The sequence below is a fragment of the Brachypodium distachyon genome, chromosome 1 (assembly GCF_000005505.3).
Source record: "Brachypodium distachyon strain Bd21 chromosome 1, Brachypodium_distachyon_v3.0, whole genome shotgun sequence".
NCBI lineage: Eukaryota > Viridiplantae > Streptophyta > Magnoliopsida > Poales > Poaceae > Brachypodium > Brachypodium distachyon.
In genome coordinates, this window is record NC_016131.3 from 16558663 (window position 1) to 16829043 (window position 270381).

Genomic DNA, 270381 nt, shown 5'->3' on the forward strand with positions numbered 1-270381 from the left:
ACAACGTGACGGTGACCAAGGTACTGGTGGACAGCGGGGCAAGCCACAACCTGCTGTCCACCAAGCTGGTGAAAACGCTTCAGCTGCTCCTGGAGCAGATGAAGCCCACCGACCCGTTACGGGGGATCAACCCCGGAGTGGTGCAGCCCATGGGGCGGATCACGCTCCCGGTGACCTTCGGTTCTCGGAAAGCGTTCCGGACTGAGCACATCATTTTCAATGTGGCTCACACCCCGTTGCCCTACAACTGGATCATTGGTCGGCCATCGCTGATCAAGTTCATGGCGGCAACCCATTGCGCCTACGGCGTGATGAAGATGCCGTCAATGTACGACGTTCTCTCCATCAAGTGCGACCTGAAGGACGCTGCTTGGTGCGTGGGCAAGGTCGTAAAGACCTCCGCAGTGGCAGATCCTGGCGACTACGATGTTGCCGGGAATGAGGATCCACTTGCGGGTGAACAACCCGCACAGAAGAAGGCTCCAGGGCAGGATGCCGGGGACAGCTCCAGCTCCAGCCCACGCGTAAGCAAGGGTACGAAGCTGAAGGAGGAGGGCACCAAGGTCAAGAAGGTCTCCATCGGTGCGAGCCTCGGCGACAAATAGGAAAGCGCCCTCGTCGCCTTCCTCCGGGAGAACTCCGACATGTTCACTTGGGAGCCGTCAGATCTTCCCGGAGTCCCTAGGGAGGTGATCAAGCATCGGCTGGCGGTGCGGCTAGACGCGCGGCCCGTCAAGCATTAGGTTCGCCGGCAAGCATAAGAACGCAAGGACTTCATCCAGCAGGAAGTGGAGAAGCTCAAGAACGCCGGGGCGATCAGGGAAGTGTTGTACCCTACTTGGTTAGCAAACCTTGTTTTAGTTCCTAAAGCTGGAAATAAATTGCGCATGTGTGTAGATTTTACTGAATGTAACCGTGCATGTCCTAAGGACCCCTTCACTGTACCCCGTATCGATCAAATAGTAGATTCTACAGCGGGTTGTGTGTCTTTGTGCTTCCTAGACGCCTTCTCCGGCTACCATCAGATCAAGATGGCAGTAGAAGATGAGGAGAAAACAACGTTCATCACCCAGTTGGCTGCTACTGTTACACGTGCATGCCTTTCGGGTTGAAGAACACGGGCTCGACATTTCAACGCGCCTTGCGTGAGTGTCTGGGACCCCAGATAGGCCAGAATATCAAGGCCTACATGGACGATATCGTCGTTAAGTCGTGGCGTAGGGACTCGCTCGTCGACGACCTGCAGGAGACGTTCAACAACCTCTGCAGGATCAAGCTCAAGCTTAACCCTGAGAAGTGCACGTTCGTTGTGGACTCGGGACAGTTGCTGGGCTTTTTGGTCTCTCACAAGGGAATCGAAGCCAACCCACAGAAGATCGAGGCGATCGAGAAGTTGGAGGCACCCCGCAAGGTTAAAGACGTCCAGCGCCTTAACGGGTGCGTTGCGGCGCTTGGACGTTTCGTCTCAAGACTGGGCAAGCGAGTCCTGCCTTTCTTCAAGGTGATGAAGAAGAAGTGTCCAATCAGTTGGACCCCCGAGGCGGAAGCGGCGTTCCAGGACTTGAAGAGGTACCTAAAGTCGCCGCCGGTCCTCGTCGCCCCCAAGCAGCGACAGACCAGGTAATGAGCTCCGTGCTCGTTGCCGAGAGGGAAGAGCAAGTCCCGGGGGCTGAGACGGAAGGGCCGGGGGCTCCCGGCGATCCTAAGGAACCCCCGGCTACTTCTTCTGCCCCTGGATCTGAGGGACAGCCCACGCAGGCTGGCCCCTGCAAGTGGCTAGTGCAGCATCCCGTGTACTTCGTTAGCACGGTGCTGCGCGATGCCCGGGTACGATACCCGCAGGTCCAAAAGCTTCTGCTTGGGATCCTGCTCGCTTCAAGGAAGCTGCACCATTACTTTCAGGCGCACAACATCACGGTGGTGTCGGGGTTCTGCTTGGAGAGGGCCCTCACCAACCGTGTAGCCACCGGAAGGGTGGCCGAGTGGAGAATGGAGCTGGCAGAGTTCGGGCTGCATTTCGCAAGCACCAAGAGCATCAAGAGCACCGCTCTCGCTGACTTCGTCGCGGAGTGGACATCGACAAGCATAGAGGAAGAAGAGCTGGCAAGGCAGATTGGATGAAGGGTACTGGGTCATGTACTTCGACGGCGCCTTCTGCTTGCTGGGCGCCGGTGCCGGAGTGGTGATCGAGTCGCCCACTGGAGACCAGCTCAAGTTCGTGATACAGCTCGACTTCGCCAACTCCACCAACAACACGGCAGAGTACGAGGGACTGCTTGCCGGGCTGCGCGCGACAATCGCCCTCGACATCAAGCGCTTGGTTGTTTGCGGAGACTCCTAACTCGTGATCAACCAGGTAAAAAAGGACTACGACTGCCCTCAGATGGCAGCGTATGTGGAGGAAGTGCAAAAATTGGAGTTCAAGTTCAAAGGACTTCGATTTGAGCACATAAAGCGCAAGGACAACTTTGTTGTGGATGAACTGTCCAAATGGGCAGCGGAATGCAACAAGGGGCCTCCTGGGTGTTCGTGCAGAGTTATTCAAAGCCCTCTATTGACCCCAAGACAGTTGGCGGGGAAGCCCCTCCGGCAACTCAAGGTGACCCTGCAGCTGCAGGGGATTATGCCGCCAAGTTAGTGGCATATACTAGCCGGGAGCCACCACCCTGGGGGACGGATATTATTCGCTACCTTAGGGATGGGACCCTCCCGGAAGAAGACATTGCCTCGAAGCGAGTTGCCCGGCAAGCTAAGATGTACGCCCTGGTGGACGGTGAACTCTACCGGAGGCGTCCTAACGGAGTCATGCTCCTCTGCATGCCCCAGGAGGAAGGGCGCGCGTTGCTGGAAAATATACATCGAGGCACATGCTCACACAATGTGGCCTCCAGGGCACTAGCTGGGAAAGCGTTCCGGCACGGCTTCTACTGACCGACAGCACTAGCCGATGCCGAACAATTAGTCAAGACCTGTGAAGCATGCCAGTTTCACGCCAAGAAGAGCAACCAACCCGCGCAAGCCCTACAAGTAATCCCGTCCTCATGGCCGTTCACGGTCTGGGGGCTGGACATCGTCGGCAAGCTACGGAGAGCAGTTGGCGGCTACGAGTACCTACTCGTGGCCATCGACAAGTTCTCGAAGTGGATCGAGGTGGAGCCCTGTCTGAGCCGTCACGGCGCAAGCGGCCATCAAGTTCTTCAAGGGCATTGTGTGCCGATTTGGTGTGCCTAACGGCATTATCACCGACAACGGCACGCAATTCACTAGTGCGGTGTTCCAAGCTTACTGCGAGGACATGGGCACTAAGATTCACTTGGCCTCTGTTGCTCATCCGAGGAGCAATGAGCAAGTTGAGCGAGCCAACGCAGAAGTGCTGCGGGGGCTCAAGACGAGAACCTTTGACAAGCTCAAAGGCCACGGGAAACACTGGGTTGAAGAACTCCAGCCCGTGCTGTGGTCACTGCGGACCACACCGAGTCGGGCGACGGGTCAAACTCCGTTTGCCCTCGTCTATGGGGCAGAAGCTGTGCTGCCCCTCGAGCTCAAGTATGGGTCACCTCGGGTACGTGCGTACGGCGACAAGAGCCAACACACGTAGAGGATTGATGACCTTACCTTCATCGAGGAGATTCGATGTCGGGCTGCTGTACGAGCTGCAAGCTACCGGCAGGGACTCCGTCGTTATCACGATAGGAGAGTCCGTCCTCGGGGGCTCGAGGTTGGGGACCTCGTCCTGCGCCGGATAGAAGCAACGAAGGCCGGGAACAAGTTGACTCCAATCTGGGAAGGCCCTTTCCGGATAGTGCAGGTGACCAGACCGGGGGCTGTCCGGCTAGAAACCGAAGAAGGCTTATCGGTGCCCAATAGTTGGAACATCGAGCACCTATGCAAGTTCTACTCGTGAAACGGTGGCGTCTTACCCACGGGTGACGCTGCAGCAGCGTGCCTCTTTAAGCTAGTGTAGCCGGGCAAGGCCCAGTTGTAATCCGCTAGCACAAAGATAAATAAAGATAAGTGTTGCTTCGGTGAATATTGTGCTTTGCTATTTATGAATGCTTCTGTCTCCTGCTCTAGGTGCACAGAATTGTCTCCTCATCCTTGGCTGTGAGCAGGAGGCTGCCGGAACCCCGAAAACCAAGCTCGTTGCCGGGACGCCCCGGAACGAGGCCTAGAAGTTGTCGGACCCGTCCGCAACGTGCTACGTGCTAGCGAGGCACCATGGAAATGTAAAGATGCTCACAACCAGGTCTGAGGTCGACTCTTCCGTGCCCAGGGGCTGAGAGGCAAGAGGTTATCCAGTTTATACTGTTTTTCGTGCATTTCGAATTTTTTTGCTATGCACCTTGGGCACTGCAGGAATCTGACATGCAGGGTAAAGATGAGGCGAAGGCACACTGTGATGCTCGTAGGGTGGTCACGGGTGTCGTCGTCTTGCAAGTAAGTTGTACATATATGGCAATTACTTCGAGGCTTGATGCAGGGAACTGAGACAGGGCCAGTGCCTCCACGCGGCGACTGGTGGTCCTGGGCATGTGGAGACAAGAGTAGTGCTTTGGCTATTTAAGGACACCGGGGCAAGTGCAACACCAGCAACGGGCAAGAGGGGAAGGGATGTCGTAAAGAGGTGATGGTGGTGCATCCCTCTGCACGTGTCGCTGAGGGTGTTCCCACCATCGCGGCCCTGCCACATCTCTTACGAAACGACACCAGAAATGGTGATGCGGCAGGCGAGGGGCGTCACGAAGAGGCTGTGGGGGTGCATGCCTCCGCGCATGCCACTGGAGAGTGCACCGCCACAATGTCCTTGCCACGGCTCTCAACAAGGTGCTCCAAGAGCAAAAGGAACGGAAGCTAAGTATCTCATTTTGGGTCCTTGGTTTTTCCTTTAGCAATGCTGGCTTGCTGAGGTAAGTTTGGTCCCCGTGTTGCCGGAGCGTGGGAAGGACGCTTGCGGTGAGAGGACGCACCCCACACGTGGCTCGTGGGTCCGTACCGGAGGCGTGCGCGCTGGGGTAGTTAACCTGCGGGCGGAGTGACCAGCCGCTGTTGTTTGGTCCTAGGTCGGCACCGCGGGTCCGTCCTGGATCCCTAGTCTGGCCAACCATGTAGTTGGCGAGTCCCCAGATACGCAAGGGTAAAGCACGAGAAGGATAGAACCCCTCCCCGGCAAGCTAGTCTTAGGCAAAGAAGCAAGTAAAAATAGCATCAGATATATATCAAAGCTTGAGCCAAATGAGTTGCCGAGTAACACTGATAATGACAAGGGAAAGCTAACATAAAAAAGCTCCAAGGCGCCACGTGCCGCTTGCAGGAAAATAAAAAAAAGGAAGGAAACTATGTGGGAGGTGCTCCCGGGGCCGCTGCGTCGGTGTCAGGGGCATCCTAGGCATCTGGGGCTTCCCCGGCAACCTCCTCAGCAGTGGCTTCATCTTCGTCGACCTTGCCCTGCATCCCCGCCACCATCTCGTCCACGACGCCCTGCACCGCCTCCCGGTGGGTCTTGGCCTCTTCCTCGTCCGACCAGGCGTCGAAGACTGACTCGAACTGGAAGTCGGGGTGGGCGGAGTGGACCCGGGTGAGACTCTGCCCGATGACCTGCTCGGCCGCAAGGCCGACTTGCCGGTCCCGAAAGGCCATCACACAGATCTGTAGGCCGCTCAGCCGGCCGACGAAATCTGCGAAGAACAAAGTGAAGCTCCCCATGTCTGTCCCGTCGAAGGAAGCCACAGGGATGTCGAAACCCTCGAGCGCCTCCAACGCCGAGTCGGCCAGCTTCTTCAGCCTGGCCACCTCCCTTGTCCTGCGGGCCCGCAGCTCGGTGCACGCACCGTGCTGGGCCTGTAGCTTGTGCTCGCGGCACTCGGACTTCAGCCTACCGATCTCCGACGCCTTCTTGGTGTTGACATCATCGACCAACCGGAGTTCCTGCCGCACCATGTCTAGCTTGCCCTGAAGGGACGAGCTGGCATCTTTGGTAGCGTTGAGAGGCCCCGCAAGCTCGCATTCCCGGGAGCGGGCCTGGTCCTGCAGCTCCTTCTCCCGACGCTCCAATAGGCTCTCCGACCTCGCAGGCTTCGATTGCTGTTGCAGTCGCCGTCTCCAGCTCTCTGACCTCGCGGCGGAGACTCTGGATCTCCAGGGAATAGCCGAACAATAAGTCCGTCTTCTCCCGGAGACGCCCTTGGAAGGAGTCCAGGGCCGCCTGGTGCTCCTCCTCGCTCTTGGCGTTTGTGGCCTTTACCAGCTCGAGCTCCCGCTGGTGTTCTTGCTGGAGATCCCACAGCTGCTGGAGGACCTGTGCCTCTGGCACCCCTTACACTGTAGGCGCTGCCCCGGCTTGCCACGCCTGCTGGAGCTCTTCCCGGAGCCGCCGCAGCTCGGTGCGCTGCTCCTCCGCCTCCCATCGTGCTGCGCCCAATTCCGCCACTACGTGGGCGTGGTGCTGCTGCGCGTCATTGAAGAAATCGACGAACATCCGCTACTGCTGGATGTTGTCGGTCAATTGGTGTCCCTGCTGGAACACGCTGGGGTCGAAGGTGATCCGACCCCAAGTCCGTCCGGTGGGCTCCCCCGCTCCCGAGCTGAAGGCGGCACCGGCGGAGGAGGAGGACCCCGCCGCGACCATCTACGACCCTGAGGGCGTGTCGAGATTTGATGGCGCGGCCCCGGCCTGGCTGAGCCTTGCTGCTCCCTGCTCGTCCGAAGGGGCGAGCTGGGGCTCGTTCGGACGAGCAGGGGGCTCGAGGGCTTCTCCAGAGCACCACCGCCCGCCCCGGCTGGCGGGGGCTGCTCTGTGTCGCCCGCCTCAGACAGCGCCCCCTGCGTGGCGTCGCCTGTGGTAGCAGGCGCCGTGACCGATTGCTGAAGAGCTCCGACGGAGGTCGTCGACCTCGCCAGTGAGGTCGGTCGCCCGCACCTCTGTAGGCGCGGGCGCAACCGGAACCCCTTAGGCGGCTGCACGAATGGCACTTGCGTTAAGCATGGGGATTGGCGCGAATAGGTAAAGTAAGTGTTCGAATTTGCACGTACTTGCGAGCTCGAATTGGGGACCCTTGGGTCCCCAGCGGCCGTTGCTGCCGTCACAACCGTTGTGTCAGCAGCGTCTTGGTCGTCGCCGCCCGATGCTGGGCGAGGCTTCTTGGTTGGGGCTGCCGGCGACGCGCTGTTCTGCCCCCTCTTCCTCGACGAACTGGAAAACGCAAAAATAGATTATTCAGGCACAAAATAATTTCGTGAAATCAAAACTGTTCTGGACAACATTGGACTTACCCCGCCGGCTTGAGCTTGAGTACCCTGTCCGCCAGGATGCTCCTCGCCGGAGGGCCGCTTCGCGCGGGGGGAGCTGTCGGAGTCGCCGGGGTGGTCAGGGCGGCTGCTGCAGCTGCGCCACTACCACTAGAGGCCCCAGCCCCCGCATCGCCGTGAGGCTCCGGGAGCAGCGGGCTGGCCTCTCGCCTGCCCGCCCGCTCCGCCGCGGACCGCCTCACCAGGGGGACATCATCTTCCTTGTCGTCCTCCTCTGGCAAGACTTCGCCGGCTACCAGGGGAACGTCGTCGTCGCTGAGGTCTCATCCGACGCCCTGCGAGGAGTCGTCGGAGTCCGAGCCCTCAGCCCTGGCGGAGGCTTGGCCTTGGCCCTGTTTCCCTGAGTTCGCAGCCGGCTCCTTGCCCTTCCGGGGCCTAGGCTGCGGGGGGGAGGGTTGCGCCGAGGGTTCCTCCACATTCCACGACTCGTCGCAGAGTGGGAGATCCCGGGCTCCCGGATTCGGGATCCCAGCATGGAGCGGGTGCGCTCCAAAGGGGGTAGCCGGTAAGGTTCGTCCTCGCCGGTGATACCCTTCACCCAGAACTGCACTTCCTCCGGGAGGAGGTCCGTGCGCTGCAGCCGGGTCCGGTCGCCGGCCCCGGTGAACATCCATGCCGGATCCGTGTCCGTGAGCCCAGCCTCACGGAGCGCCTTGATCTTCGCACAGGTTGGGGCTAGCTCCTCGTCCATCTGGTCGCGGAGCATCCAGTCTTTAGAGCCCTTCGGAGGCCCGAGGGCTCCCCAGGTTCGGGCATGCAGGCAGGACCCGCAGAACAGTGAAGACAGGACAAGATGGCGGGCGCAGTGCATTTAGTGCACCGACAGGAGTCTTATCGGCAGGCCTAGGCTTGCTGAGCAAGGCTAGGGTGACTACCCTACGAACCATTTCTTTTCTACCGTGTACAGTGGACTGGGCGCTTGTGGCGACCCAGACCCGTAAGGATCCGGACCTTTGTGTAAACTGTGCTAGTCCCTGGATCAAATGCTAGCACACACAGTTCCATTGATGAAATACCATACACATGTCCATTACAACGGTTCGAATAACAAATCCAGAGTACTTAATACAAGCCAAGCGGAAGTTCAAATAAAACACACTGATAAAGAGGGAGTCCCATCAACGCCACAGGCAAGTTGAGTGTAGACTCGCGACCCTGCGTCTTCTTCTTATGCGTCACTCTCTGCATATGATAGGTGCAGGTCAGTACATTGAATGTACTTGCAAGTCACACCTGTGTGGTTAGGAGTACTGCATGGAAATGATGAAGGATTTCCTAGTTGGCTACAAGGGTTGTTTTTGCAAAATGCTGCTTTTGGGGTTTCGAAATACTCATAGTATTTTCCTTTGAAAATCTCTATCCTAGAGTTTTGATAAAACAGGGTTTGATCAATAGTATGGTCATTCTGTGGATGTTCACTCCACGACCTAGCTATGCACTCTGGGTCAACTGACACTCACATAGCATCCCTTTTCCCTGACTCATTCTGTGGAACCTTCCATCGAGTCAAACAGTTTTGGGGTTTTTGAAAAGAAAACTTGAAGATCTCCACTTCTCCTGACTTAATGACTCAAAGTCGCCCGTAACCAGGGGCATGGCTAATCGATTAGATTGACACTCTCGAGAGGTTTGTACACTTTACCCACTTGACACAATCAGTCCAAAGTGTTGCCTGACGACAAGCGTGCGCAACAGGTAAAGATTGTGACGAAGTCTTTCACTAGAAGCCCCCTGATACCTAATTCTGGCACAGCCCGCCCCATATGAGCACATTGGCTCCTCTCCGGATGGCGATACCCAGGTAAGGGTTTCCTGCTAGTTAGTCGCCCAAGCCAGAGCCCATAATAGCAAGTGGTTGCACATGAAGCCTTTGGGTACATGAGAAGGTTTGAACTCTTGGATTTCTGGATAGCGGACCCCACCTTCTCCTGAGCGTGTACCCGTTACAGGGCTACAACACTTGCCGACAGCCAACTGGCCTCCATCATACCACTCCATCCAAATAAAACATTTTGGTTTTATTTCGAAAACATTTTTCCAAAAACATACTCGCTCATAAAGAGCACTTAATACTTTGCAATATAGTTTGGGTCCCGTCCCGTTATAATAGTATAGCATGCTTTGGAAAAATGTATATACATAACCTATGGTATTTGGTGGTATGGCAATAAATCCTATAAGCAATCTACTAGGAATAACTATTTAAATCATTTAAAATAACAAATGGCATCAGAAAAATTCCAAAAATTTCTCTAAAATAATATATTTGATTTGGAGTCCAGGAAAATTATTCCTACTCAAAAATAATTTTTTTAAAATAGTTTTAGTGTTTCTAAGCTTTAAATAAACCCAAATAAAATCCTAAAATGCATTTTTAAACTCTAGAAAATTCTCAAATCAATTTCTATCAACCTAACACATTCCAAAACACCATTTCAAACACTTTCAATAATGCATCATGACGAACATCAATATTTTAAGATATGATCAAGGTGATATGCATAAGAAATGAAAAGGTGCGAAGATCCGAAATTGAAAATTTGGGATGTTACAGCGCTGCATGGCGTCCAGCATGGATGAGTAAAAATGTATTCCATGCGGCCGTGACACGCATCTAGGAAACGTGTCACCCTGCATGCATAGGCACCTGTGGTATCCCCTTGTCTATAAAAGGAGGACCAATGCCACCGGTCAAAGGGTTCAGCTCGGTTCCAACCCTAAGTGATTAGAGCACAGCATAGCGTTCACCTATGTAGCCAGCGCGGGAACTCACCGGTGATCTGTATGCACTAAAACTTGTGAATACAACTCAAAACAGGACGTACGGTATTACACCTAATGGTGGCCCGAACCTGGGTAAAACTCGTGTGTCTACACCTCGTGTCTATCTCCACTGAACCACAAAGGGGGTGCTCGACATCCCCGGTGCCAGAGACCATGCTCCGGCAACGGGGCACGTGTCACTTCGAAGAAAAGCACTGGTGGCAGCGGTTCCTTGGAACCGGCCGTTCAGGCTAGTCCATCGGCAAGGTGATTTTCCCCCGTCGGACGCGTCGTGCCTCCATACCAGCTGGCAGTCCCCTTGGATGAGCATGCGTCGAACGCCCATGGCCTTAGCCAATCGGAGTCCGAGATGGAGCGCCTCATACTCTGCCAAACTATTGGTGGCATTGAAGTCGAGATGGGAGGCATATTACAAGATCTTCCCTTCAAGGTTGATGAGCATAACTCGAGCCCCCGCGCTGTCGAGGCGCTTGGAACCGTCGAATCGCATGACCCGATGGGGTTTTGTGGCCTTGATCTTGGAAGAAGACCCTTCTCGGCTGATCGGACGACAGATCGTCCGATTGCCGCCATCCTTCCTGCAAGGCGTCGCGCATATTGGTCGGAACGAGGAGCTTTCCATCTTGAGAATGGCCCGGATTTTTCCCGGGTGGGCCTCGATCCCATGCTGGGAGACGAGGAAACCCAAAAGCTTTCTTCCTCGAGCTCCGGAAGCGCATTTTGAGCTTTACGCCATGTTTGCGGAGGTCATTCAATGTTTCTTGCAAGTCCTCAGGATGGGTCTTTGGAAGTTGGATTTTGATAATGGTGTCGTCCACGTAGATTTTGGCGTTTCTCCCCAATTTCTCCTTGAGGATAGGGCGATGAAACGTTCGAAGGTTGCGTCAGCATTCTCGAACCGCAAAGCATTCTGCGGTAGCAGAAAGTGCCGAAGGGAACGATGAAGCTGGCCTTCTTCTCATCTTGCTCGGCTATGTGTGGACTTGGTGATATCCCGAATATAGGCGTCCAAGATGCTCAACCTTCCGCATCCTGCAATGGAGTCAACCGGTTGGTTGATCCGGGGGAGAGGGTAGTCGTCCTTGGGACATGCCTTATTCAAGTTGGAGAAGTCAACACACTTTCGCCACTTGCCGTTGGGTTTCTTCACCAAGACCAGATTGGCCAACCACTTGGGATGCCAAACCTCTTGGATAAGTCCGGCCTTGGAGAGCTTCACAATTTCTTGCTTCACGACTTCGCTTCGCTCCATGGAGAGCTTTCGAAGTATTTGTTTCACAGGAGCTTTCCCAGGCCTTACGGGGGGGTTGTGCTTCGCGATGTCACGCGGGACTCCTCCCATGTCGGGAGGTGACGAAGTGAAGAGATCCAAGTTCATTCAGAGTAGGGTGGTGAGTTCTTCCTTGAGTTCACTCGGGAGGTCGGCTCCAATCTTCACGATGCGCGTGGCATCATCATCCGAAAGGCATACTTCCTTAAGTTCTCCCTTGGGGAGGGGCTTACGGACGTAGCGCTCCGGGTGATCGGTTTCGGATTCTCCCGTGCCCACAAGCATGTGGACAATATCGGAGGATTCTCCCTTCTTGGTGCACTTTGTCTCGTGGCGGTAGAGCGTTTTCCCATCGGAGGATTGCTCGCCACGGACCGTTATCCCGCCCTTTGGGCCTGGAAACTTCATGCACAAGAAGTTTTGGTGGACGGCAGTGCAGAGGCGATTTAAGGTTGTCCTCCTGAGGATGGCATCAAAGAACGCCTGCATGTCCACCACGTCGAAGCGTATGAGCTTGGCTCGGTGGTTTGTCGTATCTCCGATGGTCGTGAGGAGCTCGACTTGTCCGAGCACCTGGATGGACCTCCCTTCTTGAGCTCTCAATTGGTGACAATGGCCATTATGAAGAGGGCATCGTCGTGCAGGGAGCACATTCCCTTGGAGTCTTCTTTGGTGAAGGAAATCGGCACGCTCGCCTACTTAGGTGGTGGTGTCGGGGCAAAGGTTCTCGCGATGTTGTTGACTTCACGAGCGTACTCCTTGCATTGCCGCTTTGACCCTCGGCCTGTGGCCGAGCCCCCGAGTATTACTCCGACATGACGTGCAGGTTCTCGGGCGTCGGGTTGGTGCGACAAGGACGTTGGCGGGCGTGGAGCCTAGGCCGGCTTGTCGTCCTTGCGCCTGGCTTGCATTATTGCTTGGGATTCTTGGCGGGCCGAGATGAGAGTATTACACCCTTCCGGCGCCTCCCTCGGTGGGGCGTGGCAGCCTCTTGGGCTGCCAAGTCTTCTGGGACGAGGATTGTCCTTCGACGACGAAGGTCTTTCGAGCCTGATCGCCGGGCGCCTTCTTCCCCCGCCTCCTCTTCTTCTGGGAAAATGATGTGGATGCCTAGGACTTATCCGGCGAGGGAGTCCCTTTGGGAGCGTCGCGTGACGTGTCCTTCTTGGCAATGTCTCCATCTTCGCCTCGGGCGTATTCTTGCAAGATTCGGTAGAGCTCTTCGGTTGTCTTTGGAGGGTTGCGACTTAGAGCTAGATTTACTTCTCCTTGGAGGAGCCTTGCATGCAAGCGTCGATCACGGTCGTCAACGGTGGGTTGGCGATTTGGCTTTGGACCTTCGCAAAGCGATGGAAGAAGTTGCGGAGAGACTCTCCCGGCCTTTGTTTCACGGCATAAAACTCGTGAGCTTGCACGGGTTCTTTCAAATTTCCCTGGAAGTTGACGATGAAGACCCCTTGGAGGCGCTCCCACGAATGTATGGAATTTTTCCGCAGGTTATAAAACCAAGTTTGCGGCATCCCGGTGAGCTTGAGCGGGAAAAGGTTGCACATCTTGGTGGGACCTCCACCAGCTGCTCGTATGGCAGTGGAGTAAATGTCCAGGAATTGAAGAGGGTTGGACACTCCGTCGTACGGCCGTATCGTCGGCGGCTTGAACCTCGGCGGGAAAGCCGCATCTTGGATCTCTCACGTGAGCGGGTTACAAGATGGTCGGCCATTCCGGTTTCTTCGGCGGCGAGATCCTCCTTCGTCGGAGTCACTTTCGTCGCTAGAAGGATCACCTGGAGAATGATCTCGGCGTCTTCTTGGAGGGTCGAAGCGTCGGCGAGGGTTTCTTTCACCGCCTGCGAGGGCTCCGGACTCCGCCACTTGCTCCTTTCCGTGCACGCTGGGATCTCATTCTCCGCGGGGCGCATCTTGAGGTGGTGCTTGGTTGCCACCTTGCTCGGCCCCGGCGGGGGGAGCAAGGGTGTAACATCCCAATTTTTCTAATTTGGATGTTATCACCTTTTTCATGTCACATGCATATCATTTTGACCATATTTGAGTTTGGAGATGATCTTACAATTTAATTGGGAGTTTATTTGGACCTTAAGAGTGATTATATGCATTTGTTGGAATTTATTTGAGCTGCATATGCATTAAAATTTTTTTAGTAAATTTAATTACATGAGGAAACTATTTTTCCTAGCTTCCAAACAGGTATTTGGAATTTCAGGAATTTTCTAGAATTTTTCCGATGCCGTTTGGTATTTTATTTGCCTTATTTGATTTTCTGGTGATTTAGAGACCCAGAAAAAGCTATTTCTTTATTTGTTTTTCTTTTATTCCGCAGAGTATGTTTTCTCTATATGGAGGCGTATTTCCGTTAAACCCGTTTTCACTTAAATGTACCGCAGGGGTATTTTTTAATCTCATCCATCATTTTCCCATCCAACGGCCATCCTTCCTTTTTCCTTTTCCTTTTCTTTTTTTTTCTTTTCTTCTTTCTTCATTCTTCTTCCTCACACAAGCACAGGCACAGCCTGTTCTGGCTGCGTCCATGGCCAAGCCCTGGCCGGCCGCCGCTGCTGCTCATCGGCCCCGCCCCGCCGCCCTGGCTCCGCCGCTCGCTGCCGCCGCCCCGCAGCCCCGCCGCACGCCCGCGCTGCCCCTGCCACGGCCGAGCCCAAGCTCGAGCTCGAGTCGCCGGCGTCCATGGCCATCCACCTCGAACACCACCCTCCGAACCGTTTTTCTCCGCGATTGCTTCGCTAATTCGTGACCCACACGGCAAGGAATCTATCCCAACAAGATTGAAACCCTCCCGGACTCTATCTCGTCCGAATTTTAAGCGAAACCGAATCCCGTTCAAATATCACCCGCCGCCGGCCTTATCCCGAGCGCCCCGAGGTCTATAAATACCCCAACCTGACGCCCTCGAGAGCCCCGAACAATCCCTCAAAACCTAGCTCGAAGCCGCAGTCAATCTTGCCAGCAATTTCAAGTTTCGTCGCCGTTTCCACGCAAACTCCGGCGAGCAATTCCTACCACCTCGCCCCAAATTAGCCCGAGCCACCACCACCTTTAGATCCTTATCGACGCCTAGAACACCATACACCACAGCCTTGCCACCGGAAACCTCTGTTTCGCCGACTCCCAGCAACTCCGGTGAACGTCATCTTCTCCGGTGAGCTTTCTTGCTCTGTTTTCGAGCTGCAGTCTATTTTGATTAGCCTACTTCTATACTCCTTATCTTTTGTTCCGTAGATCTTATTTAAGAAATTCTTTTTGCATCTGGTAGCTTACATCTTTCTCTATAAATTAGACCTCATTAGAATCCCCGTCTCTATCATCTTCAGTAGTGCATCGTCGTTCCAAATCGGTATTCCCAGTAGTCTGTTTTAGATTAGATACCTTTCGACGTTCTTGTTGAGTAGATTGTAGACCCGTTTAGGTTGTAAGCTTCTGTAGTTTGACGAGTAGGTCTTGTGTTACACGCTGTTAATTTTGTGCACCTTTTGTAGTTTTAGATAATGAACTAAAAGTTTGTCAAAACTAGCTACCTATTAAAAAGTTAGTATGCCCTAGAGGCAATCATGTATGATGTAATTCCCAATGTATTCATAAATATTATTAAGTTGTCCTTGTTTGAACATCTGATATGTATCATTGAATATGTGATTTGATTGTGGAACTATGTATTCATGTTGTTCATACTAAATTGTCCTTAATCATTGAGGTTGTGCTGGACACATAACCTAAACTAATGTGAAAGTTGGCTGATGAGTCGGTTCCACTTGTCATGGGCATGGTGATGTCATTCCACCTTACACGGACTCGGCTAAAGAGTTTAGCGAGTCGGACTGACTCATATTGAGATGCAATGAGTAGGTCGTCATTTGCATGTCTCAATCAATGTAATCCTTAGACCTGAGGTTAACGCACAATCCGAGTTGTGGATCACCAACTTAGGTTCTGTCAAACGTTGTTCTGTAACAGGGCAGTTATAAAGGCAGAGTTCGGGTTGACTAAGAATCAAGCTTTGTGATGTGGATAACCAAGATGGGATTTTGCCCCTCCGACTGGAGAGATATTCTCTGGGCCCTCTCGAGTGATATGATTCGGGAAGCATGGCCATGCGCGACTTGGTTAACTGTTAACCGGGTCGATCGACTAAGAGTTAGTCGGATGAATCGTATATCACAGATCGAGAAGAGAGTTGAACTATTAAAGGGATGACGATTAATCGCCTATAGTTTGACAAGGTATATCGTGAGGCAAAAGGTACTAAGACGTATGTCACATTGGAAGGTACGTCGTCATGACTCGATGGCACTTGGGAGTCGGCACGTTCTGCTAGGAGCTGCTACCGATTGATCGATTGAGAGTCGGACTCCAATCGTGTCCAAGTCGCCATGAGCCTGCGGGGTCACACACTTAAGAGCGGGAGCAAGTATTTGGTCGGGTTGGACCCGAACTGGAATTGGGCTGACAATGCGAGTTGGACTCGCAGAGTGGATGGGCCACAAGTGCTGAAGCCCACTTCCACTCGGTATATAAGCAGGGGCGTGGGATGCCTAAGGGGCACGGTTTTTCCACTCTCATGCGTTGAGAACCCTAGCCCCATTCAGTCCAACCGTCGCACCGGACCTAGCAGTCCGCCGTCGGAGCTCCTCCTCACACGTGTGGATACCGGCAGAGGTGCTGTACGTTCAGCACTTCGACGATCGCGGGATTGGATCGGCTGGATCGGATCGAGGGACTGCACTGCATCAAGCCGCCGCATCGATAATCCGCAACTGCGTGTCTAGTGGTAATCCTCGTGGCCTTCTACCTCGGCTAGATCTTGGGAGTTCGCGTAGGAAAAGTTTTTGTTTATCTCTACGCGCCCCTTCACTTTTCAAAACTATTTTCTATGAAATTCTAGATTTAGAGTTTTGCAAAGAAAAGCTATTATGAGTATTTCAAAAGAAACTTGCTGTTTTCGCAAAAGAACCATAGAAGCCACTTAGGAACTATCCAATAAGCATGTACTTGCATTTCTCCTAACCTCACAGGTATTTACTTGCGAGTACATTCAATGTACTTATCTGCACCTATCATGTGCAGAGAGTGATAATTAAAGGAAGGAGGTACGCACGGTCGCGAGTCTACATTCAACTTGCCTGTGGCGTGGATGGAAGCTCATTTATCTTCCTTTGATGTTTTTTGGACTTTCGTTGTGTAATAATACTCTGGATTGTTATCTTTTATGCGTTGTAATAAAGACATGAATTGTGATATTTCATCGTGAACTGTGGGTACTAGCATTGATCCAGGGACTAGCACTATAAACACAGTGATTTCAGGTCCTTAATGGTCTTGGTCGCCACAAAGGGGCGCTTGCGGGGCGCTCGCAAGGCGAGGCTGGTTTGGAGCGTGTGTGACTTGGAGAGCGACATGCGGCGGAAGCAACCAATATGGGTGATACCAAGGAGATCCATGGGCGATCGCGGCGAGCGCTAATGGAGGTAGTCTCGGGTTGGAGGGGTTGCAAGCCGGGACTCCTTGGTTTTTTCCAGCGCGGATCCTCCTGACGCCACATTGTTTCCTCTTGTAGGCTCCGAAGTCAAAGTCACTACCGGTTGTGTAACATCCCAAAATTTTCAAATTCGGATGTTCGCACCTTTACATTTCTTATGCATATCACCTTGATCATATCTTAAAATATTGGTGTTCGTTATGATGCATTATTTAAAGTGTTTGAAATGGTGTTTTCGAATGTGTTAGGTTGATAAAAATTGATTTGAAAATTTTCTAGAGTTTAAGAACGCATTTTAGGATTTTATTTAGGTTTATTTAAAGCTTAGAAACATTAAAACTATTTTTAAAAATTTATTTTTGAGTGGGAAAATTTTTCCTGGACTCTAAATGAAATATATTATTTTACAGAATTTTTGGCAATTTTTCTGAAGCCATTTGATATTTTAAATGCTTTCAATAGAATTTCGGGTGAATTATAGATCCTCAAAAGTATTTTATAATCTTTTTCTTTTATCTTTTTCTTTTTCTCTGAAAATACGCTTTCTCCGCAGGAAAGCGTATTCTCGGGGGAATACGGTTTCAGTCTATTCTCGCTCTCTCTGACAGGTGGGGCCCACCTGTCATCCCTCACCTCGGCCGCCCGCCCACGGCCGCGCCGCCGCCGCCTGCCCGCTCGCCCGCGCAGCCGCCGCCCGCCCGCGCCGCGCACGGCCGCGCCGCACCCGCCGCCGCCCACGCCTGCCTGCCCGCCCGCCCGCGCCACCGCTTACCGTGCGCGCCCGTGCCTGCCCACGCCGGCCGCTCGCCCGCGCGCGCCCTCGCATGCCCCCGCGCGCCCACACCTGGCCACGCCCGCGCCCACGCACCCGCCGCACGCCTCGCGCCCACGACCCCACGCCCGCGCAAACGCCGGCCACCCAGCCCACGCGCCTCTGCCCTATAAAATCGCCCGCACGCCCTCTCTCGCGCGCCCCCGCTTACAACCGCTCGCCCGCCCGCCTTCGCCTGGCCGAGCGCCGCTCCCCGCGCCCAAAACCGCCGCCGCCGCCGCCCAACTCCGACGAGCAATCGCCGGAGATTCGCTGAACGATTCGTGCGGCGGCTTGCACCGTTGGACTCCCCGCGACGCCGTGAATCTCCCCCAACCCTTCTTCTTCCTTCCCGCGCTTTGATTCTTTGATTCCGTTCATCTCCGGGAAGATTTGGGTATGAACTTGTTCAAGTTCACTGAAGCTTTTGTTCTTCGGTTAGCTCTGTTTAGGCATCATTTTCTGTCAAACCAATGATCATTATGTGCTCTAAATTTCACCATTGTGTAGAGTGAATGTTTCTCTACAATTTCTCTATAGACAGTAGCCGTAGATGGTTCATCTCGTGCTTTGCATCGTCATCGCAAAATGGTATTCTAATCAGTTTCTCTGCCGTATCTCTGCCGCGGCAGAAAGTTGCAGCACCATTCTTAGTGGGTAGCCTTATTCGCAGTAGTTTCCGTTGTTGTCCGTAGCATCATTTTAGTTGTTTATTTTTGTAGATTGAACTTTAGGAACACCCCTTCACAGCCATTTCCTAGTTGGACCATTTCAACTTCACCTTCACTAGCAGCACGACAGTAGAAGTTCATATCCTATTATGTTCTGTTTTAGAGTAGCCACATTCACCTGCTCATAGCTACTGCCTCATATCTCCATAGTTAGTGAAACCAGTGCCATTTGAAAGAGTAGATCATATTATTGGATTCCCTTGTTTAGTTCTATGTCATTGGAATAGTTTAGCACCAGTATACTAACTTCAGTAGAAGTTAGTATTCGTTGTCTGTCAGAATCTGACTAGCCACCTTTGCAAGCCAGTAACTTTTGACCTGTTTACCCAATTGACCTGAAACCTGTTGCGTTAGATACTACAACCCTAGAAGTATACTGTAGCATATGTTTCATGCGATGCTCTGTACTTTAGCACCTATTACCTGTCAACCCTAATTGCTATCTGTTAAAAGTAGCAGATTTATGAATCTTCAGTCTTACCCACTCTAGCCTTAACCTTAGGCTTTAGAACTTGAATTGTTAATACTATGGTATTACTTAGATGACGTTTAGGTTCTGTTTTGTATGCTTGTGATACATCCTTTATCCGAAGTTCATTTGGAGTTATATTTGGATTTTGAGAGATGTTTGGAACTATGCATTTATTGTTGTTTCGTTCTACGCGTTAGATTATTCGGATTTCGATTGGGAAGAGTACCAGGGAGTGGACGACCGGAACAACTTCTCTGATCCAGGCAAGTTACACTTATTGACCATGTAGAACCTATACTTTTGCTTATGCTATTTTGTTTACAACATCAAAGGGATGCTATGTGAGTGTCAGTTGACCCAGAGTGCATAGCTAGGTCGTGGAGTGAACATCCACAGAATGACCATACTATTGATCAAACCCTGTTTTTTCAAAACTCTAGGATAGAGATTTTCAAAGGAAAATACTATGAGTATTTCGAAACCCCAAAAGCAGCATTTTGCAAAAACAACCCTAGTAGCCAACTAGGAAATCTTTCATCATTTCCATGCATTACTCCTAACCACACAGGTGTGACTTGCAAGTACATTCAATGTACTGACCTGCACCTATCATGTGCAGAGAGTGACGCATAAGAAGAAGACGCAGGGTCGCGAGTCTACACTCAACTTGCCTGTGGCGTTGATGGGACTCCCTCTTTATCAGTGTGTTTTATTTGAACTTCCGCTTGGCTTGTATTAAGTACTCTGGATTTGTTATTCGAACCGTTGTAATGGACATGTGTATGGTATTTCATCAATGGAACTGTGTGTGCTAGCATTTGATCCAGGGACTAGCACAGTTTACACAGAGGTCCGGATCCTTACGGTCTGGGTCGCCTCAGGTTGTAGGGAAGGTGGCGTGAAGCCCATCGAACGAGGCATGCCGAGTTCCACGTCCCTTGCGGGGGCAATAACCGTAGGTAGCTCGCCGATCCTTGCCACCACGTCGGTGAGGACCGAGGGACCGCCTACGATGGTTTCGAGTAGTTCGGCTCCTTCGGGGACGGCCGGGAGCGGAGGTGCGGCCACGACTTCCGTCTTAGCGCCCATGCTTGCGGCGACGTCCGGATTGGTGAGGATTTCTCCTTCCTCGGAATCCCCCGAGGCGTTTGCTTTCTTCGTTTGTAACCGTGTAGAGTTCGCGGCAAGTTGGGCACCCGATGAAGTAGGCTTTGTCGATGCCATTAGATCTTCAATTGAGGCGAGGGTTCCCCACGGTCGGCGCCACTGTTGTTGTTCTAGAAAAAAACAGGAGTAAGGGGTGCCAATGCTCGATGGCACAAGTGCGAGAATTGTATGTAGAGTGTGTACACCGGCCTTATAGCGAAGGTCGCTACCGCAGCACGGGGCTTTGACACCGGGGGTGCACGGCCACCCCCTTTTTAGGTTCGGGAGAGGGCGACGGGGATCGCTCACGGTGATCGCTGGCGGGGCCGATGCATGGCCTGCAAAAATGCTATGAACACATGCACGCACATTTTACCCAGGTTCGGGCCACCCGGAGGTGTAAAACCCTACGTCCTGCTTGTCTGAGCTCGTATTATCGAAAGATTGAGTGTTTAAAAGTTGCCGGGGGAGGGTCCCCGGGTGCTCCCTTTTTGGTTAAGTGCTCCTTGCTACTCTGGGCTAGCGCTAGTAGTGAACTGTGACTTAGTCCAACGAAAAAACCGAACCCCTTGCCCGTTGGCGAGGGTCCTCCTCTTATAGCCAAGGGAATACCACAGGTGCCACGGTGCATGGATTACAAGTGGCGAGCAAGGAGCTTGGGCAGCTCCTCCTCGGTGCGTTGGCAGACATACAAGAGCGCCAGCCCCGCGACTAGGGGTCTAATACCCTATAAACTAGCTCTGGGCAGCCACTGTTTGCCTGACTAGACGGATAACCCCCCTCTTGTCGGCTCATTAAATGTGTCTTGCGCTATACTCCTTGTCCTGGCGACCCTGCACACTGGGCGCCTGTCGCGCGCTCACGTGGCACTGCTGCTCTGTTTGCCCGGCCCCGCCTTCGCAGCAGGAACCTGCGCCTGGGAACGCCTCCTCTCGGCGAGTCACCTCCCGGGAAGCGCCCAGGCGAGATTATTCCCCGAAGCCCCGCTAGCCCTGTCGGGCTGGTAGCTTGCCGGGCAGCTTGCACGTTGCCCCCGGGGTGCGATCCTCCCAGGGACCAATCGATGCGACCCACGCGTCGTGCAGCGTTGGCACCCTTGGTGCCACTGGTCCGACAGTCGCCGTACACTTGGGCAAGTTGACACGTCGATATTTTTTTAATAGGTTCAGTCGATCCTGCGGGCACGACTTAGTCCTATGTTAGGAGAGGCTTCGAGGGGGTCGTTAGCCGGGTGTTTGCGCCGAACTCGTCTTCCCAAATTACCTATGGCGAGAGATCTCTAGGAGCCGCCTCGGACTTGGTCCGAACTTGTCTTCCCAAGTAGCGAGGTTGGGATACCCTCGAGACTCTAACCCGATCCCTCTACTTCGAGTCGAGGTCGTACTAGACGGCCGGGAACCTCGAAGCTAGGCTTCCTAAGTCGCGGCCCCGAGGTCGAGTCGAGACTAGGCTCGACCCAAGCACTCGAGAGCGGGCTCCTTAGGTTTCTCTAGCCCTCTCCCGTTTGATCTTATTCCAATGGAGAGAGTGAATGGTACATGCCCCCCATGGGGGTATTTATAGCCTAGGGGTCCATGACAAAAGACCATGGCTAACCTTGAGGGAGGGGGAAAGTGAGGGAAAAGTGGTAAACTCATCCCTACACTTTTCTTGGCCCCTACTCAAGCTCTTCTTCTCCTTTGAACATGGCATGGGAGGCTTGACCCGTTACCATCTTCTCCTTCCTCTGCGAGGGATTCGTCTGAGTGATGCCATCGGTGGCGTTGTTCCGGCACTACTTCTACCCCCGCATCGAGAACAAGAAAGCGATGTCGTCGGGGGTGGTGTTCCGTGCCCGCGACCAGATGAAGTCAGAGTTCATCGTTCGGTCGGACAAGAAGATCGAGAAGGAGTGGCGCACGGACTGGTGCTGGGTCCGTGTGGACGAGCCCGAGGAGTTAATCTTTCCGCCCACCGAGTTGCCGCTGAAGGCCCCCGACTGGCGGGACCGGTATCACCGCGACACTGACCTCCTCCCCACCATGGAGAAGATCAATGCCCTTCGGCTAGAGGGGTTCTCCGATCTCGACGTGGCGCGGGTCTTCATCACCCGGTGCATCGTGCCACTTCAGCGACGTCCCCTCCCCACGTGGGCGTACAAGGGGCCGGAGACAGGACGTGCCTCTGCCAGGAGGGCATGGACAAGGATTCGCTCCAGATGCGGGTGAGGGGGATCTCCGGCGAGGATGCTCCCTTCGCGTAGTTGCCGCCGGGGGTCTTCGTCGTCCACGCCGGCGTCCCCGACTTGAGCAGCATCATCGGCTCCTTCCCACCCTGCAACGTGTGGGGGCTGATGGACGATTCCCCCACTCAGTCCCTGCGCTCCCCTCCGCCCGCACCCCGCGGGAAACAAGCGCAGGAAGAGAGCGGGAGCGAGTCGGAGGCAGGCCAGCCCCACGACCTGTCACACCAGTGGCACCCGGGGTACCACCGCTACGCGACGCGCGGGCCCCATTCCCGGGTTCCCGAGAAGGTCTCATCCCGGGGAGCGTCTATGAGCTCCCCGGCCAGCTACCAGCCCGAAAAGGGCTTGCGGGGCTTCGGGGTATATTCCCGCCAGGGCACCTCCCGGGAAGCTACCTCCCGGGAGGGGGTTCCCGGGTGCGTTGGGCCCGGGTGCTTCCCGAGGTCGACTTGCTGGGACTGGGGGTTCCCGGGCGCGTGCCCCCTCCTCGGGCGTGGGGCACAGTGGACAGCGCCACGCGGGTGCGTGGCGGGCGCGGGACGTGCGGTCCCACCAAGGCAAGGAGTAAGGCGCACAGCTCAGTAAACGAGCCGACCGACGGGTAGTTACCCGTCCGATCCAAGAAATAGTGGTTGTCTAATCCTACCCTTGGGTCTTAGGCCCCTAGCAGCGGACGTGGCACCCATGCACGCCACCAGCTCACCGGGGGAGTTGCATGCCTCCCCGTTGGACACTTGTAGCTCATGCACCGTGGCACATGTGGCATCCCCTTATGTATAAAAGGAGGACCCATGCCGACGGTCAAAGGGGTTAGTCAGTTACTTGGTTCGAGCGAAGCTCGCTCGACAGACATTTAGTGGCTCCAGTAGGCAGGCAGCAGAGAGCGGTGAGGAGTACCTAGCCACTGAGAGAAAGTCCGGGAGCTTGCCCGGCAACTTGTAAACATTTGATCCGTAATCAATATCAGCTCAGAGAGGCAGGACGTAGGGTTTTACACCTCCGGGTGGCCCGAACCTGGGTAAAAAAAGTGCGTGCATCTGTTCTTGGACTAGCGCGTACCCCTATCACTTCGTCTCGCCGGCCCCGTCCGTCCTCGCGGGCTCGAGAACGGAGACCTTGTCCGGTGCCGGATACAAGGAATGAAGGCCGGGAACAAGTTGACTCCGAAATGGGAGGGGCCCTTCCAGGTAGTGCAGGTGACCAGGCCGGGGGCTGTCCGCCTAGAAACTGAAGACGGCTTGCCGGTGCCCAATAGCTGGAATATTGAGCACTTGCGCAAGTTCTACCCGTGAAGCGGCGGAGCCCGACCCTCAGGTGATGCCTTCGATGCATACCTCTCGAACTAGTGTAACCGGGCAGCCCCCGCGTGTAAACCGCTAGTTAATCGTGAAAAAAGATAAGTGTTTCGCCCCTAAGCTTTGGATTTGCCTTATTTATTCGCGTGTTTTTTTTCCCTCTTCTGTCTCCTGCTTTAAGTGCACAAAGGTGTCTTTCCATACTTGGTTGTGAGCAGGGGGCTGTTGTGGCCTCGAAACGTAAACCCGTTGCCGGATCGTTCCGGCACGGGACATGCCGTTGGCGGGCTTCCCGCAACGTGCATCACTGGACATGCCGTTGGCGGGCTTCCCGCAACGTGCATCACTGGGCGTGCAGTTGCCCGCCCCCCCGCAGCTTGCACCACGCAGTCGCTGCGCCTGGGAAAGGAAATGCTCACATCCAAGTTTGGCATCGACCTCTTTCTGCCCGGGGGCTGGGAGGCAGGAGGGATTTGTCTGTGTTGCTTATTTTCTCTTATTTTCATAAGTTTCGAAAAAATTTGCAGCACCTCGGGCCTGGTAAGAGTCTAACCTGCAGGAAAGGGTGGAATCTTATACAATCTGGTGCCCGTGAGCTGCCCACGGGTCGCACCATATACCGATGCCTTGTGGTGCGGGAGGACCGCAACACAAGGGGCTCACCGCACTCCGAGGCTTCTGAGTCGACAGGTTGCCGCCACGTGTGCCACGGTTGCCTGGTAAACATGGCGGCGGAAACTGCGCCGCGTTCGAAGGAAGGGTGCCACGGGTGCTGCGCGGGTCTGTCACGCGTGGTGGCAAATCCCCCTCCCGCGCCTATAAAAGGCGCGCCCCAACCATGGAACGGCTCAGAGCGAAGCCGGGTTCGGGGCCGTTAAGGCGGGTGGTGCCCCGGAGGCGCGGAGGGGGTGCTTCCCGCCGGCGCCTAGTGCGGGCGGGTGCGCTGCCATCGCGCCCCTGCTGCATCACCCTATCGAGCCTGCCCCGAGGGACGCCACAGAGGCACGATGGTAGTGCATGCCATCGGCGTCCTGCGCCGACGGGTGCACTGCCGTTGTGCCCCTGCCGCGCTTCCTCAAGTGGGAGGCTCCTGGGCGAGGGTCGCCGCAGAGGCACTGTGGTGGTGCATCCCATCAGCGTCCGCCGCTGACGGGGTGCATTGCCGCAGTGCCTTGTCACCCCCCTCCATAGGACGCCTCCACAAGGAGCAAGGGCTGCCGCGGAGACTCTATGGTAGTGCATGCCCTCCGTGCCTTGTGCCGACGGGTGCACTATCATAGAGACCTGGCCGCATTACCTTTGAGAGAGCCTTTTTTGGGCGCGGGTCGTTGCGAGGACGCTGTGATGGCGCCGGTGCCGGCGCTCATCGCCCGGTCCGGCCCATCACCGCGTCCCTGCCGCGGCCCTCGAGCAGTTTTGCTCCCGGGCAACAAGGGCTGTCACATCCCTTGGGACGAGTTCCCCAGAAAAAACCAGGTCTCCCTAGTTGCGGAGGCTGTCGCTGGAAGGCTATAACTTCCTCGCCACCCGTGCCCGCCGTTTGGGGTGGGGTGCAGCTGGCGGCGAGGACGTTATAGCCGTCTTGCGGCTGCTCCCGGGGCGGAGTCTTCCTAAGCCAGGGTTCCTCCCTGAAGGCTAGGGTTCCTCCCTGAAAGCTAGGGTCCGTCCCTGAAGGCGAGGGTTGCCGTGTGGGCGCGGTGGCAGCGTCGTCGGCGGCGGTTGCCCGCCCTGCCCCCGCACTCCTGCCGCATCCCTCAGAGATTGTTTCTCTTGGATAGGTACCCAAGGTGGGTTCCTACCAAGGCAGTGCCTCGTCTGCACTCTAGCGCCGAGCGTCACGAGGCATTGGACTGAACGGAAAAGCTAAGTGTCTGAACATGAACGCTGAATTCGCTGAGAGCTGAACGAAACTGAGCACTGTCTCGCTGGGTGCGGCCCCAGATCCCGCGCGTAGTCGGAGTGTTAAAAGGGACGCTTGCGGGGGCAGTGCGCTCCCCGTGTGGCTTCGCGGGTCCGTCCCGGAGGGGCACGGCTTGGAGTAGTTACCCCGCAAGTGGAGTGGCTCCCCGCTACCGCTTGGCCCCAGGTCGGCACCACGGGTCCGTCCCGGGTTCCCTGGTCTGGTTAAGGGTGAGGCGCGCGCGAGTCCCCCACAACACAAGGGAAAATACTCAAAGGCAAAAAGGGGCCACCCCGCTAGACAGCATCAGGAACAACGAACTTGTCGAAAAGTTTACTTAACTAAGAGTTAACGCTGCTTCGCCAAGTGTGGTCCCGGAACCTGCGCGTGGCCGGGCTGTGAGGAGGACGCTTGCGGGGGGAGTGCGCTCCCCGTGTGGCTCCCGGGTCCGTCCCGGGAGGGCATGGCTTGGAGTAGTTACCCCGCAAGTGGAGTGGCTCGCCGCCTACCGCTTGGCCCCAGGTCGGCACCACGGGTCCGTCCCGGGTCCCTGGTCTGGTCAAGGGTGGGGCGTGCGAGTCCCGGCAACACAAGGTGTAACACGCAAAGGCTAAGGGAACCACCCCGCGAGGCAGCCTCGGGAATCAGGGACAAAAAATTGAGCAAATTAATAAGCTTGATTGACTAAGTGCCGAATGATTACATGGACTAATTAAAAGGTGATTGTTCAAACGGCGCTAAGCGCCATACTTGCAAGGAAAGCAAACAAAAGAAGGTACAGTGGAAGCAACGAGCATGGCTGGGGGCTGCGGCAACTAGTTGTCGCCTTCTTCGACCGAGGGGTCGGCGGGGAGATCAGGCTCCGGCTTCCTCTGCATCCGCTCGACGACCTCGTTGACGAACTCGCGCACTACTTGGGTGTGCGTGGGCTCGTCCTTGCTGTCGGACCAAGCGTCCAGCAGGGACTCGAAGGGAAACTCCGGGTCCCGGAGATGAATCCGCGGGAGGATTGTCCCGGCAACCTCCCGAGCGCAGTTGGCGACTTCGTTGGCGCCATACCTGGCGATCCAGACATCGAGCGCCCCGAGCTTCCCCACCAAGTCGGAGAAGAAGGGGATTAGCGTCGTGACGTCCGTGCCGTCCACCTCCGCCGCCTGCAGCTCGAACTTGGGCAGCGGGTTGCGCAGCTACTGGGCGATCTTCGTCAGCTTCTCCGTCTCGAGCTGCCGCTGCCCGATCAGTGTGCCGTGATGGAATCGGGCATCTTGCGCGGCCTTCTTGGCCTTGCTGATGCGGCCCTCTAGCTTCGCAAGCTCTGCGGCCTTGGTCGCGTTGTCCTCGCCGGCCTTGGCGAGCTCCTCCCGGACTGCGGCCAACTCGGCCTCGAGCCTGGCCGCTCTGTCTTTGGTGGAGTTGAGCTCAGCCTCGTGCCGAGCCGCCGCTCTCGCTGCATCCTCGGCAGTCTTGACCTACACCTCCAGCATGACAGGAAGGCCTTGGATTTCGCCGCGGTAATTGGCAATCAGTTCACTCTTCTCGTCCAGCCGCGTCTGGGCCGTTGCAAGCACTTCGGCGTGCTCCTTCCGGGCCGCCTCGAGGGTGGCCGCCATCGAGTCCAGCTTCCCTTGAAGCTGCGCGCGCTGGGCCTCCAGCTCCCGGTAGAGCTCGGCCTCTGAGACCATCGGCTCCCGGGCGGCCTCCAGGGCTTGCCGAGCCAGCAGGTGCGCCTCCTCACGCAGCCGGGAGAGTTCACGCTGCTCTCTCTCCACGGCCTCCCGCACCTCGCCGAGTTGATTCTTGGCGGCGGTGTGGTGCTCCCTCACCTCGTGAAGGAGGTGACGAAGGCCAATTGCTGGTCCCGGACGGCGTCCCGGAACCAGTGCCCCCGCTCAAAGATGCTCGGATCCCAGGTAAGGGGGTTCCAAGCGACCTCGGCGAGGGTGCTGAGGTCGGTACCAGGGAAAGCCACCGAGGACGATGAAGCCCCTGCCGCCGCTGTGGGGCTGTGCGCAGGGTTGCCAACCTGCTCCAGGGGGCCTTCCTGTCCTTCCCTGGCAACTCCCCTTGTGCTTGCGCCCAGGGGCCCCGGAGCTGGGGAAGCCTCCCTGCTTCCGGCAGGGGTTGCCCCCTGCTGGGCGGCAAGTGAGCTTGCGCCGGCCGCGCCCGCGCCTATGGGCGCATCGTCGGGCACAGCCGTCACGGCGGCGGCGGTGCCCCCTACTGCCGCTGAGTCCGCCACAGCGGGACTGGATGTGCGAGCCAGTTCCGCTCCACCTCCGCCCCCATGGCCTCGACGACCGGGTCAAGATCGACCATGGCCGTGCCCGTTTCGGGCATGGGCGCACTTCTACCTACAACAATGAGAAGCGTGAGGATCGGCGAAGGATGGCGCCTTCAAAGGCGGACAAGAGCGACCAGGACGGTAACCTTGTGTGGCCATCGGGCTTGCCGGGGCAGCCTCCTCTGCTTCGCCTGCGCCGGCGGGAGCATCCACGAGGATTGCCACGGGCGAGCTGCCGCCCACTACAGAAAGGAGGTACGTTCATGAGCCTAGCTAATAGGAATTGCAGTTGCAGAGAATTAACGGAGACATACCCCGTGCCGGCCCTGCCTCCGTTGGGGCTGGGTCGCCAAGGGACATGCCCGCGCCGCTGCTAACCCCCGCAGTAGCGGGGTTGGTGGCGCCGCCGGCGTCGGTGCGCGTCCTCTTGCTTGGTGTGCCGGGCGGGGAATCGCTCCTCGCCCTCTTGCTGGCACCCGCCGGCAAGGAGGACTTCGGGGGGTTGCGCCGGAGCGCGAAACCTCGGAAGACCCCACGAGCGGGCAGCGCCGTGGGCGCCCGCGGCATCGTCGTGACCCGGAGAACTCCGGATGTCGACGGCAAGGCCGCCGCGGCGCCGGGAGCCAAACTCGCAGAGGCCCCCGCTACCGGGGCGAAGGCCGTTGCAAGGGCGCCGGTGACCCCCACAGGCGCTGGCTCTGCCGGGGTACCGGCGGGCACCCCAGGACCGGTTCCCGCCGCGGTGCTGGCGGCCGCCGCCAAGGCAGGGGCCATCGAGGTACCGACGGGCGCCCCAGAAGCGGCGGCCGCTGCCGGGGCGGATGGCGCCGTTGAGGAGATGGCTACGGCCGCTGCGCACTCGATCTACTCACGATCAAGGGCGCGTTGTCGCTGCTTTCCTCGTCATCGTCCTCCACGACGACGACTTCCGGGGACGCAGCCACCTGGCCCGCCTCGTCGTCCAGCGACCGGAGGGAGGGCCGGCTGGGCTCCGACCCGCCCTCGCTCCCCTCGAGCACCTGCTTCCCACGGGGTGCTTGCGGGGGAGCAAGCGGGACCCGGGTGGGGGTGTCGTCCATCAGCCCCCACTCGTTGCAGGGCGGGAAGGCGCCGACGATGTCGCTGAGCGCCTTGACGCTAGCGGGAACTCCGTTGATTGGAAGATCTTGCCGGAGATCCCCCTCACCCATGTCCTGAGGGCCTCCAAGTCCATGCCGTCCGCCTGGAGGCGTGTCCTGTCCCCGGAACCCGTGTACATCCACGCGGGCCGGGAGCGTAGCTGCAGCGGGGCTATGCGCCGATGGACGAAGGTGCGTGCCACATCAACATCGGTGAGCCCGCTAGACGCAGCGCCTTAATCTTCTCCACGATGGGGAGGAGGTCAGCGTCGCGGTGGTAGCTGTCCCGCCAGCCGATCTGGGGTACCGGCAACTCCGTCGGCGACTGGATGAACTCCTGGGGGTCCTCCACCACGACTCAGCACCAGTCGCCCCGCCACTCTTTTTCAATCTTCTTCCCCGACCGGACGAAGAACTCGGACTTCATCTGGTCGCGGGCGCGAAAGACCACCCCTGACGACATCGCCTTCGCGTTGTTGATGCGCGGGTAGAAGTAGTGGCGGAAGAGCCCCACCGACGGCATCACCCCCACAAACGCCTCACAGAGGAACTGGAAGGTGGCGAGGAGGAACAACGAGGTGGGGTGGAGCTGCGCCACCTGCAACTGATAAGACTCCATCAGTGCGTGGAGGAACAGAGAGAAGGGCGGCACCCTACCGCAGAGGAGGAAGCGCACAAACACCCGGAAATCGTTGTCCTGGTGCTCGGCGCCCGCCGGGAAGATCTGCGTCTCCCCGTGCTCATTAAAGTTGGAGGCGACGGCGTGCCGGAGCTTCCCCAGCGCCTCGCCGTTATAGCCGGGGCGGAAGAAGGCGACTGTGGCGCGCATCTCCGGCCTCTTCTGGTCCTTGGCGGCGGCCTCTTTGATTGCCACCTCGGTCTTGCTTATCGTGGGCTTCTTCGAGGTTTGGACCTCCTTCCCCTTCCTGGCGGTGGGGGCGCCATGGAAAGCGAGGCCGGAAGATGGCAGGAGCGCAGGGATACGAGATGCGAAAGAGGATGGAGGCGAAGGGGCAAAGTGTTGTTCCGCTTTTGGCAACAGTAGAGGCTTTATGACGCTCGGCCGTTTGGTAACGGCCGGTTCCGTACCCCACGGGTGCGCGGGGATAACTCCTAATCACTGGGAGTAATGCGCGGAGGGGCCTTAACAACCCTATTTAAGGGGGGGAGTTAGGGCGGAGATCGCGCGTCCACTGCTCCGCTTGTAACAGCGCCGTACGCGGGGCAGCGAAGGGACGCGGGCCCGCGACTGATCGGGGCCCACGCGTCGGTTAAGGGCGTAGCCTAGCAACCGACCAGGGGGAGACCCTTCCAGGAACAGGTGATGCCGGCCCACACCCGGGGGCTACTGTCGCACCAGTGGCACCCGAGGTACAACCGCTGCAAGACGCGCGGGCCCCGTTCTCGGGTTCCCGGGAAGGTCTCATTTCGGGGAGCGTCTATGAGCTCCCCGGCAAGCTACCAGCCCGAAAAGGGCTAGCGGGGCTTCGGAGAATATTCCCGCCTGGGCACCTCCCCGGAAGCTGCCTCCCGGGAGGGGGTTCCCGGGTGCGTTGGGCCTGGGTGCTTCCCGGGGTCGACTTGCTGGGACTGGGGGTTCCCAGGCACGTGCCCCCGCCTCGGGTGTGGGGCCCAGTGGACAGCGCCACGCGGGTGCGTGGCGGGCGCGGGACGCGCGGTCCCACCAAGGCAAGGAGTCAGGCGCACGGCTCAGTAAACGAGCCGACCGACGGGTAGTTACCCGTCCGATCCAAGGAACAGTGGTTGTCTAATCCTACCCTAGGGTCTTAGGCCCCTAGCAGCGGAGGTGGCACCCATGCACGCCACCAGCTCACCGGGGGGAGTTGCATGCACCGTGGCACATGTGGCATCCCCGTATGTATAAAAGGAGGACCCATGCCGACGGTCAAAGGGGTTAGTCAGTTAGTTGGTTCGAACGAAGCTCGCTCGACAGACATTTAGTGGCTCCAGTAGGCAGGCAGCAGAGAGCGGTGAGGAGTACCTAGCCGCTGTGGGAAAGCCCGGGAGCTTGCCCAGCAACCTGTAAACATTTGATCCGTAATCAATATCAGCTCAGAGAGGCAGGACGTAGGGTTTTACACCTCCGGGTGGCCCGAACCTGGGTAAAAAACGTGCGTGCGTCTGTTCTTGGACTAGCGCGTACCCCTAGCACTTCGTCTCGCCGGCCCCGTAGGGCCTCATCGGCCGTGCCAGCGATCACCGGGTCTCCACCCCAGACACCCCTACCGAACCTAAAAGGGGGACGTGGCCGCACGCCCCCGGTGTCGGAGCACTGAGCGACGACACGACTCGTCCTCAGGCGACGAGGCGGGCCGGGTTGCCGCCGCCCGGGAGGTCATCCGCGTGGATGACGTGGAGGAGGAGGAGGACGACGACGCGCCCCTGATCGTGTGCAGGTCAAGGGCGCGCGCAGCGGCCACGGCTACCTCCATGGCGGCTGTGGCGGCACCCGCCCCTGCGGGGGCTACCGGCTCCACGACGGCGACCGCCTCGGCGGCGTCCACCGGAGCCCTAGCGGACCACTCCCGCAGCGGTTGTTGGAGCCACGGCGGCGACCACCCCGGCAGCGACCGGCGGCGACCCGGCGGCGACTACCCCGGCAGCGACCCGGTGGCGACTACCGCAGCAGCAGTCGCCGGCGCCGCGGCGGCCACCACATCCGTAGTGGCCGCCGACGCCATGGCGGCTCCTTCGATGGTTCCCGAGGCGCCCCGGGCCGCGGCACCCCCACGGGCATCCATGCCCCACCCGCACGAGGGATCTTCCGGGGCTTCGCATTCCGGCGCAACCCCCCAAAGCCCGATTTGTCGGCAAACGCTTCTTTACCGGTCAGTGCAGCTCATTACGCGCGCACCCCTCACTCATGGATCACCTCACCTTCTGCTCGTTGCAGGCCCAAGCGCGCCTGCACCGGAAGCGGGTGCTACGGTGATTGACCTCAACTCCGAAATCGAGGTCGCGGGGACGGCGGAGGAGCCGGAGGCAGCCCCCGCGCCAAGCCCTGCTGCGCCAGCCGCCGCGGCCACAGCGACCACCGCCACCACCGGAACGGTGTCCGGCGACACGCCAGCGGCAGCAGACGCCGCCGTCGCGGATTCTTCTGCAACCCAGCAAGAGGCGGCCCCTGCCGGGGGTGCGGCAACCCCACGAGCCCCACAGTCCCAGGCGCAGGTGAGGGGGAGGTTGCGGAGGAGGAGGAGCAGGATGCTCCGCCGCAAGCGGACGACCCCCCGCCCAACCATACGATGGCGGCGGGGGCTTCGTCGTCGTCGGCCGCCACCTTCAGCACCGACCTCGGCACCCTTGCCGGGGTGGTTGGGAATCCCATCACTTGGGATCCGAGCGTCTTCGATCAGGGGCACTGGTTCCTTGACGCTGTCAAGGACCAGCAGCTGGCCTTCGTTACCTCCTTCAACCAGGTGAGGGAGCACCATGCGATCGCCAAGAGCCAGCTTGGCGAGGTGCGGCTGGCCGTGGAGAAGGAGCGACAGGAGCTCTCCTGGTTGCGGGAGGAGACTCGCCTCGCCCGGGAAGCCTAAGACGAGGCCACAGTACCGGTCGTCCCTGAGGAGGAGCTCTACCGACAGTTGGAGGCTCAGGGCGTCGAGCACCAGGAGGCCTTGGGCTCGCTGAAGGCTGCACAGGCGAAGGCCGAGGAGGAGCACAGAAAGGCGCTCACCACGGCCCAGGCCCGCGTCGACGAGAAGAGTGACCTGATCACCCGCTACGCCGACACGTCAAGCTGGAGGTGCAAACCAAGGCCACCGAAATTGCGGTGACCACGATAGCCCGGCACGAGATCCAGCTCAATGCCGCCAAGGACAAGGTGGCCCGGCTCGAGACCGAGCTGGCCACTGTCCGGGAGGAGCTCACAAGGCCGGTGAGGACAATGCGGCCAAGGCCGCGGAGCTTGCGTCGCAGGAGGGCCACCTCCGCAAGTCCAAGAAGGCCACGCTCGACGCCCGGCTCCACCACGGCACGCTGATCGGGCAGCGGCAGCTGGAGACTGAGAAGCTGCTCAAGATCGCCCAAGTGCTGCGCGACCTGCTGCCTCGGTTCGAGCTGCAGGCCGCAGAGGTGGACAGCACGGACATCTCCATGCTGATCCCGTTCTTCTCCGACTTGGTGGGGAAGTTCTTGGCGCTCGACGTCATGATCTCCAAGTTCGGCACCAACGAGGTCGCAAACTGCGCTCGGGAAGTTGCCGGGACGATCCTTCCGAGGGTGCACCTCCGACACCCGGAGTTCCCCTTCGAGACGCTATTGGATGCCTGGTGGGACAGCGAGGACGAACCCACCCACACTCAGGCGGTGAGTGGGTTTGTCGACGAGGTGGTTGAGCGGATGCAACGGAAGCCGGACCCCGAGCCGTCCCCGGAGCCCCTGGCGGAGGACGCCGGCAACTAGCCGCCGCGGCCCCCTGCCGGCCCTTGTTGTTTCCTTGTATTATCTTCTTTTGTTTTCGTTCCCTGCAAGTGTGGCGCTTGGCGCCGTTTGAACAATTACTGTCTTATTAGTCCATGAAATCGTTTGCTATTTTTGTTAGTCCAGTTCTTTAGTTCTGCTTGATCCTTGTTCCTTGTTTCCGGGGTTGCCTCGCGGGGTGGATCCCTTCGCTCTTGTGTGTTGTGCTTTGTGTTGCCGGGGACTCGCGCGCCACACACTTAACCGGACCAGGGACCCGGGACGGACCCATAGTGCCGACCTGGGGCCACTCCGCTTGCAGGATAACTACTCCCAGGCATGCCCTCCCGGGACGGACCCGGAAGCTGCACGGGGAGCGCACTCCCCCCGCAAGCGTCCTTCTAACACCCCGGCCAAACGCAGGTTTCGGGACTACACGTAGCGAGGCAGCGTTCAGTTACATTTAGTTTTCAGAGAGTCTATCGTTCAGGTTCAAGCACTTAACTTTTCGTTCGGTCCCGTGCTCGGTATGCTTGCCGGAGGGGTGCGCCTGAACGCCGCCCTTGAGAGAGCCTATTTGAGGGATGCGGCAGGAACGCTGCGGCAGGATCGCTTTCGGAAGAGCCCTTGCCTTTGGAGGAACCTGTTCCGAGGGGTGCAGTAGGGACGCCGTGACATCCTCGCCGCCACCGGCGTCCCCGCGGCAGCCCTCGCTGCTTGGGGAGATACCCTTTGGAGGGATGCGGCAGGGGCACTGTGGCAGTGCACCCGTCGGCGCTGAGCGCTGATGGCATGCACCACCACAGTGTCTCCACGGCAACCCTCGCCCCGGAGCCGCTCGCTAGAGGAGGTGTGGCAAGGACACGGCGGTAGTGCACCCGCCGGCGCTGAGTGCGGGTGGGATGCACCCCCACCGTGTCTCTGCGGCACCCCTCAGCGTGGGCTCGGTGGAGGGGTGCGACAAGGACGTGATGGTAGTGCACCCGCCGGCGGCGAGTGCTGCAGGAATGCACCACCATCGCGCCTCTGCGGCACCGCTCGCCTTCGCAGCCTCTTCCTTGGCTTCGCTCTGAGCTGTTCCATGGCCGGGACGCCCCCTTTATAGGCGCAGGGGACGGGCTTGCCACCGCGCACACCGAATCACTGCAGCTCACGCGGCTCCCCGCCCCTTGAAGTGCGGTACGGGCTTCGCCACTCTGCATGCCAAGTTGCTGTGGCGCACGTGGCGGCTTCCTCCTGAATCAGGGGCCTCGAAGTGCGGCGAGTTCCTCGTGATGCAGTCACTCCACAGCACAAGGCGCCACTACACACCACGGCCCGTGGACGGTCCACGAGCATTACAATGCGCAAGATTCCACCTTTACCCTGCACATTAGATTCTTACTAAGCCCGAGATGCTGCAAAAAAAATTCAAAATTCACGAAAACACAGAGCAGTATGGATAACTCTCCTGCCTCTCAGCCCCCGGGCACAGAAGGGTCGATGCCAAACTTGGATGTGAGCATTTTCATTTCCCAGACGCAGCAACTGCGTGATGCACGTTGCGGGAATCCCGACAACTGCATGCCCCGTGCCGGAGTGATCCGGCAACGGGTTATTGTTTTCGAGGCTCCGTCAGTCCCCTGCTCACAACTAAGTATGAAAAGAGACTTCTGTGCACCTACAGCAGGAGACAGAAGGGGGAAGAACATGCAAATAAATGAGGCAATCTTGAAATTCGAGAAAGAGCACTTATCTTTGTTCACAGTAACTAGTGGTTTACAAACGGGGGTTGCCCGGCTACACAAGTTCGAGAGGTATGCATCGGCGCCATCACCTGAGGGTCGGGCTCCGCTGCTTCACGGGTAGAACTTGCGCAAGTCCTCAATATTCCAGCTATTTTGCATCGGCAAGCCTTCTTCGGTTTCCAGCTGGACAGCCCCCGGCCTGGTCACCTGCACTACCCGGAAGGGGCCCTCCCATTTCGGAGTCAACTTGTTCCCGGCCATCGTTCCTTGTATCCGACGCAGGACAAGGTCTCCGTTCTCGAACCCCCGGGGACGGACTCACCTGTCGTGATAACGACGAAGTCCCTGCTGGTAGCGCGCGGCTCGCACAGTAGCCCGGCATCGAAGCTCTTCGATGAAGTTCAGATCGTCAACCCTTTGCTCGTGTTGGCTGGAGTTGCCGTACGCCCATACCCGGGAAGATCCATGCTTGAGCTCGAGGGCCAGCACCGCTTCTGCCCCGTAGACAAGGGCGAAAGGAGTCTCGCCCGTTGCCCGACTAGGTGTGGTCCTGATCGACGACAGCACGGGCTGGAGCTCCTCAACCCAGTGCTTCCCGTGGCCTTTGAGCTTGACAAAGGTTCTCGTCTTGAGCCCCCGCAGCACCTCTGCATTGGCCCTCTCCGCCTGCCCATTGCTCCTCGGGTGAGCAACAGACGCGAAGTGAATCTTAGTGCCCATGCCCTCACAGTAGGCCTGGAACACCGCGCTCGTGAATTGTGTGCCGTTGTCGATGATGATGCCGTTAGGCACACCAAACCGGCACACAATGCCCTTGAAAAACTTGATGGCCGCCTGGGCAGTCATCTTTCAAACTGGCTCCCCTTCCACCCACTTAGAGAACTTGTCGATGGCCACGAGCAAATACTCGTAGCCACCAACTCCTCTCGGTAGCTTGCCGATGATATCCAGCCCCCAGACCGTGAATGGCCACGAGGATGGGATGACCTGCAGGGCCTGCGCCGGCTGGTTGCTCTTCTTCGCGTGGAACTGGCACGCCTCACACATCTTCACCAGCTGCTCCGGGTCGGCCAGGGCCGTGGGCCAGTAGAAACCGTGCCGAAATGCCTTGCCGGCCAACGCCTGGGAGGCCACATGGTGGGAGCATGTGCCTCGATGTATCTCCTCCAACAGTGCGCGCCCTTCGTTTGGGGCACGCAGAGGAGCTTGACTCCATTCGCACGCCTGCGGTAGAGGTTCCCGTCTACCACGGTGTACATTTTGGCTTGCCGGGCCACTCATTCCGCGGTGACGTCGTTGTTGGAGATATGCCCTAGAGGCAATCATGTGATGATGTTATTTACTATGTATTCATGAGTTATTGTTATTGTTCTTGAACATCATCACTGATATGTATCAATAAATACGTGATTTGTTTGTGAGACTATGTATTCTATGATGTTGTTCTAATGGTTCCTAGTCATTGAGGTTATGCGGACACATAATCTAGACTAGCAATGTGAATCAGTATGATGACTATGTTTCACAAGTCATAGGGCAAGGTGTTGCCGACTGATAGCATGGACTCGACAATGAGATTGTTGAGTCGGACAGACCCGCACTGAGACACAACGAGATGATTGTCATTTGTTAGTCTCAAGTACGATGTATATGCCAGTCCTAGACCTGAGATCATCGCATGGGCTTGAGATGTGAATCGGCCTACTTAGGGGTTGCCAAACGCTACTCCGTAACTGGGTGGTTATAAAGGTAGCTTTCGGGTTTGCTGAGAAGCATGCTGCGAGTCATGGTTGATCAAGATGGGATTTGCCCCTCCTGTTCGGAGAGATATCTCTGGGCCCTCTCGAGTGATCAGATTCGGAAAGCATGGCCATTCGACTTGGGTTAAGTGTTAACCTGTTCGGGAATCTGTATCACAGGAACGAGAAGAGACTCGAGCTATCCACAAGGATGACAAGTACTCGCCTTGAGCTCGACACACATATCGTGAGGCAAAAGGAATGTTGCATATGACACATTGTATGGTTCGTCAATATACCTTGTGGTTACTCGGGAGTTGGCATGTGCTGCTAGGCGCCGCTACCAACTATCGACTTGAGTCGGTGCCAGTGGACGAGTAAGGTGTTACTCGGGCCCGCAGTCCGAGCTCGTAGTCGTGTCCGACTGACCGCGAACCTGAAGGGTCACACGCTTAAGGGGTGGGAACCGAGTTGGATCGGATCCAACTCGTATCGGGCTTAGACTCCTAACGGGCCTCAAGTGTTGAGCCCACTAGGGACGTCTATATAAGTGGAGGAGACCAACCCGTCTAGGGTTACACCAGTCCAGACACGAGTTAGACTCGGCCGTCACACCTCCACGCCCAAAGCCTTGCGATCGGATCTAGCAATCCGCCGCACAGAGTTCCTCCCTGTACGTGTGGATACCTCGGAGGCGCTGCACCTGCGGCGCTTGGACGAACTGTTCGTGGGATCGGCGAGGAGGAGCACGCTGTTCGACTACTCGGCATCGACGCGCTACATCGACTCTACTTCCGCTACGGGTCTGCGCGTCTAGTGGTAATCTCGTGATCCATTATCTACAGCATTGATCCGGGCGGAAGCGGTAGAAATTTTATTTTGTGCTAGCGTAGCGTACCGCGTTCCCCAACAGTCGTCTTCCGAGAGGGCCTCTCCCTTCAAGTAACGGGCGATTTCCACCGCCCAGGGAGGGGTCTCCCTGCCAACGCATGCCGCTACGTCAGCGGCATGGACCTCCGCTGTTGCGGGGTTTCCTTCGGTTGCCGGAGGGACTTCCCCGGCGACCGGCTTGGGGGCGACTGAAGGCGCCGCCTACTTGTGGCAGAACACCCCCGCCAGAGCCTTCCGGCGTTCTGCTGCCATCTTGGACAGCTCGTCAGCCGCGAAGTTGTCCTTCCGCTTGACGTGCTAAAATTGCAAACCCTTGAACTTGCGTTCTAGCTTGCGGACTTCCTCCACGTACTATTTTCAAAGTATTAAGTGCTCAGAATCGAGTCATATGTGTTTGGGAAAATGTTTTCGAAACAAAACCTCAAAATGTTTTCAACTGGGCGGAGTGGTATGTTTGAGACCATTATTGGTTGTCGACAAGGGCAGCATCCAATTCGGCTCTGCAAATGCTTAGGATTTTCGGTGGGGACCGCCGTCCAGAATCTAAAAGTTCAATTCTTTTCCAATGGAACCCAAAAGCTTACCTGTACAACCACCTGCTATTATGGCTCTGGCTTAGTCGAATAACTAGCGGAAAATCCTTACTTGGGTATCGTCATCCGGAGAGGGGCCAATGTGCTCATATGGGGCGGGCGGTGCCAGGATTAAGTATAGGAGGCTTCTAGTGAAAGACTTCGTCACATACCTGCGCATGCCTGCACCAGAGTTTCGTGCTTACCGTTGCACGGACCGTCCAGGACACGTCGACGTCGCTGCCAAGATCCGTGGACGCTAGGTTCACCTCGTCACCAGGGACGTCACCTTCACCGTGGGAGCGGACACTTGGGAGGCTGGCCTGATAAAGGCCATGCAGGAGACTCTTGCCGGCATCTGCGGCGACTACGCCTTTGAGCTTGTAACATCCAAAAATTTCAAACTTTTACATGTGCATTGCATCCATGAGCATCATGCCACAATTGCATGTTTGAATTCAAATTTTGAATCACAAAAGGCTTTAAGAGATTTTGTTTACACCCCTCTAACCTTTGGATTTTCAAACCAATAGGGTTGATGTATAAAAAGGGTTTAATGCATATATAAGCTATCTCATAATTTTTGGTTAATTATTTGGAGTTGAAAAAGTATTTTATTCAAACCGATATATAGCCCTAAAGGCATTTATAGGGCAAATGTATTTTTATATATTTTATTTTGAGGGGAATCTACTCCCAAAAGTTGTATCATGGTAGGACATGATTTTACAAATTTTCTGGAATTTATTTGGACCAATTTGGAGTTCAAACTCAAAAGATATCAAAGAAATGGGAAAAGCAGAAAAAGAAAAGGGCTAGAAGAAAAAAAATAGAAAACCGGACCGACCCGGCCAAAATGGGCCGAACCGGCCCAGTCCGACAGCGCCCGACCGGCCCTGCCAGCCCGGCCCCCGCGCGCGCGCGGAGACGCTGACAGGTGGGGCCCACCTGTCAGGCTCGTCGTCTCCGTTTGGAAGGCGCCCAAGCCGCCCGCGCCGGACTACCCGCGCCGCCGCAATCACCGGAATCCGGAGATTCCGGCCTTCCCGAAACCCACCGGCCGCGTCGCTTTAAAGCCCGAGCACCCCGCTTCTTTTCCCCCCCGTTTGCCCTCGCTATCGCGCCGCCAGGCTGCCGGAATTGCTCGCCGTTGAAGCTTCGAACGCCGCCGCATCTTCGCTCGCCGACGCCGTCTCGGTGAGCCATCCTCGTCGCCGCTCGCGCCTTCCTCTTCCTCTTCCTCTCTCTCTCGCGCACCCCATGACACGCGCTCTTTTCGCTTTCGTGCCCTGCAGCTCGCCGACGACCGAGCCCGAAGCTCCGCCGCCACGGCCACGTCGTCCTAGGCAAGCCCTCCGACCGCCCCGCGCTGCGCCGACCGCGCCATCGACCTCCCCGTGCCGCGCCGCGCCTTCCCGTGACTTCCTCGAGCCGCCCGCGACACCGGAGCACCCCGCGCCGCCTCGCCCGTGCCCACGCCGCCGTCTCCTCCAACTCCGGCAGCCCGCCGCCGCCCGGTAAGAAACCCTAGCCCCTCGTCCGTCCGATCTAGATCAATGGCTAGGATTAGATCACTTATAAAACGAACCGGTACGCACTGTGGAGCGTCCGATCTTTATAAGTTAGATCTAACGGCTCAGATTTATTTATAAACCGAACCGGTACCGTCCAATAATAATGCGCCACGTGGCACCCAGTTTTATAAAATAAAAATGTAATTTTAATCCCCCGGAATAAATAAAAGGCACTTTTGCAGATAGGCCCCTGTAACTTCAAATGATCATAACTTTAAATCTATTTGGCCAAATTTAGTGGTACACACCTTTTTGGAATCCTTAGGAAGTGTAGAATCTTTTGGCACTGTCCAATTTCAAATTTGAATAATGGAATCACATTCAAATTACAGATTAGGGTTTTATGCCTTTTAAATCATAACTAATTATCTAGAAGTCCTTTTTGAATGAAACAAGTGCCCAAAATTTTGTTTTATTGTCCTCTATCCAATGAGACAGAGAAACAAATATTTTGAACTAATTTATTTGGCTGATGCCAATAAAACCTCATTTTAGGGTTTAAACCCTAGCCATTGCAATTTATTTAAAAACCCTAATTGCATGTGCTTAATTATCAACGCCCTGGACCAGTAGATCACCCAAATAAAACCAACCCACTCATGTCACATGTTTTGCATCGCATCATGGCATACATATTCTTTTGTCATGTTTGTATTGTGTGTTTATGTGTGTGTATATGTTTGTTGATTGTATAGTATTCTCGGAGAGCGACCTTGCGATTGTGACGAGTGTTTGAACTCCAATTACTATCAAGGCAAGTTCACTTTGATCATTTACCCATTATTTTATTGTGCACTAGATTTTATTAGTTGCATTGTCAGGATTATTATTGTATCTATGCTAGCTATGATCTGTCCTAATAGTATAGGATACCTTTGCCATGACTTCACCACCAATTGCCATCGTAGTAGTAAAATGCTATGCTATGATAATATACGAGGGTGGTATTATTACAATGTGATACTATTGAATTACCAAATCATTTTCCTAGTGTATGGCAAAACAAATAATTCAATGAACCGTCCTGGGTGGGCTGCTTTGAGTTTTCGGATGTAGTGACGTTAGGTCCATTTCTATGGGGCCCGTTGAGTCGTCTCTCCGTGTGATTCGGGAGCGTCCATGGTCGTCTCCCCGTGCGATTCGGGGAGCGCCTGCGTCACAATGTGGGATGCCACCCGGGATAACCAGAGACTGGACTAGTTTCCTGTTTAGTAGCTTCCAATACAACCACATGATATTATGGGCTCTGCCAGGATGGATGTAAGAAATATGAACCCGGATCCGAGGTGACATCGGTATGTAGCAGTGTAGGTGGGGGCGCATCCCTCAGGTGGTTTGGGGGAATATGTTCTAAAAATTCCTGTAGTCGATGCCGTTGCTACTCCACCTGGAGGACAGCAAGGGATTAACACGTCGATTTCTTGTGGGTAAAGTGTACCATCTCTCGAGAGTGTCAAACTAAGTACTTAGCCGTGTCCCCGGTTACGGACAATTATGAGCAACTAGATATTGGAGCTGTAAGGAAGGTCTCACTCATTCAAATTTCCTAATAAAATGAATGGATTGAACTGGGTAGGAGCATTGATGTTTCTACTCAATGTGCCTAGGTTAATAGGAGCATAGGTATTTCTACCCCGTGTCCAATAGAATTCAAAACTATTTGTCTAAAAATGGTAGGATTTGAATAATGATACTTTTATGCAAAATGGCCAAACCCCACTTAGCCAAACTATGCATGTACTTGGTAGGTCCTTTATAACTCTGGTGAGCTTGCCAATACATTCAAATGTATTGACCACGTCGTGGCTGCAATTAATAATGCAGGTGAAACTGACGAAGAATGAGGTTCGTCGATATTTCTCTGGGTCATGTGCTTACATTCCAACATGCTCTCTCCTCTGGGAGTAGATGAGGCCCTTTTTCTCTACTTTTCCGCTGCAGCTTCGTGATACTTTGTTATCATGGTTTTGAACATTATTTGTTTATGCTGGCCTAGGAGGTCATGCAAGTTTGTAAGTACAATTTAAGTTCTGGATGATACGATGTAATAAAGTACTTTTGACCTTTGTATCTTGGTATTACATCTTGAACTGTGTGTGCTAGTGAGTCGATCTAGGGACTAGCACAAGTAAGCACAGAGATCGAACCTTTGGTGGAGGAGGATCGCTTCAGATGGTATCAGAGCAATGTGTTGCCTGTAGGAACGTGACCCTAGTTTGGATTAGGATAAGACAGACCAAAGACCAAACCTTAGGATTATTTCTTATCCCTATCTGATCTATATATATATATATATATATATATATGCGTGTATTTTATTCCTTATCCCTATTCATCTAAATCTTTGCATTTATATCTTGCATAGGCATGACATCTTATTGTTGTATCCCACATAAACACCAAATACTATGCTTATTACCACATATGCATGTTTATTATATTATACCACAGATGCATATTTAATTTTTACACCATACACCACTATAATCATGTTGCCATGTTAATCACATATTAAGATGCATCCGATTTTATATTTACATTTCCACCATTGATATTAATGCTTATCACTCGATTCCCACTCTACCACTTTTATTTTATTTTTACTTACATCCGACCATTTGATCATGTCACTGATACTCCCTTATCTCCTTCTTTATTTTTCTATAGATGGGAAGCCCAACACCGTTCGGCAATGTACCGCCGTTCACCCGCGTCTACTACCCCTCCACGGACGACGACCAGCTGCTCAGTGCCTCTTTGGCGGCACTATGTGCTTTCCTCGACCTGCCACCACCCAGGTTCAGAGGCCGAGTCGAGACCGCCGCACCCGAGGGATGGCAGCCACGGTGGGAGATCGAGGCGAAGATCCGGGGGCGTGAGATCGCGCCAGCTACACCGGATATCACCTTCATCAGCCGCTACCCCACATTCGAGCAGGGCCTTCAGTTTGCCATGCAGTGCGCCTTCACACAGGTGTGCCGGGACTATCGGCACGAGTTCCCCGAGGACTCCCCCTTCCTCCTCTTTGGAAGGCGGAACCATGCATGCTCAGCAGTGGCTACGACCAACGACGAGGATGCGACCCCAGTGACGACCCACTTCGAGAACATGGAGATAAACACCGTGGACTTGGAGTCTTGTCTCGAGCACGAGATGACCAGGGCCGACCTCGCCGAGGAGCAGGTTGGTAATCTGATAGGGGAGAAGACCCAGTGGCTGGAGGACAAGGCCGTGTTGGAGAACACTGTCCTCAACATGGGAGACGCCATCGAGCAGGTGCAGTATGAGAGGGACCAGGCTCGCTACTACTGCGAGCAGTTCCAGGCACTCATCGCAGCAGCAGCCGCCGCAGCACCAGCTGCCGCACCGGCGCCAGACCAGGTCCCACCTCGACCACAGGATCAGGACATGGAGCCTCAAGAGGAGGAGCCGACTGAGGAGGAGGAGCCCCAGGAGGTCCACGAGATGGACACCCCTGCTACCAACACCCGCTCCAAGATGAAGACGAACGGGACCACACCTACAGCCACACTCCCTTAGATCTATTGATGCCTACCAGCTTATAATAGTTTTTTATCGTTATCAGCATTGCGAGATACTCATTGACCATACAATCTATGTGTATGGCAATGTAGGTCGATTGCTTTTTCTTCGTACTCTTTTTCTTATGGGCAATGCCCCACCATAAACAAGTGTGTTTTGCTATGATTTCCAAAACCTTTTATGATTGATGAGTGTATGATTGATATATGCTTGAGTTACTACCTTGTTTTGAGGGTTTAGTTATCCTTAGCTCTATTCTATCTGTTTCCTCATCTATGCTACCCTAAACAGATGCCTCCGAGACGCTGGAACCCCGCCAACAACGCTGAGGCTAACAATGCCGAAGCTGACGGAAACGCTGCCACCATGCAACAGTTATTGGCCGCTCAGACCCAATTCTTCCAGATGATCACCCAATAGTTGGCCAACAACAACAACAACAACCAGCAGAACCACAACAACCAGCAGCACCACCCACCCCAAGTGGATGTGCTGACCAGATTTCTACGTTTGCGCCCGCCCACTTTTTCCAGCTCCACTGAGCCTATTATGGCTGACGATTGGCTCCGGTCAGTCAACAAGAACTTGGTCACCATCAACTGCACTGACGAAGAGAAGGTGCGGTTTGCAGCTCATCTGTTAGAAGGACCCGCAGCATCTTGGTGGGAGAATTTTCAGATTACCACCCCCATCGAGGATGTCACCTGGGACATGTTCCAGGAAGCCTTCCGCACCGCCCACATCTCTGCGGGAGTGCTCAGCCTGAAGAAGAAGGAGTTTCACAGGCTACGACAAGGAAGCCGCTCTGTGTCGGAGTACATAGAAGTATTCAACCAGCTGTCCCGCTATGCACCGGATGATGTGAACACCGATGCCAAGCGCAGGGAGAAGTTTTTGGACGGCCTGAACGACGAGCTGTCAGTTCAACTTGCTATTGCTTACACCCCCACTTACCAGTCTTTGATTGACAAGGCCATCATTCTGGAGAGTAAGCTCACTCAGATGGAGAGCCGCAAGAAGAGATTTCACCAAGCGGGCTCTCACACTGGGCCGCACCAGAAGCAGCGCACCTCCTATGACGGAAGTGGCAGTTCCTCCTTGAGCAGGAACGGGAACCAGAACAGCCATCGCAGTGGGGAAAATAGTCACCACCACCGCCAGGGAAGCCAAGGACACCACCATCAGGGTGGCAATGTGAACCGACACCATCAGCAGCACCAGCATCAACAACAGCACCAGTTCGCTCGCCCAAGGCCCATCAGTGGCAACGGGAACGGCAGGAACAGCGGCAATGGCCAGAACAACAATGGTCAGAACCACAATGCCAATAAGGACATGAGCAAGGTGGAGTGCTACAAGTGTCACAAGATGGGACACTATGCCACCAACTGCCCGGACAACCAGGATGGCACTAGGAACAAGCCCAATCCATTCCAGAAGGGTCATGTGAATCACGTGGATGTGGAAGAGATCACCATGGAACCAGGTATCATACTTGGCACCTTCCACATTAATGCTTATGAAGTACTAGTTCTATTTGACACTGGAACATCGCATTCATTCATTTCAAGAGTATTAGTAGAAAGAGGCAAATTACCCTCTAAGACCATGGCTAGACCCATGAAAGTGAACTCACCGGGTGGAACAATACTAGCAACCCGACACTGTCGCTAGCTACCCCTAAGTATTGGGAGACACATTTTTCCCTCTGATCTCATAGTTATAGATTCCCGAGGACTGGACCTAATCTTGGGAATGGACTGGTTGACCTTATATGAAGGATTAGTAGATTGTGCCCAGAGGACTGTCACACTCACTACCCCAGACAAGAGACGCATCCGGTACAAGTCAACCCATGAGCTTAAGAGACCCAAGGTTAATGCTCTTAAGGGGGTTAGCATGGACGATGTACCAATAGTGAAGGAATACCCAGACGTGTTTCCAGAGGAATTACCAGGCATGCCACCAGATCGCGATGTGGAGTTCCTTATTGAGCTAATGCCAGGAAGTGGACCCATAGCCAAGAGACCATATAAGATGGCCGTAAACGAGTTGAAAGAATTGAAGAAGCAGCTAGCTGAACAGTTAGCGAAAGGGTTCATCCGCCCCACTTCATCACCCTGAGGAGCACCTGTCCTGTTTGTAGAAAAGAAGGACAAGAGCCAACGGATGTGCATTGACTATCGTTCACTCAACGAGGTGACGATAAAGAATAAGTATCCTTTGCCCATAATCAATGATTTATTCGACCAGTTGAAGGGAGCTCAAGTGTTCTCAAAGATTGATCTGCGATCAGGATATTTTCAGTTGAAAATTCGGGAGATGGATATACCCAAGACGGCATTCACCACTAGGTATGGATTGTACGAGTACACCGTGATGCCTTTTGGATTGACTAATGCACCTGCATACTTCATGAACATGATGAACAAGGTGTTCATGGAATTCTTGGACAAGTTTGTCGTGGTTTTCATAGATGACATCTTGATTTATTCCAAGAGCAAAGAGGAACATGAGCAGCGTCTGCGCATGATTTTAGAGAAGTTGAGAACGCACCAGCTGTACGCCAAATTCAGCAAGTGTGAATTTTGGTTATCAGAAGTCAGCTTTCTTGGACACATAGTGTCAGGAGCCGGAGTGGCCGTTGACCCAGCTAAGGTTGCAACAGTTACGGAATGGGAGGCGCCGAAGAACGTCGGAGAAGTCCGCAGTTTCCTTGGACTTGCTGGTTATTACCGGAGTTTCATTGTGAATTTCTCCAAAATAGCGAAACCCATGACTGAGCTCTTAAAGAAGGAAAAGAAGTTTACCTAGAATAAGAACTGTGAAGAAAGTTTCCATGAATTGAAGAAAAGACTAGTGTCCGCACCCATTCTTGTTTTGCCTGACCTACAAGAGGATTTTCAAGTATACTGTGACGCCTCACGTCAAGGATTGGGAGGAGTGTTAATGCAAGGAGGAAGAGTTGTAGCGTACGCTTCGCGACAACTAAAGAGCCACGAAGGCAACTATCCCACTCATGACTTGGAGTTAGCATCAGTAGTGCATGCTTTGAAGACCTGGAGGCACTATCTGATGGGAAAGCACTGTGAGCTGTTTACTGACCACAAGAGTCTGAAGTACATTTTCACTCAGAAGGAGTTGAATTTGAGGCAGAGAAGATGGTTAGAACTGATAAAAGATTATGACCTGAATTTACAATACCATCCAGGCAAGGCTAATGTAGTAGCCGATGCATTGAGCCGCAAAAGCTATATAAATGGACTAACAGCTGGAGAATTACCACCAGAGTTGTGCGAACAGTTCAAAGACCTCAGATTGGAAATAGTACCGGAAGGTTATTTAGCCACTTTGGAAGTGCAACCCACACTGCTAGATAAGATTAGAGAAGCACAGAAAGATGACTCAGAAATAAAGGAAATAAAAGAGAATATGCTTAACGGAAAGGCCAAAGATTTTCGTGAGGACGATCAGGGTACCGTATGGTTCGGAAAACGCATTTGCGTACCGCAGGATCCAGGACTCAGAAAGTTGATTCTGCAAGAAGCCCACGACTCACCATACTCAATCCACCCTAGAAACACAAAGATGTACATGGACCTCAAGGAAACATTTTGGTGGTCCGGATTGAAGCGTGACATCGCAGAGTTCATTACCTTGTGCGATGTGTGCAGTAGAGTTAAGGCAGAACACCAGAAGCCAGCAGGGTTACTGAGACCATTGCCTATACCGGACTGGAAATGGGATAAAGTCGGCATGGACTTTATCACCGGGCTACCAAGGACTAGATCAGGATATGATTCCATTTGGGTAGTGGTTGACCGTTTGACCAAGGTTGCCCACTTCGTACCAGTGAAGACTACATACACCAGTGCACAGTTAGCGAAACGCTACATGTCCAGAATAGTGTGTTTACACGGAGTACCCAAGGAAATAGTTTCAGACAGAGGTACCCAGTTTACCTCAAGATTTTGGAACTACATGAGTCTCTAGGAACGAGACTAGAATTCAGTACAGCCTTTCATCCGCAGACGGATGGACAGACCGAGAGAGTAAATCAGATCCTTGAAGATATGTTGAGAGCTTGCGCTCTAGATTATGGGTCTAGTTGGGATGACAACCTGCCGTATGCAGAATTTTCATACAACAACAGTTTCCAAGCCAGCATAGGAATGTCACCGTTTGAAGCTTTGTATGGAAGGAAATGCAGAACACTGTTGTTATGGGATGGTGTAGGAGACCGTAGCCTATTCGGCCCAGACATGATAAAAGATGCCGAAGAAAAGGTTAGACTTATCCGAGACCGACTGAAGGTAGCTCAGTCAAGACAAAAGAGCTATGCGGATACAAAACGTAGGGAGGTTACCTATGAAGCTGAAGATAGAGCGTATCTCAGAGTTTCACCGATACGCGGTGTCAAGAGATTTGGTATAAAAGGGAAGTTAGCACCCCGATTCATTGGGCCTTTCAAGATCTTGTCCCGACAAGGAGAGGTAGCCTACAAGTTGGATTTGCCAGAAACACTGTCCAATGTCCACAACGTCTTCCACGTATCGCAACTGAAGAAGTGTCACCCCGAGATGGCCGACACACCCCTGAGGGATACGATACCTCTAGAAGAAGTCCAATTGCAGAGTGACCTCACATATGAGGAGAAACCGATCAGGATCTTGGACACAGCTGAGAGGCAGACCCGATCCAAGACCATCAAATTCTGCAAAGTCCAGTGGGACCATCACACAGAAGAAGAAGCCACTTGGGAACACGAAGATGATCTTCGAGAAGACCACCCACACCTCTTTGCTAGCCACACCGAATCTCGAGGACGAGATTCATCTTAAGGGGGTTAGGTCTGTAACATCCAAAAATTTCAAACTTTTACATGTGCATTGCATCCATGAGCATCATGCCACAATTGCATGTTTGAATTCAAATTTTGAATCACAAAAGGCTTTAAGAGATTTTGTTTACACCCCTCTAACCTTTGGATTTTCAAACCAATAGAGTTGATGTATAAAAAGGGTTTAATGCATACATAAGCTATCCCATAATTTTTGGTTAATTATTTGGAGTTGAAAAAGTATTTTATTCAAACAGATATATAGCCCTAAAGGCATTTATAGGGCAAATGTATTTTTATATATTTTATTTTGAGGGGAATCTACTCCCAAAAGTTGTATCATGGTAGGACATGATTTTACAAATTTTTTGGAATTTATTTGGACCAATTTGGAGTTCAAACAGATATATAGTCCTAAGTAGTATGCCTATAGGTTATAGTCATGCCACCAATTACCCTAAGTTATTACTTGTATGATTTTACAAAGTGCTTGCTACATTATTGTACCGGGAGGGACCCAAAACTATTTTCAAAGTATTAAGTGCTCAGAATCGAGTCGTATGTGTTTGGAAAAATGTTTTCGAAACAAAACCTCAAAATGTTTTCAACTGGGCGGAGTGGTATGTTTGAGACCATTATTGGTTGTCGACAAGGGCAGCATCCAATTCGGCTCTGCAGATGCTCAGGATTTTCGGTGGGGACTGCCGTCCAGAATCTAAAAGTTCAATTCTTTTCCAATGGAACCCAAAAGCTTACCTGTACAACCACCTGCCATTATGGCTCTGGCTTAGTCGAGTAACTAGCGGGAAACCCTTACTTGGGTATCGTCATCCGGAGAGGAGCCAATGTGCTCATATGGGGCGGGCGGTGCCAGGATTAAGTATAGGGGGCTTCTAGTGAAAGACTTCGTCACAATCTTTACCTGTTGCGCACGCTTGTCGTTAGGCAACACTTTGGACTGATTGTGTCTGGTGGGTAAAGTGTACAAACCTCTCGAGAGGGTCAATCTAATCGATTAGCCATGCCCTTGGTTACGGGCGACCTTTGAGCTACTAAGTCTGGTTAAGAGGAGATCTTCTAGTTTGTTTTCAAAAACTAAAAACTGTTTTGACTCGATGAAAGCATCCACAGGATGAGTATCTACTCGATGGATCCCACAGAATGGGTCAGGGAAATCAAGGGTTGCTATGTGAGTGTCAGTTTGACCCAGAATACATAGTTAGGTCGTGGAGATTCCATAGAAAGACCATATCTACTTTTCAAAACTATTTTCTATGAAATTCTAGATTTAGAGTTTTGCAAAGAAAAGCTATTATGAGTATTTAAAAATGAAACTTGCTGTTTTGGCAAAAGAACCATAGAAGCCAATTAGGAACTATCCAATAAGCATGTACTTGCATTTTTCCTAACCTCACGGGTATTTACTTGCGAGTACATTCAATGTACTTATCTGCACCTATCATGTGCAGAGAGTGATAATTAAAGGAAGGAGGTACGCACGGTCGCGAGTTTACATTCAACTTGCCTATGGCGTGGATGGAAGCTCATTTATCTTCATTTGATATTTTAGACTTTCGTTGTGTAATAATACTCTGGATTGTTATCTTTTATACGTTGTAATAAAGACATGAATTGTGATATTTCATCGTGAACTGTGTGTACTAGCATTGATCCAGGGACTAGTACTATAAACACAGTGATTCCAGGACCTTAATGGTCTGGGTCGCCACAGCAGAATCCCCAGCAGGAGCTTCTGCACCTGCGGATACCTCGTACGGGCGTCGCGCAGCACCGTGCTGACGAAGTACACCGGGTGCTGCACAAGCCGCTTGCACGGTGCCGACGCTGCCGGCTCGGGGGTGGTCCCTGGGTCTGAGACAGTTGCTGGGGGCCGTTCAGCCCGCTGCCCCGCAACCTCAGTCCCCGGAACGTCTTCCTCCCTCTCAGCAACCAGCACCGAGCTGACCACCTGGTCCGTCGCCGCTAGGTAGAGTAGCAACGGCTCGCCCGGCTTGGGTGCGATGGGGACGGGCGGCGACTTCAGGTATTGCTTGAGATCTTGGAACGCCGCCTCGGCCTCGGGGGTCCAATCAATCGGACCCTTGTTCTTCATCACCTTGAAGAAAGACAGGGCGCGTTCGCCCAACCTTGAGATGAAGGGGCCCAGCGCGGCAACGCAGCCGTTGAGGCGCTGGACATTCTTCACCTTGCGGGGAGCCTCCATTTTCTCGATAGCTTCTATCTTTTGTGGGCTGGCTTGTATCCCCCTGTGTGAAACCAAGAAACCCAGAAGCTGGCCTGAGTCTACACCGAAGGTGCCCTTCTCAGGGTTCAACTTGAGTTTGACCCTGTGAAGGTTATCAAACGTTTCCCGCAAGTCATCAATCAGTAGAAGGTGATCGGTACGTGCGACCACCTCAGTGGCTGCTGCAGCTCCGTGTCCGGCAACAGCACGCACACGTCGCGGGTGAGGCGCTTCACCGCGGCAGAGATGGGAGAGCGTAAGCTCCCCCATGGATGCAGGCGACGCTGCGGGGCTCCTGGAAGCCCGGCTCGTCACCGCCAGTGCAGTCGGACTCGCGCTGCTCCTCAGCACGAGCCCTGTCTCGTCCCCGGGGAGGGCACTCCCTGCCGGCGCGGGCCTGGCCGCGTCCCCCCTGAGCTTCCTCCCTGCCGGTGCCATCGCCGGCAGGCTTCGGCCCCACTCTGGGGTCATTCGGGCATTCTCGGGAGAGATGCCCGATGTCGCCGCAGTTGAAGTAGGCGCCGGCTGCTCGGTGCTCCTCGTGGCGCTGCTTGCGCCGCTGCTTGATACCCTGCAGGATGCGGCAGTCCTGTGCGTCGTGGGTAGAGTTGGCGTGGATGGGGCAGCGGGACGCGTCGCCTTGCTTGCCGCCAGACCCGCCACCAGATGAAGCCTTCTTCGCGGGCCTCGGGGTAGCCCCCGAGTCCGCGGCGAGGACTTGCTTCCCGCTGCGCTTGCGGGAGCTCTTCTTCTGCGAGCTCTCACCAGGGCTCGCGGCAGCCTTAGCTGCAAGCTCGGGCGCCAAGCACCCCTCCTCAGCCATGGCACACTTGTGCGCCAGGGCGTAGAGGTCCTGCATCGTCCGGACCCGATACGTGCTCAGCTTCTCGTGCATCTTGGGGTTGCGGACGTTGATGGCGAAGGTGTTGATGATGGCGGCAGCCTCCGCCTCCGGGATGGAGTAGGAGCGGTTTGAGAAGCGGTTGACGAAGCTCCGCAACGTCTCCCCCGGCTTCTGCACCACGGTGTGTAGCTCCGCCATGGTTCCCGGACGCTTGTAGCCGTCCTGGAACGCGCTCACAAACTGCTCGCACAGGTCTGCCCAAGTGGCGACGAACCCAGCAGGCAGGTTGAGCAGCCAAGTTCTCGCTGATCCCTTCAGGACCATCGGGAACCAGTTGGCTCTGACCTTGTCGTCGGCGCTGATGGCATGCATCCCCAACATGTAGGTCAGGAGGAAATCCTTGGGATTCACGGTCCCATCGTACGTACCGAGCGCGGGCGCTCGGAACTTGTGGGGCCATGTCACCCACCGCAGCTCGCGCGTGAACGCAGTGCAGCCGTCCTCGGGGCCCATAGGAGCATCCTCCTGCTCCTGCGGGTGTTGGCGCTCTCGCTCGCGCCGGCGCCAGCGCTCCAGGTGCTGACGCAGATCCTCCTGCTGGCGGACATTAAAGATGCCGCGCGCGTCACCTCGCGTGACAGTAGGTGACGAGTCTGAGGACCCCTCCGGGTCCTCGCCTCCCGGGCCTCCCTGCGGGGGAGGGTTTTCCCCTTGTCGCGAGGCGCGGGGTGCATCTCCGCGCTCCGAGTTCTGCCCGCGGCCTGAGCCTGCCGGGCCGCCCTTGCCCTGTGGCTGTTGGGCGGCGAGCACGAGGAGCGCATCCAGCTCCGCGCTCCATGTCTCATGTGCCGGCGTGCCCTGCTGCGGCTTGTACCGTACCATGACCCGCGCGGCGATGATGGCTTCCGCCGGGGTTTGGGCTAGGGGAAAACGATTCTCCGACCGGCTACCCTTCGCCCTATCCCCGGGCGCACCCGGATGAGTCGGGCGCGAGCCGGTCGCGTCGCCTGTGATGCTCCGTGCTCCTCGTGCCGCTGCTGCCGCTGCTTCGGTTCGTCGGCCCGCGGGTCGCCCCGCTGTAGGGCGCGAGCGGCGTTGTAGCCGCTCGCACGGCTGGCTCCGGCGCTGGGAGCCGCCGATCCTCTCGGCTAGTTGTCAGCCGACGGTCGAGGAGGCGGCAGTGGCAGCAGCTGCGACGGGGGCTGCTGTGCTCGGGCAGGCTCAGGATCACCCTACTCCTGCGACGCGCGTGGCACGTTGTGCGACCGCGTGTGCGCCGCTGGGGCCGCACGCAGGTCAATCCTCGAGTCACTAGCTCGCTTGGGGGCATGGTGGCCGGCTCTGTCGTCGAGGTAGACGAGGCCGATGTTGATGTAGACGTCACCGCCGGCGGTCACCGGCGAGCTCTCCTCACGCGCCCCCTACCTGGCGCGCCAGATGTCGCAGCACGGGGCTTTGACACCGGGGGTGCGCGGGCACCCTCTTTTTAGGTTCGGCAGAGGGCGACGGGGATCGCTCCGGCGATCGCCGGTAGGGCCGATGCGTGGCCTGCAAAAACGCTATGAACATGCACGCACGTTTTACCCAGGTTCGGGCCACCCGGAGGTGTAAAACCCTACGTCCTGCTTGTCTGAGCTCGTATTATTGAAAGATTGAGTGTTTACAAGTTGCCGGGGGAGGGTCCCCGGGTGCTCTCTTTTTGGCTAAGTGCTCCTTGCTATTCTGGGCTAGGGCTAGTAGTGAACTGTGACTTAGTCCAACAAAAAAACCGAACCCCTTGACCGTTGGCGGGGGTACTCCTTTTATAGCCAAGGGGATACCACAGGTGTCACGGTGCATGGATTACAAGTGGCGAGCAAGGAGGTTGGGCAGCTCCTCCTCGGTGCGCTGACAGACATGCAAGAGCGCCAGCCCCGCGACTAGGGGTCTAATACCCTATAAACTAGCTCTGGGCAGCCACTGTTTGCCTGACTAAACGGATAACCCCCCTCTTGTCGGCTCATTAAATGTGTCTTGCGCTATACTCCTTGTCCTGGCGACCCTGCACACTGGGCGCCTGCCACGCGCCCACGTGGTGCTGCTGCTCTGTTTGCCCGGCCCTGCCTTCACAGCAGGAACCTGTGCCTGGGAACGCCTCCTCTCGGCGAGTTACCTCCCGGGAAGCGCCCAGGCGAGATTATTCCCCGAAGCCTCGCTAGCCCTACCGGGCTGGTAGCTTGCCGGGCAGCTTGCACGTTGCCGCTCGGGGTGCGATCCTCCCAGGGACCAAGCGATGCGACTCACGCGTCGTGCAGTGGTGGCACCCCGGGTGCCGCTGGTGAGACAGTCGCCGTACACTTGGGCAAGTTGACAGGTCGATATTTTTTGAATAGGTTCAGTCGACCCTACGGGCACGACTTAGTCCTATGTTTGGAGAGGCTTCGAGGGGGTCGTTAGCCGGGTGTTTGCGCCGAACTCGTCTTCCCAAATCACCTATGGCGAGAGATCTTTAGGGGCCGCCTCGGACTTGGTCCGAACTTGTCTTCCCAAGTGGCGAGGTTGGGATACACTCGAGACTCTAACCCGATCCCTCTACTTCGAGTCGAGGTCGTACTAGTCGGCCCGGAACCTCGAAACTAGGCTTCCTAAGTCGCGTCCCCGAGGTCGAGTCGAGACTAGGCTCGACCCAAGCACTCGAGAGCGGGCTCCTTAGGTTGCTCTAGCCCTCTCCCGTTTGATCTTATTCCAATGGAGAGAGTGAATGATACATGCCCTCCATGGGAGGTATTTATAGCCTAGAGGTCCATGACAAAATACCATGGCTACCCTTGAGGGAGGGGGAAAGTGAGGGAAAGTGGTAAACTCATCCCTACACCTTTCTTGGCCCCTACTCAAGCTCTTCTTCTCTTTTGACCATCGCATGAGAGGCTTGACCCGTTGACTCCTTTGACCGGCGTCTAGTTGGCATGGCTATGCCTTGTTGACAATTTGATCGGTTTTTAAAATTTGTTGACTTGGTCATCGCCACGTAGAATTATGGCCCGGCCCATATAAGTATTTTATTATATTACAACAAGTTCAAACACTCTCTGTATATATATTACTTTCATGGTAGAGATACAAGCCAGGAGTTGCACAAGGTGGCAATGTAGGGAAATACGGCGAGATAAATGCTTGAAAAACAGAGATGACAATACTATTCATGGTAGAGATACAAGCCAGGGGTTGCACAAGACGGCAATGTAGGGAAGTCCGGCGAGATAAATGCTTGGAAAACAGAGATGACAATACTACTGCTTGGTGGACAATAATAAAGGTAAAGGCTGCACAACCGATAATACTTCTGCTTGGTCGAGATGACAATCGACAATGCATGTCAGGAAGGAACTTTAGTCAAGAGGAGGAGAAGCATGAACTAACATGAATAAACTTTTCTAGCGGAATAAATGCTTGAAAAACAGAGATGCAAAGAAGTTCCGACTTTTGAATACCTGTGACCACGACGGTGCTGCACAACGGCAATCATAAACTGCACTTGAGCATCTGTAGAGGGCAAAGCAAAACTGCAATCAAAGCCCTCATCTATATCTATATGCTGGAGGCAGCAGTTGGAGAGCTCGTTGGCGAGCAGAGTAATTCCCTTGCTTCTTCACTGGCCGTTGGTTCCGTGGAAAACCCTACGAGGCCATGAAAGGAAGCGCAGTGGCATCTGGAGGGCATGTGGCTAGATCGGAAGGCATCGGCCGTGCTCTATCCTAGAGCGCGACTGCTCACTGAGGAGCCAACAATTCGTATGCAACGGCAGCGATCGATGGGGTCAGGAGGTGCTCCTGAATCCGAGAGAGAGGGAGGGAGTGAGAGGGGTATAATGGGGAAAGGGAGCGAAAGAATCGTTAGACCACCATGGTTTGAGGAAGAGAGGTCCTGCCGTCCTGGATGGATACATAAAAGCTTCAGTTACCAAATTGAGGAGCGATGAGAGAGGTGAGCAGCTGAGCTGATCGTGATTGATTATGCCATTGAGCAACCAGAATGGACAGTCTGTTGAGCTCAGGAAAATTAGGCAGTGTGGATCAATTATATGGGCAATATAGGTATATAGGATTTGTGCTCAGGATTCAGATTGCACACACCGGAAAGAGTTTAAGTTTCACTGCAATGGCAAAACTACAAGCCAAGATGTACCCAGTACAGCAAAGAAAACTTTAGCTCACTACAAGCAGCTAATCAAATCAAAAGCCTCAACACTTCAGATCCTAATCAACACTCATACTACCAGGGAAGATCGATCAACTTGCAGGCATCGTCAGCAGGGCACTTTCAGAAACACCTGCATCTGTTCTTTTTTTTTTCCCTTCCTCTTTCACATGACAGAGCAGGAGTTGGCGTTCTCGTCGTTGAACATGTCGGCCAGCTGGTCGTCCTGCCTGCTGACCTGGCTGGACACGTAGCCGTAGCCGGGGTCCACGCTCCGGACGTAGCCCGGCGGGGCCCGCCTGTCATAGGTGCCGGCGACGTAGGGCTGGCTGACGAGGCTGTAGGGCACGTACGGCCATATCTCGGCCTTCTTCCCCGTGGACTGCGCCTTCTTCAGCACCTTGCTCGCCTCCGCGTAGCCTGTCACCGTCACCTTCTGCTGCTTCCTGTTTATGTCCACTGATTGGACACCTGAAATCAGAAATCCCATGGTTAATCCAAGTGCTAATCCACAAATGTTCGGTTGATGTCATTTACAACATCTTTCTTGTTCAGGATTCAGAGGCGAGTTCTGCTCCTATCCTACATGCTCTGGGTTGCATCGGTTCTCAAGTAAAACTACAGTTCAACTTTTCCAAACTTCAAACCATATTCTCAATCTTAGCAAAATGTTTCAAGGCAGGAGAAATTTCTCTTAACGTTCTTGAAGGAGCAATGTGAAACGTGCTACAACAAGATTCAGTTTGAAACATGCATATGCCTTAACTGTTCTTGTAACTACAGGTCAATAGTTTGTCTTTGCTGAGGATTTAGGGAAGAGAAACTCTGTTATTGTGATTCAAGGAGCATGTTGCTGAATGTAAAAAAACTAAAAACTATATACTCCGTACTACATTCAAATATGGTGGGACAACCGGACAAGATTGATCATGAAACATGCACACATGCCTTACCTGTTCTTCTAACTAATGAGGAGCATTTTGGGGGAGGTGGCAGCAAAAAAAAAATCAGGAAATTTATACTCATGTCATACTATATTGTTTATGGGTGGCATACTCACAAACCATAATATTTCTTTAGCATCCAAACATAGGTAAAACTACAGTTCAAACCATATTTAAAACATATAGTTGAACAGTTGATCTTTGCGAAGGATTTAGGGAGGAGAAACTCTGTTATTGTGATTCAAGGAGCATGTTGCTGAATGTAAAAAACTAAAAGCTGGACACTACACTCAAATGTGCTGGAACAAGATTGATCATGAAACATGCACACGCCTTAACTGTCCTTGTAACTAGACGAGCAGAGGAGCAGAGATAGAACCTTTCAAGGAGGAGAGTGCATTCTTGACCTTGAGCTCGCAGCCCTCGCAGTCCATCCTGACCTTGAGCTCCACCGTCTGCAGCTGCCTCCTCTTCTTCCTCTGGCTCCGGCCATGGCCTCCACTGCTGCCACCCAGCAGCCCAGACAGGTACTCCAAGGTGCCCCCCATTGCAAACTCTCAACAGCAAGATGATGAAGCTCTCAAGAACAAAGGAGACCCTGAGACGAAAGAAGCTTTTTTTTTTCTCCAATGTGACTGGCCAAAGATACGAGAGGAAGCAAGGCAGGGCTATCATTTATATGGTGCTGCAGCTGCGTGCCCTGCTCCTTGTGCAGTGACAGCATACAGAGACTTGGAAAAAGGACTGTGTGTGAGAGACCTTTTCCCTCTTTCTCTCTGCTTTTCTTTACAAGTTTAGTACAAGTTACAACAGTGGTTGCGTTGATGTGACCAGGACAAGAGAAATCAATGGTGCGAGGAAATCAATGTCTTGTGGAAGGAAGGAAGGGAGAGACGAGACCATTAGTGTGGCCTACTAGTAGGTTGCATGCACTCTGTGCCGTGTGTTGCCAACCATGTGTGCATGCAGTCTCTCCTCCTCTATCAGTCTGTAGGCCTTAGGAAAAGCACGTAGCCAGGACCAAAGCAGGGCTCTGCAGCACAAAAGTTGAAGAAAAAAAGCCTCTGGATGTCTCAGGGAAAGAAAGAAAGAGAGAGCAGGTGTGCAGAAAGGTTTTCAGGGTCGAGGGGAAGAAAGAAAACAAAACCGAAAAGGGAGACGCCACTGTACGGCTGGCTCAAGAAGATATTTCTTGCAAAGTGCAAGCGAGGGAGGAGGTAGCAGCAGCTTGTGATCACCAGCTGCTGCGTTTTGTTCAAGGCTTCATGCCTGTGCGCGAGTCTCGAAGACAGTAAAAACTTGTTGCATTTCGGTCGAATTCTGCGTTTGCGCAGCAGCATGTAGCTGAATGGTTGGTGAATCGTGGCCCAATGGATTTGGTGTTGCGCCCATGTCAATCGTCTACGGTTGCGTTTGCGTGCTCTCCGTTTCCTGCAGAGTCTGGACTCTGGATACGACGACGGACGGAATAGCACTGACATCGCTGTTCTGCTCCACTCCCTGGCTGACCCCCCAACTTTCTGAACGAATCTTTCTAGCCGGGGTTGAAAGTGTATGCGTAGAAAATCGGAGATCTCTACTACACTAATTTGTAGCTTTCGGTTCGCCACTGAATGCTGAGTTGCTTCCAGGGTGCTGAACGTCGCGATCGAATCAGCGGCTCAGCGCCAGGAATTCCTTGTCAAGCTAGCGGGTCAGTGAATGAACTGGACCACGGCAACATCAATTCATAGTGAGCTTAACGTGCATTCAAACCTAGCAAAGCTATGTAAATAAAAATACTAACATAGCTTTCGCCTTATCATGCTTGACAACAGTTGAGATTCTCCTAATCATATCAGGTGTAGTAACCTAGTAGCGCGTTGTAGTCCTCGCTGGAACAAGATTTATACTAGCAGTACTCCGTATATCTTTGTCTGCTGGCTGGTTGGCTGGGGCAGCTAGCTTTCTGGTTTTCAGCAAATAAAATGGCCTTGGAAAAATTAATGTAATGTAATGTGCCATCATTCATTTGTATGGATCATAAACATGGAATATAGTACTACTGTCGTGAGGTTTGATTGCTCGGTGGTTCAAAGAGGAAGAGTGCATGCATGCATGGTCGGGACTTGGGGACCAGGGACAGAGGTACACAGACACACAAAGCACAGGAGGCCAGGCTACGCTAAGCTACGCCTTGTCCACATCGAATTCCAAGGAAGAGAGCAGAGCAGAGCAGAAGCGTCAGATACTACAGGGGTAGACCGTAGACCGGTAGATAGCTTCTTGCAGCACCAGAATTGACTCCACACCAACCATGACGGCAACCAACGCAACGCCCAAACGCAACATCACATAGCTTTCGTGAAGAAAAGGGGGCATCAGGACGGTGCGCTTGCCCACGCAAGCGATGCAACTTGCGAGCTGCCCGCCCGAAATATCACTCACCATCGCCTGCATCTGCATGCATAGCAGCATATGGGAGCATTGCACTGAAGCAACTGCTGGTGGCTTTGAGGAAATTATGTTTCTGACAAGAATGATAAAAAGCCATGGGTTTACATTTTGTCTTTGACCATACAGTCCCCTTCCTACGTTGGAATATGATCTTTAAGACCCTACGTTGGAATAGGATCTTTTAAGACCCTGTTTAGGCCAAACACGTCGACTGATCTCTAACTAAAAAAACAGAAGCCTAAAAAAACTAAAGAAACAGACTTCTCAATAACAACCGTTTAATTATTATGATTTTCAAAACACAGAACAGAAAAATGCAATAGATGCAGTCTTTCTGTTATCACAGGGAGATCGAAAAACCGCAGGGTTCCTTGCAAGCATTCCTTGTTTCTATAGGAGCTCAAGGGCAATAAGGTAAATACTGCAACACGTGGATAGATTTCTGACCCAGAAACGAGTTTCTGGAGTTGGCAAAGGGATTTATCCGGGGCAAAGCAATATCTAAGGGTCACCATACTGTATCTAACAACACACCAAGCGTTTGTTTCCCAAAAGCTGAGGGGGGAAAGGCTTAGAAGGAGAGAAGAAAACAAACAGTGGTTGCAGAACTGACAGCCTATTTCAACACCAACACAGGCTAGCTTACCAAAATAATCATCAGTCTAGAAGGGGAAAGCGATGGCCCTTCTGTCGTCCTGGGGGAACCATCAGAGACTTGAGCTGTCTGTCATACAGCACTGATGTTTGACAGGAGAAACTGGTGCAATAATATTGGATCACTGATGCAACTGTACAGGCAAAATCCTGAGTTGAGCATAAGATAAACAGAAGCAAGCAATTGTACTGCAGCTCTTAAACTTTCATGCTTGGAGACTGAGAATATCGACACTCGGCCCCTCACAGCAAATAGAGTATACCTACCATCAGCAGCCAGCAAGATGGCACTCATCAACCCAAGAAATAGCTTTATTGCAACTTTATCGACAGAATACTTGCAAAATTGTGGTTGCTTTCCTTCACAAATTATTACTCAGATACGGCAATGTAAGACCTTTCGGTGCATTCCTTCTCCAATTTGGAACAAAAAAATAACCAGCAGTATGGTCATTTTCAGCCAACATGTTAAAAGAGAAGCTGATTTTGTGAATAACATACACATTAGATACACATCACTGAAAAGAATGGGACATGAGACAGGGAGATTGCTACCATCAGCATATAAATTAAAGAAACAGTATGTGGAAAATTGCTTGCTCTGAGAGGCACCACCGCGCATAGTTTGTCGAGTGGTGAAAGCCGGAATGGTTAGAATCTTCCGATCCGAATTGCAATGCAGCAGTGGTGCTGGTGGGTGAAGGAAGGGTGAAAAGAAAGAAGACCTATTCTATATGAGAGCTTTGATACCAATTTGATGCATCTCACGCAACCGCCAAACTGCATAATATGATTCTTCTTCTGGCACCTCATCACTATCCATAAGTTGCATGGCCCATTGATAAAAGACAGTTCGAATGGTATCCTAGCATAATTCAAGAAAAAACAGAAATGTCACTTCATTTAGATGAATCGTTCAAGGGGTGCAGGCAATCACGTGTGCTTTGTGCTAATCTACACCTTTGAGCATCCATAGTTGCAGATATTAGAAAATGGAAACTTAAGCCTACCACCTGAACATTCAACAAACTGCTTGTGTTTGCATAGTTCTACCATAAAGCTCGAGAATTGAAAGAACAATCTACGAAATACTAGTCAGGTCCAACTGTCCAAGCTCAAGTTTTGGAGCCAACATGAAAATATTCCACCTAGAGGTTGGCTTGCAGTGTAGATTACATAAGTTAATTACACATTCTCAGGCATCACGGGAGATACTGCTTCTGTTATATATTTCATTCATTCAAATTTAAGGTTACTAAGTGATAAGAAAATTATGCACAAATAAATACCATCAAGGCATGGGATTAGCATGACAGAATTCAAGGGTTCATCACTCATCCACTGAGTTAATGAAGCTACCAGCCAATTTCTGTGAGCCTACTACAGAAACAAGATATATAAACACAAACAGCATAGCTACATATGCCCCCCTACACGTAGCATACCTGTCCTCCTTCTGTTATTTGTCCTTCTCTATCACGAACACAATGAATCTCCTGTGTTTGGAACTGAAATGAAGTTTGGAAACAAGGATACATTCTGTAAGCAGAACAAATAAGAAAAACGACAAAAAAAAGTACTCAAGCCAACTAGGCAATTACCATTACTACGATAATGGGTGCAGATCCCAACATCTTTGTTTCCCTTACATCAGCATCTGAAATGTGCAGAATCTGCAGAGAAGCAATGGAAAATCAGAAAAGGGAACCTTTTTTGAACGAAGACGCATGTTATTACGCGGTTTTACATTCCAGCTTAGGAGCAGCAAACTATAGTTTGCAGGACTGAAACAAAATCTACAGAAAAAAGGCCTAATTTGACTGGGTTAATTAAGGACATTGAAGGAAAATACGGATAAACATACTTTGTGGTCAAAAAATATGCCTTGTGATGCATAAGCTTTCCTCTCTCCTTTGCAGCGTTCAAGCAATTCCTTGGTGCAATACTTTTTTAAAGTCCCCACATCACCCTGAAAAATAACATGTAATTTTGAGATTATAAAATTGCTAAAAATATCTATTGCCGTGCATGTAAGACAGCATGTAATCAATAGTATTCCATCCTTATAAGTGTACACATTACAACAAAAAGAACATCCCACATCATTAGCATGACCAGCTAACATGCTCCATTATCAACCATTGGTGGGACGAAAATCTAAAAGTGTTTGACAAGTAGCAAAGAGGCTTGAACCTGCGTTTGGCATTTAGGTTGATTATGATATGCAGTGCTTTCAACCAGATTTTGCCTACTTTACCGTTTGGCTAACCAACTTTTTCCTGCTTCCATGACTATTTTTCCACAGCAAATTATTAAATAGGTTAAGCACACAACACAGTTCAGCAGCCACAAACTAGGCCTCAGCATCATACTTGTCTAAATGATGTGGAGTGTATGGAAAAGAATAAACAAGAAATTTCGCAAAGAGAGATGAAGAGCGTCAAGGAGATTGCTATGCTCATCCAAGAGGAAATTAGATAGCGGCACAACGGTCCATCCTAGAGTGGGGGCGTGGATCATTCAGTTGTTCAATCTTTGTGAACTTATCGCCATGAGACGAAACTTGTTTGCATAAATGTTTGTATCCAAGCTATATGAATAGCAGAGCACCTGCTTGTTTCCGGAAAAATGATGACATTTCTTTGCTAGCCAGCTGAGGATTACCTTTGAATATGCAGTAAGAACAGGTTTGATCATTTCTTGAACATCACCAACAAAATCAGGTAATGAGAAGGATCTGTGGACAGAATGATGAATATAATTCAGCAACATTCTAAAACTTCTCAAAGTAAAGTTGCAAGTCTTACGGGTCTCGTCGCCGTATCTCCTTGAAAGACACTGCAGTTGAGGTCTCCTCAAAAATAGATTCATTAATACTGCACGGAAAGAGTCAAGAAAAACCAAGCAGAGAATCATCATTAGATACATTAAGTATGACCAAATGGAGAGAATAGATAGCAAGTGCTTTGCAACAACAAGAATACATTATCACATTTGGTTTTCATTCCATATTTGTGTGACCAACTACATGGATAGTGGCAACCATGAATGCACTTGGCAGTAACAATACAGTGTTTTCAAAACACATAAAGCAATGTCCTTAGCGCAGAAACAAATAACATACATAAGGTTGAAACCAAACAAAGTTCATAAAGAAGGAATAAAATCATACTCTTGAATTTTCTGAACGACTGGATGGTCACTTGTCTCCCAGCGTTCTCGGACATCCTCAGCTACCTACAATTTGCAAGTGCCAAACATATAAATCAATAAGCATGACCCACAGTTCCATAAAACAGGTCTGTACAGCATTTTGTACGCTTACCTCTTGTCCCTTGGTTACGACCGGTTTGGTGTATTCATTAACTCTCTTATAGACTGGATGAGCTCGCATCTTTAGACAAAGAAAACATTTTAGATGGTAGATTAATGTGGAAAAAAAAGGAGGTAAAATCAGGGGTCTCCACTAAAGATACCTTATTCTTGATTGCTTCCCATTTTTCACCCAATACTGACTTCTTTGTTGGTACAATAACTATATCAGTTCTTGTACTTTTCTCTACTGCAGCAGAAGCATGCCTAGCATGTTTTTTCTTCTTTCTGCTAGAGCTGGAGCTTAGCTCTTCTTTGACAATTTCATATCCCTGATTAGCTAACGTCGAGACTCTTGTGTCCCTCAGTTTTGCAAATGCGCCAGATAAAACTGGTGAAGCCGATAAAATTGTTGACCTCAATTTGTTAAAAAACGCATAGCTACTTGTGGCCTCTTGGGACTTGTCATCTGAGTGTGAGGACGTCTCAGTTCTCCCATCTTTCAAATTTTCATGCGAACCATCTCTGAAGCTTGAGGTTTCTTCTTTTCCTAGCCCAAAACTTTCCTTCACCTGTCAAGAATTCTACCAAGTCAAAGAAACCTTGTTTAAAAAACATGATCCACACTCGACTGGTGGTATTCATTTACCACATACCTCTTCTGTAGCAGCAGACATTTTGTCTTTCACATTTGCAGTAACCTACAAAGGAACAACCAAATCTCTGAAAATTTAACAACGAAGTAAACAGAACATGTTTTGCTGGATCAAATTTTTATCTTTGAAGACAATTATGGCTGACTTACCTTTTTAGATGTTGCTTCGGCTTCAGCCAAAACGTCATCAACGCTCTTGGAAATTGTCTCGGCCGTTTTCTTAGTTCTGCATAATGCATTTTTTATTATAATAACTTCAAGTAAAACTCTACAAAATCTGGGAATTAATATATACAAAGGCAGATCTCAGTGCACTGCCATATGTATACGACCCAAAATGGAAAAGTTGAAAGAAGTGCATTGCTTTTATCAACTTATACCTTACTTTGAGATCTTCCTTTACCACACCAAGTTTCTCACTAAACTCTTTCATGGATTTCTGGAATTCAGGATTACTGCAAATTGAAACATTGAAGTAATAAAACAAAAGGAAAAGAAAAGAAATATATGCTTACAAGCATAAGGGGTCATCATAGGTGGTAAATAATCAAAAGGAAAAGTATGTTGATTTTTCTACAGGCTAGAAAATTTGTTTAATGTCCTTTTGGATTTTGTTCCTAGAGAGTAAGACATACCTTTTAGCCTCACCCTTCAGGTGCTTTGAGAACTCATTGAAAACACTTAGATTCCGATTATTCAAATGCCTATATCCAGCGGCGGTTTGCACATTGACACTTGTTGCCTATACCATGTTAAGGGAATAGATGGGAGTCAGTAAATTGCACGCAGCAACTTAAAGCAAGGAATACAGTATGAAACTGAAGCGCATGGCAAATAAAATCCCAAAACATCCTATGTTGCGTACATTTCAGATTGAAGGAGAACAAAGACCAAGAGAACTCTTTTCTGGCAACTACATCAGTTTAATTTCAAGACATTACTTATTCCTTGTATACAGAACCATAGAACAGCAAGCAGCAGGCTCCTCCCTTTTTCTTTTGGTCAAAACCATGAGACATATTCTTGGAACTCATTTTTCTCCTTGACAACATTAACCAATGGTGGTGACTGTTATTTCAGAGCATACAGAAGAAGTTCACAAGCTGTGGCCTTTCCTATTACTGTCTTCTCTTAATGATCATTTTGGCACAAACAGTGGATGCTCAACTATTGCAGCCATTGGGCTCTTTTCCCTTGGTTCCAAAGTTAGATACTGCAACATGAATGGTAGGCAAGGAAATGCGCTTTTAGGGGTGTTCATAAACGGTTTTCTAAAACCATTATAAACCAGCTACTGTTCAGGTATTCGTTCTTAAAAAAAAAAAACCAACCAGCCACCACAATTGGTCATAACACTAGTGCCTCTACTATAAGTGAAAACTGCCAGTTTTAATGGGTTTATGCCAACCCGTTCCCTATGTTTCATCTAAAGTTATCATCCTTGTTGATCCTCCAACCATTCTCAGTACAATGATCACATAAATAACGCAGCTCAAATAAAGTACACCCAATGCCTGACACTCTGCTACCTTCTCATGCGTGGAACATTACCTTATCGTACTAATAAGGTAATTACCTTATCGTACTAATAAGACCACAACGAATCAAAACGAATACTGGACAACACATACGCTAAAGCTATAATCCTCATATGACCTGAATACTCCTCGATATTTCTCCAGTACACTAAAGCTACAACTTTAACTATACAAAAGGAACCAAAACGGGCAGTTTGTAGCAGAACCTTCGCTAGAACTCCAAATCTCCAATATACCAAACCTAAATACGACTCTACACGCATTCCCCCTGCTAACAACCAATCAAGCCCCCAAGATAATCACACACTCACCAATCGCAGCGCGGCCACCGACGAGGGCCGCCTCAGAGCTCGGAGCAGCGCCGAGGTTGCCATCCCTAGATGGAGAGCAGCAGGGAACCGCACGGAAGAGGTTAGACTCCCGGGTCCTTCTCGAGCGGCGGCGGCTCGCCGGAGGTAAAGGAGGGGCGCGAGGGGGAATAGAAGGAAGGAACCCTACGACTAATTTGACGCGTGCAAAGGTTTAACAGAAAGAAAAGAGAAGAAGGGGAAGGACCGGATTGTAATAACAAGAATTTTGTGCGGCGATTGTTGACACGATAAGGTAATTGTCCACGAAAGGGGAGGAGGGGCTAGTTGTGATAATCATGGTACTCGCACAAATGTTGCCAATGTTTACTTGAGGCGAAAGAAAGTCATAATTCAGGACGCAGAGCCGGAATCGAAATCAGGAATTTCGGGGAAAAAAAGATCCCGAGTAACTTATGTGCTTAAAATTTTTTGCAAAAATAAAAAGGATTTTGGATTTTGAATTGCACCTTAATTGTGTGAAAAATAGTACTCATTTCAATTCATAATAAGTGTCGCTAATTTAGTACGTTGGCACTTGTTATGGATTATGGATGGGAGGGAGTACAACTTTAGGTTTTGTTTTTTAGAATGTCGGATTTTTCTCTTGGTTGAAAGCAAAATGTTTTGTATTAAATTTTATAAGCACGTACTCTCTTCATTCCAGATAGCATGCATGATTGTAGTTCGTTTTTTCATCACTAATCTCCCGATTTCTTATATATACTCGTATGATTCATGCATGCAGAACTCTGATTCTTGGGATCTCTTTTAATGCGATTGGCCATATGCATGTTCCGTGCACAATGTTGGACATGGCTCCGATGCCGAGGAGGCAATTGACATGTGGGCCCATATGTATGACACCGGACCTCATTTCCACAAAGCTGGGTGGGCTCTTTGCTTCAAATGGTCACATGCATGCCACATGCGCCATGTTGTTAGGTGGCATGTGAGGAGCCACAAGTGTCTAGAAGTGATGGTGCGGTTAAGTAGCGACCATTTTGGCGTAGTGTGTGTTTGTCACACACGACAATATGGAAGGGAGGGAGTAGAAGACACGAATTTGTATGTAACACTGCACAGGAAGGAGGAGGCCATTTTACTTTGCTCTCCATAATTTTGTGTTGAAAAATAGAAAAGTTCACTAAAGATAATCAATGTAACATCAGTGCATATCCAAAATCTATAAACAAGTTTTGCATAAGTCATGCAACGCATAGCTCAAGCTTCAATCTGAATCGATGTGATTTAACATATTTTTATCTTAACAAACGAATAGAACAGGTCTCTTGATTCCTCAAAAAAAAAGAACCTGTCTCTTGAGATATGAACATGCACCTTTTATTGTAGTGGTGATGATGATGAGGTAATGACGATGGTGATATAGAGTTGTATTGAGAAGTTGTAGTTGGGAACGTTTCCAGGAGAACACTGGTTCTCCTTTTCTAAATGATGAGTGCGAGCAAAAATAAATGCGATCGATTATTATAAATTACCATCCAATACACCTCATGTTGTTTAAAATAATATTTGCCATCCAAGATCCTCCCTAGTGGAAGCAAGCGGAGACTTGCCCAAGTTGATAAGTTGATGATCCTAACATGCAATTCATTCAAATCGATATTCCAAAACACACATACATCTGGGCTCTGAAATCTTCAGGAGCTGGAGAGAAAGAAAACGAGAGAATGGGAGTAGCTAGGCCACTTATATTTGATCATATTCAGATCTCTATCCCCGGAGATTACATATCTCGGATTAAGAGTTTGGAACTGGAAAAGAGTTTTACCACATAACAGCAGCTGGAAGTCTGGAACTGCTGCAAGTTACACCATGAAAAATCAATTATAGCAGCAGTGCAGCACCAACAATGCAAGCAGCCACCTTGCGATTTTTCATACCATCAAACTGGCAAACAACCAAGCTCCAGCAAGAGTGGACGACTAAATAGGTCAGAATTAACTTAATGACATTTTGCCAGCCACACAATCAAAGCACACAATTATGAACAATCAAACCAATTTTAACAGATTCCTCAGCAAAAAGGATTCTTGAGAATAGCAGATCAGCTTGCAAAAAGAGTTCAGTGCCATATATCTCTCATTATTCGGAGCTAACCTTTGCTCAACACTCAATAGATGCATCATGGATCAGGAAGCATCTATTTCAAAGCTAAGCGATCTAAAAAACGCCAAATTGTATAATTCCAGTTGATATCTTGAAGCCTCTTAAAAAAAAGTTGATATCTTGAAGTTATATTACAGTTACAGACTGGCAGCTCAAATTTCGCTGCAGAGATGATGCCGCTCAGATATTCACCGATCAAGTTCTACCTTCAGTATGAGCCTCTACTAATATCAGAAGTCTGAACAGCAAAAGGAACTAACCTCAATTTATAGCTTTATAAGCACAATATGCAAATTTACAAGAGATGTCACAAGACTTAATTTTATACATTATCCATATAACTTTGTACACATTCAAGAAATTTGATTTGCATCAATATCAACATACATAAAGTATGTAAGTGCATGAAACCAACTGCAACATAAAATCAGTGTCGGAGATTCAACTAGTGGATGTTTGAAGTCAGCTATCCAGCTCTTTGGTTTTGTAAGTTCCCGAATACATGCACTGTGCAATATGGTACACATCTTATGCAGATTGATAGTGTGGCATCCAGTAGCGAAATGATCGAAATACTTGCCTTCTAGCAGAATATAAGACAACTAAAACTCTTGTGAAAGAAAACTAAATCCTTTGTATTTCAGGTTCATTTGTTACAAGACAACGACTTATCGTTGGACTTTGAACAATTTCAGTACTCTACAATAACTATCCTAGGGAAGTAGGGATAACCATTTTATGATCAAACAAAAGAAGACCATACAAGGTCACTGGAACCTTTATCAATTAGACAACACCTTCATGATATAATGTCTTGCTTTATTATTTTGTAACCGCAGAATCATCATACAAGCCATATGTGTATGGACTAAACTATAAGCCATATGTCTTTGGACTAATCACTAAATTATGCAAACTGTAGACAACTGTTAAATGTGTGATCTATCAATGGCATCTACCTTTAGTTCAAGAAGAGCTACTTGGATCTGTAGGATAACCATTTTCATGCACTGATGCCAACAAGAATTGCATATCTGTATACCCTCACACTAGTCAAGGTGGCTATTGAAATGTTCAATCCAGGTTAGTAAGAACACAGCACATCATCACCTTATTGCGTGGTTCAGGAAGATATATCAGTGATTATGCTTCGAGGCTAGTCATAAGCTACAACAATGCAAGCAAATCCTGCATCTTCTTGCACCCCTACCCGATTGCGCCAATCCCAACAAAATCCAATTTAAACAAATTAAAACACACACAGATAGACAGACGCTGCATCATCTAGGAACCGAAAAGGGGAACACCTTTCGCTCGCTCCGGATCACTCCAGCGCAACGGCGGCCCCGGCGGCCTTGAGCTTAGCAGCCAGCGCCTCAGCCTCCTCCTTGGGAAGGCCCGCGCGCACCACGACGGGCGCCTTCTCCACCAGCTCCTTGGCCTCCTTCAGCCCCAGGTCCGTCATCGCGCGGACCTCCTTGATGATCTTAATCTTCGCCGCGGCGTCGTACTTCTCGATCTTCACGTCGAACGCCGTCTTCACCGCCGCGGCCTCCTCGGCGCCCGCGGACCCGGAGGCCGCGTCTCCGGCCGCGCCAGGGCCGACGCCGGCAGCCGCGCTGGAGGTGAGCGAGAGGCGGAGCTTGAGGCGCATGAGTGCCGAGTAGTCGTCCAGCTCGGTCGAGGAGAGGGCCATGAGGTCATCAGCTATGCGCGACAGCTTAGGGTCCTCGCCGGCGGCGGTCGCCGTCGCCGTGGAGAGGCGGCGGAGGCGGGGGATCAGCGGCGCGAATTTGGAGTAGAAGAGTGGCATTTTGGTAGTTTCCGGGAATTACCGGGTCGGGGGTAGGGTTTTGGCTCTTTCGAGAACAGCCTTATAGATCACGAAGACGTAAATACGGAATACGTGTTCCAGGAATATAAGCGGATTTTGGATAGTACGCTAGGATAAACAAGGGACAGGTCTTTGCTAATCCGGTACCCCCACCTGTCAGTGAGAGTCGGTCATTGCCTGCTTGCTGGCTGCTAGTCCTCTCCAAGACTCCAACTCTCCAAGGCAGCAACTGAGCATATGACCCCACCCCAAAGGACACACTCGGCGCTGCTCGAACACCAGACCACATTTCTCTCTCGTCGCTCCCCGCGGCGCGGCGGAGCAGAAGCAAAACCCTCGTCGAAGTCGGAACTACGGCGGGTGGGGATCGCGGGTTCCGATCAATGCCAGGCTCGACCCCGTCCCGCAACTCCGCCTCCTTGATTGCCCGATAGGGTTCTCCTGCACCTTCCTCCTCTCCGTGATTTATCTCCGGGGCCTGTTGCGGAATTGCGGAACTTTTCCGGTGCTGTTCGCTTCCGGAAGCGCGCCGCCACGGAGGGCTCGCTGCGGTTCGTTTGTGAAATCGCCTTTCCGTCGCTTGTTTATGAATTTTTAGTAGGGTTTTGCGGGTCGGAGCTTTGATCTGGTGGCTGCGTGCTTGTAGGTTTTGGAATTTGGTGGCTTGGTGAAGGGTGGTGTGCGCTGGCCGCTGGGCACCGTTGAGATCTGTCTTCTCGGTTGTTGCGAGGTGAGCTCCCGTCCGTTTATGATTCTTAGGGTTTTGAAGCTTCGTGCGATTTTGAAATGTTTGGTTAGGGATTAGTTCGTTGGTATCAAGGGTTTTTGAGGGGTTTAGGTGTAGGCTGCTTTGTGAGAGGGATTGATAGTGATCGTTGGCGTTTGCTGTTCGGTGCTATTTGCATGCTCGCCTTTGTGGTTTTGGTATGCTCTGGAGTGAATTCTGTGCCTGGGGTGGGGATGCTTATGTGCACACAATTGCCTATTTATGCAATTATATGGAGCTGATATATTTTAGACAGTTATACTAAACTTTGCGATTTTCCGCAACTAGCATGCAGTTCCTGTCGAATACTCAGTGCAAAATTTCTGTTCCAACATGGAGCATTTCACAGTAATTTGTTCCACCAACATCTGATTGTTATGTCTTAGATTATTTTTGGTTAATTAGTGTGTAAACCGTCACTTCATCAGAGTTCTTACTTGCTAGTTGCTACAATGCGAGAGCATATATACTTATTATGTCTTCTTAAGACTTGCCATAATTTTGTTCTGCAGCTGAGGGAGGAAACAATTTAGTTTAGTTCATAGATCGGAATTTCTTATTATTTTGTTTTACTATGCTATTAAAATTCATGGTAACTGGCTTTCCCATTCCACGACACAGGCGAAATTCTGCCAGCTGCAATGTTGACATACCCTGTGCTGAATGAGAGGTCAATTGATCAGTGGAGCATCATGGAACTGAAGGATGAACTCTGTAGGAGGAACCTACCTATCATAGGTTTGAAAGATGATCTTGTGAAAAGGCTCTTTGAGGACCTTCAGGGTAATATTCTTGGTGGAGAAGGAACAGGTGGCGGAGCTACCGCTGATGATGATCTGAAAGAGGACAGTACTTCTGGTTCTGCTGATACAACTATTGGCCTAGCTACGATGGAACAGAGTGTCGATGAAGTTCCTTCTCAGGTTGCAACTCAGGAAGGGGATCTTGTTGTTTCTTTTACAGAAGATAGTAAGGAAAGAGCAGTTGCAACTACAGATGTTAATGAGGAAGCTGTTGTTACTACCGATGAAATTAGTCAGACAACGCTTGTTGCTGCTGCAGAAGTTGTCGTTGCCCCTCTAGTTGATGTGGCAACAACAGATAAAGTTTCTCTATGTGACACTGTGGCAACTAAACGAGATGACCTTGGATCAACTCCAAGTCACGGTACTATAGTGAAGGAAGTATATGCACAAGCTGATGGTCATAGCGCGATTACTGCAGAGAAGGCTTCAGAGGAAGGCACCAGCAAGAAAATCATCGCTGATGATCTACCATCTGATGTTGCCAGTATTGATGTCAAGTTGGATGCAACTTCTGCTTTAGGCAAGTTAGACGCAGACATTCTAGAGCACAAAGCATTATCATCACCTCTAGATGCTATTGCGCCAACTGTTCCTTGTGGTGTTGATGCTGTTGCAACTGCACCAAGAGAGAATGCCGTGACCCTGATTCCTATAAATTCGGGTGATCTGAAAGATGAGAAAACTCCTAGTTCTTCTGGTGCATCTATTTGCCAAGCTGTGATGGATCATATTGTCGATGAAGGTCATTCTCAGGAAGGAGATCATGTTGTCTCTGTTACAGAAGCTAGCAAGGAAAGTGCAGTTGCTACTACAGATGTTAATCACGAAGTTTCTGTAACTACCGGAGAAGTTAGTCGAGTAACTCTTGTTGCCGCTATAGAAGTTACCGATGCCCCTCTAGTTGATGTGGCAATAACTAAAATTTCTCTAAGTGATGCAGTTGCAACTAAAGGCGATGATCTAGGATCAACTCCCAGTGACGGTACTATAGTGAAGGAAGTATATCCACAAGCCGATGGTCATAGTGAGATTATTGCAGAGAAGTATCCAGAAAAAGGCACCAGGAAGAAAATGTCTGTTGATGATCTACCATCTGATGCTGCCAATATTGATGTGGTGTATGCAGCTTCTGTTAAAGACAAGTTAAGCTCTGACGTTCTAGAGCACAAAGCAGTATCATCACGTCCAGAAACTATTGCACCACATGCAACTGCACCAGGACAGAATGCCGATACCTTTATTCTGAAGATAGATTCAGGTGACAATGCTTCGATGAACGATAACCAACATGATTCTGGGCACACGATCATCACCTGCCAACCAACCTTGTCTAGACCAGAAGACCAGGTATCTGAGGCCAGCTCAGATCTAGGTTCTCAAATTAAGTGTGTGTTGATTTCCCATGATAATATATCAACTAATGTAATGGGTAACCTGAATGCTGACAGTTCTGATTTAGAACTAGAGGCTAAGCGGGATATGGTCAAACCACCATCCAACATTCCCTCAGTAGGTGATCATTTGCAGGCATTCAACCATGACAAAGAGTTCTCTAAGAATGATATATCATTCCAACAAGTACAATCTACAACCAGTATGAACTTGGACAAGAAAGAGATCAGTCACAATGGTGGTTCTCCTGAAAATCTAGATTTAGACAGGAGCTCAGGTGATGAAATGATGGAGGATGTCATGGAAAGTAAACACGTTGATCCAAATATCAAATCTGGTGATCTTGGAGGAAAGAATGAGTTTACCAACTCAGACTATGAGGTAAAAGAGGTTATTCTCATTGATACTGTTACCAATGATTCATCTGTGCATACAAAGGCCATTGCAGCTGAAGGGAAAGCAGTAACTCCATCTGAAAAGAGGAAACCTGAAGGTTTGTCTATCTTCTTAGAGTGTTGGATCATTTCCTGTATCCCCATCCTATACGAATAGCTTGAGTCATTTGTGCAGTCTTCTTATATCGTTTTCTATGACATTTGTGTGCAACTGTGCATATCATTTTCTAAGACATTTGTTTATGTATCTGTGTGCAACTGTGCATATCATTTTCTAAGACATTTGTTTATGTATCTGTGTGCAACTGTGCATGCACACTTGCTCTTAGTGTTCAGTGTAAGTTCATTGTATGTGTTGTATGGTCGTTGTCGTTGTGGATTTTCTTTTTGTCTTTTATAAATCTGGCATGAAACAATCATACCTCGTATATTCTACTCTTCTATGGGTTTGGGAACAGGGCAGCTTTTTTGCGGTCATTTAGTAAGATTTGTTCCCGTCATTGCACATGCTACATCCCTCGAGTGAATTTGGTAATAATTGATCAATGGTTTAATACATATGAGTAAAAATGCACCGGTGGTCTAGGGACATGGCACGTATGTGCACTTTGGTCACTCACCTTAGATAATGTTGTGCGTTGGTCACAACTTCGCAAGTTGTGCACGCGCGGTCAAAACTTGACGCCGTTCACTATGGGAGAAACCTGTTTCGCCGAGTGCCGGTGGCTTTGCCGAGTGTATTCCATCCGGCACTCGGTGAAATAGTCTGCCAACACTCGGCAAATGCTTTGCCGAGTGTAAACAAGGCTTTGCTACTGGCACATGGCAAAGCAGCAGATTCCCATAGTGGTTAGTTAAATTGGACGGATGTCGTACCGACGTGGGAGCACAGGTGGGCTGTATTTTCACGAAAGAAACACCTTGAATCATTCCTCCTCAGTCTGCGCTCCTCACTTATTCTCTAGCATGGCCCTGTATGTGACCCCTTGAATCATTTCCCCCCACAAAATTCAGCCAAGAGAATGCGCAACCAAATATGCAAATATTTGCGTCTAGCCAAGAGAATGCATGACCAAATATGAAAATGCATGTATAGCAAAAGTTATTAAAACCTTATCTGAGAAACCTCCTTCGCCAGCTCCGCCACTGGTCAGAGCCCCGTGGGCACTACGCGGATGTGGTTGTCCGGTTGTACTTCGCCAGCAGCAGAGCTTCGTGGCGGCACCACGGAAGTTGTCTTGCAGCGACAACGGAGGTGACTCGAGTTCAGCCACGATTGTAGGTTAAAAAATGTCCAGCGGCGACGACGGATGGGGATTTAGGGATTCAACCAGGACAGGATTCTTGATAAAAGTTACTACCTTAGTTTCTAGCTATAAGAAGTCCTAGCTTTTTCGTAAGTCAAATTCTCAAAGTTTGACCAAGTTTGTAAAAAATGTATTAACTTCTAGAATATCAAATTAGTATATTATGAAAAAATATATCATAATGGATTTATATAAAACTATTTTAGAGTCATAGATGTTTATAGATTTGTTTTTATAAATTTGGTCAAAGTTTAAGAAGTTTGACTTAGGACAAAGTTAGGACTTATTATATTTAGGAACGGAGGCAGTATTAAGTTATTTTTCGACACCCTGGAGATGGCATTCAGGGTTCTTCGCAAAAAATGGGTCCCTCGGGCTCTCACTTGAGTTATTTCCATACAAAATAGCTTTTTGTGGGACCCTGTGAGCCACATCGGCACACAATCTGTCAAAATTAACTGATAGTGTCAAGTTTTGACCGTGCGTGCACAACTTGCCAAGTTAGTGACCGGTCCACAACATCTTTTAAGATGATGACCAAAGTGCACATACACAGTGGCAGAGGTCGTGGGGGGGGGGGGGGCAGCGGGTGCCCTGCCCTCCCTAATATTTGGAAATTACGCCTAGGTCCCTGACATGTGTGCCAAGTTTCTAGACCACCAGTGCATTTTACTCTATATATCATCACGTTTTTGTTCTAACTCACTGTTAAACGCACAGCCCAAGAATTTCTTGCAAATAAGCCCATCAAACGTCAGCGCCATGTGTATAATCTCAAAATTCCTAAGCAACAAGCATGCGGACCAAGTGGCTCTGATGCTCCCAAGGATGTGTTTCAGCCTGCTCTAAAACATTCTTTTGGCAGGTCTGATTCAACAGAAAGTGGAGAAGCCCACAAAGTGCACATTGGTGAGATTTATCTACATTTCTGGTAAGGTATATGAACTTCACATCAGTATCTAATTCTTTTCTTCTATGTCCATATTTCAGTGCAACCTTCTCTGAGACCCGCAACAACTTCCTTGAGAGTTGATCGATTCGTTCGCCCGTTTACTTTGAAGGCTGTTCAAGAGCTTCTTGGTAGAACTGGATCTGTTTGCGGCTTTTGGATGGATCATATCAAGACCCACTGCTATGTTACAGTATGTCGTTGATTTCATTATATTTCATGAGAAAATCTTGTCAGAAGTGCATTCCAAGAATCAGTATCCACCCCTTATATGACCCTTTTCAGACTTTGCCAATTTTGCCATTCATGAGGTTACAGATGAAATCTGCTACTCCCTCGGTCTCATATTAAGTGACTTTCTATTACATTTATCTAGACGCTTTTTAGACATAGATACATCCATATTTGGGTAAATTTGAGTCACTTAATATGGATGGAGGGAGTAATTTATAACAACAAACAGTTGTGCTTTAGTCTGTTGCTGCTAATAGATATCGTTCAATGGTCAGTTGCTTTTTTATCTGGCCTTGGAAGGATTGTCTTTTGTTTGTTTTATGGTAGTTAGTATAGAATTGCATGCATCGACCAGTTCACCCAAAAGCTAGAAGTTGGTTTCAGTATTACTCTATGAAGGTTGCAAACCTGAGAAGTTAGCCTTGTCGCACCTTATTGGTAGTTCAAAGGATTTGATGATGCATCACATGTTTTACTGCTTCTTCCAATTCTGATAACGTATTGGTGTTGACTTGCACGTTCGTTTTTCTACTCTGATGCACAGTACTCTTCAGTGGAAGAAGCTGTGGCAACCAGGAATGCTGTTTACAACCTCCAGTGGCCCCCAAACAACGGTAATTACTTAGTTGCAGAATTTGTTGACCCATGTGAGGTGAAGCTCAGACTTGAACACCCTCCTCCACCGCCAGTGCCTATCAGGCTCAGCACAGATACAGTACCAAAGGCAGCACCCTTCCATCAAGCCAAGGCTAACCAAATGATGGCTGCCTCACGGGGGCTATTACCTACTCCGCAATCTCCTATGATGCTGCCTCCTACTTCTACTCCAGGGTCGGGAAGGGAGATGCTTCCACCCCCTCCAAAGGAACCTGTTAGTGATACAGCTCCCTTGTCACTCGATGAACTCTTCAAGAGGACGCAGGCCTCCCCGAGGATTTTCTACTTGCCTTTATCGGAAGAGGAGATGTCAGCCAAGCTGGCAGCGCGCAGCAAAGGAAAGAGGGGAGGGTAGGGGGCTCAATTCTGCTGCTCCGGCTGGTATGTTGGTTATCATTTGATGTTTTGAGCCAAAACTCGCTGGAATGGTAGTCGTTTTAATGTTTTATTCATCTCTTCTTCAGGCACCAGCGGCATGGATCAGCAGATTCTCTTCCTGTCACCCGACTGTTACCGCCACAGCAGTTCATACAGAAGTACCAGTTGGTAGCTACCGATTGTAGCTGTATGTTTTAGTGTCCTGAAGAAGCTTTCGAGGTCTTTGTCTTGGAGAACCGAGTAGTTCCAGTGTAAATTGAGCTTAGCTCTAGACTCTAGTCGCTGCATCTGTCTGTTCCGAACTGTTAACATTCGCAAGGCAGCCTCAGATCATGGTGGACTCGTCACCTTTTGGATCAGTTGAACGAACCGCTGCTTTTATTTTGATGAACTTGTGGCTATGCTTATGCGGCTACCCGGCTGCTCTTGTTGCGCTGTCAAGTGAAAGCATTTTACCCTGTACTTGGAAGTTTCAATCATATGAATTTGAATTCTGAGGTTGGCATGCTTTGTAATATTCGTTCTTCTGAACTGGGTGGATGTTGCTTTACCGTACTTACGCTGAAGTCGGATTTATCAACAAGCGAAACTGCACCTGCCAAGTGATACCTTTCGTGGCGGATATTACAGAGAAACAAATCGTTTGAAAGGAAACTTGACGAGTAACGTTGGGCTGAGAAAAGAACTCGTTCATGGCCACGGCCCAGCCCAATACGGGTTTTTGTTTGACACGACAGCCCAATACGAGTTGGAAGAGGACGAGGATCGTCGTCTTCGTCCGACTCATCCTTGTGTGTCTCTCTACGCCATATCCCTCCCCCTCTCGCTCCACCCCGCATCATCTCCTTCCTCGCGCACGCAAACGACTTGCGCAGTAACCACCGCCTCTCCCCTTTTTCTGCTCTCCGCAGCCGCGCCCTCGGTTATCCGGCATCCACCGCCCCCCTCCGACAGCCCGCCGCTCCCGTCGAATTAGGCGCGAGATGATGACGTCTCGGCGGGGCAGCGGCAGCGGCAGCAGCTGCTGCGCGCTCTGCGAGGGATCCAACCTCCCCTCCTGCTGCGTCGCCTGCGTCAACACGAGGTACGCCCTTCCTCCCCCCCTGCCGTCAAAGTTTTGCCTCTTCTCGGCCGGCGTAACCCTCACACCCGTCCCCGCCGCTGCGTTGCGATTCTGGGTTTGTGCGCAGACTGTCCGACTACCACGCGAAGCTGCGCATGAAGAGGAAGCTCCGCGACTCCTTCCAGTCCCGCGTCGCCGCGCGCCTCGAGGCCAAGGTTGGTCGGCATCGCTGTATTTGAGTTTCCATGTGTTTTGGGGTTGGTGGCTTCCATGTGTTTGAGTGTTAATTTTTGGAATCTTTCACCTGGATATGCTATATTGCGTAGGTAATTAGTATGGTGGGTTTAAAGGCGCGGTATGCACCGCAACCTGTACTAGTGACAGTTACATAGCTCAATTTACCATGTTAGAACGGGTAGAATTGGTGTTTGTTTCTCGCAAAAACAAAAAATATTGGTGTTTGTTGGGAACTGTACAGAAGGATCATATGCTTTTTTGGAATGAGAATTGGTACAGAAAGAGTATAACTTTGTGCTGTTTTGTGTATTTCTGGCAGAGGAAAGCGGAAGAGCAGAGGAGCTGGAGAGTGAGCAAAGCTCAGGACATCAAGGAGCTGAAGGATCGGCTCCATAAATTGACGAGTCAAACTGCAATAGGTTAATATGATTTATTTAGTTTGCTCTACTGAGTGTAATCTTATTACCAGTTGCCATAGAGGCGGCACTGAGTTGTGGTTATTGATGTTTTCGCAGAGAAGAAGAAGGTTGAGCACGCAGCGAGTGATCTCAAGGCGAAAACAGATACATTGAATTTGGCTTTTGTCACGGTATAAATAGGTCTTCTTGGTGTTTCCCCTTTGATTAGTAGAAATTTCACCCCTGACAGATTACTGACCTTTCCATATATCTTTTCCCAAATTGCTAGCTAAAAGTGAAGCAAACTGAGTCATTGACAATGCACACCAATGCCATGAAAGCAGCACAAATGGGTCTTGTAAGTCTTAACATGCCTACCCACTTCCTACTTGTTTGATCTGTGTATCAAGACCTCTTTTGTTATTCATCATCTGTGTGTCTATCCCCTGCAATTGACAGATTTGTATTTTCTTGGCAGATGGCAGCTACCTCTGAACGTCTCAAAAGGCAGTCCAAAGCTATAAAGCAACTTTGCAGGTTGTTCCCAATGCGACGAGTAAGTATTAAGTTCTGGCTATTTTGTGATGTTTCTACCATTCTTTTTCCTGCATTCTGAGATCCTTAGGACAACTGCACACTTCACTGGGCAAGATTCGATTTAGATCATTTAACTATTACTATTTACGGGCATCTTTCACATACTAGCTTCATGTTTCAATTTTGATCATATGAGACCATTTAACTATTACTATTTAATGTGACATCTTTCACACACTAGCTTCATGTTTACTCATTGAAATTCACCTGAGGAAAAGGAATGTTTTTATAATACTTAGTGGTGTAATGTCACCTGAGTTCTCATACTAAGGTAAGGATTTACATATGTGCTCTTTATTTGTAGGCCATTATAGATGGAGAAAAGAAGGATGGCCACAGTGATCCGTATGATGTTATATGCGGCGTTCGTTTACCTCGTGGTCTAGATCCACATTCTGTTCCTTCAGAAGAGCTATCGGCTTCATTGGGGTTATACTTCTTTGCTCTAATCCTCTTAACTACTACTTTGTTACTGTTCTGATATTTACAGTTTCGTAATTCATTTTTTTACTTAGGTAAAATGCTATGCTCTTAATAACTGTAGTGGTTAAATGAATCGATGTTGTATGAATTATGGTCCTTGATAGACCCCACTCTTGTGTGTTCTGTCTACGCCGTCTAAAAATCTTTTATAAGGTGGCTTATTTCTAAAAAAAGCCAGAGCTCGCTGCGTCAATTTCCATTAGCTTTTGTAAGTAGAATTTGGGGCAAGTAGTTACGTACAGAGACTAATAGTCTAATAGTTTTGTTACCGACAAGACTAGCAACCATTTGAATTGTCAACTGTAATATTGTTTTATTGGGTTAAACAGACTGTTTGGTATAACAATTTGCAAATAATGTGTTTTGGTTCCAAATTCTAGTCAACTAAAGCTTCTTCTTGTTATAGGTACATGCTACAAGTCCTCAGCATTGCAGTTCCTATCCTATCTGCACCAGCCCTTCATGTAGCTGGCTTTGGGGTATGATCCAATTCAGTGCCCTTATCTATTATCACAGGCCTGCTCTTGCATTGTTGGAATGCCATACAGAAGATTCATTTAGCTAATCCTGACGGTTAAATGATATGAGCCTCATACTGTAGCATGGATAGTAATCTTGTCCACAAATATGATTATTTTGTTGAGTTTGTTTTTGGAATATTTCACTTGTCCGAGCATACCATAGCACCCTGCACTTAGTAAGGTTCTTATCCATCATATACATTCTGCATGTTATGCTTGTTCAGATTTGTGATAGCAGCATGGGTGTTATATTGATTATCTAGTTTGGTCACATGGCTAACAAATTTATGTATATGCTGTGTATTAGGCTTCATGTTCCCGTATATGGCAGCGGAGTTCCTACTGGAGTACACGACAATCCCAGAGGTACTATTGTAGGTAAAATGCAGCATCTCTGACTCACCAACTATTTAAATTCTAACTGGTGTGGAACTGTTCTATTCCTTTCAGCAAGGTTTACCCACTTTTTGTTCCTCGGCAAAATAATTGCTCTGTTGGTGAGGAAAATTCATGGACAGAAAGTGGTTCGGGTAACTTCGGTGTTGACTCTGTGGACTCAGATAAGAAATCACTCTTTGACTCCAAAAGAAGCAATAGCTTTAACTTCTCTGCTGCATCTTCGCACTCCATGGAAAGGCATGAAGACTTGCAACAAGGAATATCGTTATTAAAGACAAGTGTTAAGGCCATTACTTCCTACTACTACAACTCATTGGGCTTGGATGTGCCATCCAATCTTTCTACTTTCGATGCATTTGCAAAGATGCTCCATATGTTATCGTCATCAAAGGCCCTTAGAGCTGCTCTTGAATCAAATATCGCCTCAAGGTACATTTTATAATGTTCGTAGAGAACGATGACAATGCATGATGGTTCTCAATAAGAATATTTCTTCCATCGTCTGCTCCAACATACAAACTGTATTTACTCTGCCTCATCACTGCTCGAAAATGTACAACATAAAGACTTCATAGCATTGTTTGCATTTAATAGCCTCTTAAGGGGCGAATAAGCTTTACATGAAAGGTAGATTGAGACTACATTCTGCTTGCAGATCAGAAAAGCAAGCACAGCAACTAAACAGATCGATATGGAAGGCGAGTTCGGCCATCTCATCTAACAGCAGCCTGCTGGACAGCACACACACAGCTATCATGGTAAACTCTCACTTCATTTCTTCGCCTGCATTGCATCTACTTTCAGTCCATCGCATTGCCTGATACAATCTCTATTTTAACCAGCCGAGCGCTCTAGATAACCTCCTCCTCAACTCGAACATGAGTTTCCTGTACACCGGTAAACCTACAAAACATGGCGGAGCAATGGACAGTATTTTAGACGGCTGGGACATGGTAGAGCGCGAGATCCTACCGCCGCCACCATCCCAGGCCGAAGACATTGTGCAGTGGGAAAAAGCCCACACTTATGCTCGCGGTGGTGCCAAAAAGAAATAGCTCTCATCCTATGAATTCGCAGAAACAAAGCTTTTAGAACACTGCAGGAGTAGCTAGATGAATGGATGGATGGATGTCTGATGATATGATCTTTGTTTATGTACAGAAACAGAGGTAAGCACCAGTGAGTTATGCAGAGAAGGGTAGAACTGATCAGCAACCATCTGTACAGCACCTGTAATTTGTAAATATACCTCTATAGTACTTACAGGCCATGAATTAGTATATATGTAGCTGTTCTTGCCTGTATGACGATCTGAAGTTTTGATTTCTATTGTTGCCCTGCCCTCTCTCCAACTGAAACTGCAATGGAAGATAACCGTTTTTCTTGCAGCAAGTGTTAGAAAAATCGTGCCAAGATTATGTTACTCCCTCAAATCTATATTACTTGTCTCAAATTTGTCCAAATATGGATGTATTTATGTTTAAAAAGCGTCTAGATACAAGTAATATTTTAACAAGAAATATGGTCGAGGGAGTAGAAGAATTACTTAAAAATTGGGAAGAAGTTTTTTTTGAGTCGTACGAAAATTTTATGTTCAATTTCTGAGCGAAGAAAGGCCTTATACACGTAGCTGAAAAAAAATAGTAATGTTAAATTATTTTTTATGAAGAGAAGTGATCCACGTGTCACCATCGGGAAGCGTTCCCTCCATTCCACCACACAACGGCCGCTGCGAGCTCCGGCTTACCTCCTCCTCCACGCCCTAACCCTAAGCCCCTGATCGCCGGCGATGAGCAGCCTCCGAGCAATCTCCATCCTCCTCCACACCTACTACTGCTCCTCCGCCGGCCGAGGCGCTAGGCGGCTTTGGTTCGCGCCGCCGCTCGGCGGGAGCTTCCGCGCCCCGTCCAAGGCGCCGCCCGCGTTCGTGCTCGACGAGGTCGCGAGGGCGGCTGGGGGCGCGCGGAAGAGGGCGGCGTCCACGCGCGCCACCGCGAGCTGGGATTCCGAGAAGTCCCCGTACGAGACGCTCGGTATGACGAAGCCATAGCTTATGCTTAATTGCTTAAGCGAAGTGCATTTCTTTGGAATTAGGATTGGCATCTCGGTTTTTGCTCCTGTCTATGAGGCTCATGAATCCCTATCTCAAATGATTTGGTCCTGTTGAGTTTCAATTGATCGAAATATGAGGCATTGGTTGCTGGATTTTGGATCATTTGGGGAGTTTGCTGGCTCTGTAGTTCGGTCCAGATTGGGGGTTTCTCGTGATATTAATTTGTTCAACGGGCTTAGAACTAGCTGCAGAACTAATGCGTGTTTGTGTGGTCCAAAGAGCTGGACAGGGATGCCGACGAGGATACCATAAAGACATCATACAGGAGATTGGCCAAGTTCTATCACCCTGATGGTACGCTTGCTTCTTTTCCTTTCTGTATTTTCCTATCCAGTGATTCTGCATTCCTGATTTTGGTGTTATCTCCTTACTTATAATTCATAGGTCCCTCCAAACATGATGTATGTGTTGGTGTTATTTGTGTGTTGTAGGCCTATGTTGGTTTCTGCGGAAAAAAGAAATCTGCAATGATTGAATGAAAGCTCAATTATTTGATTATACTTATAAGGGTACCCTACTTATAAAGCCTTCTAACTGGAAATATGCACCCAAAAATAGACTCAAGAGCCAAGACTTCCAGATCTTGGGGTGAACTATCTGATTCCTCCATTCATAGTTATTGATCACTTAAGTGGACACCTTTTTTTTTGTGAAATATGCACCCATAAATGTACTCGAGTCAAGACTAGGCAAAAAAACATAAATAGAAGTTGCAGTAGTATGGTACTCTGCCTACAGCTAACAATGAACAGTGGAGGAATCTTTTGCCGTTGAAACATAGGAGACGTCCTTTTGGTGGATTCATGCTATTTTGCATGCGTGACCTGATAAAACTACAAAAGAATTAATTTTATTCGATCTGATTATTTTGTTGTCTCAAAGTTTATGATGGTAAGGGAACCCTCGAGGAAGGAGAGACTGCTGAAGCCCGTTTCATCAAAATCCAAGCTGCATATGAGCTGCTGATTGATGATGAAAGGAGAAAGGCATATGATAAAGAGCATTTTGTGAATCCACTGAAGGTCTGAATTTCCGTGATCGGCTACCCAACTTACTGTGTCGATTTCATGATACACGGCAGAAAATTTCATGTTTGTGTTTGTTTGTTAATTTTGTTCTGTCATCTCAAATTAATAAATGTTTACTAGTGTTAGCAATAGAATATCAATTACATAGAATAGTTTCCTCTCCTCAACCAATTCCATGATTCCAAAACCAAGAAAAAGAGAACTAATTAAAGCTAGCACATCCTGATCCTTGAGCTAACTCCTACTCCTATAATCTTGAAGTTGGAGTTCATCATGACATGTATTGCTGCACTAATGGATCAGCAACAACAACTGATGAATGTCAAAAAAAAGTGGGCCTTCCCATGTATCACCTTGAAATAATTAAACATTCTACTTATCTTATGTGTAACTAGGAGAACACAAACAAAGGTTAAAAAATATTCGTTATGATAATCTGAAATGAGGGCCTTAAAAGGTATTCTTGCAATGCTAACAACCAGAATTTCCATTAATCAGGCTTCTCAGGCATGGATGGAGTGGGTGATGAAAAAACGAAAAGCTTTTGATAAACGCGGCGACATGGCGGTAGCTGCTTGGGCAGAGCAACAACAGCGAGAATTGACACTACGTGCGCGCCGTCTCTCTCGGTCAAAGGTCACAATAAAACATTTATTCTATCCTGCATGGTGTGCACATCATGCTATCCCCATGCTTTTTATTCTGAATCACATGTATTATGGTTTACTTTGAACTACTGGACCCAGGTTGATCCGGAGGAGGAAAGGAGGTTACTTGCCAAGGAAAGGAAGGCATCCATGGAATTCTACAGCACAACTCTAAAAAGACATACCCTTGTCCTACGGAAGCGGGACCTTATGCGGAAGAAAGCAGAGGAAGACAGGAAAGATGAGATCAGTAGACTTCTAGCTGCTGAGGGGCTTGAGTTAGATACAGACGAAGATGATAACAAAACTTTCCTGAAGTAATTCCATCCAGTATTTACACACCATTTTATCCACCCCATCACAGATATCCTGGAAGGTATTGTTCAAATTCCATCACAATGAAGTATATAAAGGCAAGAAAAAATCGGCCTCACTGGAAATGCTGAGTTACACTGGTACTTCTTGGATCAGGAAGAAACCCCCTTGGTGCAATTGTAGGATTATCCCATGGAGCTTAAAGAAAACAAAGTGAAGTGATCCATCAGTACTGGATTGCTGCAGCCTTATAGTGTGATTCAACCCAAAAAAACGTAGGTGGATAAGACTTGCAAGAGATTGACTATCCGATATGTATACTTGTTACATGCAAGATGTAATTATGTTAGGGTGGCCTTGGGTCGCTGTTTGGGCTAGAGCAAATTTAGTGCTAGCTGGGTCCTGTGTAAATATTCTGCAGAAGGCAGAAGCAGCAGTCATGTTTGTGTTTTAGTAAGCAGGAATACTGCAGTTTCAGTATGCATATTCTTGTGTCCGCCATCTACATAATGTTTCATGCCTATTATATGCATACCTATTGTATGTTCAAATATGAACATAACCTTAAATGATGGTTACAAGATCACAGTTATAAGAAGTGGTTTTGAATATGAACCTAATAACATCAATTTTGTGTAAACACTAGCAATGAGCATGCGCGTTGTTGCGGATTAAAGATAACAGTACAACATGTTTTAAACTTTATTGAATTGACGCTCTGCTCTGTGTATCTGTGAATTTCCCGTTACAGGAATGCTGTGCGAAATAGAATTAAGTTGGTGTTGAGCAGTTGCATCTCAATCTCAAGTCATCGGTAGCAAATTGGACAATTGGTGGACCTCAACTCCTCAAGGCAAACAGGCCATTACCATAATTGGATTGAGGTCCTCTTAACTTACAAACGGACTTGTTTCCCTATAATTGGATTACTACTGAGGGGCTCGACACAGCCAGAAAAGAAGGATCCAATATGTGACTAGAGCATTTACTGGGAGTATAATTCTTGCATTGTGTGCCATGGCAACACAAGATTCTACGGCTCGATGGATTCACCATATATGTCACGCAACTTTGATGATCGAGAGAATATGTCATTGCAATATTTATCTTTTGTTAAATGCCACCGCAAATCTCCAGTTTTTTTTTCGAAAAGTTGACGCTACAATGGCACTGTAATACTTAACGGAACAAAAAAGGCAACTGAGTCAGAATAAATACCACCAAAGGTTTATGTGGCTGGCACCATGTCCAACAAACAGAATTCTATATGTCAATAAAGTAGCAGTGTCCAGAGTAAAGGTTGCAAGTATACCTGAATATGTTGTTCTTTAAATTAGAATACCTAAATACCTTAAAAGAGCTAATACATATCGTTGTAGTGCTGTGTTGTTTAGAACTTCAGATGGATCTGGTTTGGCGCTTGAATTAGCTAAAATAATATCACAGTGCTGTGTTGTTCTTCAAAAGAAACAGACTGCCTCACAACGCGAAGAACCACATGATCCATGTCTAGTTAACTACTCCAAGCAACCTTCATTGCCCTTGACACCAACAAAATTCCAGAATAGCTCCACCTTTTCAAAGATATGCTCATTGCTCAGTACAGAGGCATGTGCAATAGGAACTCATGTCATGAACATGAAGCAATCCCAAGCTTTTGCTCAGTCACCAAAAATCCCCGCAAGAACAGATTCCATCCTTAAAATGGTGGAAACGGTTTGCATCACGCATAACAATCTCCCTCCCAACAATTTTTGAAATAAATTTTGTTACTGTGTGGCAGTCAACACAAACTCGTAGATTCTTCATCACACGTATTGTTGTTCCAGGAGGTGTACTTATAATACCAAATACTATCGCAAGTTTCTCACTGTGACCACATAGCACAGAGTTCTTCTGCTCTTCTTCAATATCCTGGAAAACATCGTCTGTATTGGGAACATAACCTTGGCGTACCATCTGCTCTGAGAAAACATTAAGTGCATCAATAATCCTTTCATACCATGGATGGGACTTATCATGAGCTACAAACACATGTTGTTTGTTCTTCACTTCAATCCAACTGCAAGCTGGTTCCTTCTGCATGCCTTTCTTTCTCATAGATTTCCGCAGGTGCGCTGCTTCATTCCATCTCCCAGAAGACGAGTATGTGTTTGATAAAATTATATGAGACCCCATGCTCCTAGGTTCAAGGTCGAAAATTTTCTTGGCAACTTCCTCAGCTAAGACAGTATTTTTATGGACCTTGCAAGCCCTTAGCAATGTGGACCAAACACTTGCTGTTGGTTTTATTTTCATCCCAGAGATGAAATTGTACGCCTCTTCTAACTTCCCTGGACGGCCAAGGGTATCAGCAAGTGCTGCGTGATGCTCAAGAGAAGGAACAATGCCATAGTGGTCTGACATACTGTTGAAATACTTCCAACCCTTGTCCACCAATCCAGCATGACTGCATGCAGTTAAAACAGCTAGAAAGGTGATATGATTAGGCTTTAGATTTCCCAGCTCCATCCTGTCAAACAACACCAGAGCTTCTCTTGCTGGGCCATGTAATGCATGTCCCATTATCATCGCAGTCCATGATACGATGTCAGGTGACTGGATCCGATCAAAGATGCGACGAGCAATGCTGACGTTCCCACATTTGCAATACATGTCAATCAGGGAGCTCGATATGAACACATTACCATCAAACCCACCACGGATCACATATGCATGCAGCTGCTTCCCAAGAAGCAATGAAGCCAAATTGCCACAGGCAGGTATAAGGCTTGAGAAAGTCACAGGCATAGGTTTGATCCCAGAATGCAGCATACGACGAAATAGTCCGAGAGCCTCATCGACCGACCCATTCTGTGCACACCCTGCAAGCATCGAGTTCCACAGAATCGCATCACGGACCGGGAGATTGTCAAACACCTTGACCGAGTAATCCGTCCGAGTGCAATTCGCATACATATCAATCAAGCTACTGCCGACGAACACATCGTCATGAAACCCATTCCTGGTCGCAAACCCATGAAGTTCCATCCCCCTCCTGACATCTGCACCCTCAGCAAAGATCGGCAGCACGCTCGACAAGGTAAACGAGTCGGGCTTGCACCCGTCTCTCCACATCTCCCTGACCAATCCCAGAGCCTCTCCGTGCCTCCCGCTCTCCGCACACCCCAGCACCAGCGTGTTCCAGGACACCACGTCCTTCTCGGGCATTTCGTCGAACACCTTCCGGACGCTCTCTAACACCACCGCTGATCCGTCCATTTCCGGGGAGTGAGACGGGGGCGCGGGGAGCTTGCAGTAGAGGTTGAGGAGCGCGTTGGCGGCGAAGCGATCGGCGAACGCGCCGGAGCGGAGCGCGAGCGCGTGGAGGGACGCGCCGAGGGCGCGGAGGCCGAGCGCGGCGCAGGACTTGAGCGCGCCCGGTAGGGAGGTCAGGACGGAGGAGCAGGCCGCGGCGGGGTCGGAGGCGCGCATCCGGAGGAAGAGCGCGATGGCGTGGTGGAAGTCCCCCTGCGACGCCGCCACGCGGATCTGGTGCGCCCATGACGGCGGGAGCGGCGGGAATGGCGCGGCGGCCGCCGCCGCAGCGATGGACCACGGCTGCATGCTCGGGAGAAGGAGAGAGCGGCAGGCGGCGGCGAACTACTGGTTTTACCGGGTCGGCGAGCGGTGGTGGTTGGCACAAGGCTTCGGGTGTAGACTGTAGACGTGTAGTGATGCGCACGAGCGCGGGAGAGAGAGGAGGTTTGGCTTGTTAGATCATCAGAGACCGGGAGCGGGTTTGCTGAAGGGTGGCCAATGTCCGCAGCTGGCCCAAGACGACAATGCATAGTCAAAATGTGGATATTCATCGATATTTAGCATCCCGTATATGGAGCGGATTTTTGATTTATGAATATCCACGAATGGATACCCGCCGATTCGTGGAGCGGACACGCATATCACATTTGATTCATGAATATCCATGGATACCCGGTATTTATTAAAATAAATAAATTATTAACATGTGGGTCCATTAGTTAGCTATATTGAGTCATATAAATAGTCTCCTTCCCACTCGACTCTAACCCTAACAACCTCCTCTCTCTAAGTCCCACATTCCCACCCCACGAGCCACCGACCCGGATCTGTCCTTGACTCCCGATTCCCCCATTGATCCCCTCTCTCTTCCTGATATGTTGTTGTTGCTTTTGTTTATGATGTATATTGCATGGATATGAATAATCCATGTATACCCAGATACCCGGTGGATATGGATATGGATATGGTTTTGCATCCACTGATACTTTCGTGGATGGATAGTTGATTTGGCGATAGATATGGATATGGATATGGATATGGATATGGATTTGGATTTGGTCGACCCATCCAGACCCGCCCCATTGCCATCCTGAAGCCGGGCTCCTTGGATGCCGGCAATGTTGGCTGGGGGCGTCTTCATCGCAACGACGCCGGCCGGCAACTTTTGCTCATGGTGGTCGCCGGTGGTGACGAACCACGGCAGCGAAGCTGTCACGCACTCACGCCCATCCGGGTCGGAAAGCCTTGAGAATTTTCTCAAGTGTGCAAATAGTTCGTTAACTTAACTTTCATAACCGGATACCAATTGTTCTTTTTGACCCTGGTGCAAAGTTGTATCAATGCCGACGCGATTTTTGTCCCTAATGTGCCACGTTGACGTCAACTTGGCATTTCTCTTAAAAAAACATGATGGGATAGTCTCTAAGGACATGCGCAATGGCAGAGTTACTATCGACTCTTCACGTAATTTAAAGTCAACGGTAAAATAACACATACAATGGCTTGTGTCATGATTTGTTAGAATTAAATACGACATTACACAATGATTAAAATGTCGACTATTAGCCAACTCTTAACTCTTAGCTGACTCTCAATGAGAAGGGGTAGAAGAAGAAAGTGCCAAGTTGGCACCCTGTCACATAGACGGTGATACTGTTTTTGTTTCCATATGGACATTGTTGTCCGGTTTTAAATCTTGAGTGTCCAAAAAGTACAGAGAGAGAGAGAGAGAGAAAAGGTTAAACGACCAACTGCAACGCGTTCACGCTCATCATGAGACGCGATATACTTTTCTCAACTAGATTCAGTGGCGATATACTTTTCTCAACTAGACTCAGTAGAGGTTTTCTTGTCCGAACGCTCTTGCCATGGACCAGCAACGAGCAAATCTGGCGGGCCTCAAATGGAAAAAAAGAAGTGACATTGCATCAGACGAATCCCACGACTCGCTCCGCTGACGGAACGAATGGTCATCCTGGTCTTAATCGGAAACGGCACAAGATCCGAAAACTCCGACCCTGCAGAGCACCCGTTTGTTGGTTGGTCTGCTCTGGCGACTGTCGGGGCCTCGGGACGGTCACTGCTGCTGGGTGCTCCAACGGTCGGGGTTCTTAGCTACGGCATTCACGCCAGCCGGCTCGTTGTATCGCTGCTGCGGCTAAAACACGATTTGTTTCCTTCGGTTTTTTAGTCGGGCTCGAGTTTTCGTCACTTTACCGAAATTACTTCCAATATGCCATCAAATACCTCAGATCATGAAGCCGTCCGTCTTCGTCCATCCTCAGCGCAAGCCCCCTCCTCTCGATCTCCCGCACGACACGAGTGCAAAGTATGTTCTGTTGCCGATCGGATTGATCTCAGCCAATCGATCAGCCACATTTATCACATGCATGCAACACCGGATGTTGTGTTTAAGTTAAAATTGGAACGGCGAAATTGGAAGGTGGAATTTTAACATATGGAACCGGCGAGTTGTGATATGATGCCCATGTTGATGTCTCGGTAGTTTCGGTAAAAAGGGGGTCTGGAGATAAGCTCATGTGCAGTACTCTAGCTAGCTAGGTTGTGCTACAGCAACCACTTTTAAAACCTCAAAAGCTACTAGTTAGCACAGAAATAGGCATGCATCTACATCGTTCTATACACAATTATACACTCCTACTACATAAACGGTAGCATGCATGTGTGCGTATATAGTAAAGCATGTGTGTACAATGGAGTATGTATATATACCTCGTCAGGGTCATGCAGCAAGTAGGAGGCACTGGTCTCCTTGGTAACCTTATGACGAGGATCCTGATGGATTGTTCAATGCTATGCAGCACCTAATTCATTTCATTTTGGGAAAAAATCAAAAATAAAAGGCTTCAACACTTGGTTAACTCATTCATGTGTTTTTCCCGGTGCTGCTAGCATCAGTACAAAAGAGAAGCTGACACGCCATACCTTGAAGGCATACTCGTCAGTCCGGTCGTCTCCGATGTGTACGGGGAAAACATCGTCGCGCCCCGCCAAGCCTTTTTAAGAAAAATGGAATTCAATTAATCATATATTTAATGCAAAAATGGCAGTTACTTAAAAGTACATCTTTGACACAAGGAACGGAGTAATTGAACACGAAAACTGCAAGTTGATCTGTGCTAATCTACTTAACGAGGGATTCGAGCAAGAACTGGAGGGCTTTTCCCTTGTCCACTTGATGGACGCCCTGATCTGTAGGACCTTTCTGCCTTTGTTATGAACCATAATACAAGTAATATTTTCTTCCTTTTCTATTTCGCTTTTTGGCATTATGCTTTCCAGAAGACATGACCAGTGTGGGGGCCCTGCCCCCCCCCCCCCTTTATATTTTGTGGGCCTTGAAATGCTGGTGTAGATAAATGTGTTATGTACATGACTTGGTCCAGCTTTGCTTCTAGTTTGTAGAGTAGATGTGATTGTTGGATTCTACATGTCTACAAAATGTCTATTGGGATCCGTTGATCGTGTGATTTGCGTAACGTGATGGAAGACGATGCACTGCGGTTTGCATCTCTAGAAGTGCCTGTGCTAAAACACTAGCGTTTTTTTTTGCATTGGGTAGTTCTTGTCGCCGAGAAACTTCTCGTCGAGCAGAAAAAAAAGAGCCCTTTTGCCACGGTGCGTCTGCGACCTTATAAGTAGTTCGCCTAATGAGGTGCCAAAAAATATACACTTAGGGCTGATCCGTATAAAAAAATTGGGGGCCCTCCAAATGTGGGGCCCTGTTCGGCCGCACGGGTGGCACCGCCGCACTCCCGTTGGCCCGGGGCTGGTTTTGTTGCTTGCTGCTACATTTCAAAACTCCAGTTCCAAAGGTGATTGTCCCCCTGACGAGACCCAGGGCTGACAAACAGGGGTAAGGGCCTTCACAGTGTGTGCCAAATAGGGATGCCAAATTGCTAATTTGGCTTTTGGCACCGCATGTGTCCACTGCGGAGCCGGTGCCAAACCAAGAAAATTTGGAACCGAAGCAATTTGCTTCTCCGGTGCTAAATCTCAACGAGCGAATAAAAAATTCCTAAGTTTCTCTTCCCCATCTGCCGTGCCATGCCAGGGAAGCCGCCCGAGAATACAGAAAACGAGTTGATTTGGCAAGGCAGACCCTCTCGGCAGCGACCTGATGCCGAAGGACGGGGTGGCGGCGCGGTTCTCCGGCGCGACCCACAGGCGGGCGTCCGTGAGTGACGACCATGGGTGGCCAATTTGGCATTTGACACATTGTGGAGGCTCTAAGTACTACGTAATGAACGGGTGTCGATTGTATTTGCCAGCAAGTGGAGTGGAATCGATCACGCGTTCCATGTGCTGACGCCTGACGGATTCGTACAACACATATGTACGTATGTGCGTGCATTCGGGAATAGCTTTTTTTTTTTTTAGAAAACTCGCCCGACCTTTATTAGCTTATGCAATTTAGAGGAATACAAATATTTTCGGGAGGAGTAGAGAGCCAAACAAAGCGTCCGGCATCTAGAGAGGTGGCCATCTTCGCAAGATGATGAGCCTCGCCATTAGCTTTGCGCCTCTCAAAACTAAAACTACAAGCTTGAAAATTCTTTTGTAGATCAGAGATATCTGCTATGATCATACCATACGCTCCCTTCTGCGAACCATCATTGATATCGTTCACCAGAGCCTGACAATCCGAGGCCACTTTAATCCGTCGGATGTTGAGGTCGGCTGCTAGGGAAAGTGCTTCTCTGTATGCAATGGCTTCTAATGTGGGCGGATCAACCTGTCCATCAAGAACGACCACCGAAGCGCCCAGAAATTGACCATGCTCATTCCGACAGACCGCACCTGCCGCTCCTTTGCTTGCCGATTTTGCCACGGCACCGTCAGAATTCATCTTCGCCATCCCTACTGGTGGCGGTATCCACCGACAGATTGCTGGCCTTCCAGCCTTCAACGGCGGTGAAGCTACATTCAGTGACCCCAAGTCAGATATATACCGCATGATAAACAGAGAGCCGAGGCTACAGAGAGCCACACATACCCTACAGGCCTACAGAGAGCCGAAGCCCAAGGGGCATTCTGAAGCAAAATCATTCAAAGCCGAGAGAAGAGGAAGCCCCACGACCCGTATGGCCTCTGCCTGCTGCTGCTCCAACCAAACGGACTTGCCCGGCAACGATGCCTACGAAACGGCGAGATGATGGCGCCAATGGAGCACGGGAGAAGAGAAGAGAACACGGCGCTTGCCTGTCTCTCCACAGCAAACAAACATTGAAGCCCTGCATTCATTATCATCAGCAGCAGCAGCAACAGCGATGGACCGGGCTCGATAATAAATCCAGCGCCAGTTTGGTTGCTACAAGGGGCGGCAGACCCAGGCATGCACAACCTGTAGCTGCTGCTCTAGAACAGAACAGAACAGAGCAGCATGTGCCATGTTTCCACAGCCAGTAATAGCCAGGCCAAGCCGGAGTTAACTCCACAGGTTCCGATCAAGCCGATGCATGGCTGCAGCCTGCTGCAGCTGCTACAGTGCTGGGTAACATGGATGGTGAAAAACACCAACGGTGTGCAGTCTTCCACAGATCATCTCACAGGTATGATGATGATAGCAACAGGCCAGGCTGGGAGCTGAGGGGTGTCCCCCTCTTTCAACTTGGTAGTAGAAGAAAGAAAGATAGCAGTAGTACTCCAGATGGCAAATGCTAAGTATCAATCAATCAATGGGTGGATGGATTCCAAATCCTCTCTTTACACTAAGAGTTACCAAACTCATCATCATCAAACAAACCCTGGCTACAGGGCTCTGGAAAACCCACAGAAGAAGAAACAAAAAAATCTGGGATGCACGAGAAAAATCGGTCGGTCGGTTACATGTACAACGGGGGGAATTAAAACACCTCACACTGTTATGGAGCACAGGTCGTCGCAGACCGTCTTCATGTTAGGCCTCTCATTTACAGGAAGAATACACCTAAGAGAGATCGCGAGCAGCTCGTCCATCGCCCTCGGAGATTCCTCCAAGCCCGCGATGTCCCGATCGAAGCAGTCAGTTCCCCGTCCTTCCCTGTTGCACATTTGGACCCAGTCTGTCAGATCAACCGCGCCAGATTGCCCTGAGATGATGTCCCCAGCGCTCTTCCGCGTCAACATCTCCAGAACGATCACACCGAACGCATACACGTCGGCCTTAAACGACGGTGTAGGCTTAGTTGTGCTGGCCAGTTCTGGGGCTCGGTACCCTAGAGCTCCTAGATTCAGTATTTGCTCAGCGATACCACTTGGAGTTGTGAACCGATGCAGACCGTAATCAACCAGCTTTGGAGACAGGTCAGGACCAGTCAAGAATATATTTGTGGGCTTTAGGTTGCCATGAGGCAGGCCCTTCTCATGGTGCAAGAACTGAAGGCAACGAGCCAGATCGACTGCAATTTTGAGCCTTTGACAAACTGACAGGCGGGAGTATCTTCTAGGAGTTGACTCTGCATAGGCAAGGAACCCATATTATCAGTAACTGCAAAGTAAATGTAAAGTTTGCAGAAATGAATGATTTGGGAATTACATGCTGCGTACAATAAATATGAACAAACATCAGTATGAACAATATCAGAGATGATGCAAGTGTTTAGATTTTTCAATAGTAACCAAGCAATGCAAATGTACATCAACCTAGCAAGGAATAATTCCAAAGATAGCTGGCTCAGAAGGAAATGAGCATGAGATAGTTACCATAAAGATATAGTGCCAAGCTGTCGCCCTCAACATAGTCAGAAATAATTAGTCTTTCTTGCTCTTTAGGTCCCCAATAGAATGCTCTCCACGAAATAATATTTGGATGCCTGATTGTGCCAATCCTTTTTATCTCCTTAGTGAACTCCTTTTTATGCTTTACAAGACCAACACGAAGCCATTTCACTGTCAAGACATGCCCACTTTGTAGTGCCGCTTTGTATGTTGTGCCATGACTGCTCCTTCCAAGAACCTCTGCTGGAGCACGGGAGAGGTCTTCAGCCGTGAAAACTAAAGTGTTGTCTAGGAATATCAATTCTCCAACCAACCGGTCAGGTGAGTACACCTCAAAAGTGACAGGTTCCTCATGGAATCTAGAATCAACAAAATGTGGTGATGTTGGCAACCCAGACCGTGGAGAAGACTCCCGAACAGAGACTGCGGCAGAGGCCTCAGTCACACCAGAACTTGTGGACTCAATAACTTCCTTTGGATCAGCATACCCATATTCAACAGCAGCTTCAGACAATAGCTCTTTCTGGGCAGACATTGATCGAGCCGCAGATGTTAAGAGATGGTCATTCGAGAAGCTCGTCTTAGTTGGAATAACATTATCTTTCGGAGTCTTGAACATATTTGGACGGCTTAATCTCCCCAGTTTTAGATCTCTCATAGTAATCTGGCGTCTAAATCCATTTCTTCCGCAAAGCTCTTGGGACCTAACCACATAGACTGCAAGTGCTATAAAGACCAAAAGCACGACACCTCCAATGCAGCCAATTATTAGGGCAACTCTAACACCACCCTTATGTCCATGAGCCGCTCGACTCTGTGCAACTTTAGGATCATCAATATTTCCAGGAGGCGGACCATCTGGGAAATGTAGCAAGTCATTTCCAGGTCTAAAGCAAGATAAGGGGAACTTTTCAAGACTTTTGGGAACAGTTCCCCGTAGATCATTGTAAGATACATTGAACATCTTCAAACCAGTCTGAGGCATATCAGGAATTCTGCCACTGAAGTGATTGTGTGACAGATCGAGATACTCCAATCCTTGAAGCTTGTTTATCTCGTCTGGTATCTCCCCAGACAACTCATTCATCGCAAGAGTAAGGAACTCAAGTCTTTGCAAGTTAGAAATTTCTGGTGGCAACTGACCAGATAAAGAGTTACTGGACAGATCGACAATCTTGAGAGCAGGCTGAGAAGATAGCATAATTGATTCTGTTGAATGGGAATTCTGAAATGGAATAGTCCCGGAGAAGTTGTTTCCAGAAAGGTTTAACACTGTCAAAGTAGGTGACAGAATGAAAATAGGCAAAACAGGTCCCCCAAGTGCATTCAGACTGAGATCAAGGAAGGATAACTTTTGATAGGTTCCCAACACAGAAGGGACAGATCCTGACAATGAATTATTCCGTAACTTCAGGGAAACTAAGTTATGAAACTGAGAGGCGTCATTCGGATAGCTCCCCTCCAATTTGTTTGAACTCAAATCAATACCCTCCACTACACCATCCCAAGCACGCAAAATAGCTAGTTCCCCAGAGATCAGGTTCCCACTCAGATCAACTGAGATACATTTGCCAACAGTGGCTGGTAAGGAACCCGATAGCACATTTGAAGAGAGATTCAACATTTTCAAAGTTGTAGAGTTCACAAGTGGCACTGGTCCTGCAAAATTACAAGGCACACAAGTTATTTACAGCTGTAGACATGTCAATGACCACTTGACAAGGGTATCTGTGAATAGCTGTGACAAGATAGAAACAGCAAGGTGGCATATTATTCAAACTACTGCATAGTCACATGTCAGGAAAGCTAGGTATCGCGCTGAACTAGTCCACTGCATTGCGGCTACCTAGCTGGCATTGATCCAGCAATAAGTCTAACATAAAAGAAACAAAGCGTCAACACGACAGTTGTCCTAATAAGAATGAAAGAGTTATTGACTTTAACGGTTATCAATCAGGATATTTTTTTTGGCTAATACTACTCCACACAGTTATATAATGAATATTGCTAGCACGAGAAACACACAATTAAGACAAAAGTAGTGCTGCTAAAATCAGCTATAAGCGAATCTTGCATGCAAGTGAAAGGTTGCCGGTGTTCTGCATGAAAGGCAGACATCATAGTTTCTGCGTCACGACAAGCGCCATTTTTCTAACGGAAAACGACAAGTGACATCCATGCGCAGGCAATTGATTGGTACGCTCATCAAATCCAAACAAGCAAACGAACATTTCCAGATTCAAGATTCAGTGAAGACTTTGGGATCCCACCACGAGGAATTTGCCATCATTAGAAATATTTGTGCCGCGAATGCCACCAATGCTCAACACCTAATCCGGTACTTGTGTTTTAAGCACTGCACCAGGAGCTCACTGGCAATCCAGATTGTGAAGGCATACAAACAAATCAAGTACTAGATAGCCAGTATTTCAACTCTGGTTAGGATCCATGCTAGTAAATCATGAAAATTCAACAATGCATGTTCATTGTCTAGGAAGCGGGAGATACCTGAGAAGCCATTCCGGCTAAGATCAACCTCGACGAGCCGCATTGAATTATGCAATAGTGTCTCAGGCATCATCCCAAAAAGCCCATTACCAGCCACCTTGAAAACTGCCAGTGAGAACCATGAATCGATCCTTGGCAACATCCCACCAATCCCAGTGTTGCTCAAATCAAGAGTCTCCAAGTTCTTGAAAGCCCCCACCGTCTCGTTCCGGAAGAAACCGCCACTCAGCCTGTTGTGGCTGAGGTTCATATACTTCACCGTGTTCCCGATGCTGGACAAGCTCTCCAGCTCCAAATCAACGGACCCGGTGAACTGGTTGTCGCTCAGATCGATGTGCTCGGCGTTGCGGAGTTCAGCGAGCAGATCGCCGGCATTGCCCCAGAAGGAGTTGCTGCGGAGGTCGATGCGGCGCAGGTTCTGGAGCTGCCGGATCCCATCGGTGGGGAAGCCCGAGGTGAAGTTGTTGTAGGAAAGGTTGAGGTGCACGAGGCCGGAAAGGTCGGCGAGGCGGCCGGGGATGGGGCCGTAGAAGCGGTTACCGGAGAGGTCGAGGTGGCGGAGAGACGACAGGGAGCCGATGCCGGGGGGCAAGCGGCCGGAGAACGCGTTTCCCGCAAGGGAGAGGTTCTGGAGCGAGCGCATGTTGGCGAGCGTGACCAGCTTGAGCTCCCCTGCGAGGCCGAGCCCATCGAGCGCGACGCCGACCACCGCGCCGCCGTCGCACACCACGCCGCGCCAAGCCGCGGGGCACCCATCACCGCCTCTGCCGGAATCAGTCGTCTCCGGCGGCGACCAGGATCCCAGCACCTGGTCCTTCCCCAGGTCCGAGATGCCCTTTTTGAACTCGAGCAGCGCAGACACGTCGTCGCCCGCGGCGGCGCCGCCAAACACTGCTAGAAGCACGAAAACGAGGAGCGCGGCCATGGATGCGGGCTGGGAAGGCAAGCTCGACCTAGGGTTAGGGTTCGGAGGAGCAGCAGGAGTCGGCAGCGGCGGCCATTGCCTGTGTGTGTGCGAGAGGGGAAGGGGGGCGGAGATGTGCTTTGAGAAAGGCCAAATTTTTGGAAACGGCAAGGATGGATGGTAATAATAGCAGCAAGAGGGGAGAGAGAGAGAGGTGTCCAGTAGTACAGACTGGAAAGGGCTGTGCAGGCAGCAGTGTAGAGGTGCTGCTTGTTTGTTTACCTAGCTGTGGCTTGGTGTTTACTTCTCTGTCACAAGCCCAAACAAGTATTCTTATGGATATGGATCATGGGTCTAGCAGGATACTTAGCACTTTATGAGCTAGCAAGCTCTAGGTTCCCTTGTGCTTGTTTAAGCAAAAAAAATTTTGATATTTTTAGTATTACTTGCTTTCTATACTATGTCTTTCAAAAATTTAGTATTCGTGAATGAATACGAAATGGTTTGAGAGAAAGAAAGAAATACTTAAAAGCACATTTTGCAGTAGCTTGTAGTAATTGGTATGTGGGGGCTAATTTGTGTTTTTTATGAGAGGAAATGTGGGTATAAGCAAACAAGGCTAGCTCATCACATGGTGTCAAACAAATATGGCAGGAATGTGGAAAGCGCTTGCCAACAAATTTTGTTATAAATGAGTGGCGCCGAATCACATGTCACACTCATTACAAGCCAAATCTCGGTTTAACAAAGGAAAATAGTACCAGCAGAAGAAATCCAATTCTAAAACTTACTCACTGCTGCAGTACCTATCTAAGAAACAAGAAAAAAAAGAAACTGAACCGTATACTAATTTTGACAGAACTATTCCTTGTTCATAGATTAATTAGCATGGCACCTATTCAAAAACAGCAAGCCACGCTGTGAACAAATCAAGAAAAGTAATAGTAATACTCGTCCAAATACAGATGGCAAAAGAGAGGGAGGGAGAGAAATAAAGAATGTACCAAATGATGTGTGCAGACACTGGGTACTGGTAGGAAAGTAATGTTGGGTTTGTCTTGAATATCAGTCACATGAAAACACACGCGATCGGAAATTTATTTAACCAGAGACACCTGTCGTGACTCTTTTTTTATTTCTTCTCAATATCTCAAATCCCACGTTACAAAAGCTGACTCTGGTGCATCTATATATACACCCAAAATCACCTAATCCTATTAGAACTAGGACTTAATGTGCAAAACTAATTAGACTCATACCAGTGCTGCTACTCGAACTCAGCACGGATCAGTATTAAACGGACTCATACAACAAGATTATTCTAACAAGTAGGAGCCCCACATGCCCCTAGGCTGTCTCAGACTTTGACCCATTTCCTCCAGCTCACTTGAGCTGCCCTGGCCCTGCTTCCTTTGCCCTCTCCTTTCCCATGCTTTCTTGAGACCACTCAACAACACAACAGGCTAGTAGGTTAAAAAGAACTCCAAGTGGCACTGGGAGAAAATCAACAGAAGCTTACTTTTGTTTTTAACATGGAAAAGCAAGATGGGATGATGACATGAGATGCTGCTAATTAACAGTGGTATTGGAGTGCACTACTATTTATTTCAGTACCTCGCAGTTTTAGAAAGACACTGGCCTTGGATTCAGGAGCCTGTCCACATGTTCAATTATATTTTTCTGTGTACCAGGTAGATCAGGGGAGATTTTTTTTTATCTCTCATGCAAATCTGAAGGCTTAACATTGACAATTTACAGAACATGGTTCTAATGCTTTCCTGCCCCTGGATATGCGAAAAATGTAAGCAAAATGCAGTGATTTCTGAAGATGGCCAACTGCTTTTTTTTCTTGGGTCCTGGATGTCTTTAAGAACGGCCAAAAATATGTGAAGAATTAGATAGCACGCGAGAGATTTAATCCAAAATGCTTGCTGTTAGGAGGAAATAGGCTCTGAAAATGACTTGAGTGTGGATCACTAATCAATCTGGGAGAGTGATGGGCTTTGGGGTTTGGAATTTCTTGCCATCAAGATAGGAGTTGTCAATGACAGGGACAGTAGTGCCAAAAAAGATATTAGCCGGATGGCCAAAAGAACATGAAGCTTAATCAGCTCTAGGTCAGGTCAGCATGATTGGGGGGCTGCACAAGTCAAATATTCTACCTATTTTCTCCTTTATATCTGCATACAGATTGTGGGTGACACAGAAAGACTGGTCCTGAGCTGGAATTAATTAAAGTCCTGGACGGAGTTTTCGCATAATCAGTGCAAGAGCGGAGCTTAAACCACAATCAGCATCCAGCCATGTGTTGAGGCAGCTAGCCAGGTGTTCGTGATCAACTAATTATAAATGATTATTAGACTCGTGACCACGTTAATTATGCGCCGTACCGCGTGCGAAAACGCGTTAAAAATGTGGGCAAAAAATCACGATTAAGCATATCATTATCAACAATTAATCCCCTTGTATGTGAAGTGCCTAGGAAGTTTCGCAGATTGAATAATTAGGTACACAAGATTCATTGTCATTAGTGCAATTTTGGCAATGGTGATCAGTTGGTTTGTGGGCACATGCTCTTTGGCTGGCTGGTGGTAGTACTGCTAATTTACGCGGTGAATTAAGTAATGTTTTCGGCTGATTTATGCGGTGAATTAAGTAATGTTTCGCACCGAAGAATCAAGAACAACTTAACATACTACTCCTACGTAGAGATTAGTTGAGGGCTACGCCAAGTCACCTACCAAATGCAATGCATGAGCTGAGCTGTTACCAAACAAACCGAGTAAAACACTGGCCTTTGGCACACTCTCCTTTTTAGGCAACGGAAGATCTGTCTAGTTTATAGTTAGCCTGAATTCCTGGATCGCCCAATGTTCTTGTCTTGCCACGAATTAACTACATATGGTTGGGCCTCGAAAAAAAAAGGAAGACTATTTTCAGTCCACGGAAGCAAGCCTTGTCCTGCTACCGCTCGATATTTTCTTGCTATGCTTGATTAACAGTTTATAACTTCGAGTACTAGATTGCCCAATTTAATGTTTATAAGCCCTGTTTGTTTTTCTCCCTCTAGATTATAAAAATTCAAAAGAGAAAAGTACTTTTTTCGTCCCTCAACTTGTCGGAAAGTTCGTTTTTCGTCCCTAAAAAAAATTTCGTACTTTTTTCGTCTCTCAATGTCGTCGCTCGGTGTTCCGACACCGGGGGCATGCGGCCATGTCCCCCTTTTAGGTTCGGTAGGGGCGTCTGGGGCGGAGACCCGGTGGTCGCCCGCACGGCCGATGAGGCCCTACGGGGCCGGTGAGACCAAGTGCTGAGGGTGCGCCCTGGTACAAGAACAAGTGCACACACGTTTTTTACCCAGTTTCGGACCACCCGGAGGTGTAAAACTCTACGTCCTGCCTGTCTGAACTGATATTGATGGCGGATCAAACGTTTACAAGTTGCCAAACAAGTTCCCGGACTTCCTCTCAATGTCTAAGTACTCCGTACTGGCTTGGAGTCCCTCAGGACGTGGGTGAGGGGGATCTCCGGAGAGATCTTTCAGTCGACGGAGTTCCCGTCGGGAGTTTCCGCTCTCCACGCCGGCGTCAGGGCGCTCAGCGACATCGTCGGCGCCTTCCCGCCCTGCAACGAGTGGGGGCTGATGGACGACACCCCCACCCGGGTCCCGCACGCTCCCCCGCAGGCATCCCGCGGGAAGCAGGTGCTCGAGAAGAGCGAGGGCGGGTCCGAGCCCAGCTGGCCCTCCCTCCGGTCGCTGGACGACGAGGCGGGCCAGGTGGCCGCGTCCCCGGAAGTCGTCGCCGTGGAGGACGACGACGAGGAAAGCAGCGACAGCGCGCCCTTGATCGTAAGAAGATCGAGGGCGTTCACGGCGGCCGCAGCCATCTCCTCGACGGCGACGTCCGCCCCGGCAGCGGCCACCAACCTGGCGGCAACAGGGGCCGCGAGTGCCTCAGCGGCGGCCCCTGCCTTGGCGGCGGCCGCCAGCTCCGCGGCGGGAACCGGTCCCGGGGTGCCCGCCGGTACCCCGGCAACGCCAGCACCTGCGGGGGTCTCCGGCGCCCTGGCGACGGCCTTCGCCCCGTTAGCGGAGGCCTCCACGAGCTTGGCGCCCGGCGCCGCGGCGGAATCGCCATCGACACCCGGAGCTCTCCGGGTCACGACGACACCGCGGGCGCCCACAGCGCCGCCTGCTCGGGGGGCCTTCCGGGGCTTCGCGCTCCGGCAACCCCCTGAAGTCCTCCTCGCCGACAGGTGCCAGCAAGAGGGCAAGGAGCGGTTCCCCGCCCGGCAGGCCAAGCAAGAGGACGCGCGCCGACGCCGGTGGCGTCGCCGACCCCACGGCCGTGGGGGTGAGCAGCCGCGCAGGCGTGTCCTTTGGCGACCCAGCCTCGACGGATGCAGGGCCGGCACCGGATATGTCTTCGTTGATTCTCTGCAACTGCAATTCCTGTTAGCCAAACTCACGAACATACATTCTCTTTCTGCAGCAAGCGGCAACTCGCCCGCGGCAAGCCCCTTGGACGCTCCCGCAGGCACCGGCGAGGTTGGGGAGGCTGCCTCGGCAAGCCCGACGGCCGCACAAGGTAACCGCCCCGGTCGCCCTTGTTCGCCTTCGATAGCACCAGCCATCGCCGATCCTCATGCTTCTCATGGCTGCAGGCACAAGTGCGCCCGCACCCGGAACAGGCACGGCCGTGGTCGACCCCGACTCGGTTGTCAAGGTCGCGGGGGCGGAGGTGGAGGCGGAACCGGCTCTCACGTCCGGCCCCGCTGCGATGGATGCTGCGGCAGCAGAGGATACCGTCGCCGCCGTGATGGCTCCTGGCGACGCGCCCGAAGCCGCGGACGTGGTAGGCACGGGCTCACCTGTCGCTCGACAGGAGGCAACGCCTGTCGGAAGCAGGGAGCCTTCTCCAACCCCGGTGTCCCCGAGTGCAGGCCTGGGGGGAAGCTGCCGGGGAAGGATGGCAAGACCCCCGGGAGCAAGTTAGCGATCCCGCGCCTAGCCCCACTTCGGCAGCAGGGGCTTCATCATCCTCGGGGCTCTCCCCGGCACCGACCTCGGCACCCTCGCCGGGGTCGCTTGGAACCCTCTTACCTGGGATCTGAGCGTCTTCGAGCGGGGGCATCGGTTCCTGGACGCCGTCTAGGACCAGCAATTTGCCTTCGTCACCTCCTACAACGAGGTGAGGGAGCGCCACACCGCCACCAAGAATCAACTCGGCGAGGTGCGGGAGGCCGTGGACAGAGAGCGGCGCAAACTCTCCCGGCTGCGCGAGGAGGCGTGCCTCGTCGAAGAGGAGGAGCGGCTGGCCCGGCAAGCCTTGGAGGCTGCTCGGGAGCCGGTAGTCCCTGAGACCGAGCTCCATTGGCAACTGGAGGTCCAGCGCGCGGAGCTCCAAGGAAGGCTCCACACGATGGTGGCAACTCTCGAAACGGCTCGGAAGGAGCATGCCGAGGTGCTCGCGACGGCCCAGACGCAGCTGGACGAGAAGAGCGAGCTGATCGCCAATTACCGCGGCGAAATCCAAGGCCTCCGCGTCCTGCTGGAGCTGCAGGTCAAGGCTCCCAAGGATGCGGCGAGAGCGGCGGCTCGGCACGAAGCCGAGCTCAACTCCGCCAAAGGCAGAGCGGTCGGGCTTGAGGACGAGTTGGCCGCCGTCCGGGAAGAGTTCGCCAAGGCCGGCGAGGCCAACGCGACCCAGGCCTTAGAGCTTGCGAAGCTAGAGGGCCGCGTCAGCAAGGCCAAGAAGGCCGCGCAAGATGCCCGACTCCATCATGGCACGCTGATCGGGCAGCGGCAGCTTGAGACGGAGAAGCTGACGAAGATCGCCCAGTCGCTGCGCGACCTGCTGCCCAAGTTTGAGCTGCAGGCGGGGGAGGTGGACGGCACGGACGTCACGACACTGATCCCCTTCCTCTCCGACTTGGTGGCGAAGCTCGGGGCGCTCGATGTCTGGATCGCCAAGTATGGCACCAACGAAGTCGCCAACTGCGCTCGGGAGGTTGCCGGGACAATCCTCCCGCGGATTCATCTCCGAGACCCGGAATTCCCCTTCGAGTCCCTGCTGGACGCTTGGTCCGACAGCGAGGACGAGCCCGCGCACACCCAAGTAGTGCGCGAGTTCGTCGACGAGGTCGTCGAGCGGATGCAGATGAAGCCGGAGCCTGATCTCCCCGCCGACCCCCCAGCCGAAGACGACGACAACTAGTTGCCGCAGCCCCTAGCCGTGCTCGTTGCTTCCATTGTACCTTCTTCCGTTTGCTTTCCCTGCAAGTATGGCACTTAGCGCCGTTTGAACAATCACCTTTTGATTAGTCCATGTAATCATTCAGTACTTAGTCAATCAAGCTTGTTAACTTGCTCAATTTTTTGTCCCTTTTTGCCTTTGCGTATTTAGCCTTGTGTTGCGGGGGGGGCTCGCGCGCGCCTCACCCTTGACCAGACCAGGGACCCGGGACGGACCCGTGGTGCCGACCTGGGGCCAAGCGGTAGCGTGGAGCCACTTCACTTGCGGGGTAACTACTCCAAGCCGTGCCCCTCCGGGACGGACCCGCGAAGCCACACGGGGAGCGCACTCCCCCCGCAAGCGTCCCTTTTAACACTCCGGCTACGCGCGGGATCCGAGGCCGCACCTACCGGGACAGTGCTCAGTTTCGTTCAGCTCTTAGCGAGTTCAGTGTTCATGTTCAGACACTTAGCTTTTCCGTTTGGCCCAATGCTTCGTGACGCTCGGCGGTAGAGTGCAGATAGGGCACTGCCTTGGTAGGAAACCACCTCGGGTACCTGTTCAAGGGAAACGATCTCTGAGGGATGCGGCATGAGCGCGGGGGCAGGATCGCCGCCAGCGGCAACCGCCGACGACGATGCTACCATCACGCTCACGCGGCAACCCTGGCCTTCAGGGACGGACCCTGGCTTTCAGGGAGGAACCCTGGCTTAGGAGGACTCCGTCCCGGGGGCAGCCGCAAGACGGCTATAATGTCCTCGCCGCCAGCTGCGCCCCACCCCGAACGGCGGGCACGGGTGGCGAGGAGGTTATAGCCTCCCAGCGACAGCCCCCGCATCTGGGGAGGCCTGGTTTTTTCTCGGGAACTCGTCCCAAGGGGTGTGACGGCCCTTGTTGCCCAGGAGCAAAACTGCTCGAGGGCCGCGGCAGGAACGCGGTGATGGGCCGGAACGGGCGACGAGCGCCGGCACCGACGCCATCATAGCATCCTTGCAACGACCCGCGTCCGAAAAGGCTCTCTCAAAGGAAATGTGGCCGGGTCTCTATGATAGTGCACCCGTCGGCACAGGGCACGGATGGCATGCACTACCATAGAGTCTCCGCGGTAGCCCCTGCTCCTTGCGGAGGTGTCCTATGGAGGGGGGCGACAAGGGCACTGCGGTGACCCTCGCCCAGGAGCCGCCCACTTGAGGAAGCGCGGTAGGGGCACAACGGCAGTGCACCCGTCAGCGTGGGACGCGGATGGCATGCACTACCATCGTGCCTCTGTAGTGTCCCTCGGGGCTGGCTCGATGGGGTGATGCAGCAGGGGTGCGATGGCAGCGAACCCGCCGGCGCTAGGCGCGGGCGGGAAGCACCACCTCCGCGCCTCCGTGGCACCACCCACCCTAATGGCCCCGAACCCGGCTTCGCTCTGAGCCGTTCCATGGTTGGGGCGTGCCTTTTATAGGCGCGGGAGGGGGCTTTGCCACCGCGCGCGACAGACCCGCGCAGCACCGTGGCGCCCTTCCCTCGAACGCGGCGCAGTTTCCGCCGCTAGGTTTACCAGGCAACCGTGGCACACGTGGCGGCAACCTGTCAACTCAGAAGCCTCGGAGTGCGGTGAGCCCCTTGTGTTGCGGTCCTCCCGCACCACAAGTCACCGGTGTATGGTGCGACCCGTGGGCAGCTCACGGGCACCACAGTGTACAAGATTCCACCCTTCCCTGCAAGTTAGACTCTTACCAGGCCCGAGGTGCTGCAAAAAAAAAATTGAAACTTACGAAAACAAGCAACACAGGTAAATCAGATAAATCCCTCCTGCTTCCCAGCCCCCGGGCACAAAGGGGTCGATGCTAAACTTGGATGTGAGCATTTTCTTTCCCAGGCGCAGCAACTGTGCGGTGCTAGCTGCGGGTGGGGGATGGCAACTGCTCGGCCAGTGATGCACGTTGCGGGGAGCCCGCCAACGGCATGTCCAGTGATGCACGTTGCGGGGAGCCCGTCAACGGCACGACCCGTGCCGGAACGATCCGGCAACGGGCTTATGTTTCGAGGCCGCAACAGCCCCCTGCTCACAACCAAGTATGGAAAGACACCTTTGTGCACTTAAAGCAGAAAACAGGAGAAAAGACACGCGAATAAACAGGGCAAATCCAAAGCTAAGGGGCGAAACACTTATCTTTATTCACGATTAACTAGCGGTTTACACACGGGGGCTGCCCGGTTACACTAGTTCGAGAGGTATGCATCGGAGGCATCACCTGAGGGTCAGGCTCCGCCGCTTCACGGCTAGAACTTGCGCAAGTGCTCAATATTCCAGTTATTGGGCACCGGCAAGCCGTCTTCGGTTTCCAGGCGGACAGCCCCCGGCCTGGTCACCTGCACTACCCGGAAGGGGCCCTCTCATTTCAGAGTCAACTTGTTCCCGGCCTTCGTTCCTTGTATCCGGCGCAGGACAAGGTCTCCGTTCTCGAGCCCCCGGGGACGGACTCGTCTGTCGTGATAACAACGGAGTCCCTGCTGGTAGCGCGCGGCTCGCATAGCAGCCCGGCATCGAAGCTCTTCGATGAAGTTTAGATCATCGACCCTTTGCTCGTGTTGGCTGGTGTCGCCGTACGCGCGTACTCGGGGAGATCCGTACTTGAGCTCGAGGGGCAGCACCGCTTCTGCCCCGTAGACAAGGGCGAAAGGAGTTTCGCCCGTTGCCCGACTAGGTGTGGTCCGGATGGACCACAGCACGGGCTGGACTTCTTTGATCCAGTGCTTCCCGTGGCCTTTGAGCTTGTCAAAGGTTCTCGTCTTGAGCCCCCGCAGAACCTCTGCGTTGGCTCGCTCCGCCTGTCCGTTGCTCCTCGGGTGAGCGATGGACGCGAAGCGCAGCTTAGTGCCCATGTCTTCGCAGTAGGCTTCAAATGCCGCGCTCGTAAATTGCGTGCCGTTATCGGTGATGATGCTGTTAGGAACACCAAACCGGCACACAATGCCCTTGAAGAACTTGATGGCCGCCTGGGCGGTCACCTTCCGCACTGGTTCCACCTCCACCCATTTGAAGAACTTGTCGATGGCCACGAACAAATATTCGTAACTGCCAACCGCCCTTGGTAGCTTGCCGATGATGTCCAGTCCCCAGACCGCGAACGGCCATGAGGACGGGATGACATGCAGGGCCTGCGCTGGTTGGTTGCTCTTCTTCGAGTGGAACTGGCACGCCTCGCACGTCCTCACCAGTCGCTCTGCGTCGGCCAAGGCCGTGGGCTAGTAGAAGCCATGCCGGAACGCCTTGCCGGCTAGAGCCCGGGAGGCCACATGGTGTGAACATGTGCCTCGATGTATGTCCTCCAACAGTGTGCACCCTTCTTCCCGCGGCACGCAGATGAGTTTGACACCATTCGCACGCCTGCGGTAGATGTTACCATCTACCACAGTGTACATCTTGGTTTGTGGCGCTACACGCTCCGCGGCGACGTCATCCTCCGGGAGAGCCTCCCCTTTCAAATAGCAGGCAATTTCTTCCGCCCAGGGAGGAATCTCCCTGCCAACACATGCCGTCGTATCAGCGGCGTGGACCCCCACTGCTGCAGGGGTTCCTTCAGTTGCCGGAGGGGCGTCCCCGGCAGTCGGCTGGGGGCGACTGAAGGAATCACTTGCTTCTGACAGAACACCCCCGCCGGAGGCTTCCGACGCTCTGCTGCCATCCTGGCCAGCTCGTCAGCAGCGAAGTTATCGTTCCGCTTGACGTGCTCGAAGCGCAAACCCTTGAACTTTCGTTCCAGCTTGCGGACCTCCTCCACGTATGGCACCATTTGTGGGCAATCGTAGTCCTTGTTCACCTGGTTGATCACGAGCTGGGAATCGCCGCGAACAACCAGGCGCTTAATGTCGAGGGCGACCGCTGCCCGCAACCCGGCAAGCAGGCCCTCGTACTCCGCCGTGTTGTTGGTGGAGTTAGAGAAGTTGAGTTGAACAGCGAACCTCGACTGGTCCCCTGTTGGTGACTCGATGACGACCCCAGGCCCCACTCCCTGGAGGCTGAACGCACCATCGAAGTAGAGTACCCAGTGGCCCTCGTCCAACTGGCCGGGAAGGCTGGTCTCCGACTCGCTTTCTCCTACGCCCGTGGACGTCCACTCCGCGACGAAGTCCGCCAGGGCCGTGCTCTTAATGCTTTTGGAGTTGGCGAAGCGGAGGTCGAACTCCGACAGCTCCATCCTCCATTCGGCCACCCTCCCGGTGGCTTCACAGTTGGTGAGGGCTCGCTCGAGACAGAACCCGGACACCACCGTGACGCGGTGCGCCTGGAAGTAGTGACGCAGCTTGCGGGACGCAAGGAGAATCCCTAGAAGGAGCTTCTGTACTTGCGGGTACCTTGTCCGCGCGTCGCGTAGCACCATACTAACGAAGTACACCGGGCGCTGCACCAACCGCTTCCGCGGCACCGAGGTTGCCGTCTCGGGGGCGGTCCCCGGGTCTGAGGCGGTTGCCGGAGGCCATTCAGCCCCCTGCCCCGCAGCCCCAGTCCCCTAGGACGTCTTCCTCCCTCTCGGCAATCAGCACCGAGCTGACCACCCGGTCAGTCACCGCTAGGTAGAGTAGCAGCGGCTCGCCCAGCTTGGGGGCGACGAGGATGGGCGGTGACTTCAGGTACTGCTTGAGTTCCTGAAACGCCGCCTCAGCCTCGGGAGTCCAGTCGACTGGACACTTCTTCTTCATTACCCGGAAGAAAGGCAAGGCACGCTCGCCCAGCCTGGAGATGAAACGTCCCAGCGCGGCAACACAGCCGTTGAGGCGTTGGGCATCTTTCACCTTGCGGGAGGCCTCCATCTTCTCGATGGCTTCTATTTTGGTCGGGTGTGCCTGTATCCCCCGGTGTGAAACCAAGAAACCCAGAAGCTGCCCGGAGTTGACACCGAAGGTGCACTTATCAGGGTTCAGCTTGAGCTTGATCCTTCGGAGGTTGTCAAACGTCTCCCGCAGGTCATCAACCAGCGAGTCCCTACGCTTCGATTTGATGACGATGTCGTCCATGTAGGCCTCCACCTTGCGGCTTAGCTGGGGCCCCAAACATTCGTGCAGGGCGCGCTGGAATGTGGAGCCCGCGTTCTTCAACCCGAAAGGCATGCATGTATAGCAATAGCAGTCAACCGGGATGATAAACGCTGTCTTTTCCTCATCCTCGACCGCCATCTTGATTTGATGGTAGCTAGAGAAACCATCCAGAAAACTCAGCAAGTCACAACCAGCGGTAGAATCAACTATCTGGTCGGTACGGGGTACAGGGAAGGGATCCTTGGGGCATGCATGATTAAGATCAGTAAAATCTACGCACATGCGAAACTTATTCCCTGCTTTGTGCACCACTACAGGGTTAGCCAGCCAAGTGGGGTACAAAACTTCCCTGATCGCCCTGGCAGCCTTGAGCTTGCCCACCTCTTGCTTGATGAAATCTTTCCGCTCTTGTGCTTGCCGCCGGATCTTCTGCTTGACGGGGTGCGCATCCGGGCGCACCGCGAGCCGATGCTCAATCACCTCCCTGGGGACTCCGGGAAGGTCCGACGGTTCCCAGGAGAACACGTCGGCGTTATCCCGGAGGAAGGTGATGAGGGCGCTTTCCTATTCGGCGGTCAGGTTCGCACCGACGGTAACGGTGCCCTCCTTGTCGCCGGCTTGGAGGGGCAGCTTCTTCACCTTGGCAGCCTCCTCCCGGAGCCCCTGCCCCTTGCCGGGGCGTGAGCTCGAGCCTGCGCCTCCCCCGGCAAGCCCTTGCGGGGTGGCGCGGGCCTTCTTCGTTGCCGAGGCATCACCCGGCAAGCTGTCGTCCTCGACAACATCTTCGTCGTCGGCGTCAGCTGCAGCAGCGGCCCGGACAACCTCGCCAACGCACCAAGCCGCGTCTTTGAGGTCGCACCTGATGGAGAGGACCCCATAGACGGACGGCATCTTCATCACGCCATAGGCGCAATGCGTAGCCGCCATGAACTTGATCAGCGCCGGCCGACCAAGGATCCCGTTGTAGGGCAACGGGGTATGCGCCACGTTGAACACTATGTGCTCGGTCCTGAACGCTTCCCAGGACCCGAAGGTGACCGGCAGCGTGATGCGTCCCAGCGGGCGCACGATCCCGGGGTTCACCCCCCGAAACGGTTCAGTGGGCTTCAGCTGCTCCATCAGCAGCTGGAGCTTTTCCACCAGCCTGGCAGACAGGAGGTCAAGCCCCGCTCCGTTGTCCACCAGCACCTTGGTCACCGTCATATTGCTAATGATCAGCGAGACGACGAAGGGTATTACCCCTGAACCCAACTGTCGCGCTGGGTGATCATCGGCGCTGAAGGTGATCGGCACATCCGACCACCTCAGCGGCTGTTGCGGCTCCGCATCCGACAACAGTACGCACACGTCGCGGGTGAGGCGCTTCACCGCGGCGTGGGATGGGAGAGCGTAAGCTCCCCCATGGATGCAGGCGACGCCATGAGGCTCTTGGAAGCCTGGTTCGTCGCCGTCGGTATAGTTGGACTCGCGCTGCTCCTCAGCGCGGGCCCTGTCGCGTCCCAGAGGGGGGCGTTCCCGCGCAGCGTGGGGTTGGCCGCGTCCCCCTTGGGGTTCACCCCTGCCGGCACCACCGCCGGCGGCCTCGGACCCGCTCTGGGGTCGTTCGGGCAATCTCGGGAGAGATGTCCGATGTCGCCACAATTGAAGCAGGCGCCAGTGGCGCGGCGCTACTCCCGCCGCTGCTTCATCCCCTGCAGGATGCGGCAATTCTGTGCGTCATGGGTGGAGTTGCTGTGGATAGGGCAGCGGGGCGCGTCGCCCTGCTTTCCGCCAGACTCTCCACCCGGCGAGGCCTTCTTCGCGGGCCTCGCGGCAGGAGCCCTCGAGTCCACAGCGAGGACTTGCTTCCCGCTGCGCTTGCGGGAACCCTTCTTCTGCGAGCCCTCGCCAGGGCTCGCGGCAGCCTGGGCTGCCAGCTCGGGCGCTGGGCGCCCTTCCTCGGTCATGGCACATTTGTGCGCCAAGGCGTACAAGTCCTGCATCGTCCGGATTCGATGCGTGCTCGGCTTCTCGCGCATCTTGGGATCGCGGACGTTGATGGCGAAGGTGTTGATAATGGCGGCTGCCTCCGCTTCCGGGATGGAATAGGAGAGGTTGGAGAAGCGGTTGACGAAGGCCCACAACGTCTCTCCCGGTTTTTGCACGATAGTGTGCAGCTCCGCCATGGTTCCCGGGCGCTTATAGCCGCCCTGGAACGCGCTCACGAACTGCTCGCGCAGGTCTGCCCAAGTGTCGACGGACTCGGCGGGCAGGTTGAGCAACCAGGTTCGCGCTGATCTTTTCAGGACCATCGGGAACCAGTTCGCCCCGACCTTGTCGTCGGCGCCGATGGCATGCATGCCCAACGTATAGGTCAGGAGAAAATCTTTGGGGTTAGCGGTCCCGTCGTACGCACCGAGCGCAGGCGCTCAGAACTTATGGGGCCACGTCACCCGTCGCAGCTCGCGCGTGAACGCGGTGCAGCCGTCCTCGGGGCCCAGGGGAGCGTCTTCCTGCTCCTGTGGGCGCTGGCGCTCCACCTCGCGCCTGCGTCAGCGCAGATCCTCCTGCTGGCGGGCATTCAAGATGCCACGCGCATCGCCCCCCAGAACGGTGGGCGATGAGTTCGAGGACCCCTTCGGGCCCCCGTCTCCTTGGCCTTGCTGAGGAGGGGGAGGGTTCTCCCCCGGTCGTGAGGCGGGTGGCGCGTCTCCGCGCTCTGGGTTCCGCCCGTGGCTGGAGCCTAGTGGGGTGTCCTCGCCTTGCGGCTGCTGGGCGGCCAGGGCGAGAAGCGCTTCCAACTCCTCCCCCCACGTCTCGTGCGCCGGCGTGCCCTGCTACGGCTCGTACCGCACCATGACGCGCGCGGCAACGATGGCTTCAGCCGGGGTTCGCACGGGGAGGGGGGGGGGGCAGCCGGTTCCCTGAACGGCTGCTTCCCGCCCTGGCCCCAGACGCCTCCGGGTGTGCAGGGTGCGAACCCCCCGGGGGTTGCCGGTGACGCGGCATGCTCCTGATGCCGCTGCCGCGGGGCGTCCTCGGGCCGCGACTCAACCCGTTGGCTGGCCCGAGCGACGCCGTGCGTGCTCGCCCGACTGCCCCCGGCACTGGGGGCAGCCGGTCCCCTGGGCCGACTGTCGGCCGACGGCCGAGGAGGCGGCGGAGGCAGTTGCGTTTGCTGCACCCTCGAGGGCTCGGGGTTCTCTTGAGCCCCTGACTCGGGTCGCACGTCGTGCGACCGCGTGTGCGCCGCTGGGGCCTCACGCGGGTCTATGCGGGAGTCACTAGCCCGCTTGGGGGGCATGGTGACTAGGCTCGTTGGCAAAGAAGAGCGAAACCGATGCCGATGGAAACTTCTGCTGCCGGCGATCTCCGGCGTTGTCCACTCCCGCGCCCCCTACCTGGTGCGCCAGATGTCGTCGCTCGGTGCTCCGACACCGGGGGCGTGTGGCCACGTCCCCCTTTTAGGTTCGGTAGGGGCGTCTGGGGCGGAGACCCGGTGATCACCGGCACGGCTGATGAGGCCCTACGGGGCCGGTGAGACCAACTGCTGAGGGTGCGCGCTGGTACAAGAACAAGTGCACACACGTTTTTTACCCAGGTTCGGGCCACCCGGAGGTGTAAAACCCTACGTCCTGCCTGTCTGAACTGATATTGATGGCGGATCAAACGTTTACAAGTTGCCGGGCAAGTTCACGGGCTTCCTCTCAATGTCTAAGTACTCCTTACTGCTGTCTGCTGGTTGTCTACTGGAACCAACTGACCAACTCACTAACCTGCCAACCGTCTAATCCCTTTGACCGTTGGCATGGGTCCTCCTTTTATACACAAGGGGATGCCACATGTGCCACGGTGCATGAGCTACAAGTGTCCAACGGGGAGGCATGCAACTCTCCCCGGTGAGCTGGTGGCGTACATGGGTGCCACCTCCGCTGCTAGAGGCCTAAGACCTTAGGGTAGGATTAGACAACTACTGTTCCTTGGATCGGACGGGTAACTACCCGTCGGTCGGCTCGTTTACTGAGCCGCGCGCCTTACTCCTTGCCTTGGTGGGACCGCGCGTCCCGCGCCCGTCACGCGCCCGCGTGGCGCTGTCCACTAGGCCCCACGACCCGAGGCGGGGCACGCACCCGGGAGCCCCCAGTCCCCGCAAGTTGACCCCGGGAAGCACCCGGGCCCAACGCACCCAGGAACCCCCTCTCGGGAAGCCGCTTCCCGGGAGGTGCCCAGGCGGGAATATTCCGCGAAGCCCCGCTAGCCCCTTTCGGGCTAGTAGCTTGCTGGGGAGCTCATAGGCGCTCCCCGGGATGAGACTTTCCCGGGAATCTGGGAGAGGGGCCCGCGCGTTGAACAGCGGTGGTACCCCGGGTGCCACTGGTGCGACACTCAATTTTCAAAACTGGACACTTTTAGTCTCTCAGTCCATCCAAAGTGGTTTTCCTAGCCACGTGTCTGGTTTTTGCATAGTTTTTTCACTTATTTTTTTCAATCAAGATATGGATGATGCAGATGGAGGAGAAGTATAACCAGTGCCTGGACGAGATCCAGAGCACCACGACGACCAACTTCAACAGCCTCGGCGGTCATGAAATTAAGTACAAACCGGGCACGTGGCTAGACAAACCGCTTCGGATAGGTTTAAGGACTAAAAGTGTCCGGTTTTGAAAGTTGAGGGACGAAAAAGGTACGAAAGTATTTTGAGGGACAAAAGTAAACTTTCTGCCAAGCTGAGAGACGGAAAAAAATACTTTTTTCAATTCAAAACACAAAACATGAAACAAAATAAAACAAAAGGACATATCCGAGGCACGGAATTCACAACTCAATATAGATTAGCTACTATTCTATCGTGGCCTGATTTTGGCTCTTCTTTCTCTGAAGATTGTTTTTAATTTCGATTTGGTACATTTGTAACATGCTAGTAGAACATATATATGTTGTGTCTACGTGATTAAAAAATCATCAAACTTTCTAAATCTTATCCTCATGCATCTCTCACATACTACATCCTTGCATGAGCTGACAATCAGATTTGCATCTTATCCTGATGCCCCTCTCACATACACCCAGAAGCCCGCCGGAGACAGCAGAGACATGGGCATTACAAAAGGCTCGAATTAGCTAGCTAGGCCGCTCCTTTTCCCCAAACAAATTAGCTAGCTACAGGACACTTTCACTGCAAAAGAGAGAGACCGATCATTATATGCGCTCGACGTGTAGTGATAAGATCGCTTCAGTTTGAAAACACCCCCGGCAGGTAAACAAAGCAATTAGCTGCCACTCGATGAACTAGATGCTGTTTAATCAATTTCTGTTGCTAAACTAAACATGGTGTCCTACTATATCTCTTTGTGCTCTTGGTGGGCCCGGGAGCTGACAGTCTCATCGTGTCGACCATGAGGAAAAAGGGTAAGCTAGCTAGCTTAAAGCTAATCTCCTCCTCGGCTCCTCCAAGTCCAAAGGGATCGAGCACGTGTGGGCCTAGGGTGTCAGAAGGATAAGTGTGGCAGAGTGAGTGAGTGGACTGTCTCTGCGGATAAAGACTCGAGATCGAGACAGACTGACTGCGGTGAGTGACTAGCAAATCCGCCCGCTTTTCCGGAAAAGATCAGTGGATATGGGTAGTGAGCAGTAGAAGAAAGAAAGGCACACGGAGTGAGTACAAGGCCCGCCCGGGCGAGGGCGCGAGGCAAGAACAAGTGGTTTTCTTCCTTCCCACGGCTGGCAATGGCGACAGAATATACGGGGCGAGTCGCACGCCCTGTCTCCTTTTCATTTTGTCCTTGGAATCCGCCACAATACCGGAGCGAAGGCGGTGATGCTAACGCGATCTAACCGTAGCTTCGTAACCACTCATTTATCCGGACAACCAAATTAATTTACTTTATGTTATATTAGAGAGAATCATTAACATAAAGTCATGTCAGGGTACATCTTTTTGCATGTTACCTTTTTTTTTCTCTCTCCTTTGTATCAATCAATTTTTTATCTTTATTCTATCTCCTTTGTGTCAGTCACTCACAGTCTCACGTAAAGACTAAGCATTTTTTCTCTAATATATGTGTTTTTTTTGTACAATAATTTTAGAGAGCCACTTATATCTTTTGTATTAATTTAACTAGTTGGTACGTATTACAGTACGACAGGTAAATGTACCCTAGACGATGGTACATAAATATTTTTTAGTACAAATTCTACGAAATGTATCGTCGTCTATGATAATAAAAATAGCCAATTTCAAGTACGCCAATTTTTGTTTTTTTTGTACATAAAATTTTAAGTACCTTATCAAATTTAAACGTGACGGAATTACTCAATTTCAAGTACGTCATCAATTTTATGTACCTCATCAATTTAAGTACCCTATATACAATATTCATTAATAAGTACGAGAACAATCAAAAGTACTAAGTATTTTCTCAACAATAGTACCTCATTAATTTTTAGTACATAGCAAATACAACAAGGTACATGTCAAGTACATTAGAATAGTTACAATATATCATCAATTTTATATCCTCAACAATTTTAAGTACCTTCTTAATTTGATGTACATCGAGGTAAATGTCAAGTACATGACAATAACTTATCAATTTTTGATATGAAATCCCTGTCTAAAACATGAAGAAACAATTACAACACACGATAAGTACCTCCTCAATCACACTGACGCTAACCCAATGGTACAACATAACCCAGTGGTACATCACAGAAAAAGAAGAAATACACCTTCGGACTCAAAACAAGATCACGATAGGAAGAAAAAAAAAGTCAATATGTCCAGGAAAGGAAAGTTTGATCTACTCTACCTGCAAATCAATAGAAAACAGAAGGTACAAATCAATAGAAAATCAAAGTACGTGAAATCAAGCCACAAATCAATAGAAATCTAGCCACGGAAGCTACAAATCAAAGTACCTCTAACCAATCGGTGACAGGACCCTGTTCCGTGGGAGGCAGCGGGTGCTAGGAGCGTGCAGCGACGGCGGCCGAGGCCAGGCCTAGGGACGAGGCGCATGGCGGCGGGGAGAGGATGCGCGGCGGCTTGGACGGCGGGACGAGGCGTACGGTGGCGGGGATGGGGGCGCGCGGCGGTTTGAACGGGGGGCAGCGGCGCGGTAGGCGCGGGGCCGCGGGGACGGGCGCGCGGCAGCGTCGCCGCGCGGCGACGGGACGAGGCGCGCGACGACGGGTAGGGGGGGGCCTGGCGGCTTGGATAGCGAGCAGCGGCGCTGCGGGGTCGGCCCACGACAGAGAGGAGAGAGATGAGAGAGAGGACTGCGAGAGAGGAGAGAGATGGGAGAGATGTGCCAGAAGATTAGGCGGAGATTATTCTGATCGGTAGAGAAATTAAAAAATAAAAATAGACAGGTGTGTGGCTAGGACCGTAGGTGTAAATCGCGTTATGGTTATGGAGAGGTTTGGCGCCATAATACTAGTACTCCTAGCTAACTGGCTGCAGCTTGAAACTAGCCATGTTTTCGGATCCAGACCGTTTCAAATGTGCAGTCAGTCGAAATGTTTGCTTGCTCTCATGCCTGGATACCAGGGAGGGAGGCAGGGGGAGCATGTGAGCCGGGACAGTGAAAATCAACGAGCCAGGCGTGCACCTGTCAACCGATCCATGCTTCATCAGACGAAAGGGGGCTTAACCCGGAACGATGATTAACTCTGGGACTAAGGACAATGCACATGGAGAACGATCTCTGCGGTAGACTACCTTTTGATTTTGAATTCTATTGCTCACATTTACTAACATCTTGTGCAACTTTCTCGCTCTCCAGTTTTTATGGCTGCTATAGTGCTATGCGCTTACGGTTGAGCTTGTCTGACGAGCATGCGGGGGGCGGGGCTGCCGTTTGTAAAAGATTCCCCTTGGGACGGTCGAGTGATCTGGAGCGCTGAGCAAGCAGATCGGCCGGTTCCGAAGGTCAAGTCGATGTGGAATGGCACATGTAGCTTCTGTTACCGTGGGATGAGGGGTGTGATTTAACAGATCATTGAGGGTTTTCTTGGAGCGAATTAATTAAAACACATGAGCTAAGAAAGTATATGAATGGGCATGTTGTATCCTATAAAAAAACCCGAAGTGCCAGAATATGAATACAAGTTGTCTAGATGCACTAGAAGAAAACATAGAAGTGTACATTGGTAATGGTATCCATGTTGTTCGACTAACAAATAAATTAAAACGTGGCCGAGAAAAATCCCAAAACCAAATTATACAAAATTCAAGTTCCTCGAATGACAACAATTTTTAACACATGTTTTCCTACTTTGCAAAATTTCGACCTGTGACTGTTTTTCTAGAATAAGATATGGCTTTATTGGTTCAATAGGTGAAGAATATTTTCGAGTAATAGACTGAAAATAAATACCCATAACAAAGACAAAAAAAATCACATCAAAGTTCTTTGAAATTAATATCTCCAGCTCCATGTTCGCATCTTGATATTCCCCGTGTTTATGAGACTACAACGAGAAAAAAGCATAACTTGGATTTATTGTCAATTACAGGCAAAATAAAAAAAAAGGCTCACAAAACTCTACTCTAGGCTACATATTATATATATTACTTTATTTTAATTGGCCTGAGACGTCACACTTATCATCATTAGCCCATGAAAAGTCTAAATGCCGTGGACATGAATAACCATGTTAACAGATAAAAAATGATATTGCATTGTTTCTCATCATGGAAAAAATGCGGAGCTATACCGTTGGAGCGAATCTCAATTTTCCTTTTTGTTATATAAAAAAAAATCTCAGTGTTTTTGCGCTTGTAGAAATGTGTTGCGTTTAACTTGTGTTGCAATCAAAAGTTTGTTGAAATAATGAACCTGTCAAAAATAACAAAAAGTTTGCCGGGCAAATGAAATTATCATAATCCGCTGCAGCCTGATACATATTTTTTCTCTATAATTTTTTGTACATTGCAAATAAGGCGGTTTGAAAAGAGGAAGAACTTGCTCAAAGCCAACACCCAACCGGGCGATTGGGATGGTTTTCAAACAAATTAGGGTTGGGGCTTGCCGTCGGCGTACTTCCTCGGCGGCGCTCCGCCGGCGCACAAATCTCCTCCACGCCCGAGCTCCGCCTCCGCTAAACTTCCGCCTTCTCCACAACCCCACACTCCGCCGCCGTTCTCCGGCCGCCGGCGAGGGGCGCGGAAGATGTCGGTTCTAATCGTCACGAGCGTGGGCGACATCGAGCTGGATCTCCACACCGACCTGTGCCCCCTCACCACCAAGAACTTCCTCAAGCTCTGCAAGTAAGCATCCCCGCATATAAGGCTTGTTCTACGCGCGGATTCGTTCGGGTGGCGTGGGCAACACACGGCTTGTAATTGATTGATCTCGCCTCGGTGAAGCTGTTGAGCGGGCAACTCCGCTGCTAGTTTGGCTGTACCCGAGAGTTACTCAGGGTGTGGATTGCTTCGAGATTGCTTGTAGTCGGAGCTTTTAGTCGCGCGTTCCTTTATCTCTGAAATGTCTCTCTAGTTCTGGGCTATTTCGAGCGGCAGATGTTTTAACCTGCTTAGTGATACTGCGAACATCTTATAAGGGCAATTGGATTGGGGATAAGAGCGTCTGATTTTACTCCCCTCGTTGTTTCCTAATTTCCCATGACATCCTATGGACTGAAAATTGGGATCGTGATGTAGTTCCTGTGTGTTTAGTGGCTTATTGTGACGTAGCTCTTGTATGTTTTGAGTGTCTTATTTCCATCCTATCGTAGATTTATTATGACAAATGGCAATCGTATAGATGTGTTTGCTTTTCTTACCGCAAAATAATGGAGGCACGAGCTCATGGATGAGTTGATTTATCAGTAATCAGGGTACTCATTCACTGTCTTTATGCTTTGACTTGCCAGAATGAAGTATTACAATGGGTGTCTGTTCCACAAGGTGGAGAAGGATTTCTTGGCACAATCTGGAGACCCGACTGGAACTGGCAGTGGAGGTGATTCTGTGTATAAGTGAGCATTGTTTTACTGAACTTTCAATTTATACGTGCCCCTGACTTATGTTTTTTTTCTCGGTTGCTAAGCTCTGAAGTCTGAACCAGATAATTTTGGTCCTTCATGTCCAATATTTTACTTGGTCTAGGGTGGCTACTACTGTCAAAGATATGCCTGACAATTGTATCTCTTTTCTCTAGGTTTCTTTATGGTGATCAAGCTCGATTTTTTAATGACGAGATCCGTCCGGAATTAAGGCATTCAAAAACTGGCACAGTTGCAATGGCAAGTGCTGGTGAAAATTGCAATGCCTCGCAGGTACTATACTATGATGCCTACTGAACTATTTTGATTACCAACTTGATCATTCATTTTTTAGGACCTTGATGCTCTTTTTAAACTTTATATATTTATTGGTGAACTTCTAGTTCTACATCACCTTGCGGGATGAAGTGGACTACCTTGATGATAAGCACACTGTTAGTACCTTATTCCATCGTTTTTTTAATTCCAGCTGGGTGAAAGGTTGATAAATGATAATTGTTTTATCTTTAACGAGTTCAATTTTCTGTCAACCATAGGTGTTCGGGACAGTTGCTGAAGGTTTTGACACACTGACGAAGATAAATGAAGCATATGTTGACGATAAAGGAAGGCCATTTAAGAACATAAGGTACAATATTGTTTCAAACCTTTGGTAAACTGCATATTAGGACATATCTGAGAATGAGGCTGCTTGGTTTTGATGACCTTGAGAGGCCAAAATTTATCACTCTGCCTTCCAAATTAGGCCAAACCTGAGCAGCCAAATTAGTCTACAAATTCGGTTTGGTTCTTATGTGCTACACTTGGGCAAACATCAAACACACCTATTTATTTTCCAGCACTAATTTGCCTGCTTGTTTCTGTTTGCTGAACTCTTGCTTAAATCTTAATGTACAGGATTAAACATACATATATCTTGGATGATCCTTTTGATGATCCTCCTCAGCTTGCTGAACTTATTCCTGACAATTCTCCGCTAGGAAAGCCACATGATGAGGTAATTTGAGTAATGTCATTTTGTTCATTTCTGTAAGATGTCAAGCTTTTTAGTCTTCTAGCCCGGTAGAAGAGGTCATGTGTGCCATATGATGTCCTGTCAATGTGAATATGTCATGTTCTTTGTCCTGTCTTTGCAGGTTGCAGAAGAACGCTTAGAGGATAGCTGGGTCCCTTTAGATGAAACAGTGGATCCCGAACAGCTTGAGGAGATGATCCGCTCTAAAGAAGCACATGCTAATGCAGTTATCCTTGAGAGTGTAAGTCTTGGTATCAAGCCAGAATCAACACATTACCCATTAATACTTTGTAATTACTCATGTATTGTTAATGACTGATGAAACACCTTTTATTTATCCAGGTTGGAGACATTCCGGATGCTGAGGTCAAACCGCCAGACAATGTCTTATTTGTTTGTAAACTCAACCCAGTAACACAAGTTAGTATTAATTCTTAATCACTTGCCTATTTTTCTGCTCCCTCAGACCTTTTATTTTATGTTATCATCTTGCTTTGCTAACACCTTGTATATCTGTGTTGCTCATATGTGTAGATTTTCTTTTCATACTGTTGTGTTTATGTTGCTGATTATCTTGGACATCCTAAGTGAAGTTATTTATATCTTTGGGCATATCTTTTTAACAATGGTCCCGGATAAGTAAAATGGCAATTTTAATCATTTTGTAGGATGAAGATCTATATACAATCTTCTCGCGTTTTGGAACTGTGACATCGTGAGTGCCTTCCTCATCTTCAATTAACGCTTGCATCTCCTTGTGTATGCTCTCCTCAATTTCACATCCTTGCTTGCAGAGCTGAAATTATTCGCGACTTCAAGACTGGAGATAGCTTATGCTATGCTTTTATCGGTATGTTTGTCCCCTCTAAAACTTCTGTGCTTCATCAACATGCCGTGAGGAACAATTGGGTAGAAATAGCAATTCTTATTTATAGGGAATCCTGCTTCATGTTTGTTCATCGAACAGTTGCTTAGGCGTGGCCATTGGAGCGGGCCTTATGGTTGATGGTGTGTGCATGTTTGAGTTCTGGATGCTAGTAGTAGTGGATACAATTGCATAATGGAGTTTCCTTACAAACTGGTAAAATTGTTGTATTGAGGATGGATATTATTAAAGGTGTCTAGTATGTTAGTATTCCCTCCATCCCATAATTCTTGTCTCAAACTTTTCCAAATATGCATGTATCTATTCCTAAAAAACGTCTAGATACATCTAATATTTTGACAAGAATTATGGAACGGAGGGAGTACTTTATAGGTGTCTAGTATGTTAGTACTTTGTATCATGTCAGAAAATTACTTTGTAAGATGCTATTTCATCATTAATCAAGTAAGACTAAATCTATTTGCTCTTAGTATTCTCTTCTCCATCCTTTGTCTGCCTATCGTCCTACAGCCATCCCATCTTGCTATCTTCAGCAAGGTAGTTATCCTGTTGTAAATCAAGGTTCAGAATAAATGCATTAACACGCAACATTGATGTTGGTTGATGCCCAACTAGTGAGTGCTTGTTGAAATAAAATAATAAACATAAAAGATGGCCCATTTTAATTAAACTGGAGGCTCCACTGCACGCTTCTTAGAATCAGAGAAGGTTCTACGTGGGCCATTTTTTGTGTGTGTTAAGACTCCAGTTTTGGGTATAGTAGAAAGGCTATAAGTGTGATGTACTGTCAATACCTTCGACGCTTCTTGTTGCACCTGTATTAATCATCAGAGGCGCATGTTGTAATAGAAAACACTTAACAGTTTCTCTTGATGACCTTTGGTCAGAATTTGAGGTAAAGGAGGCATGTGAACGCGCATATTTCAAGGTCAGTATCCTACCTGGATTCCTTGAATTGTGCTTTATAGTGTATTTCAGCTGATTCTATCGCGTTTTGTTACATATCGTTTGTGTTTAGCATACTTTTTCAGTTACTCTTCACTGATGGATATCCCTATATTGTTGGTGCTTTGACAGTTCAGTGTTATCTTACAGTATATACTTAGCCTTAGTACGATACTGATTGCTAGTGTTTCTTGCTATAGTTTATATAGAGAATACTGCTTACTCAATGCTATCCTTGTAGATGGACAATTGTCTGATTGATGATCGGAGGATCCATGTTGATTTTAGTCAAAGTGTTTCAAAACTCTGGGGCCAGTTCAGACAAAGCAAACGAAATGCAAATAAAGGTACAAGTCTTGGTCACACGTTCTTTTTCCATGATACTATTTCATCGATGTTTAACCTCTTGATGTCTAGCTGGGTATGGGTAGCTAGCAGCCTAGCACCCTCAGCCGCAGAACTTTAGATGAGAACAGATTTTCTATCCTGATGCAATGTGAATGTGACTCCATTCAAAAAAAACCTTTTGAAATGTGATCAGAGCTTTCTTAGCCACCGGGGAATGCGAACTTTACTGCTGTTCACTTAAGTGCTTTTTGTTCCAATTTATTTTTGTGGAAGTAGAAGTGTAGAACACCATCAAGGATGCAACAGTTCCTTTGTAACCCAATATGACAGCCTCCAGACGTTGTTAAATTCATTAGGTAAAATTTCCATGGATATGCTGAAGATGTCCAGAGAAGTGCCTTAAGAATGTCCACCGATGACCAATAGTTTCTATTGGATTAGCAAGTAAAGAACACATGAATCTGAGGCTTCTTAGCCATTGTTAATTTCTCTCTTGAGCACAATATGGTGTTAAGCTTATCAGGAAGGAGAACAAAACAAAACTCCATGCTTAGCAATTATGCACCCTATGGTGTTAAGCTTATTTTCTTTTTCTGCCACTTTGGTTCCACATCTCAATGACTCAGAACTGCGGCAATGTTTCCTTTAGCTTACCATTTTGGGGTGCCAATTAAGATAACCCATAGGTGAGTTTGCCCCCCAAAAGTGGCAAACTTATCATATTAACCGTACATGCCCGCCATCTTTATTTTTTTCTTATTCAAGTTTCCTGTAGAAATTCTCAAATGAAGTCTTTATATTGCAGATGGGTGCTTCAAGTGTGGTGCCCCAGACCACCTAGCCCGGGATTGTGATCAAGATGCTGAGCAGAAAAACAAAGGCCCAAATTATGTTCTGAAAGATGACAACACTCAGAGAGGCAGTAACAACCGTCGAAGGTCACTATCTCTTCTCTTACACAATCTTATACAAGCATTGTTACATGCTCTGACAATCTAGTCTTCTAATCTTGCAGCTATGATTTAGTCTTCGACGCTGACACAGCTGGTCAGCAAGATCGTCATCAGAATACTGATCGAAGGAAGATTCAAAAAGTAGATGACCGGAGATCGGGGCTACCACCTTGGGGTGATCGTGACAGGAACAGCCGGGACAGAAATTATAGCGATGAGAAAGGTAGGAGGCAAGATGGGTACCACAGATCTGGTGATCGAAGCTCTGGAAGCTATGACGATCGTGACTACAAGCAGCCCGAGAGCAAGAGCAGAAACAGGGCTGATGACAAGGACTACAGACGAAGGTCTGGAGCCGGTCGATATGACAGGGATAGGTCGGATGGCGAGCGTCGCCATAGGGATGACCTTGACCGTGGAAAGAGCGATCACCACAAGAGAGACGAAAGTGGACGCTCGAGGGCACGAAGCCCGGATGCCGATAGACACAGAAGAGAAGATGTTGGCCACCGTGAGACGAGTAGGCACAGGGAAAGAAGGCACCGGGATGATAGATAGGTTGTTGTATCAGTGCCAGTTTTGCATTTCCTGTTCCCTACTTTACAGAGTTTATCACGTGTAGGTTAAATATCTTTAGTTGTACACTATGCATAATGCGTATAAATGGTTGCTGAATTGTGCACCAGACGTTCTTTCAAGTTTAAAAAGAGACGTTGTCTCCGGTATGGATGATGTACGCAAACTAAAATGGCACCAGATGTGAGTTTGTGATGCCCTTCAAATTTTGGGGCCATGGTTTTACACTGGGACGAACAACTCTGCATTGTTCCATGCATGTGTGCCTTGTCGGTGTCCCTTTTGTCTGTGCAGTCCGAGCCCCAGGCTCATGGCATGGCAACAGAAGCGTAGTCTTAGCAAGACGAAACCGCATTACTATTGCATTAGTTATCAGCTGAACAAAAGCAAGCTAACGGGTCGCGAGCTCTCGGGTGAGAGAGGGAGAGGGAAATTACAACGTACTCTCGGGTTGTAGTAATTACCCCCACTCCTAACGGGTCGCGAGCTCCCACCAACCCGTATCAATTTACGTTTCTTTTGCAATTTAACTAATTTGCAAATAATTATCCGGTTTGACCTACGAAAGAAGTTTGTTGGCAGCGAGACTTTTAGGGTGTCCAGATTCTTGTTATTTTCCACCAACAGATGACGCGCTGCCCGCCGGACGGCCGGCGTGGCTGTCTAATGCGCTCTCCGGCGAAAAACGTACTAATTAATCCATCACCGCATGCATGTGTCTGTAAGTTGTTCGTCTAATTAACTTTGGGTCAATTGCTTTCGAGATCTCGATGCCTCCATATGTTTCTCTCTCCCTTCGTTTCTCTATACTAGATCTGAAACCACGTCGACGGATGCCTAGCTGCACACAAGCGGGAGAGGAAGGTATTTTTTTCTTTTGATCCATGTATTTACTTCCGTGATGATCTTCAATCTAACCGTGATTTCAACTTCCACCAGATATGCCATTACACGTACAAGATCGATCGATCTGCGGAGGCGGCCAGTACGTACTGCAGTGGCGGAAGCGACGGCTGCCTACCGACGATCAGCCGGCGACGTCAGCAACATGTCCTGCAACGACGAGTCCCGCAGATCTATGTTTGTGCGTCATCTACCACGATGGTTGATCGATCCGCTTCAGATTATTCCCGATCTGCCGGTCCTACAGAGACTATAGTGGACGCATGAGAATCTAAGGAGACTAGTTAGCGATTAGTAGTACTCTTATATGATTAGCAGGCCGGTCGATGCATGCATGGCTGCTGTTGGGCGATGCATCATCTTTCTTTTGAAGGGCTAAATTAATTCTTCTGTCTTGCAATAATCGATTCACTTTAAGAATACTGTACTACAACGATAGATTATCATTCAATGGATGCTCAATAATACTTTTCATACTATATACTACATATTACCTTTGTATGTACATACTTCACACTATATACTACATTCTAGTAATTTGTACTACATTCTATATACTACATACTACATTCTATATTCTGTATTCTAGATACTATATAATTTTATTCTCCATACTCCATTCTTTATCTGTTTGTTGATACAATATTCTCCATACTCCATACTTCCGTTGTTCAAACTAGTCGAAATTAGAATACCTTAATAAATGATAGCTCCTAGAAAATCCATGGCGGCGAGCACATACTACATATTTCATACTTCATCATATACTACATTCTCTAAACTACATACTACATACTATATTCTATATTCTATATACTACGTACTACATTCTACATTCTATATTCTATATACTACATACTTTTATTCTTGATACTGCATGCTTTTATTCTTGATACTATATACTACATACTCCATACTTCCATTGTTCATACTAGTAGAAATTAGAATATCTTAATAAATGATAGCTTCTAGGAAATCCATGGCGATGAGACGTGCACTAGCTAGCACCATGAAAAAGGTAGTACATACGTTCTGTAGCATGCAGCAGAATAGTATTTAATTACTCATTACACGTCATGGATTAACATGCATGTACAAGTCTTCTCTTTTCGCCAACTTCCTGTCCATTCTCCCGTCTTCTGCGAGATCCCAAGAGCTATGGAAGAACATTCTGTTCTTTTGCCAGCGATGGAAGTATGCATGGATGGACTCATGGCCGTATGGTGAAAAGACCAACGTTGCATCTCTTAATCTATGATGATTAAGTAGTACTTTTGCAGCAACATGTACTACCTTTTACGTAGTCACCATGAAATTTCTGGATTTGATTAAGGCATTCTAGCGGCGTGGTGTGGTTCAGTGGCTCAGGTAGCATATTAAATTTCTAGATTTGAGATTAAGGTACATTAAGCATCATGCGCCTTGTAGTCCTTTTGGGAACTATTCAGTTCAAAGTACTAACTGAGTTTGTGTGGTAAACTGACTATTCGGTTCAAAGTTGTATACAGAAGGTAGTATGTTGAATAAAAGTAAGTACGAGAAGGTAGAAGGTAGAATGGAGAAGGTAGAAGGTAGAATGGAAAGGTAGAATGGAGAAGGTAGTATATATGCATGAGAAGGTAGAATGGAGTATACATGAGAAGGTAGAATATAGTATACTCGAGAAAAACAGTTCGTAGGTTTCAAAAAAATAGCACGGGTCATTAGTACATGCATGACAGCAGAGACCAATCAAAGATAATCAATGTAGAACAGTGTATGGAGATAGTTGATCGTTGTAGTGTATCAAATATAGAAGGATCGATGTAGGCATGCAGGAAAAAAAAGAATTGCCCAGCAGCCTGCGCGCATCAACTAGCTTGCTATTTAATCATATACTACTAGTATTCACTGGTGTAGTCCGGCAGCGTCGTCATCCGCACTTGGAAAATAACGCAAGAGGATCTGCACGCCCTGGATCAGATCTCGGCTGCCAACGAACTTCGCCAGTGTGGGCGGCACGCCGTAGAGCGTCGTTGATGTCGGCGGCGGCAGCAGTACAATCACGCATCGATCAATCCGAGGGCGGGCGTACGCCGCCGACCGGCTGCCGGAGTACGTAGTACTGTTTCACCTTTAACAAACGAACAAACAAGATTAAAGATTGATCGACGCACTTTCAAACAAATCAATGATCAGCAACACAAGTACCTCGATGCATATCTCCATGAAAATATTGATCGGATTGATCGGCACCAAAAGCGACAGGAAAAGGGATAGCAGATTCTTGGGACGCTAGTGCAAGAGACCAATTCTCTCGTCGGCAGAAAATATTGATCGGATTGATATATGTATAAGAGGTTAGCAGCCCCAAAAAATCGGAACAAACAAACAAAGGAACCGGGCAATTACAGAAATATTGATTTTTGGCAAAAAAAAAACTTGATTTTTACTGTACCCGTTAAATGGTGGGAGTAACTACACCCGGGCTAAAAAAACAAAGGCCCAAATTATATATATATATATAACCAGCACAGCCCAACCCATGTGAGCTGTGTGCATGCGCTGCTTCTACCTTGAGTTTATCACCTTGAACCGCCACTGGACTGTAAAAGTGACAAAATTATTAACTGTTGCTCCGTTAAAGATTGACAAACCATATGGAGATACAACAATGTGATGTTACACAAGGCTGCAGTCACAGTACGCAAGAGAGGAGGGAGAGAGAAAGCTCCTAGTAAAATATATACATGACTGGATTGGTCAGCTTATCTAATTTGACATGCCATGCAAGATGCGCTTAGCCTTGTTCTTTGTACGGTGTCCAGATCAGCTTGCTAACGTCCACGTCGAGGCCTCCCCGGCCCGCAGCCTTGAGGTGGCGGTCAAGGACCTTTGGATCCGCACAGATAACGTGCTGCCCTTTCCGGTACTGGATCAAGTCCAGACTCTGCAGCGTGCTCAAGATGTCATCCGCTTTTATCGCCGTCATGTCGCTAAGCTCCTGCACACAAGTGAGATACCTTGTTAGGAAAAGTTATTGATGCAAATAGGAACCGTATGATAGAAAACCAAAATCCATGTGGATATGGATCCAGAAACATCAGAATGCAGCTACAAGGACACTGTGTTACAGGTCAGAATCTCACAGACAAGACAAGAACAATTGACGTCCAGAATACAAATGTTCTTTTATATCATCAAATGGTATGCTTCGTGGATCAATGTCACCGCTTGCCTATGATGCTAGTGCTTACAGTTACATAAATGAATTATTAGATGCAAAAGGTAACCACACTTATATCCACTTGGATTTACAATAATTTGTCAGATGTTCATGAAAAATAAAACCTGATATAAGAATCTACAGCCTTATCTAGTCCATGAACTACGCTGAGCAGAAGATCAATATGGCTCCAACTGAACTATTAGCATAAGGAGCATTAGTTCCTGATAATAACTTGGAATATCGTTATAGAGAATGTTTTGTCTAATGCAGCACTCCAGTATAGAATGTGGACCTACTGGTTTAATTGCAATCTTGCAACGACCGGAAGTCTTTTTGGGCAGAGAACAGGTGGCAAAGGTTTAGAGATAGTACAATACGGATTTAGACCCCCATAGTAGTAACCGAAATGGTAAACTGTAATATTTTGACGTCAACAAAATATAAAACCAAGAGTGCATGCAAACATCTAAAAGGTGACAAAGGTTGAGGGGCAGTAATTCAGGAAATTACACCCCAGTGATTTGCAACTTATATGGCAAAAAATAAAGATTCTTGCACCAGCATAATATAAAAACCAAAGGTGCCAGCAAACATCTAAAAATCGGTAGTTAAGCATCATTGGAAAACAACAATTTCATAAGAATACAACTATTCTATGAAAATCTACCATCAAAGGAAGTATCTTCCAATAAGTTAACCATTGAGCCTAGTTTTGCTTGTGTGAAAAATGCAGGGACAATAGCAGACAGATGAGCTTAGATCCAGAATCAATAAGATCAAGCAGATCAAAGTCATCATCTTGATCCAATAAAAAAAAAGGTGTTCGCTATCACATCACGATTTGATTGGTACAATAAAAACTAGAACAATACAGCTGAACGAAATGTAAGGAAGACAGTGCAAACCTTAATGGATATGTTGCTCTTATGTTTCTTCAAAATTTCCAGAAGCACTCTAGTCCAATAACCTCTATAACTGAGTAGACCAAGATCTGAAAGAGGACGCTCCGGTGTCCCCACTTTACCTTCCTTTTTAGAAAGCTCATAAGCTGTCGCAATCAAGAATAAATCAATTATGAACATAAAGCTAGACTAGAAATAGTTTGTCTATACGAGAATAAGAAGCTAACAATGAGATGCAACATAAAAGTTAAGCTTACAGAAAGCAATCAGGAATTTTCCATATCCTTTTCTTTGATATGGAGGGAGAGTGAGAATGCAAGCCAAATTATAAGATTCCTCGGAGTGCTTCTCCTGCAAAGAGATAAAAGCCAATTAACAAAACATGGACATTTGCTCTGTAGCATAAAAATAATTCATTACTACTAACATGAACCCCATCTTGTACACAAACTTTTGGAGCAGCTAGACACGTTATAATTAATTCTCAGCTAATTGGAATTTAATTATACCATTGGTAAACAAGTATTGTACGTTCATAACTGCTGAGAAGCACTGCGAACCTTACCTTCGAGAAATATCCCACCATATGACATCCTCGATCATCACATTCACATAGGATATAAAACAAGAACAAATCCACATCATAGTAAAGTGTTTTGTGATCCAGAAATAGCTTGGCCAGATAGCATAGGTTCTGTCCGTAAACCTTGTTCTTCTTGCCATCAACCTGCCATTGTGCACACTCATATTGTTACTATACTAGGAAAACTGAACAGGGATAAATTACAGAACTTCAACAGAGAAAAATCAAGCAGTTTCAAGCTACATTTGTTCTTTCATAAGAATACCAACTAAATTGCCCCAATTGGTCATAACGCCTCATATAGACACCAGAGGAACTAACAAACAGTTGCTATATCTGGTACAACGTGTCATTTTGTCATAAGAAAGGGATTCACACCCTCTTTTAGATGATAAAAAAACAATTTCAAATTTGTCAGAGTAGTTAAGGAAACACATTACATTAGGCTCATCCCATTAATCCATTTTTAAAGCTTATTTTGGATATGCAAATGTTAAGTGTCAAACTATTCAACTCAATTGTGGAAATTCTAGTGTGCCTGGAAGAATGACATGATTCAATTGTAGAACTTCTTAATATACAATTCCGGTGGAAAATAATAGCTAGCAGTATGATGCTAATGGATTGTATATTTCATATACGCCATCAGTTACTCTCTCTACATATGGATGTAAACTGGAATTTGATTGGTGAGAAATGAAATTGTTAATGTTTGCATCTCTAGATATCACACTCTGGCTTTGGACATATTCTTCAATAGAAATATTTTATTAATGGTCAAGTGTTGACTGACGAAAACACAACTCAACCACTCCTGCCAGTTTCTTTCTAGAAATAAACTGAAATTGTTGACAGAATGAATGCATGACCTTCCATTATCCTTTGCTTGAGAGTTGAGACTCAAGACATTCTGCCTATAATAGGAGAACTAGGGGATATAACCAGTATACTTTTGTAAGCAAACATGTACAGCTCTAACAACCTTCGCAAAAGGTAGCTCAAAAGCACCAAACGGTAAGAGCAATGTCAGGCTTGCAAAATATCATTCAAACATATTACCTCAAACATCGATAAAGTTCCACATCTGTAGATTTCATCACCTGGAGGATGCTTAAGATCACACTTCTTCTGTAGAAGTAAATAAAATGGTATGAACATCTGGTTACAATTAATGGTATACACGAGAAGACCCAAAATTTAAAGTAAGAAATTAGCAATGCCGATCTGACAAGCCCATAGTTTTCAATACAGTAACTAACAAGTGCAGCTCACCATATGCCTCTGGAGCTGTTCTTTGCGCTTCATGAAGTTCAGGCAAAACTCGCAGAAAAACAGCTTTGCAGAGTCATTGTACTCTGGTGGGAAAGGAGAGAAATACCAGGTATCTATCTCATATTTCCCAAGTTCTATCTTCGCTATATTTTTCACCTTTGTGAACTCCTCATGTTCCCGCAAGCTAGCAGCATCAAGCTCCTCGTGACCTTGCTGCAAGAGTAATTGACATCAAGTGAAAGGTTACTTTCTGGCCATTACTTACATAGAAGACACAATTCAAGTACAAGACAATCGGCAAATCCAAGTGTGAGCATTATTCAGCACATTTCTTTAAGGTTGTTAGAAAAGCCGTGATTTGTGGCTAATTAAAGCAAACTAAAGCCTGGGTGCCACTTTCAGGCAATAAATGAAACAGAACAGTTTGACTGGAAAGGAAAAAAATTATCCACAGCGTTAACAGTCCATTGCATACCTCCACGTGTGTTTCATCGATTTTGCGCTTCTGGTGTCGTGTCATCTTCAAACTTGTTGCCTGAATAAATGTGCAAAGAGTCATATGAGAATTATTTTAACAAAAAGAGCCATACATGTTGCTTCAGGAAGACGATTATCTCAAGCAAGTAGCCACCAAATTCACAATGCAGCTATGGATCTAATGTTAAATAAATGGTCGATATCACAACACTTAACACCAAAAGTGAACAGCATTCATTATCTTACCTTATCTTCTACCTTCTCATCAACATCGGCCTCGACAGTCTCAAGATCAAGTTGTTCAAGTTTGACCCACTCATCAAGCCTCCTGTTGACTGCGAATTAAGATCATTTAAATAAGATCAGTAAGCATGGATAAGGGAAGTCCCAGCGCTGATACGATAAACTCGTATCTTATGCTCTACACCTCATCAAATACATAAATAGATACACAGCTCTTCAACGGACCGTATCTACGGTGAGTCCAGCTAATAAATGCAGCACTAGTGGCTATATCACCGTTCTTCTCCTGCTGCGTGGGGTATAGCAGCAAGAGCCGTATCAACAATACAATACCATATCCTTCTGATAACACGTCAGATTTAATCCTAGTTGGCACAAATAAGATATGACGTGTCAGCCGCGTTGGGGACGCCCTAAGCCATCAAACTAGAACAAGCCAGATAACTCTCAATTTAACTTGTTCCTGTAACAGGCTAACGGCACCACTCAGCGAGCCCTCAATACAACACAACACGCCACAGTTATCAGTCCATTTTTAAGTTCCCGTTCCGCCATTTCCAGTACCAAAATCGCGGTACATGTGTGTGGTTTACTAAAATTCTTGACCGCGAAAATGACCATTTCGTGCCCACACAAATCAAGGCTGGAGATCAATTCGTCATCAGGACGCCCTCGAATTGCACAGCCGATGAGCCCAATTGAACATCTAAGCCGCCAAAAATCCTAAGCCCCAAATTCCCCAACCTGAAGCACCCTAAACCTAACCCTAGAAACGAAGCATCCTGATGGGGGCGAGGCTGGGAGGCCACTTACACTCCGTGTAATGGACATAGTACTCGTAGTCCGCTGGGGAGGAGTAGGAGGATGACTTCCGGCGTTCGATGACCTTGACGGGGTGGGGCTTCTGGTCGCGCCACCGGCACATCACGCGCGTGCCCACCTCCAGCGGCAGATGCGAACCCCACGCCGCGGACGTGGACGAAGACCTCAGCCTCCTCTCCACCCCGCCGTTGGGCGGGGCGGCCGTGCCGTTGCACGCGGCGGCGGTGCCGTTCTCCGGCGCGGTGGACAACTCCATCGAGCCCATCTCCCTCGTCGTCGGAGGAGAGGATCGGAAGTGGGCGGTTTGGAGTTGGGCCTCTTGGCCGGTTTGGGCTTTGGGTTTTGACTTGTTGCTGGCGCCTGGCTCGGATGGGTGGGTCCAATGATTCTTTTTCATTGCAGCGGGACCCACTTACAAGGGTATACCTCGGTTGATATATACTCTCTGCACTGAAAACACGACAAGTATTTAGGAACGGAGGGAGTACATCATAGTCTAGAAATTTGAATGGAAATCTTTCGTGATTAGTTTCACAATACTGAGGACCTCTTTGATCCGCGGGATTTAAAAAACACAGGAATAGGAAAAACATAGTATTTGAATCTCATGGCATGTTTAATCTTATGGAAATTCAAAATACAGAAATGTGTAGTAGAAGTTGTTTGATTGCACCACAGAAAAAATGTAGGATTTGCTTAAAGAGATATGTGCTACTCATTGTTGTTAGAGACAAAGCAAATTTTCCGTCATGTTTGACCTAATGGAAAAAAATTCTTTGGAATTGCATGCAAAGTAGTTCATAGGAAATATTCATGTGGTTTCAAATCCTGCAAATCAAACGAGCTATAAAGGAAAAATTCCTTAGGAATAGAACGCTTCAAATTTCCTATGAAATTCCTTTGAATCAGAGGAGCCCTGAATGGATAGTAGGAGTAACATGCAAAAGAATCAGTGCAGTAAGCATATATTCTATATTCAGAACATGATTCTAAATCTTACAAAATATAGAAACTTGTATTTCCTCCGATCAGAATTACTTGTCTCAGATTTACAAATTAGAAAGTTGTACTGCCTCCGACCGAAATTACTTGTCTCAGATTTAAAAATTTGTACTCCCTCCGAGCAGTAAGCATACCTTCCAAATTCATGATCCAGTGTAATTGACGAACCTCACATACAGTTCTAATTTCAGCTCACCCTCTGTTAGTAAATTATCTCTCTTATCAACCGACCTTTTTTTCCCTAACCCCCCCCCCCCCCCCCCGACTTTTTTAACGTTTTTGGAACAAACAAATCTGCACGAAGTCAGTACACCATCGAACTTGCTTGTGTTTGGATATCCCTTTCTTACAGTGAAACCCATCATTCCTCCATAGTACTCCAACAATCCCATGCCTCATCTGCGTTGTGGAATTCATGCCAGGTTTCCAGCTAGGTATGCCATTACCCTATCAAATAAACAAATAAAGAAGAAAATCGGTGGTATTAAAACATGGAGGGTTGTATGGATTTTGGTGTGAGCGGCAAGCAGAAAAGTTTGCTCAAACAGGTTTCTAGCAGCATGTAAATTTTTGGCTGGATTTTTTTTTCGAAATTAACTTACTTTTCCGGATCATGGTTCTCCTTTGAGCCCCCAAAATTAATGTGATGTGTTTGATCGGAAATGTCGTTGTGTTGATGCATCAAGAGAATTGAGAGGGAAGAACATGAATAGTAAACTGTTGGGAAAAGTGGTTTATCAATAACCAATGGAACACAACGATTTAACCGGCTCCGATATATACTGGCACCGTCCGTGCCGTCAGATCTGCCGTCGAGATTCGCGCCGCAAGCTTCTTTCCTCGCTTTCCCCCGCGTGTCCACGGATCCTAGCGCCAGACGGGCGGCCAATCAGTCGCTGGTATATACCAGCGCCGGTAAAAATGAGTTTGTCCAAATTAGCTTCTCATCAAATTCGTACCAAAATCATCTTATGCCGAGGAAATAATTAGAGTAAAGTCCATTTTCAACCTTGTCTTTGTAGAGGTCGACCACATCAAACCTGAACCTCGAAATCCATGAAATTGGCACCCTATACTTCTTAATCCCGGTCTACAGGAACCTTAATCAAAGATGTCTGCTTCTTCAAAGAAAGTTGCTCTATTTCCAACTACTCGTCCGGCTCAAACACTGTGTAGTCAAAATGAACTGTCTGTGACAGTGTTCAATTAGAGATGAATCGCAGTCCAAAACAAAACAATACGACGTGATACGAACTACGCAACATTTACAATTTCAAAGACGCGTTCGTGCCGGGTGCCGCCACTCAAACAGAACAGCAGGAATCAATCACAGTCCACTGTCCTTGGCCAGGGCCTCGGCCGCCCTCCTCCCGGACACCAAGGCGCCGTCGAACGTCGCGGAGCACCAGTGATCCCCGCACACGTAAACCCCGCCGCCGACCCTCGGGTCCCTCCCGGCGGGCTCCGTGGGCGGCGTCTGGTCCGGCTGCGCGAACCCGATGCGGTACGTCCTCAGGTGCGCCCACGACGCCACCTCCTCCGCCCTGAACCACCCGCCCAGCTCCCGCACCACCTCGCCGGCCAGCTCCGCGTCGTCCTCGCGGCCGGCGAAGGACCCCACGAGGGACACCGACACCAGCGTCTTCCCCGCCGGCCCGTACGACGGCGCCACGCTCGTCGCGAAGAACATGTTGTTCACGATCCCCTTCCCCGACCCGTTCAGGATCAGGATAGGCTCCTCCACCGCCGCCCTGTCCGCCGCGAAGTACAGGCACACCGTGCTCCTCTCTCCGCGGCCGCTGCCGCCCTTGGGTCTCGGTAGCTGTGGCAGGAGCTTCTCGGCTTCGGGCTGCTCGACGGCCACGATGACGCCGAGCTCGGCGGGGACGGTCTCGCCGGACTCGAGCGTGACGGCGGATTCTCGGACGGCGGAGGCGCGGGAGCCGAGGCGGACGGAGCCGGCGGGGAGGCGGGCGGCGAGCTGGGAGGCGATGGCGCCGATGCCGGCCTCGGGGAGCGCGTTGTCTCCCAATGCCAGCCGCTTGAACACGAGCTCGAAGAGCCGGGACGAGGTGTCGAGCCGCGGGTCGAAGAAGATGCCCGCCAGGAACGGCCTTAGGAACCGTTCGACGATGGACGGCGAGAAGCCCAACTTCTCCAGATGCGCCGCGGTGGTGGTTTCCGGGGCGGAGAGGATGACGTCGTCCGGGGTCGCCGCGGCGCGGAGGCGGGCGAGGCCGACGAGGAGCTTGTCGGGGAGGGTTCCCACGGGGGAGAAGACGGACGAGAGGGAGCGGATGGGGAAGCGGAACGGATCTGAGAGCATGTGGAACGGCTCGCCGGCGCCGAGGAAGACGAGCGCGCCGGGGTAGAAGGGGCGGAGGCGCAGGGAAGGGTAGTCGAGGAGGCGCGCGCACTCCGGGTAGGCGGTGAGGAAGATCTGGAAGCCCCGGTCGAGGAGGAACCCGTCGAGCTCGTCCGTCGCCACGCGGCCGCCCAGACGGTCCGAGGCCTCCAGCAGCGTGAACGGGATTGAGAGCGAGGCCAGGTGCGTCGCCGCAGCCAGGCCCGCGAGCCCGCCGCCGACGATGACGGCAGTGGGGTTCGGCTTCTTCTCCGTCACCGGCGGCTGCGACGCGTCGGAGAAGATGGCGGTGGTGGAGCGGCGAAGGCCGGCGGCGGCATGGTAGCGGCGCGGGTTGTGCGGCGGCGTGTGGACGAGGAGGTGGGCGGCGTGGACGCGCATGGGGGGTTTGCTTGCGTTGCCGGTGGCGCTTTGCGGCGAGTGGCTCGCGGGAGGGAGACGATCAGACGACGCCCGTTTTTGGTTTGCGAGGTGTAGGCGTGTAGCCGTGTAGGCGATTGTCCATGTTGTTGTGGATATGGTGGCTCGGCTGCGTGGGCCTGGTGTTTGAGTGGAGCTATGGATGAAAGAATTGCTGTGGGTGGGTGCTTGTCGACCGGGTTCATGGAGAGTTCATCACGATATAAGCATTATCCTCTCTGATCCCGGAGAACAGGGAAAAAGTTGCATTTTCGAATTTCCGGTTGAAGCCGCTTCTTTACATTTTACAACATCTAAATAAACTCTCCTTGACCCGGAAACAGATACATACTCCCTCTGTTTCATAATTCTTGTCTCAAATTTGTCTAAAAATGGACGTATGTATTCCTAAAAAGCATATAGATACATGTAATATTTCGACAAGAATTATGAAACGGATGAAGTAATTATTTAACTTGGAAAAAACTTCCTATCAAATTACTGTACATTTAGGAGGTGACACTGGAGGCATTTTCCAATGCTCCACCTTGACAATGTCCATTAGCACTTTACATATGGATTTTTTTTCTAATGTGACACTATAACTAGAGAAGAGAGATATTGTTAATGCTCTTATCATGGATACAACTTTTGTCACAATGAAATGCTGCATATGAAATGTGAGAGCACAAGATAGAACATCTGAGATACTACCATGTACTGGGGAGGTTGACTCTTTAACTTATACTCCGTACAATACACCCAAGTGTATTGCAAAAGCAGAATGCAACGCCACGCCATACTACGCTGCCAGCAGTGGCGGAGCGTGACGGAAAGCAAAGCGGGGGCTAATTTCATACTCCGTATCAAACAAGGACATGCAAGTTTTTTGTTAGAAGATTCATACAATCAAACTTCTAATAAACAGCTGGCCGCTCTGGGTTTTATCTAAAGGAAGAGAAAGATTAATCAGATATTAATGCGTGTGCTCTAACATTAATTTTACATATGTCTCATAAACAGAGCATGTAACACACAAAAAATGAAGAAGATATGTACGAACGAACAACTAGAAAACGCACTAGTAGCAGCTTGCAAGTACTGACTCGCTGATCGGAGTTTCATTAGGATGTGGCGGTCAAACAAATCACCAACTTGGATGCTTGGGTGGGGGCGCAGGCCGTGGGAAGATTCAGATAGGCAGGCTGGCTGGCTGTGCTCCGGGAAGGCAGGCGCTGCCGTCGTTCAGTCATTCTCCCAGATGTGAGAGAACGAAGATCCCTAGTGCTGCCGTGCAGGTGCCACCGTCGACGGGGGCGAAGACCTAACACCGAACACTGAGGAAGGAGAGGATCTCGGGGAATGGAGGAGCAGGAGATGGTGGATCTGAGGAGTTCGTCGGGTATGAAAGTTGGAGAAGGAATCAAGGAGGCGGCGGAGGCACTTAGGCGGAGGCAGCATCGAGGAAGGGGGGTTCGCAGCCCAGTTTGGCCTCCACGGAAGGACGCCGAGTCCCAAGGCACCGACGAACGACGACGTGGCAACGGCGCCACTCGCGTCACGGGAGAGATTGTCCTTTCCCCGACAAGCGGGCCCCACATGCCATATTTTGCCTCGCCTCACGCGACGCGACCCAGTCCGCGCTCCCCGACAACCGGGCCCCACCCCATGCCATCCCTGATCCCTCCCGCACCCCCCATATCTCCCTCCCCCTCTCGGTTCCATTCTCTTCCCTCCGCACTCCGCTCCACGGCCCCCTGCCTCATGGCTCTCGCGCGAACCCTCCCGCTCCCGCACCTCGCTCCGGCCCCGGCCTCGCCCGGCCGCCTCCGCGGCTGCATCCGCGTCCTCCCCGCATTGTCCTCCCAGGCGGGCGCACCCCCCGCGGCGCGAGGGATCGCCTGCCGCTCCTCGAAGGCGACGACGATGACGACAACGGCGGCGGAGGTGGCGGCGGTGGGCGTCGGGGAGGAGCTTCCCGAGGGGTACGAGCAGATGATGCCGACCGTGGAGGAGTCCCGGCGGCGGCGCGCGGGCGTGCTGCTGCACCCGACGTCGCTCCGCGGCCCGCACGGCATCGGCGACCTCGGCGACGAGGCGCTCGCCTTCCTCCATTGGCTCCGCGACGCCGGATGCACGCTCTGGCAGGTGATTAGTAACACGCATTGTCCGCTCACGTTACCATTGCCATGCGATGGTATAAAGCTTGTTTGTCGAAATGATTGTGTGGCGTGGAAGTTTCATTATGACACCCAGGGACGACAGGAAACGCTTAGGTTGTTAAAATTTGGAAGTTAGTGAGAATCATAAATAAGATTAAAGGATTCGAACCATTTACAATGGTTACAAAGTACAAACTTACGATGTAGCAGTAGTAGTGCAGTTTGACATTCGTGCTGTACATTGTAATGGTGATTGGTTTTCTCAAGATTGTCTGCACATGATAAAATGGTGCTGGTGCATGGAACCGTGATTGGATAGTGGGCTAAAATTAGCTAGAGGCCACGTATTTGCTGCCGTCTGTTTGAACAATGCAAACGCAATCTCAGTTGCTTGTCTCTGACCATTAAAACTAATTCAGTAATATTTTGTTTCTTTTGCTAAATGCTTGTGTTTTCCTTTGCTGTTGATTTGGTGTTGTGCTTGTGTTTGTGTTTTAACCAACTTGTTTTGACCACCAAATTGAGTTTCGGAAATGCTGACTGTCAGTTTGTTCCATGTCCCCAGGTTCTTCCACTTGTTCCTCCTGGAAGAAAATCCGGGGAGGATGGTTCTCCTTATTCAGGACAGGTACCTTTTGCATTTGCTTCTTTCGGAGTTAACTTTGCATCTCGGTACTTTTTGCCTATTTTATGGCAGTAAGTCGATGGTTATAGGGAACATACATCCACATTTGCAGGATGCAAACTGTGGTAATACCCTATTGATTTCTCTTGAAGAGCTTGTAAAAGATGGGCTCTTGATGGAAGATGAACTTCCTGCACCCTTGTGAGTTTGAATTCTGCGCGATCACGTACAGATGCACCTATAAATTTGTCATTAACCCTTTACGTGTTAAAATCAATGGCAGGGATGTGGAATATGTTGAATTTGACACTGTTGCTAATCTGAAAGAACCTCTTATTGCAAAGGTTAGTTATTAATGCTCGTTGTTCTCACCATTTCTTTTTTGTTTAACGCTTACGCATGCTTCTATTTCCCTCCGTTGAATTTGCTTTCCCAACTAGTTCAGCATGTCTATTCTTGGACGTTTGATTGCATCTGTATTATCTGTTGGTTGCTTCGACAATCTCAAAAGGCTAGTAAAGTTATCTAATGATATTACTTCTCATTTGGCCTATCCAGAGTACTGCTGGATGGCAGCATGTGCAAATGTTTGCACCTTTTTATTTTTGATAGAATTCTACAAATCATTATTCTTTGTTCTACGCAAGCTGACATTCTGTGGCTACCAAGTTAAAATATCCGTGCTCATTGAGTACTAAACATACTATAATATAAAAAATACTGCTGATTGACACAAAATCATCTTTGGCATGAAGATTGTCTACAGTGAAAAATTATAGATAAATCTTGTTTTTTTAGGCAGCAGAGAGGCTCCTACTGAGTCATGGAGAGCTCAGAATGCAGTATGACGAATTCAAGAGAAATCCAGATATTTCAGGCAAGAAATTTGATTTGGTATTGAAACCATGTTTCCTATGTCCTACATACCCTCATTGTGAAAAAGTGTGCATGTATCTACTATCAACATAAGGTATACATTTTTTAATGACAAAACATAAACTACTCATCAAAAAGGGTATTATTAGAATAGTTGCTAAATTGCATCTCAATAAAAGCTGTTATACCAATTCTAATGCATAGCAAGGTGTTAGGCAAGAACCTAGACTATCAGATAACAACCTCAATGCAGGAGAAAATCTTTTACAATACATGCTTTTCCATTCAAAAGAGAATATAGCAACGATGTTGATGCTTGAAACGATATACACAGTATGGTCTGCTGTTCTTAACACCTCTTGCTTCCAGGCTGGCTTGAAGATGCTGCACTATTTGCTGCTATTGACAAAAGCATTGATGCATTGTCCTGGTATGAGTGGCCTGAACCACTGAAAAATCGCCATCTTGGAGCCTTGGAAGACATATATCAAAAACAGAAAGACTTTGTAAGCATCTCTAAATTCATGATTTGCATTGTACTGATCTCTTACAGAAAATATTGGTGGATTCATATGCTGCACGGATTATGCAGATCGAGATTTTTATGGCACAGCAGTTCTTATTTCAAAAGCAGTGGCAACGTGTTCGTACACATGCACAGAAGCTGGGCATCAGCATAATGGGCGACATGCCTATTTATGTTGGCTACCACAGTGCAGATGTTTGGGCAAACAGGAAATCATTTTTGCTGGTATACCTTATTTGTTTTCCCTAAGGAACATACTTATATTGTGAAGACCTGAAAGGTTGAAATTATGGTTCTTGACTGTGGTCTCTGGTTGTAAAGGACAAGAATGGTTTCCCCACATTTGTTAGTGGTGTTCCACCTGATGCATTTAGTGAAACTGGTCAGCTATGGAACAGGTAGATGCTTCAATGCCTATCAAATTGTTTTTCCCAGTTCTTTTCTGCTTTGTTCCACTTAATACACCTTCAATTTGGGAGAAAGTCGAATAGTCTTTCCTTTGTTAAACTTGCTATTTTGCAGTCCACTGTACGACTGGAAATTTATGGAAGCTGATGGTTTTACATGGTGGGTAAAGAGGATTAAACGTGCCCTTGATTTGTACGATGAGTTCCGTATAGATCATTTCCGGGGACTTGCTGGTTTTTGGGCAGTTCTGTCTGGTAAGTTAAACACATCATTGCGCTTGCCTGTATGCATAAAATAAGCATTTTACTGTATGTTAATCTGTTTAATGGAAAACAAAAATGGAATTCATCCTACTAACCGATTGCGTGCGCATATTGTAGACGCAGAAGTAGCGATGGTTGGAAGCTGGAGGGTGAGCATTGACTTCATGAACGGTGCTATCATTTCTTTTTTCACAAAATCATTGTTGATGATGTGTTCTTTCCTGTTTTCTTTGGCAGTAGGCTGGACCGAGGAATGCCTTTTTTGATGCGCTCTTCAAAGCTGTTGGTAGAGCAAATATAATAGCAGAAGACCTGGTAATCGGAGCTTTTCCTTTTATCCGCTAACATCTGGAATCAAATGCATAGTTTCCTGGTGGATTCATATGAACTTATAAACTAAAAAGAGCTGGCCATGATTTAATTACAGTATTAGTGGATTGTTGAAATGTGATTTCCGCTGACAGTTCCTGGTAAATACCAGTGTGATAAGCTTGTATAGTTCCAGCCAGAATGTTTGCTTATTTTCTGCTTATGTTTCTCTTATCAATCTAAAACTAATTGTAGGGCGTGATAACTGGAGATGTTGTTGAGCTAAGGAAATCTATTGGGGCTCCTGGAATGGCAGTTCTTCAGTTTGGTAATATTCGAAAAGCACCATGAGCATGCTTCTATTTTTATAGGGCACTATGATGAGTATACGTGTAATCTTGATTCAGATTTTAATGGTCCGATTTTCATTTTTATTCTGAACAGCTTTTAGCGGTGGTTCTGGCAACCCCCACTTGCCTCATAACCATGAACTGAATCAAGTTGTATACACTGGGACACATGATAATGATACGGTCAGTTCCCTAACTTTTCCCAGAACTCATTTATTTACATCTTTTTTGGAAGATTACTGTATTTACGTCCTTTAGAAGATCACCAGTTACATAAATTAGCGTTGAATCCTGATACAACCATGTCTTCCTTCCTCAGGTTGTTGGCTGGTGGAAGAGTTTGCCAGAGGAAGAGAAGCAGACTGTCAGTGTTCTCAAATATTCTTGAATTAGCATTACCATGACCTGGTATCTGGGGAACCATGTGTTCCTAATCTTATCCGCCGTACCGGTTTCAGGTGCTCAAGTATCTACCAGAGGCCAGCAAGACTGATGTCTCGTGGGCACTAATTACTACTGCCCTCTCTTCGGTTGCGAGGACTTCCATGGTAACCATGCAGGACATACTTGGCCTCGACAGTTCTGCTAGGATGAATACTCCAGCTACACAGGTTATCTTTTTGTACACTTTCAGGTTGTCAAAATTACGTGTACTGCTAAAAACAAGTAAATAACAGCTCCTTTCATATCCACAGAAAGGAAATTGGAGATGGAGGATACCAAGCTCCGTCAGCTTTGACAGCCTTAACCCTGAAGCAGCAAAACTGAAGGAGTTGCTTGCATTTTACAGCCGGCTGTGAAGTTCCCAGTTCTCCAGTACTATTCTCTGTCGCTTGAGGCTCGGAACTGTTGGATGTTTCCATCATAAATTAGCAGCCAAAGTAACATCAACGATTTGGTTGCTATCATCTCCCCTGATATTGGCACCTGTGCGCGAATAACAGGGGTCGCACCATGTTTTCATCGGTTGCAAACTTGCATGCTTCAACTTGAAGATCTTGCAGGTTTACAACTGGCTATTCCATAATACTAATAAAGGTTGCCTTACATAAAAAATATGAGCCGTATTTTTTTTCTCGAAAAAAAGGCACTCTGCAATAAGTACATGTTTCCATGTTGCGTGTACCCAATTTGCTTGTACGGTAACCAAAGCAGTTATGCTTACTTGCTGCTGGCACGTACTCCACGCACGTTTGACGCCCTCAACGCAACGACGCCGCCTTTCGAAACATGCTTCTTCTCTGCCGCAGATGCTCGCGCAGGCAGACCCAGTCGTGAATGGAGCCTGGAACGGCGGCGAGAAGGCACCACAGAATGCGGTGGCTAAGGTTGGGCACGCAGAGTGGGCCGCCGCGGCCCAGCCCGATCCAGGGCACCGCGGCGCGCGCGTAGGCGTCGGGGGTGGGCACGAACGCCGACGGGCGCCAGATCCCGGAGAAGCCCGTCACCATCGTGGTCGCCACGAAGAACGGCGCCTGCACAAGATTTCGTGATTTCATAGTAACTACAACAGCTACGTACGTACTGCACTTGCTCGAATTAATTTGACTGCTAGATGCAAGACCATATGCGTTGTGGATGGAGACTATACACTACAGTAAGACTGCTCCACTGCTGGAGGGCTGCAACCAATTACTGACCTTCGGATGGAATATAATCAATCGGTTTTTGAGGACCAGTAGGTGGGGAATTTAAGGTACTACAGTGAACATCCAGACATACGGAGTATTGTTTGGTCACGAATGTAATAGGCTTGAGATCGGTTAGGGTTGTAGGCTGGCTACATACTACGATTACAGTTTCTATATCTTCAACCGGCAACACATCATAAGTATTGTAAGAACGTCTCTGTTGGGAAAAGTAAGTAACTATACAGTTAAAAAGAAGCATAGAGTGTACCTGGCATTGCACATCTATCCCTTTGCTGTACTCAGCGTAAAGGCTGCTGGAGAACTGAGCAACGTAGCTGCAGCTCGATATATATAAACGCAGGAATTGAAAACGTTTCACTATTCGGAAACAAGATTTACAATATATATACGCACAATGATCGCGTAGCGTACCGTTTGGTTGCGGTGTAGATGGTGTAGAGCGGGAAGGAAGGGATGGCCTCGGAGGAGGCGGAGCCCATGTTGAGCACGGCGCCCCTGCCCCGGCGCACCATCCCGGGCAGCACCGCCGCGGTCACCTCCGTTAACCCCCACAGGTTCACCCGGATCATCCTCATCCATTCCTCCACGTCGGCCTCGTGGAAGAACACCGCGCCGGGAGTCACCACCCCGGCGTTGTTCACGAGAACCCCCACATCCAGCGCCTCCACCGCGTCCTGGAGCCGCCGCGCCGCCTCGGCCCCCTGGGGAGTGGCGACGTCGAGCGACAGGTCCGACACGACGGCCGCGGTCTTCACGGCATACCGAGATCTGACCGGGCCAGGGACGGAGCCAGAAATTCAGAACCAGCCAAGCGAGTTAATTGTGTACTAAGTCAGCGACACTTATTAAGTAAAAAAAAAGTTGGGGTCGAAGAACCCCCGCGCCCCTCCCTTGTCTATGTCCCTACCTGACCGCGTCGGAGATCTCCTGGAGATTGGCGACCTCAACGAGGAGGAGGTTGAGGCCCCGGCGGGCGAGCTCCAGGGCGACGGACCGGTCGATGCCGGACGTCGGCCCGGTGACCACGGCCCACGGGCCGTAGCAGCGGAGGTCCTTGGGCTTGGGCGGGTGCAGGCAGAGCAGCGTGAGGGACACGAGGAGGCGGGACGCGAATGCCGCCGCGTAGAGGGCTCCGAGGAAGGCCAGCGAGAGGAACCACCATGCCATTGCCGGCTGATCCTGCGCAAGCTCTTGTTGATGCTGGTGCAGGGCGCCAGCCATTCTTATTCGCGTGTCGACGACTCTCTTCTCCTCTTCACGCTCGCTGAATGACAGTTTGCTAGCTAGATGCAAGTGCTGTTATATGGTGTGTTGGTTGTTGTCATCAATCAATATGGAGTATTCCGGAACGGGGAAATATTCCCTACCATGCGATATGGGGTGGTGTTAGTTGTTCTCATCACTCTCTTGCTGAAATGTCGGCTCATTAGTGTGGCATGATCCCATCCCCCGCGCGCGCAAGTATATATACCCCACACCTCAGTCTAGTTGCCAGTTGGTCCAGTACTACTGCTTGCACTGCATGCATGATGTTTCAAAAATAACTTTGTGCAGAGTGTTGATCTACCTTTGCGGGACATGAAAAGATTTTTCTTTTTTTTTAGAACGTACGCCCGCAGGCATACGAAATCTTTTTCATTCATTGTTAAGGAAATACATTACAGACTTAAAAAAGACTCGATTAAGAGAAAGGATACAGAAGCAACGCCTCACCAAACTACGGAGAAAATCCCTGTGAAAAAATAAACAAACGAAGCCTTGATCTTGTCCAAACCAGGCACCTCCGCCTCGTCGCTTCTCCGTCCGCTGTTGCCCAAGACTCCAGAGGACATCAGCTGCTTGAGGAAGAGATGCCGCCCGTGGAGCAGATGAAGCCCCTTGCACATTGGCGTTGACGAGTCGCAGCATCCACCAACTCCATGGAGTTGGATTTAAACTCAGTGAAGAACACGGCCGGAGGCAACTCACCCTCTGGGAGCGCTCTCCGAGCCTCCATTGCTCTGGATCTGGGGACTGAGCCACCCTACCTCGAACGAGGCAGCCAGATCCCTCGCCCACAAGACGCAGGCCACACCAATCGCCCCTTGCATCCTTTCTGAGCGAAGCACCATCCCCCTCCCTGGATCTGGCTATTCTTCGCCCCAAAAGCGCTGCAGCCATCTCCCTTTGGAGCCGAAGCGGCGAACTCGTCACCGCCACCTCTCCATTGGACATGAAAATATTTGCTCACGAAACAATGGCAGAATACATATACGAATAGGATGGAAGCCTTTAATGCTTTTTTCCTCTGAAACCGAACTGCAGGAACTGAAAAGAGTTGGTGAAGAATTAAATTCGAAATTTATGCATGGAACAATACTGGTATGCATGCGTGGGCGCCGTATAGTCATACTCACTCTATTCCACAATACAACATGTATAGATTTTTCTCATTTGTTTTATAATACGTCTTATTTTTCTCTTGCTACCTGCACCCGGCCAATATCTATTCATCCATTTATTATTAAACCAATATGAGTGGTGGGACACTAGAAACGAGAGCTGCCTTAGTTCAAGTGCACAAATCTATATGAGGTATATTTTGAAATGGAGAGAGTATTGTTCTTGGAGCATCTCTACCGGATCCGCATATGACCGGTCCACGTGGCGGCCGACCAGAGGACGGAGTGTCTCGCCACGGCGCTCCACGTGGGCCTCCACGAAAATCCGCGCATGTCGCTGCTCGGCCTGCTCCAGCACGTGGACGACTAGGCCCAGGAGATGGAGGCCTGGCTAGACCGCGAGGCCGACGCGTCTTCCCGGGCCGAGCCCACTACGGCCCACCCGTGCTTCGAGGAAGATGCATCCCGGTGCTTCACGCCGGCCAACTTCGCCATCGTCCGGCAGGAGATCGAGGCGATGGGCGAGATCGCGGTGGTCGACACCATGGCTAGCAGCTCTGACGGCTCCGGCGACAAGGTTTTACACGCTCTAGGGCGGCGGCAAGCTCGTCACTGTGCTGCGGTCGTCCCCTGGCGACGCCGTGGTAGAGTACAGCTGCCGGAACTCACGTTTTGCATCTAGGCCCACATGCCAGTTTTTCCGGTCTTTCCAGAAAAAAATGCCAGTCTTTTCAGAACGGGATTGCCCATGCCCTTTCTGCTTTGATCGATCGATCGATTCTCGTTCTCCTCATCTCCGCGATCGCCGCCTCTACACATTCGCACGCTGCTGCCCGTCCACCACCGCAGACCGCATGGACGCCGCCACCGCCGTGTCCTACCGCTGCTGGCCACGACCCCACTCCACTCCGCGCTGCCGCAGCGCGCCTGCCTCCGCGCCTCCCGCCGCCGTCTGCCTATGCGCCGGATAGGGAGAGGGGAGAGCGGAGGACGAGAGTGGAGGGAGATCGGGGAGTGAGGAGGACATCAGGCGGCGATCGCGGTGGGCGGCATCTCTCGCGGCGCCCCTCTCCTCCCTCTGTTGCCTGGAGGTACCGGAGACGAGGCGAGAGAAAATCGATCGATGATGATTGATCGAAGAAGATCATGTGGGCGACACAACGCTGGTGCCGCCACACGCCCGCGCCCCCTCCCGGAGCTTACGGCTTACCCCTCCTCTCCTGCTGCATGCTCTCTTTTATCTCCTAAGTCTTGAGTGGTGCCTAAACCTCCCTGCGCGTAGACACGATTCCGGTGTGGTTCATTTTCAGGTTTTGTTCGGGTAAAGCCGAGAACCGAACCGAATTTTTTGTTCTAAAAACATTCGGTTTTCGATTTTTTTCAGGAACCGAACGCCCAGGGCTACTTGTATCTATCTCATTTTTATCACATTTCCATCACACAACTTTTTGTGCAAACCAGCGAAACTATCCATCAATAGGGAGTCAGACAAACAACATGCATGGTGATCATCTTTACCCTGAAGCTGAACAGGGTGATGCATGACAGATATAATGTATGATCATGACGATCACACAAGATCACCGCATACGTAGGAAGCTGGTAAGAACATTGTGAGTTAGCAAGCATGCATTTGTTTGATTTACATCATAAATGCAACACCATTTAACAGAGGCATGCAAAGCGGAAAAGGAAGGGTAGCATGAAGAACACATACGTACACATGTATCTTTACAAGAATATAGACAAAATCAAGTATTGAGAGGCTAGCTAGCATACTCATAATGTGGCACTAATTCGGCATGTCATGGCACATAGAGGTTCGAGAGACATACCTATCGCTATACTAGGTGCGGCGCCCATAGAGAGAGGCACGCAAGGACAAACATAGCACGTCCGTAAAGAAGATGATAAGATCCATCGATCTATCTTTTGCCGGTAGAAACAAAATTGGTTAAGCACGGCCGTAAAGAAGATGATAAGATCCATCCATCTATCTATTGCCGGTAGAAACAAAATTGGTTAAACAAAGTGTTGATTAAGGCCCAAAAAAGGAGATCAATATGGAATCTTGTGTGGCAAGTGCCTTGCCCGCACACGCCCCCTTTCTCCTATTTAACTGCCTACACTCTCTCCTAAGTTTCTTCACAACACATCTCGATCTCCCGTTGTATACCTGACTGGTAATTGCCTCCATCTGCCGTGTAGTTTCTATTTGCATATATAGTTTTTTCATGCTTAAACCATATCTAGGTACCTAGAGATCAACCAGGCCATGGGAGACCACCTGCACCAGCAACAGCTGGATCTTGCTCCTGGTTTCAGGTTTCATCCGACAGATGAGGAACTCATCAGGTTCTACCTGAACCCAAAGGTGAAGGACAAGAGCTTTTGCACAACCGCCATTGGAGAGGTGGATATGAACAAGTATGATCCATGGGAGTTCCCGACGAAGGCAAATATGGTGGGGCAAGAAAACAAGTGGTACTTCTACTGCCAGAAGGACCGCAAGTACCCCACAGGCCGCATGACCAACCGTACCACAAAAGCCGGATACTGGAAGGGCTCCGGCAAGGACAAGGAGATCTACCATGGCCATGGCCTCCTTGTTGGCATGAAGAAGACACTTATCTTCTACCGGGGTAGGGCTCCTAATGGCGAAAAGACCAATTGGGTCATGCACGAGTACAGAACCATCGAAACCACCAGCGACAACAAGATGCCCTCTAATTCCAAGGTACTCATCCACACATATCCATGCACAAAAGTGAAGTCCGGATCTTGATTTTGCCATAATTTTAATTATGCACATTTGCCATAGAGCGAGTGGGTGGTTTGTAGGATCTACCACAAGAGCAGTGGGATCAAGAAGGAGGAGGTGCCTTCGTACCCCATGGATCCCATTAACAATGAGCACATCAGTATGCCCATGTCTATGCCCATGGGAAATCAGCAGGATGGCTTCGACTCCGAAACTGCAATATCCACAATACAACTGCCTCCCCTCATGGACCACTTCTCCATGTACCAGCTGGATGGCAGCGTTGGATCATCAACGTCGGGGAATAACCAAGCACCCATGCCCTTCTACCAACAGCACATGCAGATGCCAATAACAGCAGATGAGGGCTACATGGTAGCACCGGTGAGCGGGCCATCATCCATGATGTCGCAAGACGACACGGAGGCCGCCACCGCCGATGAATTCCCATTTGTGTTTCAAAGAGGCATGGAAGGCATGTGGATAAACTGAAGATCAATGACCCCATCATTGTTCATCACTATAGTATTTATATCTATGTAGTAAGGCAATTCTAGTGAATTGCACAATAGTAATTGGTGTGTGTGACCTGTGTTGTGAGTGAGTTTTTTCTGCCTGCGTTGCATTGAATGGCTTGGGTTTTATGCAGTAAGGCAATTCTAGTGAATTGCACAATAGTAATTGGTGTGTGTGACCTGTGTTGTGAGTGAGTTTTTTCTGCCTGCGTTGCATTGAATGGCTTGGGTTTTACCCTTGTGTTATTACTATTTGAACCGTGTGTTTGTGTAAGCTCGTAAGTACCTGCATTTACTCCATGTGTTTTAAATAGCTAGCTAGTACTACACACCGTTTGTATGTTATGAACCCTTGCGAATGAAATATTTTGTTTAATTACAAAAACCGATGAGATGTTATACTCCCTTCGATCCTAAATTCTTGTCGCTGTTTTAGTTCATTTAGGATTGGAGGGAGTACATACTATGGAAAAAGTATTAATATATATATAAAATGAAATAAAAATAGTTAGGGGGTCAAAGCCCTGCCCACCAGCGCCCCCTTTGTTGGATATCGGTTGGCGGTTCTGAGGACGAGGAGGAGGAGGAGGAGGTTAAGGCCCCGACGCGCGAGCTCCAGGGCGACGGACCGGCCGATGCCGAACGTCGGCCTAGTGACCACGGCCCACGAGCCGTAGTAGGGCAGCCGAAGGTCCTTGGGCTTGGGCGGGCGCAGGCAGATCAGCGTGAGGTGGACGAGGAGGCGAGATGAGAATGCCACCGCGTAGAGGGCTCCAAGAAAGGCCAGCGAGAGAAAACACCATGCCGCCGGCTGATCCTGCGCAAAATCTTGCTGCTGCTACTGCTGCCGCTGGGAGCCAGCCATATTGTGCAAGATGCCTACTAGCCTAAAAAGGATGTACAGCCCTATCTCCTGCCTGAACCGTATTGACGCACCCTCCGTTTGGATGCCGCTTGGCACGTGGTACGTGACCATGGTGCTGTGCATCCACAGGCTGCCGTCGCTTCCCATTGTGGGGCCGTAGACCAACGAGTCCTCCGACGGGACGAGCCGCTTCTCCCTCACGCTGCAGTCCTGATCTGCCCCCGGCGGGTCGTTGAACTCAACCATCGGCTTGCGCTCACACATCTCCTGGAACGCCTTCGTGCGAGCTTCCTTGCTCGGCTCCAATGGTAAAGCAGTAGAAACAATGCCAGCAGCCACGACCACCTTGACGTCTTCTGGGCCGATGAAATCTTAGGCTGGGCCGAGGTGGAGAGGCGGGACGGCCTCCACAAGCCGCCGATGCGCGTCGGCCCGTGGGCTACAGATGTCAAATGCTCCACCAACAACAAAACTAGCGAACGGAAGCAAGATTTAACGGAGGCATGTAGAACGGACGAAAGCAGGGGTATAATGGAGAATGCATTTGTATGCGTATACCATCAGAAGTATAGACAAAATTCGGTATTGACAGGCTATACCAGGTGCGGCTCCCATAGAGAGAGGCAAGCAGGGACAAGCATGGCCGAGCTGTAAAGAAGAAGATATCTAATTAAGGGCCAGAAAAGGTGAACAAAATTTGAAGCTTGTGTACCAAGTGCCGTCCCTGCATATGCCTCCCTCTCTATTTAATCACCCTCCCTCTCCCCTAAATTTCGTCACAAAATAACTTCGTTGTATATGTGTCTTGTAACCTCAACTGCATCATTCTTTCTGTTTACATGTAGGTTTTTCTTGCTCGAGCTAGCTAGGTACCTATAGATCTAGCCATGGGAGACCTTCTGCACCAGCAACAACTAGTTCTTGCTCCTGGTTTTAGGTTCCGGCCGACGGACGAGGAAATTGTTAGTTTCTACCTAAACAAGAAGGTGAAGGACAATAGCTTCTGCACAACTGCCATTGGAGAGGTGGACATCAACAAGTGGGAGCCATGGGTGCTCCCGTTGAAGGCGAAGATGTCGGGGCCGGGTGTGCAGGAGTGGTACTTCTACTACCAGAAGGACCGCAAGTACCCAACGGGCCGTAGGATCAACCGCACCACCGAGGCTGGGTACTGGAAGGTCACGGGAAAGGACAAGGAGATCTTCCATGGCCATGGCCTTCTAATCGGCATGAAGAAGACGCTCGTCTTCTACATGGGCAGAGCTCCAAATGGCAAGAAGACCAACTGGGTCATGCATGAGTACATGATTCCCTCTTATACCACCAACGACGCCATTAATACATCTTCTAATTTGAAGGTATATTCATCTACATATTCATTCTCAAATGTGAAGTCACGAGCTTGATTTGCCATAATATTAATTATGTACATATTCGTTGTAGGACGAGTGGGTGGTTTGCAGGGTCTTCCACAAGAATACTAAGGAGGTGGTGATGTCGTGCCCCATGGAGCAAATGAATAATGACGAGATCACGATCTCCATGCCTATGTCCATGGCCGGAGATGATCAACAAGGCTTCGACACCAGTATCATGGCATGCACACAGACAATACAACTGCCACCTCCCATGGACCCCACCTCCTCCATGTATAAGATGTATGACAATGCTGGCTCGTCGTCGTTGGTGCCACTTGCAACTAATGACCTCTACTTTGGGAATAACCAAGCGTCGCCCATGTCCTTCTACCAACATCACATGCAGATGCCGACCCAGATGGACGCAATGGCAGGTGAGGGCTTCATGGTGGCACCGACTAGTGGTCCATCATCCATGGTGTTGCAGGACCACAATACCAATACTGCCGATGAGACCTTCCTGGTGGATCAAATGGGAAGGGATGGCATGGGGAATAACTTCTGATCCAAGACTGCATTGTCCTCCTTTAATATCAGATTTAGTTATATGTAATAAGGCGATCCTAGTGAGTTGGACTGTGGTAATCAGTGTGTGCGATCGAGTTTCTTCTGCGTGTCTTGCATGGCTTTGGTCTTACCTTGTGTGTTTAATATTTGAATTGTATGATTGTGTATGCAACATCGTGTGTACCTACATGTTGCATGTGTTTTAAATACCTGGTGGTGTAGATCATGCTTATGTTTATCTTGAACCCTTATGAATTAAGTATGTTCGAACACCTCCCTTCTAAAAATCGGCCAAAGTAAACCGAACTTTTTTTTTTGCAACGTAAAGTAAACCGATTTCATCTTGACGTTGTTAGCAATCAGGCCATAGACTCAACGCGATCACGGTGGATTTCTGGTTGGTTTCGTCGCTCTCAAACTCACTCCCACGGCAGCCGCTTCGACTGCCAAACACACAGGAACGAGAGACAATTTTGCGACGCGTAACCTCTGCGTCTTTTTCGTTCTTCCTTTTTATTCTCAGCATCTAGCAACAACCTGCTGATCCGCATAGCCCGCCACGTCCCAACGACTATACGTGCCATCCCACGTAACAGAACGCGGCGGACCAAGCCTACAAAGCATAACAGAAAGGCTAATCGACCGCAACGTGAACACAGCACGTTTCTGGCCCTTTGCATGACGCTGGAGCTATTCAACCGGCATCAGCAGCTACAGAATAAAAGAGCTAGACGTTCACCCAACAAGCTGGACGTGAACACTTATGAAAAACAGTAAAAAGACGAGCTGGTGCAACAAAATGAAAAGTAACATTCTCTCCCTTAAGCTTGTTGCTTACCTCCAACTTCTTTCATGCCGATCAGTTTCCTCATCTCCTGGAACTTTACTCTCCCTAACGCCTTGGTCAGGATATCGCCAAGCTGCTGCTCAGTTCTCACAAACCCCACCTCGACCTTGCCTGACTCGACACACTCCCGTATGAAATGGTAGCGAGTGTCAATGTGTTTGCTGCGCTCATGATGGACTGGATTCATTCTTAATGAAATCGCCGATTGATTGTCCACCTTGAGCACCACAGGAACTGAGTCTCGCCCGAGAAGATCCGCCAGCAATCTCCCGAGCCATATGCCTTGGCATGCTGCAAACGTTGTAGCCATGTACTCTGCCTCACAAGAAGAAAGAACAACAACCTTTTGTTTTTGAGAGACCCAACTGATTGGTTTTGCTCCCAGGAAGAAGATGACTCCAGAGGTGCTTTTTCTGTCATCAATATCACCGGCCATGTCACTATCACTATAGCCAATGAGCTCTTGCTTTCCTCCTTCTCCCCTCTTGTAGACACAGCCAAGATTCAGAGTGCCACGCACACACCTCAATATGTGTTTAACTGCTGTCATATGCTCCTCTGTCGGTTTCTCCATGTACCGACTCACTATTCCCATTGAATAGAATATATCTGGTCGAGTGTGTACTAGGTACCTCAAGCTCCCCACTATACTTCTGTAATCAGTGGAATCAACAGATGGGCTGTCACTTACTTTGCTCAGCTTCAGTCTAATCTCCATTGGTGCTTGAGTGGAATTGCAGTTTGACATCCCACACTTTTCCAGAATTCTTTCAGCATATGCAGCCTGACTGAGAGAAATACCTTGAGTTGTTTGCTTCACTTCAATCCCAAGATAATAGCTGAGTAGGCCCAAATCACTCATGCTAAACATGCTCTTCATTTGCTCTTTGAAGACATTGATTTCTCTCACACTTTCACCTGTGATGATTAAATCATCCACATATACTCCAACAAGCAGATTTGATCCCTTTGACTTTCTTTTGTACACGGCATGCTCCACTGGACATTTCTCAAAACCAAGAGATGTAAGAGATTTGTCCAATTTTGCATTCCATGCACGAGGGGCCTGTCGGAGTCCATATCGTGCTTTGTACAATTTCAGCACTTTGTGTTCATTGCCACTGACAGCAAAACCTGGGGATTGCTGGACATAAACTTCTTCCTCTAGTTCTCCATTGAGAAAGGCCGATTTAACATCCATATGATGTACCTCCCACCCTTCTTGTGATGCCAAAGCTATCAACAAGCGCACTGTTTCAATTCTGGCAACGGGTGCAAAACCTCCTCAAAATCAACCCCTTGTCGCTGAACACAGCCTTTGCCGACTAATCTGGCTTTGTGTTTGATCACCTTTCCCTCTGAGTCTTTCTTTAATTTATAGACCCACTTTAGACCAATTGACTTCTGGCCCTTTGGCAGATCACACAAAGCCCAAGTTCCGTTGCTTTCAATCGAGGACATCTCCTCTTTCATAGCCTGCTGCCAGCTCGATTGCTTCTCTGCTTCAGTGAAACTTGCTGGCTCTTCCATTCCCAACAGGCACTGCTCTGTCTCTGTGTACACTTCTGACACGGGACGCTTCCCTTGTGGGCCCATGGGTCCACTTTCCAGAGTGACAACAGCTGCAGGTGTATCTGAACCTGCGGGTGACTGACAGAGAGGTGAGGCTGCAGGGCTCTGTTGTCGATTTTCTATTTCAGCAGAACACTGTAGCGGAACAGGTTTTGTCGCTGCAATCTGAAACTTGCTCCTAGCTTCCGCCGCTGCTTCACTTTGCTTCTCAGGTGCAGCTGGAGTCTCTGCTATCACAATAGGGCTTTCAGCTGAGGTTTCTTTCCAGCTGAACCATCATCATTAGGGAAATATTCTTCCCTCTCACTTGCCGCACCATAAGACTGAATGACAAATGTTGAGCTTGGTACATGTAACATCCCAAAATTTCAAACCTTTACATGTGCATTGCATCCATGAGCATCATGCCACAATTGCATGTTTGAATTCAAATTTGAATCACAAAAGGCTTTAAAAGATTTTGTTTACACCTATTTGAGCTTTGGATCTTCAAACCATTAAGGTTTATATATAAAAGGGGTTTATTGCACATATGAGCTATCCCATAATTTTTGAATAATTATTTGGAGTTGAAAAAGTATTTTATTTAAATAGATATATGGCCCTAAAGGCATTTATAGGGCAAATGTATTTTTACATATTTTATTTTGAAGAAAAACTACTTCCAAAAGTTGTATCATGGTATAACATGATTTTACAAATCTTCTGGGATTTATTTGGACCAATTTGGAGTTCAAATTCAAAAGATATCAAAGAAATGAGAAAAACAGAAAAAGAAAAGGCCTAAAAGAAAAAAAAAGGGTAAACGGACCGGCCCGGCCGAATTGGGCCAAACCGGCCCAACTCCCTCGCACGCGCCACAGCCCAGCTGGCCCAGCCGCCCGCGCGCGCGCGCCCGAGCCACCGACAGGTGGGGCCCACCTGTCGGGGTCGTCCCCTACCTCGGGCAAGCGCCCGAAATCGCGCCGCCGTCCCCGCGCGTGACTGCCGCGCGCCATCACCGGGATCCGCTCCTCCGGCCTTCCATTTTCACAGCCGAGCGCGTCCTTATAAGCACCGCGGCCCCCTCCTCGTTTTCCCTCTGCTCCCCCTCGCTATCACGCCGCCAGGCTGCCCCGATTCCTCGCCGAAAAGCTTCGCCGCCGCCGCCGTTCACCGCGCCGTCCCGACCTCGCCGGTGAGCATTACCGCCCGAGCTCACAAATTTCTGGAGCGTCTTCCCCTTGCGCTTCGTTTGACGCGCGCCATCTTCACTCCCGTGCGCTGCAGCTCCCCGCCGACGACCGCCCGTGCCCGCGCCGCCGTCCGCCGTGCCGCGCCGCCCGCCCGTCTCGTCCTAGGCGCCGACCCCGCCGTCCCCGAGCGCCGCCGACCGCGCCCCCGTCTCCGCCGTGCCACGCCGCGCCTCCCCGTGTCCTCCCCGACACCCGAGGTCCACCCGAACGCCGCCCGCCTCCACGCCCGAGCCGCGCCGCCGCCGGTTTCCGTCGCCGGAACCCTAACCCGCCGGTGAGCTTCCCCCGGTCGATCTCGTCCGTCCATCCATCTCCAACGGTGTAGATTAGATCGTCCTTATTCACTTAAACCGAACCAGTACCAACGAATAGGAATGCGCCACGTGGCACCCGAGTTATAAAATAAAAATGTAATTTTATTTCCCCGGATTAATAAAAGGCATTTTTGCAGATAGGCCCCTGTTATTTCAAATGATCATAACTTTAAATCTGTTTGGCCAAATTTAGTGATCCACACCTTTTTGGAATCCTTAGGAAGTGTAGAATCTTTTGGCACTGTCCAATTTCAAATTTTAATATTTAAATCACATTCAAATTACAGATTAAGGTTTTATGCCATTTAAATCATAACTAATTATTTAGAAGTCCTTTTTGAATGAAACCAGTACTCAAAAATTTGTTTTATTGTCCTCTGTCCAATGGGGCAGAGAAATAAATATTTTGAATTAAATTGTTTTGTAGATGCAAATAAAACCTCATTTTAGGATTTAAACCCTAGCTTTTGCTTTTGTTTAAAAACCCTAATCGCATGTGCTTAATTATCAATGCTTTGGTGTGTTTAAAATAAACCAAAACTCATGTCACATGATTTGTATTGCATCATGGCATACATATCCTTTGTTTGTATGGTGTGTTTATGTATGTGTATGTTTGCTTGATTGTATAGTTTTCTCGGAGAGCGAATAGTGTGATTGCGAAGAGTGTTTGAATACCAACTACTATCAAGGCAAGTTCACTTTGATCATTCACCTATTATTTCATTATGCACTAGATTTTATTAGTTGCATTGTTAGGATTATTATTGTATCTATGCTAGTTATGATCTGTCCTAGTAGTATAGGATACCTTTGTCATGACTTACCACCAATTGCCATCGTAGTAGTAAAATGATATGCTATGATAATATACGAGGGTGGTATTATTACAATGTGATACTATTGAATTACAAACATAGTTTTTCCTAGTGTATGGCAAAACAAGTAATTCAATGAACCGTCCTGAGTGGGCTGCTTTGAGTTTTCGGATGTCGTGACGTTAGGTCCATTTTTATGGGGCCCGCTGAGTCGTCTCTCCGTGTGATTCGGGAGCGTCCATGGTCGCCTCCCCGTGCGATTCGGGGAGCGCCTGCGTCACAATGTGGGATGCCACCCGGGGTAACCAGAGACCGGACTAGTTTCCTGTTTAGTAGCTTCCAGTACAACCACATGGTATTATGGGCTCTGCCAGGATGGATGTAAGAAATATGAACCCGGATCCGAGGTGACATCGGTATGTAGCAGTGTAGGTGGGGGCGCGTCCCTCAGGTGGTCTGGGGGATTATGTTCTGAAAATTCCTGTAGTCGATGCTGTTGCTACTCTACCCTGAGGACAGGAAGGGATTAACACGTCGATTTCTTGTGGGTAAAGTGTACCACCTCTCGAGAGTGTCAAACTAAGTACTTAGCCGTGTCCCCGGTTACGGACAATTATGAGCAACTAGATATTGGAACTGTAAGGTAAGTCTCACTCATTCAAATTTCCTAATAAAATGAATGGTTTGAACTGGGTAGGAGCATTGATGTTTCTACTCAATGTGCCTAGGTTAATAGGAGCATGGGTGTTTCTACCCCGTGTCCAATAGAATTCAAAACTATTTGTCTAAAAATGATAGGATTTGAATAATGATACTTTTATGCAAAATGGCCAAACCCCACTTAGCCAAACTATGCATGCACTTGGTAGGTCCTTTATAACTCTGGTGAGCTTGCCAATACATTCAAATGTATTGACCACGTGGTGGCTGCAATTAATAATGCAGGTGAAACTGACGAAGAGTGAGGTTCGTCGATATTTCTCTGGGTCATGTGCTTACATTCCAACATGCTCTCTCCTCTGGGAGTAGATGAGGCCCTTTTTCTCTACTTTTCCGCTGCAGCTTCGTGATACTTTGTTATCATGGTTTTGAACATTATTTGTTTATGCTGGCCTAAGAGGTCATGCAAGTTTGTAAGTACAATTTAAGTTCTGGATGATACGATGTAATAAAGTACTTTTGACCTTTGTATCTTGGTATTACATCTTGAACTGTGTGTGCTAGTGAGTCCATCCAGGGACTAGCACAAGTAAGCGCAGAGATCGAACCCTTGGTGAAGGGGGATCACTTCAGTACAGCTTCACTTTCTCTGTCTTTTTCAGTCTCCTTCCAGTGCCATTTTTTTGTTCTCCTCAAACACCGCATCTCGAGAGATAACAAGCTTCTTTGTCGACGGATCGCACATGCGGTAGGCTTTGGATGGTTCCTCTGCGTCTTTTTCGTTCTTCCTTTTTATTCTCAGGATCTAGCAACAACCTGCTGATCCGCATAGCCCGCCACGTCCCAATGACTATACGTGCCATCCCACGTAACAGAACGCGGCGGACCAAGCCTACAAAGCATAACAGAAAGGCTAATCGACCGCAACATGAACACAGCACGTTTCTGGCCTTTTGCATGACGCTGGAGCTATTCAACCGGCATCAGCAGCTACAGAATAAAAGAGCTAGATGTTCACCCAACAAGCTGGACGTGTACACTTAAGAAAAACAGTAAAAAGACGAGCTGGTGCAACAAGATTAAAATTAACAGACGTTCGGGATTGTGCACACTACTACAGAAAGGCTTATCAGTAACGGTCGAAAAACAACATCAGTAACGGTCGGGGCCGCCGTTACTAACTTCGTGTTACTGATGATACCCATCATCAGTAAGGGTCGCTCCGACCGTTACTGCTATACCATCATCAGTAACGGTCGGAGCGACCATTACTAATGTACATATACATCAGTGGCGGTCGATCTTTCCCGACCGTTATTGATGTATATATCATCAATAACGGTCGCGTTGTCACATCAGTGTCGGTCGAGGGACCGATACTGATACATTTTCAGTATTTAAAATAATAATTAAAACCACAGGAAATACACAGAAAATTATATACAGCACAGCACAGAATGTATCTCATCACAGAAAAATACATATAAAGCCGCATCACATCACATCACATTATATAAAGCATACAAATGTATATAAGCCGCATCATATAAAGCATATAAAGAATACAAATGTATCTCACTTCACGACATTGATTACAAAGTGTCAAAATTCCATAGAAGCATAATTACAAAGTGTCAAAATTTCATGCAAGCATATAAAGAATACAAATGTATCTCATTTCAAGCTTGAATCTATTGTCGTGGGTGAACCCTAGACACGACTTGTTCCACGCGTTCGAAGAAGTCCCCACTAGGCTTGATGACCTCATTGTTTATGAGATGGGCGAACTCCCTTTGAATGTTATAGACGACCCATTTAGGTCGGTGTCTCATTGTCATTCAGGGCCGCCAATACTCTTCCATCGCCGCGATTGACCCCTTCCACTCAGGCTTGAACATGCTGGCATTCTCCATAAGGATGTGATAGCAGTAGTAGCCACAGAACACACTGCCTGGCGGCTGTTGCTAGCAAGGGAACCTGTGGTTGTGGTGAGGCTCGTCTTTATAGCCTTTACCAGCTAGTTTTCCCTTGGTCGCCACTTTCCAGGCAGTGTTAATGAGTGATTTGATGGGTTTCCAGAACCTACCTCGAACACCCTTCTTCGGAAGTAGTGAATCGAAGTAGTACACCGCGGATCAAGGCAAACAAATGAGTAGTGCCCCCCAATGGTCTCTGTTTTCAAAAGAAATAAACTTTAGTATCTAAGGGTGTATAAGAAAGACTGATTTACAAAAAACAAACGGTTCCATATATAAAATTCAACTTACTCCAAATTAAGGAAGAAGAGGATGAAGTCATGGTCCGCGTATTTCTCGAGACATGCCACCAAGTATTTAGATGTCATAGTTCTTGAGGCATCCTTTTCAGGCTCAAGATCGATGTCACCGTAGTTGAACATCGCGGAGTCTAAAATGACTACTTTTTTGACCTCCAATCACCGCAGTTCTCTTATTTGGTAGGCAGACCACAGCCTTAAGAGGTTGATATCAAGCTTTTGGCGGTTGAAGAGGTGGAACAGTTCGTTGAACTCCACACCAAAGGTGATAGGACGTTCCTGAATGTTCCCGGTTTCTTGGTCAAAGAAGCCATAGTCTTTTGGGATTCTTACATTGATCTGTTGGGCATGCTGTTGAGAACCAGCTAATGCTTGCATGTAGAACTGATGAAACTCTTGCATCTCTCTGGACACGGCACGCAGGGAATCTTCGGTGACCATCGGTCTTCCAGGATAGTAAATAAGCACCCGGTCAAACTCCCTAGCCACGAAATAGGATCCGTCTTCGAATCTCTGGCCTTGATATGGGTTCTTGATGAGAATGTCAGGCCTATTGTCCTCCCAGACTCCAGTTATTTCAGGCACATGGTGCATCTCATCTTGAGTGACATTGGAGGACTCCTTGTTGGTCTTGCCGCCGCGCCCCCTCTTTTATGCCTCCTCTTACTGTCGCATGCCTTCTGCTCCTCTGCCTTGTACTTGACATCGATCTTGTGGCCACCCATGGACTCAGCGGCACCTAAGAGAGAGAAAGTGGGAGGGACGCTTCCAGCCTGTGCCGACCCTATGGTCTGGCTATCTTTGAGCTGTGCAGGCATCGACATTACCCGTTCTTCATCTCCGCCGACATCGACATGAGGAAGTATCCTAGGGAAAGGCCGAGCGGCGAATGAGAAGTACCTTTGTGGGCGGAGGGAGATGGAGTCATAGAGGGCCAGCGCAGGTTGTAGAGAGATACCAAGCTCCTAGGCCACATAATTCGGTAGTTTGGACAACCGCCTAGGATATCCACGCCTTCCTCCGGAGGTAGCGGGATAGCATAATCCTGATGCTCCTCGACGACGGAGTCCACCATCACACTCACTTGTGCGTCGTTCATGAGAATGCCGTGCACCAGTGGCGATGATTGTCTGGGCATCAGGCGGCCAATGGCACCTACAGGCTTCCCAGGCTTGTCAACGTGGATACGACACTTCACCGGTGCCTGCACGTAACAAGAAGAAGGCATATGTGTGTAAGATCTTTATTCATGAAGGTAAGGAGTGAAAAAGAGTTTGAAAAGAATACTTACAAGGATGTTGTCTCTCAGACCCGGATCGTTATCCCGACTGCCCTCGCTTGGGGAAGGTTGGCTAGTGGGGGGGTTGTCCATGCTAGGAGCCGGGCTGTAACCTGGGGTGTAGGTGTCTTCGTCCTCCATACGTGTGTCGGAGGCGGCGCTGCTTTTCAGCAGGGTGCTCTTTCGCGGGGGAAGAGGAGGAAGAGGAGGAAGGAGGTTCCTCAAACCTTCCACTCCTCCCCCGAGTATGGCGCCAAGGGCGGGGTGGTCTTTGGCCAATGCCGACAACAAATGATGGACGGCTTGCACCAAATTCATGTATATAGCATATAAAAAACCTAACATCATGTATCTTGTGTGCTACAAATTAGGGAAATGTAAATCTAAATCCTAACTACAATGCCCATGTTTACAAATTAGCTATAACAATTAGCTATTCCAATATGTACGTGTGCCCATGCTTACAAATTAGGGAAATGTACATCTAAATCCTAACTACAATGCTAATTGTCATTGCACGGGGCTCCGACACCGGGGGCGTGCGGTCACACCCCCTTTTAGGTTCGGCAGGGGCGTCGGGGATTGCTCCGACGATCGCCAGCGTGGCCGATGGCGTACACGGACTGCAAACTAATATACCCAGAATGCGTCCGAGCTAAGGACACATGCATGCATGTTTTTACCCAGGTTCGGGCCACCCTGAGGTGTAAAACCCTACGTCTTGCTTCTGAGCTTGTATTGCCACAAAACCAGGTGTTTACAGGTTGCCGGAGGGGTCCCCGGGTGCTCTCCCTGTTCGGCTAAGTATCGCTTGCTACTTTTGGGCTATTGCTAGTAGTGAACTATGGACTGGTCCAACCAACCCGGATTCGAACCCTTTGACCGTCGGCGGGGGTCCTCCTTTTATAGCCAAGGGGATACCACAGGTGCCACGGTGCATGCACTACAAGTGTCGAGCAGGGAGACGTGGCAACTCCCTCTCGGTGTGCTGGTGAGCGTGCATGAGTGCCAACTCCTCAGCTAGGGGCCTAAGGCCTAAGAACTAGCCCTGGACATCCACTGTTTATCTGACTAGACGGGTAACTTCCCTCCTGTCTGCTCATTTAATGCGTCGTGCGCCTCACTCCTCGCCCTGGTGAGATTGCGCACTCGACGCCTGGCACGCGCCTGCGTGGCGCTGCTGCTCTGCCCGCTGGGCCCCACCCTTGTGGCGGGAGCCTGTGCCCGGGAACCCCATCTCCCGGCAAGTGGCTTCCAGGGAGGCGCCCAGGCCTGATCACATCCGGGAACCCCCCCCCCCTCCCGGCAAGTGGCTTCCCAAGAGGTGTCCCGGTGCAAATATTCCTCGAAGCCCCACTAGCCTTTCCAGGCTGGTAGCTTGCCGGGCTGCTCGTGGCTGCAGCCCGGGATGTGACCCTCCCGGGAACTCGGAGACGAGGCCCACGTGTCGCGCAACAGTGGTACCCCGGGTGCCACTGGTGCGACAGTAGCCCTCGGGCGTGGGCCGGCAACACTTGTTCCTGGATGAGCCTTCCCCAGATCGGTTGCCGGGTTACGCCCTCAACCGATGCGTGGGCCCCCGATCCGCCTCGGGCCTGCGTCCCTTCGCTGCCCCTAGTACTTCGCCGTTACAGACGGAGTAGTGGGCGCGTGATTTCCGCCCTAACCTCCCCCTGAAACAGGGAAGTTAAGGCCACTCCCCGCATTTACTCCTTTTGATTAGGAGTTATCCCCGTGCACCCGTAGGGTACGGAACCGGCCGTTACCAAACGGCCGGGCGCTATAAAGTTTTTACTGTTGCCAAAAGGGGAAAATACTCTGCTCCCCACGGGCTCCGTCTTCAACCTTCTTCGCATCTCGCATCCAAGTGTTTTTGCTAGATTCCACCTCCGTTCCCCATGGCGCCCCCCACCACTAGGAAGGGAAAAGAGGTGCAGGTCTCGAAGAGAGCAGTGGCCAGCAGGAGCGAGGCGGCAACCAAGGCAGCCGCCGACAAAGACCTGAAGAAGCGGGAGATGCGGGCCACGCTCGCCTTCTACCGGCCCGGCTACAACGGCGAGGCGCTGGACAATATCTGGCATGCCGTCGCCTCCAAGTTCAACGAGCAAGCGGAGACCCTGATCTTCCCGGCGGGTGCCGAGCACCAGGACAATGACTTCCGGGTGTTCGGCCGCTTCATCCTCACCGGGCTGGTGCCGCCGTTCTCGCTGTTCCTCCAGGCACTGATGGAGTCGTACCAGCTGCGGGTGGCGCACTCCACCCCACATCGCTGTTCCTCCTCGCCACCTTCCAATTCCTCTGCGAGGCGTTCGTGGGGGTGATACCGTCCGTGGCGCTCTTCCATCACTATTTCTACCCCCGGATTGACAACGCGAAATCGATGTCGTCAGGGGTGGTGTTCCGCACCCGCGACCAGATGAAATCTGAGTTCATCCTCCGGTCGGGGAAGAAGATTGAGAAGGAGTGGCGGGGGGACTGGTGTTGGGTCCGGGTGGAGGACCCCCAGGAGTTCATCCTCTCGCCCACGGAGCTGCCGCAGCCCCACAGCGGCTGGCAGGACAGGTACCACCGCGACGCTGATCTCCTCCCCATCGTAGAGAAGATCAAGGCTCTGCGGCTAGCGGGGCTCACCGACGTGGACGTGGCGCGTACCTTCATCAACTGGCGCGTCGCGCCGCTCCAACTGCGCTCCTGGCCCGCGTGGACGTACACGGGTCCCGGGGACAGAACACGCCTCCACCAGGACGGCATGGATTTGGAATCCCTCAAGGTGTGGGTGAGGGGAATCTCCGGCAAAACCTTCCAATCAACGAGGTTCCCGACGGGGGTCTTTTCCCTCCATGCCGGCGTCGCGGCGCTCAACGACATTGTCGTCGCCTTCCCGCCCTGCAACGAGTGGGTGTTGATGGACGACACCCCCACTCGGACCCCCCGCGCTCCCCTGCCGGCACCTCGCGGGAAGCAGGTGCTTGAGGGGAGCGGTGGCGAGTCGGAGATCAGCTGGCCCTCCCTCCAATCTCTAGACAACGAGGCGGGCCAGGCTGCAGCGTACCCGGAAGTCGTCCCTGTGGACGACGACGATGAGGACAGCGATGATGCGCCCCTGATCGTTTGGAGATCAAGAGCGTACGCAGTGGCCGCGGCTATCTCCTCAGCGGCGACATCCGCCCCGGCAGCGGCCGCCAGCCCTATGGCGGTAGCCGCTTCAGGGGTGCCCGTCGGTACTTTGGCGGCGACCACGTCCGTAGGGGTCGTCGGAGCCTCGGCGGCGACATCCACCCCAACGGCGGCCGCCAGCACTGCGGCGGCGGCCACCTCAGGGGCGCCTGCCGGTACCTCGGCAACACACACGTCCGCGGGGGTCGCCAGGGCCACGGCGGTGACATCCGCCCCAACGATGGTCGCCAGCACTGTGGCGGCGGCCACCTCAGGGGCGCCTGCCGGTACCTCGGCCGTGCACACGTCCGCGGGGGTCGCCGGGGCCACGGCGGCGACATCTGCCCTAGCAGCGGCCGCCAGCACCGCGCCGGCGGCTGCTCCGGTGGCGCCTGACGATGCCTCGGCGGGGACCATCCGCGACCCAACATCGGCTTCAGCAGCAACAGCCGGCGGGGATGCGTCGGCAGCCTTCCCGGGGTCGGCACCTGACTCCGTGGCGGCTTCGCCATCGACTCCCACGACGCCCCGGGTGGCGGCGACCCCGCGGGCACCTAGGGTGCCGCCCGCTCGGGGGGTCTTCCGGGGCTTCGCGCTCCGGTGCAATCCCCCGAGGGCCAACTCGCCGGTGGGCGCCAGCAAGAGGGGGAGGAGCGACTCCCTGCCCGCCATGCCGAGCAAGAGGACGAGCGCGGACGCCGGCGGCGTCGCTGGCCTAACTGACATAGGGGCTAGTGGCGCCGTCATTGCGCCCGCCGACGACCCAGCCCCAACTGGGGCGGGGCCGGCGACTGGTACGGCTCCTTCGCTGCTCCTTTGCTGCATTTTTCAGTTGTCAGTTAACCATACAAACGTACCTTCTTTTTCAGCAAGCGGCAGCTCGCCCGCGCAAGCCTCTCGGAGGCTCCCGCTGGCACAGGTGAGGCGGGGGAAGCACCCCTTGCAAGTCCATCTGCCTCGCAAGGTAACCGCCCCGGCTACCCCTGTCCGCTTCCCATAGCTCTTTTACTTGTCGACCCTTACACTCCTTGTTGCTGTAGGCATAAGCGTGCCCGCACCGGGAGCGGGCGCTACCGTGGTTGACCTTGACCCTGACGTCGAGATCACGGGGGCAGGGGAGGAGCCGGCATCGGCTCCCGCACCAAACCCTACTGCGCCGGCCATGGCAGCGGCGGCGACCGCCACCACCGTCGAGGCGGCGCCTGGCGACGCACCGGCAGCCGCGAACGCAGCTGGTGGGGACTTGCCTGCCGCCCAGCAAGGGACGGCACTCGCCGGGGGCAAGGTGGCTTCTCCAGCCCCGGAGCTCCCGGGTACGGGTGAAGGGGAAGTTGCCGGCGAAGGGCAACTGGACGCCCTGGAGCAAGAAGACGACGCCCCGCACCGTTCTACGATGGCGGAGGGGGCTTCGTCGTCATCGGCGGCCTTCCCCAACACCGACCTCGACACTCTTGCCGGGGTGGCCTGGAATCCCATCACCTGGGATCCGAGCGTCTTTGAACGAGGACATCGGTTCCTGGACGCCATCAAGGACCGGCAACAGGCCTTGGTCACCTCCTTCAATGAGGTGAGGGAGCACCACGCCATCGCCAAGAGCCAGCTGGGCGAGGTTGCTGCAGCTCCGCATCCGGCAACAGCACGCACACATCCCGGGTGAGGCGCTTCACGGCGGCATGGGATGGGAGAGCATAGGCTCCCCCATGGATGCAGGCGACGCCGCGAGGCTCCTGGAAGCCCGGCTCATCGCCGCCAGTGTAGTCAGACTCGCGCTGCTCCTCAGCGCGAGCCCTATCGCATCCCCGGGGAGGGCGCTCCCTGCCCGCGTGGGCCTGGCCTCGTCCCTCTAGGGGTTCGTCCCTGCCGGCGCCGCCGCTGGCAGGCCTCGGCCCCGCTCTGGGGTCATTCGGGCAATCTCGGGAGAGATGCCTGATGTCGCCGCAGTTGAAGCAGGCGCCAGCAGCACGGCGCTCCTCATGGCGCTGCTCGCGCCGCTGCTTGATTCCCTGCAGGATACGGCAGTCCTGCACGTCGTGGATGGAGTTATTGTGGATGGGGCAGCTGGGCGCATCACCCTGCTTGCCACCTGATCCGCCACCGGGCGAGGCCTTCTTTGCAGGCCTCGCGACAGGAGCCCCCGAGAACCTGCTTCCCACTGTGCTTGCGGGAACCCTTCTTATGCAAACCCTCGCCAGGGCTCGCGGCAGCCTTGGCTGCTAGCTCGGGCGCTAAGCGCCCTTCCTCGGCCATGGCGCACTTGTGCGCCCGGGCAAATAGATCCTACGTCGTCCGGATCCGGTGCGTGCTCAGCTTCTCGCGCATCTTGGGGTCACGGACGTTGATGGCGAAAGTGTTGACGATGTCAGCTGCCTCCGCCTCCGGGATAGAGTAGGAGAGGTTGGAGAAGCGGTTGACGAAGCTCCGCAACGTCTCCCCCGGTTTCTGCACAATGGTGTGCAGTTCTGCCATGGTTCTCGGGCGCTTGTAGCCGCCCTGGAACGCCCTCACCAACTGCTCGCGCAGGTCCCCCCAAGTGGCGATGGACCCGGCGGGCATGTTGAGCAGCCAGGTTCTCGCGGATCCTTTCAGGACCATTGGAAACTAGTTGGCCCGGACCTTGTCGTCGGCGCCGATGGCATGCATCCCCAACGTGTAGGTCAGGAGGAAATCCTTAGCGTTCGTGGTCCCGTCGTATGTGCCGAGCGCTAGCGCTCGGAACTTGCGGGGCCACGTCACCCGGCGCAGCTCGCGCGTGAACGCGGTGCAGCCGTCCTCAGGGCACATAGGAGCATCCTCCTGCTCCTCCGGGCGCTCGCGCTCTACTTCGCACCGACGCCGACGCTCCAGGCGCTGGCGTAGATCCTCTTGCTGGCGGGCATTCAAAATGCCACGCACGTCACCCCGTGCGATGGTGGGTGACGAGTCCGAGGACCCTTCTGGGTCCCTGTTTCCCTGGCCGCCCTGCGGGGGAGGGTTTTCCCTCGGCAGCGAGGCGCGGGGCGCGTCTCCACGCTCCGGGTTCCGCCCGCTGCCGGAGCCTGCCGGGACGCCCTTGCCTTGCGGCTGTTGGGCGGCAAGTGCGAGAAGCGCGTCCAACTCCTCGCCCCACGTCTCGTGCGCCGGCGTGCCTTGCTGCGGTTCATACCGCACCATGACCTGCGCGGCGATGATGGCTTCCGCCGGGGTTCGTGCGGGGGGCAGCCGATTTCCCGAGCGGCTTGTATCCGCTCTAGCCTCGGACGCCTCCGGGCGTGCGGGGTGTGAGCCCCCTGGCGTCGCTCGTGACATGGTATGCTCATGGTGCCGTTGCTGCTGCGTGTCCTCGGCCCGCGACACGACTCGCTGGCCGGCGCGGGCTGCACCATGCCCGCTCGCGCGGCTGGTCCCGGTGCTGGGGGCCGCCGGTCCCCTTGGCTGGTTGTCTGCCGACGGCCGAGGGGGCGGGGGAGGCAGCTGTGACTGCTGCACTCTCGCGGGCTCCGGGTTCTCCTGAGCCCCCGATGCGGGTCGCACATCATGCGACCGCGTGTGCGCCGCTGGTGCTTCGCGCCCGTCTATCCGAGGGTCACCAGCCCGCTTGGGGGGCATGGTGGCCAGCTCCGTCAGCGTAAAACGCAAAGCCAACGTCAATGCAGACACTGCCGCCGGCGGTCACCGGCGAGCTCTCCTCTCGCGGACCCTACCTGGCACGCCAGATGTCATTGCACAGGGCTTCGACGCCGGGGGCGTGCGGTCACACCCCCTTTTAGGTTCGGCAGGGGCGTCGGGGATCGCTCCGGCGATCGCCGGCGTGGCCGATGGCGTACACGGACTGCAAACTAATATACCCAGAATGCGTGCGAGCTAAGGACACATGCATGCATGTTTTTACCTAGGTTCGGGCCACCCTGAGGTGTAAAACCCTACGTCCTGCTTCTGAGCTTGTATTTCCACAAAACCAGGTGTTTACAGGTTGCCGGGGGGATCCCTGGGTGCTCTCCCTGTTCGGCTAAGTATCGCTTGCTACTTTTGGGCTATTGCTAGTAGTGAACCGTGGACTGATCCAACCAACCCAGATTCGAACCCTTTGACCGTTGGCGGGGGTCCTCCTTTTATAGCCAAGGGGATACCACAGGTGCCACAGTGCATGCACTACAAGTGTCGAGCAGGGAGACATGGCAACTCCCCCTCGGTGTGCTGGTGAGCATGCATGAGTGCCAACTCCTCAGCTAGGGGCCTAAGGCCTAAGAACTAGCCCTGGACATCCACTGTTTATCTGACTAGACGGTAACTGTTGGAAATATGCCCTAGAGGCAATAATAAATTTGTTATTATCATATTTCATTGTTCTTGATAAATGTTTATTGCCCATGCTATAATTGTATTGATTGGAAACTCAAATACATGTGTGGATAAATAAACAAATACCGTGTCCCTAATACGCCTCTACTAGATTAGCTCGTTGATTAAAGATGGTTAAGGTTTCCTAACCATAGACATGTGTTGTCATTTAATAACGAGATCATATCATTAGGAGAATGATGTGATGGACAGACCCAAACCTAAACATAGCTTTTGATCGTGTCACTTAAGTTTAAGTTGCTTATGTTTTATTATGTCAAGTATTATTTCTTTAGACCATGAGATCATGCCACTCCCTATTACCGGAAGAATACTTTGTGGGCATCAACCGTCATCTCGTAACTGGGTGATCATAAAGGTGTTTTTCAGGTATCTCAGAAGGTGCTTGTTGGGTTGTATGGATCAAGACTGGGATTTGTCACTCCTTGTGACGGAGAGATATCTCTGGGCCCTCTCGGTAATATAACATCCTAATGAGCTTGCAAGCATGCGACTAATGTGTTTAGTTGCGGGGGTATTATATTACGGAACGAGTAAAGAGAACTTGCCGGTAACGAGATTAAACTAGGTATGGCGATACCGACGATCAAATCTCGGGCAAGTAATATATCGCGAGACAAAGAGAATTGGATACTGGATTAATTGAATCCTCGACATAGTGGTTCAACCGATGAGATCTTCGTGGAATATGTGGGAACTATTATGGACATCCAGGTCCCGCTATTGGTTATTGATATTTGATCATGTCCACATGTTCTCGAACCCGTAGGGTCACACACTTAACGTTTCATGCTTGGGTTAGATGAGATAAATGATGATGATATCGAATTATGATTCGGAGTCTTGGATGGGATCCTAGACGCAACGAGGAGCTCCGGAATGTTCCGGAGATAAAGATTTATATATGGAAAGTTGTTTTCAGGGTTCTGGAAAGTTTGGAATATTTCCCGGTTTTGACCAGGAAGCTTCTAGAAGGTTCCGGAGGGATCCGGAGGGTTCCACCTTGAGGCCCACCTATCCCTGGGCTAAATGGGCCTGTGAGGGAGCACCCTGGCCTTAATGGGCCGAGGGGCTAGCCCACAGGGCCCATGCGGCCAGGAGGAGAGTCCTGGCCACGGGAGAGTCCTGGCCGCATGAGAGTCCTGGCCGGCCACGCCTCCTCTACCCCTATATAAATAGAAGGGGGGGCAAGGGAGAGAGGAACCCCAAAAAGCTTTCAGTTGGATCTCTCTCCCCTGAGCCCTCCTCTCCTCCTCTTCTCACGCGCACGGCGTAGCCCTGCCCGTGAGAATATTCACCATAGTCACCACGCCGTCGTGCTGCCGGGATCTCGTCTACCTCTCCCTCTCGCTTGCTGGATCGAGGAAGGAGGAGACAACGTGAAGCTGAACGTGTGGATACCAAGGAGGTGCTGTCCGTTCGGCACTGAGATTGATCTCATTGAAAGTTCCACTACACCAACAACGATCTCGTGATCGTAACGCTTAGCGGTCTACGAGGGTATGGTGTTCATGATCCCTCTCGTTACATACATCTAGTATATATATTCTTGGGTTTTCTTCCGCACTTCTCGTAGGAAATTTTTTGTTTCCTATGCAACGAACCTAACAGTAACTTCCCTCCTGTCGGCTAATTTAATGCGCCGTGCGGCTCACTCCTCGCCCTGGTGAGACTGCGCAATCGACGCCTGGCACGCGCCCGCCTGGCGCTGCTGCTCTGCCCGCTGGGCCCCACCCTTGTGGCGGGAGCCTGTGCCCGGGAACCCCTGCTCCCGGCAAGTGGCTTCCCGGGAGGCGCCCAGGCCTGATCACATCCGAGAACCCCCCCCCCCTCCCCGGCAAGTGGCTTCCTGGGAGGTGTCCCGACGGGAATATTCCCCGAAGCCCCGCTAGCCTTTCCAGGCTGGTAGCTTGCCGGGCTGCTCGTGGCTGCAGCCCGGGATGTGACCCTCCCGGGAACTCGGAGACGAGGCCCAAGCGTCGCGCAACGGTGGTACCCCGGTGCCACTGGTGCGACACTAATCCTATATATCATGTGTACGTGTGCCCATGTTTCGTCTTCTCTGGAATGTTCATCAGCAACCTCAGCACGCTGTCGCATACATTTTTCTCCACGTGCATGACATCTATGCTGTGGCGGCATTCTAAATGTGCCCAGTACTCCAGATCCCAGAATACGGATCTCCTTTTCCACACGACGCCTTCAGGTTCCTTATATTTCTTCACAGCAATCTTTCCGAGGACAACCTCCAGATCGTTCACAATTTCGAGGATTTGCATACCAGACTTCTCCTTCGGCGCTGTCCCGTGCTCCGTCTTCCCATTGAACATTTCCTTGTCATCCCTCCAAGGGTCTTTAGCATCCAACCACTTTCGGTGGCCCACGTAAACAATTTTGGATGAAGCGGGCAACTTCTCCGATATCGTGTTTTCCCCGCACTTTGTACAGGCCTTGTAGCCATGTGTCACCTGGCATGAAGTATTTCCATTCGCAGAGTAGTCATGCACGTAGGTCAGAAGCGCTGCTCTCATCGTGAAGTACTCCCTCCTGTTTGCGTCCCAAACCACTCTGCCAGGGTTCCAAAGCTGCTTCAGCTCATCCTTCACTAGCTGCAGATTCACATTTAGGTCAGCTCCCGGCTGCTTTGGACCCTGTATGAGCATGCACATGTGGATGTACTTTCTCTTCATGATTAACCATGGAGGAAGGTTGTAGACAAACAAGATCACTGGCCATGTGTTGTGCTTGTTGTTCATGTTTCCGAAAGGATTGATCCTGTCAGTGCTGAGACCGAGCCTCAGGTTTCTGGGCTCTGCCCCGAAATACGGAAATGCCGTGTCGAAGTTCCTCCACTGAGTCCCATCGGCAGGGTGTCTTAGGACCCCAGGTTCCTCCACACGGTAGTGTTCGTCAGGATCGAATGCAGCCTGCGCCGGATTATGATGGACGAGATACCTCGCATCCTTAGACTACCGTGTGGCAAAGACTGTAAAATACCAGACAGTCTTTACCGGCCTGCCCTTCGTCACTTCTTCCCCATCGATTTCGCCAGCTCTGGCGTTTTTCTTCTTGTATCTCGATGCACCGCATATGTGGCAGCTCTCATGGTTCTCGTACTCTCCAATGTATACCATGCAGTCGTTTGGACATGAATGATGTTTCACGCAATCTAATCCGAGCGGGCATGCAATCTTTTTCGCCTCGTATGTGCTCTTGGGTAACTTGTTTGGCTGTGGAAAAACCGAAGCAAGGTAACTCAACAAGTTCGTGAAGCCCTTGTCTAACCAGCATGATGCTGCTTTCAGCCTCAAAAGTTCGAGCGTCACTTCGAGCACGTTGTTTTCTTCGCCTGCTCCATCATACAAGGGTGTGTTTGCGTCCTCCAACATTTTTTTGAACTGAGCAGACTCTGCCTCATCTTCGGGGTCCTCCAGCTGGTCCCGTAGGTACGGGTCATCTAGCATTTCGGCAATCCTGCCACGTGGAACTCCTTCACCTTCCACATTAGCCTCCTCATCGACCCTTGTTTCTTCTCGGAATCATTCGCCAGATCATACCGCAGGACATCATCATCTTCGCTACCGATACCAACATCAGCCGCATCCTCCCCGTGACAAGTCCAGCGAGAACAGCCTTCCACAAAACCTGATGCCAGCACGTGCATCTGAACATCTTCAGGCTTCATCATGCATGTGTTTCCACATTTGCGACATGGACAACGCATCATCAATCCTTTTCGTTCCATATCACCTTTCGCAACTCCAAAAAAGACCATCCATTCGGTTATCCATCGAGCATTAATTTTTTCCTTGGCGTACATCCAAGAACGGTCTTTCGATCTACAACACAATACACAAGAAAACAAACAAAACAAAATAGTTAGCCTAATCATTGACAAGGGGATTAAGGTGTTAATTAACCGAAGCTAACTAATAATTTGAAATTATAGACATTCGGAGAGAAATTGGAGGCCCGCGAGAAAGATCGGGAGGGAGAGAGAGCTCGCAAGCGAGAGGGAAGCTCCGGGCGACGATGAGGAGGCGCCGCATTTTGGCCGGCGGCCGCGGAGCTCAAAAATTTGAAATTGGGGAACTTCAAAAAAAAATTGGAGGCCGACGAGAGAGATCGGGAGGGAGAGGGAAGCTTCGGGGTCGAGAATCGGAGCTCGCTGGCCGCCGAAGCTCGAAAAATGGAGCTCGGCGGCCATGGCCGCTCGCCGGCCATGGAGGCGGCCCCGCCGGCGCGGGGGGGGGGGGGGGAGAGAGGAGGAAGGGGGAGGGAGGAGGGGCTACCTGGGGGGCTCGCCGGCGGCCATGGCTCCATCGGGCAGCACCTCGCCGTCACCGGAAGTGAAGGGGCCGCAGCTGGTCCGTTACGATGCGCGGCGCGACCAGCTGCGGCTCTGCCCAGCGTATTTAAATCGCGACGATTATCAGTGTCGGTCGGGGTTTGCGCGACCGTTACTGATAATGCGACCGCCACTGATGTGTGGATGGGCGGGGACGGGCAGAGTCCGCTCGATTCATCAGTAACGGTCGCGGTCGCAACCGACACTGATGTTGTTCATCAGTAACGGTCGCGCCGGATCCGTTACTGATGTTCCGTTACATATAGACCGTTTTGTAGCAGTGGCACAATGGCTCATCCGCCTTACGCTGCACTTTCTACTATGTACTAGGGACTATTCTTGGTTGGCTTCTATCAAAATGATTTTGCTAGTACATCGCGTATGGAAGTGTACGTGCTCTCAATCACGTTAATCTGCAGCTGGGACTATGCTATGCGAGTTTGCTGGCTGTAAAGCTTTGTATCCGAGCAAACAAATTTTGTCTCCAAGCAGAACAGTTTTTGTTCCAGGATTTGCAAAAGCATAAAACGCCATTCCTTTCGGTGCATGGCTTTTCCGCCGGTGCGGTGACAATTTCTGTTGTTCAGTTGGAAGTGTTAATGTATTATATACTCATATACACAACGAAATAGCACATGCCTGTCATGCCGTGGCGTTGCGTGAAAAACAATTACTCCTATCTTTCTAGCTAGTCTATTGTCTGCATGCATATGCATGCCCCTCGTTACATGTGAATGAAGATATAACATCGTCTTATATCACTAAAGCCATCAATCCTTACGTTAAAGAAGAACCCTGGCTTCTAGCTAGAGTAGTGACAATTTGCTGTTGGGCATATGCATGCACACACGAAACGCATGGTCTGATCGAGTGAAAAAGATAATAATTCAATCGGTTTTGCTTGGGCTAAGTCAGTTGAGATTGTGTTTTTCTCAGTCGACGCCTTCTCGACCGTAAGACTATCTTTAAGATTGTGTTTTTCTCAGTCGACCCTTCTCGACCGTTCGATCATTGCTTTGGACATACATGAGCCATAGGCGGACCCTAATTCAATCTTTCTCAGTCCTGACACCTCTCCAATGTTCTACTCCTACTTAATTTGCACAAGGAGAGCTAGCTAGCTAGCTGCATATCACGGGCTATCGGTGCAGGTGAAGAAGAAGATGCAGCCGTCGTCCAGCGTTGGGGTCTTCGTCTTCGTTGATGGCATGATGGCCTTGGCCCTCTCCTCCTGGACGATGTACTCGTCCCGGCACTCTGGCTTGCAGAACCCCCTCTCACCTCTGCCGCAAAAGAATAAAACATGTGATGAATATATGCAATTAATGGACCTTATTTACCATTTCTTGGACCGCTTACTTGTAGATGTAGACGGGGCCGGCGCCGATCCAGAGGTGACAGAGACGGCAAGAGTGGAGGAACGGTAGAGTCGCCTCCATGATGCCATGGGCGCTGGAGCGGACCGGCCCAACGACACGCAGGCACGCGGCAGCCGGATCCTTCACCGCCGAGAGGATCCCCATGGCGCCGCCGTCCGGGTTGTTGTAGCGGCGGCAGCAGGCAGAGAACCGTGGCGCTCTGCTGAACCACTTCAAGGACAAGCTGCCCATCGCTAGTGCCATGGCATGCTGGGATGAAGGCTTCTGTCCTGCTCCCTGTAAATTCCATTGCAAGTGTGGTGAGCGAGAACTGCTGGTGTGTGTGTGAGATCAGGAATTCAGGATGGAATGGGGTTTATGTAGTGTACAGGGATCGGATCAGGAGTGTACTTGCAAACCTTTAAAGCATTTTGCTTTAGTGGAAGGAACTGTCCCTGTTGGCACTGTGGTGTGGCTAGGGGAACAGCACGGTGGTACACATACATCCAGATTTCGAACAAACCGCGAGCACTTCTTCCACATCCTGCCAAGATTGAATTGTTTCCTCTGAAATTCCATCGAGATTCCTGCATTATAAGTAAATCCTTAGTCTCACATTCAAAATTTCAGGTTTTGAGTTGGATCCGTACCGTGTAGTCATAACCCCAACTCTGTGACCGACGGACACCGCAAAACAAAATCTATGCAAGGATCTCATGGACGGACGACTACATGTGTTGATCTAAAGACAAGTAGACAACCACTTGAAGACAGAGCTACAACCTAAATTCTACCTTCCAATTACTAGTCCGAACACGCATATATACACTGGTTAAAACCCAAAAGAGTATGATTTCAGAAAAGATATCACCTTGGCCTCCGAACACGACTCTCATGATAGGCAATCTTCTTGAACGCCCTCGACCTGGCTACCTTTACCTGCAATATGTGTGTTCTGTGGTTTCGAGGAGCCGGACCCTGCCCTTCTTTTATAGACGGTCTGAATAAACCCCTCTTGTCAATTTAATTTAATTTTTATACTCGTCCCCCTCTCGACTCACGTGATTCCTATAACCGACAAAAACATTTTCACGCGGTTGCGTTGGTGGTGGGCCAAGAGAAGGGGCGCGCGGGCGGGTTCGCCGTTGCGTCACGTGCTAGTTGGGGCCCAATGGAAGGGGGCGGGCAGGTTCGCTGTTGTGTCGCGTGCTAGTTGTGGGGCAGCAGGTTCATATGAGTACATAAGTTGTTGTACATGTACCAAATCTGAGCCGCTAAAATGGTGATAATTTGGGTACATTGCTGACTCGCCATCTATATCCTCTAACTTCGGTTCGTCTTCCTAAACACGTTTCTTCACAGGGACCAAAGTAACTAACAAAATTTGTCTCGAAGCTGATGATGCGCTCCACCTTTCACCAGCGTTTTTACTAGGTGGTGACAAATGCTGTTGATGAGGAGGCATGCAGCCTCTTGCAATACAAAAATAAACATTTATGTGAACACCTTTAATTGATTTGGAGCTAGCTTCTATGGTACATGCATGACAGCTTAGCGTTGGGTAACTTGCAGCTCACTACTAACTCAGTAACTTGCCATCTTTGGATACTATCAAAACAGATTTTCTGTTACATGTATACTGCTCCATTGGGACATGTGAGCCAAGAAGGGATGACTCTGCATAATCCCATCTGCCCATTATGCAGAATTCACAACGAGACCCCAATGCACCTGCTCATCTGCTGCTCTTTGCGAGTGACGTGTGAGTGTGTGACGCAAAATTCAGAGGAAGTTCAACTTGCCTGTAACTCCGCCACCCCCTGCCTCCTTGCTCGTACTCTGATTGGTCAGACTCATTGCCTTGACAATATGGCCTCGGAGGCCCGAGAGATGTGTTGATCTAAAGACTACATGTATTGATTTAAAGACAACTACTCGAAGACAGAGCTACAAGCCAAATTCTACCTTCCGATTACTAGTCCGAACACGCATATATATACAGTGGTTGAAACCCCCAAAAAGTATGATTTTAGAAAAGGATATCAACTTGGCCTCCAAACACGACTCTCAATCCTCAATCTGGCCACCTTTACTTGCAATATGTATGTTCTATGGTTTCGAGACGCCAGACCTCTCGTCAATTTAATTTAATTTCTATACTTGTCGCATCAGTGGCACCTGAGGTACCACCGTTGCTCAACGCATGGGTCGCCTCGCTTGCTCCCCGCAAGGACGGCACCCTGGGCAGCACAGCGCGAGCTACCCAGGAAGCCACCAGCCCGGCAGGATCCTGGGAAGGGGGTTGTCCTGAAGCAAGACTTGCCGGGCTGCGGGGGTTACCTCGGACGACAGCGTGAAGATCCCCATCAGGACACCCCCCGGGAAGCTCACTTGCCGGAGAGGGTGTCTCCTGACGCAGACGCTTACAACAGGGCCGGTGCCCAGTGCAGGCAGAGTATCGACGTCACGTGGCCGCTCGGCAGGCTCCTTTTGCGCAGAGCTGGTCGGAGCATGGAGTGTGGCACAAGCCGAGCATTAAATGCTCCGACAAGGGAGTGGTTTCCTGTCTACTCAACCTACAGCGAGTAGCTTGCGGCGAATCTAGGACACGTATCGCCCTAGCTACAGTGCTTGGTACCGTGCATGCATGCCAGCGCAGCAAGGGCAAGCTGCCTAGGGTCCTTGTTTGGCGTGTGTCCAAAAGCGCGTCCCCATGCAGACCGTGGCACCTGTGGTATCCCCTTGAGTATAAAAAGAGGACCAGCGCCACCGGTCAAAGGGTTCCGATTTTCCTAAGGTTAGACTCGAGCTGGGGTTACGATCCCTAGAGATTTAGTCCAGAAGTAGCAAGTAGCCACTTAGCAGAAAGAAAGAGAGCGTCCGGGGACTCTACCGGCAACCTGTAAACACTTGTTCATTGGTTAATACGCACTCAGAAGCAGGACGTAGGGTTTTACACCTCCGGGTGGCCCGAACCTGGGTAAACTGGCTTGTACCTTGCCACGCTCGTCATTGGCCTCGCCGGCGATCGCCGGAGCGATCCCCATCGCCCACTGCCGAACCTAAAAAGGGGTGCCTAGCATCCCCGGTGTCTAAGCCTTGGGCTACGACAATACTCGTCCCCCTCTCGATTCACGTGATTTCTATAACCGACAAAAACGTCTTCACGCGGCTGCGCTGCATGCTGGTCGTGGGCCAAGAGAAGGGGCGCGCAAGCGGGTTCGCCATTGCGTCACATGCTGGCTGGGGGCCAAGGGAAGGGGCCGGGCGGGTTCGCTGTTGTGTCCCGTGCTGGTTGTGTGGGGCAAGGGAAGGGGGCGGGAAGGTTCATCATGTGTACATAAGTTGTTGTACATGTACCAAATTTGAGCCGATAAAATGGTGATAATTTGGGTACATTGCTGGCTTGCTGGCTCGCCATCCATATCCTCTAACTTCAGTTCATCTTCCTGAACACGATTCTTCAGAGGGACCAAAGTAGCTAACAAAATTTGTCTCCAAGCTGCAGATGCGCTCCACCTTTCACTGGCGTTTTTACTAGGTGGTGACAGGACAAATATAAAAATTTATGTGAACACCTTTAAGAAGTTTGAGTATGTTTCAACTTGAGAAGAACATACTTTTGCAATGTTCTCTTTGTCCCAACTCTAACAAAATAGAGAAGACATGACATTTAGAATCTCCTAACAAAATACGGATTTGCTAGTCCTCGGTCGCCTGAGAAATACAATTTCTCGGTCGATCTGGGATAGCTGGATTCTATATATCACGTAATAAGTTCAATACAATAGAATGAAAGGATTGGTGCTGTGGCTGGCACCGGTGGGTTGGATGCGTGAGGTTGCAAGTTCAAGTACATGTCTGCTCTCTTTTAGTTTTTTTTTATCATTTCTTTTTTCTTCCTTTTGTTTTATCTTCTTTATTATTTCCTATTCTTATTTACTTTGTTTTTTATCTCTTGATTTTTCTTGTTTTCATTATCCCTTATTTTTTATACAACTCTCATTTAAAAAATGCATTTTTGTTTTCTTTTTCCTCTTTTGCTTCTTTTCACGCGTGATTTTCCTTTGTTTTCATTCTGCAAAAATGGTATAAGCATTTTTGAAATCGATGTCCAGGTTATTACATATATCATGATCGATACAAAAATCGATCGAGTCATTTGTTCCTTTAACCAAGAAAAAGTATTTCTATTTTCTATGTCCAATCACAGATCACAGAATTTCTACTATAAATTAGATAGATAGCTAAGCTAAGCTAATCTAATTTCACGTGCAATTTTTAGAACCACGCATAAAATTTCACGTGCAAGTTTTACAACCGCGCATAAAATTTCACGTGCAATTTTAGAATCCGCGCATAAATTTCACATGCATTTTTTTGAATCACGCACAAAATTTCACGTGCAACTAGAATCACGGATAAAATATTCAGGTGCAATTTGTAGAATCGCGCATAAAATTTCACGTGCAATTTTTTAAATCATGCATAAAATTTCAAGTGCAACTTTTAAAAATTGGTAATCTAAAACCTGCCGTCATTCATGAAAAACACAGAAAACCAAGCACTAGACTACCGATCAGCAAAGCTAAGCACAACACCCATCCATGCATGCATGCATCGTTAGGCAGTGGCCGGACTAGCTGGTCGACTAAGAATTCTATTTTCTCAGTCGACTGTGCCTTAGCCAGTCCCAACAAAACAATATGACCGACACCTCTTGTGCACCATTTCTAAATTGTGGAAGGACCAATAATTCAATCTTTCTCGCTCCTTAATTAACCCTCTGAAATGCTACTTGGTTTGCACAGGTATCGCTAGAGCTCGGCGTCATGAACTCCCTGGAGGCCATCTGGACAACGTCGTCCAGGTCGCCGATGCCACCGGCGCAGCTAGGGCCGGCCGACGCCTGCCTCATTGTAGTAGCCGCCCAGATAGTCCCGGTTGGAGGAGGATTGGCACTCGCACTCTCCATTGCTCGCGAGGTTCTCGGATAGTGGGAGCACGTTCAAGTTCATGTTTGCATCCTGCTGTTCCTCCTGAGCACTACCCATCATCAGCGGAAGCGCCGACTTTGCTGGCCCCTTGCAGTCCAAACCTTTATACTCACTCCGTCCAACTGTCTCAACTTTGATTAAATTTGAATGCATCTATATACTAAGTCATGTCTAGATACATCTAAATTTTAACAAATTTGTGACATCTTTTGTTGGACGGAGGGAGTAGCATTCTTCTTATGTGGAGGAATCTATCCTTGTTTTGGCACCTTGTTGTAGCTAGAGGAGCACCACAAGGATTTGAAGATAAATGGATACAGAACAAACGGCAACCATTTCTTTCCTTTCCTGTGAAGATTGAACTGTTTCCTCTCAAATTCCTTCAAGATTCCTGCATTATAGACAAAGCTAGCGTCACATACAAATTTTCAAGAGTTCTTTGTCCGTCAAAAAAGTTTCAGGAGTTCTGAGTTGGATTAGAAAGCTACTTTTGATTTGGATTAATTTTATTCTTTTACCCGCAAAAAAAAAATTATTCTTCGGAATCATCGACAACTATTTTGGTCCTTTCGATCCCATATAACTAACAAAATATGGACCATGTGCTCTTATAGTCATAACCTCAACTCCGTAGATGAGGTACAACACAGAACAAAATCTATGGTAGGATCTTGGGGTAATTGAGCTTGCTTATCCTACCAAAATCAGTACCAGTAGTCCTATGGGCATAAACCCAACTCCTTAACTGAGGGAAGACTCAAACCAAAATCTATGGTAGGATCATGGGTAATTGAGTTTTACCCAACCAAAATCCATACCCTGTACTCCTGTACCCCAATGTAACCGAGGGACAACACAATACAAAATCTATGGTAGGATCTCATGGACGGAGAACTACATATGTTCTTGATCTAAGAACAACCACTTCGACACATAGCTAGAAGCTAAATCCTACCTTCAAATTTCTAATATGAACGCATAGAGTGGTAAAAAAATCAATAATATTAGAAGAGGATATCACCTTGGCCTCTGAAGTCGACTCTCATGATAGGCAATCTTCTTGAGGAGAATCCTCGATTTGGCTACCTTGCTTGTGATGTGTGCGTTGTGCGAATTCAAGGAGCCAGACCCTGCCCCTCTTTTATAGACGGTACAAACAAACCCCTCCTGTCAATTTTCTTTTACTCCAATACCCCCTCCACCCTCGATTCATGTGCTGTGTGCTGGTTGTGGGCCATTATCTACAACCGACAAAGACATTTACACGGCATTGCGGGGTGTGCTGGTTGTGAGCCAAGAGAAGGAGCGGGCAGGCTCGTCACACGTACATAAGTTGTTGTACACATAAGTTGTTGTACACATACTAAATTTGAGTTGTTAAAATGGATTTGGGTACATCGACTCGCCTGTGGCGGATGCAGGAATTCAATATTTATTTATTTTTGAGAGAGGCCATGTCAATGAATCATAAATTTTTTGCTGGTGTAGGGGCTGGGTGGGGGCTCGCCATCTATATATCCTCTAACTTCACTTCGTCTTCCTGAACACGATTCTTCACAAAGGCTAAACGTAAGATAACAAATTTTGTCTCGAAGGTGCAGAAGCGTTCCACCGTTCGCTGTCTTTCTACTAGGTGGTGACAAATGTTGTTGAGCAAGCATGCAGCGTCTGTTACATGTCAGTACAAATATAAATGTATTCCGTGAACGCCTTTGATTTGGAGCTTCTGCGGTACATGCATCACAGCTAAGCTTTGGGTAACTTGCATCTCATTTTCCTGCTATCTTTGGATCTATCAAATCAGTTTTTTCCACTAAATGTATATTGCTCAGTGGGGACATGTGAGTATAACACGAGTCTATGTGCTCTCTTAGGCTAGGAAAGAAATGGATGTTGCAAAACCATGTGTTTGGCCGGTAGATTTTCTTTTAAGAAAACTAGCACACCACTGATTGTTCACAAGAAATGTGTTGGGCGAACTTCTTTAGGGGATATGGTGGACCATCTGCATGCGTCACACACGAAAATAGAGAAATGCTATCAAGAAAATGTGTTTAGTTTCTTCTGACTTTCTGAGCAACACAGCACTGCAGCAGGATACATTCGTGGCCTTTATTTTTTTAAGTGGGCACGTCTAGGATTTATTTTTTAGTGTACAGTAATGAACACTCGAAACTTTCATCGCAGTGACCACTTCTGTATTTTTTCATCGGCTCCATTCATCTACGGGGGCAGAAACAAGGGGTAATAAAGCCCACTTGAAAACAAATGAATGGGCTAGGCCGGACCTTAAATCGAAGTGAAATCAAACTCAACTGATGACTGCTTTGCAAGCTTTACTTTTAGGAAGAAAAAAAAATCAATGCTTTGCACGTATTGACAACTATTAATTCTCGTGCACAATTCTAAAAAGAAATATTTACGTTCAAACATCACTTGCAATATAAAGATATTAGTAGAAGACATGCCCAGACACAGTATGCCCACAGCCCCACAGTAAGAAGTCGTCTGAAACTTCAGAACCAGTACACCAATCACAAAACTACAAGTTATGGTGACCACAGTCCACAAATGTGTGCATGAACAGGCCCACTCAAGTTTCAGTGACATGAACTGAAACTTCGTTTTATAGAGGGTTCCCAGTTCCCCCTTGTCAGTCCCTCCACCTGTGAGAACAGGTAGGGCTACAGCAGATGAAGTACAGGACCATGTCTGCCTCTCCCTTCGATGGGGCCTGCAGGTTCGAGGTGGAAATGTAGATCAACCAAAAAAGGTTCAGGGAAGCAACATATTTTCATGGTGTTGTATTAACATATATCTGCACAGATGATAAGTGTAACCTTGGGGCAACAATGGCAGATGTAAACATAGGTAAACAGCTCTCATTTACAGACCTGGAAAAAAGCAGCTTCTGGATAGCCGCAGTTGTAGCATTTAACACTTCTGGTGCGAGGCAGTGAAGAAATATCAGTAGCTGCATCTTTTAGGATATCTTTAGGTTCATCAGCAGGTTTGCGGAGAACCCTCTTGTACACGCACGTATCAGTGGCAACCTCCTGTCAATGATTTAAAGAGATGGAATGATCAGTCAACCAACAGAAAAACTTATGGATAAAAAATAAAAGATATTAAGAGGATCAGAAATAGAAATTTAGAATATAACATTGAGAAAAGTTCATCTATCACAACACAAGAAAAGAACAGACATAGCATCTCTCAGATAGGGATGCAAGCGGGATCCCACATATCTCCCGCTTCTAGTTCAATTTTCAAATCTTCTAGTCAAATTTTAAGCCAAATCTTGACCTGAAAATTTGGAAATTGAACTAGAAGCGGGACCCCGCTTGCATCCCTACTTTCAGGAGCGCCTAAAACACCACAAAACTATTTTAAATGAAAGTGGTTTTATGAAAGATTGAGTTTCTTCCAACTTTGTAAGCCATATCACAAACCACATATACATAATTAGAAATGCTTTGAAATATTCAAAAGCATCTCACAAAAGGGCATATTGAAGAGAGCAATTTCATGGAGATACAATAGGGAGAATGGAGAGAAAAGTGCCTAGAAATTGTAAACAACCTACATTCGTGCACAAAACGAGACGGTTAAAATACCTACATTTCTGGAATACTTGAAAAGACACCTCAGTTTCGCTTCTAGTAAAGAGCAGTTCTTCACGGCACTATTAGCCAGATAAACTCAAGTAAAATCCAGCTTAATTACAAGCCCATATAAATACAACGATAATAATCCCAAAGGCTCTATGTGAATTTATCCCACATTTCACAGACTTCAGATTTTTTAGCAGGAGGATTATCGGACAAGGTCAATAAGAAACCAGTTGTGTAACCTTAGTCCTTGACTAACATGGACAGACACGCCCTTAGCAAAATGAAATGATGGGTATAAACCTGCCCTAGATTATCCACCCCTACTTCGAACAAACCAACAAATCAGAACCTCAATAATGTGCCACTAAACCTAAATCAGGATCCTATGTCTGTCACCGGACAACTAAATCCACACTAAATCCCACGAATTGAACCAAGTATGCTGTTCCCGGTACCAAGGTTACCACGGGTCCCCAGAGCAAACCTAGGGTTTCGAGAATGTACAATCAAATCCGGGCACAAAGGCAATAATCTGAGGGATGAACAAGGGAACCACCTGATGCTCGCAGGACTGGCAAACGTAGTGGAGGGTGCGCGTTTCCTTGTCCTCCCGCGGGTACAGCATATTGTTGCTGCAGGAAACGCAGAAGAGGAAGAAGAAAATGGATTAACACTACACAAGCTTTTCGGACCATCGGAGATCAAATCTCAGATGCGAAGGGATTCCGCTGCTCACCAATGGCGGCAGAACTTGAGGGCGCTCATGGCGACGCGGTGCTCTCGCCGCTTCTCTGTCGCTCTCTCCTCTGCCGCCGCTGTCGGCTGTCCCCTTCTTCGCTTTCACTTCTCCTTTTCTTTCCGGCTAGTAGTGTGAGAGGCTTATGATATGTGGGGTCCAAGGGGCGTGGGCCTGGCTTGGCAGTGACACATAGGGGGACTGCATATCGGGACGTACACGTGTCAGGCGCTGGGTGAGACCACACGAGGCCACCTACCGCGCCGCCGCATCGGATCCCCGCACCCCTCCCATTCCCCACTCCTGTGTCCACTCATCTCCCTGGCGCTCCAAACCCTAACTACAATCCCCACAAACCAGAATTTTTTTCCAAAAATCCAACGAATTTCCCAAACCCCTCGCGAGTGCTTCACAAGGTACAAATTCAACTCGAATTCCCCATTTTTGTGCAATTTTTTGGGGATTTGTTTTATGTGAGTTTCGCTTTGGCAGGGTGGTAATGCCATGATGCACATGCTGGTGGCCTCGGATGGAGGCGGAGGGGAGATGCATCCGTACTCCGTAGTACCGCCGGAGCAGGAGCCGGAGCTCCCGCGCGACAACGCCGACGACAGCCTCGACGGCCATGTGCGGTACGTGCTCTTAGTTGTGCGTGTAGAAGAAAATCACTAGCCGTTTGTCACCGTTGATGGCTTTTGATAGTCCTGTTAGGCGAGGGAATGGTCTCGCCTTTTGCTAGGTGTTCTTTGTTGGCTATGGTGGAACAGTTTTCACTGCAAGTTCAGTCTTGTTTCCTTCTTTTGTCGCATGAACCCTGAAGTGAGTTCAGTTTGGACGTATGTTTCATTCTGACAGTTCATTGGTGTTTGATGATCAGGTGCCTGCGGTGTGGTATATCTGGTAATGCGACACCCCATATGCGGCGTGGCCCGGATGGCCCAAGAACTCTTTGTAATGCGTGTGGCATTGCTTACCGGAAGGTGAAACCATGCTCCTACGTTCTGAGGCAACCATTCTGTAATCCTTTTCTTATTTTGCTTGTTCTGTGAAGCTTGTTTCACAGTTTGAGCCTAACTCCATGGAGATATCATAGCCAGACACAGAGCTAACTTTATGCCTGAATCGTTCCGATTTTTCCATTCAGTGTCACTGTTGCTGCATTTTAGAGCATTTTTTATGCTGTGTAAGAATTATCCCGCATCTTGAGTGCTGGTCTGTGAATTATGTCAATCAGTGGCAACAAGGAACAAAAGTTATTGCTACCTGCCAAATAGTTCCATGCGCCTACTTGTGCAATTTTAACTCCTTTCCAAAAGGAACTTTGATTGAGTGAGTCCATAATCCTCGAATCATAAAGTCTTTGCAGAGCTCCATTTATCAAATCTTCTCTGTGCCCCTTTCTTAATTCGTAAATTTATGTTCCTGTGATATATTCAATTAATATCTTCCTAGAGAATAAGTACCCCATTTGCCTTGAAATCACAAAAAAATGGATCCTTTTCTTCATGATAACGTAATGTCGATTATTTAGCATATTATGTTTCAACACCTTAGGGCACATGTTACTACTAAAAAATATAAGAAGAATTGCTTCTAGACTTCTAATTGTACATTATGGCCCAAGAGTACAGATTTGTTGTTGTTTTCATCCTTTTTTGGTCTACAGATAAAGTTCTGGTACAGTTGTGCCTCTTTTTCCCTTTTATTGAAGTTGTGTGTGCTTGGTTCTCCAGGGGAAAATGAGAAGAATGATAGAAGCTGAACCACCAATAGATGAGGCTTCACTTGCTAAGCTGGTTCCTGAGGTGGACATGGAATTTGAGAGCGAGGAAAAATCATATGAATTCTACAATAAATATGCTGGCCATGTTGGTTTTAGTGTTCGGAAAAGTACGTCACATAAATCTTCTGAAAAAATTACCAAAGTAAGGACTTTTGTGTGCTCGAGAGAGGGTTACAATAGGGATAAAAAATCATTGGAAGCAAAGAAGCCAAGGTTGGATACAAGAATTGGTTGTCCAGCACGGCTGATTATTAAAGTTACGCCAGAATGTAAATACAGAGTCACTGATTTTAAAGCAGAGCACAATCATCAGCTGGCTCCTCCGTCGACGATGCATATGTTAAGGTCACAGAGGATATTGACAGAACTTCAGTCTGGGGAAGCAGAGCTGTCAGATGATTCTGTAGCAACGCCAACAACAAAAGCCACTGGTGATCTTGTTGTGAGACAAGTTGGTTTCCTTCGAAGTATTTCTCTCCTCCCAGCAGATTACAAGAATTATCTTCGCTCAAAGCGTATGAAGGCAATGCAACCTGGTGATGGTGGAGCCATATTGAAATATTTGCAGACTATGCAAATGGATAACCCCTCCTTCTTTTACACCATGCAGATTGATGAGGATGACAAGCTAACCAACTTCTTTTGGGCCGACCCAAAATCTAGAGATGACTTCAACTACTTCAACGATGTCCTCTGTTTAGACACAACATACAAGATAAATGGATATGGCAGGCCATTGTCATTATTCCTTGGCGTGAATCATCACAAACAAACTATTATTTTTGGTGCAGCTTTGCTTTATGATGAATCATTTGAGTCATTTAAGTGGCTATTTGAGAGTTTTAAGATTGCTATGCATGGGAAGCAACCGGCAGTAGCTTTGATAGATCAATCTATTCAATTGAGTAGTGCAATGGCAGCAGCCTGGCCAGATACAAGTCAACGAGTTTGCACTTGGCATGTTTATCAGAATTCTGTTAAGCACCTCAATCATGTTTTCCAAGGTTCAAAAACATTTGCAAAGGATTTTAGCAAATGTGTCTTTGGCTACGAAGAAAAGGAAGAGTTTGTGTTTGCATGGAAAAGTATGCTAGAGAAGTATGATCTTAGGCATAATGAGTGGCTATCTAAACTGTTTGACGAGAGAGAAAGATGGGCCTTGGCATATGATAGACATATATTTTGTGCTGACATAATAAGTTCACTTCAAGCTGAGAGTTTCAGTAGCGTTTTGAAGAAATTCTTGAGCCCTCAACTGGATCTGCTGTCCTTCTTCAAACACTATGAAAGAGCAGTAGATGAACACCGATATGCTGAGCTCCAAGCTGATTTCCAAGCTAGTCAAAGTTATCCTAGAATACCACCTGCCAAGATGTTAAAACAAACTTCCCATACATATACACCAGTGGTGTTTGAGATCTTCCGTAAAGAGTTTGAACTATTCATGGACTCTGTATTGTTCAGTTGTGGAGAAGCTGGGACAATCTCTGAGTACAAAGTTGCTCCCTCTGAAAAGCCCAAGGAACACTATGTTAGATTTGATTCAAGTGATAGCTCATGTATATGCACTTGTAGGAAGTTTGAGTTTATGGGCATTCCGTGCTGTCACATGTTGAAGGTTCTCGATTACAGAAATATCAAAGAGTTGCCTCAGATATATCTGTTGAAGCGATGGAGAAGGACTGCCAAGTCTACAAATGAAGACAACCAAGGCCATGCAACAAACGAAAAAAGGTTACCATTAAGCACCTCTGTACCGTCTGCAAATCACCATGGGCTCCAAAGCATCAATGCAAGGATTCAAGTAATTAACTCTCAACTGCCAATATTCAAATGTAGAAAGTGGATATCCGTGTATTCTTTATTACTGATAATATTTTTTTATCAAATGCAGGACACTTTGATTTCTAATATGCATGAGAACCCATTTCATAGAAGCTCATGATGAAGGTACCATAACATGATTTAACATTTTTTGTGTCTAACTTGATGGACTCTGATATGCGGAGTTGATCTCTTGTTCAATTTATCCACTTCATAATGGTACTGAATGATCCTTTATCCTCTGGGTCATTGATGAGTTCACAACCAAAGATTTGTTTTTTTAAGAATTTCAAGTTTCCTTTCCAGCTAAAGAAATCCAGGGTATTGATCATTCATCATCTTAAGACCAAACTCTTGGCATGAGATATCCACTTCCCACTCAGGCTATGGCATTATAGATTAGATCCCCTCCCCGCTTGCCCATATGTTCCATGTGCCTTCTATACTGTTGTCCAATGCCGTATTTTTACTTGCTTCAGTTATCATGCAGGTCCTACTTCACTAGTTCACTCGAAAGATGATTCCATGTGTACCTTGCCAGATGCTATAACATTGACACTCGAAGCAGTGAGTAGGACAGTGCGGATTTCTCTTGAATAAGTTAGCAACAACTTGTAAATTATGCAGCTGTAGGAAATATGGGCTTATTGAGGCGCCCAACCTTAGCTTAGTCTAGATGCTGATAGCTTGTTTGCACTGGGAATAATTCAGAAAGTTGTGTATTCTCTATACACTCTAGCCATCATGGTCCATTTATTCCAAGAAAAAAGAAAGGAAATGTGCAGCCAGTTCAATGAGCTTGTCAATTTAGCAACTCAGTTTACTGCATGCCAAGAAAGTAGCATAAACAGTGACAGTTTTTGTACTTCTTCTGCAGCTGAAACTTCTGCAGACAGCCTGACCATTCTGGAGAGAGCAACCCAGTAGACCCACTCATGATCATCACCAAAGGGTTTCGGCTGGACTCAGATCTGGGGTTTAACCTGCAGTCTGCAGGTGAGGTGAGCTGGACAGCTCATGCGTTGAGACTTGAGGCGTTTGAAGCAAGAGAAACCAGCTTGGCAGTGGAACTGGTCGGCTATCTGGTTCCCTTGTGGTAATGTGGTGTCGTTGGTTGTACTTTCCTCACTCAAGTATGCAACAGCACGTCTTTGAAAGATGCAAAATAATGTTGAATCACATTCTTCTGGATCGTTACTTGAGAAAGCATTATATTGGGCTGGAGAATGTTGCTCCATAGCATGTGCCCTTCATATATTGAGCCTGTGAAGGAGCTTTCTTGTTATTTGTTTGTTCCATTATTATTATTTCAGTGAGAGAAAAATTGTGCCATAGAATCACTGTACTTTCATCAGAAGCAAACCAATATTGCTAGGCATTGCGGGTGGCTTTTCAAAAGGACATGTTATCATCCACTTTTGTATTTTATTGCTTCTTTTTTATGAAACCGTTCTATAAACTTGATCAAATTTTAGAGAGTTTAATTGAAGACAAAGCTAGAACAAAGAACATCTTGTGAAAAGGAACAGGAGAATAAAATTTTGCACAGGTTTGCTCTTTTCTCCAGGAGAAGGTTTGTATAATTAGCTTGATTCTGCTGGAGGACGGATACCCAGGACACTGTTCATGCACTAGCACTGGGGACTAATAGTATTACTACTTAAGAGAGTATGCAATGATGTTCGGTAGTACTAAGAAATTAAAAAAAAATGTTATTAATTTTTTTATAGACACGTTCATATTTAGACAAATTTGAGTCAGTTAACATGAGACGGAGTATACAATGGAACATGAGACGGAGTATACAATGGAACATGAGACGGAGTATACAATGAAACATGAGAGAGTAAACGGAGTATACAATGGAACACGAGAGAGTAAACTGACGTCATGCTCCCAGCTTCTGAAAACGATCATGTTCCCCTTGTGTACGGCCGGCCGGGCGTACTGTTCAAACAGCGGCACATCAACCGCCACCCAAGTCCAAATTCCTAAAAGAGCCCCGTTCAGAATACAATGAAACTTGCTGGCCTGCCGCAATTCAAAGTTCGTGCGCGAATTATGTCGACCGGGACGCCGCAACCATTGTCCCGATGTTTTTGTTTTAGGCTGATGATGTCTGTTAGCCCGGTGGTGAAGCGTAATTAAGCTACATACAGTACAGGGGACAGGGGACAGGATTGGCCGTGCAACCACGGCCACGGGTGGTCCTCCGTTCCGTTCCATAAAATGCACGGCGCTCGCCTTGCTCAAGCTTCCTTCCTGCCTGATTTTGCTTCGGGCCAACGACATACGCACGTGACGGGGGCATCAGCATCCCGTCGTCGTACGACGCTGATTTCGCGGTGTGAAACTGTGAATAGATCCACGCCCGGATCCGGCCGTCCGTACGAGGTTTCGGCGGCGTCTCTTGCCCTGCGCTGCGCTTCATGACCGGTGATGTTCAATCATTTGTTTGGTCAGAGGAAATATGAGTTTTAGACAGATTGGCCATGTGAGTTGAGTGACTAACTCCCACCATTTTAATAACAGGGGAGAGTTAAGAATTGGGAGGAAATAGTTTCATATAGATTATCTCAACTGTTCAATATAACTTATGCTATTTTCTATTAACTAATTTTCTATGAACTCCCACCAATCAAACACGGAAATGGATTTTCCTTGTTAATTCTCAAGTGTATTTCTCTATGCCAAACAAAGAATTCATACTAAAAATCAATTTCCCATATCTAATCTGCCAAACACGCTGTAAACCGAATTGTAGCAGCTCTCTCTGGCCTCATGTGAATTATATTACACTTCACATTGTCATGCCTGCTTTTCAGCACTGTGTTTAGGCTCAACAAGGACGACGCCTTCAATTCGCCCAACTTTTTCTCTCATCCGTAACATCTTACATTCTGTATCTGCAGTGCTTAACCTGTGTGCTGATCGGGCCTCCAAATCTCGCCTGATTTGGTTTCGCACCTGCAATTTTCGTAACAAGAAGCCAAGGAAAAACAGTAGTAAAGCGGATGGCATCAATTATTGGCTTCGCCTCCAGATTAAGCAACCCCGCCGGAAGTGTCTAATACGTGATTATTATTTCGCTGGCCCTGAAGCTCGAGTTTTCTTTCTTACCGTAATCACAACAGCCAGAGAAGAACACCACGTACGGGGCCCTGTTTTCGACGCCATTGATACTCATCCACAGCTTAATCATGATACTCTCAAGGACTTTTTTTCCTTTTATTTTTTGGCTAATGCATGTCTACGAACTCTAGAGATTATCCGATGCCATCATGCACGAGATGGCCCTCAGCTGATTAAATCTCCCAGCTGACTGAGTGGCACGTCTGAGACTGACACGGTTAATTAACAAAACCTCCAATGGACGCACACGAATCTTAAAGTTCGGTTCGAGCAGATTAATCAATCAAATCAAATCTGATCAAGTGGGGGAAAAAGGAGAAGAAGAGACGAGACAAATGGACGAATGATTTGATTAGACGGATCTTAAGACATGCTTACAAGAGTACAAAGCAAGATACTACACCTCCTAATTAATTGCCCAACCAGAGCACCAGCAAGCTTTCCATTAAATAAAAAATGTAAAAAGCAGAACACTTTGGTCATTCACCAAATCTCCATCTTGCTCTAGCTAGTGTCGGCTGGTTAATTAATTTAATTTCCTCTCATAAAAGGACTTCTCAGTTTACCACGATTTGTGAAAGAGATATAGCATGTGTAGTGAAGCAGAAGGATGTGTTTGCAAAAAAAATACGGATGAGGGACCTATCTGCAAATGTGGATGAATCATTGGTTACTCTACTCGTGTTTTGTACTGCATAGAAGTCAAATACAAGAGCTGTACAGCAGTGGCATTATGCAGACAGTAGTGGAACTAATAATTAAGAAGAGCTCCGTTCAGAATTAGAAGGCCGAGATGGCTGACTGACTGACCTGACAGGAGCATGTGTATGCTTGCATGCAGAGTAGAGTGCTGTACCGAAGAATGTTTTAATGTAGCATGAGCAGTATTGCATGTGCAGATTAATCAGAACTAGTAGTAAATTTGTTTTCTTGTCTCTTTGACCCTTATTACAGTGTGCAAATTGCAATGATCTGCGTGTCTGTTTTGTTAAATCAGTCATGTTTTTTTACGTTAAAATGTACTCTCTCCTATTCTAATTAATTGTTGAAATATTACATTTATCTAGACAAATTTTAGACATAGATACATCCATATTTGATAAATTTGAAACAATTATTATGAATCGGAGGGAGTACTGTCTTCTTGAGAAACTGAGCTTTGGGACATTCAGAACTGTGATCAACATTTTTCTTAGGAGAGTTGGATGGGGAGAAAATATTTGGAACTAAATGAACAATGACTAAGCTCTAAATATTATTTTATTTCTGGCTAGCTATTTCGTACAGTGTGCTAACAATTGCTGCTCAGCAGTGCTAGCAACAAGGCCATGACTATTCAGCACATCTGCAAGGCAGGTGATCAACCCCTGTCCTGGAGTTGACCCACTTTATGAAAAGCTAAACTATAAGGAGGTGAAACATTACAATCTCATGAAAACACAATTAACTAGCAGTCAGATTTATTAGCAAAAAAACTAACAGTCAGATTAAGCACTCTCTTTTTCCTGTATGTTCATGACAATTGCAGTTACAGTACAGTGTTACATTGCCACATCAATCTATATATGGGTCATGTCATACTTACATCATAAATATATCACTTTCTAGGACTTAATTCTCTGTTAGTACATCACCAGCAACTTGATTAATCAAAGATGGGTGAACTAATGGTCACGGGGAAATAAAACCTGAACTTCTCATGTGAGCATTTCAGTGGGCCGGAGAAAGTTGTCATGCATATGACCGTTTTATATTCCTTTGGAATAAAGAAAAGCTGTGGATATTACATCAGACATACCCATAAACAAAACCAAAGTAATGGATAAATCGAAGTTAGTTAGAAGACTTGAGCCAGAATCTAGTGACCTCAACATGAAAGGGAGTCCCCGAATATAATGTCTCGGGTGATTCGTGAAATTAATGTGCCAACAACTCTCCATAGCTCGCTCCTTAACAAATCGTACCATGACTAGTCTCCCTCAGGTTTTCTTTTTGTTACTATATAATCTTGAACAGTGCCTAGTGTTTTCTTCTGAGGAGAATTATATATACAGGCTGCGGCTTTGCGTTAAACTTATTTTATAATTTATTAACAAATACGTTAAAAAAGTTAATCAGATAATGAAATAAGCAAAATCAGATGAGAAAGACTGAGTTACGAGGATCTGACAGTCACACCAAACGCACCCACGATCAGAAATTCAGAACACGCATACACATCAGTAGGTGTAGAAGCGCTGATGACCTTCTCATCATTTAAGCAGGAAGCCTGTTGACTGTTCTCAGGCAAAAGCCAGTGCTTGCAAGTTGCGAACCTCGAAGCTTGTGTTGTTTTTTATCACCGACAAGAGATGGAGAATTATCGGCCAAGCTATGGCATGATTTGGGACTTATTACTCAACTGCTCTGCTCACATGATTTGCCATGTTTTCCAAGCATCCGTACGATTTGCGCATGGGATTCTCTTTTCTTGGTCTACTCGTTTTTCAACGGCAAGGAACCAAACGATGTCGGTCAAATAGTGTGGCCTAGATTTTTGGGAGTTCGTTTTGTTTAACAGCTTTTTGGGATTTAGTTTAGACAACATTATTTTGCTATTTTATGAAAAAAGATGTATTTAGGAAATGGGATAAGATGAGGATAATATGGTATGAAAAGAAACTGGAGGCCAGTTTTTTCTTCTTGACCTATTAGCATCAGCTATACTGTATAACAATGCAAGCCTCACTTAAATATATCATCTGAGAGTCGCATAGATAAACATATAAAATGCAAGCTCCCTATTCTTCTAGAACAACAATAAATCTTGAGGTGCTGAGTTGTTTTGGACCACTGTTTATTGCGCCGTGCTATCCCTTGGGCACTAGGCAATAGGCATAGCCACAAACGGAAAGGGCGAACTTCAAATGTGAAAGCCTCGTTTGGCTCCCAAACTGCACGGATAAAACATAATTCACTGTCTTAGCTACAAATAATGTTGTGTGCATCGATTGATGCAGAGGGCCGGAGTCTTCCGCCTCTTTTTTTTAAAAAAAGCTACAAATAATGCTGGCTTTATTCATAATTTTGAAATACCATGTTTGTACTTTTTTATGCAAAACAAGTCTGAAAATATCTTCCCGCAAAATAAATCATATTTATAGAGCTTTCTAACGTCTATTATATGTTTTTGAAACTTGTTTTTTTTTGTGAACTCTTCTAAATACTAAGACCAAATTGGTACCACAAGAAGTGATGTTGTAGACACACAATTAAACACACGATCTAGACCGCACGTGTTAGATCTGATGGCTCGCTTGGATAGTTTGCAAGTTTGCACCGAATGAAAATCTGCATTGGATATGTCGTCTTAATCAAAATGCTAAGAGCAGGTTGTAAACTCTATTAAGGTCTAGTTTGCGGTAAATGAACATAATGTGCAAGACTTTTTTGTGGTCTGTTGTGAAACGACAATCACGAAAGTAGAAAATTGTTAAACAAACGGTAATTTTAACAAAAATTAGTTAGACAAACAATTAACATAACTCACCGGAAGTGATGCAAACAATGGGCAATGTTGTAGACGCACGCAGTTAATAGAAATCCTAGAGTAAGTTATAAAACTAAAGTATCCATTATGGCACAACTTGCGGTTGGTGAAGAAAGCGTGCAAGAATTATTTTGCGGTTCACCATGAAGACGAACAAAAAATATGATTTTCTGCACCGGCTATAGTCTAGTCGAAACAATGCACTGCAAAATTATAAAAAGCTAAGGTGATCAAATTGTTAAATAAATGATAAAATTAATAAAATCTAGTTAGAGGGGCAACCATGTAAAACGTAACAGAAGCAGGGGATTGGTTGGAATCGCACAGCTCTCCACAGGACGGCTGGTTTGCTTTATGTATCAAGAGTATCGTACAGATTACATATTAGTTCAGATTGGAACCGACTAGGGTGTTAGGTTAGATACTAGCAACTCTAACTCTATCTCTAACTACAGCTCATTAACACGTGTAGTGCACAACTAACTCTATCTGTACAACATATTTAATATCCTCCCTCAATCGAAACCGGGTAGTGGAGGTTGAGATTGCGTCTGCACCGGATGAACGGATGCGTCGGTAGGGGCTTGGCGAAGACGTCCGCGACTTGATCTTTTGTGGAAATGAACTTGATCTGCAGTTGCTTTTGAGCTACCCGTTCTTTGACGAAGTGAAAATCAACTTCGATATGTTTGGTTCTGGCATGAAACACAGGATTGGCTGAGAGATATGTGGCTCCAAGGTTATCACACCAAAGTACTGGAGCACGATCTGTCATGAGGCCAAGCTCGGATAGAAGGGATTCAACCCAAACAAGTTCAGCAGTTGCATTTGCCAGCGACTTGTATTCTGATTCAGTGCTCGAGCGTGAGACAGTCGCATGCTTCCTTGCGCTCCATGCAATTAGGTTGCCTCCGAAGAATATTGCATGACCTCCTGTTGATCGCCTATCATCTGCATCTCCTGTCCAATCTGCATCGGAGAATGCTAACAATAGCTTTGACGATGAGCCTGTCAAGACAAGGCCGAGTGAGGTTGTGTCCCGAATATACCGCAGAATCCTTTTTACTGCCATCCAGTTCACCGAGCTTGGTTCTTGGAGAAATTGACAGACTTTGTTACTGCGAAGGAGATATCCGGACGTGTGATAGTGAGGTACTGGAAACCTCCTACAATGCTCCTGTAATGTGTGGTTTCTTCAGCTGAGAGAGGATCACCATCCTCCTTACTGAGTTGATCACTGGATGACATAGGTGTGGATGCCGGTTTGCACTTATCCATCTTAGCTTTGATCAATAGCTCTTCGGCATACTTCTTCTGAGGCAATGTCAAGCTAGAGCCACGTGCATGCACTTCAATGCCCAAGAAATAGTGAAGCTTACCAAGATCCTTCATCGCAAAAGCTTTGCCAAGTTGCTGGATGAGCGCATCTGCCACACTGGAGGTTGAGCTAATCATGATGATATCGTCAGCATAGACGAGCAAGAACATTGTCACACCTTGCTAGCACCGAAAGAAAAGTGACGTGTCTGCTTTGGAAGCCTCGAATCCTAATTCACATAGGATAGAGCTCAACCGTGCATGCCATGCCCGTGGAGCCTGCTTGAGACCATACAACGCCTTCTCCAAATAACATAAGTGTGAGGGATGGTTTGAGCTTTCAAATCCGGGTGGCTGCTTCATGAAGACTTCTTCTTCAAGGTGCCCATGCAGAAATGCATTTTGGACATCCAATTGACGGAGATGCCAGCCTCGAGACACAGTTATGGACAACAGCAACCTAATAGTGGTAGGCTTAACAACGGGACTGAAAGTATCTTCGTAGTCATAGCCATACCGTTGCTTGAAACCTTTCGCGACTAGCCGTGCTTTGTAACGCTCAATAGACCCATCTGCTTTGCGCTTGGTCTTGAACACCCACTTGCAATCAATCACATTCACCCCCGGTCGATGCGGAACTAGACGCCAAGTTTGGTTCAGCATGAGAGCTCCATACTCAGCTTTCATGGCATCATGCCAATGTGGGGCAGCTAGAGCTTCAGCGACAGAACTCGGTTCGCTTGAAGAGTCACGAACAGCCGCATAGGTGATCATTCCATCTGTCTGGATATAGGGCTTCTTGATGTTGTTCTGCAGGCGGGTGCGAGCTTGAGGTGGCGGTGCAGGAGGTTGCGACGCTGTTGAAGACGCGGCAGAATCTGCCGCGGCAGAGTCGGAAGGCGCGGCAGAGGCTGCCACGGCAGACTGAGAATCTGCCGCCGCGACAGAAGATGCCGCTGGAGAGCTTGGCGGGGAGGCGTCTGCCGCAGCAGAGGATGCGGCAGAATCTTCTTCCCCACTTGGATTAGCCGTGAGATCATGGATCCGTGCACCTCTAACTGGATCTGCACCATGGTTAGGAAGAAGTACAAGAGAGTATGCATAATCTGCAAGTTGGTCATGTGATGCAACAAAAGGAACTAAGGAAGAAGATGGAGTAGCTGAAGTGTGGGGCATATTAGCAAAAGGAAAAACATGCTCATCAAAGATGACATCGCGTGAAATGTAAACACGACTGGATGGGACATGCAAGCACTTATACCCTTTGTGAGAGGGGCTATAACCGAGGAACACACACTTCTGAGACCTAAAGGAAACCTTGTGAGCATTATAGGGACGAAGATTGGGCCAACAAGCACACCCGAAAACTTTGAAGAAAGAGTAGTTAGGTTTCTGTCCTAGTAATCGCTCAAGTGGTGTTTGCATGGAGATAACTCTACTTGGTGTTCGATTAATGAGAAAACAAGCACTAGTGAAGGCATCACTCCAAAAACGAAGGGAAACCGAGGCATGTGCTAGTAATGTAAGCCCAGTATCAACAACATGTCTATGTTTGCGTTCAGTTGTACCATTTTGTTGGTGTGTGTGAGGACAGGACACCCTATGAGTGATGCCAAGATTGTGAAAAAAGTTGTTGAGTTTGTGATATTCCCCTCCCTAATCTGTGTGATCATGGATTATTTTGCTATGGAGTAGATGCTCAACATGCTTTTGAAACTGAACAAACATAGAGAAGACATCAGATTTGGACTTAAGCAGCTAGAGCCATGTGAATCTATTGTATGCATCAATAAAACTCACATAAAAGCGATGTCCACTAACAGAAGTTTGGGCAGGGCCCCACACATCTGAATATATGAGCTCGAGAGGAGCTTTTATTACATGTTCGGAATTGGAAAAAGGAAGTTGATGACTCTTGCCTTGTTGACAGGCATCACACACATGTTGTCTAACATTTTTCTCTAAATCGACTGGAAGTTCCCTAGAATTTAAAACATGTTGCACAATCGGTAACGCTGGATGACCTAAGCGACAATGCCATTGCTCAGAGGAGGTCCGGACGCCGCTGAAAACTGACTTGCAGGAAGAAGATGTGGTGTTGTCGTTGACTGCATAGAGATCGCCGCGACAGTGACCACTAAGGACCGTGTTCCTTGTGTCCAGATCCTTAACAAGAAGATGATTAGGATAAAATTCCATGGAAACATGGTTATCACTAGTAAATCTTCTAACGGAAAGGAGATTACGAGTTACAGAAGGGACATGTAACACATTGCGAAGTTTGAAAGTTTTATAACGAGATGCAAGTGCAGCTTGACCAACATGCAGAATTTGCATACCTCCTCCATTAGCTGTGTGGATGTTGTCCTTGCTGGTGTAGGGCTGCTTCATGGAGAGCTTGTCGAGCTCTCCGGTCAGGTGGTCCGTCGCCCCTGTGTCAGCGTACCACGCTGTGTCGATGGAGTAGGAGGGAGTGCTGCCCTGAGGGCCTCGCTGTGCAGCAGCAGCAGCAACGCGCCCTTCATTGCCCATACCGGCAAAGTCACGCTTGAACCTCTTGAAGCACCTGGACGCGATGTGACCTACCTTGCCACATAGTTGGCAGATGGGCCGATCTTCACCATTGCGGCCATTACCAGCAGTGGGAAAGGGCGCACCACCGCCACCAGAATTGTTGGAGTAGCTGGGGCGAGGTGCGACTTGCTTGTACTCCTGCCACTGCTGAGGTGGGCAGTAGGTGTTCCTAGTGCCGCCGCCATATCTGTCTGCCATGTTCGCTGAAGGAGTGACAGGCATATCGTCTGCCTCCCGGCTTGCCAGCCGCTGCTCATGATTGAGCATGTGAGAGAAGATCTCTCTCTCGGAGACCGTCCCGCCGACTGTGATGGATGACACAATCAAGTCATAGTCAGAGTCGAGACCAGCGAGGACATAGGCGACAAAGTCGATGGAGGTGAGGGGCTGGCCGATCGATGTAAGTTTGTTGGACAGCTCCTTGATCTTGTTGAAGTAATCGGTGACGGACGAGTCTCGCTTCTTGATCTGCGAGGGTTGATGACGGATCTGCAAAGTACGAGCAGTGCTTTGCGACGCATAGGAGGCTTCAATCGCCGACCACAGTGCATGGGACGTACCCAAGAACAGAAACTGACCGAGCACACTCTCGGTCATGGAGGAGAGCAACGCCGACAGGATCGCTTGATCCTGCTTCTCCCATGCATGGTGAGCAGGGTTCGGGCATGACTCAGCACCGTCTTCATCGCTCTCAGCCACCGTCTCCGGCAGACAGGCGAAGGTGCCCTGGACGTAGCCATAGAGGCCAAGGCTTTTGAGCAGCGGCACGACCTGTGCCTTCCACAAGAGATGATTCTCCTGACCTAACTTGATGGTGATGAGGTGCCCGAAGGAGATGGGCGTGGCGCCATTGGACATCATGGACCCAATGCTCAGGGTCGCGCACGTGGAGTTGGAGAGAGAGGCAGTTGGTGTAGTCGAGGGAGCCGTGGCAGCGGAGGAAGTCATAACCTGAGATCGATAAGCTCTGATACCATGTAAAACGTAATAGAAGCAGGGGATTGGTTGGAATCGCACAGCTCTTCACAGGGCGGCTAGTTTGCTTTATATATCGAGAGTATCGTACATATTACAGATTAGTTCAGATTGGAACCGACTAGGGTGTTAGGTTAGATACTAACAATTTTAATTCTAACTCTATCTCTAACTACAGCTCATTAAGACATGTAGTGCACAACTAATTCTATCCGTACAACATATTTAACAGACCATAATTCACTGCTACGTGCAATGGGGCTTAAATATTCGATTCATTTGTCACCGCTGAACAGTTCATTAGTTGATGGTGGAAAAGGTGCTGATGACAAACTCTCCACCTGGCATGTTGTGATTGGCAATCGAGCTTGATAGGACGAGAATGACACATCGTTGTAATATACATTCAACAATTATCAAATGGAAGTAACACGTCCTCTATCCTTGTGTCAATGTGTCAGCATCACAGACGGTGATTTTGAACAATTGTTAATTAGCCACACACTTACCAAACATCCCTCTCACAGCTTAAAAAAACCTCCACTAAAATTCGAAAAGAAGGCTCTACCGTTTTGTTTTCTTGAGGGAGGGGCAGAAAGGTAAATTCGTAGGCCACAGTCCACTCAAAGCCGTTGTTATCCGGAAAAGCCAAAAATAACACATAAAGCAAAATGAAAACAAAAGCAGCCTCTTTTTTTTTTGCCACGGTTGCAATCTCAGAAGAGAACCAGCTTCCAAATCATACCTAAGCTCTACCAGAACTCGGAATTAAAGCCACTAATTTCTCATAATTGCCCCTGAAAATCTCTAGATTTAGTTTTGATTTTTTCTTGTTCCATTTTTCTCGCAGAGGGGAGGGCAGCAGCAGTGTGTCTCCAGCTCCACCAGACTAGCATCAGCTCTCCCTCTCTCTAGTCCTCTATTTCTCGCTTTCTCTCTCCAGTCCTCTGTTCTTCCACTTCGCTCTGCCCCCCGTAGCTAGCAGGCGCACGTTATCGGATTCGGGCGCTCGTGGGGCGAGATCCGGGCCGCCGCTGCAGCCGCGCGCGATCTCGTCGCCGCGGGAGCTGCATTGCGGCGGCTCGCCGCCTTTCCGGCGTTTCTTGGGGGGCGATTCCGGCGGAGTGGGGAGCAGGTATTGCCCCGGGATCCATCCATCAGATCCGACCTCGCCGGCGTCGGTGGCAGTGGTGGCAGCGGCGCCATGGAGCCCGACGCGCCGCTCGACTTCGCGCTCTTCCAGCTCTCCCCCGGCCGCTCCAGGTGAGGAAGCAGTGAACTAACTAGAAGGGAGAAAATCTCGGATTTTCGTGCGGTTTTCATGGGCTGCCGTTGGGTGTCTTCGCAGGTGCGAGCTGGTGGTTTCGGGCAATGGGCGGACGGAGAAGATCGCGTCCGGGTCGGTGAAGCCGTTCGTGGCGCACCTGCGCGCGGCGGAGGAGCAGGCGGCGGCCCAGCCGCCGCAGCCGGCCATCCGGCTGCAGCTGGAGCGGCGTGCAGCGTGGTTCAGCAAGGGCACCCTCGAGAGGTTTTTTCACTCATGCCTTTATGCGGCTGTAGTGTCGAAGGATTAGCTTCTGATAGGTTCGTTTGTGCTTGAAGGTTTGTGCGCTTCGTGAGCACGCCGGAGGTGCTGGAGGTGGCGAATACATTCGACGCCGAAATGTCGCAGCTCGAAGGGGCTAGGAGGATTTATGCAGCACAGGGAGTACGTGCCAACTGCCAAGCATTGCATTTCTTTCAGCTGTTCTAGTGCGTTCAGGTTGCGTGTTTTATAGCAAAGCATTTGTCTAAAATTGGCAGTATCTTATGCAGGTTGCTGGAGGTGCTACCTCGGGTGCTGCTGGTATGTCCTAAATTTTCATGTCTGTCCAGTGTTCATATTTCATATGGTTCATTAACACTGACACTCTCATCATGATAAATTGAGTCCATCTTAACTGGGGTTACTCAACGGGCTACTCGTGATAAAATCCAAGAGCAAGAAAAGGAAGTTCTTCGGCAACTGGATAGGCTTGCATGAAATTGGAACTTGGAAGGAACTCTTGATTAATGCTAGAACATTGATGTCACTGTACCTAATTACCTATATTACCCGTCACATAACATATTAGCACTGACCTCGATTAATAAGCTAATGTAATAAATCCGTTTATACCTTAGGAAATTAATGTACAACATAGTTTGTTCCACGCATTGTCTGAGAATTGTTTTAATGTAGCATCATTACAGTCATGCAGTATGTGATGCTTCTTAATTCTATAATTTATGTAATCCCTTGTCATGATTTTTGTCAGCTGAAGCCTCGGCAGCAGCTGCAGACATTACAAAGTAAGCTCATCTCAATTGAGTTCATTTCCTTCTCCTTCGCCAAATGAACTTGGTTTAATTTAATTGAACATGATCCACATCTAGTTTGTACTTCTTGATGTCAAATAGATCAATAGAGATATGAAACACATTAACTACAGTTAATGCTAGGTCTTGCACATTATACGATTCCTACTTGTATACTTCATGTCTTTCGTTGGTGTTTCCTACCATGCCAGCTGTTTTTTTCGCCTCTAAGTAAGATTTGGAGTGCAGATGCTTGTGGCATGTGTATGAGAATAACTGTATGGCATCAATTTCTTTATCTGTATGAATATTGGACTTGTTCTGTTGTTTATGTCTCATGGACCTTTCATGTACATATTCCCGTGATCCTTTTTTAGGAGCTTTGAGTGAAGCAAACCATCCATCCTTTAATTGGTCTGTGGTTCTGATGCAATGATTAGTTGTTAGTGGAGTTAGTACTTTGACGGAATGTTACAGACTAGAGCTCGGGCTATCCTTTTTAACTAACACATTTGTCCGTGTGCATAAAAGACTCAATGTTCTTTGTTGAACTAGTATAATTGGTGTGCAGTCATGCATCAATTCAATGTAAGATAAGTTTTGGTGGACAAGACATATTACTTGAATGTATTATTCATTGTTTGAAGGCTGTGTTGTGGTATCAACTAATTTACAGTTTCAACACCTTTGATGCAAGCTGAAATATCTTAACCATCCATAACTTATTCCCTGGATATTTTGAGCAGGAAGGAACTTCTTCGAGCGATTGATGTCCGTATAAGTGCACTTAAGCAAGATCTTGTCACGTCCTGTGCGCGGGCATCATCTGCAGGGTTCAACCATGATAGTGTCTCTGAGCTTCTCCTTTTTGCAGACCACTTTGGTGCCAACCGGCTGAGGTATGCTAGAAACTTATCGACAAGCTCATAATTCAATCATAGCCAGTCTTATATGGATATTATTTTGCTGGTCAGTATTATGTAGTTCAATTAGATTACATTTTCATTTTGGATAGGAAACAGCCTGCAACTGTAAAGACAAAATTTATTGCTGCTTTTATTATCTCATGCTAAATACTAGAGGCTGTAATTTCTAGAAACTGTAGAACTTAATAAGTTTAGAAAATACTGGAAACACCCTGAAGTTTAAACTGGAAAGTGGGGAAAAGTTTGCTTGAGAAGGTTCTTTTAGGAGTTAGGAGGAGGTTCATGTCAAATTGGAATATGCTGACAAGTTCAGCTTTGCAAATCTTGAATCTCTACATGTTCCCCATTTTGTTACCATGTTGTGGTTGCCATGATCGCATTGAGTTCTTTTAAGCGCCAGGGGAGGGAAATCTCGGTTCCTTTCTCATTAAAATGAAATTAATAGCATTGAGTTATCTTCTATCCCTGCCGTTCCTTCTTTTTTGTTCCTTTGTTTCCTTTATTGATGAATGATGATGAGATACATTTAACAACATAAACTTGTTATATCCAGCGAAGCATGCAACAAATACATGTCACTTTGCCAGCGCCGTCCAGATATCAATCCTCAGCATGCACCGCCTGCAGCTTCATCACACTGGAAGAGCTTTGAAGATGGGAATCTTCGTGGCTCCTGCAGTTCAGACATGTCTATAGATGAACCACAGGCTGATAATGGTGGATCCAGCAACAAATCTATAAGTGGTGGTGGTGACCTGCATATTGACAAATTAAGCAACAGCCAACATTCAGTAGATGCTCCATCGGAACATGTCACTGAACAGCACTCTAAGCTAACCATCCAGCAGGCAGTAGATAAACAAGAAAAGGAAACCGATGCTCCTCCTGCTCCTGCTAAAGAGCTCTCAAGGCGTTTGAGTGTGCAAGACAGGATAAGCATGTTTGAGAATAAACAGAAGGAGCAAACTTCAACTTCTGGTAACAGCAACTCTGCAGGTACCGTTAAGGTGGTTCCAGTGAAAGGCGAGCACCGCAGGGTGCCTTCTATTGCGTCCATGGACAAGTTGGTAAGGAGGTGGAGCAGTGTCAGTGACATGAGTATTGATCTAAGCAACAACGATAGCAGTGGCTTCAATGATAAAAGTGAAAATGGAACTCCTGCTGGGACCCCAACATCTGCCAACATGGAGGCCAATTCGAAAGTAAGAGCTGACAAGGATGCTAGTGGGGTGAAGCATCCAGTCACATCTCAGTCTTGGTCATGTCAAAAGGATGGTGACATACCCAAGGACGACTCTACCACTACAAATACCTGCTCATCCTCAACTTTTAATGCTACCTCTCCATCCTCCTTATCAGCCATCGGTACCGAGCCTCCTAACAAACAGACTAGATCTTGTTCGGAAGGTGATATGGCTATAACCTCCAGCACTGATAGTGAGTTATCATTCGAGAAGGAGGGAGTTAATCAAGGACAAGGCAGCATGAGGATGTCAGAGCACGTTGCTTCAGATGTTCCCACTCGGACCCGGCTAAAAACATCTCCAAGGTCAGCTCAGGAAGCCTTGCCAAAACATCACAATACTTTAACTAGCCCATCGTCAGAGGAGAATGTCCAGATGATAGATAAGGAAATCGCTTCTGTTCCATATGAAGTACCAGTTACAACTGAACGGGTTGGGCAAAAAGATAATAGAGGTTCCCGTCTCCGTTCAAAAGAGATACATGCTGAAGCAGATTCGGTCGGAAGGAGGGATCGATCCTCTCGAACAGTTGGGAAGATGTCAAGTGGTGTTGATCCCAAACCGAGATCCACATCCAGTTCCCGTAATAATTTTAGGGGTTCATCTGGTAGGGATGAAGCTTCTTCTACAGAAACTGAAGTCCATGATGTTAGCTTGCAGCGGAAAAGTGTTCAACGGAAGGTAGAGGATGCACGGAGAAAGGTTGCAGTTGGATCTGAACTGCTACCTCCATCAGATAAATCTGGTCGCCGGGGAATAAATTTGAGCCGACAATCATCTAATGCTGAACAGGAATTGAGTCTGCATGAAGTAAAAGTTAAATCAGTAAATGATGGAAATGTTGTGCCCTTGAGGCCGGCAAAGGGGAATCAAGATCGTCATGATGAGCTGCAAATGAAGGCTAATGAGCTGGAGAAACTATTTGCTGCACACATGCTAACCACCTCTCGAAGAGGGAAGCCTACAGATGCACAGGTTGAAGACACACCTAGCGCAAGTGAGTTAAAGCCTACACAGGTTCTTCCAGAGAAAATTTATACCAAGCAAACCGTGGAGAGAGTGCCTAACAACTTTGACACCAATGAGCTTCTGAAGATGGCGGACAACGAAGGGTATAACGATAGCACACCAGAAAAACTTGGCATTCTTAGCTTAGAAGAGTCAAGAGGAAAGTTCTATGATCAATATACGCAGAAGAGGGATGCAAAACTAAAGGAGGATTGGAAACTGCAGAAAGAACAGAAGGAAGCAATATTAAAGGCAATGCATGAAAGCCTAGAACGGAGCAAGGCTGAGATGCGAGCTAAATTCTCTCGGTCTGGAGATGTTTCCGACTCAACAAATGTTTCTCGTTGTGCTCAGAAGGTTCCTCCTTTGCAATCAGTTATACGGAATAAGGATCAGGTATTAAATTCTACATGCAGTAGTGTACGTTTTTCAACAGAAATTAAGAGTTTCCAGAAATCTGGTATTTTTTACGAAGTACTAAAGAAAATTCAGTAAGTATAGATTTGGAATGTTACAAAGACACATGCATCACTTGAACCCTATAACACCATACAATCATGTAGCATGTTACAATTATGCACTATTGTGGATTTTGCTTGTTGATAGTTTGTCATTGTCTCATTTTCCAGTGGGTAGATCCTTTCTTGGTAGAAGAAGAAACGAATAGTGACTACCTATCCGGTGATGGTTCTTCCAGGAGTGCTGATTCCAGGAAGCATTCTTCAAAGAAAGTTGCTTACACTCAGACATCAATTACTCATGTCCATGTCCATAAACATTCGTCAAGAACTGTAACCTCTGGTTATGCAAATCGCAGGAATCCACCAGAAAATCCTCTTGCACAGTCGGTCCCTAATTTCTCTGACTTCAGAAAAGAAAATACAAAGCCATCAGCCGGTCTTAGCAGAGTTAGTGCAAGAGCGCAACCGAAAAGTTTTTCCCGCAGTAAGAGCATAATTGAAGAGTCGAAGAGTATTTTGGATAAAGACCAATCAAGGGGGTCACAGTCTATGAGGAAAAACTTGAATGCTAGTGAATTAAGGGACAGTTCATCAGTGGGCAATTGGGTGCCGTCAAGAAGTAACACCCATAAATCTGGCGTACCAAAGTCTTTTCTTAGTAAAGGCAATGGGGCTCACCCTGCTGTTGGTATAGCCGGATTTCGTGCACCCATGTTTGCAAATGTCTTGCAGAATGAAGACGATGATGATTTTCTAGATCAGGAAGACGATTCTCCAGATGATGCCAAAGATGAAGAATATGAGAGCATTGAAGAGAATCTTAGGGAAAGTGATTTTCCTGCTGATTCAGACAGTGAAAATCCACGACCAAGTCATGAATTTGGAAATTCAGATGACCTAGGATCCGAAAATGGCGATGTTCCTTTTCCAAGGGAAGCAACCACTGTTGGTGATACCAAGTTCAATGCCTTTGCAGAAAACATGCGTGATTTACCTGGCGAATTACCAGCCCCCTGGACCTCACACCCTCCACACCTATTCCCTTATGCAAATGATGCCTCAGATGGCGATGCTTTTGTCGATTCACCAACTGGAAGTCCATCACCATGGAATTCTCATTCGCTAGATCAGATAACAGATGCTGATGTTTCCCGGATGAGAAAAAAGTGGGGCAGTGCTCAGATGCCTTTTGTTGGTGCTAATGCATCTCAACAGCCACGCAAAGATGTTACAAAAGGGTTTAAGAAGCTGTTGAAATTTGGGAGGAAGAATAGGGGTAGTGATGGTTTAGTAAATGATTGGGTTTCTGCTTCAACCGCCTCGGAGTGTGATGATGATATGGAAGATGGCCGTGATCTAGCCATAGGATCTTCTGATGATTTCAGGAAGTCAAGAATGGGCTATCTTTCTTCATATGATGGTTTTGTTGAGAATGAGGTTTTCACTGAACAAGGTATTTTGCTTCCAGAATTCTCTACACATGCTGTTTCCAGTATCCTTGCTTGTTGGTTGGATGCTATGCTACTCAACTCATTTAGGGTACTAAGCTCATCTTCTATTGGCTATTGCATAGTGCAATAGTGTCTACTTTCCAGTAACTTTCCCATTTGCAGAGTAGAAACTACAGTAATAAGCATTCATTTTAATACACAAGTGTCTTTCATATTAAGCCCACTAGTTTACTTAAGACATTAATTTGCAGAGCAATCGCTGCGTAGCTCCATTCCAAACGCCCCTGCAAATTTCAGATTGAGGGAGGATCAACTCACTGGAAGCTCAATTAAAGGTACACAGACTGTACATATGTTTCTTATGTTAACTTACTGTTGGCGATTCTTCAAAAAAAAAAACAACTTAGTGTTGGTGGTACCTTCTCTTACTGCCATCCTCTATGCATTTCTGAGTGGTAATATTCATTAAAGCTATCTTCTCCCCAAACTTGCAGAACCGCGTTCATTCTTCTCCCTCTCAACATTCCGAAACAAAGGAAGTGATGCCAGGCTAAGGTGACCATCAAGCACCATAGGTGGATTGTATAAAATATCTTCGGAAACTAGGTACCGGTATCAAATTTTCATGGATGGTACGCGGACACTGCTAGCTTGTCATATATATACATATCCTGTATCTATGGTAATTCTTATAAGCTGCCAGTTGAGCGTTTCCACTGTTGTTGTCTGATAATTCTTTTTCTTCATTTCTTTACCTCTTGTGTAGATTTGGACTTCTAGATTTTTGCATTTTTTATTTCAATTGGGCAGAGACGTGATTATTTTTCTTGTTTTTGTGATATGATTGTATCTCCCTCCCCATTTGTTTCGTCATTCACATATATATCAAGAATCCACTTCCAGACTGCTTTTCTCGGCACAATCATTTCTCCTGTGTACATATGTTTTTACTTTTGCGCCTCTTGCTCTTGCATGAATAGTCTCCCCAAGTTCTCTTTTATGTGGAAGTTGATTCGAAATGATTGTGCACGGACTCATGCCAAAATTCTTGGATTTGAAACATGCAATGAGTTGCATTCGCTACGGAGATGGAAAGTCCCGATGGATGTTCATTTTCCTGAATTATAAACAGGACGAATGGCTTGTCAATCTGAAGGTTCCCTACATTGTTAGGTTGGATTGCTCTGTTCTTCCATGGTTTTCTATCAAAAACTTGTGAAGCAGAGTCGCAGAGACATATGCTAACTCATCATGGATGTCCAGTTCCCTGCTCAGCCAAATGACCATATCTCAGTGAAATTGTGACGGAACAGTACTCTCTCCTTTCAGTAATATATACTGTTTCTTGCTTGTTCTAAATCTTTGTCCTGAAATTTCTGCTACAGTTAGCTAAATGCATGTGTTTTGCCACAAAATTAAAATATGTATTATGCATGAGTTGTTTAAATGTTTGTCTTGTATTTTTAAATTTTATGTTAATAAGAATTCTTTCGAAAAAGTTCTTTTGAGACAACAAAAACATTTGAGTTAAACCGTTTAACCATGATCAAAAGATCCTAGTAAGCATATCTATCCACCGCATAGAATGAGTGATAATTAGGTGATTTTGTAGCAACTGAGGGAGTAATCTCGGTGGGAATGGATGACCACCAATTCCGATCTCTACAATTGTAAAGTTATTTTCTTATTAAGTTCTTACAGGATGTATACCCATGCATATGTGCATTACAAATTTACACCACACTGCGTTACAGCAGTTGTGAATTGATATACTGTGTATAATATAGCCCTCCTCTCCACACCTTCCTTGTAGTAGCATCTAGTGCAAGCCCCAACCTAGTGCTATGTAGGGCATGTAATAAACTTTGTAGATAGATAGATCATGGCATGGCATCATGGAGCATGCAATCCTGCCGCCGTCCATTCAAACCAATCGTCTGCCTCTCTCCGACTGTATTTGAACCGCACATTTGGGCTTTTGCATTGAAGCAGAGAGAAGAGCCAGTACTCAAAGGAGAAAGGGAAGAGAGGTTTCTATAGCCATACGCTGTTGCTGCTACTTGCGCTTGCACATTCGAGTTGCAATGCTGATTATATGCAAAATGTGAGCTCATCTGGCAATGGTCATAAAGACAGGGCTTTTCAAGGAGTCGGAAGGAATCGGTATATCGTTGGATTGAGATCTTGTGTAGGTTCCTCAGTGGCATGGTTCATGCTCAGTGGTCACTGTTTTTGGGACTAGGTTTTGTGATCTGCTTTTTAGATCTCTCTTCGGTCCTTGCTCCTCTTTGTAAAGATGGCAATGGTGGAGATATGAGTAATCGTACTCCATCGAGTCAAGAGTAATAAAGATGTACTGTAGATGGTTGTCATCCTTCTGGGGAGGTTTTCCTGCAATGTTAGGCTTTCGTTTCTCGGATTTCGGCCACGTCTTTGATGACGCTCGACGTAAATCCAAGAGATCTTATGCAAGCAGCATGGACTTTAGTCGTCGTCTCGATGACTTCCCGTCCGCAGATAATAACGTCAGTACGTCACGCTGGCTTCAAAATAGTGGAGCCGTAGCAGTGGCACGCCATCGACTTGTTCTGGAGTTATGGTGAAAGAAGGAAGAGAGTTCCGCAAGGAATTTGTCTTTTTTCCTATTCTTATGGAGCTACAGTATTTTCCGGATTCATGGTTCTTTTTTTTTCAGGAATGTGCATGCATGCATGTACGCCACCAAGCGCCGAGGTAGGATGTCAGGTCAATGCATGCGTGCTAATGCTATTCAAGTCCCCAAAAGATGACTCGAGGCAATTAACGCTGCCTACAGTTCCAGTCACTCTACATGACAGTGCTACGACGACACGCCTATTTATCCATAGCTCCGCTAAGGAACATGCCATGCATGCCATCTTAGCAAACTAGACATATATAGCATCCATGAGTTTGGTCAAATATACACAGAGAAATACCGATATATATGTCATGGTGATCTGAGAAAAGCTGAGCTTCAGAGCGAGCCACAGTAGAGAGCACTCGCACCAGAAACACACAGCTTAGCTTCTTCCTCTCCTCGGTTCATCCATGAGCCGTCGCGCGCCAACGCAAGAGAAGGAGGTGGAGGCTACTGGAAGGCAGGTGAGGCGGCGGCTGCACACTACGACGACGACGAGCAGGCGAAGAAGAAGCTCGGCGTTCCGGGAGAGGCTGGTGGAGCTGGACATGGCGGAGGCCCGGAGGGAGATCGCCGCCGCCCTCAGGGTCCACAGGGCGTCGTCGTCCTCCGCCGAGTCCAGGAACGGCGTAGTGCCCGGAGGCCACCAGGAGAAGATGCTGCCGCAAAATCTTCAACAGCCGCAGATGCTGCCGCCGCAGCAGCAGGCGGCATGGATGTGGCCTCCTCCTCCTCTGGTTCCTCTTCCCTCTGTGTGCTGCGATGGCGATGATAATAAATCCTTCTTCTCCGATCTCTACTCAAAGTACTGGCGCGGCGATCGCTCTCTGGGTCTGGCTCCGGTGGCGCTGCCTGCAGCCGCCGGTGGTGGCCTCCTGGACATGGACATGGACATGGAGTACCACTCCGCCTTTGGCATCCAGCTCCCGGCGCGGCCGCTGGGGCTCAACCTCAGCCTCCACGGCTTAATTGCTGGCGCCTCCTCGGTGTACAAGTACAACGACGAGGATGGCAAGAACGACATGGGCGACGGTGGCTTTGACCATCCTTTGATCCAGCTTCCGTGTGCTGCGGCTGTCTCCGGCTCAGCAGCAGCTTCCGGTGTACTCTTTGGAGGACCGCCGGCGATGGCATCAGTCCACGCGCCGTCGACAGTACCGGCGGCAGCGCGCGCGAACCCGGTGGTGCCGGAGCGCGGTGATGCCGCCTCCGCCTTGACTGGCACCGGCGTCGAGTGGGGCGGCGACACGGCCGCGTCGTCGTGGAGCATCGAGGACGGCTTCGGCGGCGAGCTGGGCGTGCAGGAGGAAGGAGGCGCCATTGCCGTGGCGGCTGATGCTAGGTGGCTGCAGTACGACGACCAAGAAGGGGTTACTGTTGCAGGGAGCGGGACGCCGGACGGTGGCCGCCGGCTGGAGACGCTTCTCGACGGCGGCGACTACTGCTGCTGGTGGCCCCAAGGGGAAGGCGACGCCGAAGACATCACCTTGCCCTGGTAAGCGATGCATGCATGGAGCCACATGGATCGAAGCATTGCTAGCTATTTACCTGTTCATCATCATCGCCTGAATGCTCAGGTATCAAATGTTGGGGCTAATGGCGTGGATCCTGTTTTTATCTTTCGCAGCATGGAGATCGGAAAGATTGAAGGATGGGACGGCGAATGGTTCGCATGATCGATGAACCCAATATTTTTCTAGGAAATACTACAAGTTACAAACCTGGGGATTCATACACAGAGACAATCAGATTCCTCTGCTGTTCTGCTCGCTGAATGTCATAGAAGTATGTCAATTTCTGCTACTGTACTCGCACCGCAAAAATTTCATACCAAACAGTCCAATTCCCGTGCATATTGGGAAGAATTTCTTTTCCGGGAAGTAAAAAAAAACATGGCTTTAACATATTTCATGCATACAAAGGATTCATCGCGGTAATAACAAGGCTCAATGAGTACTTGGTCAACACGCAAAACTTTAGCCGGTTAACACGAAACCTCACATTGAAAAGGAACATGAATACAACAGCAAATCCCAGCAGCACCTCTGCAAGGGTCTCTCATCACCAAATCTAGGAAAGAGCACCCATGAGGGGCAGACAGCGAAGCGAAAAATATAGCAGAGGTGGATTATCCGACAATACTGTACCGAACAAACAATAAACATAGGCCATAGGCTAACACTGCGCACGATCCTTCGCTTGCGAAAGGAAGAACGGACCTTCAGTAGGGATGTACTTGGATGGCGATGCATATGAACATAGCAGGGCTCGAGAGCCTCAACACTTTCTTCGCTCGACTGTAAGTGGTTTACCATGTGCTTCTCAGCTCGGACTGCTATGTAGTATCTCAGCACGAAGAAGCCCTCCAGCTAGTCGACTAGTGTTGTATATCCAGTTGCAGTTCCATGGCGTAATTGGACAAGAAGGAAGCAGATCACTGGCCAGGCTTTACTTCAAAGGGGCAAACAGAATTGATGAGTTGTGCCCACCAAATCCAAATGAGTTTGACAGAGCCACCTTCACTTCACATCTCTCCTTCTTTGATCCCACCAGCACGCCCACGTCCTGTGCCCAAGATTGAGATTGGATCATTCATTGGATGAAATGAGCTCTAATGAAGTCGTTATCCATTAAAAGTTGCACTATAAGCATATATATATGCTGCAAAAATATGTTCTTTCATATCTAGCATACTATGTACAAGCAAGTTTGACTGGAATCACATTAACTCTAACATCATTGTGCTTAACAAGACAGGCCTAAATATATGTAAAATATTCACCAGGCAAATAAATTAAAGAACATCCAAAAGGCATATCTACAGTGGAAACCTATAATTTCCAACAGAAGAGCTTACCACTATTTTTTCTGGGTTCTCCAAATTCAGATTTGGATGGACGAAACCAGTTCTTATAGCCTGAAATGAACAACACAATAGAAAATTATGAGTAATATAACCATGAAGATCTCACATTGTTACCAGCTGAAACTAGAAAATCATCATACTATGCTGGATCAATATTTGGAATGATATAATTAATGTGGATTTCAAGAAATGAAAGTATAATCAGTTATGTAGTGGTAGTGCAGGAAGTAAATTTTTGCCCGAGCAAGTAGGATAAAGCGAGTAAATCTATGTTCTGGGAAATAAAATCCTGCCTGAGTAAAAGGAACAAGACTTCCTTACTTGTATAACAGCAACAGCTTCAATTCCACCAGCTGCTCCTATAAGATGTCCAGTCATTGATTTTGTTGAGTTCACCCTTAGCTGCACCAACAAAAATATGATTTATTTGACTTCTCCAAAAAACTGCTAAAACATTCTGGAATCAGGTACTAATATGCACCTGAGGGTTCTGGCCAAAACAACGAACGATGGCTTCATACTCCTTCAAATCGCCTGATTGTGTAGATGTTGCATGGGCATTCACATAGTTGATTTCTTCCCTCGCTGCCCCTGAATCAGCCAGTGCCTTTTCAATGCAGAGAGTGATCCCTGTTCCTGAAATAATTGAGTCGATGGAGATGCTGGCATAAGGTCCATTTTGGTATGAAAAAGGAAGAGTGCAACAAAGTTAGGATGTGCATTCCACCTTCAGGATGCGGCTCGGTCATGTGGTATGCATCACATGTGAAGCTTCCACCTAGAAATTCAGCATATATTGTTGCACCTCTTTGCTGCATAACATTCACCCATATCAGCAAGTCTTTAACAATTGAATATCAGTACCAAGTCACCCAACTTGAGAAAAGCAAGCAACAGATCCATATGAAAAGGGATCGATGTATGTAGAGAACCTTAGCATGCTCAAGTTCCTCCAATACTAGCACACCTGCCCCTTCTCCCATAACAAAACCATCACGGCCCTGCAAAACAAAAGATACATTGTTAAAATTTGGCACGTGCAGAAACAAAGCTACTAAGTTTGCTTTCAGAAAAGCCTAAACCAGCAAGGTGCTGGTGTGTTGTGAACTTGTGATGTGTTATACAATGATAGTTACACAAGTAACATGCCAGTGAGACCGGTCCACAAACTGATCTTGCAAAAAAAGAAAGAGGAAAGAACCGGCTAATGTGCACGAAGCAAACTATTTAGCAATATTGACTGGAACAGATTTGAAATACAAAGTACACTAACCATATCCCAGGGCCGCGAAGCTTTTGTTGGGTCGCTATTCCTCTGTGAAAGAGCTCTGCAGGCAACAAAACCTCCCAACCCTGCATGTGATGATAGTTTAAACTTTAAAGGCTCAAAACAGCAAAGATTGGGATAGACAGTGGAAAAACTGAAAAGAAAGAATGTCGATGTTGAAATTGAAATTTGAAAGAATGCAGTCTACTTTTAACAGTTTTCAGGATCCCATACCAATCGGAATGAGTGGTGCGTCTGAACCACCGCAGAGCATGACTTCCTGTAAGATTAGGAACAATATCAGACAAGATGTTACTCTCTCATAGATCATGCAAACATGACGTTACTTACAGCTTCCCCTCTTCTGATATGGTTGGCTGCGTTGAGGATACAGAAGTTACTGGTGGCACAAGCAGTGGAAATAGAGTAGTTTGGCCCCATCCAGCCCTGTGAATCACAGAAAATATGAGCCATCAAGAACTATAGTCGTTGTTAACAATTACATATGCAGAAGAATGAAAGGATAAACTGTATATTACCAGATCCATTGCAAGTATTGCAGAACCCATATTAGTAGTTGCAAATGGGACACAAAACGGGTTCATTTTCTTGTAAGACACCCTCAATGCTTCAATTGCATCATTAAATACCTGCATGATATTGTATCATAACTTGTATGAAACTAGAGGAAACAGGTACCAGTAAAAATTAAACATTGTTTCAGGGATATAACTATATTAGTGTAGTATGGGAAGTCACACCTTCATGCCGCCCATCGCAGAGCCAATGAGAACCCCACATCTGGTTTTATCCAACTCATTCCTGACTTCTTCAGTGAGTCCACCATTTTCCAATGCCTTCTTACCAGCAGCTATCAAATACAGCATGAACTTGTCCATCCGCTTAGCTAACTTAGGTGCAACAAAACCTTCCGTAGAAAAGGATTTGATCTCTCCAGCAATTCTCTGTAGAAAAATCCACATGTCAACCCCTGCATGAAAATAGATTGCAGAAGTGATCCTGCCTCCACTGTCCACAAATGGAAGAAAACCACCAGAGGTCTATTACCGTGGGGAACTTGGAGCAGTCAAACGTCTCAATCTCGCTTATTCCACTACGACCATCCAGGAGGTTGTTGTAAAACACATCAGGATCATGGCCCAGTGGAGTTACCACGCCCATGCCAGTGACAACCACCCTCCTTTGTTTGACATCAGGTCTCTTCTTCTCAACGATTAGCCTTTCAGGCTGCAAGGCAACAGACATGGCCATTCCTGCAAATTGTACCGAAAATCGTTTAGACTCTTGTGTGCTTTGGGTCAGCACATGTGAGGAACAACTGGCAGGCAAGATAGGCATGTAACATTCTCCACAGACATTCACATATGTCACACGCTTCATCAAGTGCCTCTTTTGCCATCCCATGCCAAAGCACACTAATACACAACTTATTCCGTGCCTGAAGAAAAAAATATTGTATGACTGCAGTTTGTTCGCTAATTATTAGATAATCAAAATTGTGTTTCTTATAACAATATTTGTCAGTTTTTTGGAGTCTTTCATGTACTTCCTTCCAACTAATGAGCTCGATTTTTATTCTAGTGCAAGCTCATTTCTGTCTACACTCTCTAGTCAAGAGTCAAAACCGTGTGGCTTGTGCTAATAAGAAATGCAAACAGGCAGAGCCAGCCAAGCTAAACGAGAGCAATGACGATGCAGCCAATTCACCACAAACGTGTGAATCCCAGTCATAAGCGCCGAAGCTGACAGCGAGACCAAAACCCCGCATGAACCACTGAGCCAAGATCCTTGGAATAAAACAGGAATGATCCGCCCTCCCCACTCGCATCACGAGTGCACCACGCACAATGTGACGCCGAGAACGGGATAAAACCCGGCACCTTTACCGTGGGCGATACAACCGATGCTCCGAAATTGCGCCCCGATTCGCACGCACTCTCGTGGGATGGTCCAGCAAGCCAAGGGGCGACACAATAGACAAATGCAGCAGAGATGCGCGAGAGTATGTGTGTGTGCGTGTCTCACCAGAGCGGGCCGCGCCGCGCCGCCGCGCCCCGAAGGGGCGGCGCTCGCGGCGCGGGCCGAACGTCGCGCCGGAGCCCCCGTCGCAGCACAGCTTCTGATGCTGCTGGTGGTGCTCATCAGCGCCGCAGTCCGCCGCCACGAGCCACGTGCAGAGCGGTGGGGCCGCCGCCGCCGCCATTGCCCGTCCCCTCGCCGGATGTCCGCCCGCTCACGGCGGATCCCGTGGACACGAAGGTAGGGGCACGAGACACCCAGATTCCGCGCGGACAGCAAAGCCGCGCGTCCGGCCGGAAGCGTCGGAGCCACGAGACGGCGGGGGGCAGAGGAGATGCGGGTGCGAGGGGGGGTCAGGGTCGGAGGAACCGGGTGGCGAGGGGTCACGGGGGCAGGGGAGCGGCGCGCTGATCTCACGAGGAGAGGAGGAGGTGGCCTGCTGGGCGTGCCGCGTGTGCGGGAGCCGACATTGCCAGGTGCTCGACGCGAGCCAAGGTGTGTGGAGTGGGGAAGGCTGGTTGTGGCTCTGCGTTGTGTTCTGGAGGAGGAAGAGGAGGGGTTGGGGGTTGAGGAGTTTAATATAGGAGGAGAAAATTTGGAGATTTTTTGTGGTGTTTTTTCTTCTTCACTCCCTTTTTCTAGTTCAACCCTCTTGGCCTTTTCTGGCTTTATACCGAGCCCTTTTTTTTCTTGCTACTTTTGGTATACTTCAGCGCAACATGGCTCACCAAGTAAAACCCAGCATTTATGAGAACTGCGGTAGCTTTTATGACTGGCAGTTCAAGTAAATTTCGTTGTCGATCATATATTCTCTATGCTAGAAATGGCATGTCTTGAAAAAAAATCACCACACTGTTACACCAGATTATTTACGCTAGATACCCAAATTTGAACAGGGTAGTTTATTTCTGGGATGTGGGGTAGTGTTTGGTACTCTCTTTCTTCTTTTTTATATGATGTTTTAGTTTCGTTTTAAGTCAAAAATAAAAATTTGGCATGTTTTATTAAAAAAATACCCATATATGCTAATCTCAATCAATTTTACTGAACCCATTTATATCCCACAGAATACTTATTTGATATTATACATACTAGCACTCCCTCTGATTCTAAATTTTTGACTCAAATTTGCCCAAATATGAATGTATCTATTCTTAAAATGTGTCTAGATACATGTAATATTTCAACAACAATTTAGAATCGGTGGGAGTATATATTCTTTAGAAACCTGATAAAATTTTATGTTTGACTTAGTACAAAATTAAAACATCTTATAAAAAGGGTTAATTTTGCTGCAGCCGCATCTTTCGATCTGTTGCGGTGGTAAAAATAACAAATATTTTTTTGAATACACAAGGATTGCATTGACTTATATCAAAAAAAAATTGAGATAGCACACAGATGGTTCAACCGGTCATATATTTGTACTACTCCCTCCATTTCAAAACACATCTTATATAAATCTGTGCACTTGAATCAAGGCAGCTCACGTTTCTAGTGCCTGACCACTCATATTGGGTTAACAATAAATGAATGTGAGTAATTATTGGCCGGCTGTGGATACCAAGAGAAATTAAGGTTTTCCATTGTGGAACAAGTGAAAAAAATTGTGTTATATCGTGGAATGGAGTGAGCAGTACATTCGCTTTGCAAATACACTGTCCACGATGAAATGTACTGGCGGTTACCACCGGTATCAAACCGTTGCATAGTCCACGGTGAAATGGACAGAGATTTTCCCAGGCTTTCTATAGAGCTGATGATGGGAGTGGGGGCCATTAATGGGATTGGAATTTGGGAGGGGATGGGAGAGACCAAGGGACAATGGTTTCAGTGTCTTTGGTGGGGGGGATTTGTTTTCTACGGAACGAAATACTCTTTTTGCAAAGCTGTGGTTGGTGTGACCTGAGACTCTGAGGGTGAGAGCGTACGTGTGTGGGTAGGAGAGCAGCAGCAGGTTTTGTTTTTGCTCGAGCATGAGACATGAAGACACAGAGGCCATGTTTTAGTTAAGTTCTTTTTTTCTTTAGAACCCATGTTTTTGTTCAAGCGTGTGAGTGAGTGTGGAGTGGAGTGTGATTTGGACTCTTGACACCAATGGTTATCTTTTGCCTGGCTCACTGGCAGTGAGACGGGAGTGATGGCGATAGATTTTTCTTTTCTTTCGGGGAACATTCGTGGGCTTGTTGGCCTATTGGATATGGGCTGGAGACGGGCTTATGGGCCTACGGATCTCTCGCTTGTCGTTGTCCTTTGGTTCGGTCCGGCCGTCCGGTGACCGCTGCTGACGATGGCATACGCTACGTGCACTGCACAGAGATCAAATCAACGGCGGCACGTGGTAGTTAATCTACCCTTGTACGTACAGTGCTCGCTGTTTGGCGAAAAAAAAATCCGTGCAGAACGGATTGGGCCTGAAAATGTACAAGCAGTTGGAACCCATCATCATCATCAATTGCGTGCCCTGTAGCAGAGATAAGGCTGCATCACACTGGAATGACACGCTTGAAGTCTCAATTTATGGCCGGCCGATATCCACATTGACGAGGCGCTTCTCAGTTCTCTAAAAAAATAATAAGATCAAATCAATAAATATGTTGAGCATGAAATCTGTTTGCATAACAAAACTAAGCTGCTCTTGTTTGAGGAAGGAGAGCTAGGGTACTTAATTATTCCGCACATCAATAACTAATGACAGGTTGACAATTCCGACCACGGTACTCGTACGTGATCAGTGTGTCCATAAGAATTTAGAAACCTAATGCGGCCGGCCAGCGTGCGTACGCAATATTGTGTTGTCAAACGGCATTCAGTGCCCATCGGGTCCTCAAGAGGGGGGCCCGGGCAGCGCAACGTGCAGATAAACATCAAAACATGCAATCATGCATTCATGAGCTAGAGCTAGCTTAGCTCCATGACTCGGGAGTCTTGGATCGGGCGGCTCTAGACCGCAAACAAGATCGAGAGTGTTGTACGTGTCGCCTTTCCAGTGAAGAAACAGGGGGCCAATTTAGTCACTGTACGTACGTATGTACCTAATGCATGCATGGCTGCTGCAATAACTGCGACACGATGGAGCTAGCGTAAGTCCATGCATATATACGATGATATGAGATGAATCTCTCGTCGATCGTACGTGTGGCAATTAAGTGGCAACCAATTAATTAACAACCCCAACACCTCACGTGCCCGCCGGCCGGAATGACACACTACTCAAACCATACCGGCCGGAATACATGCATCGTGGTGCATGGCGATATGATGCTATGGCTAGCTAGCTTTTGATGCTTCAACCCTTCAATGCCGATCGATGACTATCGAGACGTAGAAGCTTAGCCTTGCTGAGCCTATCCTTGCTTGCTTGAAACTTGCATGCATGGTGGATCGAGGCCGAACTAGGGCCAGCTCCAACTCTAAGCTAGCTCCGCGTCTTAATTTCCCGGCCCATGCATGCATTCTACAGTACCGTATTACACAGTGCCAACACGTACCCGGCCGGCGTCGTCTGAATCTTTACTCTTTGTATTAGCTAGCGGAGATGCATGATATGGAGCGTTCAGCTCCATCAATTCAATCATATCGACCGATCCGTATATCACGTGCATTTACTCCGATGAGTTAATCAACGAACGTATGCATGTACGCTGCCCGCAATAGTTAAGGCGGTCGACTAGCTACCACCGGGGCCTGTTGGATATATTCACCGGCGTGTGATACGGGCGGCGCGAGTGTACATGCACGTGGTCGCGTTGCTTCGCCCTGAAAGGAAAGCATCGCTCGTAAGCATGGGACCTTTTTTTCCCTCTCCGTGAAAATGAAACTCTGATGTACGTACGTGCAAGCTAGAGCAAACTTACCACACTGTCAAAAATTTAAAAGGCTAGAGCGAACGTGCTGCGTCTTAAAGTTTCTCAGCAGGGCCAACTTTTTTACGGGACTACATGCATACAGGGCGGCGTGCGCTAGCTAGCTTGATTGACCTGCCATGCACACGGGCCGGGGCCAACTCGTAACGTGAAAAGTTTAAGAAATATATGTCCCAACCCCTGTCGAAAACGTGAGCCAGAAATGACTCCACATTGACAGCAGCTAGCTCGAAGTCGAAGAAGAATCGAGGAGGGATCAGTGCAAATGCTAAAGAAGGTGATTGCTGAGCCTAGCTACAACGCGAGGCATGGGGTGCCAGCGACAAAGAAGATTACGATATGACCGAATAATGGTCCGTTTGACTGATCGCTTTTTGAAGGCATCTCTGTAATTTGTTGCTCACTCCAATCCATAATAAAATAAGTGTCGCTGATTTATTATGGATTGAAGGGAGCACGTATATATCAATATGTGTTTAGTTTTTATACATGATGAACGTAATTGTTTTCTTTTTCTTTGCTTTTAGTCCATTCTGAGCTTGTACCAGACATCAATTTTGGTGTTGGGATTTTGTTAGGTCAAAGACCATAGATGTTAGTATTGGAAAAACCTTAAGAAATTCGAAGAAGAGTCGACAAGTATGGGTTAGTGCCAAAGGCATTAACGCTCGGCCTATTGTTATCGGCTCGATTCAATTTCACTCGTAGATTGTCCGGGTTACAGCAGACATGAAGGGGTTTGGAGAATTGAGAGTCGAGGGGGGAAGCATGTTCTTGATACAAAACAATCGACGGGCACAACCGTTGTCAGTTGCACCTTAAGTAAAGCGTCTCACGCGCCCTTGGCCCGGAAGGCACTCCTATGTGAGTTTGGCTTTGGGTCGAGCCTTGGCCTGCCTGTCGTCAGCACCTCTGCGGGTTCTCCTTCTCTGTTTTTTCTTCTTCTGAAGGTGGCTCATCGTTGTCCTCCTTTGCTTCAGGTCCTGACATCATGGCCATTTGTCTTGACAACTGGCCTGACCCCAAGCCGGTGAACGAGGGAAACGATGCCACAACTGTTTAAGAATCTCACAGATAGCCAGGTTTACCACGTCATTGGACCAGCAACGAGGAAGTTGTCGTAGAACCGCAACGCTGGAGCCGGCGATTCAGGATGATGATTGGCTCGAATGAGGTGTCCTCTCAGCAGCCGCGTCTCTCGGCAATGTACCATGGACAGGCGCCGACAACGGAGGAGCTTGATGCGCAACACAACACATGATAAATGGCGCTGGAAGCAGGAAGATCGAGCTTGTAAGATACCGGAGGGATTTTTATGCCGGATGTAAGGTTGGATCTTGGTGATGATCCAATCACAGATGTCTGTTGACCTGGTCCTTCGTACTGATACGCTGGTGACTTAAAAAAAAAGGAGACAGCTGGCGAGGTGAGTGAGACAGAGTGAAGCACTGCTGCCATTTTGACCTCTGGACCAGCGTAAGCCCAGACCAACCAAGCTCCATCCTCCAACAGAGTTCTTCACTTCTTCCTCTCTTCCCGAGCCAGCAGCAGCTAGCTTCCCCATCCCGGCCCCCTCCCCTCAATTGAGTCAATTCCCCCAGAGGTACGGTGCTCTCCGCTGCATCACGCACGATCCCCCTCTTCAATTCCCCCCCTTCTCTCTCGTACGGGTTTCCGGCTCGCTGTCGCGCGCTCCTCTCTTGTCTAGTCCGCGGGGTGGATACCCAGGGGGGCCAGATGGTCACTGGATCGTCAGTGGTCGACCCCCGACACAACTGCGCCGGGCGCGCGGCGATAGAAACGACTGAGGTCGATCGATCGCCTCGGAGAAGATTCGGTGGCGATTAATCTTGCGCGCTGTTTGATTTCTTCTCGCCTGATTCAGGGTTTGTTTTATCTTTGCGTTCTTCAATGATGTCACCGGTCGAGTAATTAAGCTTGGGTCTAATTAAGTTTTGAGCCTCTGGGGCTGATCGATGAACCGTTTGAGGTTTGCTCCGATCATGATTCATGAACCGGCGCTTAGTTTTATTGCAGCATCCTCCACCATCTGTCCAAAGATTCGTATTGGACTGTCGATTGCGGTACTGAAGATGCTCGTCCTACTTGTAATCATCCCAGCTCGTTTGTTCAGCCTCAACTCCGAGCAGAATTATCATATCTTTTCTTTTTCTTTTTTGAGAAAAATTAACATACCCACTCGGATCCATATTAATTGTCGGAATATTATATGTATCTAGACGTTTTTTAGTCATACATACATCCATATCTGGACAAATTGAGACAATTCGTACGGATCGGAGGGAGTATCCTTTCTCGTTCTGGGTGTACGTGCTTGTGGCTCCTTGGTGCTGAACAAGTGAAGCTGTTCATCCTCCTTGGTCATGTCACATCATGGAGCCCTCCCTTCATTGGAAGCAGAATATAGGCCTAGATCGGGTGTGCAGCAGGCCTAAGACTTCATTGTGAGTAGATATTGATTCTGGAGACATTTGAATTCGCCTTTTCATCCTTTACTTCCCACACAGTCGTCCACTAACTGAAGAGTAGAAATTCACTGTTTGGCACTTCAATTTGCACCGATCCTCAGTGCTGGGAATATTTGATACGCATCTTCAGAGTAAAACCTCTCCATTTGTAGTGTACAAAACCTACTGTTGGAGTGCTTTCAGATGTGCACGGTTCAAATTTTAGCTGCCTTTCACTTAAGAGTGTGAGACCTGTTGTGATTAGATTGTCTTCTTTAGGGAAGTTGTGCTTAGATTGTCAGTAAGCTTTTGCACCTAATTGTATTCAGATGAAGTTTAACACTCCAATTGTTTGTCTAACGGCACTTCACTCCATAAATTGTACTATTTCCAAAATTATTCAGGTATTTCAGTTTGGAAAGTGCTATTAGTACAGCTACTTATTTTATCATCACTCGTATTTCAAACTCCAATACACTAGATTGTCTTCTAGTTTCTTGTCAGTTTTATCATCACTCGTATAGCAAGATTGTAAATTTCTTGTCAGTTTTACTGTAAACTGCAATCAGAACCTTTTGGGTTGGACCAGTTAACAGGAACTGAAACAAAAAAAATGCTACTAGAACTAATTGGCTAAAAAAATCAGGGAACGTGAACTGATAAATTGTCTACTGGTAAAAAAGGGAAATGCCAGATCTAAAAGGCGGTAACTAGTGTTGTTTTTAATTCTTTTTGAAGAATACAGAGGGATTTCTTGCGAGGAAGTATAGAAAGATTTCGATTTAAAACTCTGGCGTACTTTTACTGAAAAACAAGCGTTAAAAATCTGAGCAGAAGTATGGTTCAAAACACAGATATATGCAACAGCTGAATGGTCTCTAAACCTAACGTGTAGGAGAAATGGAGAATAATCTACCAGTCAATATCCGTGAGTACCAAGAACTGGCCAAGAAAGCACTGCCAAAGATGCACTTTGATTATATCAATGGGGGAGCGGAGGATGAGCACACGCTGAGGGAGAATATTGCAGCATATGGAAGAATTGTGTACTGTCATATACTGCATTTGTAAGTAAAGTCTTCATTAATCTGAATAATTTGAATTTGAAGTTTTTCTCGGTGTGTATTATGCAGGTTACGACCTCGATTTCTTGTAGATGTCAGCAACATAGACATGTCAACAAACTTATTGGGATATGACATGCCCTCACCCATAATGGTCGCGCCAACAGGGGCACACAAATTAGCAAATCCAGAAGGTCCCACAACTCAAAACATTTTTAAGTCTAAAATGCTATCATATGGCATCCAATTGAGCACGGTACTGTCTCTGCATCTTTTGTTTCAATTCTTATTTCAGGGGAAGTGGCTACAGCAAGAGCAGCCGCATCATGTAACAGCGTAATGGTTGGTGAAAACTGATAATCAAGGATCATTTAGTCATCTTTTATTTCCTCCATGATTACTTTACATATTCACATTTATTAAGCACAGGTGCTCTCCTTCTCATCCAGTTGCAAAATCGAGGAGGTTGCCTCCAGTTGTAATGCGATTCGCTTTTATCAGTTATATGTATGACATCTAGACTTCAAGCTCCAAACAAATTACATTTTACAGATAATGTGATCTCTGAGTTTTCATAAGCACTGCAGGTGTTCAAGAACAGAGATATTTCAGAAACATTGATACGGCGGGCCGAGAGTTATGGATTCAAGGCGATTGTTTTGACAGTTGACACCCCTGTGCTCGGTCGGCGTGAAGCTGATATTAGAAATAAGTAAACTGCTGATTTCGAACTTCTTCTGCAAATTTATCAATTATTGTGCTATTTCCTTTTCCATATACTTGTTGACTTTTTGGCATAAATGTGAAGGCTGGACATTACGGTGCACATTCTATTTGAAAATAAAATTATATATTTTCTCTGTAGTTCAGAAAAAAAAATCAGGAAAATGAAGAAAAAATACAGAATTTTCATTAAAAATGTAGAAACTAGAAAAAACAGGAAACAGTCGATAAAACAGAACATTAGAAACTATTCAGGAAAAATAGGAACCGGAGAATTTAGGAAATGGATTAAGTGAATTTAGAAAAATACAGGAATATCCCAGAAATTTTAATAGAACTGTGGGATTTCAGAAAAATGGATTAAATGACATATATCTCATGCTGGAAATTTCTAGATCTAAAAGAAATTGACATAGCATCCTAAAAAATTACCATGGTGCAGAATTTGTCCGATTACTGATCTAATTATTCATGCAGGATGATTGTCCCATGGAATGAAAACCTCGAAGGTTTATTGTCATTTGATGATCTTGATACAGTAAGTCGATGTCCGTTTGGGGCAATACCTTATCTGGAGTATATTTGTTTGAAGATAATTGTTAAAAGTAACTGTTCGTGGTAGGCAAATATGAACAAAATATTGATCATACTTTATGTATTAATCTAATTTTCTTTCTGCAACCCAATCACAAGCTCTACTTTCCTCATTTGCAGACAGACGGATCTAAGCTCGAGAAATATTCACGCGAGACGCTGGACCCGTCTTTATCATGGAAGGTACAAACACAGCACAATTGGTCCCCATATGCGAATTAAAGTTCCAGATCCTACAGCATGTGCTCCCAACCCAATCCAGTACTTCTAAGTATATTCAACAGTAGTTTCAAGCACATGCCTGCACTTCTGCATCAGCCATGAGGACGCACACTAGATACATTCATTCAAGGCCCTCTGGCAAGAACAGAGTTTGCTTGCCGAAATAAACACATAGACCTACCCTGTATATATAGGCAGACACCAACCTTGAATTGCTCCAGTACTTTGAAGAGTCCTCGTTGCCGCACTGATCTGAAAGCGATTAGGCATGACCCATGAGCCAAATATAGCAGCAAGTCTTGGGAGTTGGAACATGAATTCTTACGTCCTGGGTACACTTATCTTGCCCTTGTGCAGGACGTGGAGTGGTTGAAATCCATATCCAGCCTCCCAATTCTACTGAAGGGCATCGTCACCGGCGAGGACGGTACGTCAGTAACCACGGTCTTCACCGTAGTAGTAATTCATTCAATAAGGAACATTGTGTTGGTGTTGACACCATTGTAACTATCATCATTAATCTTTTTACCCTTGTGTGTGATGCTGAACGACGTGGGTTAACAAAAAATGAACAGCGAGGAGAGCGGTTGAGGCCGGTGTGGCGGGGGTGATCGTGTCCAACCACGGCGCTCGGCAGCTCGACTACGCGCCGGCCACCATTTCCGCCCTCGAAGAGGTATATGTGATAACCTGACGGTGTCCAGTTTGTTCCATTCTATGCCACATTCTCAATTGTGTGATGCAGGTGGTGAAGGCGGTTGCGGGGGCGGTGCCGGTGCTGGTGGACGGCGGGGTGCGGCGAGGCACCGACGTACTCAAGGCGCTGGCGCTGGGCGCGCGGGCAGTGATGGTGGGGAGGCCAGTGCTGTACGGGCTGGCGGCGAGGGGCGAGGCCGGGGCCAGGCACGTGCTCGAGATGCTGAACTGGGAGCTGGAGGTGGCCATGGCGCTCTGCGGCTGCCGGAGCATCGCCGGGATCACCCGGGACCGTGTCCAGACCGAGGGCGACCGGATCAGGTCCCTGCTGTGACCAACCGACCGTGAGGCGAGCGCGACCCAGGCGTACGCCGTGCAGTGCAGGAGCTACCTATTGCATTGTCGACATGTATAAATTGAGAGTGACGTTCATAGGAGAAACGAGATCTAGCGCCAGTAGTGGCTAATAAGGATCTTGTAAAAAGGGAAAGGCGGATTGTGCCTGTGCCGTGGCGTCAGGAAAGGACTTGATACAACACATGTTCGGCTTCTCGCCCGGCTTTGGTTTTTTCTAATGTTCCTAAGATGTTTCATCTTTCGATAGATTTGAACCGAAGTATTTACATCTTTTTTTCATTGTACTCCGTAATATATATACCCCTTTATTATGTTCAACTTTCATCTTAATTGTCAGTTCTGTAGTGAAAACAGTTCAAACCAATGTGATACTAATAATGAAACATGAGGGAATTGTTGTCTAGGGACATATGTAGGGCGTGTTCGGGACGGTCTGGCTTCCCAAAACTCCTTCGATCCCGCTTCCCGCAGCTACTCCTGCGTCCCGATGGGAGCACCGGACGTTCGGCTGGGCCAAAAGCCCATTTTTGTCGGGCTGGCCGGCCCTTCCCGGCTTGTTTCGGTACTGGCTCGAGGTAGGTGGCCGATCTCATACGGGACAACGAGCTCGGGAAATGTGCTCGTCGGAGAACGGGCCGACGGGGGAAAGGAGTCCGCCGAAGAACGTGGGAGAAGGAAGGGGAGGCTGCCGGACAGCCAGGTCGCGCTTCGGTCTAGATGTGGCGGTGGAGGCCGCCGGACGAGGTCGAGATAGGGGGCGGATATCTCGTCGGAGCGGCCGCCTGCGTCAGAAAACGGAGGAGGAGAAGGACACCGGAGAAATTGGGAGGAGGAGGAGGAGGAAGAGAAGGCCCGGCTGGCTAGGGCTGAAGGATCGGGAGGAGGAGGAAGAGGAGGCCCGGCAGCAGAAGGATCTAGAGGAGGGATGAAGGGGTCGGGATAAAATAAATCGGGAGGAGAACGGACCATTTTTTTCATTTGCGCGTGACAACTTGTCTATAATTTCGCACTGCTTCACGTTTTGCAAATTCTAGAATCTTTAGAAGAGGTGCTCCGAGTTTTACACAGAAAATTGAGTTGCTTCTCAGAGTTTTGTGTTCGGCACTGCTCTAGCGTGGATTTGTGGGAAGCTAGAAAGCTACGTAAGTTCCGAACACACCCATAGATTTTTTTTATTTTTTTAAGAGATTAGTAAAAGATGCCCCAGTAGGAATGACATGGGCCGGACACGAACTCAACAATCACCACCGGGCCAGAATAAACACAAACCAAAAAGGCCACACAAAGTTCAGGCTACAGCTAAGGGCAAAGCTAGGATCAAAGGCCAGGCCCAACATGATCTACATTAAGGATGCCGCTGGAAAGTGAATTGTTTTAGATACAGCTTGGGTTTTTTCCTGTGATCGAGTACTATGAAAGGCCACACAAAGTTCAGACACTTTTAAGAACAGATACATCCATATTTGGATAAATTTGAGTCAAGAATTTAGAATCAGAAGCAAAATAGCAAACAAATAAACTACCAATTTGTGCTAGACATACATCTCACTGGCAAGTTCACTTAAAATAAAACTATCCGTCCGAGGTAACATAAGGTAGGGGGCAACTCATAGTCAACAAGACAAAAATCGATTTGCGTCTCTAACACAATTCTTACTATAAAAATTAAATCTACGTAAACATGTCTACCAACCGGTTTTAAACGGCAAATAACTCATAATCCATGTGCTTTACTCTTCTGGCAAATAACTCAGTCATCCACCCATGATCCATGCTCTTTACTCTTCTACTCCCAGTTCGGGGTAGCTGCAGCAGGTGCAGGCGCATTGCCTTGTTCCCAACCAGTGGCGGCAGGTGGAGGGGCAGCAACTGCATCCCATCCAGCATCAGCAGCAGGAGCTGCAATTCAGAATACCGATTTGTTCAGGTTGGAATCAAACAACATTCAAGCTGACATCTACATCTAAATCACCAGATGCAGAAGGGAAATAGAACTATGAAATAGGAGTTATTATTTCCTGGGTAAAGGTATAACATAACAGTTGGCTCATATATTGGACTATGGGTATAGACGAAATATTGAGATCAAGCTTCTAATTAACTGCCAGCAGGTAGCCTGACTTAAAATGTGGGCCGAACCTTAAGCTACCACCAAAAAGCATGCTAGGAGCTTAGCTAGCTGCGCGCGCAAGCTTAAACCCAGCCTTAAAGCCTTGCTAGGCCAGCCACAAGGTAGTACACGACATTGACACTTGAGAAAAAAGCCTCAAAGATAAACTTCATGCATGACTAAAGGTTGATTTTTCTTTGGTTAGTAAACTACTAGTACAAAATGAAAGAAATCAAACCTGCAGCACCAGTCCAGTCAGCACCAGCTTCGGCCACAGCGGCTGCAGGTGGAGCTGCAGCTCCTGGCCATTCACCACCCCAGGTATCAGCCGTGGGGGCAGCATATTCTGCAACTGCACCATAGTCCGGAGCTACCAGAGCCTCTTCCTCCTCAAGCTCCTTTGCTTCCTCTGGGTCCCTGTAGAAGAACAGATCAACCTACAAAAGAGGAACAGCAGGCAGTAGTAATTAGAAAAATAAAATATTGTATTAGTAGCATAATAAAAATAATGTTTTGCAGAATACTGCTTTGGATCATGGAAGCTAACCATGATATCCCACTTGTGCCCTGGGAGAATTGTACCACGCATCTGCAGAACCATCCTAGCAAGCAGCCAAAATAGGCAACCAATGCTCTGCTTTCCCTTGTTGTTGGCAGGAATGCCAATATCAACATAACGCATTGGAGAGTCAGTATCACAGAAGGCAATGGTGGGAATGTTTCCAAGTGCGGCCTCCTTAATGGGCTGTACACAGTTGAACAAAACAATCAACAAAGGTCCTCATTTGAGTAAATGAACAAGAACTCATAAACAAATAAAAACTTATACCTGATGATCAGTCCTGGGATCAGTCAAGATAAGCAGGCGTGGCTCACTGAATGATGTTTGCATCTGGTTTGTGAATGTACCAGGTGTGTGCCTACCAGCAATGGCATTAGCACCAGTGTACTGCGCAAACTTGAGGACAGCCCTCTGGCCATAGGGCCTAGCAGACTGCACAATGATGTCCTGAGGGTTCTCAATCGCAACAATGACCCTCGCAGCCATCACAAGCTTCTCCCAGGTCTTACCAAGGTTGATAATGTAAATACCTGAAAAATACGGCAGAAAGACAGCCTTGCTCAGTTGCATTTTACCATTGTTAATGGACAGAATAAATTGTGAAATTGACAGCAAAGCAGTTAGCAATAGACTAAGGCAATCTCATGAATTCCCACATGTGCAATGCTTCACAGGATCATATTCGTTGTTCACAAGTTGCCATCAGAACTCACAGTTGCAGGATCAAATTCTATTGAGGTACATTAAGATGTTCTGGTTAGCACATCGGATTAAACTACTAAAGCCTACTAAAGGAGCAATTTTGCACGGCCTGTTCATATGACCAAAATTGACAAGTAAACACTACGCTGCAGCACAGCAGGCATTTGGACATCACAAGATCCGCAGGGAGTTCATTCAATTTAAAAACAACATTTCTGCGGCTAGTAAGACCAGTAACGCGGCCGGATCTACGATTTCCAACACGAGGAACAATAAGTTCATCATACTATGAGAGGATTCGTTCGGTACCGTCAGTGCGGCGCTTGAAGACGTAGCGCTCCATCTGGAAATCGCAGTTCTTGGTGCCGAGGTGGACGTCCGCAGCGAGCATCATCTGGATGTCCTGCTGTTGCTGGGTCAGCGCCGGGGCGCCTCCTTCCGAGGCCGCCATGATTGAAGGTTAGGGTTTCGCGCCGGGCGCGAGAGAGCGGAGGAGGTAGTGAGGGCACGGGAGGTGGCGGCGCGAGGGGTGGCGGCGGGGAGAGGAGGCTAGACTACTTATATCGTCTGGGAGACTGGGACTGGGATAAAACCCTAGCTCGGGGATAAATGGCCGACGGGCGGGGGCGGGCCCGGCACGGTACGGCCCAGGCCCGATTAGCCCGGTGGGCTAAAAAAAGCCCGGCTCGTCGCTGCCGCGCCCTTCTCGCCGCAGCCGCCGGTCGCCGTGGCCAGAGGATTCGGGATCGATCATCGATGTGGGGATGGGACATTGGGAATCCTCGAGCTCGATAGATGGGCCAGGAGAAAACGAGAGAAATGGAGGATGGGCCGTTTCGGGGACTAGGCCAAATAGAGAGAAAATATGGGCTGAGAAATAAGAAATAAAAATGCTAAACGGGCCATGCCTTGCCGGCCCGCAGGCTCGAGGCCTAGGCCCTGGCACGGCCAAAGGCGGTCGGGCCAAACACGGCGGGCTCGCGGGCTTTTGAGGCTTCGAAAAAATTGAGTCAAGAATTTACTGTGAGAAGGAGTACTTATGTGGTGCGCGCGAGAATCGATCCTTAAGCCTCCAACTTAATCAGCAGCAACATCACTCCACGTTGGATAGCTGATAAGCTGATATGCTTAACTGCTGCATGCTGAAAATGAAACAAAAGAGAGCGCGCATCCCATTCACTTTCGAGATTTCGATTTGATGCTGCGTGCACTGATCGACCCCGTATATAGCAATCATCTCAGAGAGCCATCTAGCTAGCTAGCCACTCCATAAAGTCCTTGTCCCAGCTAGCTCGAATTCGTTATTCTGGTCGGGCCGGAGTATCATTCACAGCATGCTCTTGAGAGTGAGAGGTCCTTAACCTATCTACTACTTGTCTCTGCATCGATCCGGGCTTTCATTTCTTGCCGTTATCATCTTCCCCTTTCCTCCAAGGAGAAAAAGGAGGACGCCCAGGAAGTAAAAAAGGATGCGTACGGTGCTTCAATACTTCAATGCCCCGCGAAAGGTAGCAGATACGAGGCGGGTTTTTCGCTCGGTGTACATGGGCACACGCAGCGTCCTGCCGGAGATAGCATTTGGGGACCAAATCAAGCTCGAGGGGAAGGAAAGTTCGTTAAAATTTTGCATGCATCAAAGTAGTCCAGCCCAACGTCGATCGCGCATTATATGTGCAGATTTGGCAGTCCCCGCCGGCTTTGCACAATGCACACGCACGAGCGGACCCGACTGATCGGGTAACACGTCAGTTAATTTAATTTGGGACGGAGGGAGTATAAAAGTGGAAAACAAAGAATAGCAGAGTCATGAACCATGGTATATACATGCGCCGCTTTACTCTAATGATCTCACCGATCGGCGATGGATAGCGCCAAGTGCACGTCATGGCAGCGGCATACGAGGGCCGTCCGCTGCTACAAGACGAGAGTCTTACATATATTGGCACCCAGCTAAGTACTGATTAATCCTTGCAAGACACTGTGGCGAACCAACGGTGGCTGGCTGGCCGGTCCGGTGCTTGCTCATTACTGCAGAAACTTCTAGCTATGCGGTTTTCAGCTGCAAGATAGAGCACCGTGAAAGAAATCTGTGTGTAACTACGAAACAAAGTTTGTTGGTAGGTATAGAGCTATGGCTAGCGTCTAATTAATCTGCGAATACACATACGAAGGCAAGCAAGCAGCAGCACGGGACGCTTGTCAGGGGTGCTTCGTCGGAAACGGAACACTTGGCACCGGCAGTACTAAATACTTTCCAGACGCAAATCCTGCCAAGAATCAATGAACGGACGCCGCCGAACAGCGGCAGAGTGCAAGGGAAAAAAAAGAGAGCCTTTTTCTATACCGCGGCGCCGGCCGTTTCAGAGCGAGGAAGCCTGCACAGCACAGGCGCAGCTAGCACCGGCTGTGTATAAATAGGGGATCTAGGTGTTGCCCACATCTCATCACCAGCAGCGTTCTCCTCCCCCCCTCCTGTCCTGTGCCTTCTCTTCCTTGAGAGCAAGGTTAATACTAATACTACTACATCAGCTCTGTTCATGTATGCAGTTTATACATACATATGTTCCTTTACTGTTCTATATAACTCGGTTTAGTTTGCAGTTTTTATATGGAATTACGTACAGCTGTGAAATTTTGGTGTTAGATTGTTGATTTTGGTGCTCTAGATCGGCGTCTGCGTGCACTCATCTGGTTGTGCTGCTAATTGTGTCTTTCTTTGGTTGATGTATGAGATCTTTTTTTTTAGTGTCTGGGTCAAGTGTTTTGGGGAGATCATGCATGCTGGTTTACAAACTGGATTAGTATAGGCGTAATACTTGTTACTTTGAGGAGATCTTCAGGGATGCTGGGGTACAGCATCAGTTTGGATTTTTTCTCGCGGTTTTTAGAGTATAATTGAAGTCCCTGAAATGCAGCATCCAGGCAGTTCTTTTTTGTTGGTTTCCTTTCTATCCAACTTATCGTGAAGAGCTATTTAATCTTTGAAGAAGCAAAATTTACCAACCAGGTTAGGAAATCCCAGATAAGCTTCCTGATTTGTGGATCTTGTGCATCTCTGTCTGTATGCAGCATAGCAATGGGGGAGACTACTGGAGATCAGCGCACACTGGTCCGTCTCCACAGCGTGAGGGAGCGCATCTGCGATTCCCTAGCCGTGCACACCAATGAGCTCGTCGCCGTCTTCTCGAGGTCTGTCTTCGTTCAATCTGCTGCACACATGCTATGGTTAATATGATGCATTGCGGTTCCTTCGTGGATTTCTGAATTATGATACAGTATGAGCTGGATTATATGATACCTTTTCTGTATGCTCAATTCCACCAAATTTGTTTGCAGTAAATGCTAGATCTGACCAAATATAATTTAATCCGCCATTCTGCATGCTTTTTTGTTTTCCTTGCTAAGATTGCTTTTGTGGCATTAAATTCAGGCATCAGGTTATGTACTTGTATAAATGTTTTATGATAGCGATTTGTCTAACCTTGCTATTTCTTATCCTATTTAGTCCAGCTTGTACCAAAAAGCATCAATAGTTATTTATTTTTGTATTTCCAGTATATATTACTTACTGTACTTACAATATAACAAAATTCATAAACATATCTTGTGAAACTTTGTTCAAAGTAACATTAGTTGCTAGATCTGATACATCTGCAATAATTTGTTCAGGCTAGTTAACCAAGGAAAGGGAATGCTGCAGCCCCACCAGATCACTGCCGAGTACGATGCTGCAATCCCTGAGGCCGAGCGCGAGAAGCTGAAGGACAGCGCCTTTGAAGATCTCCTAAGAGGGGCACAAGTTTGTGCCGCCAAAACCGGCTCTACCATATTATTCCATTGATGTTCTCAGTGTTTTCAGCTCTTGTTCTGTATGTTGGTTTCTTACAGGAGGCAATTGTGATCCCTCCATGGGTTGCCCTTGCAATCCGGCCAAGGCCCGGCGTCTGGGAGTATGTGAGGGTCAATGTGAGCGAGCTCGGTGTTGAGGAGTTGACCGTCCCCGAGTACTTGCAGTTCAAGGAGCTGCTTGTGAATGGGAGGCATGTGCACTTCTTTGATATTAACAGCCCAGCTTATATCTCAGTTTTGTGAGATGTCTGGCAGTCATGTAACGGCTTTTGATGTTCATGTTCCAGGACTGATAACAACTTCGTGCTGGAGCTGGACTTTGGGCCATTCAACGCCTCCTTCCCTCGCCCATCGCTCTCAAAGTCTATTGGCAATGGTGTCCAGTTCTTGAACAGGCACTTGTCGTCAAAGCTGTTCCATGACAAGGAGAGCATGTCTCCCTTGCTCAACTTCCTCCGTGAACACAACTACAAGGGAATGGTAGGCCACTAAAGTTAGAAGTTACACGTTAGACTCACATCTATGTTGGTGATTTTACTGTGGAGTGTGTTTGATGACCAATATAGATTTGTATTGCAAATTTGGTCAGATAATTAGTATCACTTAGATATTTCATAATAACATGACCAACCTGTAAAAAAAACATAGAAGCATTCATACTGAAATAAGTACAATAGCCTGCTCACAAATAGTCAGGTAACAAGTGAACGTCGGAAACAGGAATTACTACTGCATTTGAATCAAGCCAGGTGTGTAATATTTCCTTTCTTATTTTCAGACCATGATGTTGAACGACAGAATTCGCAGTATCAGTGCCCTCCAAGCTGCGTTGAGGATGGCAGAGAAGCATCTGTCAGGCCTTCCAGTAGACACCCCGTACTCGGAGTTCCATCACCGGTACTGCATCATCATATATATGTGATAATTCAAAGCCTTATTGTTCCAGAAAAAAACTTAATGTTACCATGTACAAATTTCTTTTCATCAAACAAATTCAGTTTCCAAGAACTTGGTTTGGAGAAAGGTTGGGGCGACTGCGCTCACCGTGTGAGCAATACTATTCACCTTCTTTTGGACCTTCTGGAGGCCCCTGATCCGTCTGCCTTGGAAAAATTCCTCGGAACAATCCCAATGGTTTTCAATGTTGTCATCCTGTCTCCTCATGGTTACTTTGCTCAGGCCAATGTCTTGGGGTACCCTGATACTGGTGGGCAGGTAGAATCCCGCCCCCCCCCAAAATGCAATTTTGACAGTTTGACATATTCACTCTTCATGTACTAAACACCGCAAAATCTTTGTTGACATATTCACTCTTCATGTACCATGATGGCAACACACAGGTTGTTTACATTTTGGACCAAGTCCGGGCTATGGAGAACGAGATGCTGTTGAGGATCAAGCAGCAAGGTCTCAACATTACACCAAAGATTCTAATAGTAAGTTTAGCACCCAATATGACCAAATATGAACTCTCTATTTTAATTGATCCCTAATGAGGCCTCTTTGGTCTTTGGTCTTACATAGGTCACCAGGTTGCTCCCTGATGCACATGGCACCACCTGTGGCCAGCGTCTTGAGAAGGTCCTTGGCACCGAGCATACTCACATCCTCCGTGTGCCATTCAAAACAGAAGATGGTATTGTTCGCAAATGGATCTCGCGCTTCGAAGTCTGGCCTTACCTGGAAGCTTACACTGATGTATGCATCTCACTTTCCACCATGTTTAGTTTGTTTCTTATTAGAATGGTAATCATCATTTTTCTGTTTCTTTCAGGATGTGGCACATGAGATCGCCGGAGAGCTGCAGGCCACCCCTGACCTGATCATTGGGAACTACAGTGATGGCAACCTTGTTGCATGTTTGTTGGCACACAAGTTGGGGGTTACTCATGTATGCACTCCAGCCCCTTGCTCATACACGATCTATTCTCATCACCGCAGTTCATCACATTTGTTGTTTTGTTATATGCAGTGTACGATTGCCCATGCGCTTGAGAAAACCAAGTATCCCAACTCGGACCTTTACTGGAAGAAATTTGAGGATCACTACCACTTTTCCTGCCAGTTCACAGCTGACCTGATTGCAATGAACCATGCTGACTTCATCATCACCAGTACCTTCCAAGAGATTGCTGGAAAGTAAGATTCACAAACTACAGACATAGCATTGTGTTATTTGCAAATATCATGAACTGATCTACTGTTATCACCCAATTTTCAGCAAGGACACTGTAGGGCAGTACGAGTCACACATGGCATTCACAATGCCTGGCCTATATCGTGTTGTCCATGGTATTGACGTCTTCGACCCCAAGTTCAACATCGTCTCCCCTGGTGCTGACATGTCCATCTACTTCCCATACGCTGAACAACAGAAGAGACTTACCTCCCTCCATACAGAGATTGAGGAGCTACTCTTCAGTGATGTTGAGAATGCTGAGCACAAGTAGGATCATATTTCTATCAGTTTTGAGTTCTTATTGAATAGATGCAGCCATCTAACTAGAGCATCTCTTCAGATTTGTGTTGAAGGAAAAGAAGAAGCCAATCATCTTCTCGATGGCTAGGCTGGACCGCGTGAAGAATATGACTGGCCTAGTCGAATTTTATGGCCGGAACCCTCGCCTACAGGAGCTGGTAAACCTTGTGGTTGTCTGTGGTGACCATGGAAAGGAGTCCAAGGACAAGGAGGAGCAGGCCGAGTTCAAGAAGATGTTTGATCTCATCAACCAGTACAACCTGAAGGGCCACATTCGCTGGATATCTGCTCAGATGAACCGTGTCCGCAATGGTGAGCTCTACCGCTACATCTGCGACATGAAGGGAGCATTTGTGCAGGTAAGAACACTGACAGGCCATGAACTCGCTATGACCGAGTCGTGACATTTGCTAGTTCTGACACTCTCTTTCATATTTGCTGTCCTGTGCCCAGCCTGCTTTCTATGAGGCATTTGGTCTTACTGTCATAGAGGCCATGACCTGTGGCCTTCCCACATTTGCGACTGCCTACGGTGGCCCAGCTGAGATCATTGTGCATGGCGTGTCCGGCTACCACATTGATCCATACCAGAATGACAAGGCCTCTGAGTTACTTGTGGAATTTTTTGAGAAGAGTCAGGAAGACCCAAGCCACTGGAACAAGATCTCACAGGGTGGACTCCAACGCATCGAGGAGAAGTATTTTCTCCCTCATCCTATGTTACCATCTCATGCAGTGCCTCTTTTTACAGTACTGAACTGAAATTGATGCCATGTCATGATCTTAATGCAGGTACACCTGGAAGCTTTACTCTGAGAGACTGATGACCCTCTCCGGCGTCTATGGTTTCTGGAAGTATGTCTCCAACCTCGACAGGCGCGAGACTCGTCGCTACCTCGAGATGCTCTACGCCCTCAAGTACCGCAAAATGGTACACACCATGGCACCACGCTCGATCACTTCGATAATTTTAGCTCAGTTCATGTCTTGATACCTAATTTATCTGTTCCTTTGCTGTCTGCAGGCTAGCACTGTTCCGTTGGCTGTTGAGGGTGAGACCTCAAGCAAATGATTTGGCCCTCACCGGAGAAATAAATGGCGGGCGAGCACTCCGTTTTGCCATTCTCAATTCGGGGATGGATCAGAGATCGAAGAATGTTTGCGCCTTTGCCTTTCCTAGCTTTTAGTTTCTAGTTCATGTGGGGGTCTCTGTGTTGTCGTATGAGGGGAACTGAACCTGAGCAAATTCCGGTGGTTTTTGATGGATGCTATGAATGATGAATGAATAAATAATAAGACTGTTTCGGTGTTTTTCTATGGATGCTGAATGGATGAATGAATAATAAGACCGTTTCGGTACTATAGTCTTCTTTTTGTCCTCAAATTCAAACTATCCAAAATTCTGGGCGCTTGAGCAGCTTCCCCGACATTATTAGCATGAGCGCTTGAGAAATAGGTGGTCCGTGACCGTGAGTGAATTTCGAATTCTGGCCGAATGCTTTCTTTAACCCCAGGCACCCGAGGATTGGGGATTAACTGTGTCATTTGTCTAACTTGAATGAACGATTTCGGCAAAAAAAAAAAAATCCACGGAATCGAAGCAACAAAGTAGACGGAGAGAGGGGACTCACATGCGCCGCCAGCACGCGTGGAGGCAGAAAGGATAAGCCGACGAATAAACGCGGGCGGCCAACGGCGAGCCAGCCGGCCCAGCGAAGCGCGCAAAGACGGGACGCCGTCTCCATGCCTTCGGCCTTCAATTTCCGGCCGCCGATGCGCCGCCCCGTGCTCACGCCGCCGTGCCGCTCCAATCTCGGGTGAAGCGGGCCGCCGCCGCCGGAGTGGCCGGCGTCGCCTCTTCCAAGGCCACCATGTGCCGATGCAAACGGCAGCACCATAGACGCAGCGCGCAAAGCCGCCGTCCTGCTCGGCCCATGACTTCACGCTTCATGGGCCTGTAATGGGCCACACAAGTCTGAGAAACAAACCGGGTCCTTCCTTTCCAGCTCGGATCCTCAAAAAGAAAAAGCTAACCCGTACGTGACCGGATCGACCAGGAGTCCAGGACCCGAGCCCGATAGCGTGAAGATGAGGTAGTCCCCCTCTTCCTCTTCCCCTCCTTTTCCCCAAACCTTTGCCGGCCAACGGAAGAAACACGCCAGTCCCCACGGCACGCCAAAGCTTCACCTCCCGCGGCGATCGCCCATCGAAACCCCCCCTCCGATCCGGCACCGCCGCCGCCGCCTAGACGGCCTCGGTAACTTCTCCTACTCCCTCTCGATTTCCTCCCCTGGTTCTCGCTTCGTACGGCGGTGCGATTCGTTAGGCCGGATCCGGGCGGAGACGGTTAGCTGGTTTCCCCCTTGCTAAGTAGTTCGATCGCGTAGTCTGTTTTTCGGATTGTTTGTGGTGTATGTGGTCTTGATTGCCGTGGTGATGGTTATTAGGCAGGGTTGATCGATCCATCTGTTCCGTGTAGGGTTTCGGGATTTCTCCCCGTTGCTTACCCACTAGACGCTAGGTATACTTGCTGCAAGCCATCCTTGTGTGGGAATAATTATTGAGTGTGCCAGTGTGCACCTGTAGGTTCAGATACGCGCCTTAGATTTTAATCACATAGAGTTACTTACTTGCATGGATAGTTTGTGGCTCTGTTGCAATGCTTATTGCTGAGAAATAGCAGAAGTAGAATGCCAATCACCGTTCGAAATGAGAAACCTGCCATTAAAATACATGTGGAGAGTTTCATGTATCTGTAGAAGTACACAGTACATGAATGAATTAGGCGAAAGAATGAGTTTGTTTAGCTTATATTAGCTTATAATGAATTGTTGATTTATAATGAATGAACTAGAGGGACGTTTTGAAGGATCTACCATATTAATGTTTTGTTCCTCTCTGTTTGTTAGGTTGTTCTGTGTTATTCCCAATTACTACATGAGTGCTGTGTATAAATGATTCCATGGAGACTCCAAATGAATTGACATACTCATCCCTCTCCAAAATCGATAGCTACCACAGCCAAGGAGCTCCTATGTCCAATCAATCTCCAGGGAACAATTATCTTGCGCACGACTATCTCTTTGAGCCATCCCAGGAACCAGACTTTCCATCAGAATATGGTCCAAGAGAAGATCTATTCACCATACCACGACCTAGTTCAACTATCAATTTGAAGACTGTTCTAGGTGGTCTGTCTGCGATTGTTTCTCGTGCAAGCAAGAATGAGGATGATACGTTGCAGCATCAAAATCCTAGCACAGATGTATCATTTCTAGGATCTGGCAAGGATGGCGATTTGCATTCGTCTGTCTGTGTTCCAAGTGCACCACCGCTTCTTGAAGCAAATGCTTTACAGTTCAGAGCATACAGGGAGGTGTTGCAGGCAGATCCCCCAGAATGGTTACCTGATAGCACTACTAGCGTGTGCCTGCAGTGCAGTTCTCCTTTCACAGCTCTGACTCGTGGAAGGCACCATTGCCGCTTCTGTGGAGGTATATTCTGCAAAGAATGTTCCAAGGGAAGATCCTTGATGCCCATGAAGTTCAGACAGCGTGATCCTCAGAGAGTCTGTGATGCTTGCTACGATAGACTTGATCCACTCCAGGGTTTGTTGATCAATTACAACAGTAATGCCATGCAGCCTGCAAAACATGATGTCATGGATTGGACGAGCACGAGAAGCTGGTTGAATTTGCCTGTTGGATTATCAATGGAGTATGAGATATACAAGGCAACAAATACTATGAGGAAATATTGCCAGGTATGTTCGATTCCTCAAATAGATATATACTTGTTATCCAGGGCTGAAAACTGTTTCTATTTTGGAATTTGTAGGTTTCTAGATTAAATCCCGAGAAGTCCATCCCATCATCTATCCTCAAGGGAGCAAAGGGGCTTGCTGTTCTAACAGTTGCCAAGGCAGGTGCAGTTCTTACTTACAAGATTGGCACTGGCCTTGTAGTTGCTTGCAGATCAGATGGATCATGGTCCGCCCCATCTGCGGTTTTATCTGTTGGCCTGGGGTGGGGAGTGCAGGTAATTGTCTAATAAACTCTTCTTTATAAATCTACATGCAATATCTACAGTCTACCTGCTGATTAGATAAAAAGTCTCGTGACCACTGAAAATACTTAAGTGATGATGAAAAAAAGCCTAATGAGTTTCTATGTCTTGCATGCATTTATATATCATGTATGTATCTTCATCATGGCTTGTTTGCTTATGAGATTTGCACAATGTAAAAGACAAGTTAATACTGAAGTGCGGTGATGATTTGGATGGTGAAGTCTGATAATGACATTTTTTTTTGTATTTTCCAGATTGGAGGAGAATTGACAGATTTTATAATTGTTCTTCATGATCTTAAAGCTGTCAAGGCATTCAGCAGCCGCATGCATCTTTCTCTTGGGGCGGGATTAAGTGCGGCAGCAGGACCAATTGGCAGAGCCCTTGAAGCAGATGTTCGGGCAAGTGAAAAAGGTTCTGGGATATGCTACACTTACAGCTGCAGCAAAGGTACGAAAGAAAGTCACCTCTTGACATCAATGTTAATATACATATATGTTAAATATTAGAGATGGTACAGACCAGTGGGAAAACTCCAAGCGGAAGTTTGTAGAAAGAATAAAGTTCACTTTCGTCCTTGAATTTTTTACATGGTTGACTTTTCAACCTAATTGTTCTTTTGGTGGAAAGCTGATCCTGAACTTTCCAAATCCATCATCCACCCATTTTCGCTGGTTCAGACATGGCAATTTCTGCCACCTCACTCGCACCTGACTCTCACACGATGTGACCTAGATGATTTACTTGTTGATGGTCATACTGTGGTGGGTCAGGTCAGATGAGAACGAAAGTGAACTTTATCTTAGAAATTGGCCGGGCTTGGTTTCTAATAAAAATTAATAATCATGTCAACAGATTCAGTTCTCTCATTAGCCAAGCTTCTTGACAAGTAAAAATCAATCTTCTATGTTTGGCTCTACCTGTTAGGAAGTTTGGAAGCCACAGCTGATGTATCTCAATATCCTATTGATTTCAAATTTTCTTTATTTCAAAACTTAAAACAGGTGCCTTCGTTGGGGTCTCACTGGAAGGAAATGTCGTGACAACCAGATTAGACACCAACCTGCGCTTCTACGGGGACGCTTACTTGACTACAAACGATATCCTGTTTGGGAGGGTGGAGAAGCCCAGAGCTGCCCAGCCCCTGTACTCAGCTCTAGATGATCTATTCTCCAAAATGGTTTGCTAGTTCTGGTCATGGTAGTCTCAGATTTCAGTGATGTACATATATCTAAAAAAGATGCTAGGAAATTCCTTGGGGAAAAATGAAAATGTACAGGTTTTATTGGATGGGTTCACTGTAAGTACGTACTGACGCATGTAAATATTGTCAGGATGTCTGCGGTTGTGTTGCAATCGTGCAGTGAAGCACTTTTAAGTAACTCAAGTCCTTGTGGTGAAAACGGAGGACCACCTCAAATTCAAAAGGAAGTGGTACAAGTAAAAGATTAGATTGTTCGTGTTTGCATCTGGACAGAGAGTTGGCTTCACAAAGCACAACATCTTTATCCAGCAATTTGCTTATGAAGTTAATCAGTAACACGCTTGTGTTGGGATTTACACTTATCAAAAGAAATTTTGTGTGAATTGAAGAACTATTTCTTCAGTTAGTTTTACTTGCATTTTGGGTGAGATTAACCTCATTTATTATGCGATTGCCCTTTGGTTGAGAAATTGCTAACTACGTTTGCCTACCATTTTACAAGCAATGCTTAGTCATGAAGAAAAGAGTCAATAAAAATCTGCATTTCCGGACTACAGTGACGAAAGGAGCCAACTGTTCAAGTATAGAGACTTCTACTGCATTTTTACTGTATGGAGTAGGAGAATTTGATGGTTCCCCTTGTCTTTCCTGCCACAAGTGGCCGATTAATAACAGGGATACAAACTGTATCGGAAACTAGATCAGGAGGCGTTTACTTGGGAGCACAGTCGGACGTGGCAATCTTGGAGTCCTATCCCCTTATCCTTCTTCTACTGGCAAGCGGCACGGCTTCTCTTATAATTAGCCGGATGGTTCCTTCCCATGCCCGTGGTAACCTAAAAATTAGACTGCCGTGACAGTCCGCAGTGTACGGGGAACCATTATAGAACAGCTCAAGTTGCCGAGCTGCGTCGTCTTGAGACTTCTTAACACGTGAGACGATGCTGATGCAGTACAGAGCTTGGTCAATGGTCAACGAACCGATTGCACTTGGAATTAATCAGAATAAACTAGCACTAGTAGCTCGATCTGATGAAGTTTCGCTGCTCGGAACGTAGGAATTTCTTTCTCAGCTTGCGGATGGATCCCCACGCCACGTTTGGAGGTAACGATCGTCGGCTCGTCTCGTGTTTGTTCACTGGCCAGATCTGTGAGCTAGTAGTAAAAGTGTAAAACAGAATCACGTGTATCCAAATTAAATATCCTCCCAAAAATCAACCCACTGCCGATTTTTCTACCGCAAAAGGTATTACTAGTAGTAAAACCAGCTGATTCGATCTCCCTCGATCCTGCCCACAAGTTGAAAGACAGAAAATTAATTACAGATCTGCGTGTGATACCCAACTTATGCTATGCTCAATAGTTGACCGAATGGTTAATCCCACGATGAATGGCAATCAAAATGGTCCGTTCTACTACGTGATACACGTGTTTAGCAACCCAAAAAGGGATCGTGCACTCTTCATGTATAGTCGTCTCATGCATAGAGACTGCTACTTACCAGTAAGTTGCCAGTGCAGTGTAGGTGGTCAGTGAAGCGCCTATTTATATTGTGGCATGAACCTAAAGCAAGTTCGATCATACCCATCAGTTGTGACCAGCATTGCATCTTCTTCCTCTCTGCCATGGCTTCCTGCTCGCCGCTGCTGTTGCTCGCCGTCCTGCTGGCCGTATCGTCATCGCCGTCCCTCGTGCCGGTGGCGGCGCAGTACCCCGGCGACTGGCTGACGCACATCACCGTGTACATGCACGAGACGGTCTCCGGCCGGCACGCCACGATGCTGAGGTCCGTGCAGTCCCCGCTGGGCGGCAACTCCATGTTCGGCACGGTGAACGTGCTGGACAACGAGCTGCGCGACGGGCCGGACCGGTGGGCCTCGAACCTCGTGGGTCGGTTCCAGGGCCTGTTCGTCGGGTCCGGGGTGGTGAGCCCGCCGGGCCTGATGACGTCGATGAACGTGGTGTTCACGGCGGGCAAGTACAACGGGAGCACGCTCGCGTTGCTGGGCCCCGTGCTGGACTTCGAGGCCCCCGTGGAGCGCTCCTTGGTGGGCGGCACCGGCCGCTTCAGGATGGCCCGTGGCTACTCCGTCATGACCTCCGTGAGGAACTACACCACGCCGGACTCCGTCGTCCTCGTCGACAAGATCGACCTCTACGCCAAGATCCGTTATCAAGAAATCACCTTGACGCCCCCGGAGAAATTCACACGGGAGTCCCTCTTCGATGAATAGCTAGCTTGATCACCTGATCCGTTATTGGGATGTGTTGACACCGATTTCGGGGTCGCCGTCATCAGGATGTAGTGTCATGCATGCAGCCTGATTATCGTTTACTGTTGTGTCGTGTACCTTGCTTCGTTTCGGTGAGTAGAAGTGTACCATGCATGAGTCCATATGTTGTTTAAGTGTTTAAATTTTCTACTAGAAAAGATGCTAATAAAGTGCTTAATTAATGCTTCCATTTACTAAGCTTTCTAGAAAAGATGCTAATAAAGTGCTTAATTAATGCTACAAATTTAGGGCCTCTTTTATTCGTAGGACTGGAAAAGTAAAGTAATAGAAAAAATTGTAAGACTGCAATGTCATGTCCACTTGGGCCCTATAAGGGCATTTTTGGATCGAAGGGATTCCAAAGGATTTTTGTAAGATTTTATTCCATAATTTTTTTTCCTCTAGAGGCTCTTTGGTTCAAAGGAATAGATCTTACAAGATTCCTATAGATTGATTTCATACACTTCAATCCCATAGGAATTCTAGCAAGAGGTTAGACCTCTTAGAAAAATCCCTTTGTGTCTATGACAACCATGTCATGCACTCATTTCTATACAAAATTCCTACATTTTTTCTATGATGCAACCAAACCACTTGTACTACATATTCATGTGTTTTCAAATCCTATAGGTTTTACTATGCCATGACATTTGATTCCTTTGTTTTAGAATTCTTTTGACCCAAAGAGGCCCTAAGGTTTTCTTTGCATCAAAGTTTGTTTGATTGGATCAAAAGATTTTTTCCGAAAAGTTGAAGTGGATGTAAATTTTTCTATAGACCAATATAGAAAAAATTCCTATAGAATTTGATCCTGCGAGTCAAACGACCAACCTAAAAAAAATTCCTAAAGATTTCGAGCCTTGCAGCATCGTGCGTGACTTGTGGGCTGATTTTTCCTTTTTTCTTTGGAGCCAGGAGAGTTGTGTACGTGCGGCTGCTCACCTCTTTTTTGTTTCTTGGACAGAACTCCACAGCGGCGTGCGCACGCTCGCCTTACCGTGCGGCGTGGACGCCCCACGCTCCTTTACGCGCATGCGAACTGCTTGGGCCGGCTTAGCCCATCCCGGCTGGCCCACCTCCACCCATGCGTTTCTTTTTTCTTTAACGAGCCTAATTCTCACTACACGATAGATCCTTTAGGACGCGTTTGGTTGTGGGGTTGTTGGGGCGGCTCAGCCCATTTTCTTTGGCGTTTGGATTGATAGTTGGGCCAGACCGGAGCGGCCTGCGCCGCCAGAAATTGTCCCAAAAAAACGGTTCGGCCCGCTCAGTCAAAACGGAGGAATCAGTCGGCCCGCACTCGCCCAGCCCAGCCCAGCAACCGCATCCTTAATTAGCCTGACGGAGAGCTTCTGCGGTGGTCTTCGACGGTTTGTCGGATCCTGAAATCTCGGAGTCTCATGCTTGTGACGGAGCCATCTCTCTGGCGGTGGATATTAATGCCCAACGAATTAAGATTGCTTCGGATTGTTTGAATGTTATCAAGAAGATCAATGGGGAGAAGCAGTTTGGACCGCATGCAATGATCATTCGAGGTATTGCGACAAGGAGGTTAGATGCGAAGCAAATGGAAAAACTCATAAATTAGCTCGGCTAGCAACGTCTTTTGAGGCTGGACGTTATGTCTGGTTGGATCATCCACCAGCCAATATTTGTATCCCTACGAATTTTTCTAGCTAATAAAGCTTCGGTCGTTCCACTAAAAAAAAGAGAGCTTTCAATACACGATAATTAGCCTGACGGACAGCACAACATATGTCATGGTGGTGTCACGGCAGATGCCATAAGATGGCTTAACTTGGGGCCGATGGACGAAGGAGGAACCGGAGGAGGGAGGACGTGAAAAAGAACACGCATGATTCACACAAGAACACACAGATTTACCCAGGTTCGGAGTCTTTTTGTCGAGGTAAGACTCCTACTCCTGCTTTGTTGTATTAGCCGAGATAAGCAAGCTCTACAATGACGATCCTTGAGCTGTATAATTGAGGAAGAAGATGAAGAGGGGGAAATCCTAAAATGTCTAAGTGCTCGATCTCCTCTCTAGGGAGGTGTAGTGCTCTATTTATGGGCCAGGCATGTCACACTGACATGCGGGTCGAGTCTAACGTCACCTTCCTTGGGCCCCGCCGGGCACGTGGCTCGGTTCCCTCCAGGCAGTACCACAGGGGACAAGACAACTTTACTTTTCCCTGCCAGCCTGCAACGGGTACAACTATCCTCTGCCAGATTCCGTCATAGATTCCCTTTCGGTGCTTCTCTAGCGTGGTCACCTGACTGCTTTTCTGAGATGATGATGGCACTGCTTTACTTTGCACCGCGTGGTCAGGATAAGACCGTTGAAGGATCTTGGCACCGCCGAGGTCAAGGGGCTCGTCCTTATCCTGCAAACTTACAAGATAAGAAAACTATGCCGGCATACGCCCGGGATGCCAGGTTAGCGTTAGTTTAACTTTATGATGCCGGCATACGTTGCTATGCCGGCTTTGCCTCCATTATCTCGGCTAGAGTTGTGTCGCCATGACCCTACCCGGGGTCATCCCCTCGACACTAGTCCCCGAAGCTGTTGTGGTCCGGCATAGAAGGATGTCGGGCTGCGACAGTTTCCCATAGACAGACCACCAACACCTACTTGGGTCCAGCCGAGAGAGATGTCGAGACAACCCCATGTCCTCCTAGCCGAGATCAATTCATTCCGGCACTCCGGGTTGGCGTGCTTATCCAGCCCTTAGCCGAGATTCTTTCTTCTCCATGACCAACAATTAAAAACTTACTTCTGCCGACATAACCGCCACCAACGAGAGGATAAGGCTTGAGTTACTGCCAACGCGCTTTTTGAGGCGAGCATGCTGTCGCATCGGACAGTAAAGCCGACAGAGCCTTTAAGGATAGAACTTTGGTTCCCACGCGAACACTTATCCTCTGGATCTCGCGGGATTCTCGGCGGCACGCCGCGCAGTAACCGAGCGTGCGCCTTGATGAGCATAACTGCCCAAATCGTGCGCAATCTTCCCGTCAGCCACTAAGGTGGTGGCACGGGAAACGCGCACCCCATTACTTCGCCTCATATATAAAAGGAGGAGGAGGGCGTGGGCAGAAAACCCTTCGCACTCCTCGCTCTCTTCGCCCCTTCGTTCTCCTCTGCTCCTCGCGCACTTCCGAGCATCCCCGCCACCGCGGTTTCTCGCCTCCGAGCTCGCAGCCGTCGCTTCGCTCGCAAACACCTAGGCCTCCGCCGCACTAGCTTGCTAGCTCAGGCCTCGTGCAGGCACTTCCCCACCGAAGCTCCAAACCCTAGATCTGTTTCCCTTCAATGGCGTCTTCTTCTCGCAACCCAGGCGTCGACCCTGCTGCCCAGGCGGAGGAGAGGACCAGCTCCGAGCGTGCCGCCTGGGAGGGCTCCGACGTGACCCCAGCGGATATCGCGTGGCTCCGCCGCTCCCGGCGAATCCCGGAGGAGGTCAAGTGCCGCGTTCCTGGCGGAGAAATCGTGCCGACCCCCGAAACCGGTGAGTACGTTGTCTTCCTCTCACACTTCGAGCGCGGTTTTGCTCTCCCCGCTAGCGATTTCTTTAGGACTTTCCTAGATTTCTTTGGCCTCCAGCCGCACCATCTTCCGGCAAACGCCATTCTCACCCTCTCAGCATTCGTCACCTGCTGTGAGGGTTATTTCAGCCTCTGGCCATCCATCGACCTGTGGTCCTGGTACTTCATGTTCCGGCCACAGGTTCTCCTCGACAGAGACAATCCCGGTGCTCCAAAGCCGATGATGCAGTGCGGCGCCGCCACCGTCGTCCCTCGCCGCAACTCGGATTTTCCGAGGATCTAGGGTCTTGAGTCATGTAAGAAATGGCTCAAGACCTTTTTCTATATCAAGAACTCCGCCGCCACCGACTTCATCAACCTTCCGGGATTCGAGGTCGGCCCCCAGAAGAGGAGGAACTGGTCCTTCGACCCGAAGGATTCTTTCCCGGAAGGTGCCGAGATCCATGCCAGGATCCTCGAGCTCAAGGAGAAGGGGATGTCGGCCGACAACCTGCTGGCAACCTTCGTATACCGGCGCCTATGCCCGCTCCAGCGCCGGATCCACAAGATGTGCTATTACGGCGGCCAATTTGACCCGGATAGGGTGTCGACCATCAAGCTCTCCCATGCTGAGGTTCGGCGCCGGGTCAAGGCGATCGCAAAAACCAGCATGTCGAAGAAATGGGCGTGGGGTATGCCGGCATATGCCCGGGATCGTCGCGCTCCTCCGGTAAGCCTTAACTTTTACTCATTTCATGCTTGTATCCAACATACTGCTATGCCGGCACTTGTCCAATATAAGCTTATCTCGGTTCAACCCGACTCCTCTGTGCAGATGTTCTCTCTTCAGCGGAGGGAAGACGGGGGCTCTCCCGACAAGCGCTTCGCTGCCCCGCGCAGATCCGCTGACGCCGAGGATCCGGACTCGGAGGATTTCATTCCAATCCCCCATGCCGGTCCTCGCCGTACCGAAAGTAAGGACCTTTGACACTCTTCTGTAATTTCTTCAATATCTGTTAGTAAAATACTCATACTTGCTTTTTTTCGGATATAGCCGACTCGGGCGAGCCTTCCGCAGAGGCGCCGACTCGGGAGAAACATACCGTCTCAAAGAAGAGCGCCACCGAGAAGGACCTTCCGGCGAATGTGAAGCGGAAGAAGGCCGCGGCTTGTGGCCCCAAGCCCAAGCCCTTGGTCGTCGGGTAAGGCCAATCTCACCTCGATCGCTTATGTCGGTCTTCTTCTTTCATTGTCAAGCAAATAACTAAGTTTTACTTGTGCAGGGAGGCTTTGACGGCCACAGAATCTCAGACGTGTATCGCGTCTGAGATCCCGGCGGCTCGTTCTTCCCGTGCCGAGGCCTCAAACCCAGCTACGGGCGGGACTGAGACCACCGGGGGTCCGACATCCCCCACCCGGGATGTCGGCTCAAGTGCTGATGCCATGGTCGTCGGCCAGACCGAGATTCCTTCGGCCTGGGTCTCGGCGACCGTGGCTGCAACCGAGGTAGCCCCTTCCTCAGCCGCAGCCAAGACATCAATAGAGCCGCCGGCCTCCGAGACGCCGCAAGAGCCGGCGACGGGTCCGTAGGACCCCTAAGAGCCGCAGCCGACTCTGCCGCCACCTCTGTCTACGTTGCGACCGGAGGACGCCCAAGTTGCTGCCGCACAGGCTAAGAAAGCCAAGGGCCCTGCTGCTGCAACAAAGTCGGTAGCTCCAGGCTCCGCTGGCTCGCGGCCTTCCGGTAGGCCGCAGGAGGTTCCCCATCGGACAACCAGTGGGCACAGCTGGGGTCATTGGGCCAGTCCGTCATGGACTGGAACAATGCTGATCATTATGAAGTGACCTCCAGCAGTGTGTAGTCGGCGCGGCAGAGCTCCTTGGTGGGGCCACTGCCGGCAGCGACTCCGGAGTCGATCTCGACCCGGATGTACCAAGCCAGGGTGGCTTTGTTCGAGGCCGGCCGAGCCACCGAGGTATGAACAATCCTTCAGAAAACTTTAACTTCTAGATTTAGCATCGTATCCGTATTCCTAGTCCCCGAGGTTTAGGGCGAGTAGAAAATAGTCGGCCTGAAGCTTAGAATACTTCAAACAGTTATTCCCCGAGATTCAGGCCGGGTTTAGAATAGTCGGCCTGAAGCTTAGAATACTTCAAACACTTATTCCCCGAGATTCAGGTCGGGTTTAGAATAGTCGGTCTGAAGCTTAGAATACTTCAAACACGTATTCCCCGAGATTCGGGCCGGGTTTAGAATAGTCGGCCCGAAGCTTAGAATACTTCGAACACTTATTCCCGAGATTCGGGCCGGGTTTAGAATAGTCGGCCCGAAGCTTAGAATACTTCGAACATTTATTCCCCGAGATTCAGGTCGGGTTTAGAATAGTCGACCCGAAGCTTAGAATACTTCGAACACTTATTCCTCGAGATTCGGGTATTAACTTCCTGCTATAGTAATCTTAGCTATGAATCGCTGTTTTGCAGCTTTGCATGAATAAGCGCACCGCCATCTTCAAGACTTTGCTAGCGAAGTACAAGAAGTTGGAGGCCGAGCACAAGGCTCCGAAGGCTGAGCGCGTGAGCCAGAGTAAGTATATCCTACCGAGATAAGATCTCTGTCCGAGTATCAGTATTCCGCACACACTAACACTTGTTCTTGTTCACAGCCGGGGACAATGCTCAAGTAGCGGAGCTGCTAAAGCGCGTCGCCGAGGTTCAAGGTAACATTTCATCCTCAGTCCAGGTTCCATTCATATTAAATGTCAGCCTCTGTAATCTACATCCGTTTAAACAGACGAGAAGACTCGGCTGGCCGATCATCACCGGGAAGAAATTACCCGGCTGCAAGCGTAGTTGCGGCGCAGGCTGAGGCGCACCAGACCAAGGTGAACCAACTCACCTCGGCCCTCTCTTCCTAGGCCGATGAGAAAATCCGCCTGGAAGACGAGGTGAAGAAGGGCAAGGCCCTCGCTGCCCAGCTCGAGACTCGCGCCACCTCCGTCGAGTTGGAGGACGCTGAGAAGGCCGGCCTGCTTAAGGTCCTCCGTCGTGACATCATCAAGATCGACAGCATGCTGACGACTAAGTTGAACTTCTTCATTTAGTTACTTGTTTGAATAGTAGCACTAACATGCCGAGATTGACTACAATTCCTCTGCTTCTGCCAGAATTCTTCCCCTTATCCGTCCAGCATGCTCAAGAGAGCATGAGTGTCGCTCGCCGGAAGAGGGATCCGGCGGTAGCGGCGGGGGAGCCCTACGAATGGGAGTTGATGGACTACCTGGTGAGCATCGCGAGCCGGGTTAAGCCTCTCAAGTCATTCGGCGTCGACATGCTGGACGCCGCCCTCCGAACCTTCCGCGCGTTGTGGCCCGGCGAAGAGGTTCCGATGGAGATCCCGGACCTTGCGAGGCGGCTACACGAGGCCCCGTCCTGGCTGCAAGAATGGCGGGAGTCGGCTGCACGCGTCGGTGCCGACGAGGCCCTGTCGTTTGTACTATCCTGGTATGACGGCATCAAGCTCGATGTGCTGCGGACAATGCGGGCTGGCTCCCCCCATCTCTCGGATCCGGAATTGGTGGCCAAATGCGAAGAGCGGGCCTACTCCTTCATACAATATGCCGACATGCATAAGTTTGTTGAAGGCCCAATCTCCGACGCCGAGGCTAAGATGATGGATGGGGAAGAGGAAGCAGAAGAAGAAGAAGCCGCTGTGGAGTCGAGCTCCACTGCGCCGAGTTCCGGCACCAATAACCCTGCGATATCTTTTTAGTTTATTCATGAAAAATTGTAGAATGGTTAGATCCCTGGAATGCCGGGTGCAAGTGTAACCGACATACTTCTACGCTCTCAATTTTAACCAAGTCTTTTGTTTATCAAATTCCCGACCGAGTCCCCGAGTGCATGTTTTTTCTCTTCGTGAAATTTTACAACTTCGGTTCTTTTTTCTGCCTAACCGGCGTTCGACGTATGAATCGCAAAGTCATAAAACCACTGTCTCGAAAAAAAAGTAACTCGAAGAATTCGCTCAGCAATAACCGAGTTACAAAGAAATGCCGAGTTAAGATAACATGTATCTCGGATCGCCTCTTTGCTTGTTTATGCAGTCATTTTTCATGTGCTCGGTTATTTTATACCCATCTCTAGCTTGCCATGAAGCCGGGTTGCGAACAACAGCGAAGTCATAGAGGAGTTTTTTCAATACCGACACACTACTAGATTAACATAAGATTATGCAACCAAGCCATGCCGACATACAAAAGAGAATTGTAACAAAGCACTTAAATTTAAATCCCCGAGTTTCTTTTAAGAACCCGGCGGATAATTTCGTTGTTTTATTAAAACATTCAACATAATGAAAAATGATACAAATACTCAGCTCTCAAGTATAGAACGGACGAAGCAACGCTACATTCCACGGCCTCTTCGTCTCCTCGCCTGACCGGTCCATCCTGTTCGCTTTGGGATCTTGTGCATCTATAAGATAGTAAGAATCATTGTGGAGTGCTTTTCTCACAATGAAGGGTCCTTCCCATGGAGGTGATAATTTGTGCATGCCGGCTGTGCGCTGCACAAGCCGGAGGACAAGATCTCCTTTCCGGAATACTCGCGGGCTGACCTTTCGGCTGTGATAACGCCTTAGGTGTTGTTGATAGATGACCGAACGAGATGGAGCCAATTCCCGTGCTTCTTCGACCAGGTCGACATCATTTTCTCGGGCCTCTTTCACCTCGGCTTTTGTATACATGGTTACTCGTGGAGAGTCATGTTCAATGTCGGCTGGTAGGACAGCTTCCGCCCCGTACACAACGAAGAATGGCGTGTAGCCTGTAGAGCGATTGGGAGTCGTCTTGAGACTCCATAGCACAGCCAGGAGTTCATCCAGCCAGCATCCCGGAGTACGCTCCAATGGTTCGATTAGCCCGGGTTTTATGCCGGCCAAAACCTGAAGCGACCGCCCCCGTACCGGGTTCGATCTCTGTGTTTTCAGTGCTAGTCCCTGGATTGACTCGCTAGCACACACAGTTTCAAGATGTAATATCAAGATAAGGTCAAAAGTATATTACATCGCATTGATCCAGAATTTACCTTACATATTGCATAACCTCATGGGTTAGCTCAAAAGAAAATAAAATCTTGCAGCGGAAAGCAGAAGATGCATGAGTCCCATAACAATTCCACAGTCGAAACATGTTGGAATGTAAACTCGCAACCCTAACAATTCGTACCTCACTTTTCACCTGGTTCACTTGCAACATTTAAACGTTGCAGCCACTAGGAAGTCAATACATTGAATGTATTGGCAAGTTCACAAAAGGGTTATAACAGATCCTATCAAGTATATGCAGTATTTGGCTAGGTGGAGATCAGGCTTTTTGTGTGGAAGCAGAACATAATTTACCCTACTACAAATGAATGTTACAATAAGGTTAACTAATGGACACCGGGTAGAAACAACGATGCTCCTATTAATCTAAGGACATTGAGTAGACACATCAATGCTCCTAACCCAAGTTCAAACCATTCATTTTATTTAAAAGTTGGAATGAGTGAGACCTTCCTTACAGCCCCAAATCTAGTTGCTCATAATTGTCCGTAACAGGGGACACGGCTAAGTACTTAGTTTGACACTCTCGAGAGGTGGTACACTTTACCCACAAGAAATCGACGTGTTAATCTCTTACTGTCCTCCAGGTTGAGTAGCAACAGCATCGATTACATGAATTTTCAGAACATAATCCCCCAGACCACCTGAGGGACGCGCTCCCACCTACACGGCTACATACCGATGTCATCCTCGGATCCGGGTTCATATTTCTTACATCCATCCTGCCAGAGCCCATTTAGCATGTGGTTGTACTGGAAGCTACTAAACAGGAAAACTAGTCCAGTCTCTGGTTACCCCGGGTGACATTCCACATTTGCGACGCAAGCGCTCCCCGAATCCACGGGGAGACGTCCATGGACGATCCGCCCCCGAATCCACGAGGACTCTACTAAGAAGGACCCATAGAAATGGACATGACGTCGCATAACATCTCGAATCCTCAAAGCCGTCCACCCATGATGGTTCATTAGGGTTGTTTTGCCAAGTTTCCAAAATTACTCCACATAATCAGTTTCACAGTGATTGAGATTCCCTCCCACGTATACTAGCATAGCATGGCTAAGCAATATCTAATCACGATGGCTATTGGTGGAGGATTCATGGCAAAGGTAACCCTATAGCTAATAGGTCCATCATAGCTAGCATAAGTACGAGTAATAGTTCTATCAATGCCTTTCTACAAACAACTCTAATGCATAAGTATTTTAAAAACAGATAATAATAGGACATGATCAAAGTGAACTTGCCTGATTAGTGTCTTTGTAGTCTTCTTCTTTTCGATACTCACGGTTACCGCACTCCGTATAATCTATCGCGAAGAACGAAAAGCAATAATAAATAACTATTCGACAACTCCAAATCATAACTCCAAATAAAGAACCAAAGCAATATACAAAGTTTAAATTAAACAGTACCTAACTACTGTTAAGCTATCCTAGGCATAGATCTAAGAGGTAGGAACAAGGCTTGGGTTCTATCGGAGTTGAAACGGTGAAGTCATTGGCTGTTAACAGATACAATTTTCTAGGGGTCATGGGATATGGTACATGAACTTAAAAAGGTGCACAAAGTAGTCCAGACTCAAGAGTTGGGTTTATTCTTGTCAACACAGAAAGAAAGAACTGGTTTAAGACTAGGGATCAACAGATATGCCTCTTCGAAGGTAGCTAACCAGAAATCAGACTGCAGCAGATACAATTTTCAACTGAAAATACACTATTGATTATGAACTGGAACAAGGTGAAAAAATTGGACTGGTGTGAGGAGGATGATCTATTCTTTGTATTACAGAATGAATTGGCTTAATAGGACAGACCTATAAAAAGATATGAGCTTGCAAAGATGGCTAGTCAGAAACTGGCAGACTACAGGTATTAATTCCAATTGAAATTTTACTGGTGCTAATTGCTTCAAAAGACAGAGGGACAATGTGATGAATTAAAGTAGATCTAACAAGATTTAAAAATACACTGGTTTGACATAAATAGGAGTTGTGAGTCAAAATATACAGGCTTACAAAAAAAGGCTAATCTATAACAAAGTTTCTGTAACTAAAGGCTTAGAATTGGCCAAGTGTGGGAAACTGCTGACGGTACTGTTTTGCAACGATGATGCACTAGTGTGGATGAACTTAGAAATGTGTTAAAAGAGGTCTAGGATTTATATTTGGATTTGATCTTGACATGACAGAAAGAATCATCTAATTTGATGTAATGGCTCAGAAGATATAGGCTCCGGAAGACAGCTAACTGATGTGACAGTGTTAACAGATACGACTTTTGATTGAAGATGCACCTCTGTAGATGAATTCTAAGTTGTGCAAGAAGTACACTAATGTGTAGAAAATGATCTAATTGATGATCTACAGAAGGTTTGGAACCAAAAAGATAAATGGAACAATTTATATGAATTTCGAAAGGTGGCTAATCCAGAAACAACATGCTGTGAATAGCAATTTCAAACGAAGATGCACTACAGAAGCTCTTGGAGACGGGGTATACAAACTGGTCTGACCTATAGTGGAGAACGTGATATAACCATAGACGAAAGAATTGGCCAAAAATGATACACAGATCAAAAGATATGGGCTTCTAAACATGGCTAATCAAAACTGCTGCGGCTGAAAAGTTGCTCACCGGAAAAGACACGGAGTTTGCCGGAGTTGAAGGAGGACGGCGATGATGTCGACGTAGGGTTCGATTGAGCTGTGGAATACGTCGAGGCGGACACCGTGACGCGGCTTGTGCGGTTGTAGCATCTCCGGATGGTGACGGACAGAGCTCCGGGCGCGGCGTCGGCATGGGGTCGGGGACGGCGCGGCCAACGATGGAGATGGATCGCATAACCTTGTCAAGGAGGTAGGAGATGGTCACGTGAGTGCACCGGTGAAAGGAAATTAAAAACGGACCTTCGGAGAGAGCTCACCGGCAACAATGGCGGAGGCGACGGGCGGAGAAAGACGTTGACGTAGCCGGCTGTACAGAGGTTTTGAGACCAAACTTTCTATATGGGAATGGGAGAGGAGATACAAAGGATCAAAGTGACGCGTGTGGAATCCTGTTATACTGGCCGAGGAGGGAGATCGGGTGCGGGATGTTGACGGACGGCATTCGGGGCGCCTCTTTTTGAAACGGCGATTATGAGAAGAAACTTCAAATTGATTTCCTGAATCGGTTCCTAGGATGGTAAGGATTGATGGGTGGTTTCCTTTCGAAGAGAGACGCGCGGGAATGAAAGAAATCAAAAAAAGAAAATATGAAAGGAGGGGTTTCCTTTACATGCAGAGGAGGAAGAACACGAGCCGCACGTGCTGGTGCTCGGCTGGGCTGCTCGGTGGAGATGGGCTGGCCCAGTTTGGGTCGGTCCATTCTTTTTTTTTTCTTTTTCTTTTTTTCCATTTCTGTTTTTATTGATAACTTTTGATTTCTCACTCTCAATAAGTCCAAATAAACTCCAGTAAATTTGTAAATTCAAATCCTCCAAAGTGTGAACTTTTGGGACTTGAATCCTTTCAAAATAAAATAAGTGAAAATACTTTTGCTTATATAAATGTCATTAGGGCTTTATAAGTAATACATGAAATAGGTTTTGAAATCTATTATGAAACCTTTGTTTCATAAATTAGTTTAAACTCCAATAAACATATTGGGTTGGCATACTTTGCACTAAAACCCTTCCTTAGCTAAATACCCCATTGGGTTGAACTCCAAATAATTGAAGTCCAAATAAAATCTTATAATAATTATATGGTTCAATAAATTCCCAAATAGCTTAAAAACACCATAATCACAAATCATGTAAACCATCGCATATATTTGGGAAGTCACGTTATCCCACTCTCAACGACGGAATAAATGTTGGAATAACATTTGCACATGAGGATGTCACGTTATCCTCTTCTCGAATATTTGATAACTTCTTCTCGAAAACAAAATGAACACGACAACGCAAATATCGAGAGAAACATAGGTGAATCATTAAATATGTTTTCCAACCATATACTTGGGAAAGTCAAATTATTTCCTTTCTTTAACATTTAAATAAATGTCGAAAATTATTTCTAATTGATTCAAATATTCCAACGAGGCTTTCCAATGGTCATGGCATCCAAATTGGAAACTTAGCGTGCTAATAAAACCTTCAAAAAGAAAATAGGATTTATTAAGATGTGAATAATAGTCCGGATAAAATCATAATATGCGAATGGTTCCAAATAAAATACTTTAAACTAATATAAATGTCCCAAACATGTTGTATAATTTGGATAGTCATATTAATCCACTCTTTTGTTGAATATTCAAACATGGTGTGGAAAAATTTAAATAAGTCCTAAAAATTTGAAATCCTTCAGAAATTCACAACCAAAATATTTTCAAAGGCAATATTTTATTTAAAATAATTATTTTGTTTAACATTCCAAAATGGGAAAATTTTGGGATGTTACAAAACCATGGCGTTCACCCTTTCAACTTGCCCATTGGATTGAGGATGTGCTACGGAAGCAACATCCAGCCGGAGTTTCTTTTCAGCACAGAATCACGCGAAAGGTCCTCCGCGAAGTTGTTCCATTATCCGTGATGATATTGTGCAGGTACCCATATCTCAAGATGATATTCTTCAGAAATGACACCACGGTTTTGCCGTCACACTTCTTTATCGGTTTGACATCGATCCGTTTGGTGAACTTGTTGACCATGACCGGTATATGCGTCATGCCTCCTCGCGCCCGCTTGAACGGTCCTACCATATCCAAACACCAGACGGCAAAAGGCTAAGTGATTGGAATAGTCTTGAGTTCGGATGCCGGCATATGAATCTTGCTGGCATATCTCTGGCAGCCGTTGCACTTCCTGACTATCTTCTGCTTCTTGTAGTGCACTCGGCCAGTAAAAACCATGCCGGAAAGCTTTGCCCACTAGCGTTCTCGAAGATGCGTGATGGTCACACTCTCCTTGATGAATATCCCGAAGTATTTCTTGTCTTTCCTTCGGCTCGACGCACCGCTGTAGGACGTTAGTGACGCTCCTCTTGTAAAGCTCGCCATTGATGATGGTGTACGCTTTCGCTCTTCTTTGGATTTGTCTTGCCGATAGTTCCTCTTCTGGGAGACTCCCATGTTTGAGGTAAGACATTACCGGTTGCGCCCAGGCCGGCACGGGGCGAGTGGTGAAGATCGGCTCATCTGGTTTGTCTATCACCATTGGTTCAAACACCATTGCTTCTGCTGAGTTAAGGCGCTCAGTCCCGGGGTTATTGGAACTGTTGCCACTGTCAATGTCCATGGGGGTGGTGTCAGCTTCTGAACTTGCCGAGATAAATATCGACTCCGATTTTGGCGAGGGTTTGATGGACAGTTTGCGTAAATGTTCTAACGCCACCCCAGCTGGAAGAGCCTGTCGTGTCAAGCCGAGTTTCGACAATGTGTCGGCTGCTTCATTTTCTGCCCGAGGTACATGGTGAAATTCACACCCGTCGAAGTGACCACTGATTTTCTGAACGTGAAACCGGTATAGCGCCATATTGGCATCCAATGCATCCCAGTTACCAGAAGCTTGCTAGACAACAAGATCCAAATCACCAAAACATTGGATCCGGCGAACTCCAATTTCCTTTGCCATTTTCAATCCATGTACAAGCGCTTCATACTCGGCCACGTTGTTGGATGCTGCGAAGTGAATTTGCAATACGTACTTAAGCTGATCGCGCTTTGGCGAGGTCAGAACTATGCCGGTGCCAAGCCCGCTTTTCATCTTAGAGCCGTCAAAATGTAATTTCCAGTAGTTAGTTTCCGAGGGTGGTGGTTCGTACTCCATCTCGGCCCAATCCACCAAGAAATCCGCCAAGGCCTGAGATTTCACTGCATCTCGTCTGTCGTACTGCAACGCATAGGGCGCCAACTCGATGGCCCATCTTGCGACTCGGCCGCTCACATCTTTGTTACTCATGATTTCTGAGACGGGTGGCTCACATATAACTCGGATCTGATGTGCCTCAAAGTAATGCTATAGCTTTTTTGCCGCCATATATACGCCATTCGCCATCTTTTGGTAGTGGGGATAATTTTGCTTGGACGACGATAACACCTCGCTCAAGTAATATACTGGCCTCTGCACCGATTTGCCGTTTTCATCCCTTTCCACTACGATGACAGCGCTGACAACTCGATTTGTCGCTGCAATGTATAACAATATAGGCTCCTTCTCCATCGGCGAAGCTAATATAGGTGCCGTAGCAATCATCTTCTTCAGCTCTTGAAAAGCTAGGTCTGCCTGTGGTATCCACACAAATTTGTCGGTTTTCTTCATCAGCTGGTATAAGGGCATAGCCTTTTCACCTAGCCGACTAACGAAACGACTCAGCGACGCTAGGCATCTTGTGAATTTTTGCACATCTTTGAGGCACTTTGGCAGTTTCATTATTTCTATAGCAGCAATTTTCACATGGTTCGTTTCTATTCCTCGGCTTGATACCAGGAAACCGAGCAACTTTCCTGCCGGCACACCGAATGTGCACTTGGCCGGGTTCAGTTTCATTCAGAACCTCCGCAGATTTGCGAATGTTTCCCGGATATCATCCAGGAGCGTGGCGCTTTTCTTGGTTTTTATGATGACATCGTCGACATACACCTGCACATTTTTGCCGAGTTGATCGTGCAAGCACTTCTGCATGCACCTTTGATAGGTAGCCCCTGCATTTCTCAAACCAAACGGCATAGTGCGATAGCAATAAGCCCCGAACGGGGTGATAAATGATGTTTTTATTTGATCATTAGGGTTCAGCGGTATCTGATGAAAACCAGAGTACGCATCCACAAAAGATAACAACTCACACCCGGCAGTGGAGTCGATCATTTGATCGATCCGAAGTAATGGAAAGGGATCTTTGGGACATGCCTTGTTGAGGCTGGTGTAATCGATACACATGCGCCACACCTTGGCAGCAGTCGTCTTTCTTCTTCTCGACCATGACCGGGTTTGCCAGCCAGTCGGGATGCAAACCTCCATGATGAAGCCGGCAGCTAGAAGCCTGGATACCTCTTCCGATATGACTTTCCTTCTGTCGTCAGCGAAGCGTCGAAGGAGCTGCTTCACCGGTCTTGCGTCTGGTCCGACATGCAATGAGTGCTCAGCTAACTCCCTCGGCACACCTGGCAGGTCTTGAGTTGACCATGCAAAGATATCCCGATTCTCACGGAGGAAGCTGCTAAGCTCGCCTTCCTATTTCTCCCCCGGACTGGCACCAATGATGACGGTGCGGTCCGGGAACTCGCTGTCGACCTGTATCTTCTTTGTCTCCTTGGCTGCCTGAAAAGCCACACTTCCATGGGGATTGGTCATAGCTGGCAGGCCAATTTGTGCCGCCTGAGCCATCGCAACAGCTTCTTGTAATTTCTTCTTCCCGCCAGCGATGACCTGTGACTCGGCCAGAGCAGATCCTGCCGCCGCGCATTCAATTGAACGCTTGTAATTGCCAGAGATGGTTATGGTACCATTTGGTCCCGGCATCTTCATCTTGAAATAGCCGATGTGAGTAGTTACCATGAACTTGGCGAGTGCCGGTCTGCCAAGCAGGGCGTGGTACGGACTGTTGAGGTCCACCACCTCGAACACTAGGTTTTCAGTCCGACAATTCTCCCTGGTGCCGAATAAGACGTCCACTCGAATCTTGCCTACCGGAGCACAAGACACTCCCGGCACAATACCGTGAAAGTTAGTCCGGCTAGGTTCAAGCATGTTATCTGTAATGCCGAGCTTGAGCATCGTGTCTCGGTAGAGGATATTGATGCTGCTCCCATTATCAATGAGAACCCGAGTGAATTTGACGTTAATGTCGGGCCCGATGAGTGTCGGATCAACCACCAGGGCGTATCCGCCAGGATTGGGCATAACCTTTGAATGGTCTGCGCGGTTCCAGTTGATCTCCTGCTCCGACCAATACGTGAGTTTTGGGACTGCCGGCATAACAGCATTGACTTTCATCTCTCGCCTGCGCTGACTTTGCTTGTCAGTAGGCTCAGTGATGAAAATCATGTAGCTTTGGTGATGCTCTTTGTACTCATTTCACCCGGCATACCCTTGGATTTCTTGTTCCTCCACCTGATTAACAGCATTGTTTGCCTGAGGGGGTCCCTGGATCTGTGCGTTTGCGCCTGTCAGCGGTGGAGGAGGGGGTAACCGACTTGCTTCGCCCTTCTCGGCCCGCTGCATCCAGCTGCATTGCCGCGTTGTGTGGTTTGCTGGTTTATTGGGGTTAGTCGTGTGAAAATGACAAGGCTGATCCAACATCACCTCGATCGTATACTTCGGCTTATCTTGCCAAGGCTTCTTTTGTTCTCCCTTCTTGACGCATTGCTGATTTCCTGTTTTCTGACGCTGGCTGGAGCCGGCATCAGGTTGATCCTGAACTGCGGCGACATGGGCTGGCCCGTACCGATTATCCGGTCTATCATCTCTTCTCTTGTGGCGATGATCTTGTTGCCCATACCCATTGCTGATTTCTTGTTTACTGACGCTGGTTGGAACCGGCATCAGGTTGGTCCTGAATCGCAGCGACATGGGCTGGCCCATATCGGTAATCCTTCCTGTCATCCCTTCTTTTGTTGCGGTGATCTTGATGATCATTCCTCTGGAAAGCCCCGGCAGGATTGTATGTTGGCCGCTCCCTTTGTGGTTCTGCCGGCATCAGCAATGGCTAAGTCGGATCACCAAGCGCGTACATGTCGGCGATCCTGATCATTTCCGACAGAGTGGCCGGCATCTCTCTTTGCAGATTCTGCCACAACATGCTGCCGTGTCGACATCCTTGTGCAAACCACGCTATGGCTTGCGATTCCACTATCCCTTCACAGGAATTGCGGAGATTGTTCCATCTTGTCAGGTAATCCCGGTCGGTTTCGTTGTCTCTTTGCTTGCACATGGACAACTGTTGGGGACGATTTGGCCTTTTGTAATTGCCAGTGAAATTACTGACAAAAGTTTACTCAAAGTCTATCCAGCAATTGATGCTGCCCTCCGGCAGGTGTTTCAGTCATATCCTTGCCGGCCCTACCAGCATCAGGGGCACATAGCGTACCGCCCATCTGCGGTTGCTGCCTGCCACGCTCACCGCCGTGACATAGTCTTCCAGCCAATGTTCCGGCTTAGTGCTGCCGTCATATGTTCTTGTACCCTTGGGCAGCTGGAAACCCGGGGCTGGTCTCTCCCTCATGATCCCATGCGCAAAGCAACGCAGTCCCGGAGGGCCTTGTTCCTCAAGAAGTTCGGACAGATAAATTCTGTCAAGCCGATGTCGGGCATCCAGAGGTGATACTTGTCTGTTCCCAACTCTGGCTCCGAGCGGGCCGAGATTTTCGCGCTCCTGCCTGATATAACCCTCGTCAGCCATGGTCAAGTATCTGTCATCGTAACGGTCATAACGGCGATCTTCACCTCGATACAGGAGGGTGCGCCTGACACCCTGCTGTCCCGCAACAGTATTGGGTGCCGGACCCTGAGGTCTGTGCCTATGATCAAACGAGTAACTTTCTTGCTGGTCTCGACGATTGTTGTCGGGACGCATACCACTTTGGCTGTCATCAACCCTCCTGAATATTTGTTTCTCGGCCAGGGCTGGGTCATAGCGTTCTAACTGCTTATTCCGGCCAGAGTTAACGCTTTTGTCCCGCTACCACCATGCGAAGACGCTTGCTTGTCAACCCGGCCACCAGCATCTGCCGCCGAGTGAATGACCTGCAATGCACCGGGTTTACCGTGCATTCTCATGTATGCCTCGTTCTGCTCATTAGCTGTTTGTAGGAGCTCTTTTACGCGCAGCTGCTGCTGCCGAAGTGCCTCTCCCGTAAGATTCGGCAACTCCTGAGCCGCAGCCTCGGCAGCCCTGAGATTTTTGGCTGGGGTATTGTATTTCGGCTTTAGTGCCGAGGCAAAACTTGCCGACATAGCTAGCACACCCCTGCCATCTCTTGTCATCTCGGCATTCAAGTTCTTGCTACGGTTACGCACCTCCCCAACTCTGCTAGGGTTAGTAAACGCAGTAGAACTAAGAACATGGGCTTTGTTATACTCACGAAGCGAGATCCCGAGCTGTTGTCGGGCGTTGGCGACGTCGAGTGCTTCTTTTAGCACCTTCTGTCTCTCCAACTCCAACTCCGCCTGCAGCTGGGCCGGGTTAGCGTTCGACGCTACCGGCGCAGTTAGCCCCTCGATGGAGGCCTGGATCGGAGTTGGCTTTGGCGGCGGAGCCGATCTGCCGGCTTGAGTGGCGATGTTCTCCGGCTTCTCCAAGGGGAGCTTCGCCGTTCTCCCGGACTTGGTTGGGACCACGCAACTTCCTGCAGCGTCCCTTCCCGTATCAGCACCGTGAGCGGTCACCATGACCTCCACACAATCAGCAAGTCAGTCGACGTGCCGGCCGCGACCCATGCAGATGGCGGGGGGATCTTCGGCCATCACCACCTGCTCCGGATACCTGCAAGGGCTATCAGTGGCAACATAGACCTCGTGCATGCCGAAGTTGATGAAGCGGCATGTACAGGGAAGCGGTGCTCCATTGAAGCAGCCCGCGTTGTTGTCGATGAAGCCCAGAGAGCCGAATCTCTGGACCAAACCGGAGACCACGCGTTCTCCGGTAACGAGGAAGCTTCCTGTCCAGATGAAAACTCCAGCCAGCGCCGCTGCTGGCCCCATGGTGGGTGCCAACTGTCGTGATGGTGTCACGGCAGATGCCATAGGATGGCTTAACTTGGGGCCGATGGACGAAGGAGGAACCGGAGGAGGGATGACGTGAAAAATAACACGCACGAGTCACACAAGAACACACAGATTTACCCAGGTTCGGAGCCCTCTTGTCGAGGTAAGACTCCTACTCCTGATTTGCTGTATTAGCCGAGATAAGCAAGCTCTACAATGGCGCTCCTTGAGCTGTATTCTTGAGGAAGAAGAAGGGGAAACCCTAAAATGTCTAAGTGCTCGGTCTCCTCTCCAGGGAGGTGTAGTGCTCTATTTATGGGCCAGGCATGTCACACTGACATGCGGGCCGAGTCTAACGTCACCTTCATTGGGCCCCGCCGGGCACGCGGCTCGGTTCCCTCCAGGCAGTACCGCAGGGGACAAGACAACTTTACTTTTTCCTGCCAGCCTGCAATGGGTACAGCTATCCTCTGCCGGCTTCCGTCATAGATTCCCTTTCGGTGCTTCTCTAGCGTGGTCACCTGACACCGGTACGCAGGCGCTGACTGCTTTTCTGAGATGATGATGGCGCTGCTTTACTTTGCACCGCGTGGTCAGGATAAGACCGTTGAAGGATCTCGGCACCGCCGATGTCAAGGGGCTCGTCCTTATCCTGCAAACTTACAAGATAAGAAAACTATGCCATCATACGCCCGGGGTGCCGGCTTAGCGTTAGTTTAACTTTATGATGCCGGCATACGTTGCTATGCCAGTTTTGCCTCCGTTATCTCGGCTAGAGTTGTGTCACCATGACCTTACCCGAGGTCATCCCCCCGACAACATAAATCTATTTACTACACACGCAATAGGCTAGTGTCTCAGAAATAGCAGCTTTTTTAAGTCCAAATGCAAGAAGCTGACGGTGTATGTTGAGATATAGTGGCATTTGTCACCTAAATTCAAATAAAACTGGATTAAGGATAAAAACTGAAAATTAAATGGAGTAGTATGACAACTAAAATCAAATAAAGTGATAAAAATGTAGTAATTGAGCAGTGGTGAAACAATACAAACAAGTACCGGTCATTAGGGGTAAACAAAAGTATGAAAACAGTGACGAAACAACATAACAATTAAGATCAACTAAACTGGTCACTATGGATAAATAATATGGCAATTGATCCAACCACCAAGTTGCCATGTTAAGCCTTATATACTAGTTGTCAGGATCCAAACACCAACTTGCCATACCATGGTTTACTGGCTTAAAAATATCCAAACTCCAAATTGACACGTTTTGTCTTGTTGTCGGGATCCAACCACCAAGTTACCATGTTAAGCCTTATATACTAGTTGTCAGGATCCAAACACCATGTTGCCATACCATGGTTTAGTGGCTTAAAAATATCCAAACACCAAATTGACACGTTTTGTCTTACCATGTTGCCATACCATGGTTTAGTGGCTTAAAAATATCCGAACACCAAATTGACACGTTTTGTCTTAATTACTTGTTGCCAGAATCCAATGACCAAGTTGGCATGTTATGTTTTACCAGTTGCCAGTATTGAAGCCCCAAGTTGCATGGTGAGTGTTGTGCAGTAGAGTTTGTCCCAGGCTCCAGAGCGCGTCTGATGAAAACGCTCGTCCTGGCTGCCAATGCACGTACAGTTCATTTGCTCAAAAACCCTGTGGCCCGTTCTTTCCGGATCCCCCACATGCATGTATGGCGGCCTAGCTACCTCTTGTCCTCTAATCCTCTTCTTACTGTTGTCCACTTCGCTGCCTGCCTAGCTGCATCCATTTGATCCAATCTACCAACCCGAGATACGTACACCGGTCAAAGGTTCAGACAGAAGCGGCCAGGCTGCAAGGCACCTCGATCTGAACGTCTTTTTCACGACCGGACATGAAAGCAAGATAGCTAGGCTTTGCTTGCAAAATGGGCAGAGAGCCTATAGCATGGGATGTGCTTTGCATTTCATGCTTGCTTCCGGACGGCGACAAGTAAAGCCAAACATACATAGGAGATTGATCTGTGTACACGGAAATAAAAGCTTATAGTAAATGGATCAAACAAGACGCACTTTATTAGCAACTTTTCAAGAAAATTTAACAACATATGCACTCATGGTATGATGGTACACTTATGATAGGAAGCACGGCAGACGAATAGATCACGACATAACAGAAAAACTGTAATCAGGACAACGGACTATTCGTCAAAGAGGGACTCCGGTGTGGATTTCTCCGGGGCAGTCATGGTGATGATTCTCTGACGACGAATCTTCACATAAAGGTCGATCTTGTCGACGAGGACGACGGAGTCAGCCTTGGTGTAGTTCCCCACAGAGGTCATGACGGAGTACCCACGGGCCATCCTGAAGCACCCAGTGCCGCCCACCAAGGAACGCTCCACGGGGGCCTCGAAGTCCAGCACGGGCCCAAGCAACGCCAGCGTGCTACCGTTGTACCTGCCCGCCGTGAACACCACGTTCATGGACGTCATCAGGCCCGGCGGGCTCACCACGCCGGACCCGACGAAGAGGCCCTGGAACCGGCCCACGAGCTTGGAGCTCCTGCGGTCCGGCCCGTCGCGCAGCTCGTTGTCCAGCACGTTCACCGTGCCGAACATGAAGTTGCTGCCCAGCGGGGACTGCACGGACCTCAGCATCGTGGCGTGCTGGCCGGAGACGGTCTCGTGCATGTAGACGCAGATGTGAGTCAGCCGATCGCCGGGGTACTGGACTGCTGCCTGCACGGCCAGAAGGGATGGGGATGACGACACGGCCAGCAGGAGGGCGAGCAACGACAGCAGCTGCGAGGAGGAAGCCATGGCGCTAGCTAGCTCGCAATTAAGGCCAGGCTGAAAATATGGCAGTGAAGAAGATCGATGCAATGCAACGCTAGGCCGCAGATGATGGATGTGATCGAACTTGCTCTAGTTCATGCTTGCTATATATAGGCGATTCACCACCTACACGGGACTAGCAAACAGCAAGCCTGGACGCGGTACCTAACTAAGCCTTTCACACCGCCTCCTCCATGCACGAGAGTACGAGACCATGCATATCCGCAGATGCATGGCAACTTGGTGTTTGGATCCCGGCAACTAGTAAAACATAGCATGGCAACTTGGGCTTACGTATTTTTAGCCAACAAACTATGACATGGCAACTTGATGCTAATTGGAACCTGTCAACCACTAAGACATAACATGGCAACTTGGTGCTTAAATCGTTTTAGCTAGTACTCATTTCATCCCATATTAAGTGACTTTATATTACATGTATCTAGACATATTTTAGTATATATATACGTTCATATTTAGACAAATTTGAGTCACATAATATGAGACGAAGGGAGTAATACATAGCATGACAACTTGGTGCTTGGATCCTAGCAACTAGTAAGACATACTCCCTCCGTGAAATAGGTCATATTAGTTTTTATTAAGACAATGTTTTGACTAAGAATTACTCCGTTAATATGTGACTTGTAAGATATGAAATCACAATTATTATAAAGTATTTTTGATAACGAATCTAGTGACACTAATTTCGTGTCATATAAATCATGTCTTAATATAGTAATCTGTGGTCAAAATTTTGTCTTAACGAAGACTAATATGACATCTTTAAAGGAATCGTAGTGAGTAACAACTTGGTCTTTGGATTGGATCCTGACAACAACTAAGACAAAACATGTCAACTTGGAGTTTGGATATTTTCAATCCAGTAAACCAGAACACGGAAACAGATAAAGATAAAGACGGCTTGACTTCATTGGCGGCCTGGCGGGTGGGACCAAACCGGCCTTGGAGCAGGTTTCCGGCCGAGCAGAGCTCGATCGGGCCACTAGAAAGAAAGAAACAAGCAGCCTGGGAGGCTGGGAACGTACAGGAAACAGCATCAGGTTGGGTGTGGATCGATCCTTCATCCTTCCCCGTTGCCCTTCCACATGCGTAGTACTATTATCGGTTCATCACAACGTCGAGTCCTGTGGGCTGTGCATGAGCCTCCTAGATGGCCGTCGTTCCGGCCCTCCCTGCTGGTCCATCGCAACGTTGAGTCCTGTGGGCCGCGTTCGACTCTTCAGGTCGACGAACTGCGCGATGGGCCAGGCTGGAACCGCTCCGCTCTCGTTGGGGCAAGTTCCTGGTTTTTTTGTCGGCACGGACCTGGCCCGGCTCATCTACCATGTCCGCTTGTTTCCTCAAAAGAAAAAAAAATCTACCATGTGCGCTTCAGCACGCAAACCATCGGTTTTTCTGTTGCTTCCTCAAATATCGACGATCGAATGTGATCTTCCCTCAAAATGTCGGAGAATGACCCCGGGTAGCGTCATGACGACACAACTCTAGCCGAGATGACGGAGGCAAGGCTGGCGTAGTTATATATGCCGGCATCGTAAAGTCAAACTAACACTAACCCGTCATCTCAAGCGTATGCCGGCATGACTATTTTGTCTTATGAGTTTGCAGGATAAGGATATCACCGAGATCTCTCAACGGTCTTATCATGACCACGCGGTGCAAAGTAAAGCAACGCCATCATCATCTCAGAAAAACGGTCAGCGCCTACGTACCGATGCCAGGCGACTGCAGAGAGAAAGCACCGAAAGAGAATCTCTGATGGAAGCCGGCAGAGGATAGCGGTACTTTCTGCAGGGTGCCAAGGAAAAGTAAAGTTGTCTTGTCCCCTACGGTGCCACCCAGAGGGAACCAAGCCGCGTGCCCGGCGGAGCTCAAAGAAGATGACGTTAGACTCGGCCCACATGTCAGTGCGACATGGGCGGCCTATAAATAGAACCTTACCCCTCTGTAGAAAGAGAGGGTGCACTTAGACATCTAGGGTTCCTCCTGCTCCTCCTCCTCCTCCTCCTCCTTCTTCTTCCTGGAGCGCCATTGTAGAGCTTTTCTATCTCGGCTAATACAACAAAGCAGGAGTAGAAGTCTTACCTCGGCAAGAGGGCTCCGAACCTGGGTAAATCCGTGTGTGCTAGTGCAACTTGTGCGTGTTTCTCTTCACGTCCTCCATCCTCCGGATCCTCTATCGTCCATCGGCCCCAAGTTAAGCCATCCTGTGGCATTTGCCGTGACACCACCACGACAGTTGGCACCCACCGTGGGGCCAGCAGCGGCGCTGGCTGGAGTTTTCATCCGGACGGGATGCTTTCTCGTCACCGGGGAGCGCATGGTCTCCAGTTTTGTCCAGAGATTCGGCTCTCTGGGCTTCATCGACAACAACGCGGGCTACTTCAACGGCGCATCGCTTCCCTGTGCAGGCCGCTTCATCAACTTCGGCATGCATGAGGTTTATGTTGCTACTGACAGTCCCTGCAGGTACCTAGAGCAGGTGGCGATGGCCGAAGATCCCCCCGCCATCTGCACGGTCCGCAGCCGGAACGCCGACTGCCCCGCTGACCGTGTGGAGGTCATGGTGACGACTCATGGCGTCAATGCGGGAAGGGATGCTGCAGGAAGTGGAGCGGTCCCAACCAAGTCCGACAGAACGGCGAAGCTCCCCTTGGAGAAGCCGGAGAACATCGACGCTCAAACCGGCACATCGGCTCTGCAGCCGAAGCCAACTCAGATCCAGGCCTCCATCGAACGGCTGACCGCCCCGGTAGCGTCGAATGCTAACCCGGCCCAGCTGTAGTCGGAGTTGGAGTTGGAGAGACAGAAGCTGCTGAAGGAAGCAGTTGATGTCGCTCAAGCTCGACATCTCGCTCCGTGAGTATAACAAAGCCCATGGTCTTAGTTCTACTGCGTTTACTGACCCTAACCGAGTTGGGGAGGTGCGTAATCATGGTAAGAACTTGAATGCCGAGATGACAAGAGATGGCAAGGGTGCACCAGCAGCGTCGGCAAGTTTTGCCTCGGCACTGAAGCCGAAATACAATACCCCTGTCAAAAATCTCAGGGCTGCCGAGACTGCGGCTGAGGAGTTGCCGAATCTTACGGGAGAGGCACTTCGGCAGCAGCAGCTGCACGTGAAAGAGCTGCTCCAAACAGCTAACGGGCAGAATGAGGCGTATATGAGAATGCACGGCAAACTCGGCGCATCTCAGGTTATTCACTCGGCTGCAGATGCCGGTGGCCGCGTTGACAAGCAAGCGTCCACACCTGGTGGCAAACTGGACAAAAGCGTAAACTCTGGCCGGAATAAGCAGCTGGAGCGTTATGACCCGGCTCTGGCAGAGAAACAGATACTCAGAAGGGTTGATGACAGCCAAAGCGGCCTGCATCCAGGCAACAATCGCCGAGACCAGCAAGAACGTTACTCGTTTGATGATGGACACCGACCTCGGGGTCCGGCACCCAAAACTGCTGCAGGACAGCAGGGTGTCGGGCGCAACCCCCCCTATCGAGGTGAAGATCGCCGGTATGATCGTTACGATGACGGGTACTCGGCTATGGGTGACGAGGGTTATATCAGGCGAGAGCGTGACAATGTTGGCTCGCTCTGAGCCCGAGTTGGAACAGACAAGTATCACCTCTGGATGCCTGACATCAGCTTGACAGAATTTATTTGTCCGAGCTTCTAGAGGAGCAAGGCCCTTCGGGACCGCGTTGCTTTGCACATCGTATCATGAGGGAGAGACCTGCCCCGGGTTTCTAGATGCCCAGGGTACGAGAATGAAGCGACCGCCCCCTTACTAGGGTTCGATCTCTGTGCTTACTTGTGCTAGTCCCTGGATCGACTCACTAGCACACATAGTTCAAGATGTAATACTAAGATACAAAGGTCAAAAGTACTTTATTACATCGTATCATTCAGAACTTAAATTGTACTTACAAACTTGCATGACCTCTTAGGCCAGCATAAACAAATATTGTTCAAAACCATTATAACATTGTATCATAAAGCTGCAGCGGAAGGTAGAGCAAATGGGCCTCATCTACTCCCAGAGGAGAGAGCATGTTGGAATGTAAGCACATGACCCAAATAACATCGAAGAACCTCACTCTTCGTCAGATTCACCTGCATTGTTAATTGCAACCACTACGTGGTCAATACATTTGAATGTATTGGCAAGTTCACCTAGTAGTTATAACAGATCCTACCAAGTATATGCAATTGAGGAATAGTGGGGTTCAGGCTTTATGGCGTGGTAGCAAAACATAGTTTATCTTACTACAAGTGAATGTTACAATATTGTTTACTAATGGACACGGGGTAGAAACACCCATGCTCCTATTAACCTAGAGCACATTGAGTAGAAACATCAAGTGCCCCTACCCTATTCAAACCATTCAGTTTATTTAAGAAGTTTGAATGAGTGAGACCTTCCTTACAGCCCCAATATCTAGTTGCTCATAATTGTCCGTAACCGGGGACACAGCTAAGTACTTAGTTTGACACTCTCGAGAGGTTGTACACATTTCCCACAAGAAATCGACGTGTTAATCCCTTGCTGTCCTCCCGAGGGAGTCGCAACGGCATCGACTTCAAGACTTTTCATAACATGTTTGCCCAGACCACCTGAGGGATCCCGCGCTCCCACCTACACAACTACCTCAGTACAATCCCTCGGATCTGGGTTCACATTTCTTACTCCATCCAGCCAGAGCCCATTTAGTTTGTGGTTGTACTGGAAGCTATTAAACAGGAAACTAGTCCAGTTTCTGATACCCCGGGTGGCATTCCATTTGCGACGCAAGCGCTCACCGAATCCACGGAAGAGACGTCCATGGACGATCCATCTCCGAATCCACGGAGACTCGACTCACAGGGACCCATAGAAATGGACCTGACGTCGCATAACATCTCAAAATCTCAAAGCAGTCCACCTAGGATGGTCCATTATGGTTGTTTTTGCCAAGTTTCCAAAATCACTCCACATCATCATTTCACAGTGATTTGAGATTCCCTCCCACGTTTACTAACATAGCAGGGCTAAGCAATACTAATCACGATGGCTATTGGTGGAGGATTCATGGCAAAGGTAACCCTATAGCTAGTAGGTCAATCATAGCTAGCAAAAGTACGAGTAATAGTCCTATCAATGCATTTCTACAAACAACTCTAATGCATAAGTATTTTAAAAACAATAATACTAGGATATGATCAAAGTGAACTTGCCTTGGTAGCAGTTGGAGTTCAAACACTCGTCACAATCACAAGGTTCGCTCTCCGAGAAAACTATTCAAATACAAACAATATACACACACATAAACACACAATTCAAACATGACAAAAGAATGTATACTATGATGCCATGCAAACATGTGACATGAGCTTGGTTTATTTTATTTGGGTGATCTACTGATCCTAAGCATAAGTATTTAAAACAAATGCATTAGGGTTTTAAATAAAAAGGCAAAGGCTAGGGTTTAAACCCTAAAATAAGGTTTTATTTGCATCTGCCAAATATTTAATTCAAAATATTTATTTCTCTGTCCCAATGGGCAGAGGATAATAAAACAAATTTTTGGGCACTGGTTTCTTTCAAAAAGGGCTTCTAAATAATTAGTTATGATTTAAATGGTATTAAACCCAATTCTGTAATTTGAAAGTGATTCAAAACTTCAAATTTGAAATTGGACAGTGCCAAAAGATTCTACATTTTCTTAGGATTCCAAAAAGGTGTGGATCATTAAATTTTGCCAAACAGATTAAAAGATATGATCATTTGAATTTACAAGGGCCTTTCTGCAAAAATGACATTTAATTATTCGGGGAATTAAAATTAGATTTTCATTTTATAACTCGGGTGCCACGTGGCGTGTTCTTATTGGATGGTACCGGTTCGTTTTATAAGGAATAAAATGTTCTAATCTCGACCGTTGATCAAGATCCAACGCCCGAGATTGGAGATGCAGCTCACCGGCGAGTTCTAGGGTTCTGGCGGCGACGCGGGCTCAGGCGGGCGGCGGCGGGCGTGCTCTGGCAAGGCTGGCGGCGCGGGGATGGCCGGGGACGGCGCGGCGCGGCACGGCACGGCGGAGGCGGGGACGCGGTCGGCGGCGCGCGGGGACGGCGGACTCCTCGCCTAGGTCAACGGCGAGCGGGCAGTGACGCGACGCGGGCTCCGGCGAGCGGTGCTAATCCGGCGGCTGCAAGGCACCATGATCAAAATTGCGCACGTCAAAAGATGCGCACGGACAAGGGGCTCTAGAAATTTGAAGTTGTGGGTGGAATAGCTCACCGGCGAGGTCGGGGCGGCACGGTGAACGGCGGCGGCGGAGCTCTTCGGAGATGAAATCCGGCAGCGTGGGCGCGTGGAGACGGTGAAGCAAGTGGGGGAAAAAGAAGAGGAGGGGGAGGGCTTTATACTGACGCAGCCGGGGTACTTCGGGAAGGCCGAAGTAAGCGAGCGCGGGGATTGCGGCGGCGGGCAGTCCGGCGTGGACTCGGCGCGGGCGGTTTCCAAACGAAGAAGAAGGCCCTGACAGGTGGGCCCCACCTGTCAGTGGCAGCGAGCGCGCGCGCGGGAGGACCGGGCGGGCGGGGCCGGCTCGCGTGCGGTCGGGCGCGGTCGGTTCTGGGCCGGTTCTGCCCAAGGGGTCGGACCAGTCCGGTTTCCTTTTTTTTTTCCCTTTTTCTCATTTCTTTGATAACTTTTGATTTTGAACTCCAAATTGGTCCAAATAAAATCCAGAAAATTTGTAAAATTATGTTTTACCATGATTCAACTTTTGGGAGCGATTTCCCTTCAAAATAAAATACATAAAAATACATTTGCCCTATAAATGCCGTTAGGGCTATATAACTATTTAAATAAAATACTTTTTTCAACTCCAAAAA

At 48.9% G+C, this 270381-nt stretch overlaps 26 protein-coding genes and 2 long non-coding RNA genes across 39 annotated transcripts; 13 read left to right on the forward strand and 15 right to left on the reverse strand.

Moving 5' to 3' along the window:
* Positions 1-55303: 55303 nt before the first annotated feature.
* On the reverse strand, positions 55304-57125 carry LOC100837356 (heavy metal-associated isoprenylated plant protein 23). Its single transcript, XM_003562595.4, has 2 exons — positions 56742-57125; positions 55304-55889 (listed from the first exon to the last, which is right to left on the reverse strand). The coding sequence occupies exons 1-2, from the start codon at positions 56908-56910 to the stop codon at positions 55585-55587; spliced, it is 474 nt and encodes a 157-aa protein (XP_003562643.1). The 5' UTR covers positions 56911-57125; the 3' UTR covers positions 55304-55584.
* Positions 57126-59790: 2665 nt separating this feature from the next.
* On the reverse strand, positions 59791-65474 carry LOC100837656 (mitochondrial import inner membrane translocase subunit TIM44-2). The gene is made up of 14 exons (XM_003562596.4): positions 65269-65474; positions 64055-64161; positions 63800-63874; positions 63570-63645; positions 63421-63465; positions 62929-63336; positions 62778-62846; positions 62625-62689; positions 62260-62328; positions 62117-62189; positions 61317-61421; positions 61054-61125; positions 60898-60960; positions 59791-60317 (listed from the first exon to the last, which is right to left on the reverse strand). The coding sequence occupies exons 1-14, from the start codon at positions 65329-65331 to the stop codon at positions 60183-60185; spliced, it is 1425 nt and encodes a 474-aa protein (XP_003562644.1). The 5' UTR covers positions 65332-65474; the 3' UTR covers positions 59791-60182.
* Positions 65475-68236: 2762 nt separating this feature from the next.
* On the reverse strand, positions 68237-69286 carry LOC100837964 (50S ribosomal protein L7/L12). Its single transcript, XM_003562597.3, has one exon. The coding sequence runs from the start codon at positions 69245-69247 to the stop codon at positions 68759-68761; it is 489 nt and encodes a 162-aa protein (XP_003562645.1). The 5' UTR covers positions 69248-69286; the 3' UTR covers positions 68237-68758.
* Positions 69287-69523: 237 nt separating this feature from the next.
* LOC100828438 (apoptotic chromatin condensation inducer in the nucleus) lies at positions 69524-76650 on the forward strand. 2 transcript variants are annotated; one of them, XM_010236972.3, is made up of 8 exons: positions 69524-69819; positions 69915-69998; positions 70656-72725; positions 74655-74843; positions 74925-75076; positions 75662-75731; positions 75807-76155; positions 76239-76650. In XM_010236972.3, the coding sequence occupies exons 3-7, from the start codon at positions 70676-70678 to the stop codon at positions 76127-76129; spliced, it is 2784 nt and encodes a 927-aa protein (XP_010235274.1). In that variant the 5' UTR covers positions 69524-69819; positions 69915-69998; positions 70656-70675; the 3' UTR covers positions 76130-76155; positions 76239-76650. The 2 variants fall into 2 exon arrangements, with proteins under 2 accessions (XP_010235274.1, XP_003559928.1); XM_003559880.4 differs by having other exon boundaries at positions 75662-76155.
* Positions 76651-76928: 278 nt separating this feature from the next.
* On the forward strand, positions 76929-81193 carry LOC100838267. 2 transcript variants are annotated; one of them, XM_010236982.2, is made up of 12 exons: positions 76929-77236; positions 77343-77430; positions 77772-77871; positions 77968-78041; positions 78140-78208; positions 78329-78406; positions 78752-78876; positions 79337-79409; positions 79759-79829; positions 79902-80279; positions 80506-80608; positions 80693-81193. In XM_010236982.2, the coding sequence occupies exons 1-12, from the start codon at positions 77136-77138 to the stop codon at positions 80903-80905; spliced, it is 1473 nt and encodes a 490-aa protein (XP_010235284.1). In that variant the 5' UTR covers positions 76929-77135; the 3' UTR covers positions 80906-81193. The 2 variants fall into 2 exon arrangements, with proteins under 2 accessions (XP_010235284.1, XP_003562646.1); XM_003562598.3 differs by having other exon boundaries at positions 76931-77236; positions 79759-79817.
* Positions 81194-81539: 346 nt separating this feature from the next.
* Positions 81540-84539, forward strand: LOC100838565 (meiotically up-regulated gene 185 protein). Of its 2 annotated transcripts, XR_001405364.2 has the most exons (6): positions 81540-81883; positions 82183-82257; positions 82846-82985; positions 83490-83627; positions 83738-84014; positions 84110-84539. XR_001405364.2 is itself a non-coding variant. In XM_003562599.4 (5 exons), the coding sequence occupies exons 1-5, from the start codon at positions 81640-81642 to the stop codon at positions 83957-83959; spliced, it is 819 nt and encodes a 272-aa protein (XP_003562647.1). In that variant the 5' UTR covers positions 81541-81639; the 3' UTR covers positions 83960-84539. The 2 variants fall into 2 exon arrangements, 1 of the variants encoding a protein (XP_003562647.1); XM_003562599.4 differs by having other exon boundaries at positions 81541-81883; positions 83738-84539.
* A 641-nt stretch (positions 84540-85180) lies between these two features.
* LOC100828742 (putative pentatricopeptide repeat-containing protein At3g23330) lies at positions 85181-87729 on the reverse strand. Its single transcript, XM_003559881.4, has one exon. The coding sequence runs from the start codon at positions 87557-87559 to the stop codon at positions 85619-85621; it is 1941 nt and encodes a 646-aa protein (XP_003559929.1). The 5' UTR covers positions 87560-87729; the 3' UTR covers positions 85181-85618.
* Positions 87730-92925: 5196 nt separating this feature from the next.
* LOC100839181 (probable inactive receptor kinase At5g10020) lies at positions 92926-97566 on the reverse strand. The gene is made up of 3 exons (XM_003562601.4): positions 96482-97566; positions 93959-95632; positions 92926-93711 (listed from the first exon to the last, which is right to left on the reverse strand). The coding sequence occupies exons 1-3, from the start codon at positions 97404-97406 to the stop codon at positions 93131-93133; spliced, it is 3180 nt and encodes a 1059-aa protein (XP_003562649.1). The 5' UTR covers positions 97407-97566; the 3' UTR covers positions 92926-93130.
* Positions 97567-117586: 20020 nt separating this feature from the next.
* LOC100838874 (peptidyl-prolyl cis-trans isomerase CYP59) lies at positions 117587-123599 on the forward strand. Of its 2 annotated transcripts, none has more exons than XM_024461616.1 (14): positions 117587-117899; positions 118505-118609; positions 118792-118909; positions 119020-119070; positions 119173-119264; positions 119534-119633; positions 119773-119892; positions 119994-120071; positions 120320-120366; positions 120446-120501; positions 121401-121465; positions 121724-121829; positions 122636-122768; positions 122846-123599. In XM_024461616.1, the coding sequence occupies exons 1-14, from the start codon at positions 117802-117804 to the stop codon at positions 123339-123341; spliced, it is 1665 nt and encodes a 554-aa protein (XP_024317384.1). In that variant the 5' UTR covers positions 117587-117801; the 3' UTR covers positions 123342-123599. The 2 variants fall into 2 exon arrangements, with proteins under 2 accessions (XP_024317384.1, XP_003562648.1); XM_003562600.4 differs by having other exon boundaries at positions 117588-117899; positions 121425-121465.
* A 3244-nt stretch (positions 123600-126843) lies between these two features.
* LOC100839490 (putative MYST-like histone acetyltransferase 1) lies at positions 126844-132093 on the reverse strand. Its single transcript, XM_003562602.4, has 9 exons — positions 131761-132093; positions 130951-131039; positions 130703-130762; positions 130228-130440; positions 130015-130083; positions 128938-129099; positions 128630-128723; positions 128376-128518; positions 126844-127245 (listed from the first exon to the last, which is right to left on the reverse strand). Exons 1-9 carry the CDS (start codon positions 132032-132034, stop codon positions 127042-127044), a joined length of 1308 nt encoding a protein of 435 aa, XP_003562650.1. The 5' UTR covers positions 132035-132093; the 3' UTR covers positions 126844-127041.
* Positions 132094-133872: 1779 nt separating this feature from the next.
* Positions 133873-135648, reverse strand: LOC100829046 (protoporphyrinogen oxidase). Its single transcript, XM_003559882.4, has one exon. The coding sequence runs from the start codon at positions 135515-135517 to the stop codon at positions 134099-134101; it is 1419 nt and encodes a 472-aa protein (XP_003559930.1). The 5' UTR covers positions 135518-135648; the 3' UTR covers positions 133873-134098.
* Positions 135649-137265: 1617 nt separating this feature from the next.
* LOC100839794 (4-alpha-glucanotransferase DPE1, chloroplastic/amyloplastic) lies at positions 137266-142110 on the forward strand. Its single transcript, XM_003562603.4, has 16 exons — positions 137266-137683; positions 138263-138325; positions 138435-138523; positions 138606-138666; positions 139121-139199; positions 139568-139704; positions 139791-139949; positions 140046-140122; positions 140247-140386; positions 140513-140544; positions 140636-140710; positions 140960-141032; positions 141149-141237; positions 141374-141418; positions 141513-141665; positions 141750-142110. Exons 1-16 carry the CDS (start codon positions 137300-137302, stop codon positions 141852-141854), a joined length of 1761 nt encoding a protein of 586 aa, XP_003562651.1. The 5' UTR covers positions 137266-137299; the 3' UTR covers positions 141855-142110.
* Positions 142058-144107, reverse strand: LOC100840094 (very-long-chain 3-oxoacyl-CoA reductase 1). Its single transcript, XM_003562604.4, has 4 exons — positions 143614-144107; positions 143118-143474; positions 142954-143020; positions 142058-142529 (listed from the first exon to the last, which is right to left on the reverse strand). The coding sequence occupies exons 1-4, from the start codon at positions 143925-143927 to the stop codon at positions 142257-142259; spliced, it is 1011 nt and encodes a 336-aa protein (XP_003562652.1). The 5' UTR covers positions 143928-144107; the 3' UTR covers positions 142058-142256.
* A 1359-nt stretch (positions 144108-145466) lies between these two features.
* Positions 145467-148340, forward strand: LOC100829344 (NAC domain-containing protein 92). Its single transcript, XM_024456975.1, has 4 exons — positions 145467-145664; positions 146472-146494; positions 147341-147824; positions 147909-148340. The coding sequence occupies exons 1-4, from the start codon at positions 145467-145469 to the stop codon at positions 148338-148340; spliced, it is 1137 nt and encodes a 378-aa protein (XP_024312743.1).
* Positions 148341-150115: 1775 nt separating this feature from the next.
* Positions 150116-151151, forward strand: LOC100829651 (NAC domain-containing protein 87). The gene is made up of 2 exons (XM_003559884.3): positions 150116-150586; positions 150672-151151. Exons 1-2 carry the CDS (start codon positions 150116-150118, stop codon positions 151149-151151), a joined length of 951 nt encoding a protein of 316 aa, XP_003559932.1.
* A 21884-nt stretch (positions 151152-173035) lies between these two features.
* On the reverse strand, positions 173036-173679 carry LOC112271736. The gene is made up of 2 exons (XM_024461632.1): positions 173355-173679; positions 173036-173278 (listed from the first exon to the last, which is right to left on the reverse strand). The coding sequence occupies exons 1-2, from the start codon at positions 173615-173617 to the stop codon at positions 173128-173130; spliced, it is 414 nt and encodes a 137-aa protein (XP_024317400.1). The 5' UTR covers positions 173618-173679; the 3' UTR covers positions 173036-173127.
* A 4165-nt stretch (positions 173680-177844) lies between these two features.
* LOC112271739 lies at positions 177845-179516 on the reverse strand. The gene is made up of 2 exons (XR_002965054.1): positions 179372-179516; positions 177845-178741 (listed from the first exon to the last, which is right to left on the reverse strand). It is a non-coding gene; the product is annotated as an uncharacterized LOC112271739 (long non-coding RNA).
* A 1215-nt stretch (positions 179517-180731) lies between these two features.
* LOC100840396 (DNA-directed RNA polymerases II, IV and V subunit 9A) lies at positions 180732-182861 on the reverse strand. The gene is made up of 4 exons (XM_003562605.4): positions 182701-182861; positions 182521-182596; positions 181245-181406; positions 180732-181084 (listed from the first exon to the last, which is right to left on the reverse strand). Exons 1-4 carry the CDS (start codon positions 182727-182729, stop codon positions 181004-181006), a joined length of 348 nt encoding a protein of 115 aa, XP_003562653.1. The 5' UTR covers positions 182730-182861; the 3' UTR covers positions 180732-181003.
* Positions 182862-182958: 97 nt separating this feature from the next.
* On the forward strand, positions 182959-187705 carry LOC100829961 (protein FAR1-RELATED SEQUENCE 5). 3 transcript variants are annotated; one of them, XR_731698.3, is made up of 7 exons: positions 182959-183116; positions 183193-183332; positions 183578-183680; positions 184434-186287; positions 186378-186433; positions 186798-186874; positions 187185-187705. XR_731698.3 is itself a non-coding variant. In XM_010237018.3 (6 exons), the coding sequence occupies exons 2-5, from the start codon at positions 183205-183207 to the stop codon at positions 186426-186428; spliced, it is 2136 nt and encodes a 711-aa protein (XP_010235320.1). In that variant the 5' UTR covers positions 182959-183116; positions 183193-183204; the 3' UTR covers positions 186429-186433; positions 186798-187705. The 3 variants fall into 3 exon arrangements, 2 of the variants coding, with proteins under 2 accessions (XP_010235320.1, XP_010235328.1); XM_010237018.3 differs by having other exon boundaries at positions 186798-187705; XM_010237026.3 differs by lacking the exon at positions 186798-186874.
* An 11021-nt stretch (positions 187706-198726) lies between these two features.
* LOC100830570 lies at positions 198727-206183 on the forward strand. 2 transcript variants are annotated; one of them, XM_024461644.1, is made up of 11 exons: positions 198727-199097; positions 199183-199362; positions 199437-199542; positions 199650-199680; positions 200132-200165; positions 200918-201070; positions 201651-203745; positions 203979-204076; positions 204167-205263; positions 205513-205596; positions 205756-205976. In XM_024461644.1, exons 1-11 carry the CDS (start codon positions 199039-199041, stop codon positions 205818-205820), a joined length of 4002 nt encoding a protein of 1333 aa, XP_024317412.1. In that variant the 5' UTR covers positions 198727-199038; the 3' UTR covers positions 205821-205976. The 2 variants fall into 2 exon arrangements, with proteins under 2 accessions (XP_024317412.1, XP_003559934.1); XM_003559886.4 differs by having other exon boundaries at positions 198729-199097; positions 203979-205263; positions 205756-206183.
* A 3674-nt stretch (positions 206184-209857) lies between these two features.
* Positions 209858-214648, reverse strand: LOC100841004 (3-oxoacyl-[acyl-carrier-protein] synthase II, chloroplastic). Its single transcript, XM_014897740.2, has 13 exons — positions 214100-214648; positions 213122-213327; positions 212815-213018; positions 212593-212703; positions 212405-212500; positions 212288-212333; positions 212060-212139; positions 211719-211787; positions 211514-211598; positions 211268-211422; positions 211108-211188; positions 210778-210837; positions 209858-210485 (listed from the first exon to the last, which is right to left on the reverse strand). The coding sequence occupies exons 1-13, from the start codon at positions 214275-214277 to the stop codon at positions 210369-210371; spliced, it is 1488 nt and encodes a 495-aa protein (XP_014753226.1). The 5' UTR covers positions 214278-214648; the 3' UTR covers positions 209858-210368.
* Positions 214649-219398: 4750 nt separating this feature from the next.
* Positions 219399-224401, forward strand: LOC100841307 (peroxisomal (S)-2-hydroxy-acid oxidase GLO4). Of its 3 annotated transcripts, XM_003562608.4 has the most exons (11): positions 219401-219562; positions 221323-221473; positions 221561-221685; positions 221787-221833; positions 221921-221998; positions 222079-222203; positions 222692-222752; positions 222929-222991; positions 223388-223457; positions 223606-223706; positions 223776-224401. In XM_003562608.4, exons 2-11 carry the CDS (start codon positions 221328-221330, stop codon positions 224058-224060), a joined length of 1101 nt encoding a protein of 366 aa, XP_003562656.1. In that variant the 5' UTR covers positions 219401-219562; positions 221323-221327; the 3' UTR covers positions 224061-224401. The 3 variants fall into 3 exon arrangements, with proteins under 3 accessions (XP_014753227.1, XP_003562656.1, XP_024317450.1); XM_014897741.2 differs by lacking the exon at positions 221323-221473 and having other exon boundaries at positions 219399-219562; XM_024461682.1 differs by lacking the exon at positions 219401-219562 and having other exon boundaries at positions 221328-221471.
* A 1167-nt stretch (positions 224402-225568) lies between these two features.
* On the reverse strand, positions 225569-228029 carry LOC100841610 (40S ribosomal protein Sa-2). The gene is made up of 5 exons (XM_003562609.3): positions 227767-228029; positions 227023-227285; positions 226741-226938; positions 226432-226630; positions 225569-225982 (listed from the first exon to the last, which is right to left on the reverse strand). The coding sequence occupies exons 1-5, from the start codon at positions 227906-227908 to the stop codon at positions 225870-225872; spliced, it is 915 nt and encodes a 304-aa protein (XP_003562657.1). The 5' UTR covers positions 227909-228029; the 3' UTR covers positions 225569-225869.
* Positions 228030-229734: 1705 nt separating this feature from the next.
* On the forward strand, positions 229735-235149 carry LOC100841916 (sucrose synthase 2). Of its 3 annotated transcripts, none has more exons than XM_024461679.1 (16): positions 229735-229996; positions 230527-230646; positions 231127-231256; positions 231346-231497; positions 231594-231786; positions 232085-232203; positions 232305-232521; positions 232647-232742; positions 232831-233004; positions 233081-233197; positions 233279-233445; positions 233528-233752; positions 233826-234144; positions 234239-234483; positions 234578-234716; positions 234810-235149. In XM_024461679.1, exons 2-16 carry the CDS (start codon positions 230534-230536, stop codon positions 234855-234857), a joined length of 2454 nt encoding a protein of 817 aa, XP_024317447.1. In that variant the 5' UTR covers positions 229735-229996; positions 230527-230533; the 3' UTR covers positions 234858-235149. The 3 variants fall into 3 exon arrangements, with proteins under 3 accessions (XP_024317447.1, XP_003562658.1, XP_024317444.1); XM_003562610.4 differs by having other exon boundaries at positions 229739-229961; XM_024461676.1 differs by lacking the exon at positions 229735-229996 and having other exon boundaries at positions 230058-230646.
* Positions 231900-235712, reverse strand: LOC104583743. Its single transcript, XR_731701.3, has 2 exons — positions 235417-235712; positions 231900-232206 (listed from the first exon to the last, which is right to left on the reverse strand). It is a non-coding gene; the product is annotated as an uncharacterized LOC104583743 (long non-coding RNA).
* A 173-nt stretch (positions 235713-235885) lies between these two features.
* Positions 235886-239304, forward strand: LOC100842210. The gene is made up of 5 exons (XM_003562611.4): positions 235886-236042; positions 236695-237548; positions 237623-237823; positions 238108-238303; positions 238858-239304. The coding sequence occupies exons 2-5, from the start codon at positions 236748-236750 to the stop codon at positions 239040-239042; spliced, it is 1383 nt and encodes a 460-aa protein (XP_003562659.1). The 5' UTR covers positions 235886-236042; positions 236695-236747; the 3' UTR covers positions 239043-239304.
* Positions 239305-240547: 1243 nt separating this feature from the next.
* LOC100830880 (dirigent protein 21) lies at positions 240548-241520 on the forward strand. Its single transcript, XM_003559887.4, has one exon. The coding sequence runs from the start codon at positions 240683-240685 to the stop codon at positions 241289-241291; it is 609 nt and encodes a 202-aa protein (XP_003559935.1). The 5' UTR covers positions 240548-240682; the 3' UTR covers positions 241292-241520.
* A 21173-nt stretch (positions 241521-262693) lies between these two features.
* On the reverse strand, positions 262694-263706 carry LOC100831187 (dirigent protein 2). The gene has a single exon (XM_003559888.4). It carries the CDS (start codon positions 263463-263465, stop codon positions 262845-262847), a length of 621 nt encoding a protein of 206 aa, XP_003559936.1. The 5' UTR covers positions 263466-263706; the 3' UTR covers positions 262694-262844.
* Positions 263707-270381: the final 6675 nt, after the last annotated feature.

What these genes read in the sequence shown, in the direction of transcription:
- LOC100837356 (XM_003562595.4), bottom strand. Translation starts at nt 56,910, where the DNA reads ATGGGGGGCACCTTGGAGTACCTGTCTGGGCTGCTGGGTGGCAGCAGT. An exon ending in TGCACTCTCCTCCTTGAAAG is followed by an intron (nt 55,890 to 56,741) that starts GTTCTATCTCTG and finishes TTCTGATTTCAG; the next exon opens with GTGTCCAATCAGTGGACATA.
- LOC100837656 (XM_003562596.4), bottom strand. Translation starts at nt 65,331, where the DNA reads ATGGCAACCTCGGCGCTGCTCCGAGCTCTGAGGCGGCCCTCGTCGGTG. An exon ending in CGGTGGCCGCGCTGCGATTG is followed by an intron (nt 64,162 to 65,268) that starts GTGAGTGTGTGA and finishes AACATGGTATAG; the next exon opens with GCAACAAGTGTCAATGTGCA. An exon ending in GCATATTTTTTGACCACAAA is followed by an intron (nt 61,126 to 61,316) that starts GTATGTTTATCC and finishes GCTTCTCTGCAG; the next exon opens with ATTCTGCACATTTCAGATGC.
- LOC100837964 (XM_003562597.3), bottom strand. Translation starts at nt 69,247, where the DNA reads ATGCCACTCTTCTACTCCAAATTCGCGCCGCTGATCCCCCGCCTCCGC.
- LOC100828438 (XM_003559880.4), top strand. Translation starts at nt 70,676, where the DNA reads ATGTTGACATACCCTGTGCTGAATGAGAGGTCAATTGATCAGTGGAGC. An exon ending in TGAAAAGAGGAAACCTGAAG is followed by an intron (nt 72,726 to 74,654) that starts GTTTGTCTATCT and finishes TTAAACGCACAG; the next exon opens with CCCAAGAATTTCTTGCAAAT. An exon ending in AGCCCACAAAGTGCACATTG is followed by an intron (nt 74,844 to 74,924) that starts GTGAGATTTATC and finishes TCCATATTTCAG; the next exon opens with TGCAACCTTCTCTGAGACCC.
- LOC100838267 (XM_010236982.2), top strand. Translation starts at nt 77,136, where the DNA reads ATGATGACGTCTCGGCGGGGCAGCGGCAGCGGCAGCAGCTGCTGCGCG. An exon ending in GTCGCCTGCGTCAACACGAG is followed by an intron (nt 77,237 to 77,342) that starts GTACGCCCTTCC and finishes GTTTGTGCGCAG; the next exon opens with ACTGTCCGACTACCACGCGA. An exon ending in GCACACACACAGCTATCATG is followed by an intron (nt 80,609 to 80,692) that starts GTAAACTCTCAC and finishes TATTTTAACCAG; the next exon opens with CCGAGCGCTCTAGATAACCT.
- LOC100838565 (XM_003562599.4), top strand. Translation starts at nt 81,640, where the DNA reads ATGAGCAGCCTCCGAGCAATCTCCATCCTCCTCCACACCTACTACTGC. An exon ending in GTCCCCGTACGAGACGCTCG is followed by an intron (nt 81,884 to 82,182) that starts GTATGACGAAGC and finishes TGTGGTCCAAAG; the next exon opens with AGCTGGACAGGGATGCCGAC. An exon ending in ATTTTGTGAATCCACTGAAG is followed by an intron (nt 82,986 to 83,489) that starts GTCTGAATTTCC and finishes TCCATTAATCAG; the next exon opens with GCTTCTCAGGCATGGATGGA.
- LOC100828742 (XM_003559881.4), bottom strand. Translation starts at nt 87,559, where the DNA reads ATGCAGCCGTGGTCCATCGCTGCGGCGGCGGCCGCCGCGCCATTCCCG.
- LOC100839181 (XM_003562601.4), bottom strand. Translation starts at nt 97,406, where the DNA reads ATGGCCGCGCTCCTCGTTTTCGTGCTTCTAGCAGTGTTTGGCGGCGCC. An exon ending in TAGCCGGAATGGCTTCTCAG is followed by an intron (nt 95,633 to 96,481) that starts GTATCTCCCGCT and finishes GTAATTTTGCAG; the next exon opens with GACCAGTGCCACTTGTGAAC. An exon ending in CTTGGCACTATATCTTTATG is followed by an intron (nt 93,712 to 93,958) that starts GTAACTATCTCA and finishes TTGCCTATGCAG; the next exon opens with AGTCAACTCCTAGAAGATAC.
- LOC100838874 (XM_024461616.1), top strand. Translation starts at nt 117,802, where the DNA reads ATGTCGGTTCTAATCGTCACGAGCGTGGGCGACATCGAGCTGGATCTC. An exon ending in CGTTTTGGAACTGTGACATC is followed by an intron (nt 120,367 to 120,445) that starts GTGAGTGCCTTC and finishes CCTTGCTTGCAG; the next exon opens with AGCTGAAATTATTCGCGACT. An exon ending in GGCAGTAACAACCGTCGAAG is followed by an intron (nt 122,769 to 122,845) that starts GTCACTATCTCT and finishes CTAATCTTGCAG; the next exon opens with CTATGATTTAGTCTTCGACG.
- LOC100839490 (XM_003562602.4), bottom strand. Translation starts at nt 132,034, where the DNA reads ATGGGCTCGATGGAGTTGTCCACCGCGCCGGAGAACGGCACCGCCGCC. An exon ending in GAACTTTATCGATGTTTGAG is followed by an intron (nt 129,100 to 130,014) that starts GTAATATGTTTG and finishes GCACAATGGCAG; the next exon opens with GTTGATGGCAAGAAGAACAA. An exon ending in TGGTGGGATATTTCTCGAAG is followed by an intron (nt 128,724 to 128,937) that starts GTAAGGTTCGCA and finishes ATCTCTTTGCAG; the next exon opens with GAGAAGCACTCCGAGGAATC.
- LOC100829046 (XM_003559882.4), bottom strand. Translation starts at nt 135,517, where the DNA reads ATGCGCGTCCACGCCGCCCACCTCCTCGTCCACACGCCGCCGCACAAC.
- LOC100839794 (XM_003562603.4), top strand. Translation starts at nt 137,300, where the DNA reads ATGGCTCTCGCGCGAACCCTCCCGCTCCCGCACCTCGCTCCGGCCCCG. An exon ending in ACAGGAAATCATTTTTGCTG is followed by an intron (nt 139,950 to 140,045) that starts GTATACCTTATT and finishes CTGGTTGTAAAG; the next exon opens with GACAAGAATGGTTTCCCCAC. An exon ending in ATATAATAGCAGAAGACCTG is followed by an intron (nt 140,711 to 140,959) that starts GTAATCGGAGCT and finishes AACTAATTGTAG; the next exon opens with GGCGTGATAACTGGAGATGT.
- LOC100840094 (XM_003562604.4), bottom strand. Translation starts at nt 143,927, where the DNA reads ATGGCTGGCGCCCTGCACCAGCATCAACAAGAGCTTGCGCAGGATCAG. An exon ending in GAGATCTCCGACGCGGTCAG is followed by an intron (nt 143,475 to 143,613) that starts GTAGGGACATAG and finishes TGGCCCGGTCAG; the next exon opens with ATCTCGGTATGCCGTGAAGA. An exon ending in GGATAGATGTGCAATGCCAG is followed by an intron (nt 142,530 to 142,953) that starts GTACACTCTATG and finishes AATCTTGTGCAG; the next exon opens with GCGCCGTTCTTCGTGGCGAC.
- LOC100829344 (XM_024456975.1), top strand. Translation starts at nt 145,467, where the DNA reads ATGGAGGCCTGGCTAGACCGCGAGGCCGACGCGTCTTCCCGGGCCGAG. An exon ending in CTGACGGCTCCGGCGACAAG is followed by an intron (nt 145,665 to 146,471) that starts GTTTTACACGCT and finishes GATTTTTTTCAG; the next exon opens with GAACCGAACGCCCAGGGCTA. An exon ending in CCGAACGCCCAGGGCTACTT is followed by an intron (nt 146,495 to 147,340) that starts GTATCTATCTCA and finishes AACCATATCTAG; the next exon opens with GTACCTAGAGATCAACCAGG.
- LOC100829651 (XM_003559884.3), top strand. Translation starts at nt 150,116, where the DNA reads ATGGGAGACCTTCTGCACCAGCAACAACTAGTTCTTGCTCCTGGTTTT. An exon ending in ATACATCTTCTAATTTGAAG is followed by an intron (nt 150,587 to 150,671) that starts GTATATTCATCT and finishes TATTCGTTGTAG; the next exon opens with GACGAGTGGGTGGTTTGCAG.
- LOC112271736 (XM_024461632.1), bottom strand. Translation starts at nt 173,617, where the DNA reads ATGGCACTAGCGATGGGCAGCTTGTCCTTGAAGTGGTTCAGCAGAGCG. An exon ending in GGCCCCGTCTACATCTACAA is followed by an intron (nt 173,279 to 173,354) that starts GTAAGCGGTCCA and finishes CTTTTGCGGCAG; the next exon opens with AGGTGAGAGGGGGTTCTGCA.
- LOC100840396 (XM_003562605.4), bottom strand. Translation starts at nt 182,729, where the DNA reads ATGAGCGCCCTCAAGTTCTGCCGCCATTG. An exon ending in GCCAGTCCTGCGAGCATCAG is followed by an intron (nt 181,407 to 182,520) that starts GTGGTTCCCTTG and finishes AATCATTGACAG; the next exon opens with GAGGTTGCCACTGATACGTG. An exon ending in CAGAAGCTGCTTTTTTCCAG is followed by an intron (nt 181,085 to 181,244) that starts GTCTGTAAATGA and finishes TCGAACCTGCAG; the next exon opens with GCCCCATCGAAGGGAGAGGC.
- LOC100829961 (XM_010237018.3), top strand. Translation starts at nt 183,205, where the DNA reads ATGATGCACATGCTGGTGGCCTCGGATGGAGGCGGAGGGGAGATGCAT. An exon ending in AGCCTCGACGGCCATGTGCG is followed by an intron (nt 183,333 to 183,577) that starts GTACGTGCTCTT and finishes TTTGATGATCAG; the next exon opens with GTGCCTGCGGTGTGGTATAT. An exon ending in GTGGCATTGCTTACCGGAAG is followed by an intron (nt 183,681 to 184,433) that starts GTGAAACCATGC and finishes TTGGTTCTCCAG; the next exon opens with GGGAAAATGAGAAGAATGAT.
- LOC100830570 (XM_003559886.4), top strand. Translation starts at nt 199,039, where the DNA reads ATGGAGCCCGACGCGCCGCTCGACTTCGCGCTCTTCCAGCTCTCCCCC. An exon ending in AGCAAGGGCACCCTCGAGAG is followed by an intron (nt 199,363 to 199,436) that starts GTTTTTTCACTC and finishes TTGTGCTTGAAG; the next exon opens with GTTTGTGCGCTTCGTGAGCA. An exon ending in TGAGGTTTTCACTGAACAAG is followed by an intron (nt 205,264 to 205,512) that starts GTATTTTGCTTC and finishes ATTAATTTGCAG; the next exon opens with AGCAATCGCTGCGTAGCTCC.
- LOC100841004 (XM_014897740.2), bottom strand. Translation starts at nt 214,277, where the DNA reads ATGGCGGCGGCGGCGGCCCCACCGCTCTGCACGTGGCTCGTGGCGGCG. An exon ending in GCGCGGCGCGGCCCGCTCTG is followed by an intron (nt 213,328 to 214,099) that starts GTGAGACACGCA and finishes TACAATTTGCAG; the next exon opens with GAATGGCCATGTCTGTTGCC. An exon ending in CAATACTTGCAATGGATCTG is followed by an intron (nt 212,501 to 212,592) that starts GTAATATACAGT and finishes TGTGATTCACAG; the next exon opens with GGCTGGATGGGGCCAAACTA.
- LOC100841307 (XM_003562608.4), top strand. Translation starts at nt 221,328, where the DNA reads ATGGAGAATAATCTACCAGTCAATATCCGTGAGTACCAAGAACTGGCC. An exon ending in CAAATTAGCAAATCCAGAAG is followed by an intron (nt 221,686 to 221,786) that starts GTCCCACAACTC and finishes TTCTTATTTCAG; the next exon opens with GGGAAGTGGCTACAGCAAGA. An exon ending in CATTTGATGATCTTGATACA is followed by an intron (nt 222,753 to 222,928) that starts GTAAGTCGATGT and finishes CCTCATTTGCAG; the next exon opens with ACAGACGGATCTAAGCTCGA.
- LOC100841610 (XM_003562609.3), bottom strand. Translation starts at nt 227,908, where the DNA reads ATGGCGGCCTCGGAAGGAGGCGCCCCGGCGCTGACCCAGCAACAGCAG. An exon ending in ATCCCAGGACTGATCATCAG is followed by an intron (nt 226,939 to 227,022) that starts GTATAAGTTTTT and finishes AACTGTGTACAG; the next exon opens with CCCATTAAGGAGGCCGCACT. An exon ending in TGACTGGACTGGTGCTGCAG is followed by an intron (nt 225,983 to 226,431) that starts GTTTGATTTCTT and finishes TCTGAATTGCAG; the next exon opens with CTCCTGCTGCTGATGCTGGA.
- LOC100841916 (XM_024461679.1), top strand. Translation starts at nt 230,534, where the DNA reads ATGGGGGAGACTACTGGAGATCAGCGCACACTGGTCCGTCTCCACAGC. An exon ending in GTTGAGAATGCTGAGCACAA is followed by an intron (nt 233,753 to 233,825) that starts GTAGGATCATAT and finishes GCATCTCTTCAG; the next exon opens with ATTTGTGTTGAAGGAAAAGA. An exon ending in CCCTCAAGTACCGCAAAATG is followed by an intron (nt 234,717 to 234,809) that starts GTACACACCATG and finishes TGCTGTCTGCAG; the next exon opens with GCTAGCACTGTTCCGTTGGC.
- LOC100842210 (XM_003562611.4), top strand. Translation starts at nt 236,748, where the DNA reads ATGGAGACTCCAAATGAATTGACATACTCATCCCTCTCCAAAATCGAT. An exon ending in GCCTGGGGTGGGGAGTGCAG is followed by an intron (nt 237,824 to 238,107) that starts GTAATTGTCTAA and finishes TGTATTTTCCAG; the next exon opens with ATTGGAGGAGAATTGACAGA. An exon ending in CACTTACAGCTGCAGCAAAG is followed by an intron (nt 238,304 to 238,857) that starts GTACGAAAGAAA and finishes AACTTAAAACAG; the next exon opens with GTGCCTTCGTTGGGGTCTCA.
- LOC100830880 (XM_003559887.4), top strand. Translation starts at nt 240,683, where the DNA reads ATGGCTTCCTGCTCGCCGCTGCTGTTGCTCGCCGTCCTGCTGGCCGTA.
- LOC100831187 (XM_003559888.4), bottom strand. Translation starts at nt 263,465, where the DNA reads ATGGCTTCCTCCTCGCAGCTGCTGTCGTTGCTCGCCCTCCTGCTGGCC.